The sequence below is a fragment of the Leucopleurus acutus genome (assembly GCF_964270905.1).
Source record: "Leucopleurus acutus genome assembly, chromosome: 3".
Lineage (NCBI taxonomy): Eukaryota > Metazoa > Chordata > Mammalia > Artiodactyla > Delphinidae > Leucopleurus > Leucopleurus acutus.
In genome coordinates, this window is record NC_139145.1 from 60,394,854 (window position 1) to 60,683,211 (window position 288,358).

At 42.1% G+C, this 288,358-nt stretch overlaps 2 protein-coding genes and 1 pseudogene across 3 annotated transcripts; 2 read left to right on the top strand and 1 right to left on the bottom strand.

The window, feature by feature from the left end:
* Positions 1–7,115: 7,115 nt before the first annotated feature.
* CTNNA1 (catenin alpha 1) lies at positions 7,116–188,346 on the bottom strand. Its single transcript, XM_082836989.1, has 18 exons — positions 188,275–188,346; positions 160,168–160,274; positions 158,589–158,784; positions 125,936–126,102; positions 125,067–125,186; positions 116,672–116,938; positions 113,989–114,192; positions 54,146–54,226; positions 52,807–52,959; positions 39,971–40,063; positions 26,544–26,700; positions 18,992–19,192; positions 18,280–18,431; positions 13,321–13,431; positions 11,360–11,541; positions 11,098–11,203; positions 9,366–9,500; positions 7,116–8,297 (listed from the first exon to the last, which is right to left on the bottom strand). Exons 2-18 carry the CDS (start codon positions 160,270–160,272, stop codon positions 8,010–8,012), a joined length of 2,718 nt encoding a protein of 905 aa, XP_082693115.1. The 5' UTR covers positions 160,273–160,274; positions 188,275–188,346; the 3' UTR covers positions 7,116–8,009.
* LOC309960308 (importin subunit alpha-1-like) lies at positions 35,787–38,731 on the top strand (annotated as a pseudogene). The gene has a single exon. The product of its transcript is annotated as an importin subunit alpha-1-like (transcript).
* On the top strand, positions 63,871–66,346 carry LRRTM2 (leucine rich repeat transmembrane neuronal 2). The gene has a single exon (XM_082836990.1). The coding sequence runs from the start codon at positions 64,577–64,579 to the stop codon at positions 66,089–66,091; it is 1,515 nt and encodes a 504-aa protein (XP_082693116.1). The 5' UTR covers positions 63,871–64,576; the 3' UTR covers positions 66,092–66,346.
* Positions 188,347–288,358: the final 100,012 nt, after the last annotated feature.

A 288,358-nucleotide genomic window follows, 5' to 3' on the forward strand; every position in this document is an offset into this window, starting at 1 on the left:
AAAAGTTAAAAAATCTAAATAGAGAGACACACTGTGTTCATGGGTTGGAAGACTTAATATTGTTAAGTCCGCCACCTAAATTGACCTATAGATTCATTGCAGTCCCAAGTAGGAATTTCTTAGATATCAAGAGTCTGATTTGAATATACAGAAATGCAAAGGAATTGGAATCACTAAAACAACCTTGAAAAAGAGGAATACAGGACTTCCCTGTTGGCGCAGTAGATAAGAATACGCCTGCCAATGCAGGGGACACGGCTTCAAGCCCTGGTCCAGGAAGATCCCACATGCCGCGGAGCAGCTAAGCTCATGTGCCACAACTACTGAGCCTGCGCTCTAGAGCCTGCACGCCACAACTACTGAGCCCACGTGCCACAACTACTGAAGCCCGCATGCCTAGAGCCCGTGCTCCACAACAAGAGAAGCCACCACAAGGAGAAGCCCACACACTGCAACAAAGAATAGCCCCCACTCGCCACAACTAGAGAAAGCCTGTGCACAGCAATGAAGACCCAGTGCAGCCAAAAATAAAATTAAAAATTAAAACTTCTTTTAAAAAAAGAGGAATACATTTGGAGGACTCATACTAGTTGGTCCTAAGACTTACTACAAAGCTATAGTAATCAAGACAGTGTGGCATTGGTCAAAGAATAGACACATAAATCAATAAATCACAACAGAGTTCAGAAATAGACCCACACAAATATAGTTAATTGAGTTGACAGAGTGCAGAGACACTTCAGTGGAGAAAGATTCATCTTCAATAAATGATGTAGCAACAACTGGACAGCCATGTTTTAGGAAATGAACCTTGACCTATACCTGTCATCTTATACAAAATTTAACTCAAAACCAAACATAGACCTAAATGAAAAATTATAAAACTTTTAGAAGAAAACAGGAAATAAATCTTTGTGACCTTGTGTTAGGCAGAGTTCTTAGCTACAACACCAGAAGCACAATTCATAAAGTTAAAAATTGATAAATTGAACAACATCAGAATTAGAAACTTGATCTGTGGAATTAAGAAAATAAAAAGACAAGCCAAAAACAGGGAGAAAATACTTGCAAATTATATATCTGACAAAGGTTTATATCCAGAATATATAAAGAATCCTCAAAACAAGAAAATAGTCAACTCAGTTTAAAAAAATAAAGATTTGAAAAGACATTTCACCAAAGTAGATATAAAAATGACAGATAAGCAAATGAAAAGATGCTCAGTGTCATTAGTTGTTAGGGAAATGCACATTAAAACCACAACGAGACATGGATAGACACCTATTAAAGCGGCTTAAAAAAAAAACCCTGAACACAGCCTGACAATACCACATGCTGGTGAGGATGCAGAGCAACTGGAATGCTCATATGTTATGGTGGGAACACAGATGATGTGTTTCTAAAGAAGAAAAAGCCACATGATCATCCCAATAGATGCAGAAAGAATATTTGACAAAATTCAATATCCATTCCTAATAAAAACTCTCAGCAAATTAGGAACAGAAGGGAACTTCCTTAACCTGATGAAGGGAAACCACATAGAAACCTACAGCAGACCTCAAACTCAATAGTCAAAGACTGACTTCTTTTTTTCTAAGATTGGGAACAAAGCAAGAACGCTGGCCACTATGGAAAACAGTTTGGTAGTTTCTTATAAAGTTCAACATGTTCTTATCATACAGAATCCCAGTCTCACTCCTAGGTATTTACCCAAGATAAATAAAAATCTTTGTTTATACAAAAACTTGTACATGAATATTTATATCAACTTTATTTGTAACAAAACAAAACTAGAAACAATTAAAATGTTCCTCATCTGGGGATGGATGGACCAATGTGGTAATCCATGCACTGCTTCTGCTCCACAGTGGGAAGGAATGGACTGCTGATGCCCACAGCAAACACATGGGTCTCAGATGCATGCTGCTGATGGAAAGAAGCCAGACTCAAAAGGCTGCAAACCTTTTGCTTTATTTATGTGACAGTCTGGAAAAGACAGAACTATAGGGAAAGCGTTTTGTCAGGACTTAGGGGACATTTCCACGACATTGGAGTAGCACAGGGGACTCTTGGGGAGGGCATTGGAACTGTTTTGTATCTTGGTTGTGGTGGTGGTTACACAACTCTACACATGTGTCAAAACTCAGAATTGTGAACCAAAAAGAGTGAATCTTAATCCGTGTAAATTTATAGCTGAAAAATTTTAAGGTAATAAATATTCAGAACGTATCCTTTCCTAACGTTTGACTGTTATCTCTGCTCCTGAGATTACTTCCGTCTATTGCATCTAGTGGTGGAAACGCTTCTCTTCCTGCGCTTCTGTGCTTCTCTTCCCAGTTCCACCGTCAGGACACTGCGTGGGTAGCTGGAAATCTGATGTGGTGGGAGTATTTACACCATAGAAGTTGGGAAATGCTACAGACCAAGGCTTAATTTATTGTTTTGTTGATTGTCTAGACTTCAGAAAGTGATGACGAAAACGTTAATGCCAATTAAACTTAAAGTGTGTCATCTATACATAGCACAAAAAATTGAGGAAATTGTCTTACAGTATTTGACAACTAGTACTGATTCAGCAAAGAGGTCACTCACTGACAAACAAGTAAAATTCTCACACATATATTTCTGTTGTTTTACTTCCGTACTCCTTAAGGTAAACAAAAGTATCAACCAATATTCATGTCAGAGCTAGACTGTTGGCTGCAGCCATAGGTTGGCTATGGATGCAAGAGTTCAGCAAAAATCAAAGCCTCAGTGGAATTTAGAGTAAAGAATATTGCATATTTTGTTATTTGGGAATTGCGTGCTATAATTCCTTTATAGGAGTAAAATGTATAACGAAATGTATGGTTATATATGCAGTCTCTCCCAACCCCACCCTGAAAAGCTGGTTGTTGCACATTATCCAGCAAACCACTGCTTAGGAATCACTGGAAACAAGGAAGAGAAGAGGACCAAGGTCAGAGGCCTGGACCAGCTCAACATTAGAGATCAAGAGAAAGAGCTGGTAAAGGATATCAGGAGCAGGGTAAGTGAAGGGTGTGGAGGTGGAAATCTAGCGGAAGTGTGACAGGAAAGGAGGGAATGGCTGCCGGCTGCACGTGCTGCTGAGAGAAGGGCTGGATGGTGTAGGGAGAATGGTGGCCGGCTGTGGAGATGGGGTCTGAACACTCACCTGAGGAGCTCTGTGTAAGGGGAGGGGAGACATGGACTCAGAAAAGCTTTTTGTCTTTTTTTTTTTAAACTCTGGGAGCTATCAGAACTTTTTGCGTGTGCTGATGAGAATGATCCGGGGGGAAGGAAGACTTGGCGAGGCAGGAAATGGAGGGGAGAATTGAGGGGTAAAATCCTTGGGTGGGCCAGGATCCAGTGACTAGTCAGGGGGTGGCCTTACCCAGGAGCCTGGAGAATTCCTGCATCCTGACAGGCAGAGTCCTGAGGACCCGCGCAGGGATGGGGCAGGTGTGGTGGGAGCGTGAGGGTGCTGCCGGCCTCCTTGAGTCAGCCTCCTGGGAGGAAGACTGGGGGCACCAGCCCCTTTGCTGCTGTCTAGGGCTCCAGAGGGATGGTCAGAACCTGGGCTTTAGAGGGACTGGATCTTGCGGCTGGGAGGAGGGGCTGGGCGGCTTGTGAGCTGTGTAACTTGGGCTCCGTGCCTGAGTCAGTTCCCACAACTGTGAAGTTTGAGGGGCAAGAATAGCAGCAACACCTCACAGGCTGTAAACAAGCAACGGAGGGGGGGGGGGATGTGGGTAAAGGCCTGACGGGGGCCCTGGGTGTCCCCAGCATGTGGCCGCTCCTCCTTTCTTCTTGCAATGGGGTGGTGACCCTGGCCTGGCTGGAGAGCGGAAGCTGTGAGGATTAAGGCTGCAGAGGGGAGGTGGGGCCTTTGAAGTGTCTGCCTAGGCTCTGTGGGAGACGCTGCAGGGCAGGGGGGAGGGCAGCTGGGCTCTGCCCACCCTGTGCACAGGTCGTGGCCAGAACAGGTGTGTGGGGCAGCCAGGCCCAGAATGCCAGGCTGATGAGGCGCCGTCCGGCAGGGAGCTGGCCAGGCCTCACCGGAGGAGGTGTCATGGAGGGAGATGATACTGAGGGTCACCGCTGCCCTGGCTGAGAAGCAAGAAGCCTCAGGATGCTGAGGGGAGACAGTTCTCTTGGCGGTAGCCAAGGGGCAGGAGCAAATCCCCCCAAGGACATGGTGAGGTGAGTCTCCCCTGAGCTCAGCCCAGGCCACGCCGCTTCCGATCATGGTCTCTGAGGAGGGCAGAGGAGGGTCTCAGGATTTCTGGGCAAGGCCTCTGGTACCTCTTCAGTGACCTGCTCTCTGCCTTCTAGTGTCTTCTGATAGATTGGTTTAAAGCAATGAATCACTCGAATGGTTCAACAGCTATTTGTCAAGCACGTGCCAGGCCCTCTGCTGGGCAATGGGGTGACCAAGACCAATGCTGTTTGCCCAAGGAATGCAGGACAGTCCTGTGAGGGCTGGCGCTGTGATACTACGTGCCATGGCCAAGAGGGCCGAGCCAAGGCCTGATGATCAGGAATGGTTGTGGGCCACTGTTTCCCATTGTGGTATTGATACAACGGATGATTTTAGGTGATGCATGAATGAGCATTTACTAAAATTATTTTAACGTGTATTAGAAAAAATGTAGCACATCAAACATGATTTCATAGATATTGCTTAAGGGGAGGCGAAGTTCAACAAAAGTCAGTCTTCTTAGGTAAATAATGGTATTAAGGTTGGGATGGCAAAGGTGATGACTGGGACATGCAAGTGATGGGCTCACAGGGAGAGCACGGGTGTGTCCCAGGAATCGCTTCCAGGGGGCAGTGTGGGTGTAGAGGGCAGGGTCATAGTGCCAGGCATTCTTGAGACAGGCATGGGGGGCCCCAGAGGATTATATGCAGAGGCTCGACTCTTGAGAAGCTTTTGGAAGCTTCCTTTGCCACCAGGTAGAGAATGGATAAAGGATGCTGGGGGCTGAGGGAGGTGGCTGTCCAGACGAGGGGTGGGGCTCAGTCTCTAAGAAGTAGATGGGCTGAGTGGGGAGTTAGACTGGATGGTAACCTGGCACTGGGGTGCAGGGCTGTAGGACATCAGCGGATGGGGTGAAGCAGCTGGGGACAGATGGGCATCTGAAGCCCGGAAGACAGTGACGAACTGATGGCAACAAAAGCCATGCAAATGTTCCAAGCGTCAGCATGGATTCTGAGTCAGCCAGGAGGAATGGCTGAGTAAAGGGAGGCCAGTGCCTGTGGGCCTGGCCCCGCGCGAGGGATCCCCAGGGTGGCCATTTACTGTGTCCTGAGCCTTGGAGAGTCAGTGATAACAAAATTAAGGATTCCCGTCCCTGTGAAGCTTACAGTAGAAACAAATGGATGTGTAAATAGTTCAAAGCTATGAACAAGGAGGGCAGGGTAAGGATTTATCAGGGGAGGTCTTTCTGATAAGGGGACTTTTGACAAGACACCTGAAGGCGATCCTGAGAAGAAATAGGGGTCTCTGGGGAAAGTGGAACCACAAGTGTAAAGGGCAAATGACAAAGATTGGTGAGAGGAAAGGCCAGAGACAACAAGAGGCCATACCTGTCATTTAGGATTCTGGCTTCTAGAACGTGGAAGCCACTGAAAGGTTTGAGCTAAAAGAATGACATGCTCTGACTTGTATATAGGGGTTACGGTGACTGCCGTGGGAGCAGGACCATCAGGGAAGCCTGGCGGTGGGTAGCCTACTGCAATGGTCTGCGTACAGACATGGGAGCCACCTCCTGGCATGTGCCCTCCAACCGTGGACCAGGGGTGGTCTGTGTCACCAGTAGAATACTGAAGGGATGACGTATTGCTTTTGAGATCAGGTTTTTATAAAACACTGTAGCTTCCATCTGGTTGCCGTTCTCTCAGATCATTCACTCTGGTGGGAGGCAGCTGCCATGGGAAGGCCCACCTGGCACGAACCGAAGCCTTCTGCCCACCTGCCACGTGAAAGAGCCTGGAAGTGGACCCTCCAGCTCACAAGCCTCCAGAGACTGCAGCCTCATAAGAGACCCTGAGTCAGAACCACCCACTAAGCTGCCTCTGGATTCCTGACCTTCAGCAACTGTGAGGTGATATTTGTTGTCTTAGCTGCTGAGTTTTAGGCCAGTTTGTTACACACTAATAGAAATTAATGCAGCAATGAGGGCTTAGACCAGGTGATGGCAAGCGGAACTGGTGAGAAATAGTTGGACCCAGCATGTATTTCAAAGGGAAGAATCTGGACAGGTCCAGTTTGAGATACTTACGGAGACATTCAAGTGGAGACTTCAGGAAGCACGCAGTTATAAGTCTAGTTCTGGGAGAAGTTGGCATTTGGATGGTATTTAAAGTCAGGAGTCTGGCTAAGATCAGGAATCAGCAGAAACAGAGAAGAGGCCCAGGGGTTGAGCCCTGGGACAGCGCAACTTAGAACAACTAGGAAGAGGCGGAGGAGGAGCTCCCAGTAAAGAAGACAGGAAACGAGGGCGAGGTGCTCTGGAGGACAGGGGAGGAGCTGTCAGGAGGGAGGGCGTGTTCACCTGGGCCGCTGATAGGGTGAGGACAGTAAGATGGAATGGAGGATGGTGATAGGATGGTGGGGCAGAGAGCTGACTGGATGGCAGGGACGGAAGTGAGGAAGAGGAGACAAGGACTACACACATTTCTTTGGGGAGTTTTGCTTAAGTGGGGATGTTGGCTAGGAAAGGACATGGGGTAGAGGAGGCTGGGTATCTTTAAGGCAGCCGTTACCATGGTATGGTTGCAAACTGATGGGGATGATTCAGCAGAGAGGGAGTGACATCCAGGGAAATGTCAAGGATGCCTCCGAGGTTCTGACCTGCACCTTGAAGCACGGACATGTGAATTCCCATTGTGGGCATGGCCTTCCCTGCTGGGCTGGCACGGAAGCTGCAAGGAGGTGCGGCCCTCAGCCTAGAGCCATAGGCATGGTCTCCTCACTGGGCAGTACCGTCCAGGGAACGAGGGACAGCGGGAGGGCCCAGAGCACTGCAGATGCTGCAGGCAAATCCAGGAGATGTTTAATGTAAAACTAGACTCCACTGGAAGGCAAAGAAAAGGACTCTGGCCCCTTAGACTTGGTTTCATTTTGGACTTTATTGGGAAAAGTTAGTGTAAAAAACATTCAAATTCATAAAATTTAAATAAGAAAGTAAAATTATACCTTGTAGCTATAGTAATCACAAATAAGGTAAGTCTACATTACTGCCTAAGCAAACACTATTTTGTCAGGCTCCTCTCATAAGCCCAAGGCAGGAAACACTGCAATTATTAGAAGTGAGCCCAATGATGAATTTGCATTGCATTTGAAGCTGAAGAAAGGGAAAAAAGCATGTTCTGGTTACAGCATCACAACATTCTAGCCTGAAAAAAGCAACTTTATTCATGTCCTGCAGCAGAGTACATTAGTTATTGTAACCATGCATTAAAATTCTCATATCATAAAGAGAGTAATCAGTTTTCTTCATGATACATTTATGTTTGACTCAGTTTCGTGTTGTTTGTCCCTCTGAAGACCTTTCTGGGAATGTTCCTTTTTCCAGGGCCTCCTAAGATGCCCAGGTTGCTTACTCTGGGTCATCTTTGGTCATTTAATACCAGTCGAACTGGTGGAAGCCCTCTCCATGAACCAGGGTGGAGTCAGACCCCCCCTTCTCTCAAACCCTACAGCTGCCACCACTAGGAGGACAGGCATCTCAACTTGGTCAACAGTGTTACTAAGAAGTTAATGTGGGATTCTCTTTGGTTATGGAATTTTTACGCTTATAAAAAAATATAGCTAGAAATACACTCCTGACTTCTAAAAGTACTTTTGACTGACTTAAACACAAGTATGTCTTTGCAAAATTCACCAGCTTGGCCAGGTCTGAAATCTATTTTCCTATGGAACCTAACATCAGTGTTCTATTTAGCAAATACACGAGTGAAGAACAGTGACAGATCTTTAGAAGCCCTGAGGGCTGGGGACAGCCTTAGATGCTGTCCATGGCTTTGAACTCGCTGAGGGCCTGCACAGGGTTCACATGCTTCTTCTGAGATGCCCTCTTAATCTTGGTCTGTGTCTCATCCTGTTTCTCTCTCTTAACCAAGGGCTTTTTCTCAGGCGCCTTCATCTTCCACGACACAGCAGGGAGGTTAAGGGAAGCCATCCCCTGAGACTTCTGGTATTTGGTGGAGGCCACATAGGACGCCTTCACTGTCTGCACCACAGCGTTCATCAAGTTCTTAGCAGCTTGGATCAGGGACATGGCACTGTCCACCTAAGAGGCAGAAAGGTAGGTGAGGAGCACAGGCCTGACCTCCAACCCCACATGTACCCAGGGGCCTGGGTCTAGGTACCGGAGGGCCTGGACCCTCCGGTCCAGCTGGAGGCTGTCAGTCCCTGGCAGTGGAGTCCCGACTCCTCGTGGACCAGGACAGGGCAGGGCAGCAGCCCTGCTCCTGATTGGCTCTCCCAGTGACTGGGTGCTCTTGTCCAAATACCCTGAAAATGCCTGTGTTTCAGGTCTTTTGAAGAAGGAAGGAGTGATATAAACCTAAGGTACCATTACCTTACCTGCCCCCACCCCTCAACAAGTTTTCATTCACTCAAGTTGGGGGAGGATCTGCCGAAATCTTTTGAGTGATGGCAAAGCTATAACCATAAGCAGCGAGAACAGCCACGGACAGCCATGGTGCAGGGGGAGATGGCAATAAGTCAGCCTCCTAGACAGAGACGCCCCCAGTGCTTTCAGTAATGACCTGGGGAGTCTCCTCTCTCATTTAGAGAATACAGATAATTGCTCCCCAGAGACGGGGGCATTTATGTTGCAGCAGGTAAGCAAATGGTATGAGTATGTCCAACATACCAAGTCTTCTTTGAAAGGAAATTCTGTGGGGTTTAGCAGAAGCCACAGGGCTTCAGTGGAGCGAGATGTCCTCTTTCCCCTGCCCAAGGTGACAAGGGGTCCAGAACTGTGACATGGTAAACAGACAAGGGAAGAGATACTACTTGGGAACTCTGAGAGTGGAGGGGGTGTGAGAAAGCCTATATGTCATCTCTGCAATTTCTGAACAGGCTCAGTTCTTTCTGGGGGAAGAAAAGCGATGAAGACAAAAATACTTTTACCTATGGGGTGGTCAACAAAGGGGAAGAGGCAAGCACTGTAAGAGCTCCTAGCTGTCACCAACCATGCTAAGCAGAGCTGCAGTTCTGCAGGAAGTAGCCAATGTGCAGCCCTTGGCCTCTGAGGACGGCCTCTGAGGACCAAGAGGAAACTTCCAGTTTTCCCACAGCATACTTCCTAGCACGTTCCCACTAACCAGCTCTCTTCACAGATGGAACTTACCCCGGAGACGACCAGCTCCCCACCGAGGTTCTGCACCTCAGCCTTGACTTTGCTGCAAATGTTGAGCTGGTGGCAGTAGAGGGCAATGCGCTGCAGGTAGGCCAGCAGGTCCTGCTTGCAGGCTGAGTCTGGGCACTGACAGGAGAGCAGAATTAGCACCAAGCACTCTGAGCCCGGCCCAAACACACCCACCCCCACAGATATTTCTGAAAGGCTCAGTGTGCCACCAGCTCTTCACTCCTTGCTTGAGCAAAGGGCAAGAGAGGAGTTACCCAATTACCTGGGGCCATCATAGCCCTAGGCTACTCTCTGCTGCAGCCCCTGCCCCTAGCCCCTAAAGGTGAAAAATAGCCTCAGCAAGCGAGAGTCTAGTTCTGGAGAAAAGTGAGAGTGCTGTGAGCTAGGTGATAACCATCCAAATAGCTCTTCTGCTCAAAGGGACTTTATCTGCTCAGTTATGATGCACTCTGTAAACACCTGATGAAAGGAGGGTCATTTTAGGCAAAGATGGAGAACGGGTGAGTCAACCAAAGCAAGAAGAGCACGTGGGAGCCGTGGGGTCCCGACCAGTCACAGGGAAATGCCTGTCTTGCTGCCAAAGCTCAGGGCCAACTTCGGAGACTTCACCCAAAGAAGGAACAGAGCACCTCTCTCAAGTGTTTATGAAAAAACTCCCTCCTGTGAGGCTGGGGTGCAGACCATGCTGGAGATTTAGAATTTTATTCTAAGAAGCTACTGAAGCATGGCAGAGCCATACCTCATTTGCATTTTAAGGTGATCATATAAGAAGACTGTGTTGGCAACTGTGTGGAGGCTGGAGTGCAGAGGAGAGAGCAGGAAATCAGTGAGGAGAGGCCACAGTTTTGCAGGCGTGGGCCATGCATGCCAGGACTCAGCTGGGGGCTGCTAAGAGGGAAGGACCAGATAGATGGTATTGAGATTCGTGTGGCTAGTAGAAGCACCAGGGCTGAGTATCGGTTATTACATGAAAGACGGGAGTTGAGGATACTTCCCAATCTTTGGCTTGAGCAATGAGAAACCACTGTCACTTGTCCCGCAACCCCAATGCAGGCTGAGCGTGTGGATACTTCAGGGAAAGGAGTGGGAAGGGTTTGTAACTACAGCTGACAATATCTTGGAGCATCAAGGGAAATATATTGTAAACTTTCCAGGAGGTAGGAACCACATTTTTTTGGACATATCGATACAGAGAATGAAGGGATGAAGGCTGGGTGATAGAGGACATAGATGTCTGTCCCCAGTTGGGCACGTCAGCCTTCCAAAAGCACTAGCCAAAAAGCCTCCTGATTCTCACATGAAATACTGCAATACTTCCACAAGAAGAGGCTCTTATACACCTAGTTTCAGTGTATTATTAGGGCATGCAGAATTAGCTCCTGCCCAGAGCTGACATCCTGAAGAGTTCTGAGAGATAATAAACAACAGTAAAGGCTGGTTTTAGCTGTCAACCAAGGGAAGATTTCAGGACATACACACCTGCTCCAGAGATGTGCTGTAATGCAAACTGGGCCTGCCTTATAAAACTTGTCAAAGAAGAAACAGGAATACAGAAATCCTTAAAACTCTATGCTGATGTTAGTCAAGTGGGTTGACAAGAACAGTTTTTGAGATGGGGAAAGTACTGTGTCTCATGAAAAACACTGTTACCACCGCTGGGCTGCCAGCATCCCAGGATGAACTTCAAGGCCCATGTGGCAAGTCTGTCACTTACATGGTCTGCGATGGTACGGCCAAGCTTATCCATCCGGGATCCCGCCTCAGCAATCTTCTTGGCGGCACTGATCACATCTGATGTGTTTTTGAGCGGTCCTTTACCTCTGAAAAAAGGGAACAAGAATGATCATAACTGAAGCCCTCGTAGGTGGAGATGAACAGAAAAGTGTGTACAGAGCAGCACGTCCTGCCTGTGTGAGGTGACCTGCAGGGAGGGGGGCAGCCCTCTGTGTAGCAGGTTGGGGCCGGGCACTGCTCACCGGGTAAAGTCCGTCATCTCCATCATGATCATGCACATCTGCTTGGCCAGCACAATGATGTCATTACCACTGTCGTCCCACTTGGACACTTCAGCATCCAGCTTGCTCTTTTCTTCCTGGAAGCTGGCCACCTGTTCCGCAATCTTTGCTTTTTGCTCCTGGGGAAGCTGAGCCATGATCGCCTAAAATCAGAAGCCCAGGAAACTCTTACATAAAGAGAATATGAAGTTCTCACAGTGCATTAGCCAAGAATATTTCCACCAAGCAATCTATGACACAGGTAGGCTAATGCTTTAATAGGTTTCATTTTGCCTGAAGAGCCATTTTGCACCGAAGTTTACAGCAGCCTGAATTCCCAACCCACTTTCAAGAACAAGTTTTGGTGTGGAGAAAACAGGGTATGAGGGGTTGAAGGCCAATGCAGAAGCTCCATGATCACGCCTGCACAAGGACAGAATCAGCTTAACTTAATTCTTTAAAAGTTTCATCCTCTGAAATGAAGTAAGTCAGGCAGAGAAAGACAAATATCATATGCTATCACTCATATGTGGAATCTACTGATAATTTAAAAGATACAAATGAACTTATTTACAAAACAAACAGACTTACAGATATGGAAAACAAACTTATGGTTACCAAAGGGGAAACGTGTGGGGGGCAGGGGGATAAATCAGGAGCTTGGAATGAACATACACACACTAACACATATATATCTCTTATGAGAGATAACCAACAAGGAACTACTGTATAGCACAGGGAACACTACTCAATATTCTGTGATGACCTATACGAGAAAAGAATCTAGAAAAGAATGTATAACTGAATCACTTTGCTGATACCTGAAACTAACAAAAAAAATAAACTTCATTTGAACCTTAAAAAAAAAGTTTCATCCTCTGCCTCCTGCCATGGGGAGAGGAAATGAGGGAGGGGCTAATACATGGAGTCCTTTCCATGGCAGGCCCGGTGGCTGTAATATATCTCCAACTTTTCAAGGTGACCCACAAGTAGTTTTAGAATGTGAATTTTTTTTTTTTTTTGCGGTACGCGGGCCTCTCGCCGCTGTGGCCTCTCCCGTTGCGGAGCACAGGCTCCGGACGCGCAGGCTCAGCGGCCATGGCTCACGGGCCCAGCCGCTCCGCGGCATGTGGGATCTTCCCGGACCGGGGTACCAACCCGCATCCCCTGCATCGGCAGGCGGACTCTCAACCACTGCACCACCAGGGAAGCCCTAGAATGTTAATTTTAAAGAAGGCAAGCAGGCAGGCAGAAGAGAACCTGCTGCAGAGTATGCTTTTTAGGTACTTGAGACGGCATTTAAACCTTATCACCGCAGCACCTGGAGGCCTGTTGCCCACCTCAAGCCACAGACTCAGGGCCTTGGGCTCCTCTCCACTCAGCTTCCCAAAATGCTTAGGACCGAGTGGGGCTTAAAGCAGGGATGTACCCGCTGTTCAAAATATCTTCTAAGGGGTGAAAAAAGACTCCTTAGTAATATTTCTTGGCACCCTCCCAAAAACATAAATGCAGTTAATTGAAGATTTAATGACTTAAATGAATGCAATGGCTCTGATTTTCTTGAATGTACCACTGTTATTTTTTTTAACCCATGAATAATTAAATAGTTCATGCCCATGGTATCATTGAGATAGGCAAAGACAGCAATCTTTTTTGAATTTCACTGTCCTATTAACAAACATTGCATTGACTAGATCCTAGGGCTTTCCTGACTCAGGGCTCTTCACAAACCAACGCTTCAGGGCACAGCTGAGAAGATGTTTTAGATGAACCTACAATTGACTAGCAGGTGCCACAACTGAGGATAACTTCGGTCCTACTGCCAGAGAAAACGAGAGGAAAAATGGTGTTCTCAATAATGAGAGTGTTTTCCTGGAAAAGAAAAAGCCAAGAACAGAGAGGGACAGGGAGGGTCTGCAGGACAAGTTAAACTTGGTCCTTACCCGGGCACTCTGGCCAGCTATCAGCTGATCGTCTTCTGTCTGGACGCTTGTCCTGCTTCTGACATCGAAGTCTTCCGTCTCGAAGTCCGAGTCATCCAGCTCCTCAGGGGTCTGCCACCGAGACAGAAATCACAAGTCAAACACAACCCTAGGCCTCCAGCTTCCCCAGGCCTCTGGGCCCACAGCCTGATGTACAGACATCCAGAATTTTCTGCAGTATTTCAAACAGTCGTGAGGAATAAAGTTAAAATTGCTCAATATTTGTCTGAGACCCTGCTTTAGCTCATGCACGTGCCAGGCAGCCCATTCAACAAACAGCAAGCAAAGGCACCACACCAGCACTTCCCAAAGGACACAGGTCCTTTATGGGGTTGAGGGTTTCAGTTTCTACCAATGAGTCAACACTCTTTGCTTGACAAAGGTTTTCACTTCTTAACGTACTTCTCCAACACCTGCATCTTAAGACAAAGGTGAGAGTTGTCCTGGGTGGAAAAGGTACTGTATTAAAAATAGCAGTTTCATACAACATTAAGCAGATTCTTATAACTTTCCCATTTTATGACAAAAAGAAAATTAAATGAATTAACTAATACTGGGACTTCTCTTAGGGTACCAAAGGCTGATTTGAGAGGTAAAAATAGGCAATGTATTTTTATGTACTTACTTTTATTAAAGAGAGAATATGGCAGATAAGGTGTGAATAAATACCAAAGGGACCGATTACTGGTCCTACCTCTTTGCTTTAATTATAAAATAAAATTCTTATTTTGTACACTCTCCAGCCGCTCATGATTAGCTGCTGACTTGAAACATAATATCATCTTCTAGAAGTTATCAGCAACAGGGCAGCAGGCAAACAGCTGGGGTCGCCTCTTAGCCCAGCTGGCCGGCCTGTGACAGGAGGGCAGTGAGGCGAGTCCCTCATCTGCACCAGGACCTAATCCAAGCCCAGCCCAAGGGCTTCCTGTGAGGAAGCATCCAAAACTGCCCAGAGTATGTTGGGTTTGTACAGGTGCAAAGGCCAGGCCTGCCCCTCCATGAGGAGGTGAGGACAGCCAGGGTCACTCGAGGAACCAGTGAGTCACATGGCAATGCAAGATCCTGGAGTCTTGCTGCCATTCGCCATTTTAATCCTGGGTCACAGACACCTGAGCCTCAGTCTGTGGAGGAGCTTTGTCAAAGGGGTGCCCTCCTAACAGGATCTCCACTTCCCCACCTTCCTCGATAGCCCATCACAGACCCAAGAGCTGTTCTTGCCAAGAAAACCAAATATCTCCTATTCATTCATTCATTCACTGAATATTTGTGTGCCAAGCACTGTTCTAGGCGCTGAAGGTACAAAATGACACAGACAAAAATCCCTGCTCTCACATATATTCTGATGGGAAAAATGACAAAAGTGAATCACATGACCTATTAGAAAGTGATCAGTGCTATAAGTAAGCAGTAGAGGAGGACTGTAATTTTATATCAGTGGTCAGGAAAGGTCTCATGAGAAGGTGACACTGGAGCACAGACCTGAAGGCAATGAAGGTGGGAGCACAGGAGGTACCTGGGGGAGGAGTGTTCCAGCAGGACGGAGTCACCAACAGAAAGGCCTGGGGAACTGGATGAATAGCAAGGCCACAGTAGGGGCTCAGCTCACTGCCCTTATGGCACAGTGTCAGCTGAAGCCCTGGGAGCAAAGGCAGGGGAGCAGTAGGAGATGAGGTCAGAGAGGTGACAGGTTCAGCTCCTCAAAGGCCTTGTGGGCCAGTGTAAGGACTGAGTGACGTGGCAGCCTTTGGAGAGTACTAAGCAGTAGATAACGTGATCTAATTGAAGCTTGAAAGGATCACCCTGGGTGCTCTGTGGATGAGACTGCAGGCACCTAGGGATGCAAATAGGGAGACTGGCTGAGAAGCAAGCAATTGCATGAATCCAGGTGAGAGATGCTGGTGGCCTGGACCACGGTAGGAACAGTGTTCAGAGTTTCTATTTATTGTGAAGGTAGATCCAACAGGATTTGCTGATAAATCAGATTCAGGATTTGAGGCAAAAAGTGGAATCAAAGGTGAATCCAAGGTCTGGGCCTGAGCAAGTAGAAGACAGATTTGCCATCAACTGATACGAGAAAACAGGGTGGAGAGAGATGAGGAGCTCACTTTGGGGAATAATAAGCTTGAGGTGCCTGTTAGACAAGTGACAGGTAGTAGGCAAGGTGGCTAGATGAGTGTGGACCGCAGAAGAGTCAACCTCTTGCTGGTTTTCTCACGTCTTTATGCACCAGGGGAATGAGTACAGTCAGAAAAGAGAGAGGTGAAAAACTGTGCTACAGGGTGTACCAGTGGTAAGGGGCTGAGAAGATGAGGATAAACCAGCAAAGGAGACTGAGGAGGAGGGGGGCCAGGAGATTTTCTTATAACAGGAGAAATAATGGCATGTTTGTATGCTGGGGGGAAGGTGCTGGAAGAAGAGAGAATGGGACCCAGTGCAGGGGACGGGCTCAGCCAGGAGCAGATGTTCTAACTGCCTCAGGATCCTCAGTGCAACAGGCACTGAGGCCAGACATGTAGGATGGGGCACAGATGGGGAGGCAAGCAGGAAGGTATGAAATGCTCCCAGACTCTGTGGCTGTGTGGGCGAGGCTGCATGGCATCAAGGGCCCCCTGACAGTCCTGGGTTCGGTGACCCCAGTCAGGGTGGCTGCACTTTTCTACTGACTCACATAGGTAGAAGCATCGGCTCTTCATCATGCACCCTGCAGGAGAAGGAATTTCACTAGGATTGTATTTTGCAAGGCAAACAAGAGGACAGAAAAGGGGGCAAAGGAGATTATATCGATGGACCAGACTCAAAGCTAGAAAAGGAGTGAGGCAAGGACCTGAAGGGCTGAGTGAGGGTTGCAAGTGGGGAGGGCCAACCGGCTGAAGATCCTGATGGACTCAAAGGACTGTTGGGAGTCACAGCACCAGAGACAGTGAGCTGATGGAAGGGGGAAACCTGACACTGGGATGACGTAGATACTGGTAATGACAAGGACTGGGTAAGACTAGGCAAGTGAGGTTGAGGTTGGGGGAGGATAAGACATCAAGAAACCAAGAGGTCTGGGGATTGGAAGGATGATTCCTGAATTAAAATCAAGACAATACGGGAGGAGTTAAACCACTGCTGCCACAGACCTACTTTGCCCTTGCTCTGGGCCCTCCCAGCTGACCACACCCCAGGTTCTATCTCACCAAGCCTGCCAGGGCCTCTGTCATACTTGCGATCCAACACAGCAGTAAGTGCACAAGAAAGCTACTATATGCCAGGCCCTGAGCTGAACACGTTACCTCCATTTCATCCCACTAACCATCAACACCATCATGTGAGTCTCAGAAAGATGAGGAAACTTGCTTAGAGTCACAGACGTGAAGAGGAATCCAAGCTGCCTGCCTGTTCCCAGGGTGTGGTTTCCCACAACCCGACCTGCTTCCACAGAACAGGCCCTGGAATGTGCAGGCATCCTGGAGTGTGCGCATACCAGCTCACTTAAAACCCCAAAGGCATTAATCTCAAACACCCAGTGACTCCTCATTATCATTTCTTCTATTCTCTAAGTGTCTGTCAGTATGCAAAGAACTTTGGAAAAATAAGGCTGTGTTTTACCACCACTGGTACACCTGACCCAGGGATCCCTTCACACCACTGAGATCTGGCTGCTGGGTTTAACCTTGCATTCAACCGGGCTACGACCTGCTGAGCATGCATGGGTTGCTCTCTAGCGCAGCAGCAGCCGTGAAGAAAGCAAAAAGGCTCCCCAAGCTCTCCCCTGCCACACCCCAGCATGTCCAGGTGACCTGGGCCTGCAGGGACAGCCATCAGCCAACCAGGCCATCCCTGAATTGTTCTCTTTCCTCCTCACCCCAGAGAGAAACGCAGTCTTGCCCAAGCATTTCTACACTGCATACACAATGGGTCCAGCCTAATGCACCGGCCTCAGAAATGGCCTCTGTTTCCAGCTGAGGGGGTAAAAAGTGGGACAGAACCCCTGCCTACCTTGGGAGGTTTGACTAGCAACCCATGAAGGTGTAACGGAAACTACCCTGACCCGACTAGATCGTCAGCATAGCAAAGCAGCTGTCTACTCAGCAGGCAGACCCTGCATTCCAACTGCTGGCTCTGTGGCTATGGCAGGGATGGCCCGAGCCTGGGGGAGGTCCAGGTGAGCCTGGGGGAGCTTGGCACAGGCTCTGCTCCCAGCTTCCAGAGCTGTTCATGCTCAGAACAGCATGTGAGGGATCAACTGCTATGGAAAGGGCAGCTGTGAGTCCCAGCGCAGCACACTGGGGATGATCACAGAGGAGTCAGTAGTTTCTCAAAACCCCTTTGTGCATGCTAATCCACAGGGGGCCCTAGACATTGTCTCAGATGGTGAGAGCTGCTGCTGCCTCAGACAGGATGGGTCACATGGGGCCCAGAGCAGGTGGCACTTCCATTCTGCTACGGTGAGAGGGCTCAACGCTTGGCCCCAAGCCCGGGAGTTGCCACAGCCCCTCATTCTCACCCTCAAAACCCTGGGGTTCTAGCATCCTGCCTGCCTGCCACCTTTGAGGCGAGGGGTACTCCATGTAAAGAACAGCTTCAACCTGCATTAAGGAAATACTCCCTTCTCTGAAATTCACTGATGAGCCTTTATTTTCTGTAGTTTCCCTGTAACTCAAACGGAAGCCTCATATCTGTGGCAATTGTTTAACTTGAAGTAAATCATCACGGCCAACTCATACTAGCTCCCCTTCTCAGCCCAAGTTTGGGCTCTAACTTGCAGCTAAAAGTCATTTTAGACAACGTAATTAAATATATCTCATTCTAACAGCTTTTAGATTCATGGTTTTAATATATTGCCACTCATCTGCTGAGTTCCAAAATGATGCATTGCTCAAGTTTAGCAAATGATAAGAAAGAAGCTGTTAAAACATCTGAAATGCAGTTACTCACCCTTATCATCAACACTGCTTTCCTGATGTCCCGGATGCCATCGTACACCAGGCGTGAGGCATCGATAAACTCGTTCTCATCCATGGGCTGGGCGGGGTCTGAGCTGAGGGCTTCCACGGCCGCTTCCACTTGCTCGGTAAAACGTGGCATGACTGCGGAGAAGAAAGCATGGCAGATCCTGCTGGCCCTGCAAACATCATTGCTCTACCAGCCCTCCCTAAATCCCTCAGTTAGACACAAAGAGGCAGGGTGCATGATGAAGAGCCGATGCTTCTACCTATGTGAGAAGTATTTAAGGTTGAAATAAATCAAATGCTGTATTTTACAGACTCAAATCATCTTCTTTGTCTCTGGGCAGATTCTGCAACATAGGATTTACATGGTTGAGAACTGGGATTAACTTGAGGCCTTGCTAGAATGGGACCCTCCTTAATTTACTGTGTTCACTGACAGGAGATATAACTCAGACGTTCATCTTAAAATAACTCCCATTATTAATCATGGGACACACATGAAGGAAATGTGTTTGTGAGGCCTTAATGTGGCTGACCAACTTCTCACAAATCTGACATACCTTCTAGAATTCTTGTCCTAAGACCGAACTGAGTCCCAGCGTCCTACTTCCTAACCACAGGGCCTGTACTAACTGGATGGCCTGGCCACCAGGCCATCTGTGTGTGGGGAGCACTAGGAAGGGAGGCAGCCCCCGCACCTGTGTTGGAGAGGAGCTTGGTGGCTTCCAGCACCTTCTCTGTGTAGACCCCTGGCTCATAGTTGTCCATCTCTGAGGTGACCACGTGAATGACCCGAGCAGCTCGGCCTCGAATTGCACCAGCTGTGCGGTCCAGCCCATCCACATCTTTCTCTTGGAGAGCAATGACGCATTTGTTCACGTCTTCCAAAATGTGATTCTCTGAGGAACAAACAAAAAAAAGCTGAATAAGGGAGGAGGCCTTCCACTAGAAGGGGACAACTAGTTGGCATCTATTATTCATCGACAGCTCACTCTGTGCCAGCTACGGTGCCGAAAGCTTTACACGTATCATTTCACTCAAGAGACCGGATTAACTGTCCCACAGAAACTCAACCTGCAATCACCTCCAAGAATAACAATCTTTATTCCAGGTTTAAAAGAGAGAGACAGAGATGCCCATCTTTAAGGCACAGTTTTAAGCCAGGCGGAAAATTCAAGATCACAGAATCCTTAATAATTTCTCCTTCCCTTAAATGATTTCACTGGTTTTACATCCCAAACGAAGTCTAAATTAGAAGAAAAGGTTCACTGTAAGGTCTTATTCTCCCAGTTCCTTGCCCCTCCCTCCAGTAGATGCCGATGGTATTCAGACAAGCTACCAAGATGCCAGGACAGCTCTGGAACAGGAGAAGGCCCTGGAAGGCAGGTTAAAGTCCCCTCTGGAGGGCGCTGAGGAACCGCCCCGAGGCGAAACATTCAGTAAACCACTCATGGGATGCAGGTGGGCCTGTTGTGTTATTTGAGGAAACCCTTGACTCCTGTTACGCTGTCTAGTCATAGAAAAGGGAACGTTCTCACCACCAGGAACTGCAGAGTCTACCAACAGACAGCCCAAGTGACAGGGATGCCCACAATCCACGGGGTGGGTGGGTGAGTGAGCAACACAAAGCCTCCAGGTCATTGCCTGCCCATTTCCTTCCAGCTTGGAAAGGAGCTTTCAAGACACGTAAGAACTCTTAGAAGCAGTGTCTGTTAAAGACATGCTCACTTCCTTAAACCAAGAAAGTACCTGGCACAATAGGTGAAAGACTAATGGTTCTGGTTTTTCTGGAAGAGACAGGACAATTAGGGCAAATGTAATCTATTTAAGAAACATCTGGGGCTTCCCTGGTGCGCGGCGCCATGGTTAAGAATCCACCTGCCAATGCAGGGGACATGGGTTTGAGCCCTGGTTCGGGAAGATCACACATGCCACGGGGCAACTAAGCCCGTGCACCACAACTACTGAGCCTGTGCTCTAGAGCCCGCGAGCCACAGCTACTGAGCCCACGGGCCACAACTACTGAAGCCCGCACTCCTAGGGTCTGTGCTCTGCAACAAGAGAAGCCACTGCAGTGAGAAGCCTGTGCACTGCAACGAAGAGTAGCCCCCGCTCACCGCAACTAGAGAAAGCCCGTGAGCAGCAACGAAGACCCAACACAGCCAAAAATAAATAAATAAAATAAATTTAAAAAGAAACAAAGAAAGAAACACACCTGGTCATTTCTTTGCCATCCCTGGTTACCTTATGCTTTGACCTGTCATTATCTAGACTGGTTCCTGATTTAATTCCCTTCCAAAGTCATTACCCTTCCCTCACAGCCTCTGCTAACATACTCAGTCAAGTTATATATGACAGTGTCTAGTGGTCACGATGCTATTTCCTCTTATCTCAAGGGGAGCCAGAGGCAAGTGATACTTAGTGGATTCAGCAAAGAATAGAGCCACCACAATGCCCTGCCTTTGGGCTTCAAGATCCCCTGTAGGCTCCGGGAACAAGGCCCTTCATTTTGTAGTTCCCAAGAGACTGCAGGAAGGGACTTGCACCCACAAAACTAAACATACTCTTACCTATGATCCAGCAATTGCACTCCTTGGTATTTATGCAGTGGAGCTAAAAACTTAAGTCCTCATAAAAACCTGCACGCAGATGTTTACAGCAGCTTTATTCATAATTGCCAAAACCGGGAAGCAATCGAGGCATACTTCAGTAGGTGAAATGAAAAACTGTGGTACATCCAGACAGTGGAATATTATTCAGCACTTAAAAAAAAAAGTGCTATTAAGCTATGAAGAGACATGCAGGAACCTCGGGAGTTGCCAGGGGTTGGAGCAGGGAGGAATGAATAGGTGGAGCACAGAGGATTTTTAAGGCAGTGAAAATACTCAATGATGGATACATTTGTCCAAACCTATGGAGTATATACCACCAAGAGTGAACAGGAATGTATATTACGGACTTTGGGTGATAATGAGGTGTCAATGTAGGTTCATCAATTGTAACAAATGTGCTACTGTTGTAGGAGATGTTGATAATGGGGGAGGCTGTGCGTGTGTGGCTGCCGGAAGTAGATGGAAAGTCTCTGTACCTTCCTCTTAATTTGGCTGTGAACCTAAAACTGCTCTAAAAGTCTTTTTAAAAAATAAAAATTCATCAATTAAAATAAATATCTTTCCAGGGAAAGCCAAAATATAGTAAAAATTTCTACTGCAGAAGGGAAAAGTGAATTACCACAAGATAGCTAAGAAGACCATAATTTAGCATGTGCTAATTCAAAAATTAGGAGACTTGCTAGAATTTACACCATTGCACTACTGAAAGAGATAACGTATTAAACTTTTTACATAAACCAATTTTAGGAGGAATACGTGAACCAATTATAAGAATAAGTGGATTCAGAGCCCATGTTTAGATCAGAAACATCTTTTATATACAAACTCTCTACATATTAAACTAAGCAGATTGGCACTGAGCCTGCCTACCATACTAGGCCTTAGGTTAAAAACTGCTGCTTTTACTGAATCTAACATTTGGGGAAGGGGAAGGAAAGGAATAAAAAGTAAAGAAAAGATGTTGCTAATGAAACTATGAACCAATGTTTTCTCATATCACTGATTTTTAAGACTCATCCTGGTATCAGAATTGTTAATACCAGGGGACGGAAAGCACATCTTAGAATCAATGAAGTATAGCATTCTTTGTCATTCATTAAACAAAGTAGCCCAAACTTCCACCAAGGATTTGTTAACCTTCATCTAGGTAAGTGTGTTTTTATAAATCAATTTAGATTTTCTTGAATTTATACAGGTTTTCTTCCAGCTGAACCCAAACCAGGGAAGAGCTTGCCATTCTTTAGCCACCAAGGAAGGCTTCTATTTCAGGAAGCTGACTAAAGTAACATTTTCCACCTTCACTGGGAAAGCCCCAGCCAGCTGAGGCCACTATATACCCAGGACACAACAACCTGCTCTCTACACTTGAGCCCTAAGGGAGAAGTGAGTTCCCACTGGACATGTGCAAATATGGGAGGGTTGGAGGTACCCACACTAACTTAAACCATAAGTTACTTTACCTTAATTGAATTTCCAAGTAAACTCAGCATGGCTCCATTTTGAGTAGACACACCAATCTGTACCCCATTAAAAACTGATTGTTTAATACAGTCTTTATCTGTAGATGCTTCTAAAAGGAAAAAAACCCTACACACACACATACAACAGTCTATCTCCAAGGGATCACATTATGGATGTTAACATATCTGATTTTCATTTGAAAATCTTTCTAGAACTGCCTCCACAGATCTTCCTCATCCATATTAATGCCTGTACCGTACCCTACTGAACAGACGGAGGGGCCATCATTCATTTATCCAGTCTTCTCTTAGGCATTTTGGCTGAAGTGAACATCCTTGTACAGGTATTTTGGCAAACATCTATGTACACATCCCTGGGGAAATTTTCTAGCAATGGGAATACTAAGTCAAAAGGCATATATGTATAAATAGATGTATGATGCCTAACTGCCCTCCGGAACCAAGCCAACTGGCATTCTCCAGAAAGCCTTCAGTCCACAATGTCTAACAGGGCCCGTTCCGCCCTCCCCTTGTTCTGGATATCTTTATCAGTGCAGCCTTATGCATACACAGGAGATGATAATATTAATACGTTATATAGAGAACTTACTCTAATATTATGGAAAGATTCTGAGTGCTTGACATTTAACTCTATCGTAACCACTTTTTAAAAATCACTATTAATTAATGTGGAAACCAGGCGCAGAAGTATTGAGTGGCTTGCTCAAGCTAGGGGGCATGGGAGTCAGAAATCAAACTAACTTCACCACTTCCTTACCTTACTTTCAGTTTTGGATTTTTGCGATTAAACACAAAAACAAAAATTAGGTACAAAAATCCTTTTATTTAGACCAATCAGACCAAATTATTTGAGCACACTGACAATGAAGAAGAAAGAGTACAAATTACTACTCCTATGTGTTGCCCCAAAGTATCTAATGCATTATGTTATTTGTTTCCAAGAGCACTTGGTAAAGAAAAGTAATAAACCCAACTAGAACCACTCTAACCAACCACTTGCAACTTAAAAAAAAAGGTGTGTGTGTGTGGGGAGGATCAGAACTTCCACATGAAAGCAGAGTAAACGAATGAGAAAGTAAATTTCATTTCCATGGAAAATGTTTATCAAATACAATTCAAATGAAATTCAAACAGTCTTTATCGCTTTGATAAATTTCAAACCACTGTCCTTAAGGGATCGGTCCATATAAATATATTCACAGTTTGCTGAACGCTCTGTAGCATCCTAAACCACCTCCAATATTTACAAGGCAACCTTCTGAATAGAACAGCTTGGGGAACAGGGGTCCCCCTCCCTCTCCCCCGGAGGTGGCTTGCATGTCCCTCTCTATTTTCAAGTGCCAGTGGCATATTTGATATACAGTGACTCAAGTTCCCCCTGCCCTGCAGCCTCATGAAACACTGGCATCAGGGTCTTACCAGGTTATACACAAGATGACCATTAATTTTTGAGCCACAAATTTAGGATATAACTTGTAATAAGCACGAGGGAACTTCTGGAACCAATGGGACAGAATATCCAGGAACAATGGAGATAGAGCAGCAGAGGGTCCTTTCAGTCCTATCCCCTAAGTAACTTCCCTTTGGATGGAGTCTCATGAGTGGGCAGGGCTACAGCAAACACACAGGCCCCAGGGATTTCAAGGGGGATTGATGGTGAAAAATCATTACTAGAACTATTCCTCAAAACCTATCACACTGCCATAGCGCCACAATATCCCAGGACACAGTAAAACACCACCACTCCAAGGAGTCAAGCAGCAGTCTTATTTTTCATTACATAAAATTTTATGAAGTCCACCAACGTTAAGCCAGACCCTGTGCTGGGCACTTGTCCTGCAGCCCCTTACTCAGAAACATGCCCACCTTGCTGACAGACTACTGAGCCTCTGGGTAATAGGAGTGGGCAGATCTCAGCTTCTGGTATAAAGACTGCACACAGTGCTTGCAGATGACGCCTGCTCTCCAATCCACGGGGCACCTCTAGAGAGGCTGTGAGTTGTACAAGGGCCAAGGACTGGGGACCAGTGGGGGCCTGCCCGGTTGAAAATGGGATTCCTCTCAATGAGAGCCAGTGTATCAGGTGAGGTGGAGAGACATCTCTAGTCTGCCACATAAAAAGTGCTAAAGCTGCCATGGGTGAGGTAAGTGCATAAGGGTATAAAGGAGTCTGAATGCTAAAAATTAACTGGTCAATCCAGTAGAACTCTGCACGGGTATCTGCTTGTCTCTTCCCTTCATCCCATGCCCCTAAAAAGCACACCATAAAAATCAAAGGAATTGTGAATAACAGTCTTGTCCTGTTAATTATTTAATTACTTGACACTGCTAAGCAAGTCTGTGACAAAACATTAGAGAAACACACTAAGGTGGATCTTTAAAATTCAGATGCTCTGAAAGCACCACCACTTTCTGAGAGGACTGTTCTGTGTTTTTATTTGCTAAATAGAAACTGTCTAAACTCCTTTCCATCAAGTCAACTCTTCCACTTTCCCACATTTGCATAAAAATTGAACATACTCACCAGACAAAAGTGTATCTGTTAAAGAATCTGATTTCTCTTTACTGTTCTTCTGTTTTATGTCATATACCCTAAAGATACTGCCTGGATCCCACTAAATGCTACTGCAAAATCCCTTTTGTTCTCTGATTTGAAGAATGTTGCATGAGGGACATTTGATTCTATTACATTTTATTTTGCTATAAGAAGGACCGAAAACCCCTTGAGACCAAGCCTTACTTGGTGAGTTTAGGAATGTAATATCTATCTCCGGAGGGGGGCTTTGTATTTAGATATCAGAATTTGTTGTTTGCTTAAAAGTGTGCTGTGAAAGTGGAGTGTTCTTCTCTAAATCTATGAAAAAGAATAATTCAGTACTTCACTGGGGAAAACAACAGAAGGCCAAGATTTCCCAAAAAAGCAATTCCTGCATTTTTGGCACCTGCAAAGATGTGCTTACAAATGGTTTTTTGTTTTAAAGTACCAGCACCTGCAATTTGGCAGTCCTGCAGCAGCATGATTTACCCCCTTGTTTTGCAGTTTATGGATTGCCTGCTCCCCACTATCTCAAGTAGAGCCAAAGCTCCAACCCCAAGGAGAGCGAGCAGACACAGGGGAACGTTGTTATGCAGAACACACTGTCACCTTATATAGGTCACTGCTGGAGGACTGTGCTGTGCATGTACTTAAGCCCCGCTTCTGTTTCAAGCCCCATGGCCACTCACATCTCCCACATTCCAAACTGTAGTTCCCTGGGGTGACAGGTAGTTTCAGCCCTACAAGTACCAGCTGTTGACTCTGCCCACAGCCACTGGCCTCAGGAAACCTGGCACCTCCAGAGAGCAAGCAGTGCAGTCGAGGGCAGCAGAGGCCTGTTAAATGGAGAATGCATTTATACTTGCTCAACTCTAAGAAGATGGACTGAAACTTATCTCTGCGATAAACAGGGAATTGCAGTTGACAGACATTTTCTATATGAATGCAATTTACTATGTCATTACCAGTTTATGTTTATATAATGAAATCAACTGTTTTTGTGAGGTCAATTACCCAGATTTATTTTTTGTAAGTTCATAATTAAAAGGTACTTAAATATTTCCTCTCTGTTTTCTATCTGTGCATCATGCAGACAGAGTCTTTCGAAAAGTAGGCAGTTAAACTACGATCTTTTCTGAGGGAGAGAGAAAGAGAAGCTTTCCAAGGGGAACAATTTTTACAAAAGAAACTAAAGCTATGATGTTGGGAATCCCTCCTCCTAAGTCTCATAGGCTCATAACAAATAACCACAGCCAGGACACAGGTCAATGTTTTTTCTAAACACAGCAGCAGCAAGAGGGGTGGATGGCTATGGTGTTGTACAGGTCACAGCTGCAAGATCTTACTCTATATAAACAGAGAAAAACCTCTGCCAGGCAGATTACTAATTCACACTTCTAAGATCGAGACCAGCCTCATAACAAGGGAAACAACTCCAACTCCAAGTCCCGCTTTTTTTGTTGTTGTTGCTGTTTTTAATTAAAATGAAAATCAGCACAATATTATTGCTAGAATAATTTACCTGCCCATACTTGGGGGCATTTTGATTGCCCATTATTGTAACTTAGGTGAAAGTAATTATGCACAGCCTCACACACTTCTCTGGGGAATCAGCTCATACCTGAGACAGCCAAGAAGTCATCAATGGAAGTAATGTCATCGACAGCATCTGTGAGAACTCGGACTTGTTTTTCCCACTGTTCTTTAAAAAGATCCATGTTCTCTTGGGCCAGTTTACTCTGTGGTTTTGCTGCTAAAGCCAATGCAGCATTGATAACCTGCAAAGACATTAAAGTTCATTGTTTACTCTTTCAGAGTCATGAAAATAAAACAAGTGAGACAATTTGGTCAGCACAGTGTCTATGCTTTGTCTCCTGTGCATTTCATGAGGACGCATGATACCACATGCTCCACTGTTAACAGTTACAAAAATGAAGTAGAGAAGTATTAAACAACAGGCTTTATATGTAAATGGAGAAGTAATACATCTGAAATACAGTAACACACTGGAACTATGGATGATAATAAACAAAAGTATCTCTAATCTCTCCACCCTGTGATAACAACTCTTCACAATTTTTGACATTATATTCCAGGCTTTTTTTCCCCTCACATACAAACGTTATGTGTGCCAAATCAAAAAATACATAATTAGAATTATATGCTACGTAAAACTATTCCTGTTTCTTCTTTTAAATACTTCTCCATATCATTAAATGTATGTTAAAAAACATTAACTGTTTATTATTCCATCTTATAGATGCACATCACTATTCTGATTATACAATACCGAGGTTTGTTCCCAGTCACCCACCATTCTTAATCTTGTGATGAACATTTGGCATTTTAGGTTCTTGGTACATTCTCAAAGTACAGAAAAAAAAATATTTTTTTCTGAGATAACTGTAGTTGACATATAATAACTTCACAGAAAGTATAACATTTATTAAGTTTGAAAAGTAATTTCTTCTAGAATAATAAAAAGTAACTTCTTTAGGGAAAAAAAAACAGCTTTACTGAAATGTAATTTTATATACCAAACAAGTCACCCATTTAAATTGGAAGATTCAAAGATGTTTGGTATATTCAGTTTTGTAACCATCACCACAATCATTTTAGAACATGTCCATCACTCCAGAAAGAAACCCCATACCCACTTGCAGTCACTCCCTATCTCCCTGAACCCTGTCTCCTGGCAACCACTAACTTCTGTCTTTATGGCTCTACCTATTCTGGACTTTTCCTTAAAATGGAATCATATTAATATGTGCATTTTTGGAACTAGCTCCTTTCACTTAACATGTTTCCAAGGTTCATACATGCTATAGAATATATCAGTATTTCATCCTTTTTATTGACAAATAATATGTCATTATATGAATTTATCACATTTTCTTTATTCATTCATCAGCTGACAAACATCTGAATTCTTTCTACTTTTTGGTCATTATGAATAATGCTACTATGAACATTCACATATGTGTTTTGTTTGTTATCATTATTCTTGAATATATAACTAGGAATGGAACTGCTGGATCATATGGTTAACTTTATGGTTAACTTTCTGAGGAACTGCCTTACTGTCTTCCAAAGCAGTTGAACCATTTTTCACTCCTACCAGCATGTATGAGGGTTCCAATTTCCCCATATCTTCAACACCTGTTTTTCCTTTTTAAAAAAATTTTAGCCATCCTGGGTGATTCAACATTGTGGACTACTCTTCATTAATTAACTCATTAATTCACTAATGTATCAATGAATCAGTGTGGAGCTAGACTTTGTAAGAAAATGTGGGTGAAGAAAATGTTTCTTAAGAGAGCCAAGTAAACACGGGTCAGGGAATTAATTATATGTCTTAAATATTAAGATAATTTTCCCTTACAAAGAGAAAATTGCTCTCTTTGTTCTGTAATACCTTATATATAATGGAGGAAAAGGACCTCGTCTAAGGTGAATTTTCTCATTCTGATTACAAAACTGTTTACAAAGGACATGATAAATACTAATTTCTGATGAATTAGGAATAGAAAGATACTTAACATACTACTTCAAATAATTATCCAACATGATACTTAGTGGTGAAACTCTAGAATCATTACCTTAAAAATCAAGATGTTATTGATCAGAACACCTACTGTCACCATTAGTTAAATAATAATGGTCTTTCTAGCTAATGAAATAAAGTGGGAAATGGAAATAATAATAAAAAGCTGTTAGAAAGGAGACAAAATTACTTTTCAATGTAGATCATCTTTCTTTATCTAGGAAACTGAAGTGAGTTAACTGAAAAAACTCTTAGAATTAATAGGACTTCATTAAGTTAGCTAGAGACAATATAAATATGAGTAACGTTTCTATATACCAGAAAACAGGACATAAAATGAGGGGAATATTAGCTCTTCATGAACGCAATTAATAGAAAATATGTGGGATTAAATCTGTAAAGAAACCCAGAGGACTGAAGTAACAAAAATGACTAAATTTTTCTGAGGTACATTAAAGAAATGTGAATAAACAGAAACACAGTCCTTGTTCAGGAGTAGGAAGACTGACCTATTTATTCACAAATTAATCTGGAACAGTAAATAGCTGAGAATTAGCAAAAAGATATTAGGGATAGAGAGCAAGAGTAATGAAGAGGGACTTCCCTGGTGGTCCAGTGGCTAAGACTCCGTGCTCCCAAAGCAGGCAGCCTAGGTTCGATCCCTGGTCAGAGAACTAGATCCCACATGCCGCAACTAAGAGCCCGCATGCTGCAACTCAAGATCTCACATGCCGCAACCAAAAGAGATCCTGCACGCGGCAATGAAGATCCAGTGTGCCGCAACAAAGACCCAGTGCAGCCAAATAAATAAATATTTTTTTAAAAAAAGAGTAATGAAAGGAGTTAAAATGTAATACAAAGCTAAAGTAACTGAAAAGAATAGTCTAAAAACAGGCCCTATCACAGAGCAGAATTCAGTGTATGATAAAAGTGACATCACAAATCAGTGAGGAATGGCATATTTCTACATTTGATACGGGCTATTTGGAGAAAAATAAAGTTATAGCTTCACTTCACACTTATATTTATGTTCTAAATAAGATTGTTTCCAGATAGATAATGAGTTAAATTAAAAAAAGCCTAAAAGAACGTGTTTATTTATGCATTTACTGAACATTCCTCATGTCTTAGAAAATTCTCTATTTACATCTGTATTTAAATATACATGACAGATGAAGTATATATAGTGTTAGGTAAATCAGTAAGGAGAACACTAAAATACCGGTAGAAAATGGGGTAAGACATCAACAGCCTACCTAAGGTGACCTACAAATCGCTAGGAAACAACTAGAGGGAAAAGTTTACTCTCACTTATAAATTAATGAGTCACTATTCTTGCTCATTAAATTTGCAGAGAGCCCCAAACTACGCACTACCACCATATATACCATGGCAACTTTTTAAATGCTACTGTTGGCTAAGACCTCCAGTACAACACTGAACAGGACATTCTTGTCTGGTTTCTGATCCTAGTGGGAAGTATTCAGCCTTTTATCATTAAGTACGATGTTATCAGGCTGAGGAAATTTTCTTCTATTCCTAGTTTACAAAGTGTTTTTATCAGGTCTGGATGTTAGATTCTGTCAAATACTTTTTCTGTTTCATTTCCACCATTCTGGCTACTTCTTCTGTGTCTCTTTTGCTGTCTTGTCTTCCTCCACTAATGCTGAAGTTCTTCAAGCCTTGATCCTATGCTACCTTCTCTCCTCATTCTACACTTTTCCCACCTGTGAGCAATTTCATCATATGATTTTACATACCACCCATCTGCCAACTACTCCCACATCTCCAACCCAGACCATTCGTTTTAGCCCCTAAGTCATTTCCTAGCTACATACCCAACAGCTCTACTCAGATGCCTCAGACATTTCAAAATAAACATGTCTAAAATAAAATTCATGATTTCCTGCTCTGAACCATGTTGAATGGAACTCCTTTAAAATCTTGAGCACTCAACTTCAAGTGGACTCATAGTGTTGGGGACAGCAAGAGAAATAGATTTCCTTAGTCCAATCAGTCTCTTCCTCTCCTCAAGTCTGAACCCTAAAAGAGTAATTGTTCCATACCTTCTCCTCAAACCTGTAACACTTCTGCCAGCATCATCACTCTCAGCTTATAGTTCTGCTTCCTATTTAAATGAGAAGATGAATGCAATCAAAAGAGAATGTGTATAGAATCTTTATCACCGCACCTATCCATTTACCTGCATCCATGCCACATGCTCTATCTTACCTCTTTTTACTTATGAATGTTCCTATCTATGCTCCTACCAACCTTGCCACTTGTCCACTGGATCTCATTTCTTCTCCTCTACTCCAGGACAATGTCCTAGCAATTCTCTCTGCTCTATTCTTTATTACCAGTTTTTCCCTTCTACTGGACTATTTCCATCAGCTAAACATAGAAAAATGCTCCCGACTAAAACTCAAAAGCAAAAAACATTCTCAACCCCATATCTACCTCATGCTATCACCCCATGTCTCCATAATCCTTACATTTAATTAGAAAGAGCTGTCAACTTGCTATACTCAATTTATCTCTTCTCTCTTGAATCCACTCCAGTCAAGCTTATCTCTCCTAAATTTCTACCTAAACTTCTTTGCCCAAGATCACTTGTGATCTCTATATGTTGCTCAATCCAAGGATCAGTTCTCAGGTCACATTCTACAACCATTTTACATGAATAATCACTCTTCCTAGAAATACTTATCCCACTTGTCTTCCAAGACAGAGCCAGCTTCTGATGCTCTTCTGGTCAATAACACTTCCTCAATCTCCTTTGCTGGATACTGCTCATCTCCCCAAACTCTAAATGTTAGGGAACCCCAGTTTTATTTCCCAGACCTTTTTACTCTGGGTTTACACATTCCATTGGTGAACTTATTAAGTCTCATGACTTTAAGCACCATGTATGTGGTAATGGATCTCACATTTATATATTTCATCCAGACCTCTTTCCTGAACTTGACTTTGCTTCTTGCATGTCTAACAAGCACCACAAAATTAACATAAATGACAGCTCCATCCTTCTAGCTACTTAGGATCAAACCCTGGAATTATGGGCTTCCCTGGTGGCGCAGTGGTTGAGAGTCCGCCTGCCGATGCAGGGGACACGGGTTTGTGCCCTGGTCCGGGAAGATCCCACATGCCGCGCAGCGGCTGGGCCCGTGAGCCACGGCCGCTGAGCCTGCGTGTCCGGAGCCTGTGCTCCGCAACGGGAGAGGCCGCAACAGTGAGAGGCCCGTGTACCGCAAAAAAAAAAAAACTGGAATTTTTCCTGACTCTTCTCTTTCCCCTCCACTTCACAACTAATCCTTCAGTAAATTCTGTCTTCAAAATATATCCAGACCCTATAACCAGTGCTCACCACTTCCACTGTCCTCTTGCCTCTGTTTTGGTCTCCTATGCTGCCGTAACATAATCACAAAACTAGCTGTGCTTAAAACACATATGTGTTATCTTACAGTTCTGAAAGTCAGAAGTCTAAAATGGGTCTTACAGAGCTAAAATCAAAGTGTCAGCATAACTGTTCATTCCAGAGTCTCTAGGGGAGAACCCAGTCCTTGTCTTTTCCAACCTCTAGGGCTGCCCACATGCCTTGGCTTGTGGCCACATCACTCCAACTCCTGCTTCCACGATCACATCTCCTTCTCTGATACCAACACCACTGCTTCCCTCATATAAGGACCCTTGTGATTACACTGGGGATGCACCCGGATAATCTAGGATAATTTAACCATTTAAAGATCGTTAGTTTATTTACCTCTGCCAAGTCCCTTCTGCTATATAAGGTAACATATTCACAGGTTCCAGGAATTAGAAAATTGGGGGTGGGGGCAGCACATTATTCTGCTAACCACAGCTTCCTAAGGGGTCCCCCTGCTTCTATCCTTCCTCAGAGAAGTCAGAGAGACCCTGCTAAAACCAAAGTTAGATCATGTCAATCCTCTACTCAAAACCCATCAATGGCTTCCCATGTGACTCAGAGTAAAAAGCCAAATGCTTTACCATGGCCCTAAAAGGCTCTATACCATTCACACTCCTGTTAGATACTTGATCCTCCTTCCTCAAAGCCTCTGTATTTGCTGTTCCCTCTTCCTGGAGTGCTCTCCCCTCAGACACCCTCTCTGGCTTGTTCTGTCATCTCCTTTCTGGTCTTTGCTTCTACATCACTTTCTCAGTGAGGTCTTTCTTGACCATCCCAACCATGCTATTTAACACACACACCAACATTACATGTTACATTAGAAGAGAAGGTCTCGAATCAATGATTTAAAGGCTTCTAACTTCAGGGGCTTCCCTGGTGGTGCAGTGGTTGGGAATCTGCCTGCCAATGCAGGGGACATGGGTTCGAGCCCTGGTCTGGGAAGATCCCACATGCCACGGAGCAACTAAGCCCATGAGCCACAACTACTGAGCCTGCGCGTCTGGAGCCTGTGCTCTGCAACAAGAGAGGCCGCGATAGTGAGAGGCCCGCGCACCGCGATGAAAAGTGGCCCCCACTTGCCGCAACTGGAGAAAGCCCTCGCACAGAAACGAAGACCCAACACAGCCAAAAATAAATAAATAAATTTAAAAGCTTCTAACTTCAGAAACTAGAAAAAGAAGGGCAAATTAAACCCAAAGCAAGGAGAAGGAAAAAAATAACAGAGTAGCTATTAATAAAATACAAATTACCAAAGCTCACTCAAGAATAAACAGCTAAATGTTTAAATAAATGATCTGAATATCATTATACCTAATAAAGAAACTAAATTAATTTTTGGAAGTCTTCACAAAAAGAAAACTCCAGGGACTTCCCTGGTGGCTCAGTGGTTAAGAATCCACCTGCCAATGCAGGGGACACGGGTTCGAGCCCTGGTCTGGGAAGATCCCACATGCCGCGGAGCAACTAGGCCTGTGCACCACAACTACTGAGCCTGTGCTCTAGAGCCCGCAAGCCACAACTACTGAGCCCGTGTGCCACAACTACTGAAGCCCACGCGCCTAGTGCCCATGCTCCACAACAAGAGAAGATACGGCAGTGAGATGCCCACGCACTGCAGCAAAGTAGCCCCCACTCACCACAACTAGAGAAAGCCCACACGCAGCAATGAAGATCCAATGCAGCCAAAAATAAACAAATAAATTTATTTTTAAAAAAGAAAAAAAGAAAACTCCAGGCCAGATGGCTTCATTGATAAACTCCCCCCAAACATTTAAAGAAGAATACCAGTTATATAGACTTCTCAAAAAAATGGAAGAGAGGGAAACACTTTCCAACTTTTATGATATGGAAATCAGACTTTACAAGAAAACAAAACAACAAACCAATACCAATATGCAAGGCTTACAAGGAAACCAGAGTACCTCTGGAGGCCTGTTACCTGCAGGCCTCCATGGGAGGGGGGAAGGGAGGAAAGAGGTACAGAAAATGCTGAGAGAAACTTTTAGTCAGAAGCATCTCCTTTTAGCTCTTCTGTGCAACTGCTGTGTAAGAAGATTAGAGAATATCAGAAGTGGAAAAGTGAGGTGATTCAAAGGTAGATGGTCCTATGATTGTGAAATAATACATGAATGAGAACTTGAGGCCACAGGCTTCCCTGGCCCGTATGCCTTGGATGCTCATTTAAGAGCTATATATTTTCCCACTACCTGTATAGACCAGGCCTGTCTGGGTTTATGCTTATTTGATGCTTGTCAAGCCTGTTAGCCACAAAAATGATCAGCATTCCCACAGAACAATGGGAGAAGCAGCAATATGGAAGATAAATCTAAGGAGGCAGAAGAAAGAACCAACAATTTTATAAGTTCTTTCTCAATTTAGTTAGTGAGAAATACCCCCCAAAAAAGACAAAGAGGGCTTCCCTGGCGGCGCAGTGGTTGAGAGTCCGCCTGCCGATGCAGGGGACATGGGTTCGTGCCCCGGTCCGGGAAGACCCCACATGCCGCGGAGCGGCTGGGCCCGTGAGCCATGGCCGCTGAGCCTGCGTGTCCAGAGCCTGTGGTCCGCAACGGGAGAGGCCACAACAATGAGAGGCCCACGTACCACCCCCCCAAAAAAGACAAAGAAATGTAGATAAGCAGCAGCTTCAAATACTTCATTCACCCTTGCTTCAATTTCCAAGAAAGGCCATATGAATTATCAACTGTCAGAAACATGCTGTTGGCAGGGTTTTTCTATTTTCTTTTGACCAGTATCAGATGAATTGAAAAACTGAAGTGTTTTAAGCAGCTACCATGCACTAAGACTTGAGCACATCCATGAGCAAGATGATTGGGGGTGGGGGGGGCATGGGGGTAGAGAATCAGGTTCTTTCCCAAAACAGATTTTTTTCCTGATAAAAGCATGTGAGTCTGGGCTCTCTGCTCAGATGGAGAGAGGTCCCCTTTCTGATGAACAGTGCGATACTGCAGACACAAAACAGAAGGCAATGCAGGGAAAGAGCTGACCTACTTTCTTTCCTACTCATAAATCACCAAAAAATGTGGGTGCTTTTTTCTCCCCCAAGCAACAAAATAAATCCACTCTCAGGTTACTTTGCCTGAACTCAACTTTAACACCGCAAATATCAGAGTTAAGTCGCTTAACTACTAAAAAGTTAGTACTTTAGAACAGAATTTCCCATTTCCAAAAATTAATTTGCTATTGGGTGAGCTGAAAGATGGAGAAGAAAACTCCTCTACAGGTTCCATCTGTCACCTCTCCTCTCCAGAAAGGAACAATAAGGTCTAGGAACCAACTCCAGACTGTAGGTGGAGCCACAGAAAAGCAGCCCCCGGCAGAGGGGCCAGGGCTGCCTGAATGCAGCAGTGTGGGTGTGAGACCTGAAAAACAAACCGGAAAAACCCAATACTGTGGATGGATGCTGACAGTAGCCTCAAATAAAGAAACATACACTTTAATATAATAACTTTTTGTCTACACGCTACAGCATATTTAGCCTAGTCAAGTTGATTAACGTGCCTAGGGTTTGTTTATCAAACAGGCCAGTGACCCTGGAAGGAAACACCTCAGGACTAGGACCCCCCGATGCCTGACATCACTGCCCACATCAGGCTGAAGAATAAGGAGAGGGCTCCACTCCTCCTGAGGGACAGCCACCAGCTACCTTAAAGAAGCGGTCCTTTGAGCATGAAACACATGGCCAGGGTAGGTAAGATGCAGCTCCCAGAAATCTGGTTTACGCTCCTCAAAGAATTTCAGAACTTTAAATTAGTTACCAATCCTTTAAAATTGAGACTTGTCAAAAAAATCTGAATTGCTGACTTCTCTTTAAAAATAATGAAAGAACCTAGCAATAATGGGTTGGAGTGGAGTCACAGTTACCTCATTTAGAAATGGCACATGCTACATAGTTTGTCATTACCATGCCTGCAAATGTCTACTGTATTTGCCATCACTGAACCTGCCCAGCCCTGTTTGTGAGCAAGGGTAGGAAGGGGCCTAGGAGAGAATCTGCAGGAATAATCACACCTAGAGAAACACCTTTTTATCTAGGACATATACCCAATTCCAAGCGTGGTCTGGACACTGTCTTGAGGTCTGTTCTAGCAGGAGAAATGAACCTACAAAGGAGAGGGAAAAAAGGTGCTTTCTGAGGGCAACCTAAAACCTGGGCAACATGTCCCAGCCAAACATGACTTATGCACACCATCACTCTCATTAGGATCTACTAGACTCTCCATGTGATTTTTTTTTTCTAGGCTTTAAGATCATTTATATAAATACTCTTAGTAGGTGTGATCAGCGTATGTTACCATCTGTTTCAGCCAATATGTGAAAGCATTGTCGCTTTTCAAGCATTTCAAAATCAAATGGAGAACCAAAAGCATTAAAAATAAAGTGCTGGCACACCACCCTCGGGCTGACCGTAGTGGACATTGTGAGGGCAGCCGATGCGCAGCCTGTGCGCCCCGCACCACCTCCTGTGGAAGCTTGAGTCAACTGTGTAGCTTTCTTCCTTTGTCTCATAACCATGTCCACCAATGAGGATGCTAGTTCACCAGCTGCCCGCCTTAACGGATTCAAGAACAAGGGGAAAGACAGTACAGAAATGAGGCAGCGCTGAACAGAAGTTAATGTGGAGCTCAGGAAAGCTAAGAAGGATGACCAGACGCTGAAGAGGAGAAATGTCAGCTCCTTTCCAGATGCTGCTGCTTCTCCACTGCAGGAAAACCGCAAAAACCGGGGCACTGTAAATTGGTCTGTTGATGATATTGTCAAAGGCATAAATAGCAACAACTTGGAAAGCCAGCTCCAAGCTACTCAAGCTGCTAGGAAACTGCTTTCTAGGGTAAAATAGCCCCCCACAGACAGCATAATTCGGGCTGGTTTGATTCCAAAATTTGTGTCCTTCTTGAGCAGAACGGACTGTAGTCCCCTTCAGTTTGAATCTGCTTGGGCCCTCACTAACAATGCTTCCGGGACATCAGAACAGACCAAGGCTGTGGTAGATGGAGGTGCTATCCCAGCATTCATTTCTCTGTTGGCATCTCCCCACGCTCACATCAGTGAACAAGATGCATGGGCTCTAGGAAACACTGCAGGTGATAGCTCGGTTTTCCGAGACTTGGTTATCAAGTATGGTCCAGTTGACCTGCTGTTGGCACTTTTGGCGGTTCCTGATGTGTCATCTTTAGCACGTGGTTACTTACATAATCTTACCTGGACACTTTCAAATCTTTGTCGCAACAAGAATCGTGCACCCCCCCCTTAGACTCTGTTGAGCAAATTCTTCCTACTTTAGTTCATCTCCTGCATCACGATGACCCAGAAGTTTTAGCTGATACCTGCTGGGCTATTTCCTACCTTACCAATGGTCCACATGAACGGATTGAAATGGTTGTGAAAACTGGGGTTGTACCCCAACTTGTGAAGCTTTTAGGAGCTACTGAATTGCCAGTTGTGACTCTCGCACAAAGAGCCATAGGGAATATTGTCATTGGAACAGATGAACAGACTCAGGTTGTAATAGATGCAGGAGCACTTGCCATCTTTCCCAGCCTGCTAACAAACTCCAAAACTAACATTCAGAAGAAAGCTACATGGACAATGTCAAACATCACGGCTGGCCGCCAGGACCAGATACAACAAGCTGTAAATCATGGATTAGTCCCGTTCCTTGTTGGCGTTCTCTCTAAGGCCGACTTTAGGACACAAAAGGAAGCTGTATGGGCTGTAACCAACTATACACGTGGTGGAACAGTTGAGCAGATGGTATACCTTGTTCATTGTGGCATAACAGAGCCGTTGATGAACCTCCTAACTGCGAAAGACACCAAAATTCCTCTGGTTATTCTGGATGCCATCTCAAATATCTTTCACGCTGCTGAGAAACTAGGGGAAACTGAGAAACTTAGTATGATGACTGAAGAATGTGGAGGTTTGGACAAAATTGAAGCTCTACAAAACCATGAAAATGAGTCTGTGTACAAAGCTTCATTAAACTTGATTGAGATTGAGATCCTCCTCTTTCTCTGTGGAGGAAGAGGAAGATCAAAATGTTGTGCCAGAAACTACCTCTGAAGGGTTTACATTCCAAGTTCAGGATGGCACTGCGGGGACCTTCAACTTTTAGATTGTACACCTGAGGCATAAAGTTGTTTGTTGTGTACTATGTTTGGTAGAAGTTTGTCTTACTGTTTCTCTCCTAAGAACTCTTTTTACATGTGGTTTGTTATTGTAGCACTTTTTCCAAAGAAACTATTCTTGAACAGTTCCAAACTGTACATACTATATGAAGCTTCTCCTCTCAATGGGTTTCTTATTTTTATGTGGAATTTCATATCTTGCAGTGTCCTGTAAATAAAGATTAAATTTCACCCTTTTCTTAAAAAATAAAAAAATAAATAAAATGCCGATAGGGTAAAATGGCAAGCTTGAGAAAAGAATGCCAAATCTTTAAAATCTACTCTAAATTTATTTCATATAACTTGGTCATCCATGAACTTTCTGTAGGTGATTAAATTCATTGTGCTTATTATCTGTACAGCTATTGACCAGTAGCAGACTTCATGACTGGATTAAAGCTGGGGAAATGTTGATTAGATAATGTGGATCCACAACTGGCTCATCACACTAATACTCAGATGAAGCAGCTCTCACTGGCACACTAACCCACATGGTTGAGAATGAGAATAAGTGCCCTAGCTAACCTGTGTACCAGTTAGGATCCCAGGTTAATAACCAGGCTTTACTTATTTTGGTCACCTACCTTGAGTGTCAGGAATTATACATATGAAAGAACCAAAGTATTAGTCACGGTATATTTTAAAGTTGGTTGCAGACAAAACATAGAAATTTCATTCCCGTAACCTCTATTCTATTACTCCAGTTCCCTTGCTTTATTCCCCTTTATTTGTGGTCAATGCAATCTGACAGGACATTTAGAAAGAGTTTAATGTAAATCTTCAGAGTATGCCCATGACCATTCTCTACCTGGGAAATTGAAGAGGCAACCTCTTCCACCAAAACAGCACTGACACTGCTTAGAAATCCCTGTGAGGGGCAAGGAGTGTCAGGCACACAAAAAGGATCAGTTCCCCTCACAGGAGGCAGGCAACTCACCTAACATTAAACAAAGCAACCATTCTTCTGTGTGCTTCAGAGTCTTTCTAGAGCCCCAGATGCTTAACCTAGCCTGATCACCAGTCTTCCAATATGCCATTATAAATGGAGAAAAGTTCTTAAGCTTTTACTTCAGTAGCTGGCTGAATTACATTATTAATATCTGTATCATAAGGCTACTTCAAGACATAGCTAAGTAAGGCTTCTAGCTCTTGAATCTCATTCCCTCTAACAAGATCCAAATACTGGGCATCACAATGGAATGTGGGTGGGTAACAGTTATTCTTTCAGGCTTGTGCGTAACCATCCCGATTCCAGGACTACCACATGTTGCAGATGGCCCTCCCTTAGGGAGGGTGTAGAATGGCCACTGCCTACTCTCCATTTGCCAGCAATGGAGGACACTATACATTTTTTTTTTTTGGCTTCATTGGGTCTTCACTGCTGCATGGGCTTTTCTCTAGTTGCGGTGAGCGGGGGCTACGCTTCCTTGCGGTGCACGGGCCTCTCATTGTGGTGGCTTCTCCTGTTGTGGAGCACTGGCTCTAGGCGCACGGGCTTCAGTAGTTGTGGCATGCAGACTCAGCAGTTGTGGCTCGCGGGCTCTAGAGCACAGGCTCAGCAGCTCCGCGGCATGTGGGATCTTCCTGGACCAGGGATCGAACCCATGTCCCCTGCACTGGCAGGCAGATTCTTAACCACTGTGCCACCAGGGAAGTCCCGACACTATATATTTTTAATGAAGGGCAAGGAGACAGTAACACATGATGCCTTAAGGAAATATCGCTTAAAGTCAAACAAATTTCTCAAGCTATATAGACTGTGGATCAGCATTCTGCCCTCAAGACTTCTATCTAAAATCCTAAAAATGAAACTAACAAAATAAACCTCATTCCCACTCTAATAACCCAAATCCAATTTGGTGAAACCTTAAACATTGCTGGTTTTACTTTACCTGAGGACAGAGGGCTTCTAGCTGGCTTGCAGACATTCGAACAAGCTTTACACCTTCTTCATTGTTTGAGATGGAACAGGCCAAGTTGGCAACCTAGAAGAAAAGATAAAAAAGACCTTTGAAGATTTTTCTCTTTTAACTTTAAAGGAAAACAAATGTACACCTACCCCATCCCTGACCTTTACAGAACAAATGACAAAAGCACCAAAGGTGTTTTACTTCTCACAGATTGATTACCTGCTTATGAGGACAAATTTTTTAGCTCTGTGCTAAGGAAATTAAACTCATAACACAGGTCACATTGTAAGCTGGTGGCAGAACACTGAAAGATCGTAGGGCTTGTAACTCACCAGCTTTACATGGGCTCTAACCTGCCTGAACAGTAAGTTGAGAAAAAGGGTCTCCTGGTGTGAGACGTGAGAAAAACCAAGGAACCAAAGGCACCAAAGAATCATTGGTACCCTCAAATAAAAATGTACTCTGCAGCTGTTCTTAAAGGAAGGAAATCGAAATTCTAAGCTGCTGTTCTCATTTGACAGGTGAATGGATGCTTACTTTAAGCCAAGATGAGTTTTATTTGAATGCAAGGCTATTTTTCAAATTAAAAAAATAGCATTAACACATCAAGATGGACCCAAGTCCACCCTCATCAGAAATGGAAGAAGAAACAGAGATGATGTCCCATAGTTAAGAGCAAAACTGTCTTTTAACTGGTTTCTCAAAAGCACTGTTTCCTGAATGATGCTATTTCATTTGAACTAAAATCTTTACCTTGCCATCCAACTGCCTCAATGACACTACTCATGTAGCCAGAAACAATCTTTCCAAGTTGTATCATACTTCTGCTGAAGCTCTGGCTGTGCTGAGAATGTTGTTCTGTAGCGGCTGCTAGGGATGTGATCACTTACCACTGTTTCTAAATAAACAGGCTTGCCAATTCCATTAGCAATACCAAGGACCAACTGAATACACAGTGCTGAGACATATCTTACCCCAGTTACAAACTGAGTTATGAATGATAGAGGCGTAGGCAGTTGAATAACAGAGGCACTTTCTGAGAATTTAAAATGCCAGAGTAAACAAGGGCAATGGCAATAACCTTTGATTTTCACTCCTCCACCCAAGTTAAGAAGATAAAGGCACAAGAAAAATTATATACCATTACTGTTGTTCGCAGTGTTACAGTTAGGGATTATCAGCTTTCTGTAAGACTGCGAACTATCACAATCCTGCAATGCCTAATCACAAGAAGAAACAAAAGAACATGGAACTTAAACATAAAAATGTGCGGAAAAAGAAAATTAAGTCAGATCTTTAATGGGTAAGGGCCTTCAAAATCACACAAAAGAAGTAAGATTTATACTCCCTGAAGGTTACAATTCCACTTACCAGTGTCAACTGGACCTGAGCAAAGAGGCACTTCTATTCATGATGACAGTCTATAGAGATAATTGTTGATTTCTATTTGTTTCCTTTAAAAGTGCTACAAAATATGACCTAAGCTAAATTCTGTAGAAGATAAAACTTTTACAAACATTATCCCTCAAATGTACATTTTATGATGCTCTACTGAAGGAGAAAGCTTAAATTAGATGTGTTTATGAAGCCACAGCTTCTATTCCTTCACTGCCTTAACAAGGCATTTTGAAACCAAATATAAAATTTGAGGTTGATGACTGAATTAGCAATTTGGGACAACAAAGATCCCTAGTCCCACCCCATGCCCACCATTTTCGGAGGCCAGTCAAATGTTAGATTCAGGAAGGTCTGTCACTGTTTCTGCCTTCCACTCTCTAGCCACTACTAGTATAATTTTATATTCTCCCAATTTTATGAATCTGTAAAACTCAGAAAAAAATAATTAAATTAATAAGCAAAGGATTACAATAAGTATTATCTACTACAGATCAGACACATGAGATGGTGTGTGGCTAAAGGCTGAAATGCTGACTTTTGTAAACCATCTTTCCTGTTTCCTGATACAAATCCTAACAAGACTTGGGAAGACTTATTCTTTATTTTAAAAACATTACTTTAATGTTCTACAAGAGTACACTGCCTGTTTCAGGAGGCCACCCCGCCTGCCCTGGGAGGAGGAAGTGGACACCTGTCACTGACAGTCTTCTCCAGATGAATGAGCTTCAATTCACCCTCCAGGGAAAGCGCCACTCACTCCTAACAATGACAAATGTGCAAATGCAACATCTCGACCACAGCTCTCTGAGAAGCTAACCTCATATACTAGTGCCAGGCTTGACTGCCATGAAAGCTGGGAATGAGGGAAGGGGCTTCCTAAATACCTCTTTGTGGGGCTCTAGAAATCTGGGATAGCAGCTCAGTAGACTGAAGAAGTTTCTGAAGTTTGAATTAAAAATACTCAGAGCAGCTAACTTCCAGAGAACCTAGCAGAGCGGAGACTTTGGAGAGTGATGAGTAACATCTCTAATTTGCTCTCGGAATAAATTTTTATATCTTTGCTACCACAGTAATTTGTGTATTAACAATTTAAACATCTTAGATTCCTGCTAATCTAAGAGGTCGGCTAAGACTGACACTATGACTACCAGCTTTGGAATCATGAGGCCTCTTTTGCACCACCTCTTTTGCACCTATCCCATTTAAGTTTGGACCCTGTAGAAGAACACAACATTTCAGAAAACTTTCAACTCCCTGATTGAAAAAAACCAAAGAACAGCCCTGGGCTTTAGCTGGTTTTAGGAGTAGCCCAGTAATAATCTGTGCTGTGCAGGAAAAAATTGTCACAGCCAGGCTGTGTCAAATCAACAAATATGACATCTGTACATGACAGGAAAGACAACTTTTCAGACATGTAGGAAAGCTCTAGAATTTCTTTACTTAAATAAAATGTATGAAACAAGGTTACAAGGGGGAAAAAATATACCATTATGACAAATTTTCCTCTGTTATACATGTGTTGATGACTTTAAATAAATTTAAAATTTGTTTAAGTCAAACATAAGTTGTTTCCCACTGCCCCTTACCCTGGAACCTTTGCAGGAAGACAAGAAGAGATTTGTTTTTGTTCTTGGTAATAAATTAATGACCTACTCTCACAGTAGCCTATACCTGTTGTGGAGGTGCAACAAGTGACAAGAATTGTGGAACAGGGAGCTTTTAAGTCTAAGCAGTGACACCACGACCTGAGTAGCATGCCGTAAAGTTGAAGCTCAAACTCTACATCACTTGCCATGTGATCTTGGGTCAAGCTACCACCTGAGTTTTCTTCTTCAAAATGGTTAAGCTCTCTGTACTCTCAAAAAATCCAAAGTAATAATAAATCAACTTTTCCAAACTTGTCATATATGAAGAGAGAAGTCCCAACTGCACATCATATAAATTTCAGAACCACTGAAGAAATTTCTAACAATTACTTCCAAACCCACAGAAGAAATGATGATGAAACAGAGGTCAAGCTTCCAACTTTCCAATTTCCAGGGATGGGTGTTGGCTATCTTATTAGGAGGAACAAGATAGCTAACCAAAAAGTGAAGCACACATGGGTGACAGAAAACTTCCAAACTGGACTGTGATGATGACTGCATAGTTCTGTAAACTTAGTAAAAACCATTGAATTGTACACTTAAAATGGGTGAGTTTTATGGTATATAAATTATACCTCAATCATGCTGTTAAAAAAAATGTAGGGTAAGCAGGTGAGTAATTAAGGGAAATCAGCAGAGGCTAGAAATGAGAAAACAGAAATTCAGAGAGGTAAGCAAGCACTGAAAACTGTTTATGAAGGGAGTATGTGTGCCATTCTGTGGTCAGAACTTGGGTTTTTAATGGGTCTCATAAGGTAGATGCCTTAGATGAGAGACTCTGCACAGAGCTGGGACAGCCAAAAGGCAACATCCTAAGTGAAAGAGTGAATTAAGAGAAAAGTCAACATGAAGAGCAAAATAGTAGGATACTTGCCAGTATAAGCCCTAATCACTCCCTCAAGGAGGAGAAAAAAAAAGGTCTCTCCTGTAAATTCTAACCAAAGGCTGGCCCTCCTCAGGGGTTTAGGTATAGAAATTATATTATTTCTCTGGCCCCCCAAAACTTTTAGGTTTAGGAGGTCATGTATTAGTAGTATCCGTAAGCAACTGGCAGAAGTAAATATAAATGGAAATTTTCTCTGATGGAAAGTAATCTAAACCCAGGCCTCAAAGAATTCCCAAATACGAAATACCAGGAATGTGAACCCACAATAAAAAATACAGGAAGTACACAAGGAAATAAGGCATCTTGAGCAAAAGAACTGTGTAATAAGATCCATGACTTGCAGATACTTAAACGATCAAAAGTGGAGTATTAAGAAATATGTTTTTTTACATTAACAGAGATAACACAAAGGATACAAAGTATAGAAAAGGAAAAACACACTCAGAAATAACTAGGCAGATTTGAGAAGGATCAAAATAGAACTGTAAGAGAAAAGTAATAATGTCTACCATTTCTAGATATTTAAAATAATATCGACTAGACACTGCTGAAAAGAGAATTACTAACCTGGAAAGTCAAACTGAAGAAATTATTCAGGAAAACCAAGACATTTTCATGACATGAAACCATAAAAGGAATTAAGAGACATGAAAGATAAATTGAGGTCTATTATTCAACTATGAGGATTTCAGAAGGGAAGACAGGGAGAATGCAAAAGAGGCAATACTGCAAGAGGTAACAGCTGAAATTTTTCAGCATGGATGAAACAATTTTCAGATCTGGGAAGATAAATTCTAAGCAGAGTAAATAAAAGGAAATCTACACCCTGACACACTGAAGTGAAGCTTTAGAACAAAAGTGATTTTAAAAACAGCCAGAAAGTAAATACAAATTATCTACAAAGAAAGCTCAGTGAGATTGACTGCTGATTTCTCAACAGCAACAATGGAAGCCAGAGATAGGGTAATAATATTTTCAAATCCCTGAAGGGAGGTAGTGGGGGGAATCATCCTAGGACTATACATCCAATAAAATTATTTTTTCAAGAATTAAGCCAAAATAAAGACACTAAGACAAAACAAAAACAAAACCAATCTCAGAGCATTTACTCCAGACAGATCTTTCCTGCCCCAACTAAAGGTGTTTAATAAAGATGCTTTAGGAAAAAAGGAAGCAATCCCAGAAGGAAGGTTTAATATGCGAGAAGAAATGGGAAGCAATGAAAATACGGTATCAGATAAATTTTATGCAAAAGTTGAAATAAGTGAATAAAGCAATACCAACAGTGTCTAACTCATGGGGCTAAAAATTAAGAGAACCAAACTACTGGACAACAATAACATCTAAGTTAGAGAATAACTAAAGTCAAAGCATTCTAAGATTCTCATACTGTTTCAGAAGGAGGAAAAGATACTACTTACCCTCAACCTCTGAATTTAAACATGCATGCTTAAAATATCCAGAGTTGCTAGTAATAAAATGGAGTGTATGATTTCCAAATGAGAAGGGCGGGGGGGAATAGAAGGAAGTGGGAGGACTCAATCAATCCAAAAGAGGGAAGGAGAGTTAGAAACAGAGGAGGAGGGATGGAAGCAGGGTTAAGAAGGGGAAAGAGAGAACAAAAATGCAATGGTAAGAATGAATCCACATGTCATAATGATAATAAATGTGTGTGTACAAAACTCCCTCATTAACAGAAAAAAAAAACCCCTGCTAACCTGAATAACAATAACTAAACATATGCTCTTTACAGGACACGTTTAAAACACAAAGAAACTAGAAGGTTGAATATTATTTTAAAAAAGAAAGAAAGCTACACTGGGATGATCAGGAGGAAGCACTGGACTCACAGACACACAGCCCTCAGTTCTCCTAATATTGTTACTGGGAGACGGAAGGCCACATGCTGGGTTAGCTCCTCATCACAGCTCTTTGGAACTCAATTCAGTGTCAACTGAATATTATGACCTTGCCATTTTAGAGGGAATTTACAAGAAAAAAAAAATCATGTGGACTCTGTCACTACATTTATTACTAAAATGTTGAGGAGCCTATGTATTAAATCATTCACTGCCCCTTATGTAAAAGTCCCAAGTAAGGATTTTTTTTTTTAACATTTTACGATAGGCTCATTTCCCATGAAAAAATGGGCATACTTCTTCCATTCTAAAGACAAGAATACAGAACTGATTGTGTGTCTTCCTTTCCTCCATGCTACCAGGAAGTGCAGTAACACAACCAAACTCAAGCATGGCAATTATAGCTCGTAATTGTGTATTATTTCTCTCCTACGTCCTGATTTTCTACATCTACCTTAATTTTTCTTACATGTTTTTGTTCAAAATAAGCCATGCCAAATCTAATTTTAGGGATATAAGTATCTCTAGTAACAGGATTAGAAATTGTGAATTTACTAAAACATCATAAACTATTTTAAACAGCTTGGCTATGTGATATTTTTAAAAAGGCTTTCATGTGTAGATAACCACCCAGGTGATATTGTCATCATTTCCATTTACATGTTATTATACAGATCACTTAAAAAGTTCCCTATTTCTGTCTAATCTCCTGAATAATCTGTCAATAAGGCTAGGAAGGGTGCCTGTCTAAACACTAGTCCATCAGGTCTACTGGTGAGGCAATAGGAGGGCCTACACTCTTTTCTGAAGCAGGGCCAGAGTTGGGCAGAGTGCTTCCTTAATTGTTCCTGTCAACACTCCAAGAGAAAAGAATCTCAATGCTCCTTGAGAACAAGATACATCCATTTGCCTTCACCTGACCATCCCAAAATTTGACTAGGTGGTTCAGTTCAGCCAAAAAAGCTTGGTGTTAAGGTGTTAAAATAGTACAGGCAAGACACTTTGGTCTTACACAACCCCATGCATGTGAAATTACACACCCTTGAAAATGTGAGAAAACCAAGCTCAATATGCTCAGGAAATTCTTGATTCTGAGGTCAGCATTCTTCCCTAAGAATACCCAACTGCTTTCATGCAAACATCCTACTGTCCTGGAAAACTGAAGCTTCATTTGATTGGCCATTTGCAAGAATTTCAGCCTATAGTATTGTACAGAGGTACTGAGAAAATATCCAAGATGTCACAGGCAGATGGTATAAGGTCAGTGTTTAATTCAAATGCCCCTTACAGAGGTTTCTTCAAGGTCACTTTACTGCGTATTATAAGCACAACACAGAATAAAAGTTATAATGAAGATCATTCAATTTGCAGTTAAAATACACATTTCAAGCCAATAAAGCCACAACCTATGAAGTCCTGGATAATGGGAAATACTTGGTCCTGGGGTGGTGGTGGTGGGGGACATAGCAAGTAATGATAATCCAGCTCAAAATCATACCAGTTACATTTACTTTTTGGTTCTTAATTCACAAGGCAATGAACAAAACACTATCTTATTGTACAGTGTCTCGGGCTGAGGGGAAAGGGATACTAAATGATAGACAGTTTTTACAGGCAAGATTTCATGAATTGTATTTTTCCTATTTTACTCTCAATTCATGAAATTGAAAAGGAACCAGAAGACAGCAAAATTAAAAAGGGAAAACTGATTGCTCTTTAGCTATTAAGCTGCTCACAGCAAAGGAGGTAGGCAAAGAATGAAGCAATTAAAAAGGACACGTGGGTGTTGCATTATTGACAAAAAGGTTAATATTTCTGACAGAAAATAAATTTTTCACCTCAATACACTAAACTGACAAGCAATATAAAGAAATCATTAACAGAAGAAAACGGTGAACAGAAGGGTCACCAGCTCATCAACACTGACCCTCAGCTCCTGCTCCCCTACTCACTGGCCTTGAGACGCACAACCTCTATGTACCCTTCACATAAGAAAAGGGGATTCAATACCATGTGGGGAGGTAATAGATCCCACTGACAACTGTAGTGTGAGGCAGTCACAGGTCCTAGTCAGACCCTGAGAAAATAAGAGCAGCCACACAGCAAACACTGTTATTTGCTTTCCCAAGTAAAATCACAGTCATTTAATAAGGATCCAATAGGCAGCAGGCACCACACAGCCTTCCAAACACTATGCCCACACAGAGGGGCTGGAGAAATTCACTTCTGCTTATAAAACCTCACCAGTCAGTATGTGGTTTTTATTCTTCAAGCTAATCTTGTATTTCCATAATGTGGTATACAGAGAAGGTACCATAATATTCCCATTTCTCTGTGGATGCTATCCCTAATACTACTCAGAAACTATTAGTACATTTGAAGCAACTTTACATGACAACCCAAATTATAGCATAACGTTTTTACACTATTTTATTTGGCCGGGGTGGGCAGGGACAGAGATCAAGACAAAAGTTAAGGAGTTTGTAACTGGCTGAACAGCTAACTATACACAAAGAATCGTACAATCAACACAATGATTTCTAGTGGCAAGCTGAAAGAAAGTTTCTATCCCATGGGTTGTCTTAGACAGTACTTTATAAACATACTGGATAAAAGGAGAAAAGATATGCTTATTTTTTAAAAAAGAAAGAAATGATACAAGTTTGGAAGGGGTTGTCAATAATATGAAGAGCAATGCCAGCAATAGTCCTGACAGGACAGAACACTAGACTGAATCTAAGAAGTTTATACTGCATGAGTATCAAAACAGAGAGAGTCAAACAACCAACTGCACCCACACAGACCAGGATGGAGAAGATGGAGTTGAGCAGCAGCACCTCTGGAAGCAAAATCCTGGAGCTGACTGTGAGGTCACTGCCCAAAAGCCAGTGGAAGCTTTGGCTGCTCTACGTCCATCCGCCCGCTCTTGCAGCAGGTGTTCAATAAGGACTGGCACTCACGTGGCAAGCATTCAGAGAAGAGGCAGAATGAAGAGAGCCTCTCAAAGGCCTGAGGAAATCACCTAGACTAGTGCGTCCAACAGGAATACAATGTGAGTCACATTAAGAGGTGAGATTAGAAAAAATAATATTTAATCTCAAGATAATATATTTCAACATGTAATCAATAAAAAAGATAATGAAATCTTTTACATTCTTTTTCCATGCCACATCTTTGAAATCAGGTGTCTATTTTCACTTATAGCTCCTCTCAATTCATTTGTGTGCAGCAGTAAAAAGATGGACAGGGAGTGTTCCAGAGAAGGAGACTGTGGCCCCCCATTCCTAACAACCAGAGAAATCCACCAGTGGAAGGTACCGCCTCTGGAAGGAGGGAGTTTCCCACTACAGAATGAGTCTAAGAAAGGGTAAGTGTCAATACACGGATATTAAACAGAAGGGGATTTATACACCAGAGGGAGAATCAATGATTCTATGAGAAAGAACCATTCACTTAGGAGAGAAGAGATGGACTCAATCAGAAAACTGGGCTCCTAACGGGCGAACCTCCAGGGAAAAGTAAAACCAAACAATGCAAGGAACACCAGATAAAACAAGTGGTAAATCGCTGGGTAAATGGCCACAAACAGGATCTACATAAAGCTGCAAGAAACAAACCTGCCCTGTCTTACCTCTTCCATGTCGTATTTATGGCTGGGTAGCAAGCTATACAAAAACCATGCACTCCACATTCCTTCAAGATGGGGAGGTGTTGTATAATAAAAAAATGTCTGGTCTTTGCACTGGATTCCTGGGAGGAAACTTCTAAATCCTTGAGAGATTTCAGGAGTGACAGGAGTGTCTTTCTTATTCATCATTTATGCTAACGAGGTAACTCCAGCTGAGCCCCTATATATGTTAGACTAATGAGATGACTGAGGATGGGTAGGCCACCATGCCAACCATGTGATTAGAGGATGGGGGCTTTCAGGAAAAACCAAGGTCCACGGAAGGAAGGGATTCTATCAATCATACCTACATAATGAAATCTCAGTAAAAACTCTGGTTGCTGAAACTCAGTGGAGCTTCCTGGCTGAACCATCAATGTGCCAGGAGGTGACATACCCTGATCCATGGGGAGAGGACAGGAAACTCTGTCTTTGAGACCTTCCCGCACTTTACCGTATGTGTCTCTTCATTTGGATGGACCTAATTTGTATCCTTTACAATAAAATGCAGTCATAAGGATAGCACTCTCCTGAACTCTATGAGTTGTCCTGTCAAATTAATGAACCTGAAGTGGGCCATGGAAACCCGCCAAATTTGTAGCTAGTTGATCAGAAGAGCAGGTGGACTGGAGACCCTCAAACTTGCAGCTGGCATTTGAAATGAGGGCAGTCTTGTGAAGAAGGGATGAGAGGTCATGGGAACCCTTGAATTTATAGACAGTTGGGTCAGAAGTACAGGTGGGCTGGGGACTCCCCTAACTTGCAGTTGGCATCTATAGTGAGGACAATCTTACTGGGAATTATGCCCTTTACCTGTGGAGTCTGTGCTAATTGCAGGTGGTTAGTGATAGAATTGTATTTCAATATTTTAGGAGGACAAACATATCTGGCAGAATTCTCAGTGGCTGCAGAATCTGAGTCCTTCCTTTCCTGCCAGAGGCCTATCACCACCAGCCCTTCCCAACTTTCACATAGCACCCTTACTCCCCCTAAACCCCAGGAAAAAATGGCAAATGGCCCCTAAAACCGAAGTTGGCCTAGAGACATTTACTCCACTTAAGAGGGGGAACTAATAAAAAGAAAGGAAGATGTCAGGAGATTAAGAAAATAATCACAATAAAGTATTTTACCTTTGCTTTAAACAAGTCTCTCACTAATTCAGTGTTTCATTATAATACAAAAGTACCAGTGTGGGGAGGAAAAGGCTTGTCATTGAAGAATGAAGTTCTGCCTTGAATCAGGAATTTGAGGCTTCTATAACAAACACTTTAAAAATTCATTTCCTTTCCATGCACACATGCAATTATATACCCTAGGATCTCTATTACCATAAATGTAATTTAAATGTTTGCAGAATGATACTACAAGGCCTTTGGTTATGCATCAAGCAATGAAAAGCCATGTGTCATTTAATACACATATATTATGTGTGTGGGACGATGTGGGTGGAGGGCATGGAGAGGGGAGAGAGGGGAGAAAGGAGTCAGAAGTCAGTTGTGACAGGGAATATCAAAATTAAACATTAAGGGGCCCTTGGTTAGTTCAGAATGAAATAAGAAGTATAAGCATGGACAAAGTTCCTGGAGCAGGTCTCCAAACCCACCAGGTCCATCTAGTGCTTCTTACTGGCCATAAGGCTGTCCACTACGACAGTAAGCTTGAGTGGCACAGCCCTCATTGTGGGAGGAATGCAAGTTACTTAACCTCTCTAAGCCTGTTTCCTTACCTGAGAATGCGGAAAGTACATTGTATTTGCATATATATGGTACACAGCAGGTGCTCAACAAGTGTCAGTTTTGTTGGATGGAGAGGCTGAGGACTGTACAGCAGGTCCTTATAAAGGGCCCTCCAGCTGTAGAACAGAAAAAGGCTGCCCTGTGAGGTTCAGCCTGCCATACTCTTTCAGATGCCCTTTCCAATGCCTTTGCCATTACTGCTACCTGTTACCCAAGGCCATGGGCTGGCAGTGTCCTTGCTTCCTGCCTCACAGGCACACTTTCTAAGATGTAGGCTACTTACAGGAGGTTGGCTTCCTGAAGACAATCTTTGTGAAGACAATCTTTGTACATTTGAAGGTTACACCTCATGCAGTCATATGACTACTGTGAAAAGATTATGCTTAATGGAGACACAAAACGCAAGTCTTCTAACCAAATGCCAGAATCAGTAACTTGAATAGCAGACTGACCTACGTATTTTGCACATAATTAATTCAGGTGAGAATAACGATTAATGTTCAAAGAAAACTAGATTTAAAATTAGTAACACATTTAATGTGATAACTGATGTTTTCCTTAGAATATTTTTATGGTACTAACCTGGCCTAATGTCACTATAAATCCAAACGTACAAGAAACACATTTTACATAAAAGGCCCATTTTCTGTTCTTACATAATGACCAACTTACCAAATGGTCTACAGAATATCTCTTCCAAATATTAGATGTTTTACATTAGGGTTACAAAATTAAATAAGTTGGGTATATGCTTACAGTGTGTCAAATTTTTGAAATAAAGTAATAATGAAATCAATTAAACAGTAACATAATTTCAGTAATCAAAAGGTAGGAGGCAAGCCTAACTTATCTGGAAATTAAATAGCAACTCACTCTTTCTTCTTATAGCCAAAAAAACCAACCACTAACAAACATACAGATATCTACTGTTGAAACATATCTAATTAGCAGCACATTAGGGCTCAGTTTCTTCAATTTTTTTTTTTTTTTTGGCTGTGCCATGTGACCTGGCTTGTGGGACCTTAGTTCCCCAACCAGGGATTGAACTCACGCCCTCGGCAGTGAAAGTGCAGAGTCTTAACCACTGGACCACCTGGGAATTCCCAATTTCTACAATTTTAAAACAAGATGATGCAGCTGAGTCTGTGTCTCAGGCAAAGGGTTAAGCACTTGACATACAGCATCGCTTTGAGATCTCAAAATAATCCCTAGATAGGTATCATTAGTATCTTCATTTTATAGTAAGAAATGGGAATTCAGAGGGGTTCAGTAATTTGCCAGGATGCAAGCCCAGGCAGTATGACTCCTGAGCTCCACCTTCTAGCCACTACTTTCTACAGTGTCTTCTGAGTTTAAGCATGTCATGATCTATTTTATTTGCATTAACACCAAGAGGAGATGTTAAGTTTCCCAGATAAAGACTACCTATATCTAATTATGTATGTAATTAATGTAAACTGACCAAAATGGTAGTTTTGGATAGACATTAATAATGACAGACTTTCATCTTACACATATTGTACATTAGATGAGCCCCTAAATTTTTCCGCTGATTAAATACTGTGGTTAAAAATCACCACAGTCCATCAAGTTACACATAATTAATAAAACTGCTAATACACTTACCTCAATTAATTTGTTGGCATGTTCACGGAAAACTTGGGCATATTCTTTAACTTCTTTCTCATTTCCATTCTTTGCAGCTTCAATCAATACTAAAAGTGGAACGTTGGTTTCCAGAAATGAATCTGAAACATGGTCCATGACAGCTTTGCGGAGCTAATAATTAAATTGTAAAAATTTGATTTTATTTCTACCAAGAAGCTAGATTGCTTTTTTTTCTCTTGCACTTTTAAATCTAATGAAAGCTCATGACAGTTTGGCTGCACTTACATGAGGACCCCTCATGTAAGCCATGCAGTTATATAATCTGCAACACAGGAAACACAATTGTGGAGATAACAGCTTATACTACAGTTACAGCATTTCAGCAACAGAATCTCAGTTTTCAAAATAAAATCCTTTTTTTCTTGGGAATTACAAAACGAAAGCTTGTATCTTAAAGGAATAATAAAAAACTGAACAGAAAACAGCTCTGATTGAATTGGCACATAGGCTTGAAATATATATATAATTAGCCTAATTGGCTAAATAAAACTGAGAAGGGAGAAAAAAAGCAGTTTCTGGTTTATCTGAATAGGGTGAGCACTCTATGAACCTTAAAATTGAAAGGTTATCTTTATAACCATTTGTGATACTACTTTACCAAAAGGAAGACGTATAGATACATTCCATCTTTAATTCTGCTTTATATCAGACATGAACAATAAAATGTTTCTCCACTAAGTCAGGAGATTGTTTGTATTACTATTACAACTTCTTTTTAAGTCTTAATACATTGTTTTACAAATTCAATCCAACTTTTTCTTAAAGACTAAAACTCAATTTAATTCCAAAATGTTAATGGGATTATTTAACATTAAATGAAGAGAAAGACCCTCTGTACTTACTAACTCAGAAAACTGATGGCCCCAAATACCTCTATATCCACCATATTTATACTAGAAACACATTTCCATCAAGGATCAAAATCAGAATGGGGCAAGTCAAATAAATAACTTCAATTCCTGTCTCTATTGTTTGTAAGTTAACATCACAAGATCCTGCAGGGTATTTTCACAGATCCCCAAGTCATTTTAAATTGATTTTCTTACCTGAACATCCTTTTCACACTAGAGCTAATTTATACAGTCCATTCCAGTGGGACTGTATTATTCCAGGTCCCCAAGAGATTTTATTAGCCATTTAGAAGCTTATTAGCAAAAAACAAATAGAGATAGTCAGTTTTCTGTGAAAATTCATCCGTTAACTCAAGAAAGACTATGTGCCCAGTATTTGTTGGGATTTTAACCAAAACAACTAAAGTGAGAACTTGGGAAAGCAATCAACACTTCTTCCAGCTTACCTGCCTACGCAAGTCCCTGGTCTTCTTGGTCATTTTATCTATTGCAGAATTGAGTGCATCACTTCTTTCTTTACGTCCAGCCTGGAAAACAAGGAAAGAGATGCACATTGCAGTAATTTACAAGGAAATGTAATGATAGTCAATAACTAAGTTCAGATCAACATGGAAAAATCAATTTTTTAGACCCAAGTTGGGACATACAGGTGGTTGGGGAGAGCACCATGTGGCTTTGTTCATAAAAAGCTAATTTTACAACTCTTAGGGGCTCCATATTATTTCAGGATGGAAATTGAGGGGGTTCTGCCAAAATAAGAGAAGCCAAGAGGTGAGACTTTTGCTTAAAGTTCTGCTTGAAAAATTAAATTTATATTTTAATTCAAGGTTCAGCATGCAGCTGTTGGTGGGAATGTAAACTGATACAGCCACTATGGAGAACAGTATGGAGGTTCCTTAAAAAACTAAAAATAGAACTACCATATGACCCAGCAATCCCACTACTGGGTATATACCCTTAGAAAACCATAATTCAAAAAGAGTCATGTACCACAATGTTCATTGCAGCTCCGTTTACAATAGCCAGGACATGGAAGCAACCTAAGTGTCCAACAACAGATGAATGGATAAAGAAGATGTAGCACATATATACAACGGAATATTAATCAGCCATAAAAAGAAACGAAATTGAGTTATTTGTAGTGAGGTGGATGGACCTAGTCTTGTCATACAGAGTGAAGTAAATCAGAAAGAGAAAAACAAATACTGTATGCTAACACATATATATGGAATCTAAAGGAAAAAAAATGGTGATGAAGAACCTACGGGCAGGACAGGAATAAAGTAGCAGATGTAGAGAATGGACGTGAGAATATGGGGAGGGGGAAGGGTAAGCTGGGACGAAGTGAGAGAGTGGCATGGACATATATACACTACCAAATGTAAAACAGATAGCTAGTGGGAAGCAGCCACATAGCACAGGGAGACCAGCTCGGTGGCTTTGTGACCACCTAGAGGGGTGGGAGGGAGACGCAAGAGGGAGGAGATACAGGGATATATGTATATGTATAGCTGATTCACTTTGTTATAAAGCAGAAACTAACACACCATTGTAAAGCAGTTATACTCCAATAAAGATGTTTAAAAAAAAAAAAAGTTTCAGCATACAACAATTTCATTAACGAACCAGCTCTCCAAGAACTGCAAGCAAGAACAGGTTATACCTGATTTTGAAGAACTCTGAGATACGAAGAAGGTCAAAATGTGAAAGATGGCACCTGGCACTAAAACAATGTGAAACAACATGTCTTAAAACTAAGATGTACCATGATGGATAGGAGTTAATAACGTATTTTTATATAGCTCAAATAAGAATGCTTTGTCAGATTACTTCAGTTAACAGTGTATATTATACAGGCCAAATAAGTATGCTTTGTAAGATTACTTAAAATTCTAGGCTAAGCCTTAACGCAATTGTATTGCACAGAAAAGAACCTATCAGCCACTCTGAGAGAGGTATGTAAATCAGCATTTGTTCAGAGGTCAGCGGGTTGAGTGGACATTTGCATTGGGGAACATTCTAAGCAGAATCAAAATGGATGGTAGTTGAAAGAAAAGGGACAAAGGTAGTTATCCCAGGTAGAGATAGCTAGCCATGTGCTTAGAAATACCTAGTAAGACATCAACTAGGTTAAACTACGAAATATATTAAAAGTTTTTCCTTACAAAATGCCTGTCAACAAATGTGGCTCTTTCTGTAAAACATATAGTAATTACAGAAGAGATATGAATGGACAAAGGAATTTAACCCAGTGTTTCTCTACCCATGGTCACCCTCAAGACATTCTGGTATGGATATGCCATCAGTACATAAGTCAGCATAGTAGATAAACAGCTGGGGATGGGGAGATGTGGTTACATGCTTTCTGAGTGCCTTTTTTTTTTTTGCTGTACACGGTCCTCTCACCGTTGTGGCCTCTCCCGTTGCGGAGCACAGGCTCCGGACATGGCTCACGGGCCCAGCCGCTCCGCGGCATGTGGGATCCTCCCGGACCGGGGCGCGAACCCATGTCCCCTGCATTGGCAGGTGGACTCTCAACCACTGCGCCACCAGGGAAGCCCCTCTGAGTGCCTTTTAATGTACATTTGTGACTTAATCTCTCTCTTATCCCCCATCTGTTAAATGGAGACAATGACACTTGTCCCTCTGCCTCCATCTCTGGGCTATTAGAAGAAAAGAGAAGGAATATTGATGGATACAGGTTATTTAGCAGAAGACAGAAAGGAGACAAAAAAGGACTTAAAATTGAAAGCTGAAATATAACTGACACATTGATATGGTCCCTGTCAAATCTGGTCAGGGTCATATCCCTTACCTTTTCCTCCAACTGTACTGTCAGTAAAGTTAAGTAATCCACTAATATTGATGGGTTTAAGGGGAAAAAAAACAAAGAGTCTCAACAAAAACTGAGAAAATATGAGCATTTCTACCTGTAGGAGTAAACGGTGATTTATTCATGGCCATCAGTCAGAAGACAACTTGACAAGTATAATCAGTTACTGACAATCTCAAAGATCAAAATAACAGGATCTAAGGCAAAGGTGGCTAAAACTGAATTTAAAAAAAAAAAAATCAAACTGACCTCATAATTAATGCTTAAATCAGGAAAGTCTCAGTACATTTCTTAGATACTCAAGCACTCACTTTGAAGTAAACCTAGTAAAATTTGTCATTGTACCTAGCTACATTTTGGGGGGTGTTTCTAATAGATCATTTACTCCAGAAAACATCTGTTATCTGAAATCCAAAGGTTGGGTTTAATAACCTCATGAGAGCCTAATTCCCTGCAACGTCCTCAATTTGGGTAGAAGAATTTATAATACTTAGAAAGTTATATAAAAGCAAACCCTTAAACTTCACTTTTGTGTCTGTGTGTGTGGTACGCAGGCCTCTCACTGCCGCGGCCTCTCCCGCCGCGGAGCACAGGCTCTGGACGCGCAGGCCCAGAGGCCATGGTCCACGGGCCCAGCCACTCCGTGGCACGTGGGATCCTCCCGGACCGGGGCACGAACCCATGTCCCCTGCATCGGCAGGCAGACTCCCAACCACTGCGCCACCAGGGAAGCCCTAAACTTGACTTTTGAGGGAATTACATTCACACAGCAAAATTCACACAACATGAATCTGTTAATTCTTTGTCAAACTACCTTAAAAATCAATTTGTCTTTCTTGTTACTTTAGGAAATAGAGGCTTATGCCTCATTAATCAGTAGGGAGCAGTTCAGAAGTAGTTACTTACTCAAGTTTTTAGGTTATACTAGACAGACCACTTTTTTTTTTTTTTCCCGGTACAGGGGCCTCTCACTGTTGTGGCCTCTCCCGTTGCGGAGCACAGGCTCCGGACGCGCAGGCTCAGCGGCCATGGCTCACGGGCCCAGCCGCTCCACGGCATGTGGGATTTTCCCGGACCGGGGCACGAACCCGTGTCCCCTGCATCGGCAGGCTGCACCTCAACCACTGCGCCACCAGGGAAGCCCCAGACCACCTTTTAAATCAAAGCATCCCTTAAAAAAGAAGAAAAAAACCCCAGTCCAAATAGCAAGTTTACAGTTCCAATAATTTAAAATATAATAGGGGTGAGTACACACACTTACAAACTTAATAATGAGCTTGATGAAAGTAGAAGGCTTGCTGATCTGTAAAACAAGATCTTACTTCTCTTTGAGATTAAGGCTGTTATGATTTTGTATTTCTAGTTTTGGCTAGGCCAAAGTAAATTTGCCCAATGAATCTTTAAAATAAGTGACTCTCGGTTCCCACCTAATTGAGAGACTCTATTCCACTAAGCAGAGAGACCACCTGGACTCACTCAATGTTGATATGTATGCCCCTGCTACACAGTGAAAAAAGGGCTTTCTAAGAAAAAGATATGGTATGTTTGGGGTTTCAACATAAAGCTTCTCCTCAACAAGTAAATATCAGCGGAATTGAGGAGAGGCAAAGGTTATTAGCTGGGACTGCCTCTAAACAACACAGTTTTGGCTGAGACAGTGAAAGGGCTTTTAAAACCAATCTTTAAGAGAAGCATGAAGAAGCCATTCCACCTTCCTCCTGCGTGGACAGACTTCTATCTACTTAGACAATCTTTACTGAGCACTCTACATCCACTGGAGTAGGCAGGATTAGCCATATCCTTCTCTCAGAGGGTTTCTAATCTGAGATAAAATAATTCAGAGCAACCTCTAATTCAGCAAGACCCTGTATTGTGATGGGCTTGACAGGAGTTCAGAATGACATAACAGTGGGTCAGAACAGTAAGTAAAAGTCATACAGGAAATTATATTTAAGTTTGTAATTGATTTCTTTTTTTTTTTAAGTATTAAGAACTAGAATTTCCTGGAGGATTTTACCCATTTTGGTGGTGACCTCTGGGAGAACAAACTTTTGTTTTTCCTTCCAACGAGAAGGAAAAGATTCTCTGCCATTCATTAAAATTTAGTATATATAGCAAAGACCATAAAACCTTTAAAAAACAAATGACTAACTGGAAGAAATCTTTGTAAAATATTTCACAAACAAAATTAATTTCTTTAATAACAATGAGAAGCCCATGCACCCCAACAAAGAGTAGTCCCTGCTCGTCACAATTAGGGAAAGCCTGTGCGCAGCAACGAAGACCTAACACAGCCAAAACTAAATTTTTAAAAATTAAATCTTTAGGGCTTCCCTGGTGGTGCAGTGGTTGAGAGTCCGCCTGCCGATGCAGGGGACACGGGTTCGTGCCCCGGTCCGGGAAGATCCCACATGCCGCGGAGCTGGGCCCGTGAGCCGTGGCCGCTGAGCCTGCGCATCCGGAGCCTGTGCTCCGCAAGGGAGAGGCCACAACAGTGAGAGGCCCGCGTACCGCAAAAAAAAAAAAAAAAATCTTTGTGGTCTAAATGTACCTCTGCTCAAACTTCTATGGAAAATCTTCCTTTACCTAAGGTGCATCACTCCAAAATTTACTGCTGAATTTTCTAGCCCTGGGCACAGAACACAATGCTAGCACAACAGAATTAGGCTGTCACATGATCCTAGTTCTGCCACCCCACCAATACCAACAATTGCCAAAAAGCACATGCCTCCAAAGCCAAACTTTGTAAGTCACAGCACCAAAAGGGACACAGCTCATCATCACTGGTGTAACCATCACTCCTTCCTACTCCTTTCTCGGTCATGTTTAATAAAGATAACAAAAGAACTTAAAAATCACAATTAATGGAGGGCAAGGACGAGGTCAAAAATAGGGATTCTGTAGGCTTAATGTGGACAGTCTACTTCTTACAGGGCTTTTGAAAGGAAAGATCCCAGCAATAGAGATACTTATTTACACTCAACAGTGGTCCCCTGTGATTTCACCAAAACTCTAAGAGCCTAGAATTTTAAATGTTCTCAGATCCTCTGGCTCTACCTGGGATAAATCAACTACTCTTTAGCCCATCTCTAACATGACAGATTGGTAAGTCCATCAATCCTTACATATTCTATCTGCCTCTGTCAGATAAGTTCTGGTTCTTGGGAGGATAACAAACGGTTTAGTGCCAAACCCCAGTAGCTTTTAAAGAGCAAATCAAAAATTTTAAAGAATAGTCAGACTTCCCTGGTGGTACAGTGGTTTAAGAATCCACCTGCCAATGCAGGGAACACGGGTTCAAGCCCTGGTCTGGGAAGATCCCACATGCTGCAGAGCAACTAAGCCCGCGTGCCACAACTAACTGAGCCTGCACTCTAGGCCCGTGAGCCACAACTACTGAGTCCACACGCCACAACTACTGAAGCCCGTGAGCCTAGAGCCCGTGCTCCGCAACAAGAGAAGCCACCACAAGGAGAAGCCCGTGCACTGCAACGAAGAGTAGCCCCCGTTTGCCACAACTAGAGAAAGCCCGCACACAGCAATGAAGACACAACACAGTAAATAAATAAATAAATAAATAAATAAATAAATAGTTTAAAAGAACAGTCAATCTTTGTCTCCAAATACACACGTTTGAAAGCAGTGAACAACTCTAGGTTTTATCAGAATATTCTCCCATCCTCTTTCTTTCCCGCCTCCAGAAACAGGCTAGTAAAACCCACTCACTCTAATACAGGTATTGATACAATATAGGCCCAAGTATGTGGCTGCCAACTAAGAACCCTAAAAGGTTCTTAGGAGGGGATATACTCAGACCCACAAATCTTGGATCTCCACCCTAAAATGTCTGTCACTTTTTGATAATCGTAAGGAGATCTCCAAGGAACAATGACCAAGACTGGAAGCAAAAAGGTTTATTTTAACATACTTCTCCAGAGCACCTCTGTGCTTCCCCACCACACCTCTGGGTGCTGGAGTATTAAAATTTTTGGAGTCGGGCATGATTAGTTAAGAAATATTTGACTCTTTAGCATAAAGCAAAATCCAGCTCCCTCTCTACCACAAATTAGAAGATTTCATGTGTATACCCATACATCTGCTTCTCCAGGTGGGGAAATATTTGTCCCTAATTAGCAATATATATTCAAAGCAAACTATCATGTAGAGTAATGCAGGTAACTACAACGCCTAAGCCCTGCCACATGACTCATTTAATTTGCTTACAACCATTTACAGAGAGGACAGGCGGGCTAGATTTTACTTGTCCTTTGCCTTGTCACGAACAACTAAAACAGTGAAAATTGAAACAGATGATATGGAAAGTACCTTCCAGAGGTTGTACTGCCACTTTAAGTCAAAGGCATATGTATGTAGAATAAAGCTGTTGTAAAATGAAACCAAGAAAAAGTTTAATTCAGAAAGAACATGGGTTTTTTAGTCCTTTTAGCTAAAGAAAGATAAAGATCAAAAAATGATAAAAAGTTCCATCAATAGGAACTATGGTACTTCAACCAATTTTAAGACAAACACCACATCTTCTTTGATTTCACAGTCTAAACTTTTTGAACCCAAAGGGAGGGCAAGTGGGCAAGGTGGGCAAGATGGCTGGTGACCTAGACGGACTGTGCTCTCTGGGTACTGTGATATGGCAGGCATTACTGCCCACTTCTCCAGATGCATCAAAAAATAATTACTCTTGATTGCACTGGTGCTCTTCTGTGCAATTTTCCTTGCCCATAAATCTGTTATAGCAGTATTGGGATAACGTAATTTAAGGGTTTTCCATTTGTTAGTATAAGAAGTAGACCAAGCAGACTACAGAGCAGAAAGGAACCAAGAGTTTAAGGGGAAGGAAATGCTCTTCCCTCTAAATTTTCACATACAACTCATTCCTAATCATGGTTGCTCTAATCCAATTGGTTCTAATGCTTTTCTCCACATGGAATTAAAGTTGTTACTTCAGGAAGAATTTAATCCAGCTCCTCCCGCCTTGCAAAGGTTTTTTTTAATCAGAGGGTGGCTGACTTCAATAAGAGCATTTACAGTATCCCAAGGGCTTCTTTTCCTTTAAAAAAAAAAAAAATTTAACACCCTTGTCAGACTCCCCTTGTTGGAAGTTTTGGGAACAAGTTCCTATAGAACGGTCACTCTGAAACCTATGGTCACAGACCTGTAAGAATTTGATTAAACCTTTCTGAAACCTATGGTCACAGACCTGTAAGAATTTGATTAAACCTTATCCACAGAAAAATGCACAAGCAACAAAATTCTACAAGCCAATTATGGACCCAGGTTAAGAACTTTTAGCTTACAAGAGAGAAAGACTACGGAAAGGATCAAGGTCAGTTGGGGGAGTGGCACCCTTGAAGTCTAAAACAGGACCTCTCCCTCCCTTCCTTAACCAGCAAGCAGGAATACAGTGGGAGTACTAGTTCCTGAGAATAAGGGGTTCCACTCATGGGTAACTTTGGCTTGGGCACGCTATCTTAGAACTGCACTGCCCACAGAGTCTTTCCTTCAGTCTTCTTCTTTCAGAGGTATTAGACATGCCCCATGGTTGTTAGACTCTACCAGACCTAAGTGTATTCCTGCTGTCTTCTCTCTCCCTTTGCACATCCCAGGTATTTTCCTCAATAAAATTCTTATACTTCTAATCCTACCTTGGGGTCTGCTTCTAGGAGGAGCCAAACTACACACGTGCAGCTGCTGCTGTCTCCACAGAGCCCTGAGGAAGGCACCTTGGAGTCTTCCAGTCCTCACTCTAGCACCACACTCCAACACAGAAACTAAACCCCTTGAGACAATAACTTCTTACACATGCTCAGTGTGATAAAGCCCCTGGAAGCCAACAGACTGGTGATGTTCTGGTTTCACAGACACAATGGGTAGTTTTCAGATTTTTGCCTTCAGGTCTGAGACAAGGCCTACTAAGGATAAGTGCCAATGATATGGGAGAAATGGCCTGGAAGGCCAAATCAATGATGTCAGATGTATAAAAGGCCTTACCTTTGTCAGGCCTGAAAATATGACCCTGACTCACAGTAGAAATATCTTTTACATTTATACAATAGTAAACACAGAGCTGTACAGTCATAACCAAATTCTGGAAAGTGATACTATTCAACAGGGAGAAGATGGTGTTAGGTCAAGTAAAAACAGCCAAAGCAAAAATCCTATTCCAGAGTATGAGTGACCTTTTGTATTCCCTAGAGAGATTTCAACAACAGTTAGTATAAGACTCAAAGTCAGTTCTTAAGTGTGCCAGTAGGCATTACTGAGTGTGCAAATGCTCTATTGTTTGAGGGTCACAATACCCCAATCCCAGAGCAGTAGAGGCTTTTAGCCGAAGAAGTGGGTGAAATTCTGAGGTAAATACAAGGGATCATGTCAGAATCCAGCCATGCTATACCACTTGTCCTAAATCATTTCTGTTCCACGGTTAACACTTAGGGCATGCAATATTAAATGACTGTATCAACCTACCCTTTTCTCCTACTAAGACATCCAAAGATCAAATCAGCATTATTTTTCAATTAGCACTGTGATAAAACACTATTATATAAAATAAGACAGAGAAGGAGAATCTTTTTAATTAGCTTTCTCCTGAAATTCTCGAAGAGCAAAATAACCAAATGCTTTGTTTTCCAACCTTTTTTTTTTTGCCCTTTATTCTTGGTTTATGATGTTAAACTCTTAATGACAAAGAAGCAAAGCCCACTTAGCTAGTTTACCAACACATTTGAAGCAAATCATAGTCATACTTCTATGTTAACCAAGCATGACAGCAAGGTGATTGAGTAGCTTTCCAAACTACCAGAGCAGCAGGCACTTGCAGAGGCTGCAGTTAAATCAGCACTTCATAAATCGTGCAGGCTCCTGCCCATTTAGATCTCTCTATGCAGAATCGGCAGTCTAACACTGGCTCTCCCAAGCATTAAAAAATCATCACTCTGCTAACCCAACTCACTGTTCAGACGGGTCTTCTTGAATGCAGCCTTTATTACAACCTCACTGCTGCTTCCTACACTGAAGGAATACCATGTTTTTAAGTCAGGAGTTCTTCTTTCTCGCTTCATTATAATCAGGGGTCTTAACAACGACCCCGATACTGTTACAAAGCACACTGCTTTATAACAGTAAAGCTTCTGGAAAACCCAAACAAAAGACACGTCACCCGGTGACGTCAGCCTATATACAGTTCTGTGTGGTCGCAGCACATAAGCAAATCCATTCTTGTGCCGTTTCTCGGAAAAGCTTTTCAGTAAACGCACTCATGCTGCTCCAGGAGCTCTTCTCTGCAACAAGCCGCCCATCTGCCATCAACAAGTTAAGACCGAGAGAACTAACGGCTGCAGAAAGGAGAGGCTGAAGCTTTGATTAACCAGCTGAGCAGTTAGAGGAGGACGAAATTAATAACATATTCAAAACTGATTTAGGGGATCAGAGTGGTCACAGAAAATGAAACCAATGCTTTCGAGAGGAATATCCTAAGGAAAAAACAACTCACCCTGGTGGATTCAATTTTACTCGGAAAGCCTGGGACACAGAAAACAGGAAACTGGTCAAAGGCTCCCGCATGTTAGAGCCTTTTACAGACTCACTGCATTGAGTCTGACAACCGAGACTGAATGCAGGCTCCAATGTGCTCAGAAGAATGGGTAAGTCCATGTATTTATGTGTCTTGTACAGTCAGCAAGGAATCAACGCTTTTAAAATAATAAGCCACTGAATTCACATTTTATGAGGGAGATCACTGTCACATTTTTGGATTTTGAGGTTTAGGTAAAAACATATATTGCTGATGACAGGAGGTGTTTTATCTTCTTTCTTAATGGTTTAAGTTTTGTTCTAGTCATACTAACAAGGTTAGTGTTTCTGCAGCAAATGAAAAATAAGTTATATGTAGTTAAATCTTTTGCCATAATGATATGTTGTTGTTGTTGTTTTAATAGCCCATACGCTCTGCTGAAAAATATCCTATCTTCTTGTCTTCCTTAAATTATATTCTGCAGGCTTACATTTCAAGTGGCCATTAGGGGCCCCTATGCTGGCAGCAATATATGCAATGAGTATGGTTTTAAAAATGCTGCCTGCCCTGGGTATGGCATGTCCACCCAAATGCCGCTGTGAGAAGCTGCTCTTCTACTGCGACTCTCAGGGCTTCCACTCAGTGCCAAACACCACAGACAAGGGCTCTCTGGGCCTGTCCCTGAGGCACAATCACATCACAGAGCTTGAAAGGGATCAATTTGCCAGCTTCAGTCAACTTACCTGGCTCCACTTAGACCATAATCAAATATCAACAGTAAAAGAAGATGCTTTTCAAGGACTATATAAACTTAAGGAATTAATCTTAAGTTCCAACAAAATATTTTATTTACCAAACACAACTTTTACCCAACTGATTAACCTGCAAAATTTGGACCTGTCTTTTAATCAGCTGTCATCTCTGCACCCAGAGCTCTTCTATGGCCTCCGGAAGCTACAGACCTTGCATTTACGGTCCAACTCCCTGCGGACTATCCCAGTACGCCTGTTCTGGGACTGTCGTAGTCTGGAGTTTCTGGATTTGAGCACAAACCGTTTGCGAAGTTTGGCTCGCAATGGATTTGCAGGATTAATCAAACTGAGAGAGCTTCACCTAGAGCACAACCAGCTGACGAAGATTAATTTTGCTCATTTCCTACGGCTTAGCAGTCTGCACACACTCTTCTTACAATGGAACAAAATTAGCAACTTGACATGTGGGATGGAGTGGACCTGGGGCACTTTAGAAAAGCTAGACCTGACTGGAAATGAAATAAAAGCCATCGACCTGACAGTGTTTGAAACGATGCCTAATCTTAAAATACTCCTCATGGATAACAACAAGTTAAACAGCCTTGATTCCAAGATCTTAAACTCCCTGAGATCCCTCACAACCGTTGGCCTCTCTGGCAATCTGTGGGAATGCAGCCCTCGAATATGTGCTTTGGCCTCCTGGCTGGGCAGTTTCCAAGGTCGGTGGGAGCATTCCATCCTATGCCACAGCCCTGACCACACCCAAGGAGAGGATATACTAGATGCAGTCCACGGATTTCAGCTCTGCTGGAATTTATCAACCACTGTCACCGCCATGGCTACAACTTATAAAGATCCAACCACTGAATACACAAAAAGAATAAGCTCATCAAGTTACCATGTGGGAGACAAAGAAATCCCAACTACTGCGGGCATAGCAGTTACTACTGAGGAACACTTTCCCGAACCAGACAATGCCATCTTCACTCAGCGGGTAATTACGGGAACAATGGCTTTATTGTTTTCTTTCTTTTTTATTATTTTTATAGTGTTCATCTCCAGGAAGTGCTGCCCTCCCACTTTAAGAAGAATTAGGCAGTGCTCAATGATTCAGAACCACAGGCAGCTCCGATCCCAAACACGACTCCATATGTCAAACATGTCAGACCAAGGACCATATAATGAATATGAACCCACCCATGAAGGACCCTTCATCATCATTAATGGTTATGGACAGTGCAAGTGTCAGCAGCTGCCATACAAAGAATGTGAAGTATAATATCTACCCATCATCAAAAATCACATCAGATAAGTAACCTATTTTACATAGTAGGGGCTAAATACATATCTAATTTTTACCAATGGTGACATTAAGGCTAATTTTTCCAAACCAAGTGGAGACTTAGGTTTCTGACATGTTGAAATATTTTTAATTTTTTTTAATGAAACCATATTTTCAGTGTTAAATGAAGCGATGCTCACATTAATTTGCACTCTTGTTGGAAAGTCTAAAAATGCTTAATTCAAAATAAGACATTTCATGTATGTAATTATACGCTATCGTGGGTAAACATTTACACTAAGGTCTCCATATGCTATTTTTTTCTACTGAAAACAGTTTGGAAAGAAGCTACTGAGTAGAAAGAGATATGGATCAATACTTGTTTGATCATTGCTCTCTACCCCAAGTACCACAACTTGGCTTGCTGCTTAAAAGGAGACTTAGCAAAGTTCTCTTGTATGATAATTTGGTATTTACTCAAACCTATTTACTGCCAGCGTGGGGAGTAGCATTTCACATATGCTGAAGACTGGTCAATATTAAACACTCTTCTTCCAGAGTTTTTACCTGGGTTAACAGATATTATCAAAGTCCATATCATGAAATCAGAACCCTTTTTGTAATTCTAATATTCTTCAATATATTTAAACAATGAATCCAAGTGATTGTGAAAAGGTCTCATTACAATGAAATCAATACTAAATAATTACACTGACTTCGTTTCATATCTCTAGTTTGACTTATAATAGACACGTTGATTTTGTGGCATTTAGATACTTACTTTAAACTAGTGTTAAATTATCACTTTACTAATTAGTTTACTAAATCCTATATATACATTTATATGTGAAAAAAGACTTAGAAATTATTTTGGAGAGAAAAGAGATAAACTGAGTCAATTTAGCAATCCTATGACCAGCTGCTCACTCTAGTTTGAAAGCACACACAAATACACTCTCTCTCCAGTCTCTCTCTTTCTCCCCCTGTCCTCCACCCCCCACCTCCATCTCTCCCTCAACTGCCAAGATCAAAGATGCCTTGACAAAGGGGTTTAAACCTCTTTCTTCTGCCTTTTCCTGATCTTCAAGCCTCAAAGAGCCAAATTAAAAATAACTGGCTAGCAACAGGCATAATACTGATTCTTGTTAGAATATATTTTAAAGGAACCTTGAAAAAATCACTTTATAAATATTATATGCTAAATTTTGACTTTTTAATGGATACGTATTCTTACTGTAAGAGCAGGTCCTTCTAAGTGAAGGGAACAACACATATCTGAGGCAAACCTTCTCATGGCAGAACACAATATATGCCTATGCAGCCACACAGTGGTAACTCGAAGGAGGTGAGGGGATGAAAGAGAAAGGCAGCATTTTGAAATATGACTCTTGCTGAAACAGGTTAGCAAAGTTAAAAGGTAGCCAAGCAAATGGGCAACTATACATGATCTGCATCAAACAGGGCAAGGCCCAGGGACCTGCAGCTGGAAAGGGGACGGGGGGAGGTTCTCTGGTATTAATATAAATGTTCAGTAATTAAAAAATGATAATGATGCCACACTTTTCATGTAGAAAAGAGCCACAACTTTGTTTCTTCCATTATGATTTCTATGGAGAAACTATGACATATTTAGGATTTAGATGCAAGTTACCAATTGACACAGAATTTTTCCATAAATGAGGTGCCATGTATGTAGTAGCAAAAACCATGAAATTAGACTACTGACTTGATTTTAGAAGAATGAGCATTTTTACAACTGACATTTGCTGATGAGAAAAAAGGCATAAATTCTTAGAGAAAACCACTACCATTAAAAAAAAGTTATCTTTTATTTAACATGATATCCTTCATTCAAGGCATATTTCTTCCCAGGATTGAATTGAACACATGTTAAGATTACAGTTTAATCCATGAGATTTAATACTAAGAGAGGGATGTCTACCTACATTTCAAATAAAATGTGTCTCAGTAAAAAGCAGACAGGACCACAAATTATGGTAAGAATGTGCTCTCTACAATTTTTAAGGTGGGTAGATTAGTTTGGCAAAGTCTCAGCCCATCTCAGCTGATCCTGAGCAGTGAGCATTTCACCTCTTGTTAAACCAGACACTAGGCCTGCCTGGGCAAGGACAGAAGCTGATTTTACGGCATAGAGCACGTCTCACAGCTTCCTTACAGAAGGGCTGGATCAGAAGCCCCATTACAAATGAGAGCTCCACAAGCTAAAATTTACCAACCCATTTATCAGGGTAACCATGGCCATTTGTCAGAGAACAACTTTATCACAATACAACTGTGTCCTGGACACACAAGATTCCACTAGCCCTGGAGGATAGCAGAGTAGTTTCCATCATTTCAACCACAACCCAAAATTAATTGAAACTGTGAGCAGAAGGGTGAGAAATAGTGGCTGGGAGTCCCCACATTAACCCTAAAGATTACAGTTAGTGAAATGGACCGTCAATTGGCAAAATCCTTAATGTATGTAGGAAAGAAAATTGGAAAAGCAAGCCATTTAGTAATTCAGGGGAACAAAATAGCCAAGGCCACCAAGGCATACTTTTCAGTTGAAAATTAACAGATTTTTTTTTGGCCCTTCGTTTTTTGGGCAATGCTCTCTGAGAAAAGTGAATAACAGTGCCAAATAGCATTTTCCATTTCCATTTAAAGCGCAAATTTCCCTTTTCAATTGCCTATAGAAGGCAGAATCTCTTTTAATTTTGGTCTATTTGTGTTTTGGTATCAGCACAGGTTTGAAGATGAGGCTGTTAGTCATATGTGCTCTCTTTACCAACTGGCTCGGGTGGAAGAGCATCACAACTACATTGCAGATCCTGGTAATATAATGTTAGGCCTTTTGTTTTTTGCTGTCGTTTTATCCTCTTAAATGCCCCCTCTCCCTTTTTTCACTTTAAAGATTAGAGGAAAATGACCACTTAAAAAACAGAAAAATAATTAAATCTCTCCGGAAAAAGCAAGCTAACAAAGGCTATGATACTGTACCCACCTAGTAACCAAGAGCTAGCTTGGAATCATTTATATTCATTTCTGTAGCTTGCCAGGGATTTCAATCACCTTTCTGAAATGAGAGTGAGCTGATAAATTTGCAAATCCATACACAACTCAGAGAATACCCTCTGCCAACATCAAATAGCAAAGATACTAATTTTTTAAGCCAAAAATCTGCACTAACACATGTAATTTCTTACTGTGCCTAAGTTAATTTCTGTACCAATTCATTGAATGGAATTGATTTTACTTTCCCACTCCACTAATTATTAAAATCCATCTGCTTATTCTAATGCTAGTCACCAAGAGCTAGACTCTTTCCAATAAAAATGAACCCTATGTAACACTAGGTCTTAATCCTAAAATTCAAAACAGGCATATCATTTTCTTAAGGCATACTTCCTACGCAACTATGAGGGGGGAGCTATAAATGTCCCGTTCTCTCCAAAGTGTGGCTATCAGTATGAAATTTTGAAATATTATTTTTAGAAGATGACTTACATGATCATTTTCCTAATAAAGCAATACAATGACAGACTCGTCTCAAAAATCTGTTTTGGGACATGCTTTTCAATATCTTATTGGTTAAATTGCTTCAACCAGAAAAAGACAGAAGACAAAAGTGATAAGGCCATCCACAGATAATTAAATATTTCTGTTCCTAACCTAGGGCAAACTCATAGTACTTAAATAATTTAAGGCAAAAAACGAGTAGTAAATGACTGTTTAAGCTTTCATACTGCTATTGCAGACATTTGGAAATGTCTGCTACTCCTTCAATTAACCTATTCTTCCTTGGCAATTTTTTAAAAGCCTGATCTATGGAATGTTTGATGAACATTCCTATCAACACTGAAACTGGAAACTGAAAGTACAGTCCAAACCTATTGTGTTCAATCACCCTAAGCCATCTGGGTGGGTGGGTGGGGGTGGGAGGTGGTCAAGTGGGTCGGGAGGGTGGGAAGAAAATACGATTATACTGGGGTGGGGTGGGGGGGTGGGGGTGGGGGACAAGTGCAGTGTACAGGGAAGTTTTGTTATTAAAATTGTGTATACTGTAAACAGCCAATGTCTTTCTTTTTTTTCCAAAGCTTTTCCTTGGTAACCTATCAATTTTGACATGTGAAAGTTGAAAACTCATTTATGACAGATATAGAAACCTTAAATGAACAGTTGTTTTGTACCATGTTCTCTATAATGCCAAATGTGCCAGTTGGAAAAGGGGCAGCTAATCATCACGTGTCTTCATTCGGAGACAGGCAAAACTAGGCTAGGAAGTAAGGCAGGGAGGGGAGGGCTGGCTAAGAAACCACCATGCCAGTAAACAGCAGCCATGCAATAAGAAGCTGCTCTGTCACAAGTCTTAGCAAGTGGACAAACAGCTGTCTGTGCGGCTCACAGGGCCAAAGGTTGGCCGCCATCCCCCACCCTCCCCTGTGTTCCGCCACAGCCTGGGGAACTTCAAAAAGGTACTCAATTGCCCATACCCAGCAAACAGTAACTTGGCCTCTACCTCAGGGATCTGTTGGAGTAGATCCTAGCAGTACCTTGCACACCACTCCTGGGAAGGAGGTCCACAGGTGCTGACCATGCTGGGGTCTCCAGGATCCCTACATGACCCATTCTATCCCAGACACCAGCTCAGTAAGTATGGACAGGGGAAAAGGAGGGAAGATTTTTAACTAGCCTCCCTTGCTTGGCATAAACATCCTCAGGACAGGATGCTTTGCCTAGGCAACACTGGGGGCAGAAACGGCCCTGGCCTTGGGAATTGACTGCCACAGGTCGCTGTACTTGCCAGGGTGACCTTACTACTTCTCCAGGCCAGGAGCAGTACAAGAGGACCAGACAGGCAGGAATAAACACCTAGGGATGAGGGGATCAGAGACGCTAAGGGAATTCTTACACCAGGAACCTCAGAAGAATGAGGGCAGAGGCAGGAAGCACAATACAGAATTTTACTGTCAAACTAACTCATCCAGTATGCACTAGAGGGCACAGGTGATAGTAGTTTCAAGTTGCACAAAGGAATGAGTTCCTATCCTTTATAGAGTTAAAAGCAGAGCTTATTAACATAATTCTCGTACATTTTAATCTTGAAAATCCCATGTAAAGCTACATCTGATTTCTTTATCAGTTATTTTAATTAGTTTTGCCTGTATGCCACAGCATTCTCAGGTTCCCACTCAGATTTATAATAGAATTCTTCAAGGTCTGTGTGAAGAGATTTTTTTTTCTTTCTTTAAATATATCTAACCAGCTGGGTACTCGAGTCTCCCTTAGAGAGACAAAATGTACTACAAATTGTCTTTTACAAAGAAAGAAGGGAAAAAGAGGTGAAAATCACAGCTATTCCCACATCTCCCCTTAGCATGAGTTCCTCCTCACTAGCCAATGTTTTGGGAACACTTCTAAGGGACAGATGCTGAGCCTCCCTGAAGCTCTATCTGAAGGAGACCTTAAAGAGCAAGACATCTCCAAAGGCAAGTACAATGAAACATGCTTTGCTGCAAAGCCCACCAGTGAATATACCCTCCCTTTAAACACGGAGGCCAAGAGCAAAGCTAGCCCATCCTCCATCTCAGGACCTCCAACATGAAAGAGCACCTGTGAACAACAATCCTGAAGGCAGGGGCCAACGGCTCTACCGTCACCCAAAGAGAGAAGGCTCTTCCCTCATTTGGGAACCAGATTTTAAAACTGCAGCCCCAGAGACAATTCCCAAAGCCTTTTCACAACTTCCATGAAGAGACTTCACCAAGAACCACAGCAAAGAGATGTAAAAATGTCATAACTTTACTGAATATCCATTCACAATTGTGTTCAGTGCACAAAAACTCCATCTTTAGGCCCTGGTGTTTCTACCAAGTGCGCACGCGTCACACACACACACACACACACACACACACACACACACAGAGACACACACACACACACACACACACACACAATCTCCAGGTTGCTTTTTCTGCAAAATCATACGATAAAAACTCTACAGCCATTTATCTGCTTCATTATCATGAGGACCAAAAAAGTTCCTCCTGTGATAAACAAAAACATTTCCTATGGCCTCACTGCCAAATACCTAGAGGGTAAGTGCTCAGCACCTAAAGATCTCTGAAAACAATGTATTTATCATTTACATATAGCCTAAAAGTCAAGGAAACTTAGCAAAATACATTCATATGTACAGAATGATTGAAATAAGGATGTAAAAAGATCAAAAGCAGGGATTCTTAATTCTAAGGGTCCAGTATATGTTTCATAGGATGCAAGAATCTCTTGAAATTATATTGCAAATATTGTGTTGAGTCTAGCAATTTCACCAGATCCTAAACCATTTTGGTTAACTCACAAAAAAGCCCTAACAGAGCAATGAAACTATTCTAGTATACACTAATTGGGCCTTGATCTTCCTGGCCAAGGCAAAGAAGAAAATCAACAGCTTTCATCCGATAAAGGAAGCACATTGGTTTATTTGGAGGGAATGACACAAATGCAAAAGTCTGTGAATTATCTTTAAAATAGAGCCAGCTTTAGGAACAATAAGGAAACATGTCAGACAATATCCCCAAGGAGCTTTTAGAGAACAGGCAGACATGTTTTTCATGTCAACCCTTGAAAAAACTATGGGAAAGGAGGCAACACAAGCATGATGCATGCTTTGTGGTATGATCTAACCTTTGTTGTGACCCAAGGCAAGAGCCTATAAAGTCAGCAAGAATGAATATGCACCTACTTGGAAGAACAGTTCATGTTTTCTCCTTATCACATCCCTGGGACCCAAACTAGAGTGTTCCATCACATAAGGGACACCCAGTAAATTCCTAATCCATTACATTATAAATCTTCTAGGCTAGGAGTACAATTTAAAACTCTTCCATTACATTATGAATGAAGAGAAGCACATTTCATGCATCATCTCTAGTTATGCTGATGATAATCATAAATGTTCTCCTTGGGTAAGAATCTATAAGATGATAACTAATTTTCAAAGAAAGAACACATTTAAAAAGATAAAGCGTTCAATGGTCTGAATAGCTGTCAGAAATTTAACAGTCTCTTTAAAATTTAAAACCCATTCTGTATGCCGTTAGCAAAACCTCCTAGGTTTCAACAGGAGCAAATAGAGACCTGTGTTCAGAGACCTGCCCCACACTTGGGCCTGTCACCCTGGACAAGTCCATCAGCCTCACTGTGCCTTGGGTCTCTCACCCTTAAGTTGGAATTAATAGCAGTAACAACCAAAAGGGAATTTAATACATGCAAAGTCCTGAGAAAGTCCTGAACACAGTAAATATTTAACAAATGTTTGCTATTTTTAGTAACAATATGTGGAGAACTAGATGAGAGAGATCCACCAAGTAGAGAATATAATCACATTAAAGACATGTAAGGCCCCTGAGTTGCTCCCTGAAACTCGCTACTTTCTAGTATTACTTCCCTCACTAAGTTAACGTATAGTATCTATACGTTATACGTTATATAACGTTATACGTTATCTATACTAAGATTGACAATTAGTGAGAGCTTTTAATAAGCCAATAGCCTGGATACACTTTTTGTATCTAATATTGATATAGAACTGACCATATCATCTCATAGTCAAGTAATCTGCTTTATATAAATGTACTATTATATTAGTCATGACATTACTTTAGTTTGGCTTCATGAATCAAGGCTAAATTTCATAAGATTTAGAATCCATATTTCCAAAATTCCTTCTGGGTAAGAAAGTCACTTAAAAATCAAGTAATGTTGGGCTTCCCTGGTGGCGCAGTGGTTGAGAGTCCGCCTGCCGATGCAGGGGACACAGGTTCGTGCCCCGGTCCGGGAGGATCCCACATGCCGCGGAACGGCTGGGCCCATGAGCCATGGCCACTGAGCCTGCGCGTCCGGAGCCTGTGCTCCGCAACGGGAGAGGCCACAACAGTGAGAGGTCCACGTACCGCAAAATAAAATAAAATAAAATTAAAAAATCAAGTAATGTCTTTCCTTGTTCAGTAAAATTATATAGGACAACACATACTATCCATTATCACAAACAGATTCTGTTTTTCAAAATAAATATAAAATAATCTCATTGATATCTCGGCCTCTGACAATTTTATTTTAGTACAAAATACATAAATGAGAATTAAGGATCACTATTATGTTCGGGTTTCTTTGCTTAGGAAAAAATGTACTTCAAGCCTACCACATCTAATTTAGGAAGCAGCCCATCCAATTGTGGCAGATTTGGTTCCTAGGCAGATTTGTCAGAATTATTGAGGGGTCTGAGCAAGGGAAGTATGAGAATTTTAAAAGACAAAGATAACCCGTCAATCCAGGAGGATATATTTCATGACTGTTGTACAGTGATCCTCCATATTACCAAAATCTCTATTAAATATAAAGCTTGTGCAGAATTAACCTGTCTGAATGAAGACACACATCTGGTCATATCAGAACCTACAGATCTTATGGCCCAGATTTTTCAACTCAAGAACTTTTTATTGACATTGTCTTCCCCAAGATCATGATCCAGTTTATCCAACAAGGCAAATTACTTTATCTGCTCCTTCACCTGCAACTTTTCTGCACTTTCCCCATCTCTTGACCCTAGGCTTGTTCTCCTTCCTCTTTTACCACCACATAAACAAGCTTTTCACATTTCTCCTTCTCTTCATGGTTTCCAAAACTCCAAGGATAAACAACCTTATTGGGGGGAAACTGTTCAGTTGTAGTATATCCAGTGCTAAGCAGCCCCTTTTTAAGAAATAGTCATAATATAAAAAAAAATACTCCTCAACTCCACAAATCCAAGTGTCTGTCAGCTTCAAACTAATCCATACAACTTGGAAAATACTGTTAGAAACACAATTACGCATCTGAGTTGTCTTCTCAGTATACCCTTCCCTTTGCATAGATTCAAGTAACAAATAATGTTTATTCACTTTGCTTTTACTTTCAAAAGACAAGAAATACCAGTCATTTAAGGATAGTGCCCTTTTTGCTCTTAATAATTAGCACTCACTCCAGCTCTCTGACTAAATAAAATCCCTAACACTCTTCGCATCTTTAATATTAATAGCTATTTTGCTGGTTTTATGTGGGGGTGGGGAACATGCCTTGGGGCATAAAGGACACAGGTACACGGGCCATGGTTGTAAAAGTTCCAGAAATATAGAATTCTCAAGATAATAGGTAGTAATCCTTACCTCCCTCATCTGTGCTCTAAAATTTCATACCAGTTTTGTCAGGATCCCAATGAACTGGCCACAAAAACACTGACCTTTCACTCGAAAGTACGTTCTGCATAGTTTTTGCTCCAAATAGAGAAAAAGACGAGAGCATCAGGCACCCCATGCTACAACTGTCGTCCATGGCACACACTAAGAACTGGGTTCAGAAGTGACCCTGACAATGCTACCTTCTCTCTGATCAATCTCCCTAACTCTCCCTTGAAATTCACACGGGAAAATAATGGCAGTGAGAAAGAAGAGAAAAGAATCTACTACCCTCAGCACACTCCTGTAGGCATCTTGGGACAGTGTCAGGTCACCACATCTCCCTCATCTCCTGACAATCCCTTGAGGCCAGTGGGTGTAAAACTGCTCTCTGACACTTGCCATCAACTTCCAACAACTAGAGCCCATTTTATGATTGTGGTAAAACTGCCAGGCTAAGATTTATCTACTACTCTACATGAAAGCAGGTGGTCAGGAATTTTCTTCTTTTTGATGCAGCATTCCTAAAGTGTCAAAAGACATTATAGTGCATAAGCGATATCATCATTGAGACACCCAATTTGTACTCTCTTAGAATTACACGTGAGATGAATTACAGATAGAATGTGAAGAAACAAACTGTAAAAGGGTTTATCTAAAGTCTGCTTGACCTTCCCACAAGACACATCACCATAAATTATTACAAAAATTATTAAACAAATACAATTCTGTTAAAAACACAAATCTTCTGGCTCTCCAAAATAATAATCAGTATTTTGAAGATCGTGCCTTCTAAATATTTTACATCAATTTTCAAACACACACACACACAGTCCTCAGTTTAAACTGAAGAGGGGACAGGACGGGACGGGAGGTGGGGCATCTGGGGATTAGATAAAACCTATGAAAGGCTATATTCTTTATTCTGATTTATTAATTAGCATTTAAACTAAGTGAATTCCAAGACCTAATATCAACTGGGATTCAGAACACTATGGATGGCATAGATTGGGAAGGGGAGGAGTAAGAAAGATTAAGATTCAGCTTTTCACATGTTAAAGCTGAAATTTAAGTAGAGATGACAAATCCAGGGTAAAGATCTAGGCTGGAAATATAAATTTTGAAGTCATCATCAGTGAATAGAGGTATTGAAAGTCATAAAACTGAATGATTTCACCAAGAGACTGAGAGATGAAGAAGAGAATCATAAAACCACACTTTTCTCCTACACCAACCTGAGGAATGTTTAAACAATATCTATCAAATGGCAGTCAACCAAAAAAGGATGGGTACCCAGCAATCCCACTACTGGGCACATACCCTGAGAAAACCATAATTCAAAAAGAGTCATGTACCACAATGTTCACTGCAGCTCTATTTACAATATCCAGGACATGGAAGCAACCTAAGTGTCCATCGACAGATGAATGGATAAAGAAGATGTGGCACATATATACAATGGACTATTACTCAGCCATAAAAAGAAACGAAATAGAGTTATTTGTAGTGAGGTGGATGGACCTAGAGTCTGTCATACAGAGTGAAGTAAGTCAGAAAGAGAAAAACAAATACTGTATGCTAACACATGTATATGGAATATAAGAAAAAAAAAAAGGTCATGAAGAACCTAGGGGTAAGACGGGAATAAGGACACAGACCTACTAGAGAATGGACTTGAGGATATGGGGAGGGGGAAGGGTAAGCTGTGACAAAGTGAGAAAGTGGCATGGACATATATACACTACCAAACGTAAAATAGATAGCTAGTGGGAAGCAGCCGCATGGCACAGGGAGATCAGCTCGGTGCTTTGTGACCACCTAGAGGGGTGGGATAGGGAGGGTGGGAGGGAGGGAGATGCAAAAGGGAAGAGATATGAGAACATATGTATATGTATAACTTATTCACTTTGTTATAAAGTGGAAACTAACATACCATTGTAAAGCAATTATATTCCAATAAAGATGTTAAAAAAATTAATACCATCTGTATACAATACCACAAAGGAAGTAAAATCTCATTATAAAAAGGTAAACTATTCAAAATAGCAACAAAACTTTAGTATTTAAGACTAATCTAAAAAGATAGAAACAAGATGTTCTTAGAGACGATGGTAAAACCTGTTGAAAAAATAAAAGAACACCTGCATAAGTGAAATAGTAGGCAATGTGTATGAATAGGAAGGTTCAGTGTTGCAAAGATGTCAATTCATCTACAAATCCAGTGGCATTCCTAATAAAATCCTAATAGCACAGTGCAGTGAAAATGAGAAATGGACCTTTGTGTTCATATGAAAAATTAAAGGCTCAAGACTTGACAAGAAAGAAAGGGAACGTGCGGCAATCAAAAAAGCAGGTCTGTTGTTTTTTATTTTTTGGCCACACCATGCAGCATGCAGGATCTTAGTTCCCTGACCAGGGATCAAACCCGTGCCCCCTGCATTGGGAGCATGGAGTCTTAACCACTGGACTGCCAGGGGAGTCCCAGAAAAGTAGGTTTTAATGTGGGGGGAAATGTACAGCTCATGTACTTGAGCTACAAGGTAGCCAAATATTCAATAACATGATAACCATATAATGTTCTCTATCATGATAAAGGACTGGGGTACAAAGTGTGTGCATTTATCAAAACTTATCACGTAATACACTTAAAATTTGTACATTTCACTATATAAAATTTACGATAATAAAACTGAACTCTAGTTAAATGACATGCATACTGCAATGTTTAGAGGTGAAATACCCAAGTACCTGCAACTGACTTTGAAATACATCAAAACAATAAAAAGATGGATACAGGAATGGATAAATATGTGATAAAGCAAATATATCAAAAAGTCAATCACAGAATCTAGGAAATAGGTGTGTGTATATATGGTGTTCACTGAACAGTCTTTCAGCTTCTGTGTATGTATGAAAATTTTCACAATAAAATGTTGGGAGGAAAGGAAAAAAATATAATTACAATTGTAATTTATGGTATTGGCTAATTATATTTATATATATAATTATAAATAAATAAATTTATTTATTATATTATAAATAAATTATATATATGATTATATATAAATATATATTATATTATAAATAATTTATAAATAATTTATATAATTTATAAATTTATATTTATAAATATAAATTTATATTTATATTAATTTATAAATTTATAAATTAATTTTTATAAATTTATAAATTAATTTTATAAATTTTATAAATTAAATTTATAAATATAAATTTATATATAAATATAAAAAATTTATATAATTTATAAAAATGAATTATAAATAAATAAATTATAAATAAATAAAATAATTATATATTGGCTAATATAATCTAACATAGTATTCCTCTCAACTAGACCTACAGCACTGCATGGTGGTTAAGAGCTTGAACTCTGGAGCCAGGCTAGGTTCCAAGTGTAGTACCTCCACTTACTACCTGTGAGATCTTAAACAAGTCATTTAATCTCTATGTCTTAACAGTATCAAACTCATGCTCTGAAGATTAAATGGGAATGTGTGTGAATTACTTAGAACAATTCCTGGCACACAGCGCTAAAGTGTGACCTGTATTACTACTACTACTACTATTACTCCTTCTTCTTCACAATATTTTAAAATATATAATTCAACAAGTACTTCAATTTCCACTATACAAGGTGCTAAGGTGATACAGGCCCTTGCCCTCAGGAGTTTATAGTTAGTCAGAGGTAAAACTTAAAATATTCAATAAATAACTAATAAAAGAAGATAAGCCCAAAAGAGGTGAACTGGATGGTACCACCTAGATTGCTGATATTTAGAAAACAGGGAGGGCACTGAAGAATGCAGTGGAGAAAACAGCCTAAAGCTAGGTACAAAAGCACCATCAGGATTTCAATATGGCTGGGTACAGAGTGGCCAGAGCCACTAATCTGACAGATGATACCAGTAAGTGCAGCGAAGGCAGGGCCAAATGCCAAGGGGCCTCTGGGACCAGGAAAGGTGCTCAGATTTAACATGGTCAGCAAGAAGGACCACTCCGGATTTGTGGAGATGGCTGGGATATGATGGTCAAAGTGGTGATTTAGAAAAATGTATTTTAGCAATTTTTATTTTGCTGAGAAACACAAAACATATAACTTTAACTATCAGAAAAGGGCTGCTAAGGAAGATGGATAAAAGAAAGGTTTATTGAAGGACAGGCAAAGGGTAAGAACCAATGATCAGTTGAAAAAAAACAAACGACTCTTTCTAAGAGCTTTGCTCAAGAGAAATGGGTAGCGTGAGGGGCAGAGATGTAAGAAATCATTCATTCACTAGGATGTACTAAACAGAGCCTCCAAGTTCTCATGTTAAATTTCAAGTTTTCACTATTAATCTCCAATCTGAAACTGTTTTCTGAGAAGATACATAGTTTCTCCATGCTTCTATATTTACAACTTTTTTTTTATCAAGTATCAAAAAGGACTTGCTCTCATGACTTAGACATGGAAAAGGCAGAACCAGTTTCTACTTTTTTAAGTATGGGGCAAAGGTCTGGTTCGGGTCCCATTCACTCTAGTGAAATCTACCCTTTTTCCCCATCTTATTCATGTACTCTTAAATTTTCTAGAAACTAAACTTTCAAACTTTTAGAACAATAATTTTTGATTCCCTTATATGGTGCAAAATTAAACAGAAATGCAGGAGCACAGTGTAGTGACAACCTGCTAATTTAAGTCTCTCACATACTACAAAAGAATCTTATTACAAGGTTTAATGTGTTACTTTCATATATAAGAGGTTGACTAATGGCTTCACTGTTAGAAACCTCAGTGTAACTGCTGGTTTTGTTAAAAACTATGCGGCATGGCTGCCAATACAATTTTCATAAAAGCCCCAAACATTACCTAAGTCCTATCTTAATAACAGAAATTGAAGGTGAAAAATGACATCTTAAGGGTTACATTTCACAACAGCAACAAGTTTCAAAATTCAGAATCCTTTCATTCCCTACTTGAATTTAACACTATCATGTTTTTGGTTTCCTGTCTGTAATCAAATACTTCCTCTTTCTTGAGAAAGACTCAGAAACCATCTTACTTATAAGAGTTCCTCAGTGTGTCAAATAAGAAAAAACATTTCTTTTCTTTTTCAGATTTTCATTACAATCAAGACTAGCTGAAAAAAAAGAAAAGAAGGGAAAATTTAAAACATATAGGGTAATTTGAGCAATCTTTTAAATACCTGTAGGAAAGAAATGGGAAAACTGAGTAAGAAAGCTATGTATTTTTTTGGGTGCGTGGAAGAAAGTAGAAAAAAGGAGAAGTTAGGTTTTCCCTCCTTAAACAATTAACAATTATAAATATTTATGCACCCAACATAGGACCACCCCCGCTTATACCAATGGACAGATCATTCAAACAGAAAATAGATAAGGAAACACAAGCTTTAAATGACACAATAGACCAGATAGAATTAATTGATCTTTATAGGACATTCCACCTGAAACTGGCAGAATACACTTTCTTCTCAAGTGCACATGGAAAATTCTCCAGGACAGATCACACCTGGGATCACAAATCAAGCCTCAGAAAATTTAAGAAAATTGAAATCATATCAAGCATCTCTTCGGACCACAATGCTATGAGACTGGAAATGAATTACAGGAAAAAAACTGTAAAAAACACAAATACACGGAGGCTAAACAGTGCACTACTAAATAACCAAGAGATCACTGAAGGAATCAAAGAAATAAAAAAATACTTAGAAACAAATGACAACAAAAACACGACGACCCAAAACCTATGGACGCGGCAAAACCAGTACTAAGAGGGAAGTTTATAGCAATTTGACCTCACCTCAAGAAAACAAGAAAAATCTCACATAAACAATCTAACCTTACACCTAAAGCAACTAGAGAAAGATGAACAAAGAAAACCCAAAGTCAGTAGAAGGAAAGAAATCATAAAGATCAGAGAAAAAATAAATGAAATAGAAATGAAAAAAACAATAGCAAAGATCAATAAAACTAAAAGTTGGTTATTTGAGAAGATAAACAAAATTGATAAACCCTTAGCCAGACTCATCAAGAAAAAAAGGGAGAGGATGCAAATCAATAAAATTAGAAAAGAAAAAGGAGAAATCACAACTAACACCACAGAAATACAAAGGATCGTAAGAGACTACTACAAACAACTATATGCCAAAAAAATGGACAACCATGAAGAAACGGACAAATTCTTGGAAAGGTACAATTTTCCAAGACTGAGATAGGAAGAATTAGAAAATACAAACAGTCCTATCACAAGTAATGAAACTGAAACTGTAATTAAAAATCTTCCAACAGGGCTTCCCTGGTGGCACAATGTTGAGAGTCCACCTGCCAATGCAGGGGACACGGGTTCGTGCCCCAGTCCGGGAGGATCCCACATGCCGCGGAGCAGCTGGGGCCGTGAGCCGTGGCCGCTGAGCCTGCGCGTCCGAAGCCTGTGCTCTGTAACGGGAAAGGCCACAACAGTGAGAGGCCCGCGTACCACCAAAAAAAAAAAAAAATCTTCCAACAAACAAAAGTCCAGGACCAAATGGCTTCACAGGCGAATTCTATCAAACATTTAGAGAAGCGCTAACACTGATCCGTCTCAAACTCTTCCAAAAAATTGCAGAGGGAGGACTACTCCCAAATTCGTTCTATGAAGCCACCATCACCCTGATACCAAAACTAGACAAAGATATCACACACACACAAAAATTACAGACCAATATCACTGATGAACATAGAAGCAAAAATCCTGAACAAAATACTAGCAAACAGAGTCCAACAACACATTAAAAGGATCATATACTATGATCAAGTGGGATTTAGCCCAGGAATGCAAGGATTCTTCAATATATGCAAATCAATCAATGTGATACATCATATTAACAAATTGAAGAATAAAAACCATATGATCATCTCAACAGATGCAGAAACAGTTTTTGACAAAATTCAACGCCCATTAGTATAAAAACTCTCCAGGACATGGGCATAGAGGGAAACTACCTTAACATAATAAAGGACATATATGACAAACCCACACCAAACATCATGCCCAATGGTGAAAAACTGAAAGCATTTCCACTAAGATCAGGAACAAGACAAGGATATCCACTCTCGCGACTATTATTCAACATAGTTTTGGAAGTCCTAGCCACGGCAATCAGAGAAGAAAAAGAAATAAAAGGAGTACAAATTGGAAAAGAAGAAATAAAACTGTCACTGTTTGCAAATAACACGATACTATACATAGAGAATCCTAAAGATGCCACCAGAAAACTACTAGAACTTATCAATGAATGTGGTAAGGTTGCAGGATACAAAATTAGTGCACAGAAATCTCTGGCATTCCTATATACTAACAGCAAAAAATCAGAAAGAGAAATTAAGGAAACAATCCCACTTACCACTGCAACAAAAAGAATAAAATACCTAGGAATAAACCTACCTAAGGAGGTGAAAGACCTGTATTCAGAAAACTATGAAACAGTGATGAAAGAAATCAAAGATGACATAAACAGATGGAGAAATACACCATGTTCTTGGATTGGAAGAAACAATATTGTGAAAATGACTATACTACCCAAAGCAATCTACAGATTTAATGCAATCCCTATCGAACTACCAATGGCATTCTTTACAGAATTAGAACAAAAATAATTTTTACCATTTGTATGGAAACACAAAAGACCCCAAATAGCCAAAGCAATCTTGAGAAAGAAAAACGGAGCTGGAGGAATCAGGCTCCCTGACTTCAAACTATACTACAAAGCTACAGTAATCAAGACAGTATGGTACTGGCACAAAAACAGAAATATAGGTCAATGGTACAGGATAGAAAGCCCGGAGATAAACCCACGCACATATGTCACCTAATTTATGACAAAGGAGGCAAGAACATACAATGGAGAAAAGACAGCCTCTTCAATAAGTTATTCTGGGAAAACTGGACAGCTAAATGCAAAAGAATGAAATTAGAATGCTACCTAACACCATACACAAAAATAAACTCCAAATAGATTAAAGACCTAAATGTAAGACTGGACACTATAAAACTCTTGGAGGAAAACATAGGAGAAACACTCTTTGACATAAACTACAGCAAGATCTTTTTTGACCTACCTCCTAGAGTAATGAAAATAAAAACAAAAATAAACAAATGGGACCTAATGAAACTTAAAACCTTTTGCACAGCAAAGGAAACCATAAACAAGACGAAAAGACAACCCTCAGAATAGGAGAAAATATTTGCAAATGAAGCAACGGACAAAAGATTAATCTCAAAAATATACAAACAGCTCACGGAGCTCAATACCAAAAAAACCAAACAACGCAATTAAAAAACAGGCGGAAGTCCTAAATAGACATTTCACCAAAAAGAAGACATGCAGATGTCCAAGAGGCACATGAAAAGATGCTCAACATCACTAATTATCAGAGAAATGCAAATCAAAACTACAATGAGGTATCACCTCACACTGGTCAGAATGGCCATCATCAAAAAATCTACAAACAATAAATGCTGGAGAGGGTGTGGAGAAAAGGGAACCCTCTTGCACTGTTGGTGGCATGTAAATTGATACAGCCACTATGGAGAACAGTATGGAGGGTCCTTAAAAACTAAAAATAGAACTACCATATGACCCAGCAATCCCACTACTGAGCATACCCTGAGAAAACCATAATTCAAAAAGAGTCATGTACCACAGTGTTCACTGCCACACTATTTACAATAGCCAGGACATGGAAGCAACCTAAATGTCCATCGACAGATGAATGGATAAATAAGATGTGGCACATATAGCCAATGGAATATTACTCAGCCATAAGAAGAAACGAAACTGAATTATTTGTAGTGAGGTGGATGGACCTGGAGTCTGTCATACTGAGTGAAGTAAATCAGAAAGAGAAAAACAGATACCGTATATTAACGCATGTATGTGGAATCTAGTAAAATGGTACAGATGAACCTATCTGTAAGGCAGGAATAGAGATGTACACGTAGAGAACGGACATGTGGACACGGGGGGTAAGGGGAGGGTGGAACGAATTGGGAGATTAGGCTTGACATAAATACACTACCATGTATAAAATAGATAGCTAGTGGGAACCTGCTGTATAACACAGGGAGCTCAGCTCAGTGCTCTGTGATGACCTAGATGGGTGAGATGGGGGAGGTGGGAGGGAGGTCCAGGAGGGAGAGAATATAGGTATAGATATAGCTGATTCACTTCATTGTACAGCAGAAACTAACACAACATTGTAAAGCAATTTTACTCCCCCACCCCCTGCCAAAAAAAAGACTAGCTGATAAATTTCTCTACTTAGGCAAACCATGAAAATGATCAGATATCCAGATTTTTCCACAGAGTTAAGAATTCTACATTAATTTTTGATTTAAGGGACTTCCCTGGCAATCCAGTGTTTAAGACTCCACACTCCCACTGCAGGGAACACGGGTTTGATCCCCAGTCGGGGAACTGAGATCCCACATGCCTTGTGGCCAAAAATATGTATATAAATAAAATCTTTTTTAATTTAACCAAAGTAGGGGAAAATTAAATGGCAAGACCCAACCAGATGTCAACTCTTGCTGCTTTTTGCAGCTCTTCTGACAAAAAAAAAAAAAAAGGGACATGATTTCCCCGGTGCTAAGAGAGGGACAAAATGGAGACTCTGTCTCACCCACCAAACACTAGAAGTGCGGGCTCCCAGAACACCTCCAGGCGAGGGTCTGCAACTAGAACCACCGGTAAAATACAGTGTTCTAAGCTTTTAAAACGAATATTAAAATTCAACAAGGTGCACATTTTCAGGAGGCAGGTAGGGAAAAATGTACCCAGTATGTATTAGATTTTCTGTATTGATATTAAAGGGTTTCTAATGGTAAATCTACAATTTCCTGCATCCACAATAACATTGATATATAGAACTGGCTGGTCAGCTTGCTTGGTTAAAAGACCAGTCATGGGTTTGGTCTCTTGAAGAGATCGGTTTTGCTCTTCACATTCTAAACTCCAATGATTTCGTCTGTGAAACTGAAAATATCTGTCAATGGTTACAACTGGTACTCAAAACTGTGAGGAGATTAGTGAAAATGCTTTGGCAGTGCTAGGGAGAAATCACTCAGTGTACGTCCCACAAAATAAGAAATAGCTCTACATACAGGATGACATATAAGCCATCATTATCCCTTTTAATGAATAGTATCCACATAGGATAAGGAAGAATAAGATGATATCATAATAAATTAGTCCAAAAAAAAAAAAGGGAACTGGGAAAAATGTCTCCAGAAAGGCTTAGAGGGAATTCTTTTCTAATACAGTAAGTCCCCGACATATGAACCTTCAAGTTGCCAACTTTCAAAGATGCGAAAGTGCATTTGTATATCCAATCACGTAAGTTAGTTCATGTGTCTGGCGTACACTGCAACGTGTGTGCATCCTCTACAAGTGGTTGTGCTTTTGAGTTCTTTACTGTACAGTTCTGTTGCTGTGCAACACAAGAAGCTTACTAATGAAGACCTGATGGAATTGGAGGCCCAGAGAAAGGACAAAGAGAGACAAGAATAAGAAGTAACTGAAGAATCAAAGAAATTCATGATGCAGGAAATGGCAAGGGGATTTTCTTTATCTGAGGAGGCACTGTTAGTTTTTGAGGCACAGGACCCGAATGTAGAACGGCACACAAAGGTTGCAGCAGCCGTTCAGTATGCAATCCAGTGCTACCATGTCATCTATGACGAGAAAAAAGAGCTACTACCCAGATAACACTGGATCATTTTTTCAAGAGGGTAGATAGAATTGAATCCAGCAAAGAACCAGAACCTGTGCCATCAGCGTCAGGCGTGAGTGAAACTGCAGCGTGCCCTCCATCTCCTATTGCTGATGATCCTTCAGCTCTACCACCTCCCACCTCCTCTCCCTCCATCAGTCAGTAACTCTTCTTGCCTGTTCACTCGATGCCAGCCCCTGTATGCCAGCTGTTGTACTGTACTTTTCAAGGTACTGTACTGTAAGATTAAAAATGTTTATTTTTTGTGGGTTTTTTTTACATATTATTTGTGTGAAAAGTATTATAAACTTATTACAGTACTGTACAGCCAATTGTATTAGCTGCACTCCTAGGCTAACTTTGTTGGACTTATGAATTAATTGGACTTACAAACGTGCTCTTAGAACAGAACTCGTTCGTATGTAGGGGACTTACTGTAGAGGGACATAGTAGGTCAAATGAATTCTGCCCTTAAAATCCCTTACTCTGTTTTCACTGTACCACAAAATGTCTATATTTTACACTACTGCAGCCAGAGAAGTTCGTCAAACTGTTCTTTCTTCGCCTCTTCTCTCACTTAAATTTCTCTCCAGTGATGCTTGGCAGCCTACTCATTCAGCCTTTCATTCCGTCTTTCCTTACTTGAGAGCTTTCAAGCATTTATACTTTTCACTTAAGTCTATGTAAGAGAATATTTCAATAGGCACAAGTACCTGTGTTCAGCTGAGGGAAAATGGAAGCAAAAAGACTTGGGATCAAGACAAAATAAAATAGCTTCTATTTGTCTCAATGAGAAAGCCATTATTTAGCTCATTTCCTGTCGAAGATTTTTTTTTTAAACTTTGGCACCTCCCTCTGATTTCAAGTCTTGTACCAGGCATTTTTACTTGATTACAGAACCCCTCACTTGAATATGTGTAGTTACATTAAATGCTTGCATCCAAGAACTTGTACATCCATAAATAAACTGCAGAAATCCACACAAATTCTGCAGACGTAGGTACAAATAAAAACAAATATTCTTAAAACTATTTATGAGTATAGAAATCCTGCAGATGCAATGTCAATGAGAATTGTGAAAAGAAAGTTTACCATAGAAGGCTCTGAAAACTTCCACTAAACCAGATCTATGACTGGGCTACTTCCCCTATCCAGCAGGTCAAATGACTTCTGATCCTAAACAACTGAAACAGCCTGCGTGGAAAAAGAAATTTATAAAATTTATAAATTTATGAAACCTAAAATCTCAAAGTTAGGCAATTAATTACTACGTTGTATTCAACCATGAAATTTTTGCAAAGGAATTTGTAATTGGAATATGTCAATTTATATGATACTCTCATTTGAAAATTCTTTCCTAGAACCAGAGTTAAACAGTCTTTTCGCTTGTTTGGGTACTACTTCTGCATGTGTTCCATGCACACTCACAGCCATAGCTTATTTAATGAATAGTATAAACGTAAGTCACTATCCAGCTAGAAGAAATATTAAGTTGGAGCACTTATCTCACACCAGGCAAATGAAAGATTGTGATGAATTTGTATTGTGTCGATTTAGCCAATCCAGAACTACACTTCCCAGAATTCTCTTCCCGGCATAGTTCCAGGTTAGCCTGGACCACAAGAGACATCCTGGCATGAGATCTGAAAGGTGGAAATGAAGCAGCACCACCTTTTTAAACTGGGAAGGTCAGTGCAGGTACAAGGTGCTACTGCAGGTCACACACATTGTTGATTTTCTGCTGGCTCCTTTGCTTAGCATAGGGCAATGACCATGACCACAACTCCTACAGGATTTTATCCTTCAGCTTTTCTGACTTCTGGGCCAGGTGCATATTTAAATCTGTGATAAAGGTACCCATCTTCTCCTTCAAGAAACCTCTATCATCATAGTTGGAGGTCTGGATGTAGTGAGAGGCTAACATGAGTTGCAGGCTGTCCTCATGGGGTCCAACTCATATTCCAGAATGATCCTGCTTCATATGTACCATGTTCTCTTACTGACTGCATGCCCTGCTAATTTCTAGCTCCAGCACCAGAAACAAAAGCAACAGCCTCATATGAACTGTTTAATCTGCTCCCACAATTATTGGGTTGGCCAAAAGGTTCGTTCATTTTTTTCCGTAAGATGGCTCTAGTAGCATTCAGCTCTCTTTAGACTGTATGTGACAGCTGTCATATCAGCGTGCATTTAAAAAAAGACTTATCAAAATTGGTGAATTTTTGTGTAGCCATTTTAATATTGAAGATGGAAGAAAAAAGCAACATTTTTGGCTTATTATGCTTTATTATTTCAAGAAAGGTAAAAACGCAACCAAAACGCAAAAAAAGATTTGTGCAGTGTATGGAGAAGGTGCTGTGTCTGATCGAACGTGTCAAAAGTGGTTTGAGAAGTTTCATGCTGGAGATTTCTTGCTGGACAATGCTCCACGGTCGGGTAGACCAGTTGAAGTTGATAGCAATCAAATCGAGACATTAACTGAGAACAAGCAACGTTATAACATGTGGGAGATAGCTGACATACTCAAAATATCCAAATCAAGCACTGAAAATCATTTGCACCAACTTGGTCATGTTAATTGCTTTGATGTTTGGGTTCCAGATAAGTTAAGCAAAAAAAAAACTTCTTGACTGTTTTTCCACATGCGATTCTCTACTTAAACGTAATGAAAACGTTCCATTTTTAAAACAAATTGTGATGAGTGATGAAAAGTGGATACTATACAATAATGTGGAACAGAAGAGATCGTGGGACAAGCAAAATGAACCACCATCAACCACACCAAAGGATGGTCTTCATCCAAAGAAGGTGATGTTGTGTATATGGTAGGAATAGAAGGCACTCCTCTATTATGAGCTCCTTCTGGAAAACCAAACGATCAATTCCAACAAGTACTACTCCCAATTAGACCAACTAACTGAAAGCAGCACTCGATGAAAAGTGTCTGGAATTAGTCAACAGAAAACACATAATCTTCCATCAAGATAACAAAAGACTGCATGTTTCTTTGACGATCAGGCAAAAACTGTTACAGCTTGGCTGGGAAGTTATGGTTCATCCATTGTATTCACCAGACATCGTACCTTTGGATTTCCATTTATTTCGATCTTTACAAAATTCTCTTAATGGAAAAAATTTCAATTCCCTGGAAGACTGTAAAAGGCACCTGGAACAGTTCTTTGCTCAAAAAGATAAAAAGTTTTGGGAAGATGGAATTATGAAGTTGCCTAAAAAATGGCAGAAGGTTGTGGAACAAAAGGGTGAATACATTGTTCAATAAAGTTCTTGGTGAAAATGAAAAATGTGTCTTTTATTTTTACTTAAAAACTGAAGGCATTTTTTAGCCAACCCAATACATAAAGTCAAACCCCTATAATAAATCCCTTATATATCTTTCATAGTTGCTCTGCTTCTGTGATTAAAACCTTAGTGACACAAAGGGGTGTGTGCATTTGTGTATGTAAGTAATCTAAAACAGGAAATCCCCTAGCCAAAAAACAAAAGATAAACATACATACATGAAAATAAAAAGAAAACTCTGGTATGGTGAGGAAAAAAAGCTATATGCAATGTCAAAAGATAAATGACAGATTTAGAAAAAAATATACGCAATGCAGATGGCAGATAATAGGTTAATAGCTATACTATACAAAGAACTCCAGCAAAGAAAAAGACACACAAGCCATTAGAAAAATGGACACAGGATATGAACAGGCAATTCACAGAAGAGCAAATCTAGTGACCTACAAATATATAAAAAGGTTATTTGAATTCAAAAGTGGTCAGAAAATGCAAATTAAAGTAATAATGAGTTATTACTTCCTACCCATCAGATTAGAAAACTTAAATAACACCTACTATACAGAGGAAGTGAAGAAAAGGCTATTTTCTTACATTGGTGGTAGAACTGCAACTAGTTTAGCCTTTTTTGGAAAATAATCTACCAACAGCCATTCAAATAAAAATGTGTATATACTATTCAACCCAGCAATTCCATAAAAATAAAATACCGAATCTATCTCATAGAAATAAAGTACCAAATGCAAAGTAATGCAACATTGTTCATGATGCTTAAAAAATTTTTTAAAGCAAATGCTCATAAGAAGAAGGGAATTGTCAAATAATTTATGGTATATCCACACTATGAAATCTTACTCGGCAATTAAAAGAATGAATTAGAGGTAAATCAGGAGACTTGAAAGGATTTCCATTGTTGAACAATAAGTCGGAGGTTTGTAAACAATGATCCTACTTTGTTCACGGAAACACCTATGCCAAAAAATCGATATGGGGGTTGGGGGTTGGGGGTGTGGAGAGTAGAGATATAAGCAGAGAAAAGTATAAAGATATTCATACCAGATTGCTAACACTGTTTCTTTGGCCAAGGAAGATGTGGGATGAGGGAGAGATCTGAGTGGAAGGAGGGGAAAGCGAAAAATAAGAGTATGGATATATAGATCTCATTTATGGAAAAGCTATGTACATGTGCATGTGTATGTGTATGTGTGAGCGAGTAAGTATAAATTTTAAAAGAGGATGAATTATCTTTGTCTTTATAATTTTTGTTGTTAGTTGCACTTGTTAAAAGTGATGCCTAATTTCTTATAATTATAATATTTTAAAAGTCAATATAGAGTCTAGGAAGCAACTATAATTAAACTACACTAGTCATCAGGTTCACTGGATCCTGGAAAGGAAATGACAACCATGCTAAAAAAAAAAAAGCAGAAAACGGAAGAAGAGAAGGAAGGCAGTGAAAAGAGAATGTACAGTGGAGAAAAAGGCTGGAATCACTGTACTGGAACACTGCCAAGAAAGAGGTGAAAGTAGCTCCTTGAACTGAGCCTGGAAGCAGGAAATGTTGATGGGGGCGGAGGGGGGTAGCAGCTATTGGCCCACAGCCTCATAGACAAGGCCCATATTCGTGGGAATACACTGAGACATTGTTAAAGGTATTGAAATATTACACTTACACACACACACATCCCATTACTTAAAAGGTTAATGCCAGGCCTGATGGAGGCTTCTAGAATCCTGCTCCAGTACAAGAGCAATACTGATTGGGTAGCATCCACATTAACCAGTTGTACCTATAATGAATATCTCCCCTACTTAGAGGCAGGAACCATCCATCCCCATAATATTCCACCTTTACCCACAGGCAATGTAGCATTGCTTCCCAAGATGACCAGTTGCCTTAATCAACTGGAAAATCTCCTGAGGATGTGAAGCTTAGGGCCCCAGAAGCCCTGGGGTCAGAGATCAAGCACAAAAGTGCCCAGCAGGATAAGAAGAGAGGCTCAGTGAGATAGGAGCCCATTAAAGGCAACATGGGTTCCCCTCTCGATTACCCATGATACGCTCTACACAGAATATTTTGTGGAATTATCCTAAAACTGAACTTCCCAGGCATATATCACTGGTTACATTGCCATTGCATGTTTCCTAATGGCACAAGGCAAAGAGTACTTTTTGTTTGTTTATTTATTTATTAACAGTCAGTCTTTCTTCCTAGAGCACAGCACAGCGGTGTTTACCATGGCTATAAGTAATGCACAATATCCCCTAAACTGAATAAAAACTCGTTGTGCTTGTGGCTGAAGTTAAAGGTCCAATATTAGAAAGCAGAAACTACTATCGATCACAAAAAAAAACTTATTAGACAGGGTTTCCCCCCACCCCAGTATAATGGTAACAGGCAAAAAAGTTATAGAGGTATCATCTTTTGGGCTCTAAAACCAGAAAGCATCAATGTTTTCCAGGACAAGAGCCAGGGTCAAGAGTTAAAGACCACAGGAATTGTCAGATATGCAAAACTGAAAGAGACTATAGTGAAATGATAAAACTTTGAAAGTTATTATAGTGAATGAAGACTACTATAAACCATCTGTGATGAGAAAAGGTAATAAATTATGAAGTGTAAAGAGATCTGACACTCTGAAATAAACATTTCAAAGAGGATAGTAAATGCCTATTGGCTATATAGATAATACACTAAGATGTGCTGTCATTAATAGTAATTATTTGTTAAAGAAAAGTAACCTCAATATTATACAGAACAGTCAATAATAGAAAACCTAGCCTAGGGCTACTCAATCTTAGTTGAAAAGCAATTCAGACAGGAAACACAACACAATTATTACATTCTAGACATGTGAGGTTTATAGACTTCATTACAATAAGGGACTATAAGCTGATGCCACAGTAGAGTGAACAGAACAGAGGCCTCTGAGATTAAATATCTAAGAAAGAGGCAGGAAAGCAAAGACAAACTGGAAACAGCTTTCTTAGGAGTGAAAAAAGAGACTGCAGAAAGTTTTGGCCAAAAAAGGAAGCTGTGGGATTCAGTTTGGTGGCCATAAGAGCAAAGTATATAATACTTAGCATAACACTTTTAAAAGGAAAAAAATAAGCAGAAATCAAGAAATTATCAAAGTCTCTTTTACAATTAAGTAATATAACTCTCAATACAGACATCTTTAATTACATGTGTGTGTACTTTACTGTATCTACATAAAACATTTCTGGAAGGAAATATAACAAAATGTAAGGAAAGAAAATGTATGGCTACAGAACAGGAATGAAAGGGGACTCAGGAATGAAAGGGAATAAAAGTATATACTCACTATATACTCTTTTATACCCTTTTAATTTTGAACCATGTAAATATATTACCTATTTTAAGAATTAAAAAAACAGGGAGTTCCCTGCTGGCGCAGTGGTTAAGAATCCGCCTGTCAATGCAGGGGACACGGGTTTGAGCCCTGGTCTGGGAAGATCCCACATGTCACGGAGCAACTAAGCCCATGCACCACAACTACTGAGCCCGCGTGCTGCAACTACTGAAACCCACGAGCCTAGAGCCCGTGCTCCGCAACAAGAGAAGCTACCGCAGTGAGAAGCCCACACACCACAACGAAGAGTAGCCCCCACTCGCCGCAACTAGAGAAAGCCTGCGTGGAGCAACAAAGACCCAAAGCAGTCAAAAATTAAATTAATTAATTTTTAAAAAGAGAATTAAAAAAACAACTTTTTATTACACATAAAGCAATAATGCAGTCATAGGATCGCAGCTCAACAAGAGAGACCTACCTTTTTCAAAACAAGCCTATGAGAGGCAGCAAATGAAACGCTTCCCATTACTCTTAGCTTTAATATCACTTCTGAAGCAACTAACCATTAATCCAATAAGCAAGTTCACAGATAACATCTGAAGGCAATTGTTCATATCTCCTAAGTGAAGACTGATGACGCCAGCCAGCCCACGAGCTTCACTTCTAAGTCAGCCCAGCTTAACTACAAAGATTTTTCCTAATAAGATTTTTCTCTTCAGCCATTTTAGAGCTCTAAAAAGAAATAAAGATTATAAACATCAAAGGGAAAAGAAACCTAGACCTCACACTACCTGTTCCAGTGTCTTTTAAATACTATGCAATGCCTAAACTTATTGTTTTGGGTTAATTATTTAACCAGCTCTAGGGTGTGTAAATTCTCTTAAACAGTGAATTAAGATCAGAAAAGATCTTATTAATAAGATCAGAAAAAGTTTTATTCATGACACTATTTTCCTCTGGTGCTAGAAAGATGTTTTAATAAGCTGGAGAGGACAAATAAACATGACTTGTAGAAAATGAACGAGAAAAGAAAGTATATGGATATACTATTGAAATTTTAAAAAATCTATTTCAAATGCAATCATCAAATAAATGCAAAATGGTTGGGAAAGAATAATGGAGAGATTTTAAACAGAGATGCCTATACAAAACTCAATTCAGAGAATGAACGCTGACAATCAGAGCCTCGCTTCCCCATGCCAGATAACTCAGAATTAACTATAAAGAAGTATGCCAGACCCAAGCAAAATGTACGTTTTAATAGTAAACAGAACATATTATGAATCTGGGAATAAGGCCACCAACTTCAGGCAAGACAGTTAAAACAAACAGAAAGCAATAAAATAACCTCTGTGACACAGTCAGCAGGGAAACGCTTGCTAAAAATTAATACAATCTTTAGACATTATTACCAGAATGCATATAAAAAAGGGAAAATTCTCCAAATGTATCTGACCATTGCTAAAAGAGAGGAGGGAAGAAGGTAAACGGAGGGAGGGTAGGAATTAAGCTCTTTCACTCAGCAGAAGGAGAAATGCAACTACTCTAAGAAATCACTGGAAAGCAGGACAGGTAAAAATAAAAAACAGAGGAGTTAAAATTTTAAGCCATTCAAAATTCTAAACTTTATTAGTAATAGTAGTGGTATAGTAGCAGTAGTATGAACAGCAGGGGCTGTTTTACACACTCTCAACCATGCTATGTGTGTAGGCACAATCGCCATCCCCAACTCAGTGTTGAGGCGACTGAGACTGGGGGATTCTGGGTGACTCTTCCTGTTCAGTGCAGCTGTCAAGAAATAGAACAACGGGACTTCCCTGCTGGCGCAGTGGTTAAGAATACTCCTGCCAATGAAGGGGACACGGGATCGAGGCCTGGTCTGGGAAGACCCACATGCTGCGGAGCAACTAAGCCCGTGCACAACTACTGAGCCTGTGCTCTAGAGCCCGCGAACCACAACTACTGAAGGCCGAGCGCCTAGAGCCCGTGCTCCGCAGCAAGAGAAGCCACTGCAGTGAGAAGTCCGCCCACCGCAACAAAGAGTAGCCCTCACTCGCGGCAACTAGAGAAAGCCCACACACAGCAACGAAGATCCAACACAGCCAAAAATAAATTAATTAAATAAATTTATTAAAAAAAAATAGAACAACAGCACTCCACTGAAAATCCCTTCAATAAGAAACTTATCTTAATGCCAACAACCTATACATATTAGTAAACACAGAGTTCAAACATCTCTGGAGGGAAAACAAAGCTTCAAATTAGGTAGATTTTACCACCCCAGAAGAAGGTCAGTAAATCCCAACTAAGCAAAGAGAATTTTAAAGATACAGAGGAGCCACCTCATGTCTCTCCAGAAACATAGGTAACAGTAAGCACCCCTGACAACTTCACAACTAATGAGAGATACACTAGTTTATACAATGTTTGTCATCTTCAGCTTCTACTTTCAGTCCCAGGTAAAGAAATACCAACTTCATTAGTACCAAGCTCCAAGAAGCAGCAACAGAACCGAGAGCTGCCCCAACAGTTCCTTTCTGTAATTCATTGAAAATTTACTTGGGGCAGCAAAAATATGCTGTCTCCCAGGACAACAATTTAGAGAGAGATTCCCTCCCCAAAATAGGCTTCACAAGCACCTGCCCACACTTATCTGAGGGTGACTGTCTCTACCAAAACACATCTTTCTTACTTCCTGTCACTGTGCCTGAAATTCCACCATCAGCCTCCTCTTTGAGAGTCTTCTTTAAGATAAAAGGGGGGGGGGGGGGTGCGGGTGCAAATATCCCCAAACAAAGCAACAATGAAAAGTGGGGAAAAGAGATTATATTTGACTATTTCAACGGACATTTTAACTAAGGAATTATGACAGCTAAAAATGAATGTTCACAGTTTTCCTCCTAATTTCAGAAAAAGCTTAAGTATTTTTAAAAATCCCTTCTCTCATATGAATGCTTTTGGAGCCTGTTACAGTTTGGTCTGGTAGCAAACATCAGTAGATAAAAGGTACAAACTACCTAGCAAGTTAACATAAATGGAAAACCCTGAAATGAGGTCATTATGGTTAATCTGAACCCTTGTTAGTAATTGTAATTTTATATTACATACACAGAGTGGTGTGAGACTTATTTTATGATTGTATATTTGTTGCTGGTTTCTATGATGTAATTGAACATACTTCTGTGATAAAGCCTTAGGATCACTGAAAGCTGTAAGGAGGCTGCCAACTTTTGCCTACACTTCACAGTAGGTAAGGCCAGCCCCTTGGGTCCACCAAAGTTGATAGATTTGCAGTTTAGCTCTGCAGGGCAGCAGCAAACCCTACAGGATCAGCCATTCTATCCTGGTAGGCGCACCACAAAGACCAGAAACGGCCAGCATAACACAAACTGAAGAGCCATGCTGTTGAGCTACAAATAATAACTCATAGAGACAAAAAAAAGCAAAAATCTATTATAAGCTAACAAAGTAATTAATGTTGCTTTAAACAAGCCAGTTCACCTACAATCTCTGCTACATCTTTTTTGCAATTTCTTCAAGTTCAAGTGGGCGTAAAATATAGCTATGAGATACTAGTATATATTTATGAGTACCGTTATTTCTATCAAAATCCCTCTTTGGAATCCATTATATTCCTCTGACAAAAAAAAGTTTTTAATCTAAAAAGACTATAGGGGCTTCCCCGGTGGCGCAGTGGTTGAGAGTCCGCCTGCCAATGCAGGCGACACGGGTTTGTGCCCGGGTCCAGGAAGATCCCACATGCCGCGGAGCGGCTGGGCCCGTGAGCCACGGCCGCTGAGCCTGCGCGTCCGGAGCCTGTGCTCCGCAGCAGGAGAGGCCACAACAGTGAGAGGCCCGCGTACCGCCAAAAAGATAAATAAATAAATAAATAAATAAATAAATAAAAATAAATAAAATAAAAAGACTATAGAATCTAGAAAAATGGTACAGATGAACTAATGTACAAAACAGAAATAGAGACATAGACGTACAGAACAAACGTATGGACACCAAGCAGGGAAAGAGGGGCTGGGATGAATTGGGAGATTGGGACTGACATATATACACTACTATGTATAAAATAGATAACTAATGAGAACCTGCTGTATAGCACAGGGAACTCTACTCAATGCTCTGTGGTGACCTAAATGGGAAGGAAATCCAAAAAAGAGGGGATTTATGTATACATATAGCTGATTCACTTCGATGTACAGCAGAAACTAACATAACATTGTAAAGCAACCATACCCCAATTTTTTTAAAAAAAAAAAGACTATGTAATTAATATAAAAGCTAATTCATTTTTAGAGTTCTTAGAGTTCTAAGATAATCAAATTTCTAGTGATTATATGCAGAATCTTCAAATAAAAAGTCCAAAGTATTTAAAATGTGATAATTTAAGGGCTAACAATATGCATATTGTACAGATCCGCCACTTTTTCACAAAGACTAAAATAAAAAATAGTCGCTTTGAAATGATACATGTTCAATCTGATTTCTGAGTTTTTAAATTATTTTTGATTCAACAACCCTTAACTTGACATATTCATAATTTAAATGAAACAGCCACAGAAAATTGCAGGCCATTAGTCTATTCAATACAAAGCCAAGAGATAAAAGAGGCCAACTTTTATGCACTTTTATGTAGGCTTTTTAATTTGGCCAATGTCATTCTGATGGCAATAACTGACACAGGCCCCGTTTCAAAATGGGGAAAACATTCTTTACTTCATATAAGATAGACAAATTGCATGAATCTATATAAAATACAATTTAAAATGATCATCACATCATTAGGATACATACATGAAAAAGCATGTGACTATTTTTAAACACCTTTATTAAGATATGTATATTTATTATGATGTATATTAAGACAATGCATACACAATTCACCCAGGTAAATTAAACAATTTAATATTTTTAAGTATATTCACAGATATATGCAACCACTACCATTAGAATATTTTCATCACCTAAAAAGAAGCTCTGTATACCCTTTAGCTCTCACTCCCCCAATCCTTGGATGTGAATATTTAAGTACTAAATTTTAAATATCCAGGACATGGTGACCATACTTGGCTTTAAGTTTTAAAGCTCTAAATTTGTTGTCCTTTTCTTAAAAGTAATTTTTAGTATTCAGTCTAAATTTGCTCCTTAAACCTCCAGAATCACAAATTTATCCATTCTTTTTCAAAAAACTCTCCAGATAATTCCTGTTTGTGAAAAAGGGTACCAAGGCAATCAACTCTTGATTCATCACACATGAATGCACCACTTTTTAGCACCTATAACAAACAAAAATACATAAAAACAAAGCCCACAAACACATTTTAAAATGTGTCTATCCAATACTACCTACATAACAAGTAATTATCCTTATTCTGTGGCACATGCCTTCCTTGGGTTTAGAAAAGTAGAAGTGGGCTCCAAGTCCAACCGTGCCAAACTTAACAGGGCCTTAAAGAATGTTAGACACTCTTTTCTTCCACCCACATTAAATATACACCCCCAAAAACTGTTGATTCACCGGATTTTCGGCTGCCAAAAAAAGTAGACTAGCTTAGTGTTTGACATTTCCTTTTGGCAGTCATTAGTCCTTAATGTGTCGCTGTCTAGAGGCTAAATGGAATAGTTTCATTCTTTCTGCTTTAGCAGATCATTTTCTTGGGCCTGAGGAAATGTATCAAAGGCTAAAACCACCCTACAAGAATGCTGTCAATTGAAGATGTTACAATATAAAAATAATAAGGATTAAAACTCCTCTCTCCACAAGCCCCTTATCACTGGAATCTAAACAATACCTTTCTCCATAGGAGCAAATTAAAGGGGAAAAAGCAAACACTTCCCAACACCTCTGTCAGTGAGCTACCCACTAACGGGAAAAGAGGACTGCTTCTAGCTAGTCTTGCTTGTAAAATGGTTCCTTAATGACTCTTCAGGACTTCCCCGGTGGTCCAGTGGTTAAGACTCCACGCTTCCACTGCAGGGGGCATAGGTTCAATCCCTGGTCAGGGAAGTTCCACGTGCCATGCTCGGTACAACAACAAAAAAAAGGCTCTTTGTTCCCACCAAGCCAAGAGGTTTGCCATTCCCTGCACACTAATTCCTGATTCTAAATCTATTACTGTTTCTCCCTTCGCCCACTCTTCAATGCCAATCAATGCCAACCTTGTCTGTCTTTGCATATCTATTTAATATAAGTTTTATACTTGCTCCAGTGCTTTATAATAATAAAATAATTTTATTTGTGCTTTTCTTTAAAAAACTTCATCGCACCAGCATTATCTCGTATAAACCAGAACTCCTCATTCTGATTTCTGCCGACAAAAAGAGCACTAAAAAAGGAAAAATAATAGAAACAGTACATAGAATGTTTATATTCAAATAAGGTTTTCTCTAGCTAGAGACAATGTATTTTCATAATCAACAGCAAAAGCAAGGAATCTGAAATCATCGTGGCCAAGAAAATACTGTTTAAGCCACCTAAAATTGTGCTAAGGCAACTTCTTAATTAGTATGAAATCTACAGAAGTCGTACCACCACCCTCTTGAAAAAGTGAAAGCCCTAATTACTGCCATTTATTAAATTCCATTCAATCAAAGTTTAGTGAACAACAAGGAAACATCACTACTAAATTATACAACAGTCAAGCAGGTAAGAAACAGAAAACTTCTTACTATACATGATAGAGCTTTAAAACTATGATTCAGGGGAGGGCAATAGCTCTGATAATGCTTCAGGCAGTAGATTATGGAATGCCTAGATGATTAGGCAATGACCAATTCTGACCTTCTAAAAAAGTGTTTACTAACAATTTAGCCAAGAAAACTCTGCATCGTCCAATGACTATACTAGGTACACTCCTTTTTGGAGAATCAAGGAACTCAAATCAAATACAGTGACAAAGCGTTTACTTCAAGGACACATGCACAAAACCCAAGCACAGCTGGGCAACCAGCCTCAGGAAGGCCATACAGGAAGAACAGGATCCTCCTCTTAGCTGCTTGCACCCTTCTCCAACCTCAAATACCTGACCCAATGTTACCCTCTATGCTGCCTAACTAATTCATAGCTGCTGCCCACCCACAAATTCACTTTGCCATGACCCCTCACGACCCTGACTCTACTTAATGGCATAATTTCCTACTTCAGTTTCCATTTACTAACTGCATCGTTTTCTCATTATTTTCCCATACAAATTCCCAAGAGAATCTAATTGGCCTAAGAACTGCGGACTGAGAAGGGGGCTGGAATAGAATAAAGCAATCTGTTCGAGAGGTTGCAAGACAGACAAATGCCTTCAGAAGGGCTGTACACATTGCAAAGACTATGCCCTTAAACATCTAATATGCTGACATCTACTCAAATAACCATAATGATAAGAGCTGTCTTTTTTAAACTTTTTATTATGGGATTTTCCAAACATTCAAAAGGATTAAGAAGACTAAAATGAACTTCCTTATGCAACATCACCAAGTTTTCACAGCTATCAACTTTCTGCTTTCTTGTGTCATTTATAACACTTCTGTTAGTTTTGGGGTGGAGTACTTTAAAACAAATCTACAACGTCATGTCATTTCATAAGGGATTCCCCTTGAATCTATGTTCATCTCTTGATGTTCAAATCTTGTCAAATGTTGAGGGTTAAAAGAACTATCACTTGTCCAAAACCTCAAATTGCAAACATATAGTTACTGACGTTTATCATCATAACCCTAAAACTTATGTGATTTTTTTTTTTTTTTTTTTTGCCTCACTGCTTGGCTTGCAGGATCTTAGCTCCCTGACGAGGGATCGAACCTGGGCCCTGGCAATGGAAGGGTGGAATCCTAACCACTCAGCCAACACAGTATTCCCAAACTAATGTAATTCTTGATTCGGAATGGTTTTAAGAAAATAGCTAATTTTGTACTAGCTGAGAAAACCAACTCAAAAAAAAAATAGTTTGTTTCTAGCTCTAGAGTTTGCCAAAATGACAGATCTGTAGACAGCAAGTAAGAGCTAGTCAATGGAGTCAGTTTTAACAAACACTGTGATTAGAATTCCACTTTTTAAATGGAATTTTTTTCTGAATGCTACAAAGTTTGATACTGCTTTGAAAAAAAATCCAACAAATGTATTCCTAATGTTTTGAAGTCCATTTCCTGAGTTAAGAAATTTTGATAGCCTAAGAAAAACCGGCTTTGAAAAGGTCAAGGGGACAGGGGGTTCCTTTATCACAAAAGAAATCACTAAATAAGCATATATATAAACAACCAACTTTTAAAAACCAAACAATTTTCCAGTATATAATGGCTTTATCTTTTTTTCACCAACATAGAATCTTAAAAACAACATAGGGACTTCCCTGGTGGTACAGTGGTTAAGAATCCCCTGCCAATGCAGGAACACGGGATTGATCCCTAGTCCAGGAGGATCCCACATGCCACGGAGCAACTAAGCCTGTGCACCACAACTACTGAGCCTGCGTGCCACAACTACTGAAGCCCGTGTGTCACAACTACTGAGCCCACAAGCTGCAACTACTGAAGCCTGAGCACCTAGAACCTGTGCTCTGCAACAAGAAGCCACTGCAATGAGAAGCCCACGCACTGCAACGAAGAGTAGTCCCCACTTGCCGCCAACTAGAGAAAGCCCACGCGCAGCAACGAACGAAGACCCAATGCAGCCAAAAAAAAAAAAAAGCAACATAAACAAATAGGTCTACTTCCCAGCAACAAGTGAATTTATTGTTATGAGCTTTAAAGATTACAGTTGGGTATCACTGGTCAAATACTTACGATTTTTCTTATAAAATATTGCAGGTTATTTTACACCAGGGAATAATAAGCAATGTTCATATAGACACAAGAACAAGGCCAAGTCAAAACATAAATCTTTTTATTCCTAGAAGATGAGTTTCTTATTTGAGTCTGCAAAACCAATAATTCTCCCTCAAAGCAGGGAGAATTAATTCAGGACAAGTATGCTCCGGAGTTAAATTTAAAGGACAATTATCAGGGAAGCCTTGAAATCAGATGCCACACTGCATTCTATACGGTAGACTATTACAAACTGCAAATTACAAATCCCAAAGTTAGAATATCTGCAACTGGAGTAAAACCAGGAGACCAATCATTCCAACACATCTGAAAATAATCCTTGTAAGACAATTTACTGACTAGATGTTATTTTAGCATAAAGCAACTCAAATGCAATGTCTTCCTTAATAGTGTATCTCCAAATCATACCATTATGAAAAGGTCCTATGCCATTTTCAGAGAATGACCAAACAAAATCAGTTCTCAGCAGTCTCTGGTTCTAAATATTGAATATTCCACTTTATTTATTTATTATTTTTTGTGTGTGTGGTACGCGGGCCTCTCACTGTTGTGGCCTCTCCCATTGTGGAGCATAGGCTCCAGACGCACAGGCTCTGCGGCATGTGGGACCCTCCCGGACCGGGGCACAAACCCGTGTCCCCTGCATCGGCAGGCAGACTCCCAACCACTGTGCCACCAGGGAAGCCCCTGAATATTCCACTTTAAAATAAGTAAGTTATTGGGTGACTGTCAAGTACTTATTTAGCAGTCATCAGATGTGATCACAGATAAAATAAACAGAAAAAATAAGGGTATTTGCCCAGAGAAGAAAAATATCACATTCCATAGACTTTAAATTAACCCTTCTAATTTTATGACTAAGAAATATGAAAACCATAGTAATTTTCAAGAGAGCAGGCCTGAAATCACAGAAGAGAAAATTTCCTGGCAGCCAGGGCTATACCTGTTTCTGGCAAAGATAGTTTGGAAACTCAAGGAGTTTTATTAACTACCTTAAGTCCTCTAAAACACCCAATTTTTAAAAAAAAATTTTTAAGATCAATGGACAGAAAATATTAGGGTAGAAAGTTATGATTGATAAGCTTCTAATTTTACATGTCTGTCACATATGGGCATTCTAGATAAACAGGCTTATTTTATAAGCAATAAAATGCCTACTTTGCTACATTTAAACAATGACCCTATTTTAAAAGAATCAATTTATTATCAACATATGACAACTTTGCCAAAGGTAAAAAGAATAAATGAGAAAGAAGGAAGTGTATTATTAATTTCCTAAAACGATACCAATTTGCATGTATTTATAGCACTTTCTAGTTTTATGTTCAAGTCAAACATGGTATCCCCTTCCCCTTCCACACTCAAATGGCAGGTGGCGGAGGAGATCCTCTGTCAGCTGTGATTAGATGCTTGAACTACAAGATCATGCAGACTTGTGGGTGGAGACTGCTGCTTTGGCTCTTTGCTATAGACAGAGCAAGGAACGGAGCTATCACACAGAGCTGAGAAGAATCTGCTACAAGAGACAGGAGAGCAGCCTCGGTCACTGCCTATCCAGATCCCTGTTCACCTTGTTCTTGGCTACACATCATTTAATGCTCTTTTGTCTCAAGGCATTTTTTGCATTACCACCACCCATTATCCCATTTTCTTCATTTTGCTTGGTCTTGAGTGGTTCTCTGTGCCCTCTAACAAAGTCAGGTAGAGGGGCAGCTATTAATGACCCTGTTTTACAGCTGAGAAAGCAGCTCAGGGGGAGGCTACTTGATCAAGCTTTAACGATGCCTATTCGATGTAAGCATTACTGTCCACCCTCCATGGCATCACGTATGATGAGGACCATCAGAAGTAGCTCTGGACTGATAATCAGAAGGCTTAATTCTAATCTTAACTATTCTTACCTGGGTATGATCATAGCCAAGTTACCTCTAGTTTCAGGCTGTTTTGAAAATAGGTGGTTGGTTTTAGCTCTGGTTAAGATGGGGTAAACATTTTCCACCCTGTCTATCCTACTGAATGCAACTAAAAACCCTGGAGAGAATACATAAAGTAGCAATCTGAGAACTGAAATGAGAAAGAGCCAAATCCACAATTACAGTTGGCAGACAGGGCTATAACTGTCTCAGTAACTATTAGAACAAGCAGACCCTAAATAAACAAACAAATAAATAAGCAATCAAGGTACAGAAGTACTGAACCAATTCAATCAACCAATGCCATCAACCAACCGGATCTAACTGACATTTATAGAACACTCCATCCAGCAACAGCCAAAACACATAGCCAAGTGCAGACAGAACATCACAAAGATAGCACCACTGGGTCATAAAACAAATCTCAATAAACAATTTAAAAAACTGAAATCATGCAAAGTATGTTCTCTGACCAAACTGAATTTGAATTAAACTAGAAATCAATAACAGAAATTTAACAAGAAAATCTCCATATACTTGGAAATTAAACAACATACTGTACTTCCAAATAATCCACTGGTCAAAGAGGAAGACTCAAGGAAAATTTTTAAATATTTTGAACTAAACAAAAATGAAAATACAAAATATTGAAATTTATGGGATGGAGACAAAGTAGGGCTTATATGGAAATCTGCCCTAAATCTTTACATTTAAAAAGAGGAAAGATCTCAAGCCAATAACCTAATTTCCCACCTCAAGAAACTAGAAAAAGAAGAACAAAATAAACCTAAAGGAAACAGAAGAAACAATGAAGAACAGAAATCAGTGAAATTGAAAATAACAGAAAAATCAATGAAACCAAAAAAAGCTGGTTCTTTCAAAGGATCAACAGAATTGATAAACCTATAGCCAGACTGGCAAAGAAAATAAAGGAGGCAGATACAAATTACCAACACTAGAGAATATGGCTACAGACTCCCCACAAACACTAAAAGGATAATAAGAGAATGCTACAAACAACTTTTGCATATAAAACTTGACTAACTGGATAAAATGGACCAATTCCTTAAAAGCCACAAACTTCCAAAATTTATCTAAGAAGAAATATATAACCTAAATAATCTCACATCCGTTAAGAGAAATTGAGTTTGTATTTTAAAACCTTCAAAAAATTACCTGAAAAAAAAATTAGTTGGCTGGACTAGATTAAGGCTTGGCAAACTTCTGTAAAGGGCCAGATATCAAATATTTTGGGCTTTGGGGGCCATTCCATCTCTGTCACAGCTACTCAACTACGCGACTGCAGTGGAAAAGCAGTCATAGATTGTAAGTAAACAAATGGGCATGGCTATGTTCCAATTAAATTTACAAAAACAGATGGCAGGCAAGACTTTACCGGAGAAGTTTAATTTGTCAACCCTACACTATGATAACTAATGTCACTTCAAAATTCTAAAATTTATAATTCTATATTTCCATGGTCAAAAATCTCTCACAAATAGTTCAAGAAAACGATAATGCAAGTACTATCACACAGAGATAACTGACTCTGTTTTGACCAAGACTTTCTAGAAGTATATACTGTAGTAAACAAAAAACCCTCCCGGACAACTCACCACTTCAAACTAGTCCTGAATGAATCATTACCTCAAAGACAAATCACCTTATTAACGTGAAAAATCTTCAGTGTTCTCAAATTAATAGTACTTTGGAAATAAGCAGAGTATATGATTATGAACAAAGCCTAAAAATCCATGACACATAAAACTAAGGGTCTAAGTTTATTTCTAAACTTGTGTCATAATGACCATAAGAAACATTGCCAAAAATGTGGGAGGAACTACAGAAGAAAATTTATATTGCCTATTATCCCACCACCCAGTGATAATTACTAATGTTCTGATATATTTAGAGATTATTACTACCGTTTAATTTAGACACATTTTTTTAGATATAAAAGCTCTTCAAGCCCGCCTGACATCTAAAAAGCATAAATTAATACCAAGGACAGTCTAACAGCAGTCTCCTGTAGGCTAAAACCTGATGCATCTGCAGCCTGACGCTGGGCAGGCTTCGGGGTCTGCCCTATCATCCTGATTTCTAGAGACCGTTCTACTACTGTTCCAGTAAGCCAGCGCCATTTTATCTAATATATAAACATGCATCTTTCTGCATATAAAAGGTTAGGAACTTGCCTGTTAAATACTGCAATCCATAATGCCAGAGTGGCATATACAGGAAGCACCTCAGGCCTCTTAAAAAGCAACATAAAATATAACTAGGGTGAGATGTCCTCCTCAGACTTAAGAAGTTCTCTTAAACCTCTCATTTCACACCACAGAAAATCACACAATTTTTGACAAAGAAGCTTTCCAAATTAAATAACTGCTAATGTCAAGAGGACTAAGTCCTAAACATGCTCGAATTCTGCATTCAATGAAACTTCTATTTATACCTAAATTCTCCAAATATGCTAGGCAGCTCACCGAAAAGCTTACACTAACAAATCAATAAAATCATATAGCTACAGAACTAAGGACTAGCAATACAGGCAAGAGTCTACTGCAGGGGCTTCCCTGGTGGCGCAGTGGTTGAGAGTCCGCCTGCTGACGCAGGGGACACGGGTTCCTGCCCCGGTCCGGGAGGATCTCACATGCCACGGAGCGGCTGGGCCCGTGAGCCATGGCCGCTGAGCCTGCGCTTCCGGAGCCTGTGCTCTGCAACGGGAGAGGCCACAACAGTGAGAGGCCCCGCATACCACAAAAAAAAAAAAAGAGTCTACTGCAGGAAACCCAAGGGTTCACACAAAGATGAAAATCATAGCATATCATATAACAAAACTCAGGCCCTGTAGCTGCACATCACAGAGCCAACTGAAACATCTATGACACTCAAGTAACTCCAGAGAGTCTAGCTTGGGAGAATACTCTAAAAAAGCTTTCTTTTCTTGTTCAGCTCACTTCAAGCAGCTATACCAGACCTGGGTTTACCTTATTTAGTGTGAAGTATTTAACTTCAGTAATAAATTTCATTTATAAAGCTATACCGTGAAAAAACCCATCATTATTAAAAGATGATGATGTAAAATCGTATTTGTTGACTTACAAAGATACACTATGATAAAAGTAGTAAGCATTCAGATTTTCAGGTCACAGGGATCTGAGTTCAAATCTCACTATATGACTATTTTTGAGCAAGTAACAATTCAATAGGGTTATTATGGAAGTCAAACAGGTAATAATGTATGTCTCTCAGCACAATGGCTAGTATATGGTAAGCAGTATAATAGTAAAGACAATCCTTATTTCTGCTGTCAAAAAAAGAAGAAACAGTAAGAAAAGAACAGGTAAGTGTGTACATACACACATAGAATGAACTCTGGAATGCTATATACCGAAAATGGTGATATATAATGAACAGAGAACTTTATAATCAGAAGAAAATTAACCTATTCTAATTTTGAAAATAAGAAAATGCAGCCACAAAATAATGCAGTTAACAAGCTCTTCGAAGGAGTCCTTCAAAGGCTTGGAAGCTTTGGCTCCGCAAAAGTGGTTCCAGGAAAGCATTTGCAAAACTGAGAAGAGATTAGCATCTAGATTAAGTGCTTCCCCTCACTGCAATAACAATATATCTTTGAGAGTGAACATTAACTGCACCTTATTCATATATTCCATATCTAACTATTATCCAAATCAGATAAAAATTTTATACCTGATATGCTAACATAATCAAACCCCTCAAATACAGGCCCAGTCCAATACAAAAACTGTCCAGTTACTTCATTACTCTTTTAGGATCCTACAACCTCCAACGTTTCTGGGCAAGAGCAAAGATAAAATTTAACCTTAAGCAACATCATCCTCACCTGGTCCTAAGCTGTACCAATTTTCTTCTGCCTAAAACTAGTTTAAGGTATAAAAAATACAAGCTACAATAGCTACTATGTAAGTTACCATTCTGGACACTGAAGGAAGAAGTTGGGACTTCCCTGGTGGTCCAGTAGCTAAGACTCCGTGCTCCCAATGCAGGGGGCGGGGGTTCGATCCCTGGTCAGGGAACTAGATCCCACACACTGCAACTAAAGATCCCACATGCAGCAATGGAGATCCCGCGTGCCACAACTAAGACCCAGCACAGCTAGCTCAATAAATTAATTAATTTTTTAAAAAAAGGAAAAAGTTGATGCTTAACTCTTATCTACTCCCCTTAGCTGGTTGGTTACCCAGTAGTCAGAATTATCCAAGAGAAATATAATACAAGCAAGAAACAAAAACTACATATATAATTTAAAACTTTCTAGTAGCCATAAGTAAAAAGAAACACGTAAAAACTAAGAACAGATTTTATTTAACCCGATATATCCAAAATATTATTAATGAGATATTACTGAGATATTTACAGCTTTTTCAGTGCAGTAAGTCTTAGAAATCTGGTATATAGTTTACACTCACAGCACATCTCAAATTGGACCTGTCACCTATTAAGTGCTCAATAGCCACATATGCCTACTGGCTACCACACTGGATGGAACAGAGCTAAAGCTACTCAAGCCCGAGGCATGTGTTTCTTCTCACCAATTATAAATTCTAATTCTAGTCAGTCAGCATATGACCATGAACTGCTGGACAAGATTGCTCAGGCCAAAACCAAATGGAATTCATTTCAAAGACTGAGGGTCATTTATGTTTCAAACACTGTGTTAAGAGTTTTCAGATTGGGGTCAGGGGGAGGGGGGTTAAAGTGGAGAGTTTTGTTCATTTGTTTTTTGAGGGGAATATGAGTGTGATAAAAGAGACAAATAAGTTTGGTCCCAATAAATTCTACTGCAGTACTGGGAAAAACTCAAAGCACATGCCCTAACAAAGGGAGAAAGGACCACATTAAGGATCAGCATATCCCTTAGCAGAATGAATAGTGTGAAAGAAAGAATTCAGCTGTACCAAGTACAGGGCTCTTCAGAAGGAGACTTTTCAATGGCATTGAAATACTATCTTCAGAGTATTGTAACACAGAACTGGGCTCCAAAGTCAACTACACATTTAAGAAACAGAAAGTTTAACCTATTAAACTAGTAGTTTGTTTTAACCCATTAACCTAATTGTTTGTTTTTTTAATTTTGTTCATTATTTTTTTTACTATGTTTATCGTATAACATAACATTTACCATCTTAACCAATATTAAGCATATAGCTCATAGGTCTCAAGAACATTCACATTATTGCGCAACCATCACCACATCCGTCTCCAGAACTTTTCACTTTCTCAAACTGAAGTTCTCTCCCCATTAAACAGTAACTCCACATTCCCATCTCCCCCAGCGCCTGGCACCCCCATTCTCCTTTCTGTCTCTATGAATTTGACAACTCTAGGAACCTCATGAAGTGGATCATACAGGATTTGTCCTCTGTGTCTGGCTTATTTCACTCAGCATAATGTCCTCCAGGTCCACCCATGTTGTTGCACCATTAACCTAATAGTTTGAATGTTATACGAATATTTTGTGTCTATGCGGAGAACATTAAGAGGGTTAAAACTATTTTAAAATTTAAAAACACTCTGCATACAAGAACGGGGACAAACTGGAAATACATATACCTAAATGTTAATAGTAATGGTGGGTCAACAATTGAATGCACATGTATGATTTTCAACTACAAAAAAATAAACAAAGTGGCAATAACTTTTTTCAAATTCAATTACATTTCACTTTAATTTCAATCCATTCACTTTTTTTTTTTTGGCCACACCCCGCAACAGGCGGAACTTCCCCAACCAGGGATTGAACCTGCACCCCCTGAAGTAGAAGTGTGGGGTCTTAACCACTGGACCACCAGGGAAGTCCAATCCATTCACTTTTTTTTTTTTTCAATCCATTCACTTTTAAACCCATCCAAGCTGTTTTTCTTTCTCTAGAATCCTCATAGGCAGAGTAACCTTAGGCTGATAGAGCAAGAACAAATTAAACATAACCACAATAACTACATTTCATTTCAAGGAAAGCTGGAAGTCATTTGTGAAACAAAGATCCACTGAACGGTCAAAAACCCTCTGCTGTCAGGCATCTGAAGCATAGGGTTTAAGTAAGTAGGGGTCAAATGCATTACCCTTAACATCAGTATCTCTTAGAGCATCATAATGTTTAAGTAAGTAGGGGTCAAATGCATTACCCTTAACATCAGTATCTCTTAGAGCATCATACAGTAAGGTAGTGATAGATCTAAGACTATCTATCTCTAACTCTTCAAACTACAATGCAAGTAGAAGCATTAAGGCTGCTGGCCTCCTGGCCCTTGGAGCCTTTAAAAGGGAGTTTGGCCCTCACCCTATGATCTAACATATCACTTCCATTCACTGCTTATTTCAGAGTATTAATTTTTTCCAAAAATGCCATCTGTATACCGAAAGAGCTACAGGAAGTAAGGGTAAATCATCCATGGCCTCCTCCCCCATAACCCTCTAGAATGTAAGGTCAATAAGGGCAAGGATCTTTGTTTTTTCCACTAATATATCCCTAGTACCATGAATATCCCAAACTGTTCACTTTATCCATTCTCCCAATTCAGTGTGAGTTCGTTAAGCAAGCACCTATTGAGTATCTCTACTACCATTATACTAGACCCTGAAAGAATATTTTTTAGATAGTTCCCATCTTTCAAAAGCTTAAAACCTAGCTGCAGAAATTACATGGATATAGGAAATACAATTGAGCAACGATTCAAGGAAGTAAACAATTGAGCGCAAAACTTCAAGCTACAAAGAAATAATGCAGAATGGTGTAGTCTGAAATGGCCTTCAGCAAAGAGATGGGGAGGAAATGTGGGCCTTGAAGGAAGGGCAGGTTAGGTTTAAACAAGTAGGAAGGGAATTTCAATAACACAATGAACAATGTCCTACTGAAGGCATGAGCTCAGACTGGCCTGAGCAGGCAGAACAAACTGAAGTGGAGAAAGTGAATACAGCCTGGAATAAGACAACAGCAGTGGAGACAGGAAAGGACAAATGCAATAAACCATCGTAGCACTTTCTCCACCTTAACTGCACATTGGAATCTCCTGGGGAACTTTTAAAAATACTGATACCTGGAACTCAATTTGGTGATTCTGACTTAATTTGGGTACAACCTAGACATCAGGATTTCTAAAAGTTTCTTTTTCAGAAAAAGTTTTTTTTTTTTTTTTTTGGCTGCGTTGGGTCTTCGTTGCCACATGTGGGCTTTCTCTAATTGCAGTGAGCAGGCTTCTCATTGCAGTGGCTTCTCTTGTTGCGGAGCACCGGCTCTAGGCACGCGGGCTTTGGTAGCTGCAGCACGCAGGCTCTAGAGCACAGGCTCAGTAGTTGTGGCGCACGGGCTTAGCTGCTCCGCGACATGTGGGATCTTCCCGGACCAGGGCTTGAACCCGTGTGCCCTGCATTGGCAGGCAGATTCTTAACCACTGCGCCACCAGGGAAGCCCCCCAGGGATTCTAATGTGCATCCAAACTTAAGAATCATTGCCTTATCCCACCAACTGTACATTCTGGAAAATAAAACTTTATTAAATTTTAAAAAGAAAAAGAATCATTGCCTTAGAGGAAACACCAATGTAACTTGATAAGTGGCAACACAGGATGAAGAAGGAAGGCTCAAGAAATTACAAGATTTTTTTTAAAGTATGTATCTAGGGCTTCCCTGGTGGCGCAGTGGTTGAGAATCTGCCTGCCAATGCAGGGGACACAGGTTCGAGCCCTGGTCTGGGAAGATCCCACATGCCGCGGAGCAACTAAGCCCGTGCGCCACAGCTACTGAGCCTGCGTGACTGGAGCCTGTGCTCTGCAACAAGAGAGGCCGCGATAGTGAGAGGCCCGCGCACCGCGATGAAGAGTGGCCCCCGCTCACCGCAACTAGAGAAAGCCCTCGCACAGAAACGAAGACCCAACACAGCCATAAATAAATAAATAAATAAATAAATTTATATATATAAAAAAAGTATGTATCTATAAAAATCATGACATGACTGAGAGAACCCAGGAAATGAAAAAAAGTAAAAATACGTGAACCTTTCTGGATTTTACCACTCTGTCAACAAAGTTCTAAGTAATGAACCAGTTTTAATTAATCCAGACTATCTCAATTCTCCACATACCATAATTATTTATCTAATATTTTTCAAAAGAAATAATCAAAACTTAAAGTGAATCATTTTTTTAAAATCAAGGTAAAGCTCAATACAAAGATTATAAAATAAATACTCCATTCCAGCTAGAAATAATCTCATCCTCCTTGCAATCCCCATGGTATTTTAGTAGTACCTATGATGGTACTCCCAATAAATGTTCTGTAGAGATGCTGTATGTTTCAGAAGGGAGGGATCAGTGCCTCATTCCTCCTTTTACACAGCACACTACTCTGCAGATGACACATACTCAATATGAACTGAGTGACAGGAAGATACTGCCGGTTAAGTTCTGACTGTCACTGGAGGTTCTAAATGTTCTTGAATGCTTCATAAATAAGCAAAAATCTATCCCTAGTTGATTCTGCTTCTTGCAGACCCTTTTACCATTCTAAGCTTTCTTCAAATGTGCTTCATTGCCCTCCCCCTTTATCCTCACTCCATCACTTTTTGACAGGACACAGCCTGATCACTGTTATGTGAGTCAATTCAAGGAAACTAAATATTTTTATCTTTAGAAGAAATGTGTTCAGAAATCATCTTCTAAAATATATTTCTGAATACTGAGAGAATTTCTTTCAAAACCCCCACCATAATCCTTAAATTTCAGCCTGACATCAATCACTGTTCTAGTTTTCACTTACATAATAAAATGTTATGTAAGAGTGCTGTTATGGTCTCCTTATCTTCAGTATAAATGAGTATCTCCCACCATTACTTACATCCATGGCGCAAAACAGAAAGTACTATTTGTCTGGCATTCTGGGGAGAATCTAGGAGGTACCTCATGATCAGAGATGGCTAGTCCAAGATGTGACCAACCCCAAGACTCAAGGAATATCTTTTAGACTGGTTAGGAAACTCTAGTATGGAGGAATAAGAACAGATTTATCACATACTCTTCCCCACAAAGGCTGTTTTTAAAGTGGTTTCCCAATCATAACTGCATTGGACACTTTCGTACCACTTCAGCACACGATAGTAGATAACTGATTCACATACATGCCATGAGTCTTTGTTTCCCAGAGCCAGTCTTCAAATTATTCATTTTTTTATATTTTCTGATTTTCAGGCTTATATATGCATTTTTAAATGTGTCCCACATTTTCACTGTGACTTATCAACCGCTTTTTCCATTTGATTTAACTAAGCCTCTAATCTCATTTTTCTGAGGTAGACTGCATACGATCAAAACATGGCAATGGCTTAAAAAAATTCAATATGCTTCACTAATTTCACAATATGGTAGAAACAAGATAAACACAGGAAAGCATTCATCTTCACCCTAGGAATTCCATCATGACTCACCATTATATGTTCACTTATATAAGAATATAAGTGAACAAACAAGATGCATGGCAAATGAACAAATGAGAAAGTACCAAGGATCTTTTCGTGAAAACTATTAAATAGGGAAAAATCACTAGTGAGAACTAATTTGCATTGTCCTTCTTCCCTTTAAAATGATTTTATATAATTTTTATTTAAGTTATTCCTTCTTTGCCACAGTAAAATACTGGGTACAAGGTCTAAACTACACTAACCCTAAACCAGCATTAAATAACTGGAATGAAAGAAGTATTAGGGAAGGAAAAAATAAGACATTAACAATACAGAAAAGAAATCAACAGATACAGTATTTTCTACGGCAAAAAAATTGTCAGGTATCCAATATCACAGCACTGGTTTTTAAACACAAACCTTAAAAATTAAAAAACACTACTCAGTTCACCTAATACACCTCTCTACTTGGCAATTACTTACTCTTATAGCACTGCACATGGCTTATTCAAATAACTTCATCAACTATGAATATTTTCAGCATTCCATTTTGCCCAAAATTAGATGGCCACCTACATGTGATAATGGAATTTTAGGGGTATTGAAGGTTACTATCCCTAGTAGACACATGCTGAAATATTTAGGTGAAGCAATACAATGTCCGCAACTTACTTTCAAATGTTTCATAAAAATAAAAAAGGTTGTATATGTGTATATATACATATACATGCATATATTTATACACACAAACATGCACATGTATTTACATGTTAATTGGTGAATCTAGATAAAGGGTTGATGGGTGTTCATTATATGATTTCTGTAAGTTTAAAATTTTTCACACCAAAATGTTGGGCAGAAAGGGGGCACTACAGAAAGCCATTTATCCATTCCTTGAAAAATTTTACTCCACCCAAGAGTCAAGAAGCTAAAAACATATTTGACATACATAGTTAAAACATATTTGACATGTATAGTTAAAACATGTATAGTTAAAAGACCTCTTAACATGTATAGTTAAGACCCAACAATTATTATGGAAAACTCCTGTTACTTCAAAGAAAAGTTCTGAAAAACACCTCAGATCCAACATCCGCTATAGAAAATTCCTCTTACTCACGTTGCCCATGTACTCCGAGAGCAGGTCCTGCAAGGCCTGGCGGACAGCATTACACTCTGCCACGATTCTCTCACGCCGGTCATCACGTGTGCAGGATGAATCAGCCATCAGGGCAGCCCCACTAATGATGCTTTCCAGGCGCTCCTCCAGGGAGGGCCTAAAGCGCTCCTCGCTGAAGCTCAAGGGGTCCACAATGATTTGTTTCTGCAAAGGAAGCATTATTGAATGCTAGTGTAATCTCTATTCCCTCCAATATTCAAGAAGGTGAGGAAAGTGTTGATTAGGAACACCAATATATAACATAAAAATTCCAATGCCTGAAACAAAGTTATACTTCTTGGCAGATGAGGGGCATCCCACACAAGTTGGCCTATGGTGGATTACTTCTCAAAGAAGACGCTGGAAGCAATACTATCCAGCAGAATGGGGCCTGAATAAGGTACGATACCACAAATGCAAACAGAAATATCTCGGCATAAAAATCATGTTCACATTACTTAATCTGAACATCTAAAGGTCAGCCTATGCAGTAATAGTAAGTTATCAAATGAGAATTACAAGGAAAATAAACATTAGCACTCTTGTTCTTTTCTATGTACTGAGTATAAAACTGCTACACGACGTTAGCAGAACTGTTTCACCACAAAAAATAAATAAAAACAAAACACTGACTTCTGTCTTCAAAGTTTCAGAAAGTAATGAGTTTATAATCAATTTCAATTTTCTTCATCTTATACATTTCATTAAAGCTTATAAACAATTCAGTCTCAAATTTATCCTGTTAATTCCAAACTAGAGACTTGCTTTGCTGAAAGACCTCCAGGTATTCTGTAAGAGATGACAGGAACCTGTCCCAACAAAGCCACTCTCTGAAGTACAACTGCCCGCAAAAGAATAAATCCTTCCTCTGTCTTCCCTTCACTCCCCTGACTCCACTTAAATCCAGCTTTACCACTGATGAGTGAGGTCAGGTCACAAGTAAGCTATAGGTACTATAGGTCAAACATCAACACCCCCAGGACAAGATCTACTGGCCTTCCTCAAACTTCTCCACTTGATACAATTTATCCTTACACCAATAAATGTCTATACAAATATTTTGCCTTTAATTTTTCTTTATACTAACTATGCTCTTATTGATCTCAGTTTAAATGCCAAGTTTTTTCTCTAAAAAAAGCTTGCCCTTTTCCAATAAGTACACGTCTTCTTTCCCTTCCAAAGAACCGTCAGTTTCAAAATTAAACATACAATTCCTTCGGTTTATTATTAACCTACACTTTAGCTGATTATATTTTTACCAGATTAAGTTACTGCAGTATTTCTCTGGTCAAAACTGAATACATAACATCTTCTTCACAATGACCAACAGGAATGAAGAATGAATGGTCAAAGAATTTTAACACAGAGTCATAGAACTTCAACAGACCTGTAACCGTTTAGTCCAACCTTATCATTTTATGAATGACGTTTCACTGTAGCCTTAAGAGGTTAAGTGACCTCTGATAGACATTACTCAACTTAGGGCAAAATGTAATCTGTACCGCCTTGAAGGGGGCAGTACCTAATACTACCAAATTTGAAGGGGAAAAACAACAGTGCCAGTTAATTGTAAGATATATCTTAAGAGTTTGCCATAAAGTCATTTAATGTTTAAGGCTCCAGGGTAAAAATTCAGTTCTAACATCACGGTCTTTAGGCTTAATACTGTCTTTACCCCAGACAAAGTAAAGGGGTGAGACAAAGGAAAGAAAAGTAAAGACCAGAAAAAACTGTTAAAATGCACTCCATTATATTGATTCTATACCTCAAAGCACTCCTGCTAATGAAAGGATGCTGGTCACCTGGAAGGCAATTTTCCCTTATGTTAATTAAAAAAAAAAACCATAACAGTTGGTTTAAAAAAACAAACAGAAAAAAAACCACTTTAAAAAAAATCTTAAACTGCTGCCATCTACTGGAAGCCATGAGGCATTGTGGGTAGGAATTTAAAGCCATAAAACACACCCCCAAAAATTAAGATTAAAGTTGATACATAGGATAGTGTATACACAGAATATATACACAGAACAGATCTGGGGCATCATCTATAAAAGGTAATTATATGGCATTATGCTAAGGAAGTATTTTAATCCTAAATTTGCTTCCACTTGATTAAATTTTGTCTATTATTTAGTCATTGAGAAGAGAAGTGTATCTAGGCAGACAAGTCAGATTAAGATGACAGTGCTTCTGCCGTAGTCACTTATGATGTGTCTGTATCCCTCACTGACTGTGAGCCCCTGGAGGGCAGAGCCTAAGTGCACTTTGCCTCTGTATCTCCCATAACTTCATAGCTACCAGTAGATTAAAGTCTTGATTAAAATGAACCAAATTCATATCTTCACCAAAGAATGACCTCATAGGAAACACAAGTTGCATAAAAGAATTCAGAAGATTAAAACTAAAAAAGAAAAGAGAAGGGAAGGGGAAGAGGAAGAGGAAGGGGAGGGGGAAGAAAAGATAAAATGCTTTAGGCCAAGTCAAGGTCAAGTAGACTGATGGTTCATAAAATCTCTTTCAACTTAGACTACAAATCTAAGGAGAAATTGAGCTTTCATGAGAAACCTTGATCACATTTCCCCAGAAATCTGTTAACTTTGAGCGATGGTCAAGAGCCTGTAGTCTCCTCCCAAGTATAACTTACATCAAAGTTATTGAGGGCATATGCCAGTTCTCCTCCTCCACCCTGGTGCTGGGAGGCATCATCTGATGCAGTAGCCTGGGCGGCATTAGAAATGCCTGTGACCGCCTGCTGCAGCTGCTTATATATCAGGTCTCTGTTGGCCTTATAGGCTGCGACATCAGGGTGCTGTAGGCATGCCTGGGATGCAGTATACAGGATTGGAATGTTTTTCTGCAGGATTCCTCTGGCTGCAGCCATCTGATCACGATGGCCCATATCTTTCAGTTCCTACAAGAGTAAAACAAGAATATGGGTTCTACTCATAAAAATTTGTCAGTGAATTCTGAAAAGTTAGAATTTCTACTAATTAGACAATATTTTCATTAACAGCCTGGCTTGAAAGTTCATCACAAAGGAGGCAGTATGGCTTAGTAGGTAAGAGTTCAAACTTTTCCAAAACACACAGACCTGAATTTGAATCTCCAGCTCTAATTTTTACTATTATGATCCTATTTAAACTCTCCATCCTCAGTTTCACCTTCTGTAAAATAGGAGCAATAATATTACCTCTTACAATTGTCTTGAGGATTAAATGGAACAATGCATGTAAAGCATCTAGAACAGCACTAAATAAAAAACAAAACAAAACTGACTAGCATCTTGATTACAACTTTATAAAGATGGATGTACCTATTCCAACCAAAATAGAAAAATCAGAGACACATTTAAACACAGTAAAACTTATTAAGAGGATTTCTTTTTTATTAACTTATAAAAGTTCACTGAAAGATTTTTATGAAATTTGGGATGGGATACCACAAGTTTACACAAACTACGCAAACCAGCCAGGTGAGGATGTGGCAGGCTGTTCTCCCAAGTACAGAACATCTCCCCTCCCACATCCCAAAGACCACCTTAGGACCCGGATTATTAAGGCATAAAGCTGAGGCTCATGGACTCCATGACTTTAATCCAAAAGGTTTGTATTTCACTGTAATACTCTATAGACATGTAGTCTTAGGTGAAACTGTCCTTTTTCAATTTCCTCTACCCCATAATTATAATTCAGAGTTAAAAGGATTTGAGGTTCCTAACATGGTTTCAACTACCAGCATCTACTTGGTAAACTGGGTGAATATGCTAAGTGATAATTAAGTGATACCAATAATAAGCAAGATGGAAAGGGGGTATTTCTGGTACCCCTATGTTACTGCAATTACTCAGAGAAAACTAAGTCTTCAGTAAATGTGGACTGCCACCACAGAAGAGAAATATAAGTGATAACCATAACTGACCACCAACTGTTCCAACTCTTATTTTACGTGTGATCCTAGAATTTCAATGTTAATGTCACCAACTGAATCCTACAGTACAAATTTAAATGTTTTTAAAATGAGCATTACATGTACAAACAGTAAGAGAAAACTGACTTAGAAAGGCCAAAGTCAATTACTCAACTTAAAGTCTGACAGCTGTTTAATGGCTCATCTTTCTAAATGAGTTCCTGATTAAGCATTAGAACACCAAACCTCCTCCCTTTTCCTGAAACTTCATCTCACTATATGTTTTAGGTTTGCATCTTTATTCAAACCTTGTATAATATGACAGCTTACTTTTCCTCCTAGAATTCTTTTCTCATTTGTAATCTGAATTTGCAAGCAATAGCACACAGCACTCCAAATGCCCTGTAGCACCATACATTAGGCTAAATATTCATAAACAGGACCCTGTGGATTTTGAGAATCAGTGATCATTTCAAGACTCAAGCTATGACAGGGGGTTGAGGCTCACCATTATGCTTAAACAGCTGGTGCACGTGTTCTGTATGGCATTGTCTAAATGTCTTGCCTCACCACAACCTCAGGGACTTTTAAGTTTTCTAAGGAGGCATTTGCCTTTAAGCACTTAATAATGTCCTTTGTTTTATAAAGTGTTTTGCAATCAATTTTGGCATTCTTCCTAAGTATCTATAACCTAGATATCAGTACAGCCTCTTGTAAAGGTTAGCAAAGACACTTGTGGTCACCTGAAGTTATAATAGGTGCCAAAATTACTATTCAACATCTGACTTTCCTAAAGCCACTGGCTGGCCTGGTATGATAAACTCCTACCTTTCCAAAGACTACATCAGGTTCAATACTCAGAAATAGGACCCCATGGATTTAGAGAGTCGACGATCATTTCAACTATGACAAAGGTCTAGGGCGCACCATCATGCATAAGCAGCTAGTGTACATGTTCTGTGTGGCATTTTCTAAATGTCTTGCCCTCATCACAATGTATCTTTGATAGACTTCTTTTACAAGTACGGGGGATATATTTTAATCTATGATGAAAATGACAGCCACCATCGTTTGTCCTAACTGCTAAGGTGTTCTATTTTCTCTCTTTAGAATTGCTTTTGCCGTAGGACAAAGAAACTAGGTTTTGTTAAGATAGGAAAATAGACATTATCACAAGGCAGCACTACTTACTATAATAATGATCAATCATAAGAATTCTTTTCAAGATATATAGTCCTGATAAGTAACCCAGATTAGTGAAAAAAAAGTGAGCTATTAAGCAGTGTAATAGATTACTTAGAAAATTATAGAGTTGCTTGGTCTACTTCAGCCTTCATGATTCACCAATCTGACCAATCCAGTTATATTTCAAACAGACTCAGGAACAAACAGAAAACATAAAGTGGAAATGACCCCTTTCAACATAATTTGGACCAACTATCACATGCAGTGACCAAGAAACAGAAGCTAAATTCTAAGCAATCCATAACACTTTCTAACCAAGACCTGGAAATTCAAGTGAAAGTTTCCTCTCATGTCCCTCTTAACAATATAAAACTGTAGCCATAGACACTTTTTTTTTTGGCCACACCGCGCAGCATACAGAATCTTAGTTCCCCAACCAGGGATCGAACTCCGTGACCACCACCCCCCCCAGAGTCTTAACCACTGGACAGCTAGGGAAGACAGCTAGGAAGACATTGATCAGATGTCTTCTCTTGGATTCAAATGACTATACTTAAAGAAATGGTCCATGGTCAAACCCATCCAGTACAGGTGATTTACACATAAAACAGTGGCAGTACTATCCATTACCAATTTGTCTGTTCAGGCTTTCAGAAAAATAATCATGAAAGAGTTCACAGACTAGGTAAGAAGCACAACATTTTTACCAAACCTATTTCAACAAACTCATGTACCTGGGTGGGTAGATTGTAAACATCAAAGTATTCCATCTTTAGCATATTGGGGAGGCAGAATTGACAATGTAAGGCAGAGGTAGTCCTCTTCACAGGAACCAGGGTGGATGCTGGCAGATCCTTACCTCTGCCATCTATTTCACCCTTACAGTCAAATAAGAGCCTGCAGCCTAATAGAAATTCAAAACTTCTAGTCAGCAAATAATATTCTAGCCCAAGAAAGTAACAGATTATGGTCACACACAGAATCCCATTCCAGGATGGATCTGCAGTACAGCAAAATGGGTTATTCTCTCTTTAGTTAAACAAATATTTATTGAACACTATTGTATCCAGGCAATGTTCTAGGCATTAGGGATTATAGTAGCAGTTTAAACAAAATCCCTGTCCTCTGGAGCCAGACAAGCCTAGGTTCAAAACCTGGCTCCACCACTTACTAGATGAATGTCCATGCCAAATTACTTAACCTCTCTATGCTACATACAGTTCCTTCACGTATAAAAACTAATATCTGATCAATTATAGGATCTACCTTATACTGTTTTTGTAAAAATCAAACAAATTCGTGTTTATCAAGGAATTGTAACAGTGTTTAGCACATAGTAAACACCTTTTCAAAGTTATTCATTATTATTTTCAGCAACATCCTCACCCCCATGCCATGTTCCAGAAAAACCTTAGAGACAGATAGGTAAATCCCAGAGTGCCTGTATATCTCATAAGGTTCAACATTTCCTCACTGGGTGGCTGTTGCTTAAATGGTACAAGGGAGGCTAAAGCATCCAAGTACACACATCACATCCAAATACTGCTCTTGAGGAAACACCCTTTTTCTGGACTAGGGCTGCCTGCAAATATAAAAGGCTTGATGAGGAGGTAAATTATTATACACCACACCTGGGAAGAGAAGGAAAGGTCAAAGGTGAAAACAGTCCAGGGTACTAAGCATACAGCAGTAGAGGAATTCTGCCAGAAAACACATGTGCAAAATTGTGACCAGTAACTGAAGGAGGCCAATGGGCAGTATCTAAAAGGGAGCATGAAATTTCCACCAGGCTGGTACTTTAGGATAAAATGAGTTGAGTTTAATTCCCAAAAACAGCACTAGTTTATAGAAATATACACCAAGGCCCAGGCCCTATAAAAAGTCACTTTACGATCAGAAGGCACACAGGCACCCACAGCCAGCCTATTCAACAAATTCTACTGTAGGAGGCTAAGGCTAAAGGTTAAAGAATTAGGTCCAAGGAAAACTATAAATGACCATGACATACTACAAACCCAAGACAAACTTTAAAATGTATCACTCAAGATACCAGCAGAGGGACTTCCCTGGTGGTCCCAATGGTTAAGAATCCACCTTCCAATGCAGGGGACGCGCGTTCAATCCCTGGTCTGGGAACGAAGATCCCACATGTCGCGGGGCAACTAAGTCTATGCACCACAACTAGAGAGCCCAAGTGCCGCAACTAAGACCCAACGCAGGCAAACAAATTAATTAATTAATTAATTATTTTAAAAAAGATACCCACAGAAAACAGATGGTAAAATCAAGCTGGGCAATTCAAAGATGGTTTAGGGACTATGCTACAAAAGGTATGGGCAAAGTTCAGGAAAACCACAGGCTATTAGGGCACTTAGGCCCAAAGAGACAAAACGAGGCAGCAGTTACCAGAACCCAGGAAGTGAGGTGTGGGGAGAATACCACCCAAGAGAGGCTATGACTTTTAGCAACCCAGGGCAACCAGCAGGGAGGGATAAAACCCTATCCTCACTGTCCTCTGATCTCCTAATAGCGCTCCCAGTGGCCAACCCAATCAGAAGCCAGAGAGCAAAGAAGCCCCTGGATGCAGTCCAGACAGGTCAGGTCCCTGGGGCAGAGAGCAGGGTGACCAAGGGCAGAAAACAGACATGGAGGTGCTAACAGAAGATCATCTGGCATGTTAACTAATAATTTCAAGATTTTTATGACATCTTATTTGGGAAATGTTTGAAATTCACTACTTTTTTTTTTTTTTTAAATACATCAGGGATTATGAAGGAACTCTTCATGGATTCATGGCACACAGAATTAAAACTCAGGCAGCATTACTTTCCAGTAAGTTTCTCCAGTAGCATACAAAATTCTGGACTATTACTGTGTTTATCTCAAGAACATCATCAATTTACTTATTCCACCATTTTGCAAAGATATGCAATAGTGTCAGTCTAAATGTTCTCACTTTCCTCAAATAATATTAAGTCTTGGGGCTTCTCTGGTGGCGCAGTGGTTGAGAGTCCGCCTGCCGATGCAGAGGACATGGGTTCGTGCCCTGGTCCGGGAAGATCCCACATGCCGCGGTGTGGCTGGGCCCGTGAGCCATGGCTGCTGAGCCTGCGTGTCCGGAGACTGTGCTCCGCAATGGGAGAGGCCACAACAGTGAGAGGCCCGCATACCGCAAAAATAAAAAATAGTAAGTCTTCATAAGTCAAAATCAGACTAGGTTTTAAGACAGTAAGACTATTCACCAAACTTTATTTTTTAAATATAACTAACATTCATTTCACATATTCAAAAGAGAACTTATATCAAGAATGTTAAGTAAAATAAATTGTGAACATAATTTGGCCAGCTTGCCATATTTATAAAATTACCATACTATCATACAACAAGTTCTTCTTCGGATCAGTCAGCCCCAGCAAAAAGAAAAAAACTCTCTTGCACTATTGGTGGGAATGTAAATTGATACAGCCACTATGGAGAACAGTATGGACACTCCTTAAAAAACTAAAAATGGAATTACCATATGACCCAGCAATCCCACTACTGGGCATATACCCAGAGAAAACCATAATTCAAAAAGACACATGCACCCCAAAGTTCATTGCAGCACTATTTACAAGAGCCAGGTCATGGAAACAACCTAAATGCCCATCGACAGACGAATGAATAAAGAAGATGTGGTACACATATACAATGGAATATTACTCAGCCATAAAAAGGAACGAAATTGGGTCATTTGTAGAGACGTGGATGGATCTAGAGACTGTCATACAGAGTGAAGTAAGTCAGAAAGAGAAAAACAAATATCATATATTAACACATATATGTGGAACCTAGAAAAATGGTACAGATGAACCGGTTTGCAGGGCAGAAATAGAGACACAGATGTAGAGAACAAATGTATGGACACCAAAGGGGGGAAGTGGCGGGGCGGGGTGGGGGGGGTGTGATGAATTGGGAGACTGGGATTGACATATATACACCAATATGTATAAAATGGATACCTAATAAGAACCTGTAGAATTCAAAAAGAAAAACCTACTTGTGATTTATATGATGGAAACATAAGCCAACACAAGGACAAATGATAAAAGCACACTGAGCCTATAGTAACTAAATTACTCAGGCAATACAACAAATCTAGCTATATTATCAAGTGTAATATTAAGTACTGGAAATGTAAAACCAGGGTATCATATGTACAGATTCAGTCTGATGACACCTTACAGCTTAAAATATGAGCAATAACTACTATTCACCAACTGCCCACTGCTGAGGGCCTACTGAGTGTCTGGCACTATATTAAATACTTCACACACATTCTTTAATTTAATTCTCTCAACGCTGTGGGGTAGAATTTTATACTAATGTAAATGTAACCAAATGAAAGCTGAAGTCTCCAAAGCTGAGGCTGTCATATACTGGACATTTACAGTATTGACCCCATGTTCCTCATGCCTGTCAGAGTTCTATTCTCAGGAAGGCTACCACTGTCACAGACAAGAAGGCAGATCTTCATTACTCTGAGTCAGATAGAGTTAACTGCTTTCCTCTTACCAATGATTAGTAAGGAATGGGTATGTTATACAATCCATATTTAGGGCGAATCTGTTAGAGGCTTCTAGATCATTTGCTTATAACGAGAGACATATGGAAGAAACAGTCCTTTTTTTTCTCACTGGACATATTGATGCGTGCAAATGTCATACCTAGAGCTTCTACAGCCATCCAGTGCCAGGCACACTGAAGATGGTAAATGCTGGAAAATGTCAAGAAACTGAATGCTTGATGATACTGCAAAGCCTTTAAATTTAACAACCCTGAAGTCACTTAACCTAACTTGGGGCTTCTAATTAGTGAGAATATAAACCCCTCAATGTTCAAGCAGTTTTGGAGCTGGGTTTTCTGTAAACTGCAGCATAAAATATTTTAACCAATACAGGTATTGGCTAACAATAATAAGAATTCGGGACTTCCCTGGTGGCGCAGTGGTTAAGAATCCGCCTGCCAATGCAGGGGACACGGGTTCGAGCCCTGGTCCAGGAAGACCCCACATGCTGCAGAGCAACTAAGCCCGTGAGCCACAACTACTGAGCCTGCATGGCACAACTACTGAAGCCCATGCGCCTAGAGCCCGTGCTCCACAACAAAAGAAGCCCGAGCACCACAACGAAGAGTAGCCCCTGCTCGCCGCAACGAGAGAAAGCCCGCACGCAGCAGTGAAGACCCAACGCAGCCAAAAATTAATTAATTAATTTAAAAAAAAAAGAATTCATCTACTCAGCGCTCTTTAAAAATAAGAATAGCACAAGCTTGACCAGGACTATGGAAATTATAAGAGCTGGATGGTGACACATGCATCCCCCCTAAGGAACACACATCTAACACACAGCACCCAGGAAGGGCACAGGGAAGACTTCAAGCACCCCAACAGCAAAATGCCAAAGGGCTAGCAAAGGCTGGAAAAATAAGAACACTGATCCACATACCACACAACACAAATTCCTAACACTATGAAAACTACTTGAATGGTAAGAAACACTTTAAAAGTTATAAAATATGGAGGGGGAGGTACCTTCTGGTATAGAAGTAATTCCAATGTTTTAACTAGTTTAAGGTTTTTAAAAGTTTGAATTAAACTCCACCACCAACTCAAGTTCATCCTTGAACACACAGAACAAAAGCCTATCACTTCTCCAGACACTATCACAAACTGCTAAGCTACCTAAAGTAAAATTTTCCCAGGAATCAAAATAGGAGCAAAACATGAATACAACTCAATACTAACTTTATTAACAATACTGAAAGGACACATCATAAACTAAATACTTTAATGGAACTATATTAGCAGAGGGAGATATTGGTACCTTCTGAAAACTTAGGTAAAATCGATTTTTCCCACTAGGTAATAATATAAACAACTTAAATGTATCCCCAAATCATGGTTGTACCTGTTGTCTTTTGGCTGCCATAATGTTCAGCTTATCCACTTCAGGTTTCAGGGCCTTATATTGTATTCCCAAGTCCTGTTCATTGCCAGCATTCCTCAGTTTCAAGATACCATCTTCTACCTATAAAACACACACCCCCAAAAGAAAAATTCTCAACAAGTCTGTACATAAAGAAGATCTAGAATTTTTTATTCCTTTCGACAGCTACTCACATAGCAATCCAAACTTCCTCTTCAATTTACATGGCCCTCAAACATTTGAGCAGCTACTACATGGGAGTTTTATGGGAGGTGGGGAAGGACAGCATTATTGTGACTTCCATCTAAAAGGATACAATTTAACATATCTTGATTTCTCAACTCTGGAACTCTACTGGTACAAGGAAATGTTTAATCACTACCACAAAAAGGGAAGGAGTCGAAACAAAACCTTTTCTGCAAATTCTTTATTAGAACAAAGACAACACAGGTTCACAGCAGAGCCAGTATGATGTTCACTTGGAACAGAGGAGTGAGTGGAAATTAAAAACATTCCTGGTCCATTTAGGTAAACCAAGTTCAAAACCAAACCAGGGCTTCCCTGGTGGCGCAGTGGTTGAGAGTCTGCCTGCCGATGCAGGGGACACGGGTTCGTGCCCCGGTCTGGGAAGATCCCACATGCCGCGGAGCGGCTGGGCCCGTGAGCCATGGCCACTGAGCCTGCGCGTCCGGAGCCTGTGCTCCGCAACGGGAGAGGCCACAACAGTGAGAGGCCTGCGTACCGCAAAAAAAAAAAAAAACCAAACCAAACCCTAAGAAATGTTGAACTAAGTATGGCCAGCAGCAGCCTCGCTGTGATAGAACAAATTACAGACATAGGCCTATACTTACAACTTTCAGCTGAACAAGTAATTTGTAGACATCTGCCATGTCAGCCAAAATAAGCAGCCGGGTAACAGCAGAGAGCAAAGCTCGAGCTGCCCGAACCATGTTGCCACGCTTCACAGAAGAGCAGGGATCATCTGCAAACTCTCCGGCTGCACTCTTCATCAAATCACCTGTTTTACAGAATAGAAAAACAAACTCAGCAGAATGAACCAAATAACTGGTCTACATTTTAAAAAAATAAAAATAATTCAAACTTTGTATATTTCATGTGCAGAATTTAGTTTAAGGATTTTTATTTTTGTTGTTTTGTTTTCTAGCTGTCCCTAAGAAAAAGCACCTTCATACATCCCTGGTAAAAGCACAATATCTAGAAAGTGATTTAGCACTAATGTATCAAGAGCCTTAAAAATACTTCTTTCCATTGATCTAATAATACTCCTTTCCAAGAAGGACCATTATATGTATCCTAATGGAAAAATAAAATAAATTCAAGATTTGAATGGGAGAAAAAAATGGATCTAATGCAATCTACCCTCACATCCACAAAATGATACAGAAACACAGCAACCATTATGTAGGACCATCATACTTCATTAACCATCACAACTACCTAATGCATACAGCTCAAACAGAAACTCACTGGTATGTTCAGTCACTGACTCATTCATTTTCCTCATAGCAAAACACTTTCAACAGCTCAAATGCTCAACCAAGCATCTAGTTAAGTAAATTACGGTAAAGCCTACAATTGACTATTATGCAAATATTAACACATATATGGGAAAAAATGTTAAAGCTTATGATGAAACCTTAAGCAGAAAAAATAAAAGATGAAATGATAAATGTATGTAATCTGTGTTTAAAAAATACAGAAAAGACTGGAGTCAAAAGACAAACAGGGGGCTTCCCTGGTGGCGCAGTGGTTGAGAGTCCGTCTGCCGATGCGGGGGACGCGGGGATGCGGGTTCGCGTCCCGGTCCAGGAGGATCCCGTGTGCCGCGAAGTGGTTGGGCCCATGAGCCATGGCCGCTGGGCCTGCGCGTCCGGAACCTGTGCTCCGCACAGGGAGAGGCCGCAACAGCGGGAGGCCCGCGTACGGCAAAAAATAAAAAAAATAAAAAAATACAAATAGGGACTTCCCTGGTGGTCCAGGGGTAAAGAATCCGCCTTCCAATGCAGGGGACGCAGGTTTGATCCCTGGTCGGGGAACTGAGATCCCACATGCCGTGGGGCAACTAAGCCCGTGCGCCACAACTATTGAACTCAAGCGCCTCAACAAGAGAGCCCAAGTGCCACAAACCACAGAGTCCAAGTGCCCTGGAGCCCGCATGCCACAACCAGAGAGAGAAAACCCACACACCACAACTTGAGAGAAGCCCACGGGCCGCAAAGAAAGATCCTCATGCCTCAACGAAGATCCCGCGTGCGGCAACTAAGACCCGATGCAGTCAAAAAAAATAAAATAATTTTTTTTAAAAAGACAAATAATAGTTATACTAGGTTACAATCTGACTCTTTACATTATTCTGTACTTGTGAAAACATTTTCTATAACAGGTATTATATCCATAATTTTTAAAATTAGGCTAAAAACATACATTTTACTATAGTTATTAGGAATATCCAACTTATACAATCCCGGCTTCAACAATGCTAAGAAGTTACTTATAACATTTCCTAGAAACTTGTAAAATAACTTATACTTTTTTGTTATCTGTTTCTAATAACAATCATTTAAGGTGCCTATCGTTTCTCTTTTCTTATAGCTGAAAGCAACTGTAGGGCCAGGGCTGTGTCTGTTCCACCAGTTATACCGACAGTGCCTCTATGGTGACTATCTTTGGATTCCTGGAAAATTACTCCCTCCCTTGGCTGAACATGTCCACTTCAGATTAAAGCCTAAAGGCTATTCACTCTCTCATCTCTTCCACAAATGTAAAAAAAGTGCACTATCAAGAAGCCTAGCTACTTCTTTTTTTTTTAATTTATTTATTTTGGGCTACACTGGATCTTCGTTGCTGTGTGCAGGCTTTCTTTAGTTGTGGCAAATGGGAGGCTACTCTTCATTGCGGTGCGCGGGCTTCTCACTGCGCTGGCTTCTCTTGTTGTGGAGCACTGGCTCTAGGCACACAGGCTTCAGTAGTTGTGGCTCGCGGGCTCTAGAGCGCAGGCTCAGTAGTTGTGGTGCACAGGCTTAGCTGCTCCATGGCATGTGGGATCTTCCTGGACCAGGGATCGAACCTGTGTCCCCTGCATTGGCAGGCGGATTCTTAACCACTGTGCCACCAGGGAAGTCCTAGAAGCCTAGCTACTTCTGAAGAGACCTACCAAATTTCTCCTAGCTATCAAATTTAGTTGCAGAATGTGAGATTAGGGGGAAAAAGTTAAATTCACCCTCAGATTCATGTATTAATTAGGCTAAGAAGCACAATATAGTATTAAGAGCAAAGACAAGCTCTGCGTATTTGTCAGGTCAGAAATAACTCACAATGAAGAAGTTCATAGTTAAAAGTTTTCCTGGATCTAAGATACAGACATATGACAATTACGTGGATACTTAACAAAAATGTTATTTTATGGTACTTAAAAAGACAGAGCTCAGCCATTCATTTATCTATTCAACAAATATTTGAGCACCCACTATACATTAAAGGGCAGCGATATAGTGCTCAAGAAACAGCCCATGTCCTCATGGAGCTCTATGGAGGGGGTAAGACAGACAAGCAAACAATTAAAAGCTGATTAAGACAAGGCGCCTGTACTCAAAGGGCCTACAAATTAGGGAATATTACAATGCAGTCAAAAATTACAATAGCACTGTGGACAAGGTGCTATGGGAATATATCAGGGAAAGTTAGTTACTCATGTAAGAAGTTGTCCCTAAAGCCTTGCAGAAAAAGATATTTGCCTAATATTAATTTTAAGCAAGGGATATTAAATAAGAAATATTGGCCTTATACAATAAAAAGAATTCCACCTATTTATTGAGAGCATATTACACAAACAAATAAATCCAGTGCCACGGATAAGAAGCTGAGCAAGACTTACCTCTGCTTTCAAATGGTTTATAAACCAGAGAAGAAGAAAGTGATCATACAGAAATTATGTGGCATTTTTAACATACGAGCTTTAAGAAAGGCACAGAGTAGCATAGGGTCAAAAAAGGAAGCACTAAACGACCAGTTTGGGGTATAAGTGAAATGCCAACAACAGTTTTATTGAAGACATGGTCCTCTGAAATGGACTCTACCCCCAAAGGATAGGAAGAACTTGGGACAGTAGAGTTAAGGGAGCTGGCACCTCAAGCAAAGGGAACAACAACATAGTAATATCTAACATTTATTGAATGCCCACTCCATGGCACTACACTTATTTTATTTAATCCTATGAACCACCTAGAAAGTAGGTGGTATTAGCCCTTCTTTACAAAAGAGATAACTAAAGCTTAGGCAAGTTAACTAACTTAACAGTAACTAACTTAACTTGATTAAGTTAGTTACTATTTCACCTAATAGTAAATGAGAGAGACAGGATTTGTAATGCTTAATGCCTATGTTCTTAGAACCACTTAACAAGCTGGGTATACAATAAAAAGGCATGTTTGAGTTCTCTAGTCTAACTTGGAAGTAAAGGATGTGTATAGAAGCATCAGATGATCGGGGGGTGGATATGATGATGGGTAGAAAGGCCATGGACAAACAGTACAAACAAGAATCCCTGAGCCAAAAAGGGAAGTCAAGGTCAACCTAACTAAAGCATATATAATAAACCTGGCCAGTAATATGGGTCAGAAAGCCACAGTAAGAGCCCAGGAAAGAACAGTAGTAAATTATAAATGCAGGGGTCAAATGATATGATAACCTTTGATTATTAAGAGGGAGGGAGGGAATTCCCTGGCAGTCCAGTGGTTAAGGACTCCACACTTTCACTGTCAAGGGCCTGGGTTCAATCCCTGGTTGGGGAACTAAGATCCCACAAGCTGGGTGGCACGGCTTAAAAAAAAAAAAAAAAAAAAAAAAAAAAAGTAAGGGAAAAGAAAGCATGGTGGAATACTACTTAAAGGATTCAAGGTACAGCTGTTCTGAGACGGAGAGGAGAGCCAGGGCATACTACATGTATGCACATGAAATGAACTGGGGAAGATTTTTTTAAAAAAAGCTGCAGGCCTTGAGACTGCGGCTTTAGAGGTAAGGGAAAGAAGACTCTGTGACAAGAGAAACGAAGAGACCCAAGATGACAAACTGTCTAAAACAAGATAAGCATTTGCAAAGGAAAGTGGTCAACAAAATCAAATATATACATATAAATCACTGGAATAGAAATGAGAATCCAGAAATACAGTAAATTAATTTTCAACAAGGCTGCCAAGACCATTCAATAGGGGGAAAACAGTGTTTTTAACAAATAGTACTGGGACAACTGAATATCCACACGAAAAACAATGAAGTTGGACCCCTGCCTCATGCCATATACTTTCAAAATAGATCAAAACCAAATGTAAAAGCTACAATTATAAAACAGTTAGAAGAAAACATTGATAAAGTCTTCAAGAACTCTGATTAGGCAATGGTTTCTTAGCTATGACACCTAAAGTGTCATATATAAAGAAAAAAGATAAAAACTGGACATCATCAAAATTTTAAATTTTTGTGCTTCTAAGGACACTATCAAGAAATGAAAAGACCCACAGAATGGGAGAAAATTTTTGAAAACCATATATCTGATAAGGATCCACTATCCACATTATATAAAGAAGTCTTAAAATCAACAATAAAAAGACAAATAATCCAATTTAAAATAGGCAAAGGAATTATACCACACCTCTCCAAAGAAGATATATAAATGGCTAATAAGCACATGAAAAGATGCCCAACCTCATTTACTGTAAGGACAATGCATATCAAAATCACTAAATATAATCATTCAAGAATGAAGGCAAGGAGATTGGTTCAAGATGGAGGAACAGAAGAACGTGCTCTCACTCCCTCTTGTGAGAACACCAGAATCACAACTAACTGAACAATCATTGAAAGGAAGACACTGGAACTCACCAAAAAAGATACCCCACATTCAAAGACAAAGGAGAAGCCACAATGAGTCGGTAGGAGGGGCGCAATCACAATAAAATCAAATCCCATAACTGCTGGGTGGGTGACTCACACACTGGAGAACACTTATACCACAGAAGTCCACCCACTGGAGTGAAGGTTCTGAGCCCCATGTCAGGCTTCCAAACCAGGGGGTCCGGCCACGGGAGGAGAAATTCCTAGAGAATCAGACTTTGAAGGCTAGCAGGATTTGACTGCAGGACTTCGACAGGACTGCGGAAAACAGAGGCTCCACTCTTGGAGGGCACACACAAAGTAGTGTGCATATAAGGACCCAGGGGAAGGAGCAGTGACCCCAGGGGAGTCTGAACCAGACCTACCTGCTAGTGTGGGACGGTCTTCTGCAGAGGTGGGGGCGGTGGCTCCATCTCACCGTGAGGACAAGGACACTGGCAGCAGAAGTTCTGGGGAGTACTCCTTGGTGTGATCCCTCCCAGAGTCTGCCATTAGCCACACCAAAGAGCCCAGGTAGGCTCCAGTGTTGGGTTGCCTCAGGCCAAACAACCAACAGGGAGGGAACCCAGGCCCACCCATCAGCAGTCAAGTGGATTAAAGTTTTACTGAGCTCTGCCCACCAGAGCAACACCCAGCTCTACCCACCACCAGTCCCTCCCATCAGGAAACTTGCACGCCTCTTAGATAGCCTCATCCACCAGAAGGCAGAAAGCAGAAGCAGGAACTACAATCCTGCAGCCTGTGGAACAAAAAACACATTCACAGAAAGACAGACAAGATGAAAAGGCAGAGGGCTACATACCAGATGAAGGAACAAGATAAAACCCCAAAAAAACAACTAAATGAAGTGGAGATAGGCAACCTTCCAGAAAAAGAATTCAGAATAATGACAGTGATGATGATCCAGGACCCTGGAAAAAGAATGGAGGCAAAGATCAAGAAGATGCAAGAAATGTTTAACAAAGACCTAGAAGAATTAAAGAACAAACAAACAGAGATGAACAATACAATAATTGAAATGAAAACTACACTAGAAGGAATCAATAGCAGAACAACTGAGGCAGAAGTACGGATAAGTGACCTGGAAGACAGAATGGTGGAATTCACTGCTGCGGAACAGAAGAAAGAAGAAATAATGAAAAGAAATGAAGACAGACTAAGAGACCTCTGGGACAACATTAAACACAACAACATTCGCATTATAGGGGTCCCAGGAGGAGAAGAGAGAGAAAAAGGACCTGAGAAAATATTTGAAGAGATTATAGTCGAAAACTTCCCTAACACGGGAAAGGAAATAGCCACCCAAGTCCAGGAACCGCAGGGAGTCCCATACAGGATAAACCCAAGGAGAAACACACCGAGACACATAGTAATCAAATGGACAAAAATTAAAGACAAAGAAAGATTATTGAAAGCAGCAAGGGAAATATAACATACAAGGGAACTCCCATAAGGTTAACAGCTGATTTCTCAGCAGAAACTCTACAAGCCAGAGGGAGTGGCATGATATACTTAAAGTGATGAAAGGGATGAACCTACAACCAAGATTATTCTACCCCGCAAGGATCTCATTCACATTCCATGGAGAAATCAAAAGCTTTACAGACAAGCAAAAGTTAAGAGAATTCAGCAACACCAAACCAGCTCTACAACAAATGCTAAAGGAACTTCTCTAAGTGGGAAACACAAGAGAAGAAAAGGACCTACAAAAACAAACCCAAAACAATTAAGAAAATGGTCATAGGAACATACATATCGATAATTACCTTAAACGTGAATGGATTCAATGCTCCACCAAAAGACAAAGGCTTGCTGAATAGATACAAAAACAAGACCTATATATATGCTGTCTACAAAAGACCCACTTCAGACCTAGGGACACATACAGACTGAAAGTGAGGGGATGGAAAAAGATATTCCATGCAAATGGAAATCAAAAGAAAGCTGGAGTAGCAATACTCATATCAGATAAAATAGACTTTAAAATAAAGAATGGTACAAGAGACAAGGAAGGACACTACATAATGATCAAGGGATCAATCCAAGAAGAACATATAACAATTATAAACATATATGCACCCAACACAGGTGCACCTCAATACATAAGGCAACTGCTAAAAGCTATAAAAGAGGAAATTCACAGTAACACAATAATAGTGGGGGACCTTAACACCTCACTTACACCAATGGACAGATCAAACAGAAAATTAATAAGGAAACACAAGCTTTAAATGACACAATAGACCAGACAAATTTAATTGATATTTATAGGACATTCCATCCAAAAACAGCAGATTACACTTTCTTCTCAAGTGCACATGGAACATTCTCCAGGATAGATCACATCTTGGGTCACAAATCAAGCCTCGGTAAATTTAAGAAAACTGAAATCATATGAAGCATCTTTTCTGACCACAACGCTATCATATTAGAAATCAGTTACAGGGAAAAAAACGTAAAAAACACAAACACATGGAGGCTAAACAATATGTTACTAAACAGCCAAGAGATCACTGAGGAAATCAAGAAATACTGCAGACAAATGATAATGAAAACACGGTGACCCAAAACCTATGGGATGCAGCAAAAGCAGTTCTAAGAGGGAAGTTTATAACTATACAAGCCTACCTCAACAAACAAGAAATATCTCAAATAAACAATCTAACCTTACACCTAAAGGAACGAGAAAAAGAACAAACAAAACCCAAAGTTAGCAGAAGGAAAGAAATCATAAAGATCAGAGCAGAAATAAATGAAATAGAAGCAAAGAAAACAACAGCAAAGATCAATAAAACCAAAAGCTGGTTCTTTGAGAAAATAAACAAAATTGATAAACCATTAGCCAGACTCATCAAGAAAAATAGGGAGAGTACTCAAATCACGAAAATAAATGAAAAAGGAGAAGTTACAACAGACACCGCAGAAATACAAAGTATCCTAAGAGACTACCACAAGCAACTCTATGCCAATAAAATGGACAACCTAGAAGAAATGGACAAATTCTTAGAAAGGTATAACCTTCCAAGACTGAACCAGGAAGAAATAGAAAATATGAACAGATCAATCACAAGCACTGAAATTGACACTGTGATTAAAAATCTTCCAACAAACAAAAGTCCAGGACCAGATGGCTTCACAGGTAAATTCTATCAAACATTTAGAGAAGAGCTAACACCCATCCTTCTCAAACTCCTCAAAAAAAATTGTAGAGGAAGGAACACTCCCAAACTCATTCTATGAGGCCACCATCACCCTGATACCAAAACCAGACAAAGATACTACAAAAAAAGAAAATTACAGACCAATATCACTGATGAATATAGATGCAAAAATCCTCAACAAAATACTAGCAAATAGAATCCAACAATATATTAAAAGGATCATACACCATGATCAAGTGGGATTTATCCCAGAGATGCAAGGATTCTTCAATATATGCAAATCAATTAATGTGATACACCATATTAACAAACTGAAGAATAAAAACCATATGATCTTCTCAAGAGCTGCAGAAAACACTTCTGAGAAAATTCAACACCCATTTATGATAAAAACTCTCCACAAAGTGGGCATAAGAGGGAACCTACTTCAACATAATAAAGGCCATATATGACAAACCCAGAGCAAACTTTCTCAATGGTGAAAAACTGAAAGCATTTCCTCTAAGATCAGGAACAAGACAAGGATGTCCACTCTCACCTCTATTATTCAACATAGTTTTGGAAGTCCTAGCCATGGCAATCAGAGAAGAAAAACAAATAAAAAGAATACAAATTGGAAAAAAAGAAGTAAAACTCTCACTGTTTGCAGATGACATGATACTATACATAGAGAATCCTAAAGATGCCATCAGAAAACTACTAGAGCTAATCAATGAATTTGATAAAGCTGCAGGGTACAAAATTAATGCACAGAAATCTCTTGCATTCCTATATACTAATGATGAAAAATCTGAAAGAGAAATTAAGGAAACACTTCCATCTACCACTGCAACAGAAAGAATACCTAGGAATAAACCTACCTAGGGAAACAAAAGACCTGTATGCAGAAAACTATAAGACACTGATGAAAGAAATTAAAGATGATACCAACAGATGGAGAGATATACCATGTTCTTGGATTGGAAGAATATTGTGAAAATGACTATACTACCCAAAGCAATCTACAGATTCAGTGCAATCCTTATCAAATTACCAATGGCATTTTTTACGGGAACTAGAACAAAAAATCTTAAAATTTGTATGGAGACACAAAAGACCCCGAACACCCAAAGCAGTCCTGAGGGAAAAAAGCGGAGCTGGAGGAATCAGACTCCCCGACTTCAGATTATACTACAAAACTACAGTAATCAAGACAATGTGGTAATGGCACAAAAACAGAAATATAGATCAATGGAACAAGATAGAAAGCCCAGAGATAAACTCACACACCTATGGCCAACTAATCCATGACAAAGGAGACAAGGATATACAATGGAGAAAAGACAGGCTCTTCAATAAGTGGTGCTGGGAAAACTGGACAGCTACATGTAAAATTATGAAATTAGAACACTCCCTAACACCATACACAAAAATAAACTCAAAATGGATTCAAGACCTAAAGTAAGACCGGACACTATAAAACTCTCAGAGGAAAGCATAGGAAGAACACTCTTTGACATAAATCACAGCAAGATCTTTTTTGATCCACCTCCTAGAGTAATGGAAATCAAAATAAACAAATGGGACCTAATGAAACTTAAAAGCTTCTGCACAGCAAAGGAAACCATAAACTAGACGAAAAGACACCCCTCAGAATGGGAGAAAATATTTGTAAACGAATCGACAAAGGATTAATCTCCAAAATATATAAACAGCTCATGCAGCTCAATATTAAAAAAACAACCCAATCCAAAAATGGGCAGAAGACCTAAATAGACATTTCTCTAAAGAAGACATACAGATGGCCAAGAAGCACATGAAAAGCTGCTCAACATCACTAATTATTAGAGAATGAAAATCAAAACTACAATGAGGTATCACCTCACACCAGTTAGGATGGGCATTATCAGAAAATCTACAAACAACAAATGCTGGAGAGGGTGCGGAGAAAAGGGAACCCTCTTGCACTGTTGGTGGGAATGTAAATTGGTACAGCCACTATGGAGAACAGTATGGAGGTTCCTTTAAAAAGTAAAAATAGAATTACCATATGATCCAGCAATCCCACTACTGGGCATATACCCAGAGAAAACCATAATTCAAAAAGACACATCCACCCCAATGTTCACTGCAGCACTACTTACAATAGCCAGGTCATGGGAGCACCGTAAATGCCCATCGACAGATGAATGGATAAAGAAGATGTGGTACATATACAATGGAATATTACTCAGCCATAAAAAGGAACAAAATTGGGTCATTTGTAGAGACATGGATGGATCTAGAGACTGTCATACAGAGTGAAGTAAGTCAGAAAGAGAAAAACAAAAATCATATATTAACACATGTATGTGGAACCTAGAAAAATGGTACAGATGAACCAGTTTGCAGGGCAGAAATTGAGACACAGATGTAGAGAACAAATGTATGGACACCAGGAGGGGAAAGTGGCGGGGGGTGTGGGTGGTGGTGTGATGATTTGGGAGATTGGGATTGACATGTATACACTGATGTGTATAAAATGGATGACTAATAAGAATAAAAAAGAATGAAGGCAATAAAAAGAAAATCACTAAATATTTCTTGAGACCTAAGATATGTTATAATAAAACTATCCTTATACTAGGATAGTTATAATAAAAAAGACAAATAACAACAAATGTTGGTGAGGATATGGGGAATCTGGAACTCTCATAGCCAATTGGTGGGAATATAAAATGGTACAGCCACTTTGGAAAACAGTCTAGCAGTTCCTCAAAAGATTAAATGTAGAGTTACCATATGACCCATCAATTCTACTCCTAGGTATATACCCAAGAGAACTGAAAACAAGTGTCTACACAAAAACATATACATGAAGCTCTATTCATAATAGTTGAAATATGGAAACAATCCAAACATCAATTAATGAATGGATAAATAAAATGTGGTATATCCATATAATGAAATATTTAGCCATAAAAAGGAATAAAGTACATGCTACAACATGGATGAACCCTCAAAGCATTATGCTAAGTGAAAGCAGCCAGCCACAAAAAGCCATATATTGTATTACTCCATTTATATGAAATGTTCACAATAGGTAAATCCAAAGATAGAAACTAGATAAACAGTTGCTAGGGGCTGGGGCAGAAGGGAAGAGTGAGGACTACTAACTGCTAATAGGTATGAGGATTCTTTCTAGGGTAATGAAAATGTTCTGGAATTACATAGCAGTAATGGCTGTACAACCTTGTAAATATACTAAAAACCACTGAATTGTATGCCTTAAAACGGTAAATATTACGGTATGTGAATTATTATGACTCAGAAAATAAAAAGATAAATAAGAGTATAAAATGCAGTGACCTGAAAATGCACACACCTTGGAGTTGGAGGTAAGCTTGAGTTTTGACTTTTCCACTTACTATGTGACTGGACTCCATAGCCTGTTTCCTCTTCTGTAATGCTTAGAGAATAACTTGCTGCGAGGGTCAACTAATAAGAGGCCTACTTTATTACCTTGCATTAGGAGACAATATAGGGTTGGTAGAAATTATTACTATTAGGTAAAACAAGATGAGAAGACAGAGAAAAGATCTTCATTGCGTTTCCTGAGTATTCAAATCTGTTCACCAATGACCCTCAAGGGCATCCATGCCTTCTTTCAGCAAGTGTTACTGAGTGCCTGCAATGAGCCAGGCGCTATTCTAAACACTTGGGATAGAAATTAACCAGACAAAAATTCCTGGCTCCAGGGAGCTTATATTTTAATGAGAGGAAAAGATAATAAACATAATAAATAAATCAATTATGGAGGGGCAGTGACAGAAAGAAGGACAGGGAGAGTGGGGATATAAGATACAATTTAAAATATGGGGATCAAGGCAGGCCTCACTGAAAAGGTACCACTTGAGGAAAGTCTTGAAAAAGGCAGCACAGGAGCAATGTGGCTAACTCAAGGCAACATTCCAAGCAGAGGGAACACCAAGTCAAAGACCCTAGGGCAGATGCACACTAAAATGATCTTGGAAGACCAAGAGAGCCAGTGTGGCTGGCATGGAGGTAATGAAGAATGATTCTGTGGTAGGTGCAAAAGCCAGATTTCAAGGATAACAGAACAAGTTAGAAATAAAACTGCTCTTTCAAGAATTTGGTCTGCTACTAAGAAGAAAAGTCAAGGGCCTACTAAAGAAAATTCTTTTGTTTTTTGTTTTTATTTTTTGTAGGATTAGCAGTATAATGGAAGAGAGTATGATCATGAACTTAAAATCAGACAGAAACTGTAGCTTCACCACTACACAGGTCAGTTTCCACAGCTGTACAACAAATAATACAGGTAATCCTTACTTTGCACAGTAGTGCTGGTCTGTAAAAATGATCACACAAACTGAAACAATGCAATGTGATCTTAATCATCAATGGGAAAAATTACAATTGTCTTGTGACCTTTAAAATTTTTTGTCAACAGGTTAAAAGCTCCTTACTATTGATTATAAATATACAGGGAAATTAAACAAAAATAGTACAACTAATATTTATTTAATACGTAACTTAAAACATTATAATAACACTGAGAATGAAAATGTTTTATTTCCTTGTAAGAAAACTACTCAAAAGTAGTTTCTGAACAATGCTTACCTTTTTCAACATGATACAGAGTACCTTTTTTATCCCTTCACAATTATCCTATTTCTTTCTAAGTCTGGATCAGTTTCCAACATTTCCTTTGCACTTTCAATGTTATGAACTATCTCCAAGAGTTCCTTTAATGTGAAGGTTTTGATGACATCACTTTCTCTTGGACATCATTATCCTTTCCATCACAACTACTTTTCTCATTTATGTCAATAAGTTTGCCTTCACTAAGTTCCTCTGACTGCATATCTAAAGTCTCTTAAACAGCAGCAGTGTCAACATTTCCAGTCAGCTATTTCTTCTGTAACTTGGATTTATCACTTTTTCTTTCTTTGCTGTACTTTCATCTTTGTTAGCAAATTCCCTCTTTCAATGATCTCTTCTTATAAAATGGCTCACGTGGGTTTATCACTGAGAGACAAGGAGGCAACACAACTACACACTTTGCATGAACTGAATAGTTGCAGTGACTAATCAATCACTAACAGACCTTGAAAGAAGAGACATGATTGGTCAGTGATCGTGATGCAGACCTGTTATTTATATAGCGATTTGTACACTTCAGACCTAGCAGTAAAGTCTGTACTATATACAATCACTCAGTTAATATACTAAAATTTGAACCATGTTATTGGGGAACTGGTATTATGAAACTGTGGTAACAAATTTGTGCATACTGGAACAGTGCAAAGTAAGGACTGCCTCTATGTACCTCCCAGGCTTACTGTGGATATGAAACCCAATGTTCAGGAGAGAGGTTAGAATAGTGCCTGCATTCCCATACTATCTTTTATCACTATGGGAATTACAGACAGATTGAGGGGGTAAAGGAGGCAAAAAGACACCAAAGACACATAACTAAAGAATGAAAATTCTAGATCACAGACAGGAACACACATAATCAGGACCACAGGAGGAAGTGAGAGCCATGGAGTTCTTGTACCCTCAGATGAGAAGTGAAAGCAGAGGTAGCAAGATGCTTCCAGGCAGTATGAAGTTTAGCATAGCTAGAGAATCTATGTTCTCAGAGGCAGTAAATGAAGCTCTCCTAAAAACTGAACAGGATGGTAACGGAAATGAAGGTTTGAGGAAGGTGGAAGAAACTCTGAAGCAGCTGCTACAGGAAATGGAAAAGTGAATTAACCTGAGGTAAACGAAAGAACTGTGGGAAGAACTAAAGGCCCAGAGTAAGCCAAACAGGATGAACTTACCGTACATTCTTAAAGCTATAGCCCATCTAAATGAATCAAACCTCTTCAATAATTAGCTTACATTCAAATGGACAAGCATAAAGTCTTATAATTTTAAATTTAATTACTTAACCTCACTGTAATAATCCCCCAATTTATCCCCAACTCTAATCTCTCTTTATACCATAACCCCCTCCTACCAAATTCTCACTCCCTCCCAAGTTCCTCTTAAACAGTTTCATGCCTCTACAGCTAGCATGGTATCATTTTAAATTAGAATCAGGTCAAGCGATAAGTGGAACTGAAAGGAAGAAGCACAGTAAATTACATATATTTACATCCACCCTCATCTCTTCTAGCTCACAACCATAATGGCAAACCCTTAACTTCATGGCTAACATATGGTATTAGTAATGAAAAATACATCAGAAAACATACTGTGTGATGGAGTAAAACATACAATTTTAATATACAATTTTTTCCACTCAACTATGAATAGTAAATAAGCCATTAGCTTTTTTAAAAATAAATTTATTTATTTTAGTTTATTTATTTTATTTTTGGCTGCATTGGGTCTTCGTTGCTGCACACGGGCTTTTCTCCGGCTGCAGCGAGCGGGGGCTACTCTTCGTTGTGGTGTGCAGGCTTCTCATTGTGGTGGCTTCTCTTGTTGGGAGCACAGGCTCTAGGCGTGCGGGCTTCAGTAGTTGTGGCACACGGGCTCAGCAGTTGTGGCTTGCGGGCTCTACAGTGCAGGCTCAGTAGTTGTGGCACATGTGCTTAGCTGCTCCGCGGCATGTGGGATCTTCCTGGACCAGGGCTCAAACCCGTGTCTCCTGCACTGGCAGTCGGATTCTTAACCACTGCACCACCAGGGAAGCCCCAATCCATTAACTTTTAAAAAAAAGGGGGGTGGACCTCAAATTTCTGCTAAATGGTCATCTCTATAAAAGGCACATGATATTTTAAGATTGACTTGAGATGTTTAATAAGGTAATCAATCAACCTTTAAAAACGATAAATGTAACTATCAGTTAGTTTACAGTGCATACTTGTAAGAGTTATCAAAAGCACTCCTTCTGTACACAAAAAAAGGCAAACTAGGAAAACTGAGGCAGACAGGCAGTCTGTCCAATGTCACATGATCAGCAGTAAAGGCTGAGAATATAACTGTGTCTTCTGGAACCCACTACTACTGTTCCATCAGCCATGAAATCAGATCTGTCAACATGTCCATCCCCTGGCATTTTCCCCTAACTAAGCTGGGGATAAAAGTTAAGCTCTTCTGGAGTTCAAAACAAGGACAAATCGCAACTGTAAGTAAAAGAAACCAAAAAACACCATTCTACATTAGAACAGGACAAGATAAAGGCCTTTCTGAAGCATCAAATACCTTGAGTAAATTCCCTTCAAAGCAATCTAACTTTTTATAAAGTTATGGGTAAAGGACAGGTTTGAAAAGTGTGTGTGGGTGTGTGTGTATGAGAGACACACATACACACACAAAGTAAAAAAAGAGAGAGGATTGTTTTTTCTTTTTTTAACTTGAGCCTAGGAAACATGAGATATTCTATTATGCCACTCCTTTAAAACAAAGGATGTTGCTAGGTAATATTAATGAATATATACTCTTCTCCCAGAACAATGTCTGGAGTAGATCAAACAAGGTATTGGAACTGGTCTGAATCCCAGCTTTGCTATTTGATGGCTGTGTGACTTCGGGTTGCTTCAGCTCTAAGCCTGTTTTCTCTTCTGTAAAATGAGAATACCATCCCCCACCCCACTGGGCTGTTTTGAAAATTAAATGAGGTAATAAATATGAAGCTCACAAATACTTCTGTGCCCCTTCCACTTTCTCATCTACTTTCTCCAATTCTTAAACCTATTCAGAACATTGTCATTGCTCACACACCAATCATTTCTTATATTTTCAGAAATAAGGTCATGCTAGCAAGTTTCTCAAAGGATGAAGGAAAAATTGGCTTTTAATTTGTAGTGAGAAGTAGTAAAGGAGGCACCTCCTTCACTCCCATCTCCATAGTGCAGAAAGTGGTAAAAACTGGTCCTTTTGTGATAATAGCTACAAACAAAGCTTGACTTAGTTCCCCTTCCTGGCCTTTAGTTTTTCCAGCTGGTTTTTAAAATTAAAAGAGAGAGAGAGAGAGAAATTATGCCAATCTGAGGTTCCTTGAAGTTATTAAAAACTGGTCATCTCCCTCATATATCCTATTTACAACTTCCCATCCCCAAAAGCCCATGCCATACTCTAAAAATGGCTCCTAATCACAATGCCATAGCAGAGGGCACCAAGTCCTCAGAAATTCAGCTATGGAAACATCTCTATAAGCCTTCAAAAGTCCTCCAAGGAGACTCAAAATATAGAGCAAAGTTATATTTTCCCTAAAAACAATACTAAGGATACTTCTAATATGCTCCTTGGCCAGAACTTTTTCTATCTTTAGGTCCAGAAAAAGACAAGAACTCGGCCAGCCCAGCAGAGGAACATGGTTTATCTTCTGTAACTTATATAATCTACCAGCTCCAGGTGTCTTTATTAATGAAAAAAAAAACTATTTTTTTAAATTTCCACCTTAAATAGCAGATATACAATAATCTGTACTGCACAATGAGAATGGAAATCACAAAGTATTTATGTCATGGGGGAGACTACACCAACATACACGAAAATATTAACAGAGGTGGTATAGCATAAGCTTGTATAGCCCGATGGGTGATTATTTTCTGCTCTTTGTGTGGGTTTTCTTTTTTAACTTTCTATAATGAATATCGTTTTAAAGAAAAAAGTCTTCAAATAATTTTAAAATGTAAAATATCCTTAATCCATGTCTGTGATACATAAAACTGAGGTTTTCCTAGAAACGAGTAACTTAAAGCACTCCAAGAAAGTCTATATGCAAATTTTCTTTTTTCAAAGGTATAAAAAAATCCCATGGCTACTAGTGTCACTGCAGAAAGGAAAAAGGAAAATTAGCATACATTATGAAATAAAAGCTTTGTAAAATCAGCTATCTTGAGAAGCTTATCCAAAATATGGGAAAGCCAACTGGTAAAATAAGGGGCCCATCTGCACACCCAATCTTATTGTCATTATTTTTTTGTTTAGTTGCTGCAGGAGAAGCTCAACTATTATACAGACCCTAACTAGACACTTCTTAAATAGAACATTTTATAAGACCATATTGTTTGTTATCAACTGCCAGATCCAAAAGAAAAGATGTTTTAAGACATCCACCTGAATATGCTTTTGAGGACCAGCAAACACAGCCCTGTGTTAAAATGACAGAAGCTTCCAGGAGAAGAGTTAAAAGATTCATCATCTTAAACATGTTCCAATTATTTATTCATTTCATGATCAATTTCATGTCCATATGTGTAATTCTGATTCCCCCTCTCCCACTAATTTCCTGGATAACCTTGGTCAAGTCACTTTGATCTCTTTATCTCAAAATGATTTTAACTGTCTAAAATTTTTCATTCTCTCAGATATCTCATACTATCCTTGTTAACACTGGCAGGCTTCAGTCTTTAAAATAAAAACTGTCCTATTTACCACACTCCTTTTAAGTTTTTGAAAAGTGAATAAAACTCTGGTCATAAATATATTAAAGAGAGGTCTTTAGTTATCTGGTTCAAAATAACCTTCTTAAATCATATTACTCTATAGAGGATATTATTCAGCCATTAAAAATTATGTTGTAGGAAAGTACTTAATGATACTGAAAGATGTTCAGGACCCATTAAGTGAAAAAAATAAATGAGCAAAACATAGTGCTACCCATGTGAGTATATTCATAAAAAACAAACCGGAGGGGTCAAGACCAAAATGTTAACCATTGATTTCATCTCTGGGTAACAAAATTATAGCTGATTTTTACTTCTCTTTTGCTCTATCAAAAACATGTTCACTGCAGAAAATTAACTTTTGTTGAAGGAATGTTTTCAGTTCTACCCAGAGTAGCCAGACGAAGAAGAAGGGAAAAAAAAAAAAAAAAAAGAGCAAGCAACCAACATCACAGGTAAGTCTTTTATAAACCACCCTGTACTTAACAGCTGGGCATCTTTTTACACAGTAGAAAGCCAAAAAAAAATCCAGCCCTGAATTTGAATACAGGATTCCTAATTCTTGAAAGTTACCTTTTTATTGCTTTAGCTCCACTGATAAACCTACTTTATATCAATTTCTCTTAAACATATCTGATTAAAAGATCTCACCAAAAAGTGATATACCTGTTCTTACTTCTTTGTTATCATTCCACCAACTTTCTTTTTACAAAATAATAAATTGACAGGACCAAGTCTTCATAAAGTTATTTGCCAACTTCAAGATAATCAAGGATTAACATGCATTTCCCAACCTGTCCCAATCCCTTCCCTCTAACACCCAAAATTTTTTAATTCATTTTCCATGATCTAGTAACAAAATAAGACATCTTCCACACTTGTCGATGAAGACAAACTGGCAATATAGTTGCAAAGAATAACAGATTTTATAACATAGTCCTTATGGGAAGGAACCAAATGGTGGAATATATTTGGTGTAACTCACTCACCCTGTGACATACAGATGAATATGAACAAAACACTTCATGCTCTCCACCTTCACCTTTCCATTCATCAATGGGTGATATTTCGCAAAAACCACAGACCCCTAGATGACACCTCCATAACTATAGAAAAACTGACAATGATTCAAAGAATTCCTGACAGATGCTTTAAGAGAACTTCCCTGGGGTGCCATTTTTAATCCACAAAACTGTTTTTTTTTTGAAAATCAACCCAGAAAAAAAAACATTTAATATGTTATTTAAGTACTGTCGGCCCATCTGAATCAGTTCAGGGAGCACCCAGAAAAACTCTCAATCTACACCCTTCCCCACCCACTCTGGGTAAGAAAAGGAGTTTTGAAATTTCTACTTTTTCTAGTAGACAGAATGGATCTTTTTAAAAAATTAAAAGAGTACCACACATATTCATGTTCTCATCTTCCTTACTAATTCAAGTGTGCCCTGCTGCTATTCAAAAACACTCCAAAGAGAGGCACTTACTTCCTGATTACACATTCAAATAAATGCATAACATGCATTTCAACTTGGAGTCACTTTCTTAAAAAATTAACTAGTAGCAACCACGTTTCTACATCATGGTTGAAGTCATGCCAAAGTCAAAAATTCAATACCCAAGATAACTTCCTTAGCTACACTGTACAAATATATTAAGGCAGAAATATTACCCACTGTATCTTAAAAGTATTATTATCCTGGTCAGTGTCATTATTTTTGTGAGTTTAACAAGATAGACTTTAAAAAAAAAAAAGGCAATTTCAAAATGACAGGAAACATTAGAATTTAATAACTTCATTCTCCTTTCCTCACTTCCAAGCTGGCTACACCAGAACTCAAGTATTTGCAAAGCATATGCTCACACAAGGGTAGTGATCCAGAAGCAGACAGCATCCCTGACACATCCCAAGTCAAAGAAAGTGTAGCCTCCAGCCTACAGACTTACAGTTTAAGTCAGACAGACAACTTTAAGACATAAAACACCCAGATGCCAACCAGTTAATGACTTTCTGGAATTTATATTTTGCTTTTCCTGCTCAAGTTAAATGAAGAACAACAGAAAACGGATTAAATAGTGAGAGCGGAGGAAGAGGGGTCAATAATGAACAAGTTTTAAATTAATCACAGTCCTCAGGAACATACGAAGGGTAGGAATTGGAGTGGGAGCACTTCTAACAACAGATACAGCCATCACGGGATCACACAAAAAGAGATATCCACAAAAATAAGCAGCGAAAACAGGATGAAAAATCTACCAAAATAGCAAGGGGAAAAGGCAGGATAACAAATGACAAGCCAGAACTTAAAGCAAGAGTATGAGAAAAATCAGCTGATTTCTTGTTAGATTTAATGAAGAAAGTGAGTACACTAATCTGAAAACCTAATTAACTTAAATTTAATCGTTTTCAAAACGTTTCTCTGCTATTGCTCTTCCATAGCATAATTAACACTTTTTGAAATCCATACTCAATATTCCAGGGTAGGAATACTTGTCATTTTTTTCCTGTGAAAAATTAAAGATCCCATATATAAGATCAAGCTCATGATTTCAACATGAATAAAACCACACTAACAAGACCAGACAAATTAAAATGCAGTCTCACACACCCACACAAAGCTCCTCAAAGCTATGTTTCAAGTCTTCACATCATGAACTTAGCAAGCCCAGATTTCGCTCTGTCTCCTGTCTACCTCTCAAATCCTACTCGAAACACTCACTGACAGCTGCTTTGTCCTGATTACATCTGCCTTCTAACATCTATCTTGCAGGCTGACTATATTAGATGTGGGTATACCAGTCTGAAGCTGTCAACATCTGCACTGGACAGGAGACCAATTTTCACCTCCTTCAATCTGACTCTAGTTAGTTGCCAGGGAGAAAATTATGCCTCAAGAGCCTGATAGCTTGTGCTCAATATTCTTTTGTCAGGGATAAAATACATCATTATTTTCCTTAAAACTGCCTTGCCAAGATCTACAATGAAAATATATATATATATATATATATACACACACACACACACACAAACATATATACACACCACAAAAATATGTACACACACACACATATATATGCATGCACACACACCTCTCCATATGTATATACTATTTTCTCCCTGTATACAAATCATTCAAACTATAACAAGGAAGAAGGCCTCTACGTCCTCAATTTCACTGCACAATTACTGAGATAAATAAAAGAATGTCTCTTAATATCAATTTACAAGCCTCACTGACTATTCCTTCTTTATAACAATGTCCTTAAAAGACCATCAGTTTTATCTATGTAATTCTGTACTTTCAAGATTTAAAAAAAGCTGAGAAGATATTTGTGCAACAAGTCCATTAATGAATATGGTCACCAACGAACTGTAACTGCTAAGATCACACAGATCTTAGCAAACTCAATAGTTTTAACTCTATTGTTTTAGAACACCAATATATACTGCTTTCTTGCTCTAAAAGTTACAAGACACTTTCTACAGAAAAGATGGTTCTTAGAACAACTGAAACTTAGTACTGAACAACAATGATTGCTCTCAATAAGCTGAAGTCCTACTTCTACTCAAGAACAATGGGCTTGCATTATAATCAGTTTACCTGAAATGGAATACTGTAATGATCCCAAAGCCAGAACTTGAAATGAAAAGCCTCCAAAGAAATTTTAAGACAAATACTGCCTGACATAAACAGACATGAAAGGTGGGAAACTATAAGCCAAACGTTAAAATGTTTGCTTTCGATTTACTTGTCAAGGATACTTAGTAAAAGGATTTACTCTATTTTTACCTTCTATCGATTTGGGGAGATGGGGTATGTAGGTATTACTATTAACTGTTTTTCCAATATTGGAGAGGAGGCCGCAGTGAATTATCCAGATGTTTTCATGTTGTCCACCATGTGAATAACAGCACATACATGAGAGATGACTGGGTGTGGTTAGTAGTATGGCAGTCATGGAACAAAAATCAAACCACATGGTCTGGGAGGCAGAAAAAGTCACTGGATTTAGCTGCAATCTTTGTTCTTTTCAACTGAACTCAACCACCTTTTCCAGGACTACCATAAATCAGGTCCCACCATTAAAATCATTACAGACACACACAATCATGTCTTGATTCTCCAAGTTAATACTACCTCTGCATACCAATAGATTAGTGATGAGAAACCTAAAAGATTAGCACCTCTGGTCCAATAAGCCATGTCACAATTTTTGAAAACCTGGCATAATTCCAATCAATAAGAAAAATAACAGGGATTCAACAAATCAACAAAGGAGCACTAATGTTTATAGATACTTATCACTGCCCTGGGGCTCTCACAAGCATCATCATGTTTAAGGTACAGTCATAAACAAATACCAAAAAATGGTCAACATCAATTACTCCAAATAATGCAAATTTTAAAAAAATAAAGTAGCATTTTACGCCTCTAAAGATAGTAAAAGGGCTTCCCTGGTGGTGCAGTGGCTGGGAGTCTGCCTGTCAATGCAGGGGACACGGGTTCGAGCTCTGGTCCGGGAGGATCCCACATGCCGCAGAGCAACTGGGCCCGTGTGCCACAACTGCTGAGCCTGTGCTCTGGAGTCCGCGAGCTGCAACTGCTGAAGCCCACGCGCCTGGAGCCTGTGCTCCACAACAGGAGAGGCCACCACAATGGGAAGCCCACACACCGCACTGAAGAGTGGCCCCCGCTGGCCGCAACTGGAGGGGGCCCCCGTGCAGCAAAGGGGATACGATGCAGCCAAAAATAAATAAATAGATTTAAAAAAAAAAAAGATAGTAAAACATTTTAATGGACTATCCCATTACTTGTCAAGAAGGATAATTTGCTTCCATTGAACATCGTATTATTATATCCCTTGTTCCCTAGGAGAATGCTCCACCATTCCTTGTGTCCTGGGGTGAACAAGTGATCCACACTGGCTAATCAATCTCCTCTGGAGATAGAAACTGGTTTAGAGCCGAGCGTGACCAAAGCAAAGCTAATCAGTCCCCTCCGTGACTAAGATATAAACACTAAGAAAGAAAAGTTTTATCTGCTGGGATGACAAAACTAGGACGACCACCTCAAACTAGAGGTGGGCATCTTGTCCAATATGTATATATGAAAACAGAGGTAAACAAATACATGGAGGCAAGTGATGAAGGAAGCTTCACATCCCTTCAGTCAAGTCACACTGGCCATGTCTGAACTCAGGATCTACTCCTGGAACTCCCAATTACTAAGACCCGTTAACTCCCTTTTTGCTTAAACAAGTTTGAGTTGAATTTCTGTAATTTCTGTAATTTCTGAATTTCTGTAATAGGTGAGGTTACATGAACACTAAGCAAACTAGACAGACAGACAGACAGATAGATAGATATAGCCCTACTGGAGAACTATTTAGGACTACATTTTTAAAGTCCTAAAATCTATGTCCCTGAGGAAACTTTCTGAATGGTAGTTACACGAGTATACATATATGTAAAACTTCTTCAATCTGTACACCAATTTGTGTACTTTGCTGTATATAATATAAATTATACTCTAATTTTTTTAAAAAAGATCTGTGCCCCTATATTCCTACTCCAGGAAATACATCTTAAAGATATAATTTTTTGAGAACGGGAAAACATTATATATACAGGGTATTCACTCACTACAGCATTATTTATATTAAAAACATAAAAATAACCTCTAAGCCTAATAATAGGGAAATGATGTAATAGAAAGTACATAGTTTGGTTTCTTTTAAACAAATTTATTTATTTATTTTTGGCTGCATTGGCTCTTTGTTGCTGCGCCCAGGCTTTCTCTAGTTGTGGTGAGCAAGGGCTACTCTTTGTTGCAGTGCGCAGGCTTCTCATTGCGGTGGCTTCTCTTGTTGCGGAGCATGGGCTCTAAGCACGCGGGCTTCAGTAGTTATGGCACACGGGCTCAGTAGTAGTGGCTCGCGGGCTTAGCTGCTCCACAGCATGGGGGATCTTCCCGGACCAGGGATCAAACCCATGTCCCCTTCACTGGCAGGCAGATTCTTAACCACTGCACCACCAGGAAGTCCCAGAAAGTACATAGTTTTAAAGATAATAAATTCCAAGGTTATACTAAATCATAAAAAAATGCCTGTAATTAGTGTTAAATTTTTTTAAAGAAAATAGTAAAACGATACCAAAGCTAGAAATAAAACTAGGGTAAAATGCATATGCGTGTAGCCAAGGACTTGAAAAGAAACACAAAACTAAATAAATATAAAATACTATTTATAATAATTCAAAAAATAAAATAATGTAAACTAATAAAACATATAGAGGATATATATATTATATATATATATATATACATGGTGCTATGCACTAATGAGAAATAAAAAAGATCTAAATTGATGGAAACATATTTTGTTCATAGAAGACTCAATATAGTAAAAATATCAACTCTCCCCAAATTGATTACAAGTTTAATGTAATTCCTACCGAAAACTGCAGCTTTTTTGTAGACATAGACAAGATTATCTAAAATTTATATGGAAAAGCAATAAAAACTAGAATAGCTAAAACAATTTAGAAAAAGAATAAAGGGGGAAGAATCACTCTACCCACTTCTAAGACTCATAGCTACAGCAATAAAGACTGTGTGAGCATTGGCAGAGGGACAGACACATAGATAATACAACAAAACAGAGAACCCAGAAATAATCTCACACAAGTACAGGTGACTGATTTTTAACAGGGTGCAAAAGCAATTCAATGAAGGAAAGACAGTCTTTTCAACAAATGATACTGGAACAGCTGGATGTTCGCAAGGGAAAAAAAGAACTGAACCTAAACCTCACATTTTATACAAAAACTAACCCAAAATGAGTCTGAGAGTTAAACGTAAAACATAAAACTTCATGAGCTAACATAAAGCTTGTTAAAGAATTCTTAGGAAAAAAAATAAAAAAAGAATTCTTAGACGTGACACCAAAAGCACAATCCATGGGGTTCCCTGGTGGTGCAGTGGTTAAGAATCTGCCTGCCAATGCAGGGGACACGGGTTCGAGCCCTGGCCCAGGAAGATCCCAAATGCCATGGAGCAACTAAGCCTGTGTGCCACAACTACTGAGCCCATGAGCCACAACTACTGAAGCCCATGCACCTAGAGCCTGTGCTCCACAACAAGAGAAGCCACCGCAACGTGAAGTCTGAGCACTGCAACAAAGAGTAGCCCTGCTCGCCACAACTAGAGAAAGCCCACACGCAGCAACAAAGACCGAATGCAGTCAAAAATAATTTTTTTTAAAAAAAAGCACGATCCATAAATGGGGGAGGATATCAATAAATTGAACTTCATCAAAATTAAAAACTTACTATGCAAAATACCTGTTAAGAGGATGAAAAGACAAGCTACATCCACACCATGGAGTACTCACAGACAAACTACTGACAGACACACCAACTTGGATGGCTCTCAAGGACAACATGTTGAGTGGAAAAAAAAAAAAGCCAATTTCAAAAGGTCATATACTCATATACAGTATATTATACTGTATGATTCCACTTATACAATATTCTGGGAATGACAGAATTAGAGATGGAGACAGATTAGTTGCCAAGGGTTAGGGATGGTGGGGAATATAAGCAACATGGGTATGACTATAACGGGTAGCATGAGGGAAAGCTTTGTGGTGATGGAATAGTTCTGTATCTTGATTGCAGAGATGGTTACACAAATCTTCACAGGTGATAAAACCACAGAATTACTGTGCCAACGTCAGTTTCCTGGTGTTGATACTGTACTATAGTTCCATAAAATGTAACCATTAGGGGAAACTGGGTAAAGGTATACTGGACTGCTCTGTATTATCTTTGCAAATCCCTATGAATCAAAATAAAAAGTTAAAAAAAATAAAAATCTGTTAGTTGACTTTTTATTAGTGTAAATAAACACTGAAGCAAATAATGTAATGGAATTTTTTTCAACTTGATGGAAAACTGCACACCAGAATCTTAGAATGGCTCTAAACTGAGGAGAGTATGCTAATTTTAGGTAATTCACCTGGAGTTTTTAGTAGCACACACTGCCTCAATATATACCCTAAGTGATTCAAGTCTGAGGAAAATATTATAATTTTTCACATACCAGGTCCCTTAGTTTTATCTATGAAGAAAATTAGCCATTTACCACAGGCCAAGGGGGCAGTAAACCTGCTTGACAACTGGTCAACTCTCCCTTTCCACAGTCTGTTGCAGCAGTCCTGTCCTTAATAGCACCATCTCACTGTCCACCACCTTGATGGTTTCCTGACTGTTGGTCTGGCCTCCAGGCTCTCCCCCAACCACTTTAACGCTTCCTGTACACACCTGAGAAACTAATCTCTCCCAAACACCACTTTTCTTCATATTCTGTGTTACCCAGATGGCAGAAATTCTTAAAACAGGAACAAAGTTAAGAAGACATATTTCAGTTTAATTTAAGAAGAAAAAAGCTTTAAAAATAAACACAAGGCTGGAAAAAGCTGCTTCCAGAGGTAGCAAGTCCTGAGTCACTATATATATTTAAATATATGGGAACCTGAACCTGGGAGACCTGTTCCAGCCACAGAACCCTCTAATCCTGTATCATTTCCCGGATTGTGCTCCCTTCTTCACCTAGCATTCCAAGCCACCCTCTAAAATCTAGCTTCCAAGCTCTTTCTTATCCAACCTCTCCTCCCAGCACTCCTCTCCAGTCAGAACGCTCACTGTTCCTCACCCACATCTTGCTCTGTCTGCTGGTTTTCTTACCTGAATGACTTCTTCCCCTCCCTTCTTTCACCTTTCAAGATCCACTACTGCACCTTCAGGAAGCTTTTCTAATCCCATGCTTAACCTCCTAGTCCACTCCATTCTTGGCATGACACTCATGCTATTATTAATTTACATTTCCATATGTCCTGATTATAAGCTCCAAGATGAAACAGGAAAAACAGCCTCCTGTCTGTCTGCCTTTTTTCTTTTTGGCCGCGCCGCTCTGCATGCAGAATCTTAGTTCCCTGACCAGGGACTGAAACTAGGCCCCCTACAGCAGGGGTCCCCAACCCCCAGGCCACGGACCAGTGCGGCAGACTGTCAGTAACCGGGCCGCACAGCAGGAGGTGCGGGCAAGGGAGCGAAGCTTCATCTGCCTGCTCCCCGTCGCTCGCATCACCACCTGAACCATCCCCGCCCCCATCCGTGGAAAAATTGTCCTCCACAAAATGGGTCCCTGGTGCCAAAAAGGTTGGGGACCGCTGCAGTGGAAGCACTGAGTCCTAACCACTGGACTGTCAGGGAATTCCTGAAGATGGTCTCTCTGCATCAGAGACCACGCATGGTCACCCAGCCCCTTCCCCACTCTGGTGTCTCTAAACACAAGCTTCTTCCCAGGAAATACACTGTTGCGCAGTACACCAATCATTGGACCCTTTACCGAACAGAGTATCATTAGAAGCCGTGCGGGAATACATAAAGGTGCACCTCAGATTCTCGGCGCCTTCTCCTCCCTCCTCCACCCAGAAATGCCCAAGAGCTGTAGGGGAGAAGTCACTGATGCAGCAGCAAGTCTCTGTTCTTGGCCTTTGAGATCTAACTGTGAATTGTAACTAATGGATTAAAAAACCCTGTTCTAGTAGAAACTATTCCTCATCAGTCAACCTCCAATTTACCATCACTGGTCCTCCTTTTTTAATGTCTCCCCCTTTTCAAACAAGTTTCATTTAGGCTTTCCCATCTCTGTCCCTTGGATGTCCCCTAGTCAGTTAAGGGCCCTCTTTTTCTCATCAGAGCCCTATTCAAGGACTCACAAATACTCTTTTCCAGGTATCGTTAAAATACATCAATATATGGGCTTCCCTGGTGGCGCAGTGGTTAAGAATCCGCCTGTCAATGCAGGGGACATGGGTTCGAGCCCTGGTCCGGGAAGATCCCACATGCCACGGAGCAACTAAGCCCGCGAGCCACAACTACGGAGCCCACATGCCACAACTACTGAACCCCGTGTGCCTAGAGCCCGTGCTCCGCAACAACAGAAGCCACTGCAATGAGAAGCACACGCACCGCAACGAAGAGTAGCCCCCGCTCACCACAACTAGAGAAAGCCGCACCTAGTAACGAAGACCCAACACGACCAAAAATACATAAATTAAATAATTTTTTTTTTTTTTGCGGTACGCAGGCCTCTCACTGTTGTGGCCTCTCCCGTTGCGGAGCACAGGCTCCAGACGCGCAGGCTCAGCGGCCATGGCTCACAGGCCCAGCCGCTCCGCGGCATGTGGGATCCTCCCGGACCGGGGCACAAACTCGTGTCCCCTGCATCGGCAGGTGGACTCTCAACCACTGCGCCACCAGGGAAGCCCTAAATAAATTTTTTTTTAAAATCAATATATGTATAAGGAATGAATGCTAATGGGTATGAGATTTCTTTTGGGGGTGATGAAAATGTTCTGTAATTAAATAATGGTGACAGCTGCACAATTCTGTGAATATACTAAAAACCACTGAATCATATACATTTTAAAAGGGTGAATTTTATGTTAAGTGAATTATATCTCAATTTCTTTTTTTTTAAGGTAAGATTCTCCACTAGTATCCCTGCATTTACATTTGGCAGTGGGGAGGAAACTCACCTTAAATTTTGGAAAGAGCCTTTTCTCACATAATTCTTGGAGAACATAGTCAATTACCTTCCTCAAACATTTAAGTGCCTATCATAGAACAGGCACCATGATAGCTGCCACAGAGAACAGTCACCAGACCGGCACAGAACCTACCCTGCTGGAGCCTAGAGAGGGGAAGACACCCAAATATTTAATTATCACTGTGCTAAGAGCTAGGAAGAAAAAGTATAAAGTAAGAATGACCTAATCAGGGAGGGGAACATGGGGGGTGGGCAGGGTCCCAAAAAAGCACATCTCTATGAGGCACATGTATGCCTCAGCCCATATAAGGTAGTTAACAACTAGTTTGGGCTGACTAGCAGTACAATGAAATCCCTAGATCACAGGGGTTTGGAGGCCATGCAATTGATAATTGGCTCCCACCCACCACAGGAGACTCACCTGGTCTTGAGGTAAAGTGACCCTGCATTTATGTATGTGAATGTTTTACCCACTGACAGTGTTACGATAACATTTCAGTGTACTCACAAGTGTTTGTGTTTATTATTCATGTAATCAGGGGCAAATACAAAAAGAAAATTAAGTTATGCTGAAAAACTGCATGCATTCAAGTCTCTGGTTATTAATTATGACTGCACAGAAAGCACAGGACTTGTACAAACTCAAAAGATATAGAAGGTCCAATTTTTGGCTCAAAAGCATTATAAGTACCTAAATCAATTATTTATTTGAAAACAGTAAGCTCATATCTTTAATCCTAGATCAGACGTCAGCTACCTACAGCCTGTGGGTCAAATCTGGCCAACCCCCTGTTTTTATAAACAAGTCTTCCTGGAATACAGCCATGCCCATTTGTTTATATACTGAATAGCTGCTTTCCCAACACAACTGCAGAACTCAGTAGTGTCAAGAAAGACCTTATCGCCAATAAGGTCTAAAATATTTACTACTTGAACGTTACCCCCCCCCAAAAAAAAGCCAACTTGTACTAGGCAAAAGTAGCCCACATTGATTTGGAACAAAATAATCTTTTTATACATTCTTTAGGGACTTCCCTGGTGTTGCAGTGGTTAGGAATCCGCCTGCCAGTGCAGGGGACACGGGTTCGAGCCCTGGTCCGGGAGGATCCCACATGCCGCAGATCAACTAAGCCTGTGCACCACAACTACTGAGTCTGCACTCTAGAGCCCGTGAGCCACAACTACTGAGCCCGCGTGCCACAACTAATGAAGTGCATGCACCTAGAGCCCAGGCTCTGCAACAAGAGAAGCCACTGCAATGAGAAGTCCGCGCACCACAATGAAGAGTAGCCCTGCTCGCCGCGACTAGAGAAAGCCCATGCACAGCAACAAAGACCCAAAGCAGCCAAAAATAAATAAATAAAAATAAATAAATATACATCCTTTAGCAATTAAGTGTTCCAGTGGATAAGCAACAGACTTGAAATGCAAAGGATTCTAACTCTACTTAATAAGTCAATCTGCTATGGAGCGCTAGATAAATCATAATTACTCTACGTTTTATATGTCAGTAAAATTCAGAGCAGTTAGGTCAGAGTTTTGCATAAGTGCTCAGAACGACTGAAAGCGGGCCTGGGAAAGGTTTTTGCATTAATTATCCTTCCCTACCCAATAAATTACCCCAAAGTTCGGTTGCTTAAAATAAATATTATCTCCCCAAGTTTTCTGTGGGTCAGGAATTCAGGGTTGATTGGGGCTGCCATCACCTGAAACTTGACTGTAGCTGGGGGATGTGCTTCCAAGGCAGCTTACTTATATGCTTGGCAATTTGGTACAAGAGACATCAGTTCCTTTCCACAAGACCTCCTGAGTGTCCTTGTAACATAGCAGCCAGCTTCCCCAGAGTGAATAACCCATGAGAAAGAGATAAGAGGATACAACACTCTTTTTATGACTTTGCTTCGAAAGTAAATAGTATAACTTCCACATCACATTCTATTCTTTATAGAACCAAGAGTCTCTAAGTACAACACACATTCAAGAGAATCAAAGTTAGACGCCACTTTTTAAACGGAGAGGTGTCAAAGAATCTGCAGATATATTAACATCACTTCAGGGTTTCAAATGATGAGTAAACAGCTTCAACAACATAACCAACAAGGTTTGGCTGACTAAAAAGAATCTGTGCTTAACCATTTTCATACCACGTATTTTCTACTTATGATAGGAGAGAGGGTGCATCACCATTTGTTAACAATCACCAAAGAAAAAAGTAAGCCAACAGAAAAAAGGCAAGGCACTTCAGCTTTTCACATCTGACACAGTAATGATGATGACAGGCAGTTATATATTTGCTTTAGTTTTACTTTTGCTTTGTTTGTCTTCCTGCAAGGAGAAGGAAAATTATGGTGACTAAATCATGAATAGATCAAAAATAATTACAAAGCTGGACTGGGATGAACAAGTATTTATGATTCAGAGCCACATAAAAGATTTTCTCAGATATAAACAAAAAAACACAAAGAAACAGAAATTTAGACATGCATTCATAATAGGGGGGTGCTTGGGGAGAGTGTATTATACCATGATTGCTACAGATTTGTATCAGAGTAACTTCTGAAACAAGGAACATATACAGTGGGGAAAAAAAGCTACTTACAATAATTAAGCTTTATTTTGAAAATAAATGTTACTAGACAATGAACACTTGACCAAATTCACCTGTTAAGATTTTGAGTTTCATTAGAGGAGGCAAGAAGGCCTAGGAAACAAAACTTTCTGAGGTCAATGAAGTAACAGCCGTCCTGATTTCCTCAATAGGAAGCTCAAAAATTGTCCTGAATTGGAAAATTAAACCACTTTAAAATAAATTCATTAAAAACCCACTCTACCAAGTTGATAGTGTCCTGCCAAAATTCAAGTCCACCCAGAACCTGTGAATGTGGCCTTATTTAGATATAGGGTCTTTGCAGATATAACCAAATTAAGATGAGGTCACACTGGGTGGACCCTAAATCAGTGACTAATGTCTTTATAAGAGGTAACTTTGCAACACAGAGATACATGGAGAATAAATACCATGTGACAAAAAGAGCCAGATATTGGAATGATGTGTCTATAAGCCAAGGAATGCCAAGGATTGCCAGCAACAACCAGAAGCCAGGAAAGAACATGGAACAGATTCTTCATCTGAGGCCCCAAGAAAGAATCAACCCTGCTGACGCCTTGATTTCAGAACTTCAAAAAAAAAAATTTCTGTTGCTCTAAGCTACCAAGTTTGTAGTAATTTATTATGGCAGCCAGAGAAAACTAACACATCCACCTAGCTAGTATTACGGAACTTAAGTAATCTCATCATTTGCAGTATTAAAATATTTATTCACAAACTCAGAACAATGGGAGATAGCATCTCCATTGAATGCACTGCTCTTTTTGGGTACTGTCACAGGGATGAATTTGACTTAAGATTCCAATGGACTTTGTACATTGCTGTCAGCCATCAGAGAGCCACTGAGGTTCTCCCAAGAGCCAGTAAAGCACATGCACAGAGCAGGAGGTCAGTTCACCTTAGATGATATCCAACAGCCGTAAAAAAACCTATGTCTTTGTTGAAGTCCTCCTGCTGGACCAGAAGTTTAACACAAAACTGCAGGTTTCAAGAAGTTAATCGTCCAGATTTAAAGTCCTCTTATCTAGATAACCAACAAGGACCTACTGTATAGTACAGGGAACTCTGTTTAATATTCTGTAATAACCTAAATGGGAAAAGAATTTGAAAAAGAATAGATACATGTATATGTATAACCGAATCACTTTACTGTACACCTGAAACTAATACAACACTGTTAATCAACTATATTCCAATATAAAATTTAAAAAATTTTTTAATAAAATAAAGTCCTCTTATATTGTGCTTATTACATCATAGCGACGACAGTTTTTCTAATAGTAACTACTGATAGGCTATGGGTTACAATTTCACTTTTTACTACTTCTGAGTTTCCAAAAATAATGTTTCCCTTAAGCTCCATTTAAATTATTTTAAACTCAAGCCAGTGCAAATATGCATGGCTGATTTTACATACCAGTCTGACAGAATGAAGCAGTTTCTAGTGCTTTCTGAAAAGAATGGCTGGACATTTTTCCATTTTATCACCCTTACATCTTCAGCACAAACTAAGAGATACTACATAGGATAAAATATAAACTTCTGCCCCATTTATTTCCTATCAAATTGTGTTATAACATTTCTAAGACTCAACTATTATTTGGAACACCCAAGGGAACTGGATTCAGAGTCTCCAAAAAAGACGTTCGTTCCTTTGTTAATCTCTCCTGATTAAAGCTTAAGCCAGTACAACTTAATACATCTCCACTAAGTGAATATTCATAGTTACCTGAGCAACTGGCAAGCATATAAGAATGAAAATACTGACCACAAAAAGTCACCTTTAAGGATTATTTTTCTAGAAAGGCCTGCCTCTCTCTATATAAAAAGCAATATTGACCTACCTTGTTTTCGAACATCTTCTACAGCAGCCACAAGCTCCTCCTTGAGAAACTGACTCTCCTTTGCAATTTTATCCCCCTTCTCCAAGAAATTCTCAGTTGCCTGTTCAACAGATGCAGCCAAAACATGGGCCTTCTTAGAACGACCTCTCTTCTTATTAGAGGGCCCCTTGCTATTGGTGTTTACCAGGGTTGTAACCTGAAAGTTTCATTTTTGAAAATTAAATTGTAGTCAATTAAAATTTAAAAAAAAACAGAAAGACTAACATCTTTAAAGGTAGCAAGAATAAATTATTCATAATAAAATGAAACATCACACTTATGAGATTCCACTAAGCATTAACAAATAACATACAACTCTCTCCATATTTAAGATATTCAGGAATGATATTCTATTTAGTTTCCAAAATAATTTAGCTATCTCAATGTGTAAGCTAAGAAATATAATGAGTATTTTAATTCTTCAAACGTGATCATTAGGTTTTTAAACTTCATTTTACAAATTAAAAACTGGTAACAAACAAGTTACGTCTCTACTGCATGTCATCAAGAAGGTTAGAAAGAGGTTAACAATGAATTTATTAGATCTGCCTGGAGGTCACATTTTTCCATGTTTTCAACCTGTGCAAAATGTTTTAAGATAACTTGCTTCTGAAATCTTTTCAGTGTATTCACACAAATCACAATTAATTAGGAAAGGCCCTTAATAAAGAAAGGAACAATTGCCCAAAGCAGCCTACTGTGATGATGTTTTAAGTCCCAGACATTAACCATCATTAACACATATAATAATGATGACCTGTATAGGCTGAAGATGACTAAACATTTATTAGTGTAACGCGGTCCACAGAAGACCTGAGAGCTGCAGTAGATGGGCTCCAAGAAAGTAAATATTCTCGAGTATTACCACCCACTCCTACTTACTTACTTATAATACTAGTTTATATTTATGAGCTAGAATGGAGTTTTTTAAAAAGATAGCACATGCCATTACATCTCATTTTCATGCTAGCACAGTATCTGTCTGTCTGTCTGTCTGTCTCTCTCTCTCTCTCTCTCTCACACACACACACACACAAACACACACATACACAGGAGTAAAATGTGCCAAAACACTAAAAGTGCATAGCTAGTTGCTAACAGTGAATGAAATGTCATCACACTGTGATATTTGTACTTGTAACAAAACATACCAAACCTACACCCTCAAGTTAAATGACCTGTTAATCAATCCTAGACAACAAAAGGTGTGTTAAGCAGGGTGAAGAAGCTTAACAGTCAAGGCTCCGCATCCTATCTTTTTTTGAAATACTTTTAAGTACTAGTTGCACTACATACACTAGCCCCTATTACTGCCAGTAAGACTGAAAAAATGGCAGCAAATGTGTTTCTAAAGGGCTAAATGAATCCACACATCAATATTTAACTATTAGCGGAGCCAAACTGTCTCATTACTATCAGCCTAAACTCAACCACTCAAATTAAGGCTTTGAACTAAATAACCTTGCCCTGTGTTTATTACCTGGGCCTATTGCTATGGAATCCTGTTACAACAACTACGTATTTGTTTGCAGCTTCTTACCTGGGTAACAAGAGGCTCCAGCAGTCTTTCAACTGCCAGAGTCCTGATCTCTAGACTTTTGGGGTCCCATTTGAAGTTTATGTTGCCTGTGTGGACAGCAGTCATTTCTGAAAGAGAAGGAGACAAGGTCAGGCAAGTATCAAACACAAACATGAAACATATAACAAGTCTTCTCCTACTTAAGGACTTTTATACCAGGAAAGCTACAATCACAAGATGAAAAAAATTCTTACCAGCCTGCACATGAGGGCCCATAATTCTTACAACCTCTTACACTTAAGATTTCGAGTTTACAAACATTAGGGCTACTGTAAGAGGGCATTCCCAAACACAGAGCTTTTCCCTTTTGGCTTCTCTGGCACCAAGACACTTCTACCTCGAGTTTTTCCACACTGACTTAGAATTAGGATGAAAAGCTAAAGTGAAAGAAGACTAATACAGAAGATTCTGGTTTTTCTTATTCCAAAATATTTATAGTACACTATTATCTAAAAGGTAAACCTCACTTCACTGTCTGATGTATTCTTAGAGAATATCTTCTCTTACTGTATTAAAACATAATGCTTAAGCCTACTGCCCTCTGCACCTACAGCTATTATCACTTGTAGCCAGAAGAAATTTCAAGTCACACACTTAGTCAAATATCACTGTATCAGTGTCAAGGTAAACTTCCATTAGACAGAGGCTTTAAGACTAAGGAAAAAAGACTTCAGCCAAAATACCAAGCAGCTGGTGTTTGCTTCTAAAAGTAGTGCCTCAAAGATTAAAGAAAAACCAGAAAACCAGGTGAGACATGTAGCTGAAGTAAACACTAAAACTTTCCAGACAACAAACTGTTCATAGAAATATAAAACCTTTTAGGGTGCATTTTTGTGAACAAGAAATTCTACCTCTCAATTTTTATTCTAGGAAAAATTAAGGTACATGTAAAAACTTGGATACAATGATGTTCACATCAGCACTGTATACAATCATTAAAAACTGGAAACTACCTAAATTTCAAACAGATCACTGAATAAATCACACAACCAACCACACAAGGGGATACTGTGCTACTCTTAAAAAACTATACTGACAAAATTCAGAAAAAAACAAAAATTAGTGTTCTCACTGCCCAGGTCTTTATTTCTATTAAATACTATTTCCTTAAAAAAAAAAAAAAGGCTTATTAAAGGTCTGATACATCCTGTTGCGCAGAAAGCAAGGAAAGACACAAAGACTAACAAGATCATATCAACAAGATACTAGAACCAAGGGCTCCATTGGCTAAATTCACAAGTTGAGTATCAAGAAGAATAACTGTAACTGCCTATTAGATAGCTATCCTACGACCACAGGGATCCCCAAAAGAAAGGGGGTGGGAAGAGAATTTCTGTACCATAAATATAGAATAGAATTAGAAAATGACCATTTTGTAAACCCCAGTGGGATAACTGATTCAAACACGGATTATCAATGAATGTTAACAACATTAGGTGATAAGCTATTGGGGAATAGGGTATTTGTAAGGTGCCGAAGTACCACCTGAACAGGTTACTTACTAATTACAAAGCGGGGAGGATACACCTTTACAGTGTTGGGATCTAATAATCATCCCCTTAAATAACTAAACTTAGTATTGCTAATAATGCAACTCTGATAGTATATGCCTAACCCAATGAAATATGAAGTGCCCTACGTTTCCTAAAAAGTACTCTTAATGAAAAAAAAGTTTTAAATGTTTTTCAAGAGCCTCTGTATTACTATAAACTGAGCAAAATTATCTGTGCAACAGCAAAATTAAAATTAAATGTTTAACCTGAGTCTAATGAAGCCTCTGCACAGGGATTCTAAGCCTTTTTCAATGTACGGATCCCTTTAGCAGTCTAGTAAAGTCTATAGACTAATGTTGTCCAATAGAAATATAATACAAGCCACCTATGTAATTTAAATTTTTCCAGTAGCCGTGTTAAAAAAGTAAAAAGAAACTGATGAAATTAATTTCAATAATATATTTTATTTAAAACAGTATATCTAAAATATTATCATTTCGTTATGTAATCAGTTTTTTTTTAATTAGAGACGTTTACATAAGTACTAAGTACTTGGAAATCTGGGATGTGTTTTACACTTAAGGCACATTTAAATTCAAGCAAGCCACACTTCAAGGGCTCAATAGCCACATGTGGCTAGTGGCTTCAGTACTGCACAGGGTAGCTATAGACCCTTTCTCAGAACTTTTTTGAAATGCGTGAAATATAATTCAAAGGATTACCGCCAAGGGGGCTTCCCTGGTGGCACAGTGGTTGAGAGTCTGCCTGCCGATGCAGGGGACACGGGTTCATGCCCCGGTCCGGAAGGCCCATGAGCCATGGCCACTGAGCCTGAGCGTCTGGAGCCTGTGCTCCGCAACGGGAGAGGCCACAACAGTGAGAGGCCCGCATACCGCAAAAAAAAAAAAAAGGATTACCAAAGAAACACATATATTGAAATTTAGTTATAAAAATACTTTACAAATGTGCGATGCAGTAATATATATGCTCTTTATTAACATATTAAATAAGATGTCAAGGGACTTCCCTGGCGGTGCAGTGGTTAAGGATCTGCCTGCCAATGCAGGGGACACAGATTCGAGCCCTGGTCCAGGAAGATCTCACATGCTGTGGAGCAACTAAGCCCGTGTGCCACAACTACTGAGCCCGCACTCTAGAACCTGTGAGCCATAACTACTGAGCCTGTGTGCCACAACTACTGAAGCCTGCGTGCCTAGAGCCGGTGCTCCGCAAAAAGAGAAGCCACCACAATGAGAAGCCCGTGCACTGCAACAAAGAGTAGCCCCCGCTCGCCGCAACTAGAGAAAGCCCGCGCACAGCAAGGAAGACCCAACACAGCCAAAAAAATAAATAATTTTTTTTTTAAAATGTCAAGGGGCTTCCCTGGTGGCGCAGTGGTTGAGGATCTGCCTGCCAATGCAGGAGACACAGGTTCGAGCCCTGGTCTGGGAAGATCCCACATGCCGCAGAGCAACTAGGCCCGTGAGCCACAACTACTGAGCCTGCGCGTCTGGAGCCTGTGCTCCGCAACAAGAGAGGCCGCGACAGTGAGAGGCCCGCGCACCGTGATGAAGAGTGGCCCCCACTCGCCACAACTAGAGAAAGCCCTCACACAGAAACGAAGACCCAACACAGCCAAAAATAAATTAAAAAAAAAAAAAAAGTCAAGAAGTCTGATAACTACTTCAAAGTAATAATGAACACACACTTTTTCAAGATACATTACAATTGCTACATATATGAAAAGCACTGAGAGTCCTACTAGTGGGACAAAGTTAGAGGTTCAACTGAAAACTGGAGTTGGTTTTCTATTGTTAATAAAAGAAGGAAATGCTAAATTCCTATTAATATTAACAACAAAGACAAAATTTTTCCAATTCAAATTCAATGCAGGTTAAGAAACCCTAACCTAGACCGTATTGCAAGTTTATATGAAGTATAGAAGTTTATAGGGGATACACATGCATGTTAAACAACACCATGAGGTAACAGACAAATCCAGAATGTAAGGCATCCTACAAGACAACAGGACATTAACTTGTCAGAAAGTCAACATGGGGGGGTGTGGGGAATATTTCAGACTTTAAGGCTCAGGAGACATAAGAATCTAATGCAACACATGTATCTTGTTTGGATCCCAGTTTGAAACAAAAAGCTATTAAGAAGACATTTGCAGGGAAATTGGTAAATTTTTAATATTTATATTATGGAATTACTGCTCAATTTCATAGGTGTGATAATGAATTGTGGCTATATAGAAAAAGGACTATTTTTAGGAGATGCATGTTGAAATACCTAGGGGTGAAATGTCAAGATGATTGCAACTTTCAAATTCAGCGAAAGTAAAAATACATACACATAGAGACCAAGGAATTATGAAAAAATATTCATAAATGTTAAATTAGATGGAAGACGTGTGTGGCTGGGTGTGTATATCTGAAATTTCTCATTTTAAAAATGGGGAAAATGTAGAGGTTTATGAGAAAATGTTCAAAATACATACTACTGAAGACGGAAAGGGGATTTTGAAAACAATATGAAGTATAACTGCAGGGGGATATATAAACCAAAATATTAACAATGATGTTACCTCTAAGATTTGGGGATTATGAGTGGTTTTAACATTCTTTTTTATAATTGTATTTTATGATTTTATAAAATGACAGGTATTTAGAAAGTTATTTTTGTAATGAAAAAAAGTACAATCTTTATTTTACAAATTGTAAGGAGGACAATATAATCAAAAGGCAGGCTTGACCATCACTTAATCACTTTGAACTTGTTTCCTCCTTTATAAAATAAAACTATCATTTACTTTTTAGAAAAAGACTATCAGGGACTTCCCTGGTGGTCCAGTGGTAAAGAATCCACCTTCCAATGCAGGGGACACAGGTTTGACCCCTGGTCGGGGAACTAAGATCCCACATGCCATGGGGCAACTAAGCCTGCATGCCAGAACTACTGAGCTCTCGCATCTCAACTAGAGAGCCTGAGTGCCACAAACTACAGAGCCCACACGCTCTGAAGCCCATGCACCACAGCTAGAGAGAAGCCCGCAAGCCGCAACGAAAGATCCCTCATGCCTCAACAAAGATCCAGTGTGCTGCAACTAAGACCCGATGCAGCCAAAAAAAAAAAAGAAAAAAAATAATAATAATAGGGGTCTTCCCTGGTGGCGCAGGGGCTAAGAATCCTCCTGCCAATGCAGGGGCCACGGGTTTGAGCCCTGGTCCGGGAAGATACCACATGCCGCGGAGCAACTAAGCCCACACGCCACAGCTACTGAGGCTGCATGTCACAACTACTGAAGCCTGTGCACCTAGAGCCTGTGCTCCGCAACAAGAGAAGCCACTGCAATGAGAAGCCCGCGCACCACAACAAAGAGCAGCCCCGCTCGCCGCAACCAGAGAAAGCCCGCGTGCAGCAATGAAGGCCCAACGCAGCCAAAAATAAATAAATAAATACATACATTTATTAAAATAATAAAGAAAAAAAGACTATCATTATCTTTAGATGGCTTTTGTGAACATTAAATTAAACAGACTGTGATCCGCTGAATGAGTCCACGCTAACATGAACAAAAGAGAAGAAAAGTTCCTCTGTAATAGGAAATTAACCAACAAATAGGGAAGGAATAACATATTTAGAAAAATCACCATTTAGGAAACATCATAATAATATTCAGGCAAGAATTATCAAAGAATGCTAAAGCAAACAGATGAAAAGTTTACTAAGAAACTGAGTACTTACATAGTCTCATAGTAACTCCCAACAGATTACTGATTACCAAGAGGGGAAATATAACTCTGTAGTACAGAAACCTGGCAAACACCACCTTAGCCAAGTGACAAAAATTAACATCCCTAATAATGGGACAAATGGACATCATGTACCCCCTGGTACAATGCACTGAGAAGGATACAGCATCACCTTCTGTGGTATTTCCTACCAATATTATCTAACCTCAATCTTGTCATGAGGAAACATCAGACAAACTCAAAGTGATGGATATTCTACAGAATAACTAGCTACAGTCTTCAAAAATGTCAAGGTAGGAAAAACAAAGATAGGCTGAGAAATTCTTCCAAATTAAAAGAGGCTAAAAAAGACATGAAAACTAAATGTAGTCATTCTGGACTGAAAATTGTATTAGGAGGAAAAAAAATTGAGACAACTGATAAAATTTGATCAGGGACTCTGAAATAGATAATAAATAGTAATGTATCAATGTTAACTTTTCAAATTCCCGTCATTATATTGTAGCTATGTCCTTGTGACATGTAATGGGAATGATGTCTGCAACTTATTCTTATATGGTTTAGAAAAAACTAATGTATTAAATATATGCATATATACAGAGAAGAACGGAAAGTGGGAGGAAGAGTGGGAAGGAGAAGAAAAGAAGGAAGAGAGGAGAAAGACAAGGAACAGAGGGAAATTGAAGGGGAAAATGAGAGACAGTATGGAGAAAGGGAGGGGTAGAAGGAGAGAAGAGAAGGGAGGAGGAGAGGGAGAGAACAAGGGGGGAGGGGAGAGGAGAGGAGAGGAGAGGAAGAGATGTCTTGAAATGTGGCTAGTGTAGCTGAGAATTGATTATCTTTATTTTATTTCATTTTAATTAATGTTAAATAGCCACCAGTGACTACCTTATCGGACAGCACAGTTCTAAACCCTCTACAGAAAGCAACATCAGACATCTACATCCTATATTTGAATAATGACCAGGACAAGGTAGAACTGCGCATGTCTGTTACCAGTACACTCCTAATAACTTTACTATAAAAAATATGTTTGTATCCTCTCCCATAAATGCATGCTTGAGGCACAAACAGGTAGACTCCTTTAGATATAGCTGAAAATATTACTGGAGGCATCATCTAAAAATTCTAGAATCGCTGAAGATGGAATGCCAAAAGGAATGTGGATTTGCTTAATCTGGTAACACAAAATGCCCATTTCCAGGGAATTTGTTTCATTTCAAGTGGGCAAATTTGCTCTCTACACTCATATTATGTCAAGCCTATACTTTGGTTTTTAAAGGTTATTTGCCCACTAAACATCAGCCCAAGTGAGCAAACCCTAGGAGATGGGAGTCCTTTAGATTGCTACAGGACTGACAACAGCTCAAGCAAATGTCATCAAATGTCAAAGATAAGACATTTCAGAAGGAATGATTTTTCCCCATGGATCCCACATTTCTGTATCCTAGCATTCCAGCCACTGTATCAACACAGAACAGAAAATCTTTCAAAGGTTGCAGAGGGAAGGAGTCAAAAGACAACTTAAGTGAAGTTAGCTGCAAGAAGACATGTGGTCACATTTGGATTTTAATTATTAAACAAGTACAACATACAACAATTCACTTTCCCAAAGAAATACACCTTTTCATTTTTTTCTTGAAATAAGAAGCCTTCTTGAAAGGAGCTCAGGGAAAAGCACTTAGCCTAACCCCTGCCTGAGGAAAGGCACCTGGCCTGAGGACTTGAATACTTTTGAAAACCAGCAAACAAGATCCAAACACCATACACATGCATTCTTACGGTTTTAGAATCCATTGCTCAGGCCCAATGAGCAAAACTGGAGAGGATGAGAGTCCTGAGCTGAGAGAGAGACAAGGTCTCAAGCCACAGGGAAGCTGCCAAGGAGAAGAAAAGCTGTTTGGAGATAACTCAAAGAGGGAGCAAGCTGCCCAAGGTGAGCCTGGGAAGACTGGACCAGTCCAGTATCGGGGAAAAAGGCTTCAGACACTTGGAGAAAAATTAGGACTGCCTTAGAGAAAGAACAAGAGTCCCCTGATGATCTGTACACATGTTGATTGATAATAAATTTTAAATTATCAAAAAAACAGTCTTTTTGGTCTTTTGTTTTCCCAATTACAAAATAATTTCACTTTCTTATTAACTGGAAAAGAAGGCAGAGTGTAAGCACACTAATGAACTGCAAACGACCCTGACCTCTCTGGGTCTGGGGAGACCCACTAGGGACTGGTAAATGGGAAAAGCATGTGCCCAGCTTCCCATGAGCTCCAGGCAATCTTTATCATGCACACCTCTGGTTAGCAGATCATTCGATTTTTTAAGAGATCCAAACTTGCAGATTTTTACATTAAATCTCCCAACTTTAATGTTAGAAACTTGTTCCAAAAGATTTTACCACTGTATGGGACAAACACTCATATCTGAGTACTATGTTTGCCCTGTTGGTCACCACTTTGCAATCACTAAACAAGATTCTCCCCTGAAGTCCTTTCTGATTGATTCCACATCCCAAAACTCCACATCCTCTTAAGTACTGTCTCTGAGGAGGGAGGTGTTAAGGCAAAAGACTCAAATCACTCACTTCCATTGAGAAACTTGAAATATACTGACACTTGAGAACCGAGAACCCATTCAGTGTGTTTTCAAGTCTTTCAATAACCATGATGGAAGCAGACTGCCTTGTGAGGCATCTTTAATCAAAGGCCCCTCCAAGAGTGACACCAAATGTTATTAAACTATAGTACAGAATCAAGTTATGCTTTTGGTGACCCCAACCCTACAAGGATTTCAAACAGCAGAGGTAGAACATTTAAAAATCTAATGAAGGGCTTCCCTCGTGGCGCAGTGGTTAAGAATCCGCCTGCCAATGCAGGGGACACGGGTTCCAGCCCTGGTCTGGGAAGATCCCACATGCCGCAGAGCAACTAAGCCCGTGCACCACAACTACTGAGCCTGCGCTCTACAGCCCATGAGCCACAATTGCTGAAGCCCATGTGCCTGAGCCTGTGCTCCACAACAGCAGAAGCCACTGCAATGAGAAGCCCGTGCACTGCAAGGAAGAGTAGCCCCCACTCACCGCAACTAGAGAAAGCCCACGTGCAGCAACGAAGACCCAACGCAGCCAAAAATAAATTAAATAAATTAATTTTTAAAAAAAAGAATACTGACCTCTTCAAAGTTTAAAAAAAAATTTTTTTTTTAAATCTAATGAAAATACGTTCTCTGGAAAGAACATGGCTCCCGGAACCAGCTTCGTCATTTATTTATTCTCTGACCTTGGACAAGTGACCTCACCTTTCTAGATCCTCAGTTTTCTCATCTATAAAATGAAAGGGGTTGAATTCTAAGCTCCATGTCCTTCCAGCTCTGAAATTCTAGTATTCCCTTCATTTAAATGGTCTCTCAGTAGCCTCTGAAGTGTTTCATTAAACATAATTGATTTTTCCCAGGTTTAGCCTGTGGTATTCCTACCTGTATTTTAAGTTTTAACCTGATAACTATGCTTATGTTTCTTTATATGCCTTAAGTTGCTAGCAAGGTACTTTATGCAAAGATGCTTTATGCAGAGCAGACACAGTATTAGTTGAATTAAATTTATGCAATCTGATTTTGAAATATTTACAAGCCTACCAAGACAAAGTTCCTGCTTCAATCTTAGTCATAGCTTCTGCTTCTCTACAATTAATGACATTGTTTAAAGTAACTAAACAAATAACTTTTAAACTCTTGGCAATTTCTAGTTTTCCAATTAACTTACAGAGCACTCCTTCACAAGACCTATTACAAAACCTACTAGAGCCAGCCAACCTTAATGAATTACAGCAACCTTAGGTTTTTCCAGGAGGGATCACGCTTAGTGGAATGAAATAAAAAGTTAAACTGTAGTTACTCAGTCTTCATTACCTTATAAATAGCAATCCTGGCTATAAAGCAAAAGTTCACTATAAATTCAGACAGGGGCAGAGACGGTGGGCATGTGACTAGCAATATTCATGACAGAAAGAGAAATGGAGAAGCAACAAGCAGAAAATAAAAGCATAGTTCCATCAGAACCAAGGAGGCTGATTGTTGGCAAACTGTCTCATTTGTGCAAAGAGCTATATACCTTCTCCAAAAATATTAAATGTTCATTTACAACAGAATGGCCACATTATTCTTAAAATCTGTCTGCTCCAAAGCTTTAGAATATCCGCACCTAGCTACTAAATGCCAATTTTTTTTTTAAACAGCAAGGTTAAGTTAATGCAGTGTTAGAATGGTTCATTTAAATGCAAATTAGGAAATTTAGAAATTAAAGTACCCACAGTAACGTTAACTGTCACAGTGCACAAGATATAGGACTGTGGATTACTCAGGGCAGTCGTAGGGATGCCAGGTTGCATCTGCATTAAACAGTTACCACAGCTGGTGGAATCTCAACTCTCAAATCTCCCAGTTACTGTCAAAAAAAAAAAAAAGGTAACCTTTATAATTAAAACTCACTCCAGGGACTTCCCTGGTGGCACAGTGGTTAAGAATCTGCCTGCCAATGCAGGGAACATGGGTTTGAGCCCTGGTCTGGGAAGATCCCACATACTGCAGAGCAACTAAGCCCATGCGCCACAACTACTGAGCCTGCACTCTAGAGCCCACAAGCCACAACTACTGAGCCCGCGTGCTGCAACTACTGAAGCCCTCGCGCCTAGAGCCGGTGTTCCGCAACAAGAGAAGCCACGGCAATGAGAAGCCTGAACACCGCAACAAAGAGTAGCCCCTGCTCGCTGCAACTAGAGAAAGCCTGTGCGCAGCAACGAAGAAAGACCCAATGCAGCCAAAAATAAAATAAATAAATTTATATATTAAAAAAAGCACAGATTCATGTAAACAAAAAGAAAACCTGTTCCCCCCCAACCACCACAAAAAAAAGCACAGTCTCTTTCTAATCACAAGTACAATATCATTGTCCAAAAAAAAAATGCTTAGCCTTGGTCAAACCTGAGAGCCAAAACACAATCAAAGTAAAAAGTTTCCATCTACAGCAGAATACGGGATTACATAAACCAGTGATCAACTCATATACAAATACATTTTATATCAGGAACTTATATGGCACATAGTACAAGTTGTCACTCCACTTCCAGGTATATATAGATCTATAAGAAAAAGGACACTTGGCTAGATCTTTATTATTTTTTTAAGATTATAATTATGATTACTTTTATTATTATAATTATTTTTTAAAGATAATTATTTTTAATCATAATAAAACATACCATCACTCTCATTTTGTTTCTTATCTTCTCTAGAGTACCAAAGGCAATGTGGAGGTACTTCCCTGGCAGTCCAGTGGTTAAGAATCCGCCTTCCAATTCAGGGGACTCGGGTTCCATCCCTGGTCGGGGAACTAAGATCCCACATGCCGCTGGGCAACTAAGCCTGCGAGCTCCAGAGCCCGTGTGCCACAACTAGAGAGAAGCCCGCACACCACAACTAGAGAGAAGCCCACACGCCACAACTAGAGAGAAGCCCGCACGCCCCAACAAAAAATCCCACAAGCCGCAACTAAGACCCGACACAGCCAAATAAATACGTATTTAAAAAAAAAAACAGGCAACGGGGGAAACACAGGGAACAACTGAATGAAAGAACTTCCATGCCACAAGCGTTAGGAGACACAATGATTACCAAGAGCACTAAGCAAAGGACAAAAGGTAAACCTAAAAAAACAATGTTCAGTCCACCATTTAGCCATTCAATCAGCAAATATTTTAGTGCCTTCTCTGTATAGACACTATTTGAGACCAAAAACTCTGCCTTCGTCAAACTACGCTGTAGTAACAGTATAAATAAGTAAACAAATAAGACAATATCTGTGCTAGAAAGAAAATTAAGCAGGATAATGGTAATGCAATTAGGTAGGGTCCTTCCAGGGCCTTTCTGTCTGGGTAACACGAGCTGAAATCTGAAAGTCAAGGAAGAGCCAATCAAGTGAATTATTTGGGGGAAGAGCGCTGCAGGCAGAGGTAACAGAGACAAGGCAGCATCTCCCAGGGCTTAGAGAAAGCGGTGGCCAATGTGGCTGGAGCATAGAGCAAGAAGAGGTGAGAGAGATCAAGTGAAGGAAAAAACAAAAACAAGCTCCAGAGCTGCTGAAGTAACTGCAGTGTGGTCTGGATATCTGTGTTCATTTACTTAGCTTCCACTCGACATGGTTGAGACCATCAACAAAGGAAGTGTTTAAGAGAAAATTGCACTAAGCCCTCTAACAGGCAACTGATTATGGATACACAGGAAGTCCCTGTTTCCATAAGAAACTGGATGACTCTGGTCTGAAAAACAAAGATGAAACCAGCATGTGGACTGGAAGCACAAGAGAAAAGAGACAAAGGGAGAAAAAAGAGGGTTTTGTTTTACAACAATGGGACTAAAAGGCAGAGAAACTTCTCACACAGCTGAGAAGTGCGCAGGAAGAAGAGGACTGTACTTTTCTTGGAGAGCCAGGAGAAAAGATGCCGGAACTTAACTAGAGTATAGGAAGTTACCCAGACTGAGTAAGAAAGCAAGAAAGAACTATCTCTAAAACTTGTAATGTATACCTTTGATGACCTAGTTTGTCATTCACTTGTCAATGACTGACCAATTACCACATCCTGGGGATCCTGCTAGGTGCCAGGGACACAAAGACTAATTAGAAATCCCTACCAGATCATCACAGCAATTAATTATTAAGTACAAAAGGAAAAAGTTGCCTTTAAATGGAACAATCTGGCAGATGCCACTTAATCACAAGTGTTTAAAGTTAGCATCACCACCAGTAGAACAACCTGACAATCATTTCAATGCCCTGAGAAAAGTACATCATCACACATGTACTGTTCCTGCCAAAAGTGGCAATAATAAGACAAATCCAAACTGTGGACATTCTATAAAACTGGCTTAAACTCTTCAAAAGTGTCAATGTCATGGGGGAAAAAAAAGACTGAAAATCTAAAGAGATACAGGGGGCTTCCCTGGTGGTCCAATGGTTAAGACTTCATGCTCCCAATGCAGGGGGCCCGGGTTCGATCCCTGGTCAGGGAACTAGATCCCGTATGCCATAACTAAAAAGACCCCGCATGCCACAACTAAAAAGACCCTGCATGCTGCAACAAAGATCCCGCATGCCGCAACTAAGATCTTGTGCAGCCAAATAAATAAATATATTTTTAAAAACAATATAGTTTGAAAAAAAAAAGAACTAAAGAAATGCAACAACTAAATGAGGTATGGGATCTTTTACTGATTCCTGGATTAAAAAAACTATGAAGGACATCACTGGGACAACTGGTGGAATTTAATATGAATATGGACTGTACATGAGATCAGTACTTCTGGGCATCTTGTTAAAAGGCAAATTCTGAATCAGTAGGTCTAGGGTAGTACGTAACAGTCTGAATTTCTCACAAGTTCCTAGGGAGAGCAGACACTGGTTCCTGGACCACTCTTTAAAAGAAATCATGTTACTATATCAATGTAAAATTTCTTATATAGTGTAGTTAAGTAAGGCAATGTCCTTACTCTTAGAAGTTACATGCCAAAAAACCTAAGGGTGAAATACTTGGTGTCTGCAGTCTACTTTCAAATTCCTCAGAAAAAAAGTTTATATGGAGTAATGGAGCAAATTTGAAAAATGTTAACAATTGATGAAACTAGGTAAACTGAAGAATCAAGTGCTCGTTGTATTACGCTTTTACAACTTTTCTGTACGTTTGAAGAATTTCAAAAACAGCTGGGGGAAATGCTCACAGTATAGAACGGAAAATAGTTACAATAAAACAGAAAGTATAGAGTTGTACAGTGAACCACCAGTGCAAAGAGGAGCACCCAGGAGGGAATCCCCAATGGCCAGAGAGTCCTCACTGAGGATCCGATGTACTGGGAGGGAGGGAGGGCGGTTGTTTCAGTTTGTGCAAAGGGACCAGAGAACTTTGGCACCTTCCAAGAACCACAAGTGTAAATGAAAAATATAAGACAGATAGTGAAATGGCAGAAGATAAGGCTAAAAGATAAGCAAAGAAATTAAGAAGGCACTGGAAGTTATCTTTCTTAACTTGAAAATACCATTCTATAATACTTGAGAAATCCTGAAATGCACACCCCGCCCCAGAAAAAAACCCTCAAAGACAAAGGAGAAAACCCCACCTCTTACAGTAACCATAGTAAAGACCAAAAGCCAACAGCAAGTGCCTTCCTGGCCAGAGCAGCACTTTCCCAATCTAAAGGACTTCACGCACATGACCGCAGAGCTCAGTTCCTTAAACCCCACAAGGCTCGAGCCAAGCATTTTCCTCCCCATCTATTCCCCCTTGGCCTTCCTCATCTCCCCCTACCAAAGCTCCACCAAACCAGGTCCCCTAGGAGACTCTAGGCCCCTTTCCTCCTCTTCCCTCCCCTCCTCTGCATCTTAGTAAATATCTCACTCTACTAACCCTTCCCATTCTCAGGAGTCTTCTCATTTCCAATCACTCTCCAAACAGCCCCAGTTATCACTGTCATGGAATCGACTCTCCTCTGAAAAGAACTTGGCATTGCTTCCCCACCACAGGCAGGATGAAGCGGAAACTCCTACAAACCTTACTCACAATGGCCTGCCAACCTCATCACCTGCCTCTACTCCAAACTCTTCTCCAGATAGTGTAAGTCTCCAGACCTTTATATAACCCCTATCCTCTGCCCAGAGCACCCCTCCAGACTCTTCCATCTTCCTTCAAGGCTCACACAAATGTCCTCTGCTTTCATAGAAAGAGCTGTTCCCTCTTTTCTGGGTTCCCCCATCACTTTACAAGCATCTCTATTTCAGCACTTGCCACATAGCACGATAACAGTGTGTCCATCTCCCATAAAGCTGAGAGCTCCTTTAAGTACAGAGATCATGCCTTTTTTGAGCATGGTAACTTTCATCTAACAACATTCTATAAATGATTAACTGAACTGGCTCGACTGTTTTTAGATTTCATCTAGCAACACCGATGTGTGTGCAAAGAAATCTCTCTCCCGTTATAGATTAGCAAAAAAAAAAAAAAAGGCAGGCTTAATAAATGCATTGTATTTAACTGAACCCTTCCCCCTGCAATTGAGATACAGCAAACTAAACACGACCTTAGACCCTAACTCAATAAAGATACCTAGAAAACATTACCTCTTTCACAGGTCTTAATGACACCAAAGAAGCTTAAATTTCTCTCAAGGGTTGCCATCTTCCATTTCCTTGAGTTTTTTCCCCTCCTCCCAAGGGATCAAGCTCACATTTCACTTATCCACATTTCACTTATCCACTTCTGTGCAAAATGACAGGTTTCTAAAGATACACTTCAAAGTCAGTCCAGACCTTTTCTGAGAACATGATGACCCCAGGTCCAAGGAAGCAAGAAAATGGTAACAGATGATTATAAGAAACCTTTGCCAATTTAGAGATCCCCAGAACAGAAAACCCCCAAGAACACTGACTCGTCAGTAATAATAATCTACCCTTTCAGCTCTGCCTTATTCAGTGCACTATCATTTTTCACAAACCATGATTAAGAGTCTAGATTAATACTGAAATATTTAACATAATGAAATATTCAACATACCATGAGAGAATAGTAACAATGCATCTTTGCTTGGAAACAAAGCACGTATCAGAGTTGCACAGGGCAAATGGACTATTAGCAAAGGCTCCTATCCTCCGTGTAACTTGAAATGGGTCACAATGAATGCGTTTTCTGAGTTATCATAGCACTTTCAGTTTCAAGAACAGTCTGCAGTCTAACCTAATAAACCAGTACATGTAATCTGATAATTAACCAGGCTTTCAACACACTCTTCAAATCATGTCTAATACTAACAAAATAAAACATAGCAATAAAACATTTTCAAAATACAACTGATGAGCCACTTACTTATGACAGTATTTAATAATGAAATCTCAGAACAAGAAAAAGAAGGAAATCCACATCTCAGTATAATGAAATGGAAGAGCCAAAATGAAATAATCCAGAAAAGAACTACCCTTTAAATTAGCAATTAAGGAATTACATCAGTTATCTAACACTAAGATTAAATTGGATTAAATTACTTCATCACAAAAATTAAATGCAAATGATAAATTTTTTCTTCTGTAAAGCCCTCTAAGTCTTTTTTTTTTTAATTCTTACAGATGATGGTGGGAATGTAAGTTGGTGCAGCCACTATGGAAAACAGTATGGAGGCTCCTCAGAAAACTAAAAATAAAATTACCATATGATCCAGCAATCCCACTCCTGGGAGTATACCCAGATAAAACTATAATTCAAAAAGATAGGGACTTCCCTGGCGGTTCAGTGGTCAAGACTCCGCGCTGCCAATGCAGGTGGTGCAGGTTCCATCCCTGGTCTGGGAACTAAGATCCCACATGCCACATGGAGTGGCCAAAAAGATTTAAAAAAAAAAAAAAAAAAGATACATGCATCCCTATGTTCATAGCAGCACTGTTTACAATAGCCAAAACATGGCAACAACCTAAATGTCCATCAACAGATGAATGGATAAAGATGTGGTACATACTCAGCCATAAAAAGAAACGAAACTGAGTTATTTGTAGTGAGGTGGATGGACCTAGAGTCTGTCATACAGAGTGAAGTAAGTCAGAAAGAGAAAAACAAATATCGTATGCTAACACATGTATATGGAATCTAAGAAAAAAAAACAGTTCATGAAGAAACTAGGGTCAAGATGGGAATAAAGACACAGACCTACTAGAGAATGGACTTGAGGATATGGGGAGGGGGAAGGGTAAGCTGTGACAAAGTGAGAGTGGCATGGACATATATACACTACCAAATGTAAAACAGATAGCTAGTGGGAAGCAGCCGCATAGCACAGGGAGATCAGCTCAGTGCTTTGTGACCACCTAGAGGGGTGGGATAGGGAGGGTGGGAGGGAGGGAGACGCAAGAGGGAAGAGATATGGGAACATATGTATATGTATAACTGATTCACTTTGTTATACAGCAGAAACTAACACACCACTGTAAAGCAATTATACTCCAAAGACAATGTTAAAAAAAAAAAAAACTATCTCTGAATGGAAGCATTGGGTTTAATCAGTTCTGAATTTGAACAGTCTCTTTGTTTCTCTGTACCACTAGAAAGAGTGGTGTGTTGAGCAAATATTGTTAATATGCCTGAAAGTCTACCTTCAAAGTCTCTACAGAGGTTTAACTGTATATAAGCCAAGGGTCACCCTTAGGATTCTGGTTTTAGTCCATTTTATAAAACTAAGACTGTAGTGTCCTCTGTATTCTTTTAGTGTCATCTAAATAAAGTTCTAACTAATATTCCCAAATGTTATGTTATCTTACAGGTGAAGGGCAATCACAGGTTTAAATGAAGGCAAACTGTAACCATGCAGGCCGTTCTTTTTTTTTTTTTTTTCCAGTACGTGGGCGTCTCACTATTGTGGCCTCTCCCGTCACAGAACACAGGCTCCGGACACACAGGCTCAGCGGCCACGGCTCACGGGCCCAGCCGCTCCACAGCATGTGGGATCCTCCCGGACCGGGGCATGAACCCGTGTCCCCTGCATCGGCAGGCGGACTCTCAACCACTGCGCCACCAGGGAAACCCCTGCAGGCCGTTCTTGTGTTGGAAATGTGACTGTCAAAATTCTCTCAGTAAAGTTTTGCAGTTTTGTCCCCCTCAAAAAAAAAAAAAAATGTGGTACACATATACAATGGCATACTACTCAGCCACAAAAAAGAATGAAATAATGCCATTTGCAGCAACATGGATGGACCTAGAGATAATGATACTAAGTGAAGTAAGTCAGAAAGAGAAAGACAAATACCATATGATATCACTTATGTGTGGAATCTAAAATATGGCACAAATGAACCTACCTACAAAACAGAAACAGAATCACAGACATAGAGAACAAACTTGTGGTTGCCCAGGGGAAGGTGAGGAGGGAGAGGGATGGACTGGGAGTCTGGGGTTCGTAGATGCAAACTATTACATTTAGAATGGATAAACAACAAGGTCCTAAGGTATAGCACAGGGAAATATATTCAATATCCTGTGATAAACCATAATGGAAAAGAATATTTTAAAAATGCAAAAAAAAATTCTTACAGATGAAAATTACAACTTCCACAATAAAATTCCCTCTCTTCTTTTTTTTTTTTTTTTTTTTTTTTTTTTTTTTTTTTGCTGTACGCGGGCCTCTCACTGTTGTGGCCTCTCCCGTTGCGGAGCACAGGCTCCAGACGCGCAGGCTCAGCGGCCATGGCTCACGGGCCCAGCCGCTCCGCGGCATGTGGGATCTTCCCAGACCGGGGCACGAACCTGTGTCCCCTGCATTGGCAGGTGGACTCTCAACCACTGCGCCACCAGGGAAGCCCCCCTCTCTTCTTTTACTACAATGGGACTACTAAACAGATGACAAGAAATTTTAAAAATCTAATCACACTACTCATACAATACTTGCTCCAAATCTTTGTTACAAATATTTAGAATGACACTCAAAGTTGCCTTGCAAACTGTATTTACCTTATATGCATTGCTCCAAACTTGCAGCCAGTGAAAAAGCACAAATTAAATCCCAATCAAAAGGGGGTTTGATAGATGACAGCCCATCAACAAGTAAATAGAAATGCATGGTAATTTCAAGCTCCATTAGAAATGGAGTTGGGGGTATGCTTGCACACAGAGAAAGTTTGATAGTTATAAAAAAAAAAATAAGGGGGAAAATACTGAACATTTAGAGGCTCCAACAGAGAAAGGGCAATGTTGAAGTTTTATTTTGAAGCACAGTTATTTCTGCACACTCTGAACTTTCAATAATGGATAAATTTAGTATAGTGCTCTTGCAAGTGAACAAAACAGCATGAGACAGGGCAAGTAAAGCCAGACTGTTCACCTCCCTACACAGTTCGGCCCATTCAGCCCAGGCCCACAACATGGGGGGCTGAGCTGACCACCACACTGCACAAGCAACAAATACCACCCTCAATGTCTGGAAGCAAGCACAGTGGCACCTAGGCCGGACAGGTGCCACTGTCCGGCCTAGGTGAGAGATTAGTGTCCAGAATATACATAGGAACTGTTGCTCTGTGAGACTCTACAATGCCTGATGTAACTTTTTTTCTTAAGAGAAAACAGAAGGTACTAATAAGACAAATCCTCCAACACATAAGGTATAACCAAAATTCCTTTAAGACTTCTAAGTGTGTGGCTTCAGTCCCTCATGAGGAAAAATGATTTGGGCTGGGAAAGCAGAAAGGATAATTGATTTCATGTTTTTCACTATTTGTTTATCTCTATACAGAAGGTCAAACTTGCAAAATACATATTTTTTGAATGAATTTGTTTTTACCTGTTTATTTTTTCACTTTTTATATGCAGTAAAATTCACTCTAGTATACTATCCTATGACTTGTGACAAACTCAATTGTGCAATCACCTCCATAATAAAGAGATAGAACAGTTTAAAGAATTTATTTTATTTTCACAACAGCACACACATACAACTAAACCATAGACCCTAACTGTACAAAAGATTATTCACTTCAAGAGCAAATTTGGCATCAAATTACTGCAAAGCTACAGTAATCAAAAAAAAAAAAAAAAAAAACAGTGTGGTACTGGCATAAAGACAGACACAGAGATCAATAGAACAAAATAGAGAACCCAGAAACAAACCCTCTCATGGTCAAATGATTTTCGACAAGGTGTCAAAACCACTCAATGAGGAAAGGACAGTCTTTTCAATAAGTGGGGCTGAGAAAACTAGATATCCACATGTAAAACAATGAACGTGGACTCTTACCTAATATCATATATAATAATTAACTCAAAATGGATCAAACATCTAAATGTAAGAGCTAAAACTATAAAACTCTTAGAAAAAAAAAAATCACAGGGGGACTTCCCTGGTGGCACAGTGGTTAAGAATCCACCTGCCAATGCAGGGGACACAGGTTCGATCCCTGGTCCGGGAAGATCCCACATGCTGCAGAGCAACTAAACCTGTGTGCCACAACTACTGAGCCTGTGCTCTAGAGCCCACAAGCCACAACTACTGAGTCTGCGTGTCACAACTACCGAAGCCCACTTGCCTAGAGCCGGTTCTCCGCAACAAGAGAAGCCACCGCAATGAGAAGCCCACACACAACGAAGAGTAGCCTCCACTCGCCACAACTAGAGAAAGCCCACGTGCAGCAACAAAGACCCAACGCAGCCAAAAATAAATAAATAAATTTTTTAAAAATCACAGGGCAAAAGTTTCATGACATTGGGCTTAGTAATGATTTCTTGGATATAACACCAAACGCACAGGTAACAAAAGAAAAAAAGAGATAAACTTCCTCAAAATAAAAACCTGTGTGTACCAAAGGACATTATGAACAGAGTGAAAAGGCAATCCAGACAACAGAAGAAAATAACTGCAAAACATATATGTGAAAAGAGATTAGTATCCAGAATATATAGAAAACTAAAACTCAACCAAAAAAAAAACAACTCAATGATGTGCAAAACACTTGAATAGACATTTCTCCAGAGATATACAAATGGCCAATAAACCCATGAAAAGATACTCAATATCACTAATCATTTGGGGAATGCACATCAAAACTATAATGAGATACCATCTCACATTCATTAAGATGGCTACTATCGGGGCTTCCCTGGTGGCGCAGTGGTTGAGAGTCCGCCTGCCAATGCAGGGGACACAGGTTCGTGCCCCGGTCCGGGAGGATCCCACATGCCGCGGAGTGGCTGGGCCCGTGAGCCATGGCCGCTGAGCCTGCACGTCCGGAGCCTGTGCTCCGCAACGGGAGAGGCCACAGCAGTGAGAGGCCCGCGTACCGCAAAAAAAAAAAAAAGATGGCTACTATCAAAAAAAAAAAAGAAAAGAACAAGTGTTGGTAAGGATGTGGAGAAATCAGAACCCTTGTGCCCTGCTGGTTGGAATGCAAAATGGTACAGCCACTGTGGAAAACAGTATGGCAGTTTCTCAAAAAGTTAAACATAAACTTACCATATAATCCCGCAATCCCATTTCTGGGTATATATCCAAAAGAACTAAAAACAAGTGTCTCAAAGAGATATTTGTATACCCATGTTCATAGCAGTACTATTCACAGCAGAACTATCCAAATGCTTATTAGCAAATGAATGGATAAGCAAAATGGGATATATATAAAATATTATTCAGCCTTAAAAAGGGAAGGAAATTCTGATATATGCTACAACATGGATGGACCCTGAGGACATTATGCTAAGTAACATAAGCTAGTCACAAAAAGATTAAGATTCCACTTATACGAGTTACCTAGAGTAGTCAAAGAGACAGAAAGAAAGGTGGTTGCCAGGAGCTGGGGTAAGGGGGTAATGGGGACTTGAAGTTTAATGGGTATAGTTTTAATTTTACAACATTAAAAGACTTCTGGAGATAAATGGTGGTGATGACTGCACAATATGAATGTACTTAATACCACTGAACTATACATTTAAAAATGGTTATGTTGGTAAATTTTATGTTATGTGTACTTTACAATTTTTTAACTTAAGAAAAAAAAGGAAGGGAAGAAAATTCTGACACATGCTACAACACAGATGAACCTCAAAGGTTACATGAAATAAGCCAGACACAATAGGACAAATATATGATTCCACTTATATGAGGTACCTAGACTAGGCAAATTCATAAAGAAAAAAAGTAGATAAGAGGTTACCAGGGGCTGGGGAGAGGGCAGGATGGGGAGTTACTGTTAAATGAGTAGAGTTCCTGTTTAGAATAATGGAAAAGTTCTAAAATGGATGGTGATGAAAAAAATAAAAAAATAAAATAAAATGGATGGTGATGATGGTTGCACAACATCGTAAATGCACTTAATGCTTAAAAATAGTGAAAATGGTCAATTTTATGTTATATATATTTAACCCCAATTTAAAAACATTATTTTAAGAGTAGCAAATCTTTTCCCCCAGGAATTCCACTTCTAAGAAATTTCCCTTAAGAAGTAAGGACAGGCAAAAGATTCAGCTACAAATTAAAGCAGCTCTGGAAGCAAATGAAATGTCCAACAGAGGACTGATTAAAGAAGCTATATTGGAACAGTAGGGGATCATTAATATGCTATGTTAACACTGTGAGATTAACCATATTTCATCAATTCTAAAGCATACATATTTCACATCTTTAAGTCTCTAAAATTTGGATATGTCTTAAAATTGATGGCATTTCCTAGTTTATTTGGCAGTGTTTATTTTCTTAGTGGTACATAAAGGTTAATCTTAATGCTATTAATAGGGGAAATGTTCAAGTATGATAAATGGACGGCAGATTACAAAAGAGCAAATAAAGTAAAATCTAGTTTTTATAAAAGTTATACAGTCAATACACATACCTAGAAAAAAATATCACAGGATGTACACCAAAATGTTAACAGTGTTTATCTCTAGGTGATATAAATATGAATTTTTTTTATAAAGTTGTTGACTTTTTTTGTTATTGTTTTTAATCTTTCAGCCATGCCGCGCAGCACATGGGATCTTATTCCCTCGTCAGGGATCAAACTCTCGCCCCCTGCATTGGAAGTGCGGAGTCTTAACCACTAGACCGCCAGGGAAGTCTCAGTGGTTTTATTTTTTTAAAAAACTTAAATAAACTGGATGTAAAGCCATGCTGCCTCCACCCCCATATCAATCTGGCACAATCCTATATATAGCATATCTCCTCATATTAGATATGAGTCAGGTATCACAAAAGACTAAAAGATACAAAAGAATGTAATTGCCTTGAAGGAGCTCAGCATGTAACAAAAGAATTTATGGTCCACAAGAGTCTTTACAAAGGTAAATCAGCAACTCAGTGCTATGTAAATAACTGAACTAGTGCACTGGTTTTACTGATAAGACAACTTAATATGAACCAGATACATGTCCTGTCCAGCAGTCCATAACTAAAAGAATAAATTAGCATTCTATCATGTTAGACATTAAAATAAATATCCTTTATAAGTCATCTTAGTCATTACATAGATGACAAAGTTCAAACTCTCCAACTGAGACTCATAAGATTAAAAACCCCTAAAAGCAGGTTAACATCATAAATCATCAGATAATAGACACATAATCAATGACAAATTAGCAATAGCAGGAAACCCCCTACCATACAATTATTGTTTGCTATGACATTTTAAGAGCTACATTTAAAAAAAATTCTTTCCAGAAGTTAGCTACAATAAAAACTTTACTTCCTGCCCTCAAAGTAGACAGCTCAGCTGGGGCGGGGGTAGGGAGAGACACACAGGGAAAAGTTCTATGACACTGGATTTGGCAATGACTTCTTAGAAGATACCAAAAGCATTAGCAACAAAAGAAAAAACAAATAAACGGGACTTGATCAAAATTTAAAGCTTTTTAACATCAAAGGACATATCAACAGGGTAAAACTGAGAGAAAATATTGCAAGTCCTCCATCTAATAAGTGATTAACAGCCAGAATATACAAAGAACTCTATAACTCAACAACAAAAAAACCCCAAACAATTAAAATGGCCAAAGGACGTGAACAGAGATTTCTTCAAAGAAAATATACAAACGGCCAATAATCACATGAAAAATGCTCAACAACACTAAACATTAGAGAAATGCAAATCAAAACCACAATGAAACATCAACTCACATCCATCAGGATGACTATTATTAAAAAGTAAATAAATTTTTTTTAATTAAAAAACAGAAAATAACAAGCGTTGGTGAAAATGTGAAGAACATGGAACACTTACACATTGCTGTTAGGAATGTAAAGTAACATAGCTACTGTGGAAAACAGTATGGCAGTTCCTCAAAAATTTAAGCGTAGAATTACCATACCAACTGACCTAGAAATTCCACTTCTGGGTATATACCCAAAAGAGCTGAAAGCAGTGACACAAACACATAGTTGCACACCGATGTTCACAGCAGCATTATCCACAATGGCCAAAATATCGAGGCAACCCAAGGGTTCATCAATAGATGAATGGATAATGGAATGTTACTCAACCTTAAAAAGGAAGGAAATTCTGACACATGCTACAACATGGGTGAACCCTGAAGGTATTATGCTAAGTAAAATAAGCCAGGTACTTAACATAGTTAAGTTAATAATTCAAAGTGACAGAAAGTACAATGGTGGTTGCCCTCGGGCTGGGGGGAGAGGAAATGGAGAGTTATTGTTTAATGGATATGGAGTTTCAGTTTAGGACAATGAAAAATTTTTCTGGATATGGACAGCGGTAGTGGTTACACAACATTGTGAATGTACTTAATGCCACTGAAGTGTACACATAAAGATAATTTAAATGGTAAGTTTTGTTATGTATATTTTATTTTAAAAACTAATGAGAATGTCATAATCAGGTGCAAATTTTAGAATTTCAGGTAAGTTAAAGATCACTTTCAGCAACGATGATCAATGTCTCAATAGAAAAGCCGTATCAATCAGCCTTCGGATGGATAGCATTCGTGTCAGAGAAGGATGGAGTATTCCACAACAAATGCCTGGCAGATGCAGAGACATGTAGCAACAATTCACAATAGAAAATAAGGCTGAAAAATAAGTTGGGGCCAGGACTCAGAAGGTGCTAAATGCCCATCTAAGATTCTGACTAGTGCAACAAGACAGCAGTACATTTCCCAAAAGAAGAATGAGTACTGCTTATGTGTAAAAGACTGAATGGTGGAGGGGAAGATAGTAAGAAATTCAACTAACTTCAGCAAACACTTACAGAGCAACAACGGTGTTCCAAATTCTCAGATTATAAAAACTGAAGGGAGAGGAGGGGTGGGTAGTGACTGCAAAGAGATTTCTGGAGTACTGGTAATTTTCTGTTTCTTGATCTGGATGGTGTCTATGGGTGGTGTTCACTCAAATAATTCATTAGACAGGTACTGCTATAATTTGAATACTTTTCTACATGTACGTTATACTTTAATTTTTTAAAGTTTTATTAAAAATAAAGGCTAAGACCCAACTTCTAAGAAACCCCCAGCTGAGAGGAAGTAATCCATAAAAATATTTACCAAATGACATGAAAGATGCAACCACAGAATATGTACAAGGTACCCAAGAAGCACTGAGATCCAACAGAGAACCCAGAGGCACTAACATCTAAGGTGAGTTTTAAAGAATAAACAAGTTTGTCAGATGCATGAGAAAAACAGTGCTCCCGGCAAAGGAAAAAATATGAAAAAGGCACCAAAGCAAACAATAGAACAATTTATCCAGAGAACTACAAGTAGTTTTGATAGTTCAAAGATAAGAAGATGATCTAAACTAGAGTGGAAGCAGGGAGAAGGGAAAACAGGAATTTATGTAAGAGGAAGATCAGATGTAAAGGATTTCATCTGATTAGATCTGGGTGGAAAGGAATAAGAATGGAATGAGGATGGTTCTCAATTTGCCCATAACAGCAACTTGGTCATCAAGGCCCTCCATAATCTGACTGTTGCCTCATCTGTCATAGTTCCAACCACAAGCCAGACTCCAGACAGAAAAGACTCCTTCCTCCTTCATTCAACGTGCATCTAATTTTTTTCTTTAATCTCCAGGCCAGGTACCATGTCGAAGGCTAAGGCTCACTTTCTAGCGGCAAAGGCAAACAGGGATATCAATAACAAGGTACAGTACAGTGGAGTATACCAGCTAGTGGGAAGAAGTTTGCTACCAGAAAGGAAAGTGTTAGCTTGAGTCTTGTGATAGGACAAAGAGCTCATTATAAAAGTGATGGAATACAAATTGGGGGAGTGGGGGAGTACAAGGTGCGTGACTGAGCAAACAACAAAACAACAGTAACAGATAATCCTAGGCCCCTACATCCAATTTATATGTAAGGCCTATCTCATTTCTCCAAAATACAGCTCCCTTTATCCCACCACCTTCACTCCCACCATCTTCCTAGCTCAACTCCCTACCTTCCACTTGTACACATATACAAGCCTTGCAAGCACTAGCAGGAGCAATCTTCTTAAAAAGGAAATCAGATCATGGAACTTCTTACAATGGCTTCTTACAGCTCTTAGAAGAAAATCCAAACATGTGACCTGGAGTTTCCTGGCAATCTCACGTTAAGGCCTTCTCCCCATCCTAAAAGTATTCAAGCTACACAAGTCTTCTCTTAGGTCTCTAAACACATGTTGTTCTCTCCTGTCTCATGACCCTTATTTACACAAGCAGAATATCCTGTTCCCTCTGTCTAGATCTTCATCAGCATGCAAACCACTACCCCCAACAACCAGGTCTGTCTGTCACGTCTCACACTACTGCTACTTTCTCAAAGAAATCCCAGGACTCTGCCAGTTACTGCCTATCTCTACATCTGGTTTAGGTCTAAAGAAGAAAAAGTTTTCTCATTTTGGTCCTCTTGAGTTTTTTTGGTTTTGTTTTTGTTTTCTTTTTGTCTGCGTTGGGTCTTCCTTGCTGCGTGTGAGCTTTCTCTAATTGCGGCTCATTGCGGTGTGCCGGCTTCTCATTGCAGTGGCTTCTCTTGTTGCGGAGCACAGGCTCTAGGCACACAGCCTTCAGTAGTTGTGGCACGTGGGCTCAGTAGTTGCGGCGCACGGGCTTAGCAGCTCCGCAGCATGTGGGATCTTCCCGGATCAGGGCTCAAAACCCGTGTCCCCTGCATTGGCAGGTGGATTCTTAACCATTGCGCCACCAGGGAAGCCCGGTCCTCTTGAGTTTGAGATGCCCCTGGGGGCACCCAAGCAGCTCTCCAGTGCACAAGTGACCATGTGGATGAGGTGAAACATCTGTACTCAAAATAGAAGCTTCCACTTTAGCACCAGTATCGGACTTTAGCATAAGTTTGATGGCAGGAAGACTGCACAGAGAACTGCTTCTCAACTTGGAGAGGGCACCCCTGATCTCTTAAGTCACCATAGGAATGTTACTGATGGAAGGAGGGTGATACCACATCAATGGTGTGAAACACTGAGATATGCTGGACAGAATCCTGGATATGAGTGTACTGAACAACAAAAAGACTGAGAAACAAGAGCCAAAACTATAAGGAAAACCAGGAGAGATTTACATCACAATTCCACAAACTCCTTCGTCCTTTTATGCTTCCTCCCAACCAAACCCTACTCCTGTTTCATCCAGTTCAAATGCCGTCCCCTCCTGGAAGCATTAGCCCCCACTCCACATCTCCACCAGTTTTTATCATTATTATTATGTAAGACTGACCCATGCACAAGTTTCTCAACAGTAGTGTTATGATACTGAACGCCATCAGCCTCGTACTACACCTGGGGTGTGTGTCTCTCCTCCTTATTACAACTGTGAGCTCTTGGGGGCAGAGACCATTTCTTAATCAACTGTGGTCCCTTAAGAAAGTGGATAGGGCTTCCCTGGTGGCGCAGTGGTTGAGAGTCCGCCTGCCGATGCAGGGGACACGGGTTCGTGCCCCGGTTCGGGAAGATCCCACATGCCGCGGAGCGGCTGGGCCCGTGAGCCATGGCCGCTGAGCCTGCGCGTCCGGAGCCTGTGCTCCACAACGAGAGAGGCCACAACAGTGAGAGGCCCGCGTACCGCAAAAAAAAAAAAAAAGTGGATAAATTATTTTTTAACTTGGTAAAAGTCAAAAAGGGTAAATAACTGCGCAGAGGCTATGGATAATTTCTCAACCCCTCCCTCTTGTAAAATAAAATAACACATCTTAATTTGATTTATAAATTCATACTTTCCCAAAGTAACATACAGCTGTACAATCTTTAAGAATCACTGCTACACAAAATATCCTCTCATCGAAATGCCTTTCCTGTTGCAACAATACAGTGGTGTAATCATTTCCTTCATCATAAACATGAAATGCCCTTAATTTAGTTGGAGACTTAACATATCTTACTCTTTTCTAAATTATCCTAAGTTTTGTACAAAACAAACACACCAAAAAAATGTTACAAAGACGCGCGAGTACATAAGAGGTTGTCAGTCCTGGATCTGAGCCAACTGCCGCCTGCATTATTGGGAAGCCATTCCTGCCAAGCCAAGGTTAGGCATTCAGTCAACATTTTTTCCAACAAGCGCTTCGCACACGCACACTCCTTTAAAAGTCAACAACAAAAACGTTCCACGGACATTCGTGAAAACTAGTACTAATCAGTGTTAAGTGCGTGCAATTAACCAGCACAAGAAGTCTGAGTAATTTCACAACAAAGGTTAACACGGTGCACGCCAGAAGTCCACACGGGCGTGGCTGCCCTTCCCAGCCAGCCTGTGTCAGAGAAAAGGGCCACTCAAAACTTTCACATACGCTCGGGCCGGGAATGCGGGGCTGCGGGCCCAGCAAATGTCCTGTCCACCTGACCAGGAAGTTTCGGTGGCGGGGGCGGGGGTGCGACCACAGAAACCACAAACCACACGTACTTCAATGGAAAACTCAACTCCCGGACCCGCCCGCACCTGGAACAACGCGCCGACTCTTCCCTACAAGGAAGGCAGCCGAGGGGGCCCAGCGCGGGCCTGGCGCGCGCACCAAGCCCACTTGAACAAAGTTTAGAAACCGGGAGAAACTTTCAAGTGAGGAAGCGCCGCGGCGGCGCGGGGCCGGCGGCTCGCTCTGCTCCAGCCGCCGCGGCCCCTCAACTTCCCGAGCGCCAGGAAACGCCGGCCCCGCCCGGCCAGGGCCCAGGCCCGGGGCGCCGCCGGAGAAGAGGGCCGGAGGCCGCACCAGCGCCCGCCCGGAGCCCGATTCCGGGCGGGGTCGTGGAGGTGACCGCGCCCGGCCCGCCCACCCGAGAAGCCCCTCGGCCCGGCTGGGGAGCCCGCACCCGCACGAAGACAATTACCTGCGGCGAGCTCGGCGAGTGCAGGAAGATTCCCGAAGCCGACTGCCGCCGCTTTGTCTCCGCCTGTCCGGCTCCGAGGAGGAAATGGGCCGCCCGGCGCCCCCGGCCCCGCCCGCCCTTCCCAGCACCTCCCTCCGGCGCGCTCTTCCCGGCGCCTCCCGCTGCAGCCCAGCTTTCCCGGTCCTCGATTTGGAGAGAGCCCTCGACCAAAGAGCCTGGCGGTGCCAGGCCTGGACCCCCAACAGGACCTCTTGCTCTCCGCCCCTCACCCCTGAGTTACTTAATTCCAGGCCCCTAGTGATCTAGGGATGGGAGTGACCCCCCCCCCTCCTAGAGGAAGGAGGAGCGCTGACTCCTAGAACAGCCCGCGAGCGGGGGAGGGCAGGTGAGTCACCGCTCCGCGCACAGGTGAGTCTACGGGCGCGGCCTGCTCAAGCCCCACCCCCCGCTGGTGCCCCAGGGACCGGGTGAGGCGCTGAAGAGTGCCACAGGTGTTCGGAGTAACAGGCTTCCGGAAGAGTGCTCTAGGTCCACCCACTGGTTTTACAGAAGGAGAAACTGAGGCCTCACAGCTTGAGGCGAAGTGGAAGTAGAATCCGACTCTAGGGAACTCATAATGTGCGATGGAAGCCCTTCTAGAAGTCACCTAACTCATCTGTCACTTGAGAGATGGGGAAACCGAGAGCTCTCCTGATTGAGGACAAGAGGCTTCTCACATCAGTGTCCCCTCCTGAGATTGCCCACACACACACACACACACACACACACACACACACACACACATACATACACACAAATTTGAAGGACCTGGCGTCTATTCCTATCCTTCTGGCCATTTACGGAATTTTATTCCCACTCTTCCTTATCTTCCTGATGAATGTTCCCCCAAAAAACTACAAAACAAAAAACAAACCAGATACATATTCACTATCATCCTGGTATAGAAAACCCTAATGACATTTTATCTTCATCATGGGATGATGAATGAGGTTGATTTCAGTATTGATCTATAAATCTAAAATAATGCAAGACAGTATCCACTGCTTGTTTGGTGCTGAGCACTGAACAGGGTGCTAGGGAGACTTGCCTTCAACATGTTTACCCTTTACTACTTATATCTCCCTTTCCCAGGAAATGCAAACTCCTGCAAGACAGGAGCTATATCCCCTACAGCACCCAGCACAAGGCTTATCCCCTAGGCAGCGCCCAGTTAATGTCTATGGGTGAACGTGCCCACTGTAATTCAAAGCACTATGGATTTGTGCTAGTTAAGAGTTGCTGACAAAGGGAAATAGGACCATGAAGGGAGAGAATAACCTTCAAAAGACATACCTTAATGAGGCCATTCTCTTCCAACCACACCCCATTCTGTTTCTAGCTTCAGAGCCTTTGCTCCTATGGTATCCCCTGCCTGGGGTGGCTATGGCTTCCCCCCACTACACTTAGCTACCTTAGAACATAATATTCAGTCAATAAATATTTGAACTAACAAGAGACAGAGTTAAAGGATTATGCTCCATAACTTAGTATATTCATCACTTCACTCAAGTACCATTTACTTAGTTTGCAAGGCCCTGTGTTCAAAAATTACTAACAATTTCAAGACAGCAACATTGGAGCATTAAACCAAGCATGGGACCTTTCTAAGCGTGGGGCCCTGCTATAGACTGAATGTTTGTGTCCCCCAAAATTTATATGTTGAAAACCTAATGCCCTAGGTGATGGTATTAGGAGATGGGGCCTTTGGGAGGTGATTAGGTCATGAGGGCAGAGCCCCCATGAATGGGATCTGTGCCCTTAAAGAGGAGGCCCCAGAGGTATCCCTTGCCCCTTCTGCCATGTGAGGACAGAGCAAGAAGGCTCTTTGAACCAGGAAGAGACCTCTCACTAGAACATGATCATGCTGGTGCCTTGATCTTGGACTTTCCAGCCTCTAGAACTGTGAGAAATAAATTTCTGACATTTATAAGCTACTCATTCTGTGGTATTTTGTTATAGCAGCCTAAACGGACTGAGGCCCTAAAGATGAAAGAGTGGATTTGTTTGAGAAAAAGAAGGATTGGGTGACAGAAGAAGAATATGAGAGACTTGCAGTGTGCCCTGTAAGTTATGGGGAGTCAGTTCCTGACCCCTGAGAAAGCATGAAAAACTTACTAGGGGCAACTTGAGCATTCACTATGTCCTAAGTACTTGCTATGTGCTGGAGAAGCAGTAGTGAATAAAACTGACTTTAAAATTGAGATAATAAAACTGAGATCCCTGTTCTCACAAAATTTAAAATATAATGGAAGAGACAGGTATTAAAACAGGTAAACTATAAAAAAAAGGTCAAATGTGAAGATAGGGAAGAGATACAAGTAGATTTAGGGGGAAATTAACCTAGTCTGGGGTTCAGTGACCTTTATGCTGTGACCCACTCCTGCCAGAGTTTCACACTCACCTCTCCACCAAAACTGCTTTCATCAAGGTCCCTAATGACCTCCGTGACGCCAAATCCAGTGATCAGTCTCTGCCCACAGTTGACTTGTACCATCAGCAGTGTTTGATCACTCTCCCCCTTAAAATACTGTCTTCATTGGATCTCCAGGGCACCAGGCTCTTCTGATTTTCCTTCAGCCTCCCTGGATGCAACTTCTTAGTCTTCTTTAATGATTCCTTCTAAATCTTCCCAACCTCTAAATAGTTCTCAAAGTGCAATCTGAGGACTCCTGAGACCTTTCCAAGGGATTGTAAGATAAAGACTATTTTCATAGTAATACTAAAATATCATTTGCCTTTTTCACTCCCAATATCTCATGGTGTACAGTAGAGAGTTTTACAGGTTACACGATGTATAATATGGCATCACACAGAATGCAGAAGCAGATACAAGACTACAGCTACCTTGTATTAAGCCAGACATTAAAGAAATTTGCAAAAATGCAAAACAAGGACACTTCTCCCCCTGAATTTTCTTTTGTTTCAGAAAACATTGTTATTTTTCTTTTAAAAAATGCTATTTTAGGGCTTCCCTGGTGGCGCAGTGGTTGAGAGTCCGCCTGCCGATACAGGGGACGCGGGTTCGTGCCCCGGTCTGGGAAGATCCCACATGCCGCGGAGCGGCTGGGCCCGTGAGCCATGGCCGCTGAGCCTGCGCGTCCGGAGCCTGTGCTCCACAACGGGAGAGGCCACAACAGTGAGAGGCCTGTGTACCGCAAAAAAAACAAACAAAAAAATGCTATTTTATACTTTAAACCAACGCCTATAAAAGCAAGTCTACCAAAATAAACTTTGACTTTCTATGTTTTTAAGAAAAATCTATTTTGATAATGTAATAGTACAGTCAATATTGGTAGATAAAATTCACCTTAACAAAAGCTCTTCAAGATCCTCAAAAAATTTTAAGAGTGTAAAAGGATCTTGAGGTTAAAAAGTTTAAGAACTACTGTTAGAGTGTCCCAGGACTCCATCCTTGGACCTCTTTTTCTGTCTACCATCAACTCATCGGTGATCTCATCCAGTCTTTTGCCTTTAACTATGCTGTCAACTGTAGGTTTATATCTCAACCTGAACCTTTCCCTCTGAATTCTAAACTCCCACTTTCAGCTCCCTACTTGATACCTTGGTATGGATATCCAGTAGGCATCTAGGCATCTCACACTTTATGTCTATATGTCCAAAATTGATTTCCTGATACCTTTGTCCAAACCTATTGATCCCACAGTTTTCTTCATTTCATAAATGGCAATTCCATTCTTGTAGTTGTTTAGGCCAAACTTTGGAGTCATCCTTGACTATTTTATTTCTCTCACACATTTCATACCTGATTCCTGGCAAATCCTGTGCCTCTCTCTTCAATGTATATTCAGAATCCACCAACTTTTTACCATGTCCATTGTTACCATCCTATGTCAAGCTATTATCATCACTTAGCTTGAATTTAACAGGAGCCTCCTAACTGGCCTTCCTACTTCTGCCCTTGCCTCCCTCAGTCTAGTCTCAATTCAGCAGCTGGAGTGATCCTGTTAAAATTTTTAATAAGTCCAAACATGTCACTCCTACTTTTCCCAAAACCCTCCAGTGGCTCCTATCTCACTCAGAGTAAAAGGCAAGGTCCATATGAGGGCCTCCAGAGCTCACCTGCCCCACCACAAACCTGACACACTGGCCTCTACAATTTCTGGAACACTTAGAGACAGGCTCTCGGCTTAGGGCCTTTGCTTTCTGCCTGGAATGTTCTCCTCCAAATAGCTGCCTAACTCACTCCCTCACCTCCCCCAGGTCTTTTGCTCAGCTGTCACTTTCTTGGTGAGGCTTCCTCCTGGCCACCCTATCTAAAATTGCATTCCCTTCCCTCAGCATCCCATCCTTCCTTCTTTGCTTTATTTTTCTCCTTAGGGTGGATCACCATCTGACATATAAAGTTGTACAGTATATATCTACACATATATTTTTTAAATTATTGTTTTCTCCTGTCTTCCTCTCACTAGAATTTAAGCCCCATGAGGGATAGAATTTTGGTCTGTTTTGTTCAGGGCTATGTCCTTGGTACCTAGAATATATTTCTAGAAGAGGACCTGAGGGACATAGATCCCTCAATAAATATTTGTTAAATGAATGAAAGAAAGAATACATGGAGTCTATAGAAAAGCCATGGACAAGGTGGATAGGGAGGGAAGGAAAGAGTATTTCTAGACAAGGGGACAAGCAAGTTTGAAAGCCCCAAGTCCCACTACAGGAAAAGAAGTCCCGTGATTTGAGAGCTGTAAAGTAGGGAGAGGCCAGACTGGAGAAGGCTTTGTAAGGCTTCAGACTTGATTGTGAGGGAATGGGCACCACAAAGGATTTCAGACATAAAGAGATAAAGATGATAATATTTCGGGTTTTTTTAAATTCACTTTGGGTGACTTCCCTGGCAGTCCAGTGTTTAAGACTTCGCCTTCCAATTCAGGGGGTGCGGGTTAGATCCCTGGCTGGGGAGCTAAGATCTCACATGTCTCAGAGCCAAAACACTAAAACATAAAACAGAAGCAATATTGTAACAAATTCAATAAAGACTTTAAAAAACATTTTAAATAAATAAAATTCACTTTGGAAAAAAGCAGATTGTAAAGCAATGCATATAATATCCCATTTACGTTTTAACAATGAATACATATTCGTTTTAAAGCTCTTTTCTCATAGCATCTGAGCCATTTAAAACCTATCATCTGTTCAAAACCCTCCAGTTCTTCCCATCTTACTCTAAATAAAAGAGTGGTAGTCTTACCCAGCAACCTCAGACCCATCTTTGGCTTTTCCCCTCCATCCTTTCACTCCAACTCACACTGGAGTCCCAGACATTCCCATAACACAAGGAAGCACTTTCCTTCCTCAGAGCCTTTGCGTTTCTGGTTTCCTCTACTTGGAATGGTCTTCTCCCCCATAGCTCCTTAGCTCACTCCATGGCTTTGTTCAGATCTCTGCTCAAATATCACCTTATCCAAGAGTCTTTCCCTAATTACCCTTTGTAAAATAACACTAGCACCCACTTCCCTTCCCGCCTCTCTCCATTTTATTTCTTTACCCTGCTGTACTTCTTAGCACTTGTCACCACCTAACACATTCAGTGTTTCATCATCACCTGGTCGGAGAGACCTTTCCTGACCACATCTCCCACACCCCAGTCACTCTCCACCCACGATACTGCATTTCTATTCTTTATAGCACTCATCCCTCTCTAGAATTGTCTTGTCTAATGGTTTATTTTCTGTCTCCTCTATTAAACTATATACTCCATGAGGACAGGAATCTTGTCTGACTTTTTTACTTCTCTGCTCTGATAATGTAGCACAGTGCTGAACTTCCCTGGTGGCGCAGTGGTTAAGAATTCGCCTGCCAAAGCAGGAGACACGGGTTTGAGCCCTAGCCCGGGAAGATCCCACATGCCGCGGAGCAACTAAGCCCGTGCACCACAACTACTGAGCCTGCATTCTAGAGTCCACGAGCCACAACTACTGAGCCCACGTGCCATAACTACTGAAGCCCACATGCCTAGAGCCCGTGCTCCGCAACAAGAGAAGCCACTGCAATAAGAAGCCCACGCACTGCAACCAAGAGTAGCCCCTACTCGCCGCAACTAGAGAAAGCCTGTGCGCAGCAACGAAGACCCAACACAGCCAAAAATTAAAAAAAAAAATTTAGCACAGTGCCTGGAAGATAAAATGCACTTTAAGGGACTTCCCTGATGGTCCAGTGGTTAAGACTCCATGCTCCCAATGCAGGGGGTACAGGTTCGATCCGTGGTCGGGGAACTAAGATCCCAAATGACGCGTGGCTCAGCCAAAAAAAAAAAAAAGCACTTAAAAATATTTGGAGAAAGAATGAGTGGCCATAGATATAGGAGGAAATCCAAGTGTCATTGAAACCAAGGACTTGGTCACTAATGTCAATTGATGATATTTGGATTGAAACTTCAGGTTTCAACTTCAGGTTGCTGAACATAGTATACATAATCATGAGGATTAAGGTGCATCAAGAATGTTAAGGAGGGCTCCCTTGGTGGCGCAGTGGTTGAGAGTCCGCCTGCCGATGCAGGGGACACAGGTTTGTGCCCTGGTCCAGGAAGATCCCACATGCCGCGGAGCGGCTGGGCCCGTGAGACATGGCCACTGAGCCTGCGCGTCCGGAGCCTGTGCTCTGCAACAGGAGAGGCCACAACAATGAGAGGCCCGTGTACCGCAAAAAAAAAAAAAAAAAAAAGTTAAGGAAAAAACAGTCCAAAAAAGTCAATCAGCAAGACTTCCCAGAGTATTCTGAAAAGTAACATAAAATAATGTCAAAATGTCAACAAAGATGAACCATCAGAGATCATTTTAGAGACTCTCTACATTATGAGGACTTCATTATTATTTATCTTCATGTGCTGGTAAATAGCTTTACAGTTTATACAGCACGTTCCTGTTTATTATCTCATTTGAGGAAGGAAGAACCAAAATGAGTAAAGATCCGAAAATAATGAAGATGAGAACAGACTTGGCAGCTTTGAAATGAAAGTTTGGAAAACATTTACCTCTTGTTGCCATGAAATGATGAGCCACCCTCCCCCAATAAGACCCATAGAAGAGACCAAAGGGACTCTTGGATTAGCCTGGGAAAGCCAACAAAGGGGATCAGACTGGGACAGGAGTCAGAAAAAACTAAAGGTCAAACCTAGGTGTGGTGGGCTTCCCTGGTGGTGCAGTGGGTTAAGAATCCGCCTGCCAATGCAGGGGACACGGGTCGGGGAAGATCTCAGATGCCGCGGAGCAACTAAGCCCGTGCACCACAACTACTGAGCCTGCACTCTAGAGCCCGTGAGCCACAACTACTGAGTACGCGTGCTGCAACTACGGAAGCCCGCGTGCCTAGAGCCTGTGCTCCGCAAGGAAGAGAAGCCTGCGCACCGCAACAAAGAGTAGCCCCCACTCGCCACGACTAGAGAAAGCCCGCGCACAGCAACGAAGACCCAATGCAGCCCAAAATAAATAAATAAAACCCTAAGTGTGGGACCACATCAGGGTCAAAGGCAATTGGATGCCTAGTGGCACTGGTTGCCTTTCCGTTCCCTTTCAGATGGCTGGGGGAAAGCAGTAAAGCCCTGCCATCCTGGCAGTTTTGTCTGTTAGCTTAACTAACACCAGGGTATTTTCCTCATTTCTGTGTAGCACAGTAAGTCACAACTCTGTCTGCACCTTAGAATCACCTGAAGAGCTTTTTAAAAATATGATACCCAGGCACCACCCCGCGGGCTCAGATTCAGTTGTTCTTAGGCAGGGACTAAGCTTTTTTTTTTTTTTTTTCCGGTACGCGGGCCTCTCACTGTTGCAGCCTCTCCCGTTGCGGAGCACAGGCTCTGGACACGCAGGCTCAGCGGCCATGGCTCACAGGCCCAGCCGGTCCGCGGCATGTGGGATCTTCCCGGACCGGGGCACGAACCCACGTCCCCTGCATTGGCAGGTGGACTCTCAACCACTGTGCCACCAGGGAAGCCCGGGACTAAGCATTTTTAAAAATCTCCCTGGGTGATTCTACTGGGCAGCCAGAGTTGAGAATCACTGATAACTTGTCTAAGGTTGGACAGAAAACAAAGTGAAGTCAAGTATACTTAAAACTCATTCATTAATTCATTTGTTCACACAATTATAATTATTTTAATACTCAGTGACTGAAAATAATAATAGCTTGTATTTACTAAGTCTTTAGTACATGCCAGTTTCTGTGGTAAGAGCTTCACATGTCATCCAAACCTCTCAATAATCCTAAAGAAGTTAGGATTATTGTATTTCTCATTCTCTAAGTGAGAAACAGAAGCTTGGGTCACACTGGGAATATGGCAGTGCTGGGACCCAGATCTACCAGAATCCAGAACCAGGCTCTTAACCTTGCCCCACTTAGCCTCTGAAATGTCAACGGCTTTTTTTTTCTTTTTAATTTTTTTTTTTGATAAATCTACTTATTTATTTATTTATTTAGGCTGCATTGGATCTTCGTTGCTGCGTGTGGGCCTTCTCTGGTTGTGGCGAGCAGGGGCTACTCTTTGTTGTAGGTTGTGGAACATGGGCTATAGGAGCACAGGCTCAGTAGTTGTGGCCTGCGGCCTCTAGAGCACAGGCTCAGTAGTTGTGGCTCATGGGCTTAGTTGCTCCGCGCCATGTGGGATCTTCCCGGACCTAGGGCCTGAACCCGTGTCTCCTGCATTGGCAAGTGGATTCTTAACCACTGTCCCACCAGGGAAGTCCCATGTCAATGGCTTTTAAAAATTCTTTGTTGACAAGCTACCGTCAGAATAGTTTTCATTTTAAGGCTATACTATGATGGAGGTAATTTAAATCCCTGGTTGTTATACTGTTACATTTTGTCTTTTTACACAGCTTCAAACAGTGTGATAAGTGAGGCTGGTTGGGAGCTTCGTTTGGGTGTGGGGTGTACCAGGACAGGGGCTCACTTGTATCCTTTCCAGGGCTCTTCTAATAGAGGATGCTGTTGGCTTTATTTGGTGAGTTAAGTTTTAAATAAAAGAACCAAACTTAGGCCCTTGATGCTTAAGAAACATGCGTAAGGTTCTCTTTATTCATGTTATTCACCTTCCCTGCAGAAACTGAAATCAAGATTTAGTTTTTAAAATCAGTCAGCAGTGGGTGTTCACGATTCTTTCCTCTCTGATATGATCAAAGATGAGTACACAAAAACACTCCCCCCATTTCATGCTCGTATTTTTGTTGATAACAGTAAAGAAAGAGAACCTGAAAAGATAAAAGTTAAAGACTGTGACAACCAAGCACAATCGTATCTAAAAAGAAGTCTTTTAAAAAGGGAGGGAGGGACTTCCCTGGTGGTGCAGTGGTTAAGAATCTGCCTGCCAATGCAGGGGACATGGGTTTGAGCCCTGGTCCGTTAGGATCCCATATGCAACTAGGCCCGTGCACCACAACTACTGAGCCTGTGCTCTAGAGCCTGTGAGCCACAACTACTGAGCCCACATGCCACAACTACTGAAGCCCACGCACCTAGAGCCCGTGCTCTGCAATAAGATAAGCCACCGCAATGAGAAGCCTGCGCACCGCAACAAAGGGTAGCCCCCGCTCACAGCAACTAGAGGAAGCCCGCGCTCAGCAACAGAGACCCAACGCAGCCAAAATAAATAAATAAATAAATATTTTTTTAAAAAAAGAAAGAAAAAAGGGAGGTAGATAGAAGAGGGTTGTTTGTGCTTTATTTTTCTCTTTAAAGTATCAGTAGGCTTTATTATGGAAACCTGGTTCTTTGTATTCACCATTCTAAAAATTCCTTTTATGTCTGGCATTTTTAGATTTTTATAAGAGCATGAAAAGTGCTATCAAAATAAGAATTGTTGCATTGTAATGTAAGCTCAATTAAATTAATATACTTTAGATTTCAGATGTAATAGTGAATGAGTCATTTGTCTCCATTCATTGCTTTCGTTGCTTAACAATTTTTCTAAATTCCAAGAAACTTTGAGAAAAAGCAAACCTATTTGAACAGAGCAGGGAGATACATCTGCCAAGAATCTTTACATGCCCCTGTGTGTCCCCATATGGGCATTCTGAATACAGGAAAACTTAAAGTGGAAGCTGGGGCAGCCTTTGTCTTTGGTTTGCCCAAGTGAATTTGATTCTGAGTTGACTAGAGTCAGGCAGTCTAGTAGACCCTGAGATTCCCAGACTCTATGAGCTCACAGTGGAGTCTGGCAAATCTACATTCCATCCTGTCTGTCTCCCTCCATCAGTTCTTACCAGTCCAGCTTCTTTATTTCTTTAGTCACAGTAACTCACTCTTCTACCTGCCTGTAAGTTTGGCAGGTGCTGCCCCTCCATCACAGAAGGCTATTACCATATTCATTCATTCATCCATTTTTTTGCTCAATCAACAAATATTTTGGAGGACCTACTATGTGACATGCATTGTACTAGACCCTGGAGATACCGTAGTGGGCAACCCTCATGAAATTTACATTCTAGAGAAGGAGAAAGACAATAAGTAGGTAACAGTTAAATGAACAATGTGATTTCAGGTAGGGGTAAGTGCTAAGAGTGACCGGAAGGAGGCATGCTTATTTGGATAGAAAGGTCAGGAGAGGCCTCACTGAAAAGGTGAGCTTTGAGCTGAGACCTGAAAGACCAAAATGAGCCCTGTGATGGGGCACAATATCCCACAGGAGGAAATAGCAAGTGTAAAGGCCTGAGGGTGGGAATAAGGCTGGTGTATTCAAGGAACACAAGAAAGACAAGTGTGTGAGGGGTAGTAAATGAGGAAAAGATAATACTACATAAGGTCAGAGGAGTAGGCAGGGGCCAAATCATGTAGGACCTTGTAGGTGATAGTAAGGACTTTGGGTTGTCCTTTAAGAGCAATGCAAAACCCCTAGTAATATTAAGAAATGAAGTGGTGACCGTGATCTGATTTGCATTTTTAAAAGGTCACTTGACTGCTATATTAAGAATGAAGTGTGGTTGCACAGCAAAGGAAACCATAAGCAAAACAAAAAGACAACCCTCAGAATGGAGAAAATATTTTCAAATGAAGCAACTGACAAGGGATTATTCTCCAAAATATACCTCATGCAGCTCAATATCACAAAAACCAAATAATTCAATGAAAAAACAGGCAGAAGGCCCAAGTAGACATTTCTCCAAAGAAGACATAGAGATGGACAACAAACACATGAAAAGATGCTCAGCATCACTAATTATTAGAGAAATGCAAATCAAAACTACAATGAGGTATCACCTCACACAGGTCAGAATGACCATCATCAAAAAATCTACAAACAATAAATAAATAAATATTTTTTTATTTACTCAGCCTAATAAATTTTATTTTAAAAAAAGAGTGGATGTACGTATACGTATAACTGATTCACTTTGCAGCACAGTAGAAACTAACACAACATTGTAAAGCAACTATACTCCAATAAAAATTAATAATAATAAAAAAGTAACATGAAAACAAAACAAAACAAAAAGAATGCCGTGCGGGACTTCCCTGGCGGTCCAGTGATTAGGACTCTGGTGGGGGAACTAAGATCCTGCATGCCATGCCATGTGGTGTGGCCAAAAAAAAAAAAAAAAATGACTGAAGGGTAAGAGAACATGAATGAATGCTTGTCATCATACATTAATTTATTCACCTATTCAAAAATATTTTTTGAGTGGCTAATTACCAGACAGTATGCCAAGCACTGGGAAATCATGGTGAGCCAAACATCATTCCTCCCCTCAAGGAGTTTATAGGATAGCTGAGGGACAGAGAAGTACATAGCCTCTTATAATGAGCTGAGTCCTATGCTGGGAGTAATCTCCATTTGTTAAGGGTACCATTCATTCATTCATTTAGTAAGTATTTATGTGCCAAGCTCTTGGGTTACAATGATGAACTAAACAGACAACATACATACCCCCATGGTGTTTACAGATTAGCGGAGGAGGCAGACATTAATTAAACACTCTCATGGACATGTCATTACCCATTGTGATACGAGCTATGAAAGAAAAATAATGTGAGAATGTATAAGAGGGAAGCTTGGATTAGTCTGGGAGGACTCAGGAGGCCAGAAGGATGAGCTGCAAATAAAGAGGTAGGTAGGTAAAAAAGGAAAGGAGGATTGTCAATTATGTCTCAATAAAACTGGGAAGAAATAAAAAAAGAAAAAAAAAAAGGAGGGGAAGAGTGCTGTGGCCCACTGAGCTCTAACCCTAGCTCTGCAGGGCAGGAAAGACTTTCTGACATCTAAGCTGAGTCCTGAAAGGAGTTAGCCAGGTGAAGTGTTGGAGGTGAAGGGAAGGCATTCAAGAGCAAGGGAACAGCCTGTGCAAAGGCACAGAGGCAACAGAATATAGTGGATTCTGGGGGAAAGCAAGATGTTCGATATGACTGGGCTGGGGGACTTCCCTGGCGGTCCAGTGGTTAAGAATCTGCCTTCCAATGCATGGGACGCGGGTTTGATCTCTGGTCGGGGAATTAAGATCCCACATGCCACAGGGCAACTAAGCCTGCGTGCCGCAACTACAGAGTCCATGTGCTCTGGAGCCCATGTGCCACAACTAGAGAGAAGTCCAAGTGCCGCAACAAAGACCCGACACAGCCAAAAATACATAAATAAATAAATATTTTTTTTAAATGACTGGGCACAGCAAGGTCAGAGAGAATAGAGAAGCGAGCAGGTTAGAATCATGCCATGATAATAAATTCTTTTGACTGGTAAAGGATTTTAAGCAGGGGAATGACCATGCCAGATGGAGTATTAGAAACATCTCTGGACACAGAAAGGAGACTGGGCTGAGCCCCACACAACACGCCACACTTTATCTAGAACAGCTGTTCCTAATGAAACTGGGCATTATGCCCTCAGTGAAACCCTTCTTGGGGTTTTCTGGGTTGAGCAAGGTCCAGTTTAGCAAATGAAATTGGCTACCCCATTACTGCTTTTCAGCCTCCACAGCCCAGTCCAGGACCAGCAGGAGTCATGAATTCGGAAGACATCCACCTGCTGTGCTAAGCAACAACACATCAGTGCCTCCAACACTGGGCACACCAGTTTCCTCTGCCTCCTGGGCCATAATACAGTGCACAGAGCAAGGTCCCCTTAGATCGCAATGCCTTATTCCTTTCATTAATTTGCTTAAGGTGAGGTTGTGACCCCCTGACTGCTATCATTTGCCCTCAGCATTTTGAGCTTTCAGCCAAACCTCTGGCTCTCTGGACCAAAGCCCTTTTTACCTGGTGGTGAGCAATGTCTTCTGACTGCCCTGCCCATCAAAGGGTATTCAGGTTTAGGGGGTAGGTAGAAGGTGTCCTGTGTCTTCACTGAGGCTGAGGCCCAGGAGACTAGGGTGAGATTTCCAAAATGTGGCCCTGGCAGGTGCTCCCTGCCTCAGGGGGCTTACCGTTGTTACAGGACAAAACCTAAACAATTTAGCCTGCCTACAGGGCCTTTGGGGATCTGCTCCTTTCTACAAGCTGTCTCCCTGCCAGGTAGGCTCTTCTCCCAAATCTCCCTATGGCAGTGCCTTCTTATTGTTCAGGTCTCAACTCAAATGTCACCGCCTCAATTCAGCCTTCCTGATCACCTACTCTAAGGTAGCTGGATAGTCACTCTCTATCCCATCATCCCATTGTATTTTCTTCATAGCACATGTCACCATCCAAAATTATTCATTTGTCCACTTACTTATTATTGGTCTTCTCCCTCTAGGATGTAGCCTGACATCTTGGACCTTGTCTGTCTTGTTCACTATTTTATTCCCAGTACCTAGAACAATGTCTGGCACATAGTAGGTGCTGAATGGATGAATGGTGCTGGTCTATCTTTCCAACCTCATCCCACTCAATTCCTGAGATTTGGAAGGATGGGGGTTTATGAATGTCTTTAGACCTGCTTCACTAATCAAAGCCTCTAATTCCTTCAGCTTGGAACAACTTTCCTCCTCTCCTCACCACCCACCTTCCTACCCCCACAGTTATTCTATTTTTTCTTCCAGATTCTGATATCCTCCCAGATATTCAAGCCTGGTACACACATCTGTCAAGGCTTATCTCACTGTATTGCAATGACACATTTACCTGTCATCTACCCCACTAGCCCATATCAGTGAGCTGCTCAAGGAAGGCATCCATTCACCTCCTTACCCCTAGCACACAACACAATAACCAGCACATAATAGGTACTTCACTAATGTGTGTTGACTGACTAGATAGAAAAATGTGGTTCAGAGAAATATGAATTAGGAAACGGTCATTTTTATGGCAGTAGTAGGAGGGGTTGTCATAAATCTAGACCTAAAGCAGAGAGGCAGCCCCTTCCTATGGGCCAAACCAGGAAAATAACACCATATTAAATTCTGATAACTAAGAGCAAAAGGCAGAGGGTGTGGCCAAAAAGATCCTACTTCTCATCATCCATGTACTCCCAAGTGGGCAAGAGCAGTGAATTCACAGGTGAGAAGTACAGGAGCATTCTCACTATCAACTCTGGCAGGATCAATCAAAGAGGCCTGGGAGAAGTGCTAGCTAAAGTTTGCACAGAGCTTCCTAATCCTCCAAGTATGTCCTCAAACCTTATCTCTCTATGGTCTGGGGGGAAGGAAAGTAGATTTTATCCTATCAAAAAGGCTCAAAGGGGCTTCCCTGGTGGCGCAGTGGTTGAGAGTCCGCCTGCTGATGCAGGGGACACGGGTTCGTGCCCCGGTCCGGGAAGATCCCACATGCCCCGGAGCGGCTGGGCCTGTGAGCCATGGCCGCTGAGCCTGCGCGTCTGGAGCCTGTGCTCCGCAACGGGAGAGGCCACAACAGTGAGATGCCTGTGTACCGCAAAAAAAAAAAAAAAAAAAAAGGCTCAAAGAAGTTCACAGCCTGCCCAAGGAGACATCACCAGTTGTAAGTTACTCTATAGCTGTGCCTTTATCCTGCTATTTGGGAGCCCTTAACGTGCTCAGCAAAGCATTAGCTGCTAAGCTCCTAGAAGTCTGTATAATTATTGTCTAAAATACAGAACAGCAGAATGTGTAATTAGATGCTTTTAATAAAGGCCTCTTGGATGCTGCTGCTGCTGCTGATGAAGATGATGGCAATTTTGATAATGGTGATGATGAAGATGCTATACTTGAGGACAAGGGCCAAGATGGAACCCTTATCTTGGAATGGAGCAAGAGCCAGTGTCACAGGCAAAGGGCTGATCAGGATACAGCATTACCTAGTTAATTGTCTGGACTCTTGAGCTGGGCCACCAGTGACCTCCTCAGGGCTTCACTTCTAATTGGCTGTGTAGCCTCACCAAGCCTCAGTTTCCCCATCTCTAAATGGAGAGATTATTACCTCTTAAGTTGTTGGGAGGCTCTTTTGAAGTAATCAAATAAGCTCATTATCACGGAGCCTATGTCACAGTAAATGCTTCATGATGATACTAGCAAATTCTTACAAACAGCATACTTTACAACTGGCAATGTTCTAAGCACTTTACCTATATTAGCTCATTTATGTAATACCCTATAAGGTAGGAACTAACATCATTACCCCTTTTTTATAGATAAATAAACTAAGGCACACACAGGGAAGTTGAATAATTTCCCCACAGTCACAGAGCCAGAAAATGCCAGAGCTGGGTATTGAACCCAGGCAGTCAAAGTCCAGAGGCATTACACAGCTATGGTGACCACGGTGGCCATGGTGATGTGCTGCTCAGATTTCCCTTTGAGAAACTGCTGTAGTGAGCAGAGTTGACTGACCTCAAGATCTATCACAGCATCCACACCAAGGCCATGCACCCTCTGGGCTGCTCTCAGCCTATGTCTGAACCTAGCAGGGGTACTAGAGTTGGGCCTTTCCTGCACAACATGGGACTGTTCTGATGGACAACTCTTTTGTGTGTGTGGTAAAATATACATAACATAAAGTTCATCATTTTTTTTTAAAGTTCATCATTTTAACCATTTTTAAGTATACAGTTCAGTGGCACTAAGTGCATTCACATTATTGTGCAACCATTACCACCATTCATCTTCAGAACTTTTTCTTCTTCCCAGACTGAAATTCCATACTGATTAAACATTAACTCCCCACTCCCGTGCCCCCAACTGAAGCTCCTGGCAGCCACCATTCTACTTTCTACCTGTATGAATTTGACTACTCTAGGTACCTCATATAAGTGGAATACTACACTGTTTGTCCTTTTGTGACTAACTTATTTTGCTTAGCATAATGCCTTCAGGGTTCACGCATGTTATCAGGTGTCAGATTCCTTTCCTTTAAGATTGAATAACGGACTTCTCCGGTGGTGCAGTGTTTAAGAATCTGCCTGCCAATGCAGGGGAAATGGGTTCAATCCCTGGTCCGGGAAGATCCCACGTGGCGCGGAGCAACTGAGCCCGTGTGCCACAACTACTGAACCCTGGGTGCCCTAGAGCCTGCACGCCGCAACTACTGAGCCCACATGCTGTAATTACTGAGCCCACGTGCTGCAACTACTGAAGCTTGTGCACCTAGAGCCCATGCTCCACAACAAGAGAAGCAACCACAATGAGAAGGCCGTGCACCACAACGAAGAGTAGCCCCCACTCACCGCGACTAGAGAAAGCAGCAATGAAGACCAAATGCAGCCAAAAATAAATTTAAAAAAAAGATTGAATAATATTCTGTGTTTTGTATATATGACATTTTGTTTATTCTTTGATCTGATGGCCAACATTTGCTCAGGACTCTCAGCAAGCCTGGCTGAGACTTTTTCAGAACTGCACTTCAGTCTGAAGCTCTTCCAACCCAATCCTCCCTCATTGCCCATCTCCTTTTCCAGATTGTCAAATCTGCATTGTCGTCAAAAGACTCTCATCATCTTCCCCAGCTTCCTCTCTCCCTTTATCCTTCACAGATGCTCCCTCATTAATCTCTTGCATGCCTGATCTCATCTTGGTGTCTATTTCTCAGAGGACCATACTGACCCCACAGCTTCTTAATAAACATTATTTATCATTACCATTACTTCTTGGGATGGGGAAGATGCATTTAAAGCAAATTTATAAAAAGAATTTAGGGGCTTCCCGGGTGGTGCAGTGGTTGAGAGTCCGCCTGCCGATGCAAGGGACACGGGTTCGTGCTCCGGTCCGGGAAGATCCCACATGCTGTGGAGCGGCTGGGCCCGTGAGCCATGGACGCTGAGCCTGCACATCCGGAGCCTGTGCTCTGCAACGGGAGAGGACACACCAGTGAGAGGCCCGTGTACCACAAAAAAGAATTTAGGACAGTTATATAGCATAATTGTGCATGGTAACTTCTTTTGGTATATATATCTCATTGTAGAAAAGTTAGAAAACACACACAAGTAAAAAGAAAATTCAATTCACCTATTATTGTACTATCCCATATTGTTTTCAACTATTACTGTCATTACTGTTTCATTTTGGGGTAGATGTCTCTAAATGTTTACCTCAACATATGCAATATCAGTTTCTTTTTTTGCGGTACGCGGACCTCTCACTGTGTGGCGTCTCCCGTTGCGGAGCACAGGCTCTGGACACGCAGGCTCAGCGGCCATGGCTCACGGGCCTAACCACTCCGCGGCATGTGGGATCTTCCCAGACTGGGGCACGAACCCGTGTCCCTGCATCAGCAGGCAGACTCTCAACCACTGCGCCACCAGGGAAGCCCTCAGTTTCTTTTTAAGAAAACTGGTTTCTTCCACAGAATGAATTGAGTGAAATGACCATGGATTCTATAAAATGACTCAGTTTAGGAATGCATTCATTTATTCACTCATTCACTCACTCATTTAATACATATTTATTGAACAGCTACCAACTATCAGGCCCTACTCTAGGCACAAGGGATGTAAGACAGACACAGCTTTTGTCTGCAGAAAGCATACAGTCTAGTGAAACCAAAGACACATCTCCAGGCAATTACAATATACTGCTATATAGACACAGAGCAGGGACACCCAGCCCAACCTGGTTTCTTGGAGAAGGTGGTGTCTCAGTCAAGACCTGAGGGATGGCAAGGAGTTAAGCGCCAAAAGAGAGGAAATTTTAAGAGGCATTGTAGGTCTAGAACCTAGGCAAAGGGGGTTATGTATAGTAGATTTGGTTGCTTGAGGAGCAGCTGACTCTGCCCACAACTGACTCTGTGTGTGTGTGTGTGTGTGTGTGTGTGTGTGTGTGTGTCTGTGTGTGTGTGTGTGCTTAGCAGCCACTCAGACTGAGCAAGGGATAAGGCCTTAACCAGTCAAGGAATCTTGGGCAGAGGTTCTCAGTGGAGATGGCAGAGACCCAGGAACCCACTGGAGGAGAGTAGCTAACTGATCCCCAACCTTAGATTAGAAATATTGTCCAGTCATTAAGTTCTCCAAGGCCAGGGATGGCAGCTACTCCACCTCTGTGGAGTCTTTAGGCCCAAGACAAAGCCAAGTACAAAGAGTATCCTTGGTTGTAACTGGTGCCCATGGATTGTTTTTTCTCAGTCTAAAGAGGTCTCAGGCTACAGAATGACACTCTGGGTAATTCTGGCATCAACATGAAGTATGGAGTCCAGGGTCTTGGAAGTAATGCAGAAAAAATACGAAAGCCTAGCCTTTCTCTGAGATCTGAATTATTTATCAACAGAAGTAGCAACACTACCCATCACAGAATTTCCAAGAGAGGTTAAAGTTCAGCAGAACGTGAATATTGTTTCAAGAATTGTTTTGATATAAACTTTTTTTTGATAGGCAGCAGTTGATGTCTTATCTTCTGCATCCTATATTATTGTTGGCCAAGTTCTATTTTAGCATATGCATATAAATAAAATCATTCAATGAGATAATATAAAAAGGTCTTGAAGTGTACTGACAGGCACCATCATCTCATTAAATGTGAATATAACTTGGATTTTTGAGGAAAAAATTGGTAGACAACCATGGTGTGGTATTTTTAGGTACGTAGGTGAGGCAGGCGCCCACACATGCCACCATATCCCTCTGAACAGTAAAGACAGCTCTTCAGTTCTCTTGGGCTGGGAGGGGATGGGCTGAGGTGACCTGGCAGTACTTCCTCAGTGTCACCTTCCTTGAGTGTCAGCAAGCCCCCCCCACCACTCCACCTCCCAATTCGATGCTTAGCAAAGCAGCTGCCGGCAGGTAGCCTAGGGAGTCAAGGCCCATCTCTGTGGTCAGTGAGGCCTTGGCACTGAGATGGACAGGCACACACCCAGTCCTGGCAGCTGGACCCCCTAAGACAGGCAACCACAAAGACCAGTACTGACCAGGGGTCTGATGTCTTTCCCATGCGAGAAATGTCACCACCTCCCTCAGGGACAGGACTGGGTGGGGGCTGTCACTGGGTGGGTGAACACCCACTGGTCTCAGACAATTTGTCAGTCAGGGTAAAAATAACACCAGCCGCATCATTTTCCAAAATTAAGGGCAATGCTATAGCAAATGTATGCAGATGTATACAGACACAGATGGGAACAAGTGTATTTAATTGTAAATGAGTCAGAACGGAGCAAATGAGATTTCCCTTATATTTGGGTTCCAAAAATTACAGAGAAAATGTGCCTGAGGCAGAAACAAACCAAAAAAACCACCACACACACACACACACACACACACACATAAAACCAGGGGTAGGTCATTGATGCAGAAGCCACATGGGAGGGAACTTTGCACATCCAGAAGGCTGGGGTGGCTTTGGTCTTCATTGGGGGTCATGAAAGTGTCCTGGCTCCCAGAGGCCCTAAAGTGACCAAAGTGCTAACGGAATAGACACAGGCATAGACGGCAGGACTCACGGTGCCCCAGTCTCATCTGGTCCGTAGGTGCCAGAGAAAGTGGGGAAAGGAAGGGAGGGCTGCAGTGGGCTGTCCGCAAGGAGGGAGCCAAAGGCCAGCTGTTGTCACCTCAGAGAACCGGCTGAGGCAGAGAAAAGAGAGAGGGAGAAAAAACCTCTCTGCCTAGCTCCACATGGCCAAAGAAAGAGGAATGACAACGGAATACTTCTTGTTCGGAAAGCACCATCTCACTTCAACAACTTTAAGGAAGCCACCTAGTAGAGTGCCTGGCGCTTGGTAGATGTTCAGTAAATACTAAAAGAAGGAAAAGAAAGAGAAAGCATGGAAGGAAGGAAGAATATATCCTGCGAGTCCGTCCCATTCCGTGGACTAAAGTGTTGCTGGAGTGAAGAATGAGGAAGCAAGAAGGCAGATTGCCCAAGTAAAAGGGACAGGCTTCAACAGGCATGATTGTGCCCTCTCTTGGGGTTCAGGGAATGTGGGGGACAGGCAGGAAAGTGAGGCACACTGATCCTGCCAGGCCTCCTCCCTCTGAAAGCTCATCCTCTCTACAGGCAGCAGTCTGGAATTCACATCTACCCCCTGTGCCTGAACTATTGTAATTTGCTCCTCAGAGAACAGAAAAGATTGTTTCACCACAGCAGGAGAGCTATCCTTAAGGGCAGCAACCTGACACGTAAGTCAGGAAGCTTTGTGTATCTGGGCCGCCTCTGAGCTCAGCACCTCTAGTAATAAATGCCTTCAAGTAGATGAATGTATGAATGGAAGCATGCATGAATGAATGAACACAACAAAGACTCTTTCCCCACCCCAAAACGGTGTAATTCTGTGGCTTAAGCCCTTTACCTCTCCTTCCCCAGGCTTGTTTCCTCTGTGTCTTAATGATTCTCTGCCTCCCAACCTCGAGAAACAACAAACCCAGCCTTTTTACTTGGGTCCAGGCCCCTGCCAGCAGAATTCCAGGAAGGCATGAAGCACAACGTCTCCTCTTGGGGAAAGGGCAAAGGGAGCTTTCATCCCCAGCCACCCTGCATTCTTTGTCAGTTTTGCAATCCTTGCATTCTCTCCCCAGAAAACCCAGAGGGCTAGGTTGGCCTTCTTGACATTTGACCTAAATTCCCCCCCACCCTGGCCCGCTCCACCCTAGCCCCACTCTTGCCTCTGCTCCACCCCCAGAATATTAGCCTTGAAGAAAGCCAAAACTGTGTGTCTAGGGATCTGCAGTCAGCTCCAGGGAGGGTTCTGAGTGCCACACCCCAGAAGAGCATATTTCTCAGCTCTGCAGGTCCTCTGAGCCACCCCTGCTAGTTGCCAGAAGATACAGAAGCAAAAGAGGAAACTGAAGAAATGCCTCACAGCATCACGCAGCACAGCTGTGAGCAACCCAGCATCTTGACTGCAGCTCCAGTCTGCCACATGCCAGCCTGGTGGAAGAGTTACTTAAAATGAAGTCAAGGAGAGTTGAAGAACCAGCTTCAAGCGAAGGCCTGTGTCTGCTATTCACAGGCTGTTTCAACACTGGCTTCCTACAAAAGTTCAGTGCCCAACTTCTGGCTACTTTCTGTAACATGCCTCCCATAACCCTGCCCTTGCCTTTTGTGCCCAACTCTGCATTACTTGTTCTACGTTAGAGACCTTCCATCTTCCTTCCTCTGTTTATCTTCTCCTTCCCCCTCCTTCTTCTCCCCCTCTTCCTCACTTGTTCCATTTGCTTAACAGTACAGTTTATGAAGCTCTTTCAGACATGATGAGCTCCATGGCATATGTGACAGAGCAGGGACTGTGGCATACACCAAACTAGGGAGTTAGAAGGCAGGTTTTGAAAAGATGGAGAAAGAGACATTGTTGGAGAAAAGAGATATTATTGTTAGCATAATAACTACCAGAGCTATACCATAAGAGGGAAAAGCATCTTGTAGACACTTCACCCTGACTCTGGGCTCTGGAAAAGCAGCCCTTGTCTTGCATATCCTCCAAGCAGGACCTAAATATCTATGCTTGAATTTTGTGAGACATCTTGTTTTCAGTTCCCACAAAACAAACTCTGAAACAGGGATTCAGGTGCACATAGTTTATTTGGGAGCTTCCTCACTCTCCTTTTCTCTTGTCCCTGTGGACTTAAAAGGTCCCTCTTATCCACCTCAAAATGTCTTTGAATCTCCACCCATGTTTTTCCTTTGCTTTGGGCTTGTAATATTTTCCTTCCACCTGAGCTTCTGTATGCATGCACATATGTGCCCATGCACGTGTGCATACTGACACACACACACACACACACACCCCTCTTGCTTCTTTCAAGACTTTGTTCTGTTATCAGTTACCCCCCTTGACTGAGGAGCAGGAATCCTGAAGAGATAGTATTCCAGGCAGCAGAAGCCATAAGAGCCTGCTCATAAACTAGGTCTAAGGGTGCCCTCCCAGTGGCTTCACATCACCCAGGATACAAAATTCCTGAGCCTGGAATTCAATGCTTTAATCCAATTCACCATTCTTTACCTAATCTACTTCTGTCTTTTCCTATGCATCTCATTATTCAACAAACATCAAGGGCTTTACTATGTAACAAGCATGGGCCAGGCACCAGGGAAGAGCAGTGAATAAGACAGACACAGTTACACAGTCTCGGTCCTCATAGAGTTTACAGCCCATTAGGGGTACAGAAGAGAAAGATGGAGTGGAGATCCTAGGAAGATTGCCCTTCTTTGATCCAAAAAGCATTCACTTTCTTCTCAAGTGCACATGGAACATCCTCCAGGATAGATCACATCTTGGGTCACAAATCAAGCCTCAGAATATTTAAGAAAATTGAAATCGTATCAAGCATCTTTTCTGACCACAACGCTATGAAATTGGAAGTCAATTACAGGAAAAAAACTAAAAACCACAAATACATGGAGGCTAAACAGTGTGTTACTAAATAACCAAGAGGTCACTGAAGAAATCAAAAAAGAATTCAGAAAATACATAGAAACAAATGACAATGAAAACATGATGACCCAAAACCTATGGGACACAGCAAAAGCAGTTCTAAGAGGGAAGTTTATAGCAATTCAATCTTACCTCAAGAAACAAGAAAAATCTCAAATAAACAATCTAACCCTATACCTAAAGCAACTAGAGAAAGAAGAACAAAGAAAACCCAAAGTCAGTAGAAGGAAAGAAATCATAAAGATCAGAGCAGAAATGAACGAAATAGAAATGAAGACAACAATAGCAAAGTCAATAAAACTAAAAGTTGGTCCTTTGAGAAGATAAACAAAATTGATAAACCCTTAGCCAGACTCATCAAGAAAAAAAGGGACAGGACACAAATCAATAAAATTAGAAATGAAAAAGGAGAAATCACAACTGACATCACAGAAATACAAAGGATTATAAGAGACTACTACAAACAACTATATGACAATAAAATGAACAACCACGAAGAAATGGACAAATTCTTGGTAAGGTACAATTTTCCAAGACTAAACCAGGAAGAATTAGAAAATATAAACAGACCTATCACAAGTAATGAAATTGAAACTGTAATTAAAAATCTTCCAACAAACAAAAGTCCAGGACCAGATGGCTTCACAGGTGAATTCTATCAAACATTTAGAGACGAGCTAACTCCAATTCTTCTTAGACTCTTTGAAAAAATTGCAGAGGGAGGAACACTCCCAAACTCATTCTATGAAGCCACCATCACCCTGATATCAAAACCAGACAAAGTTATCACAAAAAAAGAAAGTTATAGACCAGGATCACTGATGAACATAGTTGCAAAAATCCTGAACAAAATACTAGCAAACAGAATCCAACAACACATTAAAAGGATTATACGCCATGATCAAGTGGGATTGATCAAGGAATCAATACTTGATCATACGCCATGATCAAGTGGGATTGATCAAGGAATGCAAGGATTCTTCAATATACTCAAGTCAATCAATGTGATACACCATATTAACAAATTAAGGAATAAAAACCATATGATCATATCAATAGACGCAGTAAAAGCTTTTGACAACATTCAACGCCATTTATGATAAAAACTCTCCAGGAAACGGCCATAGAGGGAAGCTACCTCAACATAATAAAGGCCATATATGACAAACCCACAGCAAACATCATACTCAGTGGTGAAAAACTGAAAGCATTTCCACTAAGATCAGGAACAAGACAAGGATGTCCACTCTCACCACTATTATTCAACATAGTTTTGGAAGTCCTAGCCACGGCAATCAGAGAAGATAAAGAAATAAAAGGAATAGAAATTGGAAAAGAAGAAGTAAAACTGTCACTGTTTGCAGATGACATGACATGATTTTCTACTCTACGTAGAAAATCCTAAAGATGCCACCAGAAAACTACTAGAACTAATCAATGAATTTAGTAAGGTTTCAGAATACAGAATTAATGCACAGAAATCTCTGGCATTCCTATACACTAACAACAAAAAATCAGAAAGAGAAATTAAGGACATAATCTCATTTACCATCACAATAAAAGGAATAAAATATCTAGGAATAAGCCTACCTAAGGAGGTGAAAGACCTGTACTCAGAAAATTATAAAACACTGATGAAAGAAATCAAAGATAACATAAACAGATAGAGAAATATACCATGTTCTTGGATTGGAAGAATCAATATTGTGAAAATGACTATACTACCCAAAGCAATCTACAGATTCACTGCAGTCCCTACCAAACTACCAATGGCATTTTTCACAAAACTAGAACAGAAAATTTTACAATTTGTATGGAAACACAAAAGACCCTGAATAGCCACAGCAATCTTGAGAAAGAAAAACGGAGCTGGAGGAATCAGGCTCCCTGACTTCAAACTATACTACAAAGCTACAGTACTCAAGACAGTATGGTACTGGCACAAAAACAGAAATGTAGATCAATGGTACAGGACAGAAAGCCCAGAGATAAACCCACGCACATATGGTCACCTAATTAATGACAAAGGAGGCAAGAACATACAAGGGAGAAAAGACAGCCTCTTCAATAAGTGGTGCTAAGAAAACTGGACAGCTACATGTAGAAGAATGAAATTAGAATACTACCTAAGACCATACACAAAAATAAACTCCAAATGGACTAAAGACCTAAATGTAAGACCAGACACTATAAAACTCTTAGAGGAAAATATAGGAAAAACACTCTTTGACGTAAACCACAACAAGATCGTTTTTAACCCACCTCCTAGAGTAATGAAAATAAAAACAAAAATAAACAAATGGGACCTAATGAAACTCAAAAGCTTTTGCACAGGGCTTCCCTGGTGGCGCAGTTGTTGAGAGTCCGCCTGCCAATGCAGGGGACACGGGTTCGTGCCCTGGTCTGGGAAGATCCCACATGCTGTGGAGCGGCTAGGCCCGTGAGCCATGGTCGCTAAGCCTGCACGTCCAGAGCCTGTGCTCCGCAACGGGAGAGACCACAACAGTGAGAGGCCCGCGTACCGCAAAAAAAAAAAAAAAGCTTTTGCACAGAAAAGGAAACCATAAACAAGATGAAAAGTCAACCCTCAGAATCAGAGAAAATATTTAAAAATGAAGCAATGGACAAAGGATTAATCTCCAAAATATACAAATAGCTCATGGAGCTCTATATCAAGAAAACAAACAACCCAATTAATAAATGGGTGGAAAACCTAAACAGACATTTCACCAAGGAAGACATACAGATGGCCAAGAGGCACGTGAAAAGATGCTGAAAATCACTAATTATTAGAGAAATGCAAATCAAAACTACAATGAGGTATCACCTCACACTGGTCAGAATGGCCATTATTAAAAAATCTAGAAACAGTAAATGCTGGAGAGGGTGTGGTGAAAAGGGAACCCTCCTGCACTGTTGGTGGGAATGTAAATTGATACAACCACTATGGAGAACAGTATGGAGGTTCCTTAAAAAACTAAAAATAGAACTATCATATGACCCAGCAATCCCACTACTGGGCACATACCCTGAGAAAACCATAATTCAAAAAGAGACATGCACCACAATGTTCATTGCAGCTCTATTTACAATAGCCAGGACATGGAAGCAACCTAAATGTCCATCGACAGATGAATGGATGAAGAAGATGTGGCACATATATACAATGGAATATTACTCAGCCATAAAAAGAAATGAAACTGAGTTATTTGTAGTGAGGTATATGGACCTAGAGACTGTCATACAGAGTGAAGTAATAAGTCAGGAAGAGAAAAACAAATACCGTATGCTAACACATATTATATGGAATCTAAAAAAATTGGTACTGATGAACCTAGTGGCAGGGCAGGAATAAACACGCAGACATGGAGAACGGACTTGAGGACATGGAGTGGGGGAGGGGGAAGCTGGGGTGAAGTGAGAGTAGCATGACATATATACACTACCAAATTAAAATAGATAGCTAGTGGGAAGCAGCAACATAGTACAGGGAGATCAGCTTGGGGCTTTGCGACAACCTAGAAGGGTGGGATAGGGAGGGTGGGAGGGAGGCTCAAGAGGGAGGGGATAAGGGGATATATGTATGCACATGGCTGATTCACTTTGTTGCACAATAGAAACTACCACAGCATTGTGAAGCAATTATACTCCAATAAGATGAATTTTTTTAAAAAAAAAAGCATTCTGGAAGAAGCCCAGATCCAACTGCCTTCCTGGTCTCTGTGCCTCTCCCATCTGTATCCAGCCTCCAATTATTCCTGTCTTCTGGTATTCACACCTGGTGTGGCTCTTCCCACACTGTGCCAGAGTCAGTCTATGTGACCAACAGAATATGGCAAGGACTTCCCTGGTGGTGCCGTGGTTAAGAATCTGCCTGCCAATGCAAGGGACACGGGTTCGAGCCATGGTCCAGGAAGATCCCACATGCTGCGGAGCAACTAAGCGCCTTGCACCACAACTACTGAGCCTACGTGCTGCATCTACTGAAGCCCACATGCCTAGAGCCCATGCTCTGCAACAAGAGAAGCCACTGCGATGAGAAACCCGCACATTGCAATGAAGAGTATCCCCCGCTCTCTGCAACGAGAGAAAGCCCATGTGCAGCAACGAAGATCCAATGCAGCAAAAAAAAAAAAAAAAAAAAAAATATGGCAGAAGTAACTGTATATCACTACTGAGATTAGGTTATAAAAGACACTGCAGCTTCTATCTTGGGCTCATTTTTTTCCTCTCTCTCTCTCATCATTTGCTTTGAGATTCCACTGCCATATCACAAGCATCTCTGTGGAGAAAATGAGACTTCCAGAAAACAGCCATATCAGTGACATCTTAGAAATAGATCCTCCAGCCTCAGTCAAGCCTTCAGGTGACTCCAGTCCTAGGCGATGAAACCTCCTGAGAGACCCTGAGCCAGAACCACCTTGCTAAGCTGTTCCCTGATTTCCATCCCTCAGAAACTATGGGAGATAATAAATGTTTAAAGCTGCTACATTTGGCGGGCTTCCCTGGTGGCGCAGTGGTTGAGAGTCCGCCTGCCGATGCAGGGGACACGGGTTCGTGCCCCGGTCCGGGAAGATCCCACATGCCGCGGAGCGGCTGGGCCTGTGAGCCATGGCCGCTGAGCCTGCGCGTCCAGAGTCTGTGCTCCACAACGGGAGAGGCCACAACAGTGAGAGGCCAGCATACCAAAAAAAAAAAAAAAAAAAAGCTGCTACATTTGGGGGGTAATTTGTTACACAGCAACAGATTAATAAACTGCCTTAATATACCACCTTCCCCTTGATATCCAGGGGATATTTCTGCTTGTCCCATATGATTCTCATTGTCCACCTGCTCACCAGCATCTCTTGGTGGGCCTGGTGGAAGGCATCCCAACATGATTCCCAAGGTGTTTTCAAAGCTTCAAAGTTGGCTAAAACCCTACACACTTTTCTTTCCCTTACCAGTTTTTTCTCTTAATTTATGTTCCCTTATATACAATTCAAGGGAAAAAAGAAGCCATAAGTTCCTGATTCATTTATACTCACTTCATCCCCATGGCCTTATGAATGGGCTTTTGGTGTGAGAGAGGCATTAAATGAGCCTTAAAACTTCTACTCTTTCTGTGAACAAAAGAAGTGAGCTTGCCAAGAGTAAACAAAACTTGGACCTCAAAACGTTGGAGTTGGATTCTGAATCTGGAATTTGTGTTCTCTGAGTGGACTCCAAACCTGGCAGCTTCCTTGCCCTCTTCTGATTCAGTCCCTCTGCCTCATTGGGCAGCTCTTTCAGTCAGAGATATGCAAACACTACCAGGGTGATTTCCTCACAGAGTATGAAGGAAATACACAGTCAAATACAGACTTATCTTAAAGCTATAGTGCAGAATTTGGACATGCTTAGCATTGAATTGCAGGGCTGGATTTCCTATCAGCAGAGGAGTCAAGCTCTGAACTTGGTTTTCCCCTTTTGGTTTTATAATTGTTCTTTTTTATCCCCCCCCCAAATTTATTTATTATTTTTTAAATTTTTGGCTGCTTTGGGTCTTTGTTGCTACACACGGGCTTTCCTCTAGTTGCTGCGAGAGGGGGCTACTCTTCGTTGCAGTACGCGGGCTTCTCATTGTGATGGCTTCTCTTGTTGCAGAACTTGGGCTCTAGGCGCGCGGGCTCAGTAGTTGTGGCACACGGGCTTAGTTGCTCCACGGCACGTGGGATTTTCCTGGACAAGGGCTCGAACCCATGTTCCCTGCATTGGCAGGTGGATTCTTAACCACTGCACCACCAGGGAAGTCCATCTCCTTTTGGTTGTTTTTTGGGTTTTTTTGGTTTTAATTTTCTATCCTGAGAAGTAGCTCTGAAAATTCCCATGGGACAGTAAATCACCTACCTGCCCCAGGTTACCGCCCTAAGAGTCAGCATTGCGGGACCATTTCTCTAGGTTTTGTGATATTCCAGAGTTGGACATAAACCAGAAAAAAGAGAAGCAGTTTTGGTTATTTTGGTTGTGCTCCTCTCCTTTGGAGTGAGTGCAAATTGTTCTGAAAGGCCTAAAGGAGATAAAGAGAATACAGAATACTATTTATTGAGCCCCTACTATGTACAAGATTGTTATTTCATTCCTCACAGGAAGCGAGTGAGGGAGGAACTGATGGCAGTTTGAAAGCAAGACTTCAAATTCTTAATCCTCCTCTTAGCAAGAGGTGATATCTATTCTATGTTCTCTCCACTTGAATCTGGGCAGGATGGCGACTTCTATGACTGTGGAGTATGGTACAAATGATGCTATGTGAATCCCATGGCTAGATCATAAAAGGCCATGAAGTTCCTGCCTTGTTGGCTGGGACACTCATTCTTGGAACATGGAATCATCATGTAAGAAGTCTCAGAGGCCACCATGCTATGAGGAAGCCCAAGCCATGTGGAAAGGCCATGGTCAACAGTCCCAAATGAGCCCAGTTTCAAATCATCCCAGCTGAAGCCCCAGACATCATGAAGCAGAAACAACCCATCTCCACTGTGCCTTGTTCAAATTACTAACTTACAGAATCTGTGAGCATGACAGATTGGTTGTTTTTTAATGCCACTAAGTTTGGGGTTGTTTGTTATACCGTAATAGATAACCATAACGGTATTATTATTCCTGCTGTACAGATGTGAAAACTGAGACTTGGAGAAATTAAGTTTTAAGTCTAGTTAAGTGGCAGAAGGATGATTTGAACTCAGGTCTCTGACTATAAGCCCCACTGTTTTTCCAGTAGGGACCCAATCAGGGATGAGATATCAGGACAGCTGGGTTGTAGGGTCAGGGAGAATCATATGATTGCACTTTTCCTCAATTGAACCACACCCCAAACCCTGCGTTTACCTTTCCATCTCAGGGCAGACATGCCCACATACTTCATCCCCTGGGACATTTGGCAAAGATGAATCCAGCTTCTCTGGCTGGCTATTGTCTGATGCTGAGCGTGAAAAGCTGGAGCTGGGTTCCTGGGTCTGGAGGACTCATCTGCATACAGGTCAGAGCTGTGAGCTGGTGCCTGATTGACCCATTTTTCAGGTATATCCTGACCTCCAAGAGATGTTGTGAGCTAGGACTTCTTTGAGGACCAATCAAAAGCTCTTTGAAGACTGGCCTAAAAAAATCTGGATCTACCGGTAAGGTGGAGGTTAGGCAGGTTTGGTCCTTTGTCTCCTACGGTGAGGGGGTATGGAATCTAGTTTTTCAACTCTCTTTCCTGTTTACAATGGTGCTGAGGGTTTCATTTCACTAGTTTTATAAAGTCTCTGGAGGGTGTCAGGTGCCAGGTGTTGTAATAAGTGTGAAATATAGCTTTTTTATCAAGATTAAAAAAATCCAGCCTCAGAGATTCAAGTACTAGGAATTTGGTTGTTAAAGGCAGGAACCCTATTGTCGACTTTAAATAAATTGCTACTGAAGCATGATTGAGCACCGAATTATCACTGCAAGTCCTCTCAGGAATTCTCTAGCAAAGGATAGACAATAAGACCTCAGACTGGTCCAGAAAGGGGGCCAGATGGAAGCCATAGTCCTGCTACCTCTCATGACTGGGAGCTGCCATGGCCTATCTTTTTTTTCCTAGAATGTACCATTCTCCCTGTACAGGTTCACCATCCCACTCCAGAGACCTTCCTCAACACCCTCCCCACATCCTCTCAAGCTCACTTTCCTTCACAGCAATTTCTGGTGAGTGCTGTAGGCTGAGTTTTCCAAAGGTAGAGCCCTGGCCATTAACCTTTAAAGAGCAAAATGCCAAGACTGCTGCATCATAGGGAGCACACCTTCTATTTACAGCTGCTTTTTCAGATCACAAGGTACGAGGCAAACAGAGAATTTTTTTTTTTTTAATAAGAAGTGCTTAGCATTAATGCAGGGGAGAAAAAGCTGTGATGTGATCTGAGCAAGCCATGGAGAACCCAGGTCAAACAGGAGATGCTGGGCAGCACACCACAAGAAGGTTCTGGGGCTGAAGCTACAATGAGCAACTCCGGGCAATTCTATAGGAAGGGGAAATTAGCATTTACTGAACTCTTCCTATTTGTCAGGTGCCATGCAAGATATTGTACATACATTATTTATTCCTCATTTCAGACCTGGGTGGTCCCGTTTTATGAATGAGTAAACTGAGGCTCAGAAAAAAGTAATTAATTAACTGAGGTTAATTGCCCCAAATCACACAGGTAGTGTGGGAGGGACCTGGGATTCAAACCCAGATTTGTTTACTCTGAATTCTTTATTTTACCTACTGCGTGTGAGAGGTATATCCTTGCCTTGGCACAGATATCCCAGCGTGTGACTCCCACCCTCCTCAAAATGAAAAACGGAACGATTAAAGGTTATTCCTAACATGTTTATAGAATGACTTGAATGAAAGGATCTTTTACACCCCTTGGGAAGTTTACAGAAGGCACTGAAAGTTGACTGTTGGACTTAGAATCTAGAGTCTATGGGGTAGAAGCACCCACCATTCCTGACTCCGCCTCCTAATCCCCCCAATCTCCCTCACAGCCATCCACAATGCCTCAGCCCATCCACAATGCTTCTCATGTACCTACACTTCTTTCTCTACCTTAAATGCATGTAAAGATGACTCCAAATACCCATCTCTTGAGACTGGCAGAACACTGACATCCAGCCATTTTGCCCACCTTCATGAAGCTCAGTGTCTCAGGCAGGGTCGGGGAGATTCTTCCACATGTCAGCCATCCAGGCCACCACTGACACATTCGTCATCCCAGCCCACTGGTCCCTTAGGATCAGGAAGCTCTGCTGCTTTGGGCCCAGACTTGGGACAGAGTGTTCTTTGGGGGCTGGCTTCTCTAGTGCACTCGCTCAGAGGTTCTGCAAGGAGTAGGGTTTAGGTTTACACAATTTGAAATATTCCTGACTTTAGATTTCTTCCCAACCTGGCTGCATTCCAGGGCACCTTCCTCTCTTCCACGCACTCTAGGACCCTGGAACAGCCTCATCAGTGAGCTTAGGTTTGGGGGAAAAAACAAAACAACACAAAATGGAAACTTTCTGTTCATTCCCAATTATTTCCCATGGCAGGAAATGAAACCACTGTTCATTCAGTTGCAAGCCAAAAACTTAAGAATCATTTTCAATTCCTTTCTTTCTCTTATACTCTATAATATTTAATCCATCAGCCTGTTGCCTCTACCTTCGAAATATATCCAGAATAAAAATATAACCACTTCTTTATCACCTCCAATGCTACCACCTCAGTCCAAGTGACCATCACCTCTTATTTGGACTATTGCACTCCTATCAGTCCTCCTGCTTCAATTCTCACTCCCTTTTAGTCTATTTTATGCTCAACATCTAGAACTGCACTAATATACTAGCCACTAGCCACATGTGGCTACTCAAATATAAATTCAACTTAATTCAAATTAAATAAATTAAAATTTTACTTCCTCAATCATACCACATTTCAAATGCTCAATTGCCACATATGGCCAATGGCTACCACACTGGACAGAGTAGACAGAACATTTTCATCATTGAAGTTCTTTTGGACAGCACTGATCTAGAGTGAGTTTTTTAACACTTCAGTCAGATATCTCTCACCTGCTCAAAACACTCCAATGACTTCCTATCACACTTACTAAAAAAAAAAAAAAATCTATAGACCGGACCATGACCTACAGACATTATGTGACCAGGTTCCTGCTATGCCTCCTATCTAGTTTCCTATTGCTCTCTATATCTCTCAATCCTTCTGGCCTTCAGCCTCTTTGGTATCCCTCGAATGTATCAAGCATGATTCTTCCTCAGAGGCTTTGCACTTGCTGTTCCCTCTGTCTTGAACACTTTTCCCTTAAATAATCATATGGCCCACTCCCTCACTTCATTTAGATCTCTGCTCAAATTTCCCCTTTCCCACCACTATTTCATCGATTTTAAAGGAGTCATGTCCTCTCCCTCCACACCTAGTCACTCCCTCACCACTTATTCTGCTCTATATTTCTTTACAGCACTTCTCACTGCCTGACATTCTATTATACATTTATTTGTTTTTTGTCTGCCTCTCCCACTAGAACACTTACTCCATGAAAACAAAGACTGTGTGGGTTGTTCACTGCTCTATTCCCTTGGGTGTAGAACCCTGCCTGGTGCATAGGAGAGACTCATGAATGTTTATTTATTGATTGAATGACTGCATGTTTTCTGTTCTGCAAATGTCACAGAGGCAAAGAATTACAAAGAACTTGGCCACCTTCTTGGAATGGAGAAGAGGAAAAAAAATGTAGAGAAAACAAATGAATTAGTTTCTTAATAAATTATCTGGTTACAAACTGATATTATGTAATTTGGTGTATGTATAGAGAGTCTTATGTTTCTATAAGGCTTGTTTTGAAAACATGAATTTGTTCCTAACTGATGGATATATTAGGAAACAATTTGGACAAAAATGCAAATTTCACATTTGCTTCTGTACAACTTCATCCACAAGAAACACTAGGTGAGTGCAGAAAAATACACCCACCTGGATCAACCCATGTAGAAATACACAAAACACAACACACACAAACACCACACATGTGCTATGAACCATACCCATCCACATCTGGTGTTACAACTTTCCATCAAATTTCAGATAACCTGGGCTTCCCTGGTGGTGCAGTGGTTAAGAATCCGCCTGCCAATGCAGGAGACATGGGTTCAAGCCCTGGTCTGGGAAGATCCCACATGCGGCGGAACAACTAAGCCCGTGCGCCACCACTACCGCGCCACCATTACTGAGCCTGTGCTCTAGAGCCCACGAGCCACAACTGCTGAAGCCCACGCGCCTACAGCCCATGCTCTGCAAAAAGAGAAGCCACTGCAATGAGAAGCCTGCGCACCGCAACGAAGAATACCCCCTCTCGCAGCAACTAGAGAAAAGCCCATGCACAGCAACAAAGACCCAACGCAGCCAAAAATAAATAAATAAATAAATTTATTCAAACAAACAAACAAAATTTCAGATAATCCTCCTTCCTCCACTTCACAATAATTCATGAGCTGTGACTTTGCCAACACCCATTTCCACAAGCAAACTGCAGGTTTTTTCCAAATCAGAGTGCTATATTTACTATAGTATTTATGTTTTGCTTAACCATTTAATATTTGTAAAGCTATGTTACCATTTTTATCAGGTTCCTGTCTTTTTTAAATGTGTCACTGGTGAAGTTTTCACTGTTGTGAAATCCTAGGTTTTCTTATAAGTGCTGAGGGATTTTGCAAAGCTCGGTGATATTTAGGAGCATATATGTTACTGTTGGGGCCCAGGTTAGGCCATCCCAAAATGTGCCTCAGTGGCATATTGCTTATTTTGAATTAAAGTTACTTAAAAAATGGCCAACACAAGAGGGACACTGTGACTTTCCTTTCTGTCTCCTGAAAGCAGGAAATCAGTCTCTCACGTGACAGATGTTCTCCCTGCATCTGGAAGTAAAAGGACACCCTTATCGCCCAAGATAGGGAATTCAGGCCAAGAAGTGTATATAAACCATGTTACTTCTTTAAAACGCTGTTTAAATTCTTCACTAATTGGGCACCCAAAATCTAAGTTTCTTTGTCCTGTCAATTCCTCACAAATTTATTGTTTCCTTGTCTAAAAATTATAAAAGCTGCCTGCTTTGGCCACTTCTTAGATCCCATTTCTATAAGACCTCCATGCGCATGAATTAAAATTTTTTTCTTTTTCTCCTGTTAATCTGTTTTATGTCAATTTTATTTATCCAGCCACAAGAACTCCAGAGAAGTAGAGAGGGACATTTCCCCCTCCTCAACATCACCTTCTAACAGAACTGACCCTATTAGGTTACATCTACCCTCCCACCCCAACCCACCCCCAACTATACAGAAAGCACCTGAAGGGCACGAAGAGATTTTTATTCCTTTTCTAATCCCCAAAGCTCCCCCTCCCTGCAAGACAGCATGCTGTAATGTAAGGAAATGTGCGTTGCTCAGTTTATTCCACCCTAGCCTCCTTTCAAATTGGCCTTGGAATGGGGGTGGCCAGAAGGAACTCTAAAGAAACTGCCCAGGGAAGGTCTTTGTTGGCAACACTTCCCTCCCAGAGCTTCTGGGAATCCCACTTCAGGGAATCATTAACTTTCATCTGAGCAGGCGGGAGCCAACCCATCCCCTACCAACGTCCCCAGGCAGTGGAGAAAGGGTATACACAGGGCTCGGGAGGTCATGCCAGCAGGCAGCCCCCTGCGCAGGCCCTGCAGCACCCAGCAGACGCAGCAACTCGTGCGGTGAGGAGATCCTGTAAGATATATTAACATCACAAAAGTTAATGGACCAGAAAGGGAAAAAATTAACATAAATTACCTTAGCCTGAAATCCTGCCTTCCTTGGCAGCTAGAGAAAAAGTTCAATGCGGTGCCAGAGGAAAATCAGGCCTGGGGAAGCAGAGGCTTTAATGGGCTAAAATATCACCTCCAACCCTCCCTCAAAAACAATAAATCCCTGATCATCTGGGCCTAGTAACAAATTATGTAAGGCAAACGGCACAAAGAAGCTAGTTTTACTCTGCTGCTCTCTGGCTAGTCCTTTGTGCAGTGGGTGCTTTATGTAGCTTTTGCTGGGTATGCAATGCATTCCTTAGGAAGATGGTAACTTCTCTCCATCCAGGGAACCTTGGGGGTGTCCCTGGCCCCTGCTGGGCCTCCTTGAGTCCTGGTAGCTAGAGCCCTCTTTAATAGAAACCAAAAAAAAAAGGAAACCAGCTTCAAGGCCTCTCTGGATGCAAAAGCTATTCTCCCTGCCTCTCCCCATGCTGCCCTGCCCCCCTCATGTGGGGCTTAGATGGCTACTGTGAGGCTTAACGAGAACAGAATTCCACCGTGAAATTTTGAGTTTCCAGGATGAGGGGCTGGGGAAAGGCGAGAGGAGATGTGAGAAAGTGTTGATGGAAACTGGGTGTACAGAGCAAGGCAGCAAGCTGGCATTAGAGAAGAAAAGTTGGATGGTAACTGAGAGATGCCTGGTGGCAAGAATGATCAGGGGACTTTAAAGAACAACGATGCTCAAGATACAATTTTAAGTTATTGGCTGAGCTGTGTGGCATGTTTCCTTCAAGCTTTTAGCAAAAGTGTGCCACACATCGCTTTGAATTAGGGATGCTTTGGAGAGTGAAAAGTTTTGGCAGCATGAGAGGAGAAAGGGATGAGGGGCACAGTAGGTCAAGAATTCAGCTGAAACAGGTAATAAGAGCAATTTTTTTTTGTTTTAATTTTTTTACTTTTGGCTGCATTGGGTCTTCGTTGCTGCACGCTGGCTTTTCTCTAGTTGCGGGAGTGAGGGCTACTCTTCGTTGCAGTGCACGGGCTTCTCATTGCTGTGGCGTCTCTTGTGGAGCACAGACTCTAGGCACGCGAGTTTCAGTAGTTCTGGCACGCAGGCTCTAGAGCGCAACCTCAGTAGTTGTGGCGCACGGGCTTAGTTGCTCCGTGGCATGAGGGATCTTCCCAGACCGGGCCTCGAACCCGTGTCCTCTGCATTGGCAGGCAGATTCTTAGCCACTGTGCCACCAAGAAAGCCCCAAGAGCAAATATTTTTATAGCCCTTATGGAGTGGTAGATACAGTTCTATGTGCTGTATATTCATATATTACTGGTAGCTCATTTAATGCTATGAAGGAGGAGCTCTGACTATTCCCATTTTATATACAAGGAAACTGAGGCACAGAGAAGTTAAATAACTTGTCCAAGGTCATACCATCAATAAGTGGCAGAGATAGGACGTGAACCCAGGCTCCAAAGCCATTCTCTCAAACACTGCACAAGAATTCCCAAAGACACAGAGTTCAGGACATGGGGTTTCCTATTGTTTTTGAGGGTGGGGAGCAGCATAAGGTGATTCCTCCTAGCTGAACATGAGGGGAAAGATGACCCCAGGAGGCTGGGAGACTTGGATAAACCCAAGAAGTTGATAGTTGGGTTACATTTAAATTAGGAGGGGAGGGCCAAGTGATGCCCAAAGTTCTTTCCTACATTAAGGGTCTGTGAGACCAAGACAGGGGTCCTGCCCTGGAAGAGGTTGTGGTGTCATTGTGAAGGGGACACATATCTGGGACAAGTAAAATAGCTTACTGTGGAATAAACAGAGAGCCTACAAGCTAACAAGGATCCGGTGATCCAAGGATCCAGGTCTTTGGGTCAAAATGATATATTTTGGATGAAATGCTTTAGGGAAAGAAGAAACCAGGGAGACTTAATGAAGGAGGTAGCCTCCTGCAGAACAGTAGCTACAATCACAAGGCTCTGGAGTCTCATTTCAAGCATTTCCCAGTCCTAGCCCCCTTCCTTCAAGTCCCTTCTTCATTCTCTTTCCTTCCATATCCCAGAATTCCTCTTGGAATGGTCAAAGGCTGGGTTGGTCAGTCAGTAGGAAAATGACCTACAGAAGCTCTGATTCCCAAAAACGGTCTGCAGACCGAATCTAAAGGAAAATTTGGATTTCCCATCCCAAATCATCATTGGTTAACTTTTTATTTTTTAATTGAGATATGATTCACATAGCTTAATACTCACTATTTTAAAACATACAATTCAGTGGGTTTTTTTAATATATTCACAAAGTTGTGCAACCATCACTACAATCTGAATATTTTCATCATCCCAGAAAGAAACCTTGTGTCCATTAGCAGTCACTCCCCTTTTTCCACTCACCCCAACCTGGCCACCACAAATTTACCTTCTGTCTCTGTGGATTTCCCTATTCTGGATACTCATATCAAGGGAATCATATAATGTATTTTTCTCGTGACTGGCTTCTTTCACTTAGCATAATATTTTCAAGGTTCATCTATACTGTAGCATGTATCAGTACTTCAGTGCTATTGGTTCCTGGCTCCAGCAGCTTCTTCTTTAGGTAAAGTGGTCTGCATTCTCCGCATTCACCTATCTCTCTAGTTTTTAGGGTGGTCATTTGTCCTGTGACCTCAGTTTCTGATGAATCTAAGAAAAGTTGTTTCTTTTCAGTTTGTTTAGTTTTTTTCTTGTTGTAAGGCAGCTGGGATTTTAATAGGAATTGAATTGACTGTGTAAATTAATTTAGGGAGTAATGCCACCTTAACAATATTGAGTCTTCCATGAACATGAAACCGAGGGCAGTCATCAGTTAGATCCCTTAAACTATAACTTGCTTAATAAATATGATCCTGTAACCTGCCTTTACTAACTAAACTTGCTTTAATTGTTTTTGCAAATTGCATACCCTCTAAGCTTCACATAGCTTAGACAACATATCACAAGACTCCTTTAACCACCCCTCTATAGATAACACCTCTGATGTATATTCCGCTATAGCAACTGTTGTTTAAATTGTTTTTCAGAAACATAGAGCTAGCCTTGCCCAGTTCAAACCAGTCAAGACCACCAACCATTCAACTGGGTCTGCTTGAGTGTCTGAAGGACAACATTGGATATCAGAGGGCCAAAAACTCCACCCTCATGCTAATGCAGCCATTTTCTGAACGTGTATCCCATGAAGGAGCCTGTAACTCAGATATGCCTACGCAGAACGCCAATTACTTTACCTTTTTCTTGCCTCCAATTATCTTTCCCCACACCTCAGACCACCCTGCTTCTTTTTTTTAAATAAATTTATTTATTCATTTATTTACTTTTTGGCTGCATTGGGTCCTCGCTGCTGCATGCGGGCTTTCTCTAGTTGGAGTGAGCGGGGGCTACTCTTTGTTGCGGAGCGCAGGCTTCTCATTGTGGTGGCTTCTCTTGTTGCAGAGGACAGGCTCTAGGCGCATGGGCTTCAGTAGTTGTGGCACAAGGGCTTCAGTAGTTGTGGCTCACGGGCTCTAGAGCACAGGCTCAGTAGTTGTGGCGTACGGGCTTAGTTGCTCCACGGCATGTGGGATCTTCCCGGACCAGGGCTCGAACCCGTGTCCCCTGCATTGGTAGGCGGATTCTTAACCACTGCACCACCAGTGAAGCCCCCACCCTGCTTCTTTATCCCATAAATATCCCAAGCCCCTCACCTTCAGGAAGGTGGATTTGAGACTTGTCCTCATATCTCTCGCTTGTCTGCCTTGTAAATAAACCCCTTCTCTGCTGCAGACCTCAGTGTCTCAGCATTTTGCTTGCTGTGTGTCAGGCAAATGAACCTGGTTTGGTAACAAACATGGGATATATTTTCATTTATTTAGGTTTTCTTTCATTTCTTTCAATAATATTTGTATTTTTCAGCACACCTTTGCTTAACTTTTGTCCCTCTCTGGCTCAGCTGCTGCAGAGTTGAAGGGTTAAGATGAGGGAAGAGGTAGAGGGGATTGTTACTAGTTCTCAGCCAGGAGCAAGACCAGGACTCTCTTAGGATGACCCATGCTGGGTGTTGGGCAGTTACCAAAGGGCCTTCACACTGAAGTGTTGGGCACAGCTGTTGGTCAGCATGCACTTGGCACTGTCCCACTCTGGGCCACTCACTGACTCTCAGTTCTTGAAATGCTGAGATGGGAAATCTTTCAGACTCATTATTCCAGGAAAGCATCTTCTTTTTGGGCCAGCCTTGGAGCAGCAGCCCCAGTGACCCTGAAGTCTGGTCCCCAGCTCCTATCTGCCCTTGGAATTTCTCCTGCCAGGAAGGACAAGATGCCTTCTCCAGGAATGTCATTGGCAGAGAGGACAAGAACCATGCAAATTACATTTCCAAGCCTTTCCCTAATCATATCAAAGTCCTTTGCAAGGTATCTTCTAGCCTAACTGGAGTTTGATAATTATAAATTATTTCTAGCAGAAATGCTGATTGTGGGAAAGCAGGTTAGAGCAAATATGATTCATATTAAAGCCATGGTCAGATCATCATGAACCTACAGGATATTTATTTTTCCATCAGCTCCTCCCTGGTTCCCCCACCTCCCTTTTTGGCCTGGCTGAGCTGGAGACTTGCCTAATACAAATAACAGCATTAAAATAAAATCATGTGAAAGCTCAGGGGAACACTCCTGAGTAATGGAGAGGATAATAAGCTTGGACAACCACCCCAGCCCTCTCCTCTTACTCCCTCAAGGCAGACGAAAGTTCACGACTGATTTGGGATCCCTTCTAACAGTAAACAGGAGGGAAACTAGAGCTTAAGTGGTTTAAGAAAAAATTGTAATAATGTACCAGATCGCTTTCACTCCACTAATACTCAGTCCCTGCATCTCTGAAGTAATTTCTACTTTCTAAGTTATGATGGTGGAGCTGTGTGTTGAACAGAACAAAAAGACAAAGCCATGAGAAATAAACCAACACAGAGATGGCTTTGTTTGTTCATTCATTCATTCATCAAACATCTAAGAGCTGACTATCCCAGGCACTGTGCGGGCTGCAGGAGATGCAAAGGTGAAGGAGGTGGCAACACCGTCCCTGCCCCTCGTTCTTAAGGAGGGAGGTAGATGTGTAGCCAAATAAGCCACAATACCAGCAAATTTCTTGCTTCCAAGAATCTGCAGCTTAAGACTCTTCCTCTCAGCTTGGGTTGGTAGGGCAGGGAAGGTGGGGAGTGGTCATCTCACCTTTGCCTCTGGGGACTGGAAATTCGAACTTCTAACTCATCTTTGAAAAAGAGAAAAAAAAGACGGGAGGGAAGGAGAGAGAAGAGAGGAGGGTTGTCATTGATCTTGTAAAGGAGGGTTTTTCCACCGATCTTGTAGCTTTGGAATGGACAACTCTGTTGGTCTCAGAGATCTGATTCTTTGGACATAGGGTCTGGCTTGAGGGTGAGGGAGGTGATCAAAAGATTATGAAGCAAAACCAAGAAGAGTGTCTGAACCTAAAAGGTAACATTTGGCAGAAGCTGCTGCCCATAACATGAAGCTCCTCCCAGCCTGCCTTCCCAAGAGATGATAAGAATAAGGAAGAGGATGGCTAAGAAGGGTCTTGAGGTATGTGGAGAAGTGTCAGGCTCACAGCTTTCATGCCAGCAGCAACAGCAGCATTCCACTGTGGGGCAAATTACTTGGAGTCACCTAGGGGCTGCTTTACCTTATTACCACAAAGATGCTATGGTTTTTATTATTGGGTACAGTGGCCATGTTTTTGGCTCCTCCACGGCCTGGGTGTTTGGTGAGTCATCCCTCAAATCTTCTCTCAGTGTGAAATGGATTGCTGCATTTCCAGGGCTTAATTGTCCGCACCAGCTAAAAGCACTCTGCCAGTAATGAAAATACATTCACTCTTTTTATCAAGAAAAAAGGATAATAACTCAGCCAGCTTTAGCTCACATTTTATTGAACATCAGCCCAGCTTGTTTCTAAGGACATCTCTGATGCGAAGCACAGAAGACCGTTGGGGGAGGGGGGAATGGGGGACACTGAGGAAGGGTCTGGGGGGATGAAGGGCAAAACAGAGCTCAAGGCCGCCCTCCTTGCCCCCTCAGAGTACTTTCCAAAATGACAGCTGTCCCTTCCCAAGGAGCTGGAGGAGGTGACTACTCAAAATTTAAAACTGCTTTGTCTCTAGAGAACAGACTTGTGGTTGCCAAGGCGAAGGGTGATGGCGGAGGGAGGGAGTGGGAGTTTGGGGTTAGCAGATGGCAAACTATTATACATAGAATGGATAAACACAAGGTCCTACTGTATGGCACAGGGAACTATATTCAATATCCTGTGATAAACCATAATGGAAAAGAATATGACAAAGAAAGTTTATATATGTATAACTGAATCACTTTGCTGTACAGTAGAAATTAACACATTGTAAATCAACTACATTTCAATAAAATAAATTAAAAAAAAAAACCTTTGTCTCTCATTGAAGATGAATGACAGTAACAGCAATAATAATAACTACGGGGCTTCCCTGGTGGCGCAGTGGTTGAGAGTCTGCCTGCCTATGCAGGGGACACGGGTTCGTGCCCTGGTCCGGGAGGATCCCACATGCCGCGGAGCGGCTGGGCCCGTGAGCCATGGCCGCTGAGCCTGCGCATCTGGAGCCTGTGCTCCGCAACGGGAGAGGCCACAACAGTGAGAGGCCCACGTACCGCAAAAATAAATAAATAAATAAATAAAAAATAATAATAACTACAGCACTTTATAGTATTCAAAGGACATGCAGAAACTCTTTGATTTGATCTTTACAACTTTCCTGAAGAGCCAGTTGGACAAATGTTATTGTGTCATTGCTGTAGATAATGAAACTAAGCTTAAGGAAGGGAAGGGACTTACCCAGTGTCATCAGCTAGTGTTAGACTCAGTGTCTAATACTTGAGTTGGGCAGCCTTTCTAGAACTCCACACCCAGAGGTGAGGTGGTTCCTTGGGGGAGTGACGGGAAGAGGGACAGCACTGGAGAGAGTAACTAGTGAAAAATGGGGTAAGGCCTTAGGGACTTACATGGATCTGAAAGATTACATTTGAAGAACCTAAAACAAGCTCTGTATTCCCTCATTTCATCTCCAGAACCTTCTCTTATACCAGTACTCCAGCCACACTGTCCTCCTGCGGCAATATTCTTGAGCACCAAATTACAGTCAGCCATTTCCCACTTCTTCCTTGCTCACAGAAGCCTAATTTTACTCTCAGAAGCCTGGCTTTTGTCAGAAATTGGTAGCATTGGTTCTTCCATGAAGTTCACTAGAAGCTAGACTGCTCCTCTGCCCAACTCTACACCAATCTGTATCATTCATTCTCCTTGCTAATGACCAGTTTAGGAATGCATATGTGATGAAATTTTTGTTATGTTCTGAGATATGAAGGGAAATCTGCACAGTGTCCAGGGAAGGGTTTCCTTGTTTTGAAAAGGGAAGGGTTTGCCCTCTTCCTCTCTTCCTGGACATTGTACCACTACAAGGGAGTTGTATGAAGTTGGAGCTTTGGCAGCCATCTTGGCATCCAGAAGGACATCAGCACAAAAGGGTGACTGTGCAGAAAGAAGGCAATAGTCTGGCCCTGGATGATGTTGACCAACCTTACAACCCTACCCCCTCTGCCCTCAGCCTTCTTTATATGAGGTAATACAATTCCTTTCCTTTTTTTTTTTTTTTTTTTTTTTGCACCACTTTGAATTGAGGCAACTTCTCCTTTCCACTGAAAGCATTCAAAATGCTATACCTCCTTTCTGTTCCTAAAACCTTTCAAGCTCCTTCTCATTTGAGGGCTGTTCCCACTGTCTGGAACACTTTTCCCCCAGATGTTCACCTGGTTGTCTCCTTCCAATCATTCAGGCCTCAGCTCAAATTTCACTTTTCCAGAGAGACTTTCTATGAACTACCCAATCTAAACCAGTTTTCCAATAACTATATTTTCATTTTAGCACTTATTAGTATCAGAAATCATGCTTGTATTTATGTGTTTACTTGTTTATTGTCTATTTTCCTCAGGAGAGTATAAGCTCTATGTGAGTAAGAACTGTGCCTGGCTTCCTCACCACTGTATTCCTAGCACCTGCACAGAGCCTAACACATAGTAGGTGCTCAATAAACATTTGCTGAATGAATAAATGAATCCCAAAGACAATCTCACCATGCTGCTTCCCCGTCTCCCTCTCCCCAATAGCTCTTTGGGTAATGTGTCTATACCTTTGGCTTTTCATCAATTCCTTTTACAAAAATCTAAATCGCAGGACCAGTAAGAAATAAAGAAGGCAGCAGAGAAGAACATCATAAAAGCAAAATTATTTTAGGCTTAAATGTAAAAGGAGAGCAGGCTGATTGCATAACATATGTAGATCTATGCAAATTACCATGCAAGTTAAATAGCAGAGAAGTTTGAAGTGGTGAAGTCCAGAGTCCCATGTTGGGTGTGTTTTCCTTCCCATCAGGAAGTAGTATCAACTCCTTAGATGCAGAAAGTGGGGATGCTGACATACAGTGAGAGAAAAATTAACTGAGAGTTACACAAGTAAAAAAGAATTTAATTTAGTTTCTGGGCTTTTCTAAAAGATAAAAATAAAAAACATTTCACATATCTACTTTAAAGAGTAGAAATAGGAAGCATAAAACTCTGTCCAGTTTTACATGATGGCCAACTAAGATTACAGAGGAAGGAGAAGGGAAATGAAGAAAATAAGGATAGGGCTTCCCTGGTGGCGCAGTGGTTGACAGTCCGCCTGCCGATGAAGGGGACACGGGTTCTTGCCCCGGTCCGGGAAGATCCCACATGCCGCGGAGCGGCTGCACCCGTGAGCCATGGCCGCTGAGCCTGCGTGTCCGGAGTCTGTGCTCCGCAACGGGAGAGGCCACAACAGTGAGAGGCCTGCGTACCGCAAAAAAATAAATAAAAAATAAATAAAAAATAAGGGGAAAAGAGAGAATGAGAAATAACCCTGAAGTTACCCAAATCCTTCAGCAGCAAGAACCTAATCTATATAATAATCCATATTTTTTTATGTTCACAGAAAATAAACAAACCAACAGAAAACAAACTCACCACCATCACCACACACAAACAGCCCTCTGGTTTTAAAAAAAAAAAAAAGTATACATACACACACACACACAGACACACACACACACACACACACATATATATATATACACAATTTCAAAGTTTGTTATTAAAACTCTGTTTAAATCCCTATCTAAAGTATGGGGGAAAGGTACTCATGCATTCATTTTTTCAACAACTATTTTTGGAGTACGCATGTCCTGGACCTAGAAGTAGCTGCTGGGGAACATCTGAAAACGGGATGTGGACATAGCACCTGCCCTCATAGGGTTTGCACTCTCTCAGTTCTCTAATATTCAATGGAGAAAATAGCTTTACTTGCCTTCTCTAGAAAGAAAAGATTATTCATCTCATTTTACAGAGGAAAAGGTCCATTTCTTGGAGCACCACACTGTGGGTGGCCCCTGTGCTGCCATTAAGGATTTGAGGTCCCTATCCTAGGACCACCAATGGAATTGCCTTTTTTCAAAGATGTCAAGGAGGTGCTGACCTTACATGCTGAACTTTCTAAAATATTACTGATTTTAAACATTTTGAGCCAATTTCCCACATCACCTGCTCTTCAGCCCTCACTCTGGCCACCACCATATCTCACTTAGTAACCACAATAAATCTCTTGTCTCCCTGCTCCCAACCTTGCCCTCTTTCTGCCTATGCTCCACACAGCAGCCACAACCATCCTACTAAAATCTAAGGGAGAGCTTGTCTCTTCTCTGCTCCATCCCTCTGCTTACTTCCTGTTCACTCAGAGAATGATCTGAAGTCCCTATTATGGCCTATGATCCCTCTCTTCTGATCTCCTCTCCTCCTCTTCTTCCTCCTGCTCACTCTGTTCCATCCGCATACCACCTACAACTACATATCAGCCTTTGCATTTGGCACTGCTCTGCCCGAGTGCCCCCTCTACCCCGCACCTCCCATATCCTCATGGCTCAGTCCCTCACCTTTGCAGGTCTTGACTCAGTTGTCACCTTCTCATGGAGGCCTTCCAAACTGCCCTATTTAAAAATCACAAATCCCTCTGCCCTCCACATTCCCTATCCTCTTTCTCGGCTTTATTTTTCTCCACAGCTCTTATCACTCTCTAACTTATTGCATATTTCACTCATTTGCCTTATTTATTGTCTGTCTCTTCCGCATAAAATAAAAGCTCCTAGAGAACAGAGATTTTTGTCTGTTTTGTTCATTGGTGACTCCTCAGTCCCTTGAAGAGCGGCTGACAAATTTAAAACTGTTTATTAACAGTCTTTTAGTTTGAATTGACTTAGTTTTATGGAAAACATGACTTCCTACTTCTCATTTTTGTGATTTTACAGAGGACCAGTGAAAACTTCATCAAAGTCTCAGGCTGGTCCTCACACTCATGCTTGGGAAGCCCTGGCCCAGAAGCTGTAAGTCCCTGGAGACAAACCCTGGCCCTGAACCCCCAGAGCCAGTCCCAGAAAGGGTGGGTCCTCATTGATACTCGGCTCGTAACAGCTAGGTGTCTGAACAGCAAATGTCAGAGCCTCCTCCTAAATGCAGGCAGATTTACTTTGCAGACGGTGAGGATACATTTTAATTTGTTGATGTGAAATCTTAATTGAACTAAACTGCTAGAGGTAGTCTCTGTTCTCTGTCATAGTCTTAATTTAGTTGGCAAAACAAGATATCATCAGAGGAAAATCACAGGCGAAGATGCCGTTGCCCAAACACAAACACCATTCTGCGTTTGGAGGTGGGCTGGTGCGTGATTGGCACAAGCGTGAATCCTAACCACACAATGCAGGATGCCAAATTGGCTTTCCAGGGACACTCAGGGGGCATGACATGGGCTTAGACACATGGGCCCTCCCAAAGCAGCCAGGTTAGACGTGGCTCCCATCCTGGTTTCAGTGTTCTATTTTTGAATTTTCAATGTTTTACTTTCTATTGTTAGAATAGGGATGAGATGGGGGGGTTCTCACCTGAATGTACAGATGTATGAGAGGTGCCAGCTCTTTCACTCATGGCTGGGGACCTTGACCAGGTAACTTCCCCTATCTGGCCTTGGATTCTCCATCTGTGCAACAAGGAGGTTGGAATCCACATCCCTAAAGGCTTCCATCACAACATGCCATGTATGACACTCCGAGGACCCTCAGGCCTGTGTCAACGTCTAAACTGAGACTCCTGACTCTTGCCCACCAAATCTCTGCTGAGTCTCTGCCATGGCAGATGCTCACACCAATGGCCTCACTGTCTTCTACGGGGGGTCAGGCTATAGACGTTTCACTAACATAGCCTCATCCTTGACTGACAGAATCTCAGGTTGCAATTATGGCAAGGAGGAGGCCTTAGGAATCATTCTCTTTTTTTTAAATTTATTTATTTTATTATTTTATTTTATTTATTTATTGTTTCTGGCTGCGTTGGGTCTTTGTTGCTGCACGGGCTTTCTCTACTTGCGGCGAACGGGGGCTACTCTTCATTGCGGTGCGCGGGCTTCTCATTGCAGTGGCTTCTCTTGTTGTGGAGCACAGGCCCTAGAGCTCGCGGGCTTCAGTAGTTGTGGCACGCGGGCTCAGTAGTTGTGGCTTGCGGACTCTAGAGGGCAGGTTCAGTAGTTGTGGTGCACGGGCTTAGTTGCTCCGTGGCGTGTGGGATCTTCCCGCACCAGGGCTCGAACCCATGTCCCCTGCATTGGCAGGTGGATTCTCAACCACTGCGCCACCAGGGAAGCCCAGGAATCATTCTCGTGATGAGAGATGCTCACTCCATCCCTTTCCCAGACCTCCATCCCCAGGATCCTTCTATGCATGCTATTTGTCCCACCGCAGCAGCTTCTATCTGCTTGGCCTCTCCATATCTGGAGAAGCTCCTGCTGGAATGTTGCTTCAAGCTCATTCCGCCCAGGGCGCTGTGGCGCCCTGAACAGGCAGAGGCAACTCATCAGTGGACGCTGGTGGGAATTGGCCCCCTGGGCAGTCCAGCTCAGATTTTTGCATTATCTTATTTCAAGGACAGTCTCTGAAAGGGAGTTTCCAGGGAATTGACTCAGGCCTTGGTATCTCTCTTTGAAGCACAGCTGTAGAAGGGCTGGGGGAAGCTGCCTTGAGGGTTAAGTTCCTGAGCTAGCAGATCCCCACTCTGGTGACTCATTGGCTGGAATGGAGGGTTGCAGGTCCCAGTACCTACATTTAGTCACAGGTTTGTCTCATGCTGGGAATTAGGTGACAGAAGGTTTAGCAAAGAGGCAATGCCACATAGAAGGAAGACCACAGCTTTGCAGTAGAAACCACCTGGCAAGTCCCTTCTGCTCACTGAGTCTGTTTCTTCATCTGTTAGGTGGGGATGATAATACCTACCTCAGAGAACTGTTGTGAGAACTAGATGTTATAATGGTTCTAGAATGCCTAGCCCTCTGCCTGGTCCAGATTACACTCCCCAAATGACAGCAATTGATGCTTTATTATTATTAAAGTCCTAGCACAGTGCCTGGCATCAACAGAGGACACACAGAGCTACAGATCTCCTTTCAATTTTGGGGGGATGATGGCAAACTACAGATCACACAGACATCTCCCTGAAGTCACTCTCTCCTTGAATTCTTCTGTCTTGCTCTGTTTCCCCCTCAGTCTGTGAGGAGGCCAGAGTCAGGGAAACTATGATAGCTGGTTGGTGGCGTGATGGCATTTGAGAGATAAACTGTGAGCTCTGCCTCGCTCTACCCTTGGTGGAAGCTGGATATGACCTTTTCTCATCACAGGACGGAAAGTTTGAGGATGCTAATCGAAAGCCAGCAGGTTTCTTGCACTGGAAGAGCATGGACTTTTGATCAGTCTTCCTTGGGGTGGGGTCCTGTGTAGAGACTGGGCTTATTAGCCTTTGATTAGGCAGGACTCTTTCTACTGGAAGTGTCAGAAACCTCCCTCAAATTCTTAAGTAAAAATTGAGTGCTTTGACTCCCAGATTTGAGGAGGATTCTAATCAAAGGATTGAAGGAAATCCAGGACCAAGGGACTGGAACCAGGGACTTGGCGTGAAAGGACATGCTCTCCCATGAAGAAAATCAAACCTGGTGGTGTGGTAGAGTCTGGGCCCACTCTTTATTGGGAGGTCAGGAAAGGTGGATTATGGACAGATCTGTGGATAGGGCAGCTCCAGGCAGAAGTAGTATTATAGCTGGTACAAAAGCCCAAAGTCAGGAATAAGCTTGTGCAAGGAACAGAAGGAAGCCAGTGTGAATGGAGAGCAGTGAGCAGGAAGAGAACTTAAGAAATGACAACAAAAGGCTTCCCTGGTGGCGCAGGGGTTGAGAGTTCGCCTGCCGATGCAGGGGACACGGGTTCATGCCCCGGTCCGGGAAGATCCCACATGCCACAGAGCGGCTGGGCCTGTGAGCCATGGCCGCTGAGCCTGCGCGTCCGGAGCCTGCGCGGCCGGAGCCTGTGCTCCGCAGCGGGAGAGGCCAAAACAGTGAGAGGCCCGCGTACCACAAAAAAAAAAAAAAAAAAAAAAGAAATGACAACAAAGAAGGAGGCAGGGGCCAGAGCACGAAGGATCTTGTAGTTCAAGATATGGAATTTCTATTGCATTCAAAGGATTGTGGGAAGACTTTGGAGGGTTTTAAACAACAGAGGGAGTTAATCTAACTTATGTTCTTATTTTATTTTTTTAAAAAATATTTATTTATTTATTTGGCTGTGCTAGGTCTTAGTTGCAGCATGTGGGATCTAGTTCCCTGACCAGGGATCAAACCCAGGCCCCCTGCATTGGGAGCAGAGTCTTAATCACTGGACCACCAGGGAACTCCCTAACTTATGTCTTTAAAAGAACCCTCTGGTTATTGTATGGAAAGCAGACCACGGGTCAAGGTAGAAAAAGGATTTGGGGGAATGGCGACGGGGAGGAGTAGATTTGGGCACAGGAGGGGATAAGAGTTCTCTTCTGGTCATGTTAAATCTGAGATTATGACAAGATGTTGCATTATTTCCTTAGGACTGCTGTAACAAGTGACCACAAACTTAAAACAACAGAAATTTATTCTCTCATAGTTCTGAAGGCCAGAAGTCTGAAATCAAGGTGTCAGCAGGGTTGGTTCCTTCTGGGTGCTTTGAGGGAGAATGGGTTCCATGTCCCTTTCTTCTAGCTTCTAGTGGCTGCCAGCAGTGCTTGGCTGTAGACACATCACTCCAATCTCTGCCTCCATCTTCACATGACAGTCTCTCTGTTTGTCTCTATGTCTTCCCTTCTTCAGTCATATTGGATTTAGAGCCCACTCTAATCCATATGACGTCATCTTAACTTGATTATATCTGCAAAGACCCTATTTTCAAATAAGGGTATATTCATATGTATTGGAGGTTAGGATTTCAACATATCTTTTTTTTGGCTGCACCATGCACCACATGGGATCGTTCCCCGACCAGGGATGGAACCCACATCCCCTGCATTGGAAGCCCAGAGTCTTAACCACTGGACCACCAGAGAAGTCCCTCAACATACCTTTTTGGGAGACACAATTCAATCCATAGCAGACATCAAGTGGGCTGATAGGTATAGAAGGCTGAAATTCAAAGGTGAGGTCTATTTTTGAGATACTAGTTTGCCAGTCATAAAAAAACAGCCATGGGACTAGATGTAGATAGAGAACAGAAGAGGTGTTAGGCTGAGGTCTGGGACTGTCTAATATTTAGTGGTTTGTGGAAGAGAATGAGCCAGAATAGGAGACTGAGAAGATGTCAGTGAGGTAGAAAGCCAGGAGAGTATGGCGTCCTAGAAGTCAAGGGGATATCATGTTTCTTTCTTTCTTTTTTTAACCTTAGTGGGTTTTTTTTCATTTTTTATTTATTTTAATTTTTATTTTTAATTAACTTTTATTGGAGTATAGTTGCTTTACAATGTTGTGTTAATTTCCGCTGTACAGCAAAGTGAATCAGTTATACATATGCATATGTCCACTCTCCTAGATTTCCTTCCCATATAGGTCACCACAGAGCATTGAGTAGAGTTCCCTGTAGGTTCTCATTAGTTATCTATTTTATATATAGTAGTGTACATATGTGGGAGATCATGTTTCAAGTTGGAAGTGAAGTCAACCACATTGAGAAGTAGCTCTCAGACCTGGCAGCATGCTGACCATTGATGACACTAACATTTTAATTTTAGTGGAATGGTGGGGATGGAAGCCCATCTGAGGGGCTGAAGAGAGAACGTGAGGAAGAAAGTGGAGTTAGGAACTATATACAACTCTTTCCAGAGGTTTTGCCATGAAGCACAGTAGAAAAATTGGGTGGTGATACAGGAGAACATGGGGTAATGGGAGGGTTGTTTATTTATGTTTTAAAGCTGGAATACATTAGAGAATATGTGATACTGAAAATGTTCTTGTATAGCAGTTGGCCGTTGATGGAAGCAGGGACACTCAAGCCACTGTATGAAGAGGGAAGGTAGATCATATGAGGACACATACAGGTAGGTAAGTAGAATTGCTGCTAGGAAAATGAGGGAGCACTTCTCTAATTGCTTCTATTTTCTCCATGAGTCATGAGGTGAGGTCATCAGCTGGAAGTGAGTGGTGAAGAGAGTGAAAAATATTCAAAGACAGGAGAAGTTATGAAGCAGAAGTTTTGAAGAGTGAGAAAGTGAATATATTAGAGGAGTATAAGAGGATTACAGAACAGTTAAGTGGCCTCTTTAGAGTTCCCATTCATAGTTGGGACTCTTTCTAGACATCTTTCTTCTGGGTCTATACCTCCACTGGCCCTATTTAGGTCTTATGCTTATCTCTGGTCCAGTCACTGTGCCCAGAGGATGAGATACTGTAATCAGGCAGACCTGGTCACATACTTAGCCTTGTGACTAGTGGGGCTGGTGTTATGACTGGCAGCCCCACCAGAACCACATGCAGTGGGGGAGGGGTGATTCCCCAAAGAAATCAGAGATGTTAGACAGACAGAAAGCAACAGATGTCCACTCTCCCTTACTGCTCTCACAGGGTTGTCCTGAGGTCCAGTGAGACAGTGTCTGTGAAACTGCATTGTGGGTTGCATAGCACTACACAAGGTGAGGGATTATTAGAGTAGCACTTAGTAATTGATAGATTTTTTAACTTGTTCACTCAGTGAACAGTTACTGAGCCTCTAAAAAAGGCTTTGTGCTAGGTTTATGAAAGAGAAGAAACAAATCATGAATCAGATATGATCCTCCCCATAAATATGCTTGCACTTTAGTAAAGATGTATTAGTCAGCTTTTTCCAGGTTATGATGTGATAACAACATCCCAAACTTTGTGGTTTATAACAGCAAAGGTTTATTTCTTGCTCATCAGCTTCAGGTTAGCTTTGGCTCTGCTTCAAGAGTCTAGTACATGTCATTCTTGTGGCAGAGGGTAGAGGATACTGTGATGGCTCTGATCACTTCTATTCTCAATTGATTGGCCAAAGCAAGTCTCATGACCAAACCTATGACAATGGGGTAAGGAAATATCCTCCCTCTACAGGGAGGTACTGAAAGTCACATGCCGATATCTGGCAATTTATATTACTTTTACAGAGAGGGGAAATGAATAATTGGGAAAAATAATATAATCATCATAAAGGGGTAGAAGAACATGAATACTCATTATACAATAGAAAATGATCAGAGCCCTATGATCCAGGGCATTAGGAACTCAAAAGGAAGAGCAATACTCTCTACCTGGGGAGACCAGAGAAGAATTCTTGAAGGAAGTGGCTTTTGGGCTGGGTTTTGAACAATACCAGAGGATCTAGGTGGGTATAGAAGAAGGCAGGGCATTCCAATAGAGGAAGAACAGCATGAGAAAGCTATAGAAGATAGAAAGTAAGATACTTAGACAGGGAATGGTGAATGGTTTAGTTAGCCTAAAGCAGAGAAGTTGAGAGGAAATAATGGAAAGATAGCAAAATGAGTATGTCTGTTGGCCTCCAAGAGCATACAGAGGGTCTCATCCCCACCCCATCCAACTGCCCAGCCAAGGGTTCCTGGACCAGGAGAGTGCCTGCAATTGCTGGTAAATGAGTCCAGAGTAGATGGGCCTTTGACTAGGCTCTTCTGCCCTTGTTGGCTTGGTCAAGTCCAGGTCCTAGCCCAGAGTCAGCTTCTCCCTCTCTCAACAATCTCTTTCAAAGTTTTGTTAGAAATTGGATTCCTAATGTTCTTATAAACATTTCTATGGGTTTTCTGTTGGCTTCCTCTGCCTGTGTCAGCCAGCCTGCTATCCAGAGGATACTCCCAAACTAGGAGACATTAAAAAGAGGTCTCTCGGGCTTCCCTGATGGTGCAGTGGTTGAGAGTCCGCCTGCCGATGCAGGGGACACGGGTTCGTGCCCCAGTCCGGGAAGATCCCACATGCCGCGGAGCGGCTGGGCCCGTGAGCCATGGCCGCTGAGCCTGCGCGTCCGGAGCCTGTGCTCCGCAGCGGGAGAGGCCACAACAGTGAGAGGCCCGCGTACCACAAAAAAAAAAAAAAAAAAAAGAGGTCTCTCCAGAAGCAGTAAGATGGACAAGATGACCTGGTGGAGCACCCAACCTTGCAAAGAAAGCCTCAGGCTTCATCCTGCTGGCTTCTCTTTTCTAGTGCAGCAGTAAAATGGGTTTTTGTTTTGTTTTGTTTTGTTTTGTTTAGAATAAGATCCCATAATTTATTTTGTTCATAATGTCATAAAAGACAAATATAATGGCTCTTTATATTTGCATGTATTACAGTATGAATTTCATTCTTTTTGGATTCAGCTTATTATTACAGCAATGATTTGGGTTAAATGTTATATAACAGAAACTTTCTGCTTCTTATTGTGTGATAAGAATGTGATGCTCAGTAAAATTAATTTTGTAACAATCTTGTTTGTTTTCTTTGTAGTTATCAAATGCAGTACACAGATGGAAAAGCTTTGTGAGAGTGGGTCCTGGCTTATTAGAATTAATGAGCTGCCCACATGGTGGGCGTGTGGTCCAACTGATACTGGCCCCGGACAAGTTTGCATTTTTAATCATCAATGCCCTGAAGCCTGCTAGAAGCATGGAAAGAAACAGACTGACTAGAACATGCCAGAAGACAGGGGCAGGGCCACAGGGAGGCCTCCCACAGCTCAGGAGGGGCCTGCCTGGAGACATAAGTGGAGCTCAGGGCCCTATTACTAGGTACAAACCTTGGTGGTCCTGTCTCAAGAGAGGCAGGGAGATCTCTCCCTTGGATAGCCTCCAATGTCAAACATCTCAGTAGGTGCCAGAGCACATTTCAGGCCTAAGGAGAGGCTTGCATACCACTCATTCCATCATTCATTCACTAAAAAATATGTATTAAGCACCAACTCTGTGCCAAGCACTGGATACAGTAATAAACAAAAGAGACAAGCTCTCTGCTCTTTCAGGGTTTCATTTTAGAGAGGGAAGCAGACAATAAACAAGTTAAGGAATAGATCAGTAAGATAAGGTTAGTTAGTAATAAGTGCTGTGAAGACAATAAAAGGGTGAGGTGATAAGACTGCTTGGGTATGGGGTAGGTTTACTCTAGACTTCTAGCTGAGGAAGGCTGCTGTGCAAAGCTGACGTTTATGCTGAGACCAGAGGCATGGGAAGGAACCTGCTTTGCAACTTGCTGGCGGAAAGTATTCTAAGCATTGAGGACAGCAAGTTCTAATTTTTTAAATACCCCATGGAAGAATTAGTATTTCCTTCTTCAGATGAGGAAACTGGAATTCTGAGAGTTCAAGCAACTTGCCTAAAGGCCAGAACTGGTAAATGTCAAAGCCAAGATTTGAACCCTGGTTGGCCTGGCTCCAAAGCCAGGAAGTTTAGCCATTAACCTCCCCAGCCTACTCTTCAAATGCTATAACTAACAGCATATATATGTGAAATGAAGGACAAAGCCCTGATGCAAAAATGTGAAAGAGATTCTAGATTTACAGAGATGGAATGTAAAGCTCTTTCTTTCTGGGGGAACCCTAGAAACAAGAATCTAGTTATGCCTACACGGAGAAAGAATCTGAGGATTATTCCCAGGACACCATCCCACCATCTTTCAAGATCTATTCAAATGCTACCACTGCTGCAAGGCACCATAAGCCCTGCCCTAAGCCCCATAGCTGCCCCTGCCTCCAGCACCCTTTGATGCCCACTGCACTGTATCTGGGCCTCTTCTATACATTGTCTGCTGTGTACCACTCTCACTAATGTTATCCCATCTTGAAAACACGTCTTCCTAAGAATACAGACTCTAGTTTGAGAAGCCTGCATATAAAGTTAAATATTGGCACTCTAGGTGATCACTGGGGCTTTGAAAATTGTAAGGCAGCTATCATAGTCATCTAGACCATCCAGAGTATGTTCTTGTTAAAAGGTATTTTTAAAATTTTCACTAAAATAAAAACTAAAAATTTAAATATTCACATAGCAAATATTCACATAGCAAAAGTTGTAGTCTCTGAAGATAGATTTTTACCTCTGTAATAGGCATGAACTGTTCCATGATACATTGTAAGATTTCATTCTCTCTCTAAATCCAAATTAAATTCAGTTTAAATTCTGTGGAACACTAGATAACATCTCTTTGCTTCCTCCTAGGTAATAGGATTATAAATCCACATTCTTTGCCAGGTAACTTTGCAGATTTGTCCTGTGGGTGGAGTGTATTTCTCCATCCCTTGACTCTGGGCTTGGCCATATGATTCATAAGACCAGTGGCATTTTATGAGACTTGACACGAGCAGGGGCTTAAAATGGGCTATGCATTGGGGCTGTTACTCTTGTATTCCTTTGTCTCCATGAGATGAACATTCCCTGACTAGCCTGCTGGTCCTGGAAGGAGGATGAGAGACAAATGGAGCAGAGCCAAAACACCCTAGCCAAAATCAGCCCACAGCTGATCTCCAAACACAAGTTAAATAAATGCTTACTGTTGTGTGCACTGAAATTTGGTGGTTGTTATACAGCATTACTGTGGTCATAGTTGACTGATATAAGCACCTTCTTATCAAGATTACCAGGTCCTCAGATCATGCCAGTTGCTGTACCCCCTGCCTGGGCTGTGAGGTACATCTGAAAGTGAGAGTTCTCAGGCAGCTCCATGCCCTCTCTGACAAGTTCAGCCACAGTAACCTTGCCAAGACTCCCCAAACTGTGGTCCTTTGTACCCAGACCTCACAGGCATTTATGACCCTCAGTGACTGCCTGGATTTGATTCTCAGACCCATAACCTGGAGCAATTCATTTAATCTTTCTTTACGTCATCTGTAAAATGGAAACCATAATATTGCTTACTTCATAGAGGTCTTGTGAGAAATAAGTGAATGCACAGAAAGTGCTTAACACAGTGCCTGGCATACATTAAGTGTGCAATAAATGCCAGCTGTTACTGTCATCATGTATTTGTTCACCTAAATATTCTTCCTCCTAGGCCCTCCTATCTCAGAGGACTTGCATTCACATGAGCTCAGGTTTCTGCTCTGATGGAACTAATACCTTCATCCCCTTCATTCCATCCAACCCTCCTGAATTGGGACCAGCCCTCTTCAATGTAAGAAGCATTAAGCCTCCAGTCCTAAGCTCTGTTAGGAGAGGCTTTATGGAAGTTGTTTTCCATGTAGCCTGATGCTTGCAGCTTCTCCTTTCTACCCAGAAACACACAAACCTTCATGGGGGTCAAAAAAGTCCAAACCTCAAAGACATAAAGCTTGGCTCTCCTCTCAGAATGGGTGAAATGCTTTTCATTCCTTTGAGGTGAGCCTGCAGCTGAGGAAAACTAAACAGGGTTATTTTCCCAATGGGTCATTCTGCTACGTCTAATTCTCAATAAATCTTCAGTTCTAGACTGTGATTTCCTTGGCTATGTTTTATTTACTGTGTACCTCCAGAGCTTAGCACAGAGCCCACACTTAGTAGGTGCTTGATAAATGTTGGGTAAATGAATGAATGAAGAATATGTGTTATAGGACCAAGAAAATTTCCAAACTAGGGATGGAGAAATAAACATCAGCACCCACTGTGTGCTCAGCCTCATGTCCAACGCTGAGGCCCATAAGGTAAAAGTACTTGAGTCTTAACTCAAGTCCTCAGAGACTTAAGTCTACAAAGGGAACAAAGCTCAACCAAACAAATCATTTTCTCTGTTCCATGTCAAAGAGAGCCCACAGACGTGCTTGGTTTGGAAGCTGCTGTGGGCTTGATAGTGCACAGGAGGCTTAGGGAAGGAAGAGGTAGGATGTGGCCCACGGTTTGAAGGTCTGAGAGCGGTTCAGGTAGTCAGCAGAGGGTCACCAGCTTGTCACATGTCCAAGAACATCACGAGCAAAGGCACAGCACAGGAATTAGTGGAAAATAACAAGGAGACCAGGCTGACCTGGCTGTAGGACTTGTGACAGCGAGTCATGGGAAATAAGTTTGGCTATTTCAGGCTGTGACCTGAGTGTGGAGACATGCAAGTCAGGCTGGGAGTGGGTCCTGATGAGTCAGGCAACAAAGAACCTGTTCTTGAGATGAGGTGTGACACCATCCATTAACAGCAGGAGCTCTCCTCCCTCTCATTCCAGGACTAAATGAGATCTGAATTCAAGCCAGAGGTTGCAAATATGAGCCCACTAGAGGGGCAGAGCCCATAGCTCCTCTGAGAAAGAGGAATTTGTATTGGTGAAAATGTTTGGTTGCAAGCAACAGGAAAACTCTAGGTAACTTAAGCAAAAAATGATGATATTAGAAAGAAATGAGGGTGGCTTACATAATCAAAGAAAATACTGAAGAGGCTATCCCAGGAAGATGAAGAACCAGAACACTGAAATCAAGGGAGATGGGATTAAGCAATAATCTCTTCACGTTGCTGTCTTGACAATAAATGAATTCCATTTTCATGTCTTTCCACTCAAGACTGAAGGGAGGGGGACTTCCCTAGATGTCCAGTGGTTAAGACTCCATGCTCCCAATGTAGGGGGCGCGGGTTCAACCCCTGGTCGGGGAACTAAGATCCCACATGCCATGTGGCGCGGCTCAAAAAAAAACAACAAAAGACTGAAATGGGTACTGGATAGGCCAAAACAGTAGTTTTCTACTACAAGGCATGTGCACTGGGAAAACCTAGGGCCCAGTTGGTCTTGGAGGTTGGGGAGAGAGGAAGGATGGCGCAGTTACCTGAACTGGTAGGTACATGTAATGGTTAATATTTTGCATCAACTTGACTGGGACACAGGAGTCCAGATATCTGGTTAAACATTATTCCTGGGTATGTCTGTGATGGTGTTTCCGGAGGAGATTAGCACTTAAATTGGAAGACTGAGTGAGCAGAATGCCCTCTCCAGCATGGGCAGGTAATAATGCTTAACCAGAAATCTGGGCATCCTATATCCCAGTCAAGATGACACATAAGCCCCAAATAGAACAAAAAGGTAGGGGAAGGTTGAATCCTCTCTCTGCCTGACTGCATGAGCTTGGACAGCGGTCTTCTCCTCTCCTCAGCACTCCTAGTCCTCAGGCCTTCAGAACCAGACAAAAATCTACACCATCAGCTCTCAAGTTCTCAGACCTTCAAAGTAGACCACGGACTTCCCTGGGTCTCTGGTTTACAGATGGCATATCATGGGACTTTTCAGCCTCCATAACTGTGTGAGCCAATTGCCTATAATAAGTCTCACTTCCCATTTTATATCTACATCTATACCTGTATCAATAGCTCCTATTGGTTCTGTTTCTCTGAAGAACCCTGAATAATGCAGTGTATATTTATGACTGGACCCCTAGGCTTCAGAGCTTAGAGTCCACCTCAAGTTCCTCTCTTGAGGGCCTTCAGAGTGACCAGGGTGAGAAATGAGCTAGTGGGAAGAAGGGACTAATTAAGGTTCAAGGTAGTAACCCAGGTCAGTATTGAGAAATGAGCCTATGGAATTTAATAATTTAATAGTTCTAAGGGGGAGGAGAGAGGGACTTGTCATTTCCAGGATAAGTCAAGCAGGAACAGGCCCTTTCTCAGTCTCTGAGATGCTAAGAGGGTCAGGGTGCTCTCTCAGCTTCCCCAAATCAAAATGGAATTTTGGAGGATAAAGGGCAGTGGTCAGTACCCATGCAGGGGAAGGCAGGGAGAAACTTCCTGCTTCATCTAGTTGACAGAGAGTCAAATGGAGGCAAGGGTTTGATAGGAAAGTATGATTACCCAGCCTCCCTGTTCCTAAAGCCTAATGCAAGGAGAATGAGGCCATCTGAGAATCCTGATGCTGAACAGCCAGGCAGGAGGTAGTCTCAGGGCAATTGAAATCTACCCCACATGGTTGGAACCTCCCCTGATCCTGGCCCCGACCTGGTCCACCTCAGACTGAGAGATGGGATGAGTTCTGAGCATAGGTGGCACAGGGACTTATAAGCTTTTCAGGAACTAGGTAGGGACGAGGTAGGCTTACAGGTGGGTGACATCAGGAGGAAGAGATGAGAAGGGTCTCAATTCACTCTCCATTCTTCTCTGCTCTACTCAGTGGCCCAGGAAGCTGGCCTCTATGGATAGTTTCACCCTGGCTCCTTGCCCTCAGCTCTTTGTTGGGTTTGGCCAATGGGAGGCACTGACAGGAGACAAGCCAGTGGGAGGAGAGAGAGGTAGGGGTATTTATTCTCCACCCTCAGCCCCACTGCTGGGCCTCGGTGTTGGCAGCAGCTGTGGTCATTTACAGAAGGTTACCGCTCCTGGGGCAAGGGCTTTCCCACATACAGCTCTCACCAGGTTCTGGCAACACCACTCCCTCCTTTACCCCTTGCCCTTCCAGCCTAGAATTGGTAACAACTTTCTTCTGTGGCTAGCCCTTGGGTGTCTCTAGGTCCTATGTTGTTTAGTGTAACCCCACCCAGGAAATATTCCCTTCATTGCCCCTCTTCAACTTACTCTATGAGTGTGCCATCTCTTTTCCGTAGGGCCCCTGCCAAGTACAGCCTCTCACTGCGGCACAGCAGCGTGGAAACCTCCAGTCCCCTTGGCCCCTTGATGGGCATCCCTGCCTGGGGCTGCCTCAGATCAACCCACAAAAATCAAGGAATCTCAATCAAGTGTTCTCTGGTATTTGGCAGGACCCTTAAGAGATTAGTTTGTCACCTCCCTGCCTCCACACATGGAGATCAGTAACAAGGCAGAGACCAGCCAGCCCAGGAAAGGCCGTCAAGCAAGGAGAGGTCCTCTGGCCTCAGTTGCCCACCAGAATGGGTTCTCTCCTCTTCAGGCCTGACTCAGATCCTCCTGCCACTATCTCATCCTGTCCCTTGACCCTTCCATGGACTCTTCCCAGCAGGGAAGCCGGGTCCACCCTTTATAATCTACCCTTAAACATCAGCTGTTTTCCACTTGCCTCCTCCTTTGCCTAGAGATAATCCTTTTTTCTGTCCTCCCACGCCCTTCACAGCACGTGGGGAGCACAGAGGAAGGTTGGGACCCTTCTCTGAGCCTTACACTCCCACCCCAGACCTTGGTTTCCCCAGGAAGCAGCAGGCAGGGGGAGGCCTGTCTCAGACTGAAGACAAGACAGCTGCTCATTAGGGAAGCTGAGAACCGAGGGAGGTGACTAATGGTGTCAGGAGCAGAGCCCAACATGAGCAGAGAAGTGAGCAACAACATCAGAATTGACTGTGGGAGAAAAAGGAGAGGGTAGGAGAGTCAGTGCACAGAGCAAGCAGATTCCAGAGGATTCTCAGGATAAAACAAAACCAGCCTGACCTCTCCCTACTGGGAGCTGTCCTCTTAGGAAAGAGGACGCTCTTGTCACCTTGTGAGGGGTGAGGGGTTTTTAGAACATGGATACAGACAGGGATGTTTATTCATTTATTTCACAAGCATTTATTGAGTGCCTACTTCACACTGGGGGCCAGCAGTGAACCAGAAAAACATAATCCCTGCCCTCATGGAGCTTGCTTCCTGATGCATTTAAAATGCAAACTCCCAGACTTCCCTGGGGGGCGCACTGGTTAAGAATCCGCCTGCCAATGCAGGGGACACAGGTTCAAGCCCTGGTCCGGGAAGATCCCACATGCCACGGAGCAACTAAGCCTGTGCGCCACAACTACTGAGCCTGCGCTCTAGAGCCCATGAGCCACAACTATGAAGCCCCCGTGCCTAGAGCTCTTGCTCCACAACAAGAGAAGCCACTGCAATGAGAAGCCCATGCACCGCAATAAAGAGTAGCCCAAGCTCACCACAGCTAGGTACAGCCCCTGCGCAGCAACAAAGACCTAATGCAGCCAAAAATAAATTAATTAATTTAAAATAAATAAAAATAAAATGCAAACTCCCTACTGTGGTCCACAAGGCTGCACTTGGTCTGGTCTCTGTCCTCCTCCCCATCTGCATTTTGTGTCCCTCTTCCTTGTCTCACTCTCTCTAGCCTCAAAGGCCCTCATGCTGTACCCTGAGCATGCCAAGTACATTCCTGCCTGAGACCTCTTGCATTGGCTGTTCCTTCTGCCTGGAACGTTCTTCTCCCAGATCTTCCTTTCCAATAAAAACAAAAATAAACAAATGGGACCTAATCGTTTAACTTATAAGCACAGCAAAGGAAAACATAAACAAAACGAAAAAAGCTACAGAATGGAAAAAAAAAAAAAAAAGCTACAGAATGGGAGAAAATATTTGCAAACGATGTGACCAGCAAGGGCTTAATTTCCAAAATATACAAACAGCTCATACAACTCAACAACAAAAAACCAAACAACTCAATCAATAAATGGGCATTAGACCTAACTAGACATTTCTCCAAAGAAGACATACAGATGGCCAAATAGGCCAATGAAAAGATGCTTAACATCGCTAATTGTTAGAGAAATGCAAATCAAAAGTACAATGAGGTACCACTTCACACCAGTCAGAATGTCAAGCATCAAAAAGTCTACAGGGGCTTCCCTGGTGGCGCAGTGGTTGAGAGTCCGCCTGCTGATGAAGGGGACACGGGTTCGTGCCCTGGTCCGGGAAGATCCCACATGCCGCGGAGCGGCTGGGCCCGTGAGCTATGGCCGCTGAGCCTGCACGTTCGGAGCCTGTGCTCTGCAACGGGAGAGGCCACAACAGTGAGAGGCCCATGTACCACAAAAAAAAAAAAAAAAGTCTACAAATAACAAATGCTGGAGAGGATGTGTGGAGAAAAGGAAACCTTCCTACACTGTTAGTGGGAATGTAAGTTGGTGCAGCCACTGTGGAAAACAGTATGGAGGGTCCTCAGAAAACTAAAAATAGAATTACCATATGATCCAGCAATCCCACTCCTGGGCATATATCCAGACAAAACTATAATTCAAAAAGATACATGCACCCCTCTGTTCATAGCAGCACTATTCACAATAGCCATGATGTGGAAACAACCTAAATGTCCATCAACAGATGAATGGATAAAGAAGATGTGGTACATATATACAATGGAGTACTACTCAGCCATAAAAAAGAACAAAATAATGCCTTTTGCAGCAACATGGATGCAACTAGAGATTATCATACTAAATGCAGTAAGTCAGAAAGTGAAAGACAAATACTATACGATATCACTTATTTGTGGAATCTAAAATATGACACAAATGAACCTATCTATGAAACAGAAACAGAATCATGGACATAGAGAACAGACTGGTGGTTGCCAAGAGGGAGGGGGTTGGGGGAGTGATGGAGTGGGAGGTTGGGGTTAGCAGATGTAAGCTATTATGGATAGAATGGATAAACAAGGTCCTACTGTATAGCACAGGGAGCTATATTCAATATCCTATGATAAACCATAATGGAAAAGAATATATATCTGTATGACTGAATCACTTTGCCGTACAGCAGAAATTAACACAACATTGTAAATCCACTCTACTTCAATTTTTAAAAATTTGATTAAAAAATAAATAAAATTTTTGGGCTTCCCTGGTGGCGCAGTGGTTGAGAGTCCGCCTGCCGATGCAGGGGACGCGGGTTCGTGCCCTGGTCCGGGAAGATCCCACATACTGTGGAGCGGCTGGGCCTGTGGGCCGTGGCCGCTGAGCCTGTGCGTCCGGAGCCTGTGCTCTGCGGCGGGAGAGGCCACAACGGTGAGGGGCCCGCGTACCGCAAAATAAATAAATAAATAAATAAATAAAATTTTAAAAAAAGATCTTCCTTTCCATGACTGCCTCCTTCCAGTCATTCAGGTCTCAGCCAAGGGACTTTCCTAGTAGAGAGAAAAGCACTCCAGGTAGCAGAGAAAGGTTGTTTGACAGTCCTGAGATGGGAAAGATTTGAAGAGCTGAAAAAAAACCAGTGTGGCTGGGGGAGAGAGGGCAAAGGGAAAGTGGTTTAGTCTGAGTTCCCCTGAAAGCCAACCCAAAGGCTGTAATCCAGGGAGCAGGGATGAGGATCAGAGGAGGGAGACCAAGGAGAGCCCATATGAGAATTGTATGTATTGAGTTGGTCACAGCTTCAAGCAATCGGGGAACATTCTGAAAAGACTTATGGAAGGGTCTCAGAAACATAACCTGGGAAACATTTATCCAGCGCTTCCCACCCTCCTTGTCAAGAGTCGCCTCCATGGTATTATCTACCCTGCACTTGGCTTTCAGGAAAGCCAAACAGTTCCCTGGCCACAAAGAAGCCCTAGGGCAGAAAGCCAGAGGGAAAGGTCAGGGGCCTGAGGGGAAGGTGCTGTCAGGTTACACCCATGAACTGGTTGAAGCTAGGGTGAAGCTGTTTGTCACTGCAATGGCTGGAATAAAAGGTGAGGCTGAGAGAATTGGAAGTGGGGCACAAGCGGTGTCCCAATAGAGTAAGAGTAACACAATGCGAGGCTGATGGGGGAGGCTGAAGATATGAGGGATGAGCAGTGCACGTCAGAAGACGGGGGTGGAGGTTGCTCTGGGCAGGCAAATGCTCCTGACACGGGTTGAAGGGTAAACCATGGTGGTCTGAGGCCCCAGAGAGGACCTCCTCTTTGTAGGCTGCCCAACCAGGACACTGTCTGCCCCTTTGTGCGCTGAGGAGGCCATTTCTCACTCTTGGGGAATTTACTAAGTGTCTTGCAGCATCCTCCCATGGAAAGAGTAAGAAGGCAGGGCATTTATGTGCTCTTCAAGGTACCCACATGTGACCTGTGTTGGTTGAAAGACTGGGAAGGATTCTCACAGTGTTTATCACAAGACTACGGTCTGGCGCCTACGTATGCACATTCATTCAGGAATCACTCTCTGTGTACTGAGCATCTCCTATGTGCCAGACACGTCCCAGGCACAGGGGATGCAGAGGTGATCAAGAGTGCCAAGGCCCCTGCCCTCACCAAGCTCACATCCCAGTGGGTGATATGCAGACTTGGTACATGTTCCACGCACATTTCAATGTGTATGTGGTACAGGTGTGTGCTGCCTTGTGGGGGCCTACGATGCTACTCTGCTTCCTCCATAATCTCCCCCTGTCCCCACACCTACCTCCTGCTTCCCCCAGTCTCACAATGAAGGCCCCAGGCAGGCAAATGATTCCAACCCCCTTGAGCTGGGGGCCAGCTCATTCTCATTTCTCAAGAAGTTTAATTTTGCCAACAGCCAGAGGCAATGAGAGCAGCTCTGGAAATCTGGCTGCTGGTACTCTGGGCTGGGACAGGCAGCCCAGAAATAATTGCCTCTTTGAGTGTTTTATTGGAATGTGCACGTGCTTCCTGCTTCTTGTGGGGACCATTCCCTCCCAGGGACACTTTTGAATGTAAGGAATGAATTAGGCCTGTGGGCTGCTTCAAGGTGAGGGTGGAGGGTAGGTCGGCCTCAGGGCTGTACCTTGTCTATCCTGCCCCTTCCTCCAAGGCCACGTTATTCAAGCCGGAATTTGGAGAACACCTGCAATCCTCTCACATGCACCAAAGTCTCAACACCCTGTGGTCAGACAATTTCCCCCAAGGTCTGCCCCAACTCCCACAGTGCCTTGGAAGCCCCTTGCTGTGCTGCTGAGGATGGTGGCCCTGAGACTTGGTCTGAGCTCTGAAGACTGCTTTGCTGTAAGAGCCTCCCCCTTGCTGCTGTCCTTAGCTCAAGATGCCTGCTTCTCCTTGCCCTGAGTAGGGAAACAGAATGTTAATGATGATGAGTCCAGATTTTCCTGGGTGCGGAACCAGCCAATGGATCCTAATGCCACATCCTGGCTCAGTCCACCAGATCTGTGATTGTACCAAGATGGCTACCTCCTCTGCAGCTGTTGCTGGGTATGAGGGGAGTGAACAGGCAGAGAGAGAGTGGAGGGGAAATGACCATAACGAAGGAAGAAGTTTCATTTATCTGCCCCAAATCTGGTGGGGTCCTCTCAAGGTCATTGAGACTATCTCCCCGACTCCAACCTAGTCAGTGCCTCCCAGCCTCCCCAGGGATCCCACCCCACACCCCTGACTTGCCGGGCCCATGGCTATGTCAATGAATGATCGGGGGAGGGGCTCCACTTCCATGCAATTATTTCAGCTCTGTGCCTCTGCTGAAATCCTCTGGAGTTATAGGCTTGTTGACTATTTTCTCTCTAAAATAATCACGCTTCATCTAGGTTACGATATGATCTTGAGTGATATAGGGAATAGCTGTCAGGGTAGGTGCAGGGAACCAGGGCCCTGTTGAGCATTTCCTGATGTGAAACACAAGGACCTCCAGGCCTGCAGAACTCCAGCTGATGCTGCTTGCGGCTCCAGTCCTCCAGGAGGCCCAGAGAAGTGAGTGCTATGCCATTTCATTCCTTCCCCATCTTGGCTCCTGGAAAATTCCTACTCATTCTTCAAAATCCTGATCAAAGATCACCTTTTCTCTGAAGCCTTCCCTGATCCCTTTTCAGGCAGAGCTCATCACTCCCTTTTGACTCAATAGTTCACTCTGCCAACAGACTGATCTTGAGCAAGTTACTAATTTTTATGGAACCTCTATAAAATGGGGGTAATGTAGCCTTTGCAGGGTTAGGGAGGAATTAGAGATACTGTATTCTCAGAACTTAGAATTGTGTCTGGCGCATGGTCAGCGCTCAGAAAATGACAGTTCTTGGAGTGATGATGGCAATGATCACACTTTTTCAGTGGTCTATTTACACATCTGTCACCCCTAATAGATTGTGGACTCCTTAAGGACAGAGCCACAGTTGAGTCATTGCTGTACCCATAGCACCCTGGCTGGGTCACAGTGAGCACCCAATAAAGGGTAATAAATGTCAGCATTATCATTAGCATACTTAAACTAATACTAACCTTTAGTGAGTGTTTACCATGTGCCAGGCACTGTTCCAAGCAATTTAGCAGGATTATCTCAATCTTCACAACAATCCTATAAGGTAAGTGTTGTCATCCCCATTTCACAGGTGAGTAAAGTGAAGTTTATCAAGGTTAGACAATTTGCCTGAGGCCACACTGTCAGGAGTGAGGGATGGAGGCAGGTTTTGAACCAGGTCAGTCTGACTCCAGGGTTTTTGAACAACTCCATACTTCACTGCTGAGTGTGCTCTACACTATATCACAATCCTCAGTTTACCTGACAACAGGGCCTGGGTCTGTGTTAGTTATGCAGCCCCCGATCCCTGCACAGATTTTGGCATAAAGTAGGTTCTCCAGTTAATGTTTCTTGGATAAGTAGATGAGAAAAGGAGAGGGAGAAAGGAGAAGGTCAAGGGCAGATGAGGCCAGAAGAGGGCCAGGGAGAGAGCTGCGTCTTGGCCTTAAGTTTTGCACACCTTTTCTGGGGCCTGTGCCATTCCCACCAACCCAACTTCCAACTGTGTTTGAAAGGGTGTCCCCTTTGGGAACAAACTGAAGCTCAGAAGAAGGTGAGCGGAGGGCTCAGGTACTCCCTCCTTACTAGGCAGCCCCTCCCCATGCCTAGGACCACTGGTCTGAGTTGTTGGGGACAGAGAGAGGTGTGTGGTACATGAGTGAGCTAGCATTTGCGAGAAGAGGAAATAAAAGCAGGCTGCAGCATCTCTGTGCCTCAGAAGACTAGAATGTGGGGACTAGGGAGTCACCCCCGCATACCACCCACTCTCTGCTGCCTCTGAACTCAGTATTCAAGGCCTGATCTCACTCAGCAGGGTTGTGTTCAACCCTGATGGAGGTGAATCTCCCTTTGATGGGGAGAGGACTGCCTCTTCTCATTGCTCCCAAAACACTGAAGGGGAGAGCCAGTCAGGAGCCATGTGACCTAGGGCAGCTCCTATCAACTCCTTGACCTTCAACTTCCTTATTAAAAGAGAGGTTGCCCTAATTACACGTAGAGCCACCCTGAAGTGCATGTGCCCAGAAGTGAGTGGGTGGAAGGTCTCTGTTCCTGTTGTCATGTCAGTACCCTGGGGTGGGGGTGGGGCCTGCCTGCCCATCTGACCTCAGGGCCAAGGTTGTGGGGACTTTGACCAGCTGTGTCCCGGCCCAGACCTGCTTCTGCAAGTCCAGTTGGTGCTAGGGAGGGAGAGGGAAATTTTAATTTACATTTCTCCCCTTGATTCAGAGTCTGGGCAGCTCTTTTGACTGCTTCACTGGAATATTCTTTAATTCTGAGTTTCTTTTTCTCATTATGGCTGGAAAATTAAAATCTCTCTGCCTTGGGCAAGTGAAGGCTGAGTGAGGGATGGCTGTTGGCGCTGCACATTTCTTATTTAAGTCAATTTGGAAACACCGACTGTTTTCTCTCAGGGCAGGTGACTGAGAGAAGAGGACAGGGCAGACTTTAGCCTCTCTCCTTCCCACAGCATTGGCATTAATCCTCCCATTTTTCCTGTAGCCCTCACTGACCTGGCCTAATCACAAACTTAATAACACCCTGGCTTGTAAAGCTCTTCCCCATGCATTATTTCCAGCTGATTCTCACAACAGCCCTGCAAGGAAAGCAGGTGTTCTTGTCCTTGTTTTTATTAATGAGGGAACTGAGGGTCCAGAGCATTTTACGGATGAAAGACAAGCCTCTGAAATCCTTGGGAAGGGGGCAACCCCTTACCTTCAGGTCCCCTTGTTTCTGAAAAGACAGATGGGCCAGTGCTGCCTCTTCTCATTGCCCCCAGAACACTGAAGGGGAGACCCACTCAGGAGCCATGTGACCTAGGGCAGTTCCTGGCTCCTCCCTGACCTTCAACTTCCTTATATTTAAAAAAGAGTTTGCCCTAAATTATGCCTAGAGCCACCTTGCAGCGCATGTGCCCAGACTCCAGGGGAAAGGACAGTTGTTCTCTGCTCCTTCACTCCATCTCTGTCCCTAGGTGGTGACTGCTCCTTCCTATGTGAGAACACCCAGCTGTCTTTGCCTTGCTCTGTTCTCTCTGCAGATCTCTCAATGATTTGCCCTCAGGCTCTCAGAGGGATATTTGATCCACATGTGTCTCCCATTAGAGCTCCAGAACATCCCCTCTGAGAGGGGCCTGGAGAAAGTCTGGTGGGAAGGTGGCTCCATGATTGCCTCAAAGCCCTAGCAGCACTCTGTTTTTACTGAGCATATCGGGAGGTGTCTGGGGTCTTCCAAGTTCTGGAAGAGGTTCCTTTCACTGGGGAACACAGGATCTAGGAATGCAGGCCGGGCTACATCTCAAGCAGCCTTAGAAGTTGTGACTGCCCTGTCAGCAAATGGCAGCACCAGCCTTCTAGGGGCACATGCTCTGGTGGGAAAAGAAGTTTCTTGTTCCTCCTTTGCCCCATTCGCAGCTCCCTCAAGGACCTGGTAGTTTCCACAGGCTTCTATTCCCTTTTGTGGAACTCCAGAGAACCAGGAGCCCCAGGTACCATGTGACCCTAAACCTCTTCAACAACCTCATGTTTTTGCTCCTGGTGTGAAATGACAGTCACTCTCACCTGCCTCTCTTCCTCCCTGGGGAGTGGGAGCTTAGGGCAGACTGCTCTCTTCATCACCACCTCAACCCCAGGACCACAGAGGGAACTCCAAACCTAACCTGAGCCAGCAAGAGGGACGGTCTGGGCAACCAGTGGCTTCCTGGGGCTGGTGCAGGAGGGAGAGCTGAGGGAGGGAGGAGGGAATGAGAACTTTCTGAAGATGAAGTCTTTGAATAGCAACTCAAAACCTTTGGATTGGGCTTCCCCAGTGGCACAGTGGTTAAGAATCCACCTGCCAATGCAGGCAACACAGGTTCGAGCCCTGGTCTGGGAAGATCCCACATGCCGTGGAGCAACTAAGCCCGTGTGCCACAACTATTGAGCCTGCACTCTAGAACCTGTGAGCCACAACTACTGAGCCCGTGTGCCACAACTACTGAAGCTCACACACCCTAAAGCCTGCGCTCTGCAACAAGAGAAGCCACCGTAATGAGAAGCCGGAGCACCATAACGGTGAGTAGCCCCCACTCACCACAACTAGAGAAAGCCTGCGCACAGCAACGAAGATCCAACTCAGCCAAAAATAAATAAATAAATTTAAAAAAACAAAACAAACAAAAAAACCTTTGGATTGTTGAGGTAGAAAAAATCAGACAGATAATGGGATGAAATTTCAGTTCTACCTCAATCTGTGAAATCTTAGACAACCGCTGGAAACCTGTTTCCTCCTTCACTTTCCACAGTGGTGATTATTCCATATTGTTGTTGTAGGATTGAATGAAATAATGTACATAAGACACTTACCGAGGCTTCCAGCATATATTAGGCACTCAGTAAATGGTTGCTATTATTAAGTATTAGTATCAGTATCAGTATTATGATGGAGATTTAGGAAGTGGGGATTGGAGACAGACTTTCTTGTTTGCAGGACACTCGGCCACAGTGAGTTAGTGGGGGGAGGAAATTTCCAGACAAAGGGTCTCCACCAGAAGTTCTGTGTGATCTTGTGAAAGCCCAGCCTCACCTCTCCAGTGCCGTCTTGTTGACCCAGACATAGACCCAAAGAGGCTATTATCTTTCCTTGCGGCAGCTAACTTTACACCAGGAACAAACAGCACCTTGGGAAAATAGAGTCACAGAGACTGGGCAGTCAAGTTCCTCTCAACGTCAGATAAAGGGGCTCCTGTTCTGATTCCCATCAGTGGTGAGGGATGATGCTCAGGCTGCCACTGAGCACAAGGGCCTGGCCAGTTGGAACAATGGTTGGGCAGGTGCCAAGGCCTTGAAAAAAAACTGAGGTCTCAAGAGAGAAACCAGAGCTGCCCCAGTGGGCACTGCCTTCCCTTTATGCCTCTCACTCTTTGCTCCTCCTCACTGCCCTGTTTCTAGCCCCACCCAACCCCATTTCTCACAAGGAGAGTGGGACCAAGGTGAGACCTCGCAGGGTAAAAATTGGGGCTTCTCTCCCGGGGAGGGAGTTTAGAGAGTTGGGCTTCCCCCTACATCACTAGCTCCGGAGACCCTAATATGATTGAAGGTCCAGGAAAATGGGGTAGCAATCCTAAGATCCTGAGAAGGGAGGGTCCACAGAAGTCAGAATCACCTCACCCCATCTCTCTTCCCCAATCCCGGGTCTTTGTTTCTTCTTTCTCTTTTGACTCGCTCCTTTCCATTCTCTTCTCTCTGCCTCTTCCTCTTTCTCCTCTCCTTATCCACAAGCTGGCTTTTCAAGTTTTCAACTTCTGTTCCTAGACCCCCTAAACATGCAGCAGTGTCTCTCTTTTTGTTTCTCTTGTTCCCTCTCTTCTCTCTTCTCTCTGAAGCAGGAATTCCTGCGTTCTCTGATAGAGGCATGGGAGAGCTAAGCCCCAGGATTGAACCTCAGACTCCTCAGGGGCACGTGGGTGGGGGGGCTGGCGCTGGGCTGTGTGGAAGAGAAAAGCATGAATTGGCTCATGCGAGTGTAAGGAAGGCATAGACAAATGGAATGCAGTATTGATTGGGCTCTGGGTGACTCACCACCCCAGAGGAGGGATCTAGGAGGGTGATGTCATTGCTGGAGCTGATGGTGACACTGCCAGCTGCACCTCATCCCTGCCCTGAGACATTCTCTTACCTTTCTAGCTTCTTTTTGCCTCCCCATTACAGGGCAAGGCTGGGGAAGCAGACTTCACCTTTGGTGTCATTTAGAACCACAATGTGGTTTTCTTAGACTGAGACCTTCCTTCCCACATCCTCACCTCCAATTCATCTGCCTGTCTTAGTAGATGTACTAATGTGCACATGGGCATTCACTGTCTCACACATGTGTGCACACTTTTGACATGTGTGTACAGCTTACCTGCAAGAGCGTGTGCACGTACATACACACAGCACACACCACACACACTGAAATATACTCCCACCTGCCATCTGTTTCCATCAGTGAGGGGAATAAACTGGGCATCAAACAATGCTAGGGGACTCTAGGGGGTGATTCTCCCTGGGAGTGATCTGAGGAAGAGCTCCTGTGTGCTCATCTACTGGCATCTTGATACCTTGTGCCTCTTAACTTCAGGGGCCGCACACTTGAGCCAAAGTAAGCCCAGCATTTGAATAGGTGAGTGTCCTTGAATATGTTCATTTCCAAATTCATAATCATGGGGAAATTGGGAAGGGATGTTGTTGGCAGGGGATGGGGTATGTGGAAGAGGACAATTTGAGTAGAGCCAGAGACTTTAGAAACTGACTCCAAGACAAATTTCATAATATCCCCCTCTCCTACCCACCCCCAAATTGACTATATCTTTCCCTCTACATCCTAGGAAGAGAGAGAGTTGGATCTCCCTTGTTAACTAAGTCCCAGGAATCCAGCTTAAGCTGGGGCAGAGGAAGGGTTCCAAATATGAATGGGAATATTAATGCTATGTAAATCACATGCAAATACATTGAAACCAAAAATAAATAGCTTGCCGGTCTTGAAAAAAAAAAACAATTAGCCTGGGGTGAAGGCAGTGGAGAACCCACAGCCCAAGTAATGGGGTAACTTCCAGAGTCTGGGTGGAGGATGAGCCCACTGCAGTCCTCTGGAGACCCTGGCCTGTGGTGGAAATGGTTTGTTTTGGCCATAAGCAACAAACTCACAACTATTCGTTCATTGCCCATTTGAGATGGTGGCAGAGGTGGATTTTCCATAAAGCTAATGAAGCTTAAGCTTTGGGGCTACACATTTCCACAGGCCCCTTCCAAAGGCTGCCCTTAATTTTTTTTTTTTAAGATGTTGGGGGTAGGAGTTTATTAATTAATTTATTTATTTTTGCTGTGTTGGGTCTTCATTTCTGTGCGAGGGCTTTCTCTAGTTGTGGCGAGCAGGGTCCCCTCTTCATCGCAGTGTGCAGGCCTCTCACTATTGTGGCCTCTCTTGTTGCGGAGCACAGGCTCCAGACGCGCAGGCTCAGTAGTTGTGGCTCACGGGCCTAGTTGCTCTGCGGCTTGTGGGATCCTCCCAGACCAGGGCTCGAACCCACGTCCCCTTGCATTAGCAGGCAGATTCTCAACCACTGCGCCACCAGGGAAGCCCTGCCCTTAATTTTAATGTCTATAATTTTGTATTCTTTTTCTTAAAGAGAACTTCCCCAGATTGTATGAACTTTGAGACCCACAAAACCTGGGTCCACCTCTGCAGTGAAGAGAATAAACTCTCTATTTCTAATTTAATTAGCAGCCTCCTTTGAGATCATCTGTCTATCAGAGATGCCCGTCTGTCTACGTGACCTTATAAGCCCCTTCCTCTGGGTCAAAGACGCAGATGAGCTCCAAGGCTGCTCCTGGCTCCAGGACTCCACAGTTTCCTGCCTTGAGGCTGGCGTTGGAGGAGGATGAAGGTAACTGCTTTGTTGTTAAAGGGAATGTGGCCCTCCTGCCCCAAATCTGAACTTCAGGGAGCAAGTACCTGATATTGAATAATAATTATATCTTACATTTGTAAAGCCTTTGAGAGTTTCTAAAGGGAACACGGCATTTGATCTTCACAACAACCTTGAGGGAGGGAGGAGATATATTATGGAGATTTGTTATAGACAAGGAAACTGAGGCTAAGAGAGGTGATATTAAAATAATAACAGCTCACACTCACAACCTTGTTGTAACAGCAGGGATGATTACATGTATTATTATTGTGTTCTTTTAATCTGCACGACAACTCTATGAAGTAGTTACCATTATTACCCTTATTTTTAGAAATGGAGAAACTGCACAGAGAGGTTAAGGAACTTGCCCTAGCTAGACTAAAGAGTAGCAGAGCAAAGATTCAAACTCAGGCAGTCTGGCTGCAGAGTTCTTGATCCTAATCAGTTCACTACTGAAACAACTTGTGCGTGTTCATGGGCCACAATCTAAATCCAGGTCTTTCTGACCCCAGAGCCCTTTTTCATCTCTACTAAGCATGAAAACCTCTCTAATGAACTAGGAAGTGCCAGCCACTTGTGGCCAGGGGCCTGGAGGGAGGCACAAGGTGATTGGTCTAAGGTTCAGGGTCCTGCCAGGGAAGGAAGGATGAGTACCAGTGTTCCTCCTGTGCTGATTGCTCAGGGTGAGCCAACAATCACCAACCTGAGATAAGCCTGAGGAGGCTTCCTCCCTCCTGGGCCCTCAAGACCCCCAAATCTTTGGCCATTTCTCCCCACTTCTATAATTCCCTGATAAATGAGCTCAAGATTATGGTCAGAGTTGTGTTTAGGAAGATCGCCACGACAAAAAATAAAGGATGATGGATTACGGGTGAGGGTGTGTTAGGAAATGGTTACAAAAATCCAGGAGAGAAGTGATGAGGTCCTAAATGAAGCTAGTGACTGTGATGTGGAGAAGAAAGATGCTGCAGGAGTGAACAAATGAAGGGTGAACAGGGATGTCTTCAAATGATACAGCCTACATTCAGGCACTGGTGGAAGAAGAGGGATAGAGAATGGGGGATGTGTAGGGGCAATAAACAATGAGGCCTGCAGGATGAGCAGCCCCTGGAAGCTGCCAGAGGTGATAACATTCTATCTTCCTGCTCTCTGGGTCCCCAGTCAGGTTGGTTCCCCCCCAGGTGCTGTGTGTATGAGTGTGTGTGTGCACAGAAGTGTCAGCCCTGGGCTCTAGGGCCACATCACAGGGAGGTGAGCTATGGGGAGCATCAGGTAAGCGTGATTTAGAGTCTCATTCCCACTGCCCTTCACTGTGCTGCAAGGACAGTTCAATGTAATATATAATTACCGCCGCCCAACAAGGCTGCACTGTACACAAAGCTCCCCACCTTCCCCCCGCTCCCTTCTGCCTGTGTTCAGACTATAAATCAGTTTTCAACCCTGAGTGCTACCTGTAAATGTTCAAGCTCAGGCTCCTCGCCTCATATTCCCGCATCCCTGGGGGGTGGTTCAGGCTCTGAGTGCCCCCCCTTCCCCTAGTCCTGATTCTGACAGCCTTCCTGTCCCCTGATTGATGGTAGGAGGAGCTGGAATTGGCTCTAGGGTCTCTGGGACCCTGGCTTGGGGAGTGGGGGTGGGTGGCTCTGTGTCTACCTGAGTTGGCCAGGCCTGAGCTGAACACTGCCCAGTGTGCATGCTCCAGATCACTTGGGCATGAAGGCAATGAAACTAACCCCTCCTCGCAGAAAGGCACTCTCCTCCCGGTCCTGCAGGATGTGCCAGAAGGAAGCAGGTGGGGGCCTTCCCTGGAGAGTCTCCAGAAGATAGCACCCTCCTTATGTACTGATGTAGGGATGAGGAGGCACAAGCCATGGCTCTGCCCTGAGCTGGGATGGGAAACCCCATGGTGTACCTTGAGAGTGATAAAAGGACAAATCAAGAGAGGACTTCTTGAGCTTCCCTGGTGGCGCAGTGGTTAACAATCTGCCTGCCAAGGCAGGGGACATGGTTCGAGCCCTGGTCCAGGAAGATCCCACATGTCGCAGAGCAACTAAGCCCATGTGCCACAACTACTGAGCCTGCACTCTAGAGCCCACATGTCACAACTACTGAGCCCAGGTGCCACAGCTACTGAAGCCCACGCGCCTAGAGCCCATGCTCCGCAACAAGAGAAGCCACTGTAATGAGAAGCCCGCACACCACAATGAAGAGTAGCCCCTGCTCTCCGCACTGCGCCCAGCAACAAAGATCCAACTCAGCCAAAAATAAATAAATAAATAAAATTTTTTAAAAAGAGAGGACTTCTTGATTCCTTGAGGACTGTGATTCTCCTACTTTTAAAAAAAGGTAGATGCTTTCCTTTTCACCTTCCTGTTTCTCTTTGCAAGGATGACTGCAATGGCCTCCTCACCCCTCTACCTGCATCCACTAGTACCCTCCTAACATATCTTCCTGCTGAACGGAGGTGAGATCATGCCTCTTGCTTCCCTGATTAAACCTCTCTGTGAGCCTCCTTCTTCCTTTAGGATAACATCAAATTCCTTCCCATGGCTCACAAGACCTGACCTTGCCCATCTTAACCATACCAACCTCATCGGGTACCACTCCTCCTTTTATTGCCTCACTCTAGCCACACTGCTTTCCGTTTCTCCAACATTCCTGCCACAGGGCCTTTGCACTGGCAGTTCCTGAAACCTGAAATGTTCTTCCTCTGGCTCCTACTCTTCTAGGTCTCTTCCTATGTCACCATCCTTCGCTGATTACTTCATCTGAACTAGGTCCCCGTTTCTATGTCAGCACCCTGTTTGTTCACTTTATAGTACTTATTATATATTATGTAATTTGTAATTCTGTACTCCTCAGCTGGTTTCCTCTTTTTTTTTTTTTTTTTTTTTTTTGTGGGTTTCCCCCATGATACTGGAATCTCTGTAAGGGCAGGGGCCATACTGTATTGTTCACCACTCTATTCCAGATGCTTAGCATAAAGCCTAGCACACAGTAGGTATTAATTAAATATTCTCTGAATGAACTGAATGCATGGGAGGTGGTTGTCAGAGGAAGTCCTGGAAATTGAAGCTGACTCTACCAATACCCATAGCATCCCCATTTTCAAACAGCAAACAGATTCCCCTTCCCTAGGAGATCAGGAGATCCCAACCTGAGGGAACCAGCCGGGGCTCCCCCAGGGCCTCGACCCTCCTCCCTCTCTTTTGGGAAAACTCTCAGCTCTGGCCCTTTCTGGCTGTCCTTGGAGCTGCCCCCCTACCATGGGTCAGTGGCCAGTGTTCATCACCTCCTACTCCCCCTCAAGGTCCCTGGGTTGTTGCAAATCATGGCCCATCCCAAACTGATACCTGTGCCCACTGGTTGGGGCAGAGGACAGGAGCGTGGAAGGAAGAGGGTGTGTGTGGGCCAGGGACTCAAAATGGGAACAGGAAGGGAGACCGAGGAGGCAGCTCTTCCACACATTATAATATCCATGAAGTAAATGCAAATTAACTGAAAGCACCTTTTGAATAAGCAGCTTTTATTGAGGGAGCTGCTCTAATCCGTAAATGGCTTTATTGACCACACGGAGCTTCCTGGTGGGGGAGGGGGTGGGAAATATAAACCCGCTGTCAGGAATTGCTCCGCAGCGCCCTTGTCCCTGCGCTTTTAGATTCCAGACATGCTTCTTGAAGCTAATGGAACTGGCAGATCTCTAACCTCGGCTTCCACATTCCACTCTCCTCCCCCACCCCGAGTCTAGGGAGGCTGCCCGCTGGGTTTGCGGGAGGCTGAGGCTGCTGGATGCTGCATGGCAGATCTAGGTGTTGACTGAATCTCAAGGGCTGTAAGCAACCGAGTGTGGCTACGGTGATATGGTGCTGGGGGCTCTCTGGTACAGCTCTACACCTGGGCACGTGAAACATTCCTGTGCCTGTGTGTAAAGGTATGTGCAATGTGTCCGCTGGAGGGTTTGTGTCCATTTACACACACCCCTTGGAACAGGCACCACTGTGTGCCTGTATGGCTGTGTTTGTGTCTGCACCCTCCCCCTAAGTCTCCATCCATCTGTACTCCTTCTCACGTTGTGGGGGCCTGGCCTCAGCTGAGGAGTCATGCTTTTTCAAGGACTAATGACTTTTATCAGAATGACAATGAACTGATGACACATGGAAGCTCCCGGGCTCTGGAAAGAAGCCAGAGAATAACTGGGAACAGAATGGAGGCTGGTGGGACTTGGGGGCTCAAGGACCCTGTCTCTCAGAAAGCCCATTCTAGCTCTGTTCAGATTTTAGAGGGTAAGTGGATGGACAAAGGAAGCCCAGAGGATTTTAGAAATACGTTATCAATATTCCTGGCCTGGCCTGCCTGCATTTCTGGGAGCCTCCAATCCCTGCTTTGCTGTTCTCTCTTGCCCTCCCAAAGTGCTCACCTTGACCATGGTTGTGAGCTGTGAGGGGTAAGGCTGGCTATTCTATTCTCCCAGACTCTGCCCTCTGGCCCTCACCCAAAACCAAGTCCTGCCCAGAGACGGAATGAGGGGACTGCTCCTAGATATGGGATAACATAGAATTCTGAGAGAGGCAGGGACACAAAATCAGGCCTTGGAGCAAAAACTGGAAAGCTGCTCCTTGGACATGCAGCATTATCTAGGCTAATTGGCGTCAATGATGGCAGGGCCAATCCATTTCATAATGGATTTAGGACCAGGTGACTTGTCATTGGGGAAAGGACAGGAGAGTCCAGAAGCTTGCAGAACATCCACACTAGAGGGACCTGGATTACAGAACAGGAACTTCTCTCATTGGTCAGAGGAGATAAGTGATACCCCCCTCCTAAAGGTTTCAGAGAGACTTCAAACAGACCTGGTTACAGCACACAGGGGCTTGCTTCACTGGAAAGCTCCCCACCCCACTGTACCAAGAGGCAGCCACTTTTCCCCAAGCTGAAGAGCTCCAACACCCTTAGCAAAGCCCGGAACATAGTAAGTGTTCAATAAATACTAGTTGGTGTGAATATTAGCATAATCTCCTGGAGGAAAGTCTCTGAGGGTGGTCTCTGCAGACAGGGCTGAGCCTTTAGGACCCTGGGAGTCAGGAGAGGCAGGGAGCAGTGTGAAGCAGGCATGGTGCCAAGATGCTCAGCTGAAGCACCAGAGAGGCAGGGGCCCTGGCCTCCACTGTGGCCTCTCCTTGCCCAATCCTGGCTTCCCAGGAGTGTCCTCTCTCTGGGCCCTGCAGGGAGTCCTCCTTTTGTCCCAGGAAGGCCCAGTGACCTTTCCCTCAAGTCTGCAAATATATTCTTGGCAAGTCTTGGAAATAAAATTGTGCTCAACATTTGTACAGGGCTTTTCTGCTGCCCAGGCCTTTACAGACATTAGCTAATTAAATGGAGGAGGATGAGACGGAAGAGGGCCTGGCCTCTGCTGTCAGGGACTCTGGCCCACCTGACCTGGGCAGCTCCAGTCCCATTCTTCCTTTCTTCTTTTTCTGCAAGATTGGACTCACTCTAAAGAAGAAGCGACTTCTGGGGAGTTGGCGACTGAGTCAGAAAGCAAAGGGAGGAGGGAGTTTAACAATATGTTGAGTAGGTAAGGGTCTTCCTGAGGTCATTGTGTACCACTGCCAGCCATATCTAGCAACTGGCTCAATCTAAAAGTGCAATTATGTGTCTGCCATGAATGGGTCAATCACCTTCTCTCCCTTTGGAGGAGGACATGAAGACACACAGACAGTAACTAGAGCCAGAGCAGGTTGTCAAAAGTCCCTCCCAGAGAGCTAGGGGGTCCTGTTCCTGGTCTAGGGGCAGGACCAACCTCTCAGCCTACCTGGGAGTCACAAACAGGGACAGTAGCTCCTAGCCTGAAGAGACGCACATAAACCTCTGCCCCACGTGGCCATGAGCGTTGGAGGGGAGCCATCCTAGCATTAGTAGAATTTCTTGTTCCACTGCCTCCCACCTACTCCCCACTATCCTCATACCCTGTCTGTGCCAGCAGTGAATCACAGAGTGCAACTGTCCTCCAATGGGCAACAAGTCAATTCCCACCTGGGGAGGAGAGAAAGACTGAGAGATTGGGGTGGGGGGGTGGAGAGAGAGAGAAAGAAATTATCATGGACTAGAACTAGGGGAAAGACCAAGAGAGAAACAGAGACGTGTTATAGAGACTGACCTAAGAAAGACATAGGTCGTATTTCAGACTGAGACTGCGGGAGAGGTAAAGGAAGAAGACTGGAAAGAGAGAGGGAGGAAGAAACAGCTCCTCAGGTAGTAACTGTGTCGAAATTGAGGGTTTCTTGGCACAGCCAGAGACAGCCCCATGTAGAAATCCCCCTAGGAGGCCTGAGAGAACTGCCAGGAATCCCTGGAAGAAGAGCCACACCTCCCACCCACCAGCAACCGGGAAGGACAGCATCCACAGGTGCCCACCTCAGATATGTGGGCTCCTTCAAGAGGCAAGTGGTGTGCATTCTCCTGCCTGATCCCATCACAGGGACTGCAAGCCTGGAGACTCAGCACCTCCTTCTGCGGTGAGTATCCCCTGCTCCCCCCAGGTCTGCCCCTGCCCACCCTGCTCCCATCAATCTGCCTGGTGATGACTGGTGAGTCAGCAATTCTGGAGTCCTTGCCAAGCCTAGCAGAGGAGGGCCTGACCTCCCCTCACCATAATTATCTGTCTCATAAAAAATAGGCATTGAACTTCATAAAACCAATTAAGACTTCAGGGCCAGGACACAGGAGCAAGCAGGAGTCCAGGCAGCACTGGCGACTGTGTGAGCCAACTCCAAGGGCAGAGCAGTACCTGACAGCTCCCTCCTCTCAGCCCCAGCCCCAGCCCTAAAGGCTGTTAAGCTCCTGCAGATGCAACAGAAGAGGCTGAGGTCAGACCCAAAGAAAAACTGGCTGACTGGCTGGCAGGGGCCACGAGCACTGGAATGGTTTCTTCCTTTTGTGACCAGCAGTCTAACGGAGCCTGGTTCCTCCCTCCATAGCCCTCTCTGGTTCCAGAAAACCTCAAGAGCTTCCCATCAAGTTACCAAGGCAACAACAGCCCAGCAAGATTCACAGTGATGATGAAGAGAGAGAGAGAGAGCGGAGACTGACAGCAGCCCCACGACAGGTTGCCAGGGTGGGAACACACATCTCAGAGTGAGCAAAGAGGCAGAGGCTTCAGGCCAGAGAAGCATCCCCTGCCTCCCTGTCCAGTCTGTTCCAGGACTTGTTTTCCTGCAGTTTGTGGGTTTACACAGCCCAGTCCCAGGTGGGTGAGAAGACAGGATCAAAGCTTCCCTCACTGTTGGGGCGGGGGGGCGGCGGCAGCTCTTCCACAGCTTCCCAAAATGGCAGGCGTTGCGGCTCCTGGCCCCAATCTCTGCTTTTAAAATCCAGCGGGACTCTCTTTCATAACCACCTGCTCTCTGCATGAGGGAGGCAGTGTTGCTAAGGGATCATGAGCATGGGCTGCTTTGGAATCAGACAGAAGTGGGTTGACTCTTGGCTTGGTCACTTTCTAAGACTCTGTGACCTTGGGCAAGTCATTTCTCTCTCAGTCTCAGTTTCCTTGGCTGAATATGGGGATAATATGATAAATTCCCAGGACTTAATAATATCATACATATAATGTGCTTGTGCAAGGCCTGGCACTAGGTCAGTTTTTTAAAAAATTTTAGCTGTTAAAATTTTATCCTTATTATTTGCAAATGAAGCAACGGACAAAGGATTAATCTCCAAAATTTACAAGCAGCTCATGCAGCTCAATAACAAAAAAACATAAAACCCAATCCAAAAATGGGCAGAAGACCTAAATAGACATTTCTCCAAAGAAGCTATACAGATTGCCAACAAACACATGAAAGAATGCTCAACATCATTAATCATTAGAGAAATGCAAATCAAAACTACAATGAGATGTCATCTCACATAGGTCAGAATGGCCATCATCAAAAAATCTAGAAACAATAAATGCTGCAGAGGGTGTGGAGAAAAGGGAACATTCTTGCCCTGCTGGTGGGAATGTAAATTGACACAACCACTATGGAGAACAGTATGGAGGTTCCTTAAAAAACTACAAATAGAACTACCATACGACCCAGCAATCCCACTACTGGGCATATACCCTGAGAAAACCATAATTCAAAAAGAGTCATGTACCAAAATGTTCATTGCAGCTCTATTTACAATAGCCAGGAGTTGGAAGCAACCTAAGTGTCCATCATCGGATGAATGGATAAAGAAGATGTGGCACATATATACAATGGAATATTACTGAGCCATAAAAAGAAACGAAATTGAGTTATTTGTAGTGAGGTGGATGGACCTAGATTCTGTCATACAGAGTGAAGTAAGTCAGAAAGAGAAAAACAAATACCATATGCTAACACATATATATGGAATCTAAGAAAAAAAAAAGGTCATGAAGAACCTAGGGGTAAGACGGGAATAAAGACACAGACCTACTAGAGAATGGACTTCAGGATATGGGGGAGGGGGAAGGGTAAGTTGTGACAAAGTGAGAGAGTGGCATGGACATATATACACTACCAAATGTAAAATAGATAGCTAGTGGGAAGCAGCCGCATAGCACAGGGAGATCAGCTCAGTGCTTTGTGACCACCTAGAGGGGTGGGATAGGGAGGGTGGGAGGGAGGGAGATGCAAGAGGGAAGAGATATGGGAACATATGCATATGTATAACTGATTCACTTTGTTATAAAGCAGAAACTAATACACCGTTGTAAAGCAATTATACTCCAATAAAGATGTAAAAAAACCAAAAATTTTAGCTGTTAAATTTTTATCCTTATTATTAGTATTTTAATTTTTATTATAAATGTGTGCCTTCATTTACTCATCTGTAAAATAGGAATCATGATTCAGTGGGTTGAAGATTAAACAAGATAAAGCATGTGAAATGCTTAGAACAATATCTTCCCCATAGAAAATGCCTAATGAATTGGAGCTGTTCTTATTAGGATTTCTACATCTCCCTTCCCCTTCCCCCCGCCCCGGGCCTTCAGATTATGTACCTGGAAGTTATCCCTGAGCTGGCTGAAACTCCTAGTTCCCTAAGTAGTATTGGCTGTGAAAATGAGGCTTCTGGAGTTGTGGTGAACTTCTAACTCACTTCTGGACCAAAAATAAACCTTTGACTTCTGTACTCCCTCACTTCCGTCTCAGGAGCCTTAGGTTGATGTCCAGCTAGATCAGTATCCTGGAAAGGGGTAAATGGTCATTTAGAATGGAAAAATGTTTTGTCCCTACACAGAGGGTCAGGTGCCAAGCTGGAGGAGGGGACACAACAGAATGGATGAGAGACCACATGGGTGGAGCTACAGTGCCTCTTGTTCCTGTCTTTTGTTGGTCCATCTGAGGCCTCATTTCCATAAGGAGATCTCAGATATGGCAAGCAACTGCAGACTGCTCCCAATCCCTCACCATCTTCCTCTCTGGAAACACCAACACTCCTCCAGGGCCTAATCACACTTCTGACCTTTGAGACCCATGAAGGCTGAGACTCATACTCAGCCCTTTCCACACATCTGTACCTCACTGGTCCAGTCGCACACAAACTACATGGGAGGGCGTCCCAGGGTCTCCAGGGTATGCCACAAGCTAAAACCTAGGCTACAACTGCAGCTGGAAGAACTTAGGTGAAACCTCAGGAAAATGTCTTGGTTAAAGGAGATGGGAGACACAGGGAAAAGGCTACAGGTAAGCTATGGAATTCACCTCTGCAGATTTTCAGCTGGAGAAGGCCCAGTCCCTAACCTCTACTGCCCTAGAGAGCTTGCGAGTTGATCCCTCAGTGGCGGACAGGTGGGGCTAGGGCTGTCAGGATGCTCAAGACATTGGAGCCAAGGCCTCCAACACTGGATTTCTTTCCATTCCGCTAACCCTTCTCTCCTCCGTAGCATGGAGGACTGCTGCCTTAATGTTTGCAGCAAACCTGAGGCCCTGTGGGATGAGGTGGTTTCTGCAGAGTCAGACTCTAGGGAGAACCAATAATTTTGGGCTCTGAAGTGAGAGATCAGTTCTGAGGATGACTCGAACATGTACTCCACCAGAATAAATTCACAGATTTGAACCTGTGCCCTCAGCTCAGCTAGCAACAATACCTTTGTCTCCAGCTCAGAGATCCCGTCCTGCACACCAGTCACTATACACTGGCCTCCTCCCGATTCTTTGGACAGAGAGAACTCCTGATACAGGCATTTTACCATCCCTGTGCCTATAAGTCAATACTAACACAGGCCCTGTTACTGGAGAGGAGGCATTCCTGAGGGGTGGTGGCTTTGGGATGACTGGGTAGGGGATGAGGAAGTCTGAGGGAGACAACTGGAGAGAAAGCAGGAGTGGGGGGCCGTGGGAAGTCTTCTATTAGGGGCTTTCCCTCAGGGCAGCTGCTGCCCAGAAAGCCCCAGCTGGGTCAGCTACAGGTCAGGAATGAGCCACATCCCACCGATCTGCTCAGCACTCCCTGCTGCACTCCATCCCCATCAGACTCCCAGACAGGTCCAGGAATAGTCACAGAGGACTGTGTTAGGTCTGGGAGAAAGAGAAAAAGCCTCTCCCCACCCCGCTGCCATGATGAAGAACCTAGTGGGCAGGGCATGGATATTAGCAACACAGATTAATCTGGAAGTCATTCTGAAGAAAACTTAGCTCCCCAAAGACAGCTAAACCAGCATTAGCTGTTAGGGAATAGCAAGGGGCCAGGAGTTACACCGTCTCCAAACTGGGCCCACCTGGTCTTGGCCGTGGCTCCCAGATAGAGACCTGCCCTGCTAACTGGTCTCCCAGAGGCAGAAGTCAGTTTCCTTTCAGCCCAAGGAGTCTCAGGGACAGTTAAGGAAAGCAATTTTTCTCTCAAGTCTCTGTCTCTGCCTGCTAGAAAAAAGATTGCTTCCAACTCTCAAAGGGTCTCCCCTGCTCACCCTCAGAATGACAGGTGAACAGACAAAATTTCTAATGTTCTCAGAGTCCAGGCTGAAGGTGGCCCCACAGAATCCTCTCCTAGGATGACCCAGGAGTGCCCCCTGCTGTCTGGCTTGTCTGAAGCCAGTCGGGAGTGGAGGAAGGAAGGAGTGAAAGCCAATTCTAGTTGCTCCAACAGAAGGGGCCACGTTTTATGCTGTCCCCTTTACTCACTGCCAGAGTGTGAATCAGAGCTGGATTTCCCCAGGGGTCACTGAGGAGGGGAACGTCCAGAGAGCAGTCGACCTGGGAGAAGGACAACACACCGGGGCCCTGTAGCCTGGCCTCTGGGCACATGCCCAGAGCTCAGAGGAGGGCTGTCCAGTGTGTAGATGTCCCTGGCTTTAGGAGAAAAGTCACATATGACATAGCAAAATCAGCCACCTCCACTGAGCCTCAGAGAGAAGAGGTTGTGCCACATTCAGTGAATCACCTCAGTGAGTGAGTGGTGGAAGATCTGCCAACCTCGGGGAGCACAGGAGAGACCCCGTTTCTCCCCAGCAACTCCCTTAGGTGCCAGGGAGACATGACCAAATTTACCATTGATAATACAGATAATAATAGCTGTTTCCAAAAGCACCTTGAGCTCCCCATCTGTAAGCTCAAGAGAGACTAGAAGATTCTTCAGGTCTCTTTAGCTCCACCATTCTATGAGTCTATAGGGTTCCACAGCCCCCTACCTCCACCCCTCGTGGCTGCCTTCTGTCCTGACCACCCACTACTCCCCACTCCTAGTTCTTTCTTTAACCTGATTTAAATCCATCTTGCTGCATCCTAAATAGTGGCAGCTAGAAGGGAGGGTCTTCTTCCAACACTTCCCATTTTCAAGCTCAGAGACAGTGAGGGAGGGGGGAAAAGAGACAGGACACCGAGAAACCTAGAGAAGAGAAAGGAGTAAAATAAGGGGTAGAGAGATGACCAGCTAAGACCCAAGTAAATATCTGAGAAACCATCTGACTGGCTAGAGAGGTAGGGAATGAGCCTCAGCACTGTCTCTAGTCATTTTCCCTGTAAGCATTTCATAGCTGCATCTCTGCGCTCCCACTAAATGTAGGCGTGAGTGTGCATGCACACGTACACACATGTGTGCTTAGATTGTGCGGAAGGCCTGGCTGGCTGTGGGGCTGTAGCAGGGCAGCAGTCCTTTCCTGGCCAGAGACTTCTGCCCCTACCTGCATAATTATCTTCCCCTTTTCACAGCCCCCCTCCCAGCCTCCAAGCCTTCTAGCACTAGGTCTCTGTGCTTTCAAAACAGCTCCCTGTCTGAGTGCTACCTCCAGGAAGTGCTGAGTTGGTTGAATGGGGGGATGGAAGGGAGGAGAGCCAGTCCTCTTCCCTCCAGAGCAGGACCCCATCAGACAACCTCCCTTTTCCTCCCCTCCCCTCCACCTCTTTCATCACTGCCACCTGACAGCTGCAAAAACAGCCCTCCTCACCCTGAGGAGTGGACTGCAGAGGATATGCCTACTTCCCAGCTGGGGGTGGGGGTGGGTCTGGGGCAGCAACATTCCCAGCAGTGCCAATACCCTCTGCCTCCCTTCTCCCATAATTAAAGAAACAAAAGGGAAAGACCTCCCAGCCAACCCCTACAGCCACTTTGCAATCACCCCACCTTCCCCAAATCCCTGTCCAGCCTGCCCCCAACTCTGCCTTCCGAAGGTAGCCTGTATTTCTCAGACCTTGGAAAGTCACACGGGGATATCTCACCCTGACAGACAGATCTGCTCTTGGAATGCAGGAAGACAGTAATGAATTCGCCCACACACTAGCAACCTACTTCTGTTAACTACTGTGTCCAAATAATTTCTTTAAATCACCAAAGGTGAGGCTGGGGGAGGGGAAGGCAAGTCTGTGACATCAATCTTCAGTGGGGATTCCTCCTCCAAACCTGGCCAGGGCCAGGCAGGAGAAAAACTCTGCACACACATACTCTGGGGACTTCCGGGGCAAAGTGAAGGAAATGAGACCCACCCCCACCCCGGCACCTCACGGCACCTCCTGTGACCTCAGTTATCTTCAAGCCAGCCCACTCCCTTGGGTCCTTGGAAAAACAACACAGATACGGGTTTAAGCACCCCTTCCTGGAGGTTTCAGGGCTCTGGCTGCTCCTGGACAGGGTGGGGCTGCTCCTCAGAGCATCCTGACCCCTCAGGCAGACAAGAGAGCGTCCCCTGTGTGATCAGCATCCAGGGGCACCCAAAAGGGCAGGGCATGAGAATGATAACTAAGATCTGTACTGCAGTTCCCAGTTTACTCATTCCTTCTCAAATTACCCTATTTAATGCCCTCATTTTACAGGTGAGGAAGTAAAGATTCATAGGAGTTGACGTGCCCAAAGCTACCAGCTAGAAAAGGGACAGATCTGAATCAAGCACTGGTCTTCTACTTCTAAAGTCTGCTTCAGGGGACTTCCCTGGCGGTCCAGCGGTTAAGACTTTGTGCTTCCACTGCAGGGGGTGCGGGTTCGATCCCTGGCTAGGGAACTAAGATTTCACGTGCCGCGCAGTGCGGCCAAAAAAAATAAAATAAAGTCTGCTTCAGGAAGATCATGTCCTGGTAGGGTAGGAGGCCAAGAAACAGGTAACATTTCAGTTGCTAAGTATGTCCACCTACCCTTGGCTCTGGAACACAGTATCATCAGCTCAAAACTACAGTTCTAGCCCCTGCCCTGCTTACACTGCCTGCCTCCAAGCCAGTCTCCAGCTGGATGTTTGTACATCTTGGGGGTGGGCCAAGTGGGGCCCAGGAGGCAGAAGGGACAAAGAAGGGAAATGCTGACATTTCTCCAGGGCCCAGGAGCAGTAGAGGGTATGAGAACTGGGCAGATGGACCTGAACAGGCCATGTGGGAAGGCTGGGCTACGGGAAAAGTGTGGACACAATGTGGCCTGGCTAAAATATGGCTTTGCCCAATTGGCGACCTGAGCGTTTCTCCCTTCCTCCATTCTCCCCAAGCCTCTCCAAACCGCCTGCTTCAGATGTGATTCTTTCCAAATGGGCTCCCCTCCCCCACAAAGGGCTGGCATGTGGTGGGATGTTGTGGACTGATTACTGACATTGCAGCCTTCTTCCAGCAGCAGCAGGCTGGGGAGCTGGCAGCCCAGACCACAACAGGAGCAGCTTGTGATGGTCTGTTCCAGCAGATTGGAGAGGGTTCCCCATGGCTTAGACCTGAGGCTGAAAAAGCGGGAAAGAGGAGGCCCACAAGCTCTTGGCCAACCAGCCTGCTTATTGGTGTCTTAAAATACAGATGCCCATATGGGCTCTCCCTGCCTGGAGGGAGAAAAGTCAGCATTATCCAGCCCTGTGATTCTGATGGCTGTTGAGGCTCAGTGTTGGGGCCCCCCTTAGAGGTGCTCAACCTGTCCCAGGCCCTGGAGTTCCCAGAAATGAGGGGAGGGCAAGCAGGAACCAGTTACTGGCACTTGCTGGCTCCCTCCATGCCTCTTAATAGTAGAAACTCATCTCTTCTCTCAAGTATTTCATTGAAGGGGGTAGTTGGGGCGGGGGAGAGAATATCTTTCCGTCTTATGGAACTGCCAGTAGTTTGAGTTATCTAGTCGGATCAAATGCATCATGAGATGTCAAGAGAGCAAGAGACAAATATTTTGAGATGGGATTCAAGGCATGGCCTCCTCTCTGTGATTATCTGGTTACCCTTAAATGAGGGCACTACAAATATACGCTCTGTAGATCAAAGCCACAGAACACAAATTCTTTAAGAGCAGCTGCAGAGGGACTTCCCTGGTGGTCCAGTGGCTAAGACCCCGCACTCCCAATGCAGGGGGCCCAGGTTCGATCCCTGGTCAGGGAACTAGATCCCACATGCTGCAACTAAGAGATTGCATGCCGCAACTAAAGATCCCTCATGCCACAACGAAGATCCCACACGCCACAACTCAGACCCGGCTCAGCCAAATCAATAAATATATATTAAAAAAAAAAAGAGCAACTGCCAAAATAGTAGCCAACACAGAACTGCAGGGTCTTAGAGTTAAATGGTCCTCAGGGATTCCCCAGATTCCAGACCAAAGGCCCTCATCACCTATCTGGTAACAGAACAAATAGGCTTTTGGATTTTGAAGGGGGAAGCAGGTGATGTAGGAGAGAGACTTTCATGCACAGAGGTGCTTAACAAATTTTGGATGAGGGTCACTGGTACAGGAATATGCTTCCAGAGAAGCTCACTGTCTTCTAATGCAGGAGAGAGAAGGCTGGAGTGGGGGGGTGGGTATCTTCTTATTTCAGCCAAGGTGACCAAGGGGCCTAATCTGGCATCTCTACCAAAATGGAGGTGGGAAGACAGGTTACCATGAGTTAGATGGGCCTGCTACACTGGCATGAATCATTCTTAGGACACCTCTGAGCCTATCTAGGCCCTGATCTTTGTCTAGACGCTTCTCTCTAGCTGAGGCTGGGAAGCTGGTGCAGACACTCACGACCTTACTCTTCACAGAGCAGCCATTAAGGAGCCTGATTAGCAGAGCCCCATGCTGGGCTGCTAATGGGCTGGGGACATTAAGCATAAATGGTTTCCCAGTCATGGGCATGAGCAAAACCCAGGAAGAAACAAATATTTTAATCTCAAAGAAACAGAAATCTAGGAGGGGAGGGGGTTCCCTCTACTTACTCTGCATCTATTGTTCTCCAATCCTCCACCTGCAACAGTTTCTGCAATTCTCAGATCGAGGGATTCCCTGTCTGAGGAGGGCCTCCCCCCCCCGACCTCCATGCATGGCAGGGGGTGGGGGGTGGGGGGGACCAGATCTGCATGCACCCAGACATATGGGAGTAGAGGAGATTGTCAAGGATTCACAGGGAGGTTGATTCCTGGGACTGGGACTGCCTTGGCCAATAACCCTCATAATCAGGAAATCCTTGACATCTAATTTAATCTTGTGATAACTCAAGGCCCACTTCCTGGTAGCTGGGGAATTAGGGGAAAGGACCGGAGTGGAAGGTCAGGGATGGGATACCTTTAGACCCAAATTAGTTGCTCTAAGCCAGAGATTTTCCCAATGTGGTTGGGACCAGCAGCTGGACACTTGCTATGAACGTAAATTCTCAGGCCCTACCCCAGACCTACTGAATTAGTAAATTCTGGCTGTGACAACCTGCAATCTTATTTTAACAAGCCCTCCAGGTAGTTCCAATGCTTGTTTAAGTTTAAGAGCCACTGCTCTTGGCTCTACCTCTCAGATGGAAGGGAAATGTCAAGAGAAGGGAAAATTAGGGGGGGATGCAACAAGCAGCCTCATCCAAAGGGGAAAAAAAAAAGGAATTTTCCCAATGTGGAAATCCAAAGCTAGGCCTCAGAGGAGTCCTCTGATCTTCTTGGACTATAAATGTCAGAACAGTGTCTAAGTGGCCCTGCACAGAGGAGTCTGGGGAAAATAACCAACCCTGACCTTTTGCATTTTGCCCAGAGCAGGAAAGGATAATGGTAATTTATCTCCTGCTCAGGTAATTTATCTCCTGCTCAGCTTTTCTGAGCTACCTTTCCCGTCAGCTGGGCCCCCCTAAAACTCCCATCCCTCCACTCCATCTCCCTAGCCCTTTGGCTACCTGCTGTGTCTTATGTCTTTTCCCCTCATCCACTGAATGAGAACTATTTCAAACTATTTCTTAAGCAGACCAGCAGTGAGTAAGGCCCTACTCCATAAAGAGTAAGAGACAGAAGCCCATCATAACCTAAAACTATAATCTATACTAAGACAGCCTTTCTTCATACCCACCCCTCTCCCCCTACCTAGGCCACACCAGTTCACAGTGCTGCCATAAAGAAAGAGAGGAATCACTCTTTTCCTGATCTTTTATACTGCACCTGAATGGCCAGACTTGCAAAGAAAAAAAAAAGGACAAAATTTAGGCTCTTAACCAACCTGTAAGTTTCCTGAGGGCCAGTACTAATCTATAGTACTTATTCTCCTTTTATATCCACCGTACTAAATACCTAACGCACTAGCTGCCTAATGAATATTTGATAAACTGAACGGAAGGGAGTGCCCAGAAGCAAGAAACTAACTAGTCTCTGTTTCCAAAATGGAACCACAACAGAGATCAAGAAATGAGTCCTCCCTGAAAGGATTAGGAAAGAAGCCCCATCCTGCAGCCTTTGATCCCAGGCACTGCCATCTTCATCCATTCATTCAATCATTCAACAAGAATTTGTAGCACACCTGCTATATGTGGACCATAGATTGTATGGCCTAGTGGGGAGAAACATATATTTCAGTTGGTGTTAATTGTCTTGGAAAAAAACCAAAGTAGGTAAGGGGGCTAGGGATGGTGGGAATAGGGGTTAAGAAAAGTTACTCTGAGGAGGTAGCATTTGAGCAGATACCTGACGGAAGTGAAGGAGCTAGACTTGCAGCTATCTGAGGGGACAGTGTCCCAGGCAGAGGGAATAGCAATGCAAAAGCCTTGCAGAGGGGGCATTTTGCAAGGAGTCCAGCATGCCTGGAGTGAAGTAAACAATGGGGCGATCGGTAGGAGATAAGATCAGAGAGAGAATGGTGCTCAAATTACATAGGACCTTGTAGACTATGGTAAGGATTTTAGAATTCATTCCTAGTGAGAGAGAAGTGATTAGAAAGTTCTGCACAGAGGAGGGACATGTTCTGATTTTACAGGACTACTCTGGCTTCTGTGTTGAGAACAACCTGCAGGGAGTAGAGCAGAAGCAGGAAAACCACTTAGGAGCTATGGCAGAGCCCACTTATTTTCCCCCCAAATTCAGTCTCTCCTTCCACATTTTAGCTTGGCACAATGCTGCTCAGAAAAAGGACTACATTTCCCAAGCCCCCTTGCAGCTAAGTGTGGCCATGTGACAAAATGCTGACAGATGGGATGTGAGCAGAGGGATATCTGCAACTTTCAGGTCATGTTCTTATAGGAAGGGGCCTGCCACCCACTTCTTCCTTTTCCCCTTTCCATGGACTGGAATCTCATGGACATGAAAGTGGCAGCTGGAGCAGCTATCTTAGGCCACAAAATGCAAGTTATATGTTGAAGATGACAGAGCAGCAAGCCACGAGAAGCTAGGATCCCTGACATTATGGAGTGACTGTATCAAGCCCAGACCACTTATGCACAGGTTCATACTTGAGAAAGAAGTAATCTATCTTGTACAAAACACTATATTTTGGAGACTCTGATGTAGCAGCCTAATCTAAATTGTAACCAATTCAGAGGTGACTGCAATTGCCTAGGCAAGTAATGATGGTGGCTCTGATGAGGGTGGGAATGGTGTAACTGGAGATAAGTGACCAGATTCTGGAGATAATCTAAAGGGTAGAACTGACAACATTTTCTGAGGAATTAGATAAGGAGGCATGAAAGAAAGAGAGGATCCAGGAATGACACCAAAGTTTGGTATCTGGTAGAGTTGCATTTATTGCCGTGGAAAAGACTGGGGGACAGTGAGTTTGAGTGGACTATGAGCAACATTCACAGGGAGATGTCGAGTAGCAGCTGGATATGAGTCTACCGTTCAGGGGAGATGTAGGGGCTGAAGATATCCATTTGGGAGCCATTAACATGTAGCTGACTTTAATGTCCTAAGATAGATGGGATTACCTAGGGAGAGTGGAGAAACAACAAAGGTGTGATGACAGTCCTAGGGCATCAGAGATGGGGGAAATGAGGAGCCAGCACAGGAAACTGAGGAGGTGGAGGAGAACTGAGAGAGGAGTGCCTGGGAAGCCAAATGAAGAGGATGTTTTAAGAAGAAACGAGCAGGACTGCCCTGGTGGCTCAGTGGTTAAGAATCCACCTGCCAATGCAGGGAACACAGGTTCGATCCCTGGTCTGGGAAGATCTCACATGCTGTGGAGCAACTAAGCCCACGTGCCATAGCTACTGAGCCTGTGCTCTAGAGCCGCGAGCCACAACTACTGAAGCCTGCGTGCCGCAACTACTGAAGCCCACACGCCTAGAGCCTGTGGTCCGCAACAAGAGAAGCCACTGCGTTGAGTAGCCCACGCACCGCAACGAAGAGTAGCCCCCGCTCAACACAACTAGAGAAAGCCCGCGCAGCAACGCAGACCCAACACAGCCATAATTAAATAAATAAACAAACAAATAAACAAACAAATAAATAAAAAACCCAACGCAGCCAAAATAAGTAAATAATCTTTTAAAAAAAAAAAGAAGAAACAAGCAACCATCCGTGTCAGATGTTGCTGCTAGGATGAGTAAGAGGAGGACTAAGAGATCCCGCTGAAATGAGAAGCCACCAGTGACACTGACAAGAGAATTTTCAGGGGAGCGTTGAGGACAAGAGAGAATGAAAAGAGAGGGAGTCGAGACAACTCTCAATTCCCGTCAGGTAGAAATCATTCCGGCAATCTGACTTCCACCCTTCCTATCACAGTCCCAAGCATTCTGAAGGACAGGAGGGCACCCAGCCACTGAATCTTAACCAGCTCCCCTTCCCCACATGTCTGAATGACCCTGCAGTCTCTCCTCTCCCAGCTTCCCAGGCCTCCCTGCAGCTATACCTCTGCCCTGCTGGCTCCCAAGGCCGCTTTCAAGGACTGCCTGGGCAGGCTAGGCAGCCAGGCCTGACACTCCTGGATCATAATTAGTGCTGCTGCTAACGATGTTTGGCCCCTGTGGAACAGCAACCTGGGAAATTCTGATACTTCCAATTTTCCCCCTCAGTGCTTTCCCGGATGCAATTTCCCAGCCAGCGCCTGTGCTCCAGCCCTGGGCCCTGGCTGCCTCCTCATCAGGGAAAATTAAAGAGGTGCCTCAGATGCCATTCCAGAAGGCCTAATCAGTTACCTGAAGTCATCTCCTGGTCATTATCACAGCATTATCATATTAACACACGTGCAACTTTGGGGGAGGTTACTGTGAGAAAGGGGTGGGGGCACCAGCCCAGCTCCACACAGCACATAATGAGCATCGCTAGTGGTGTGATCAGAAAACTGATGGCTACAGAGAAAGGAGCCCTCCCAGAAAGCTCTGGAATTTCCAACAGAGATGCAGATCAACCACCCACTCTTCCCTGATGAGCATTCTCTCTGGTGCTCCTCTCCAGGGCAGAGAGCCTCAGCAGTCAGAGCACTGCCCTGTAGCCTAGCATCTTGAGGCTGGGCCTGGTCAATTCTCAAACCCAGTTCTCCTCTGCCTCAGCAGCTTCAAGTCTTGGCCTCTTGCCCTAGAAAGTGCTCAGTTCATAGCTGTGTCCTGACTTCCCAGGTCTGGGGACTTTAATTCATTGCCATGATGGGCCTCCAGCTCTCTAGGGCAGGGGCTGTGGTGGGCCCCATGCCTCATGGTCTTGGAGGAGAGGCCAGAGGGTTGCCTTGGGTTAAGGGCACCAGGAGTTACTGGACCTTGGCTTCTGCCACAGGGGATTAAAACAGAAACCAGCATCTACAAAGCACTTGCTAATGGGAGACCAATTTAAAGCCTTTTTTTTTTTTTAAATGTAAAGTATACATGACATAAAATTTACCATTTTAACCATTTTTAAATGTACAGTTCTGTGGCATTAAGTACATTCACATTGTTGTGCAGCCATCACTACCATCCCTCTCCAGAGCATTTTCATCTTACCCAACTCAAACACTGTACCCATCAAACACTAACTTCCCCAGTGTAGGGTCTTGCATATTTATCTCATAATCCTTATTGCGAGGTAGGACTTTTCTCCATTTCTGCCAATGAGGATACAAGAAAAGACTGGGAAAGTAGTGCTGCCCTTCCCAAGGACAGACAGGCAGGAAGAGGATTTGAATCCTAATCTGCCCAGTTCCAAAGCCTGTGCTCTTTGTAGTTCCTCACTCTGACCTGCCCAAAGTCTAGGGCCTTTATGGGAGTGGCATCACTGAGTGATGTCACTGATGACTAGTCACTTCACACATGATGTTGCACACCGAACTGTAACTGGCAGCGCAAGGGCTTCTAGCTAGCATGGTGTGTACTTCTCAGGAGGGATTCCCAAAGCAAGGCCAGCCGCTATTAATCAACCTTTTGACCACCTCACAGCACCCAGCAGGAAACTGTTCCTCACACATACTTTTTTTCTGGCCGTGCTGCACGGCATGAGGAATCTTAGTTCCCCCACCAGGGATCGAACCTGCACCCCCTGCAGTGGAAGTGCAGAATCTTAACCACCGGACCGCCAGGCAAGTCCCTCACACTTCCTTCTTTAACTTTGTACCTCTCTCCAAAGTTGACTATGTTCACTCCCACGGTGTTGGGCCCTTGAACTGCTCAGTGACTCCTCCTCTGCAGTGTGGAAAAATGAGACGAGTACAGGCTATGCAGTCAGATGAGCTTGGGTTCAGATTCTGACTCTGTCACTGTATAACCCTGTGAGTCCAACTCTTATGGGAAAAGAGGACCCCCCCTCTCAAGTTAGCTCAAGCATATAAGGTTAGTGTCAGATCATGAGGAGCCACATAGGGCCTCCAGGGGCAGGCACTGGAGCTGGGGAGGAGTCTAGATTCAAGGCTCCACAGCAACTGGAGGTCATGGCTCTTCCTTGTCAGGCTCCACTCACTGCTAATGTGATTCAGCTGCACTGGGCAAGTTGGCTTCTCTTGCAGGCTCTGGTTGCTGCTAGGGAACTCTTTGCTTTAGGTTGAGGTTTCTAATAGAGGGAATCAGATTGGCTCAACTTATCTTTTTTCCACTGGACCATAAATTAGAGGTGACTGGCTAGCCCATGAACTGACTGACCTTGGGTCAGAACCTCCCTCTGGTTCAATCACCTAAGGGCGGAGGGGGATGGAAGTGGGTAAGTGGTAGTTTAAGACATTGGGGTGAGGGGTGTCATGTGGTATACGACATTGCCTGCAGCCAAGTTTTGACCAGTACAGAGTCACAAGGGGAATGTGGAGTGGGTGGATAAACAGACCTAATATACCATTCTGACTGTGTCGCTTACACTACCTCTCTGGGCCTCAGTTGTTTTCTCATCTAAACAAGTGGGAAAATAATTTCTACTTCATAGGGTTGTTGTAAAGACTAAATGAGAGAACAACAGTCAAAGTGCCTGATCGTTGCTTAACAACAGAGTAGGTGCTTAATAAACATTGTTTCCCTTCCCTCCTATAGGAAGGACCACTTCCAGTTCTATATGGACCTCAGCTAAAAAAAACGAAAATAAAGAAAACAAAAAAACCCAAGATGGGGTTCTATTTTCTACAGCAGATTGAAGTCTCCCTGAGGACAAACATTATGACTCATCCTCTTTTTGTTTCCCCCTTGGCACCTCCACTTGATATACTATATTCTCTTCTGCTGTAATGAGTCTCCTAGCCAAGCACCTAGTGGGAGAGAGATGTGTCCTCCTTTATATTCCTGAAGGGCCAGAATTGCTAGCTAACCCTCTCCAAGAGCCATTGGCAGCATGAGTGATAGGAAGCAAAGAGGGCTTCTATGTCAAAAGGAAGATTGATGTGTCCCCACGCTTAGAAGGATGCTTTGATGGAAAGCCTCGCACAAGGAAGTATTTTTCTGTGAAATGCTATGAGACAGTAAAAATAAAAATAGGTCTTCCCCCAACCCAGGGACCTGGGCAGACGACTTATTTTTCAGTGGTTAACCTATGCTCAGAGGAATTGTCCTAGGCCTCATTTGATCACTAACTCAGTATATATTTATAAAACATCTGTTTTCATGGAACTTACAGTCTCAGAAAGGAGGGAATTTACAGTCTAACCAAATAATCCCACTCATGAATATATAAGTACAAACCATGGTGAGCATTATGAAGGAAAGGAACATGTTTAAGGAAAGCATATACCAAAGAACCTGACCTCCCCTGACTGGTGAGTCAGACCATGTTAAAGATTTTGACCTTCATCCTGAGAGCAATGGGAGGTCATTAAAGGGTTTAAGCAGAGTTTTGGCAGGATCAAATATGTGTTTTGAAAAGATCACTCAGCTACCATGAGGAGAATGGATTGAAGGGAGACTGTTGTGGTAATTCCAGCAAGAGATAAGGGTGCCTCTAACTTCGGTAGTGGTGGTGGTGATAGAGAGAAGTTATGGACTAAAAAGAAATTTAGGAGGTAAAATTAACAGGACTTGGTGATTGACTGGTTATGGAGGAGGGCAAATGTGGTGAGAACAAGGATTCCAGCTTGTATAACCTGATGGAAGAAAACCAGGGAGAAGACCACAAGCAAAGTCTTAGGTTGCTTCAGGAGCCTTTGAGACATCCAACAGCCAAGGTTGACAGCTAGATACATGAGTCTCCAGCTCCAGGCAGGGGTCAGAGCTAGAGATAATAAGTGTGTGGGTCATTTTTTCAAAAGCAGTTCAAAGGCAGTAGATGAGTTTGCCTAAGGAGAGAGCAGAGAGTGAGAAGAAAAGAGGACTTAGAGTCAAACCCTGAGGAACGTGGCCACAGGGTTTAGGGCAGTGGTTTTCCAAGTATGATCCATGGCCCACTGGGAGGTCCCTAAGACCCTAAAGGTCCATAAGGTCCAAACTATTTTCATAACACAGTTAAGACATCATTCTCCTTTTTCACTGTGTTGACATTTGCACTGATGGTGCAAAAGCAATAGTGGGTAAAATAGCTTGCACCTTGCAATGGCACTAAACTGTACAAGTAGTTCTTGTATTCTTCACTGCAGTAAAAAAATTTTTCACTTTAACTTAGGACTGTCCTTGATAAAACTGTAAACCCTATTAATTTTTAATAAATCTCAACCCTTGAGCACATCTTTTTAATATTCTGTCTGAGGAAATAGGAAGCACACATAAAGCACTTCTGCTGTATCTCAAGTATAATGGTTGTCTCTAGGAAAAGCACTTTGGCAATTTTTTGAGTTTCAAGCTGAATTACCCTCCTTTTTCATGGAACGTCATTTTTACTTGTTAGAATGACTGGAAGACAAACTAAGATTATTCAGATTTGAGTGTTTGGCAGACAGTTTCCCAAAAATGAACAAACTTAGCCTGTCACTTCAAGGAAAACAACTGACAGCATTTGTTGCCCATGATAAAATTCAAGCTTTCAAGCGAAAATTAGAATTTGGAACACTTGTATCTGCCACCAAGAACTTGATGGCTTCCCAATGCTTAAAGATATCTCTGATGAGATTGATGGTGATACAATGAATGTGATTTTTAAAATACTGTAAATGAAAATGTATCAACATTTGGAAGATCTGTATAACTCAGAGGAGCTGTATTTTCCAAGTAACCAATGCATGATGTTACTAAATTTATTTAAAGTGCAAGGTAAACCAATGGATTTTAACGTAATAGAGTAGGAATTGATTGATATGGTTTCAGATTCCACATTGCAACTGATCTTTAAGAAATTACCATGTGTCGGGATGAACTGGGAGATTGGGATTGACATATATACAATAATATGTATAAAACAGATAACTAATAAGAACCTGCTGTATAAAAAATAAATAAAATAAAATTCAAAAAAAAAGAAATTACGATGTATCGAGTTTTGGTGTAGTATCAAAGAAAAATATCCACAATTATTTGAAAGCTAAAATACTTCTTCCTTTTCCAACTCTCTGAGGCCAGAATTTCATCATATACTTCAACCAAAACAACATATTGACACTGATTGGATGCAGAAGCAGAAGTGAGAATCCAGGTATCTTCTAATATTAAGCTGGATATTAAAGAGATTTGCAAAAATATAAAACATGCCAATCTTATCACTAATTTTTTTGTTTTGTAAAATATAGTTTTTCTGTCACCAAAATATTTATGCTAAACATGTAATGGTTTATTGTTGTTATTTTTAAATGGATTAATAAATATTCTTTTAATTTCTCAGTTTTAATTTTTAGTACAGTAAATACTGATAGTATAACCCACAAACAAAAGCTCTGGGAGGCCCTCAATAATTCTTTTTTCTAAAGGCGAATTTTATTTAAGTAAGTGTAAATTCAAAACAGTAAACATATCTTAGATGTCTTACCTGGAAATCACATTCCTTCTTTTTTTTTTTTTTTTGGCCATGGCACTTGGCATGTGGGATCTTGCTTCCCTGACCAGGGATCAAACCCGTGCCCCCTGCACTGGAAGTGCAGAATCTTAACCACCAGACCACCAGGGAAGTCCCCTCAATAATTTTTAAGATTGTAAAGGAATCCTGACAGCAAAAAATTTGAGAACTGCTGATATATAAACTGAAATCCCCTCATTTAAAGAGGTCATTCTATCCATCTCCATCAATAAACAGCTTGGAATAAGGTATCTCTCCTAATTTGCAAATATCTCTAGGGAAGAGGAAACATTACAACTCACATATACCCATAATGCTTTGGAGCTGCAGAGATGGACCCCATAAGTTTCCAAAAGGGTCTAGGGAAAGCCACCTATCAGAAAGTCCTCACCCTGTCCTTCTCTCTTCCCCTAAAAGGCAATGGCTCAAATAAGTTAGTTAAACCCAAATCTTACTTCATCAATTCCACCACCTCTTCTCATCAGCACATCCTACCCTTGATTTTTCAATCTGCTGCTGGTCAAGGCAGTGCTAGAGGAAGGGAACATGAAGGGGTAGATAGGGTCAGACGTATTTCTGAAATGCCAGCACATTCAATTTGTCGGGTATTTTGCGTGAATTTCCTCTTGAGTTCAGAGGCTCCTAACTCAGCAGAATTAAAATGGAATGAAGTAATTAGAGCAGCAGGCTGCAAGGATGTTCTGGGCCTGGCATCACAGGAAATGTGGGGCAGGAGGAAAGGAAGAAGAGAAGAGAGCCTTAAAGAGAGGGCTAGGCAAGAGACCCATCCCCAGGGCCTGCTCCTTGGGAAAGCCTCCCCCCCACCTCCCTAGTCCCTTGGTCAGCAGCTCTCGCCTCAGCTCTGCTTCCTAAGAATCTATCCTGGTCCGGCCCCTCACAATCAGACTCCACCCTCCATTTCTAGTCCCCTTTTTAGAAACTCCCACCAAATATACCTTTCCTCTACTCATACTAAACTCATCATTCTCCTCCTATACCACAGTTCTTTGTGCCTTTGTACATGCAATTATTACACTGTACTGAAATAATTGCTTATATGTCTGACTCTCCTACAAGACCAATGGCTCCCCAACCTCTGGATTTCACGCATGCATTGCATCCTACTCATTAAGCAAACTGCAAACTCACAACAAGACTTTCTCTGTTTGGTCCCCAAACAGATTCCTAAATTAGTTCAAACCCATAAGCCCTAAGCTATAAACAGGATGATGCAGTCTTGTTATAGTGCAGTAGTTTGAGTTTAGGTGCTAATGCTTTGCTGATCACAGGAGCGAGACTGGCTAAGTGATATGATTAAAGGGATTGATGGGTGGGTTATTTGTGCCTGGGCCATGGAAAACCTGAATGCCTGGTTAATTTTGATAAAAGCTGGTGACCACATTCCATTACCCCATAAAAGACAGCCAGAGGCTTCTGAATCTGGAGCAGACTGTTTCTGTTTCACCAGCTTTTCCTGTTACACTTGCTGGATCCCTCTGTAGAGTTGTTGTCCTTCCCCCCACTAGAGGAGATGAACCCAGACGTCCCAGGCCTATGAGCTCCTGGAACATCAGCTATCCCCTCAATGCTGTCAGGAGAAGCAGCTGCTCTCTAGAGAGGAGATTTATGAACCCTCTTAGGGTTTATTTATGACTCTCTTAGGGCCAGGGACTCTCCCCTTCCCTTATTTCTGAGTCTAGGGAGGGTGGGAAGTAGCATGAGAGCCTGCTTTTGTCTCAGTCATTACTGGTAAATCCTTGTTCCCTGCATAGGTCCACTCCTTTGGATGAAAAAGGCCTTTTCTTAGTCTCCCTGCTGGAATGAGGAAGTTAACCTTCACCCATAGATTTCCCTCACACACACAATTTTTGAGATATGGCTGACTTTTCATTTTGCCAAATAAGTAAACTTAAAAGAAAAAAACTACCATCATCTTTTCAGGAAAGTGTGAACATACGAATATAACCTCACATTAAAGAGGAGAGGTTTTATACTGAATATATTTAGCTTTATTTAAAGACTAATTGCATTGTCCTTTTTTTCTCTCATTTCACCATGGTAGTGAAATGGACCAGTGAATACTCTAGTATGGAGTTTGGGAATAACTAAACCAGACTATAAGCTTCTCTGAGCAGAGAGTGGTTTTTACTCATTTGTATTTTCCCAGGACCTAACTCAGAGCTTTATGACAAGTGCTCACCACATTTTTGTGGAATAAAAGAGGAGAAAATGGAGGAAGGAAAGAATTTCCCAACTGAGAACGATGATAGGAAATAGATGTCAAGCCCTAATGTACGTGGGACCCTGGAACAAACTGTCTCTACCCCGACTCCACTTTGTGTCCTCTTTATAAAGAAAAGAGTTGCTTACCCTACTCCCTTGTTTAACAGCATTTAGTAGTGCCCCACTGCCTATGTGTTAAAGTCCAAACTTCTTAGCAGAGTACACCAGTCCCTTCACAATTGGTCTCCAACTTCCCTTTCTAGTCCTCTTTTCAGACACTCTTGCAGCATACTCCTTACCTCTACTCATACTAAATTCACCATTCTCTGTATCCACCACAGTCCTTTGTGTCTTTGTAATTCCTGTTCCCTGTCTGGAATCTGCATTTTCCCTCTATTCAGATTGGCCTACTCTCAACTCATCCTTTAAGAAGAGCAGCTTAAGTGCCTCTTTTCCTCCCTCTTTCATGTTAGCTGTTCCCTCCTCTGAGATCACATGTTACCTGTACAATAGCAATTACCAACCTGGACTGTGGTTATTTCTATGCCTGTCTCCCCCACAAGACTGTGCCTCTTGAAAGACAGGGGCCGTAATTTTTTCCATTCTCACATTTCCAGTGTCTGGCACTGTTTGTGAGTAAATGAGTGAATGAGGGGAAAAAAACCCAATTAACCAACCAGCTAACCTCCCTTTCTTGCTGGGCAGTCCAGAGTTAGTGTGGCAACTGTGGATTAGGGGAACAAATTCAGGTTCCTTCTCCCATAGGGTATGGAAAGCTATCTGAGACACCTGATTAAAACTCCAGTGCATACTTCTTTACCTTTAGTGCCTGAGGCACTGCTGAGGCTGAGCAAGGAAAATTCAGGTGTCATTTTCCACACAAAGTCACTTACACAAACCCATTCAACTCTGCCTTGAAGTTACTAATGCCAAGAACACCAACAGCATCCTTGGTGCTCAGTAAAGGAAAAGAGAGTCTGGGTTGAGGGCTTCAAATTTAGGTTTTGTTGAAACTGAAGTCGTAGCTGAAGAGTAAGTAGAGTCTGGGTGTGCTGATCACTCGCACACACTCACCAAGTATAAAATGTGGGAAAACAGAATGTTTCACCCATGAAACTGTCCTTTTCTATGGTCTTTAACTGGTTGTTCCTAATTATTATTATAATTTTAATGAGTCATCCCCCCATCATTCCATATCAACTTGTTCCCTGTCTTTGGGCCATTAGACTTGAAAAGCGAGAGCAGGATGTGCTTCTTGACTCATGTCTTTAATATTACTTGGACATGGTTAAGACTC

Coding starts and splice junctions, on each gene's coding strand:
- LRRTM2 (XM_082836990.1), top strand. CDS start 64,577: ATGCTGGCAGCAATATATGCAATGAGTATGGTTTTAAAAATGCTGCCT.
- CTNNA1 (XM_082836989.1), bottom strand. CDS start 160,272: ATGACTGCTGTCCACACAGGCAACATAAACTTCAAATGGGACCCCAAA. Junction 11,542..13,320: donor TAGCTGGCCAGAGTGCCCGG/GTAAGGACCAAG, acceptor TTCTGATTTTAG/GCGATCATGGCTCAGCTTCC. Junction 11,204..11,359: donor GAGATGACGGACTTTACCCG/GTGAGCAGTGCC, acceptor CCCTTTTTTCAG/AGGTAAAGGACCGCTCAAAA.